Source organism: Xenopus laevis, chromosome 4S (assembly GCF_017654675.1).
Source record: "Xenopus laevis strain J_2021 chromosome 4S, Xenopus_laevis_v10.1, whole genome shotgun sequence".
Taxonomy (NCBI): domain Eukaryota; kingdom Metazoa; phylum Chordata; class Amphibia; order Anura; family Pipidae; genus Xenopus; species Xenopus laevis.
Window position 1 is genome coordinate 68604757 of NC_054378.1, and position 261713 is coordinate 68866469.

General features: G+C 38.6%; 4 protein-coding genes across 7 annotated transcripts; 3 read left to right on the forward strand and 1 right to left on the reverse strand.

Annotated features, from left to right (window-relative positions):
- Positions 1–43140: 43140 nt before the first annotated feature.
- On the forward strand, positions 43141–165612 carry LOC108715542 (ubiquitin carboxyl-terminal hydrolase 24). 3 transcript variants are annotated; one of them, XM_018260792.2, is made up of 67 exons: positions 43141–43573; positions 68183–68348; positions 70342–70409; positions 71287–71430; positions 71839–71961; positions 81571–81606; positions 81692–81757; positions 83173–83238; positions 84771–84845; positions 86302–86460; positions 87303–87417; positions 93061–93164; positions 93621–93728; positions 95179–95274; positions 96431–96592; positions 97810–97917; positions 102653–102802; positions 104454–104585; positions 105391–105502; positions 106690–106766; positions 107892–108032; positions 108263–108316; positions 111264–111379; positions 114675–114741; positions 116076–116186; positions 117617–117715; positions 117788–117958; positions 118067–118152; positions 119686–119779; positions 122738–122896; positions 127528–127625; positions 127813–127908; positions 129160–129388; positions 129536–129695; positions 130005–130160; positions 130586–130656; positions 132173–132333; positions 133046–133107; positions 134975–135166; positions 135766–135883; positions 135967–136111; positions 136697–136816; positions 137096–137221; positions 137322–137420; positions 138383–138465; positions 139940–140081; positions 140267–140386; positions 142268–142479; positions 143328–143452; positions 144152–144293; positions 145427–145574; positions 145887–145982; positions 147193–147296; positions 147979–148092; positions 149816–149912; positions 150350–150466; positions 152610–152702; positions 155447–155549; positions 155864–155979; positions 156560–156673; positions 157117–157182; positions 157343–157406; positions 158440–158518; positions 160018–160093; positions 162520–162606; positions 162900–163010; positions 165038–165612. In XM_018260792.2, the coding sequence occupies exons 1-67, from the start codon at positions 43316–43318 to the stop codon at positions 165098–165100; spliced, it is 7728 nt and encodes a 2575-aa protein (XP_018116281.1). In that variant the 5' UTR covers positions 43141–43315; the 3' UTR covers positions 165101–165612. The 3 variants fall into 3 exon arrangements, with proteins under 3 accessions (XP_018116281.1, XP_041417346.1, XP_018116283.1); XM_041561412.1 differs by having other exon boundaries at positions 152613–152702; XM_018260794.2 differs by lacking the exons at positions 43141–43573; positions 68183–68348; positions 70342–70409; positions 71287–71430; positions 71839–71961 and adding an exon at positions 72557–72643.
- A 9499-nt stretch (positions 165613–175111) lies between these two features.
- tmem125.S (transmembrane protein 125 S homeolog) lies at positions 175112–182065 on the forward strand. 2 transcript variants are annotated; one of them, XM_018260795.2, is made up of 2 exons: positions 175112–175496; positions 180338–182065. In XM_018260795.2, the coding sequence occupies exon 2, from the start codon at positions 180760–180762 to the stop codon at positions 181408–181410; it is 651 nt and encodes a 216-aa protein (XP_018116284.1). In that variant the 5' UTR covers positions 175112–175496; positions 180338–180759; the 3' UTR covers positions 181411–182065. The 2 variants fall into 2 exon arrangements, with proteins under 2 accessions (XP_018116284.1, XP_041417348.1); XM_041561414.1 differs by lacking the exon at positions 175112–175496 and adding an exon at positions 179192–179603.
- A 28670-nt stretch (positions 182066–210735) lies between these two features.
- On the forward strand, positions 210736–237730 carry LOC108715544 (tyrosine-protein kinase receptor Tie-1). Its single transcript, XM_041561415.1, has 24 exons — positions 210736–211047; positions 211173–211358; positions 214540–214824; positions 216142–216252; positions 216461–216616; positions 217475–217606; positions 219593–219733; positions 221238–221366; positions 221449–221594; positions 222626–222770; positions 222905–223063; positions 225090–225227; positions 226762–227052; positions 229073–229363; positions 230028–230221; positions 231144–231354; positions 232153–232263; positions 232447–232637; positions 233875–233988; positions 234548–234618; positions 234920–234960; positions 235535–235631; positions 236033–236132; positions 237234–237730. Exons 2-24 carry the CDS (start codon positions 211298–211300, stop codon positions 237300–237302), a joined length of 3384 nt encoding a protein of 1127 aa, XP_041417349.1. The 5' UTR covers positions 210736–211047; positions 211173–211297; the 3' UTR covers positions 237303–237730.
- A 14995-nt stretch (positions 237731–252725) lies between these two features.
- LOC121403693 lies at positions 252726–256173 on the reverse strand. Its single transcript, XM_041591499.1, has 7 exons — positions 255587–256173; positions 254583–254651; positions 254420–254491; positions 254264–254335; positions 254099–254170; positions 253449–253557; positions 252726–252945 (listed from the first exon to the last, which is right to left on the reverse strand). The coding sequence occupies exons 1-7, from the start codon at positions 255903–255905 to the stop codon at positions 252726–252728; spliced, it is 933 nt and encodes a 310-aa protein (XP_041447433.1). The 5' UTR covers positions 255906–256173.
- Positions 256174–261713: the final 5540 nt, after the last annotated feature.

Sequence of the window (261713 nt, forward strand, 5' to 3'; positions counted from 1 at the left end):
TGGTCACAAACTTCAGTGTCACCAGTTGTATAATCTGATCTATATATAGTTCATATTTTCCATATCTTTTTATTTAGCAAGTGTGCAGCTGTTACACATGGGGCTCATTTACAATTGCAGCACATGGTGCTAAGTGTACATATTGAACACTAATTGCAATATTTTTTTCCTCTGAAAATTAAGTGTTTTTAGAGAATTGTAGCAATACTTTGTTGCCTCTGCAGAAATTACATATGATGTGCTAAAAGATGCTCTAATTAGCCTGTGTGTTTTTGTGAATTACAAACAAGTTGTGGATAACATTTTCAGAATTGGTATTACATTACTTCCTGTGTGCCAAAGTATGCAGCATTAATAATGACATCTGTGTGTTATTCACTTGGCACAAATCAGTAGCAGCTACTGATAAAACTAACTAGTAGAGCCCTGTCCACACTGTTAGGAATTCCAGGGTTACCTATTTTCAATGAATGCAGTTTTGCTATATTAGTCAAAGCAAACTTGGCAGGTGAAGTGGCACTTGCGAAAAGTAAGTACAAGGAGTGTGAATAGGCACAAGTACCTGTTATGATTGGCATCAATGCATGCTCAATTTCCCATCCCTTTTAGAGAGTTGCAATTAAGGTTGTGTTCATTAATGAGCCCTCATGGCTTTCTTGTTTATGTTTAGATGTTTTAAAGGAATAAAAGAAGAATCAGAATATCTACTCAAGATGTAAAGGATAAGTCTGCTGTCACCGAATCAACAACAGAGGTAGGGGTCTCACTTTATATGGCTAGCACATTCTGCAAAATTTTAAAGAGATCTGGAAAACTCTTGGATCAAAAGCCATCTTAATTTTATATTCTCAATGGGGAGAGAACATGAAACGAGACTAAATTACCGAATGACTCCCGGAAGGAAACAAACTTTCAACAGTCCAAGAGAACATTTTGATATAGGAATCTGGTCTTACCTGGCAAGGGTACCAAATACACACAAGTGGGAAAAGAAGAAAATTCTGATTAAATTGCATAAATCAATTCAAAATCTTAGGCACTAGACCAGGCCCTACGCTGGGGGTTAAAGTTGACATACTTTGTCAAGTCACACTGATGTAAAATCAACCAGTCAGGATGTAGCCCATCAACAAGTAAAATGATCGGAAAAAGGTAAAAGGGAACATGAACTTGAATAGGAAATAAGAGTAAGAGAAGGTAAACAAAGGACTAACGTGAAATGACAATGCTAGTGGATTTGCACAAGTGTCCCTGTGAAAGCAAATGCATTGCATACAGTATTTTTACAACCAAATACATGAAACATAAAAACAATGTATTTTTGTATGTTTAGACACTCCAGCCTACTGCATGTCTTATGGGTCTAAACAGTTTTATTCTTTCATATTTGCATGATAAAGCATAGGATCAAAATGAGGGCTCCTTCCCTGCTCTGAAGCTACCACACAATATATCAGTTACATTAGAATATACCCTCTTCTCTGATGGAAGGCCTGCAGGAAATTTCTTGCAGTCAACACATGGTACTGTATGTAAGAATACAACAGAACATTTTGATCTCTTTGAACTGGTGAAAGTGCCTATGGGATGAAAGTGTTTTATCAACAGCAGCAATGTTTTATTTACCCAAAGGTACCCAGGAACTAAAACATCATAACTACAAAAAGTGTTTCAATAAAAAAAGACTAGTGCTGTGTTAGTGGAAAAAAAAGTTTATATATGTGTACTTTTACCATAAAATCTTGCCTGGTGAGCTAAAAGTCATAAGGGACGAGGTAATTCCCACCTCATTTACACTTCAGTTAATATGCCAGATACTTTCCCTAGATATCACCCTGAAATAACAGAGATTACTGCCCTTAAACTTCAACTGTTTTCAAAAGTCTTCAGTATAATATGGTATGCCGCAATGTAGAGCATGGCCCGGTTGATTGTAAACCTCTTATTTTCGTATGTTAAGAAGCAGATGTTTCTCTTGCTGTTTTCATCACCATCCATTAGGCAAACAGTCCAGGGGGGTCTCCTTTTCGTGTTCCGCTATCATTATTATTTCGTTTCTTGTGCATTGTGTAATCCCTTTTATCATTCAGCTCTCAGAAAACTTAACACTTAAATTTCTAAACAAAACCATATTCTTGCATACACCACAGTAAAAGTAATTTTCTTAGCTGGTATGGGACCCCCAACAGCTCAGGAGTTTGAGTTTATACTCGGGTTTAATTAAAGTCAGATTTTCAAATGAGGTCATGTTGCTCTCTTGCAGCTTTATGTACATGCAAAGAGGCAGCAGGTGAGTCATTGGGGGAAACATTTGAATAACATTGCACCAGGGCTGTTCAATGTTAACATGATCATTTATCACTTTTTTCTTTCTTTCCTTTTTTTGATAAATTGACACATGGAGACTGCTCCATTGGGATCACTGTACTTTGGCATGTGGTTTAATGTTATATATCCATAGGTATAAAATAAACTGGGCTGCTGGTAAAAGGAAGCTAATAAAATCCTCCACAAATCTTTAGGAAACATTCAATAAAACCTACAATATTATTTTATAATTAAGTATTTCGCTCAAGATACCCAATCTTTTTTAAATGTAAAATGTATTGCATATCCCTTTATGAAAGTAACCATAATATACCAGTAGTTGGTGACACAGAAAAAGCACATGCTAAAAAGTTGCATTGAAAAATAAAATGTTGTGCTATTTGATTATATCAAATCAATAGATATAAAAATAAAACAAAATTAAATCACTATTTTGAATGTGTATGACTTGACATATAGTTTAACTTAGTTACACACCCAACTCCCTGCAGTGTTGCTTCTATTGGTAACCTCAGCTTTTAGAAACATATTCTAAAGTTATTATATAAGCAGCCTACATCATGTAATTGGAGTTAATATTCTCAGGTGTTAAGGTTATGGTCACATGAGGCTTATTTTTGGTCTGTGGATAAATGGCAGGCAATTTATCATTTTCAGTAGCCCATAGATTCTAAGGTATGTATATACTATCATGCAAGGTTACAGATTTAAATCACTGAGATAAATTAACTATATGTCCAAAAGTATCCTGAAATTCCATATATTCACTGTAGCTTCCCAAACTGTTTCTGTTGCAGACGTAAGAAGTGGTGGATGAAGATTCATTAAGTTCTAGCATGGTTGCCGAGAGATTTGCTAATGTGGTGCCACCATTCAAAAAGTGATTCTGTTCTCAGCCTCAAAACTAAGTCGGTTAGTCTGACATTAGTGGGACAGGAGGAAGTGCAGGAGGGACAGAAGGAAGTGCAGATGGGACAGGAGGAAGTAAGTGTTGTGCAGAGAGAACAGGAAACACCTAGGGAGAAAAGCAGCATTGAGAGGACAAAGGAAGGTGGCACAGAGATGGTTATATGAGTGTATGGAGGGGTCAGTGTGAGTGTGTGTATGTATGGATGCTGAGTTTCATTTGGAGGGATTGAATGTTATGAACTTTGATCTGTTTCAAACTGACATAACTACGTAAAAGTGACATAAAGTTCGCAATCATTGTTCTCTGGAGCAGTAACAATGCCTTTTCTAGTGTGATAAATCATGCTTTACTATCTGGCAGTCTAGTATGGGTTTGGCAGCGACCAAGAGAACCCTAACTTCTCGAAACATAATGCAGACTTCAAAGTTTGGTACAAAAAGAATAATAGTCTGGACAAAAACAGAAAAAAACAAAGATTGCTTTTAGATGATAATAACCATTACCTAATAAACAATGTCTGTGTAGCCTTTGAACTAGTGCTTGGAATACAAATCATTTGTAATTTGGCTGCAGATTTTCTGATTCATATAAGCCTTATACTTACTTACTTACTTACATAACAAATTGCCCTTTTTAAAACATTTGCAAGTTGTTAAGGAACCCACATTCAAAAGACATAAACATGATTGGCATATATAATTCTTCCTGTCCTTGTATTACCTGAAATGTCTAATTTCAGTCCCTAGAATGGTATCACGTAAAATTTTATGAAATTAGACTGTTGATTGGAGTTAGGAATGCACATGGAATACAGAATCCTCTTAGCAAGGAGTACATTAGATTAGGCTAATGCATACAAGAACAGAAAATACCCCATAATCGGGGGGCATCAAATGTTATTGTGATTCCTGAATTTTCACCCTCAAACTTAACTTAAATATAGAATGGGATATGAATTAAGTCATCACCATGGTAACAACTGTAGCCAATGATACATAATGCAGTAGGCCTTTCCAACATGCCAAACCTACAGCCTCACCATTTAAAAAAGAAAGACTTAACACTGTTAGTTATAATAGCACTATAGAGAAATATGCATGACCTTTCTTCTACAACAAAACCACACCAGTTTGTAATGAAGGACTGGTCAAGTTCAAGCCATAAAATACTGTATTGTCTATTTAAAGTGGCCCCACTGTTGAGGTTTCACTCTTTTGATTCTAATGATAATTTTGCTGAACTGTGGAAGAGAGAACCAAACATAAGTAAACTCATTTATTTTAAAATGTCTTGTAAGTAGTTTATACTGTAAACTCTGTGCTAGATTTGTAAATTGAGTGTACAGTTAAACTGCATGCTGTTTGTTATTGATGTGCAAACATTATTCAATCTAAGGGGCAAATTCACTAACCAGCGAAGTGGCTAACGCTAGCGAAAATTCGCCAGTGACGTAATTTTGCCACTTTGACAGTGGCCCTGGCAAAAATTCACCAGCGAATTAGATAGAGTAGCGCAACTTCACAGCCTAACGCCAAGCGAAGTTGTACTAAGGAAAAGTGGCAAAATTATGCAAATTTACTTCGTTTTTTTTAATGAACGTTGCCTCTTTCGCCAGAGTTGACTTTGCAAAGTTAGACCAGGCTAAGTGCAATAGAGTAGATAGGAGTTTGAAAAAAAAAAAGTTGAAAATTTTTCCCAAAGTCCCAAAAAAAACCGCTGGCGTGTTTTACTTTTTATAGGGCGATAGGCTAAAAAAGATCAAATTTTTTTTCTAGTTTGCCCACCTTCCCCCCTACATTTTCTAACATATTGCACCTTAACTATACTGTGGGCACATGTGTAGGGCATTAGAACACCCCTATATACTTTTATTAACTTTCCCTGGGCTTGTGTAGTGTAAGGTATGCGCTGCTGCATACATGTCCATTCAAATTTAAATTTGGTGCCTTATGCAAATTAGCCTTCGCTAGCCTAACTTCGGACCACTGATCGTTACATCGCTAGCGCAACTTCGCAAACGATCGGTAACTTGTGCGGAACTTCGGATCTTCGTGAATTTGCGATGTCCTGACGATTCTACGCCTGGCAAAGTGCGGCGAAGACAAGGCTGGCGGATTTTCGGAGGTAAGTAAATTTCCCCCTAAATATTTAAAAGTGCTTTCATGTAACCTTTTTATTTCTTCTTAAATATTACTAACTGACTGTTATATGAATGATGATAAATATTTGAGACAAAAAGGGAATGTCAATACACTCTAAACCAGTTCAACTTACTATTTAGTGTAGGCAAAAGATATGTTTTACATACTGAGAATAAATCACTATGTCAATGAAGGTTCTCATTTATCCAGTTCATGATATACAGTATCTAGTAGAATTAATCCAAAGGCAACTAGACATTTAGAGTTTTTCTTGAAAACGTTTCACTCATCGGAGTGGCTTCTTCACTTTAACTGAAGTGGTAGGGAATTCCGCGGCATTTAAACGTTTGAAGGAAGTAAAGTCACCACTATCCAATCACAGTGGTTCCTTTGAATTTCTGTAAGATTTTGGCTGAAACTCACAGATGTGTGAAAGTGTAATCCAGTCACAATGGTATCATGATTTTCATTGAGGCAGGTGTTAATTAGTGATGGGCGAATTTATTCGCCAGGTGCGAATTCGCGCGATTCGCGCCGAGCGAATAAATTCGCGAAACGCCTGCGAAAATTCGCGGTAAAAATTCGGCGGCGTCAAAAAAATTTTTTTTCGAAAAACGGACACCGGCGCCAAAAACGGGCGCCGGCGTCGGGAAAACGGGCGCCGGCGTCAAAAACGGGCGCCGGCGTCAAAAACGAGACGCCGGCGCCGTTTCGCGAATTTTTCGCCGTTTCGCGAATTTCGCGCGAAATTCGTGAATTTTTCGGCGAAGCGAAACTGCGCAAATTCGCCCATCACTAGTGTTAATCTTTCAATAGAAGGCAAAGAAAGGGACCGCTACTGCTCACCGCTGCTCCTAGCCAGGTGCTCTGTCGAACAGTGTCCCAACTGCATACATCCAATGAACTCAGTACAAGCAGACGGCACTTCTGGAGTAGGATTTATTTGGGGTTACTGCTGTAGAACCTTACGGGTTTCGGAAGTAAATCCCTTAATCATAGGTGTTAATCTTTCAATGTACATGACTGGAAGTGTGAATTGTTGTGAAGCCACCTGGATAAGGATGTCAAAGCGGCATTGTACAGTGATAACAAGCAGTGTTGCAGGCCTCCTCCTCTGTTCAGGGATGGTTTTTCCACTTTGGCATAAATGGCCTCTTTCACACCTCTTTCAAAGCATCTGTCCTCTCTGTTCAAAATGTGCACATTGTTGTCCTCAAAGGAATGGCCTTTGAGATGTAAATAGACTGCTAAGTATAGTCCTTAAGAGTTTGCCCTTCTATGTTGGGCCACTCTCTTACAGAGTGGTTGTTTTTTCTCTCCAATGTATACAGTAGATCGGAGCACTCTTTACTACACTGGACAGAATAGACCACATTGCTCTTCCTGTGCTTTGGTGTTGGGTCTTTAGGGTGCACCAACTTCTGTCTTAGGGTGTTGCTGTGGTTGAAAAACACAGAAATGCGATTTCTTGAAAATTATCAAAAGTTCAGGCCACATTTCAGATGATTATGTTGCTTTGCTTGCTATGCTCCTCCACTCTATTGGTACAACAGGTATGGATTCTGGGCTGCTACTGTAAATGTGTCTGAGAATAGGTTATACTATAGTATCGTTCCACTTCACAGCCTTGCTGTGAACTTTAAGTTCCCCCTCCATGGGCTTTCACGCCTCCACATAGAATGGCTCTTATCAGCCATGGCTTGGAGCAGGGCATCAAAGGCTGTGACCATTTTACATGTGGCTGATACCATAGTGAAAAGAGGCCTGTTTCTTATCTAATTTTGGTGCAGAATGTTTTTTTTCATGACACCTTGGCCTGTTTTATTAACTGTTACAGGCCTGTATCATGACAATCCCCTTAATCTGTATAGTTGCATGTCTCTGCACTCTCTCCAGTCTTTAAGTCATCTCATAACTAACCATATATTATTACGCATCTATGATTGATTGAATATTATATAACACTGTAGTTACTTAAATGAATGTACCAGAAATTGATATATGTAACCTATGATATTTGTTATGCTGTCAACAACTAAATAAATTCAACAGGAGCAAGGAGAGCAGCAGGTTTTCACCAGCCTCTCTCTCGCCACACACACACACACACACACACACACACACACACACACACACACACACACACACACACACACACACACACACACACACACACACACACACACACACACACACACACACACACACACACACACACACACACACACACACACACACACACACACACACACACACACAGATATATATATATATATAGTGGTAGAGTGACCAAAGAAATGGTAAAAAGGGGTGTTTCCCCTTTAATTTCTCGTTAGTAGGAGATGTAGGCGCCAGGAAGGGTGTAAAGGAGAACTAAAGCCTAACTAAAGAAGTAGGCTAGGAATGTTATACATTATGTTTTAGGCTTCTCTACCAGCCCAAGGCAACCACAGTCATTTAGCAGTGAAGATCTCTGCCTCCAAAGATGCCCCACTAGCTCTCCATATTCTTTTCTACTGGTTCCCTGCACATGCACTGTGCTGCTGTCAGTTACTGAGCTTAGGGAGCAACTCAAAATATGCAGTACACATAGAATATGAATGTAGTAATATAAGGTTGTTTAGTAATTAATACAGATATTTACTAAATGGCAGCACAGAAACCAATGCAACTAGCATGATAATCAGCCCTGTAGTATCAGCTTATATCAGACAAAACTCATTTTCTGCATGATAGTTTGCAACAACCCCTAAACTTAGCTTCTCAACAGCTGCTCAGAGCCCACTGAGCATGTGAGTGTTTCAGACACTTTCCAAGATGGAGACCCCCTGTGACAGGTTTCAAATCCTGGGTCATTGCTGCTATTGAGAAGCTGAAACTTTAGGCGGGGGCAATATATAAAATATGGTATTTTTAGCCATATTAAATTTTAGGGTTTAGTTCTCCTTTTAAAAAACAGAGAAGGGTTTCTCTGTTTAAGGACTTTGATGGTCAGATCTTGAAAGAGTACTCTGGAAAGAACAGGCAAGCCAGGTACTCCAATCCAGTAGTCCAGCTCACGTATGGGAGCTCACTTTCCACAGGAAGGCTGTCCTGTGGAAAATGATTTAATTCTAGTGAGACTTGTGAGTTACCTGCCTGTGTGAGGAACTCCCAGAGGGGCTAGGAGTGCTGCCTGCCACTGCAAGGAGCAGAGGGAGCTGTGACCAAGTAACAGAGAGTCTTTAGTGAGACATTGAGGAAAAGCTAGGAGGCTGAGCAATTCCCCCAAGAAGGAGTGAGTACAGGGGTGACCCCAATACAACTGTTTATTTACTGGTAGGCCATAAGGGGCCTAGTTTAGTGGTAGCGCCCAGTGGGCAGGATTTATTTCTCGGGTGCTGGTAAATATGTTAAATAAAGTGACATAGTACCGTACTTACCGAGAATACTTGTGAAAAATCAAGATTTATTGAAAAAACTAAGTTTCAAACACCAACTGTGCTTTTTCTCAAGGATAACCTTGAGAAGTATATGCACTCTTTGCATATATTTTGAAGAAAATAAATACCAAAAAAACAATTACCCACAACTTTTCTAGTCATTTTAACTGTAAGAACAACAAATAATACATTTTTACTCTTTCTTTTTCACATGGCAGTTACCAAAGTCCAAGAAAGCTACAAAGACCTTCATGGATATACATGAAAGCACACTTGCAGCCTACCGTCATGGCATGATTCATGAAAACGGATGTATACAGTATATTTGGAAAGTTAAAATCAAACGTGAACACACACACAGATGAGGCAAGCAGGGGGGCAGCACATTTCGTAAATGTGCAAGTCACTTCATCAGATGGCTTCTTGCACAATCATGAAACGCGTCGGTCTATATTGGATTAAGCACGCGACCAGGGTGGTATCGGCCCTTAACCGCAGCATTGGATTCTTCGCTCTATCTCCAGGATCAGTCTTTCCCTACAGCATGATACTTTTCTCTTCATGGATATGTATGTATGTATTTATATTTTTATTTGTATAGTACTCCTTGAGGGCACAACAATAAATTAGTAGTAACAAACAAGGGGTCATTGAAATAAAAAGCAACAATAAGTACATTATTAGAAATACAATTCACATTAATATAAAATATAATTACAATACAGATTAAGTGCTCAGTGTCAAGGAAACAAAAGGCTAGAGAACCCTACCCTGTAGGGCTTACAGTCTAAATGGGAGTGTAACATACAGACACAATTCAGAGTGGTATTAAGGTGCTGTGGGTTACAGTTTGTTACTCTGTTATATAAGTGCCAGTTTAGGTGTTATCCAGGTGCTCCCAGAGGTAGTCTTTGAGTTTCGTTTTAAAAACACTGAAGGAGGATTCTCTCCTGAGAGATTCAGGAATGGCATTCCAAATATAAGGAGTCGCAAGAGAGAAGGGGTTGATACAGGAAACAGCAGTAGTAGTGGGGGGTACAACTAAGCAGTTGCCCTGAGAGGAGCGGTGGTTTCGGCCAGGAACATATAGAGAAACAAGATGAGATGTAGTTAGGTGCAGAGGAATGAAGGGCTTTGAATGTTATGAGGAGGAGTTTATAAGTTATTCTTTGTTTTATAGGAAGCCATAATAAGAAATTCAGCAGCGGAGGGGCCTGTACCCTTTTAGATGAGAGGAGGATAATTCTAGCAGCAGTGTTTAATACAGACTGTAGAGGGGAGAGATGGGAGTTAGGAAGGCCAGTTAGTAGAAGATTACAGTAATCTAGTCTGGATAGGATGAGAGCATGCATGAGCGTCTTGGCCGTAGCAGGTGAAAGGATGGGACGGATTTTGTCAATATTGCGTAAGAAAAAGTGACAGGTTTTGACAGTGGTGTTAATATGATCAGAGAAGGAGTGAGAGGAGTCAAAGATTACCCCCAGACAGTGAGCTGAGTTGACAGGATTAATGAGCATGCCATCAAAAGAGATAGTAAATATGGGAGTAGGACCAGGCTTAGGTGGAAAGATGATTAGTTCAGTTTTTGTTAGGTTGAGATTGAGGTGGAGCTGGTTCATCCAATTTGAGATAGCCAGGAGGCAGTTAGAGATTTGAGCCTCTGTTTCAGCTGTTAATGAAGGGGTGGATAAATATATTTGGGTATCATCAGCATACAGATGATAATTAAAGCCAAATGAATGGATGAGATCTCCCAAAGACAGAATGTACAGGGAGAACAACAGCGGACCAAGTACAGAGCCTTACGGCACCTCTACATCAAGTGGAACTGGAGATGAGGTTTTGTTATCATAGGAGACAGTGAATGATCGGTTAGAAAGGTAAGAAGAGAGCCAAGATGCAGTCTGCTTATGGATGCCAAGCGAATACAGAATCTGCATCAGGAGAGAGTGGTCAACTGTATCAAATGCAAATGATAGGTCAAGGGGGAGAAGGATGGAGAAGTGACCTTTGGCTTTGGCAACCTGATTGCAAACCAGATTGCAGAGGGTCCAGCAGATCATGGGTGTGTAGAAAGTTAGTAATACGGGAGAACACAATAGGCTCTAGGAGTTTAGAGGCAAGTGGTAGAAGGGAGACAGGATGGTAATTTGATAGACAGGATGGGTCAAGCGTGGCCTTTTTAAGAATAGGCTTTACACAGGCATGTTTGAAAGGAGAAGGAAAGGTTCCAGAAGCTGGAGAAGAATTGAAGATGTGAGTAAGTAGTGGTGTAAGCTCTGCAAAACAGTGTTTGAGCAGAGAAGAAGGCATAGGGTCAAGGGGGCAAGTTGTGAGTGGGAAGGACAAGAGAAGCTTGGAGACTTCAGACATTGTTAACGGAGGAAAGGAATTAAGACATGCAGAAGTGGGCTTAGGAAGGAGGAGCTGGTTTACATTAGTAGAGGTAGGGATCTGTTTGCGGATGGACTCTACTTTGTCTTTAAAGAAATCAGCAAAGTCCTGAGGAGAGTGTGTCAGGTTGACTGATACTGTTGATGAGGGATGGAGAAGAGTATTGAATAGAGAGAACAGGCGTCATGGGTGGATTTGTGATTGTTTATAAGGGTACTGTAGTACTCTTGCTTAGCCTTTGACAAGGCAGAATTGAGGCAGGACAATATAAATTTATAGTGAATAAAGTCTGCTTGCGTATGGGATTTCTTCCACATACGTTCAGCAGATCTTGTACAGGAGCGTAAGAATCTGATTTGTGAATTCAGCCAGGGTTGTGGGTTCTGAGCACGTGTATGCTTAGCCTGTAAAGGTGCAAATGAGCCAATAGTTGATGATATTATGTGATTATACTCCCTTACCAGGGTATCAAGATCAGACATTTCCTTAAGGGAAATGAGACTGGACCTGAAAGACTGAGCTAAGGCTGGAAGGTTAATGTCATGTGTATCCCGAACTAAGACAGTGGGGGAAGAAGCAGGTGGGCACGGAGAGTGAGAGATGGAAAATGTAACCAAATTGTGATCGGAAAGGGGGAAGGGTTCACTGTTAAAAGAGAGAGAGAGATTTTTTTTAGTAAACACTAGATCCAGAAAGTGGCCATCCTTATGAGTTGGGGTGTTTGTCCACTGCTGGTCTCAAAGGAGGAGGTTAGGCGGAGAAAACGAGAGGGCCAGGGTTGTGAAGCATCATCAATGTGGAAGTTAAAATCCCCAATAATGATTGCAGGGCTGTCAGTGCAGAGGAGGAGGCTGATGGGGGTCTGTAAATGACAGCAACACGTACAGAGAGAGGGTGGAAAATCTGAAGGGCATGCACCTTAAAAGAGTTAAATGAGAAGGCTGGAGGAATAGGAAAAGGTTTGAACAGCGAGAGGAGAGGAGAATTCCTACTGCCCCACCACGTCCAATGGTTTGGGGGGTGTGAGAGAAAGAGAGACCGCAATGAGAGAGTGCAGCCTCAACGGCAGTATCATTCTGTGAGGGTCAGGTTTCTGTGAGTGCAAAAAGACTAAGTGAATTAGAGCAAAAAAGATCATGGATTAATGTGGATTTGTTAGTTAAGGAGCAGATGTTAAGAAGCGCACAAGAAAAGGAAGAAGAAAGAGTCGGAATCTGAATAAGGTTAAAGAAAGTAGAGGAACGAGAAGATTTGTGCAAGTTGGCAGGAAAACTAGGTCAAATATATGTTGGTATGTAGCAGGGTCCATGGTTTGGAGAGATATCCCCTACAGCCAGCAAAAGTAGGTAAAAGATGGAAAAGATGTGGTAAGAGGATTTGAAGTTTTTGGGTCTTGTTAGCAACTGGAGGAAAAAGGTGTTGCAAGTAGTTGTAAAGTTTATAAGAGCTGGAGTATGTGGCAGGGAGCAGGGAAGAAGATATGTAAATAGAATACTGTATTAGCAAGAAAGGCCTGCACTCCAAATAAAGAGACCAAGTGGTATTTGAATAGTCATATATTTAAAAAGAAGTAAATCACATACATAGGTCAAGGCCAAAACAGAATTCCCCTTGAGAAAGGCAAATAGCCGAAACGTCGGGGTGATTCTCCTCTCAGGGCAGGTGCATCCACTTTCTTTATCAAATTGCTGTTTGACCATATTCTGAGTGGTATGTATATTTGAATTTTCGTGTTTTTTTGGCATGTTTTGGCCTTGACCTATGTATGTGATTTACTTTTTTTTAAATATATGACTATTCAAATACCACTTGGTCTCTTTATTTGGAATGCAGGCCCTTCTTGCTAATACAAATTTTGTGTATGGCCTTATATGGGGGCCAAATTTTGGGCTTAATTGCACCCATAAGTTAACTATATTATATTTATTGCACATTAGAGTGCCCTCCATCTGAGAATATTTTCTATATGTAAATAGGATACTGACAGACAATAGGACGGTTAAAGGAAGTAACTACCTTAGGGCGCACCGTGCATGCAAACAGAGCAATCAATGTGTTCTAAGTTTGAAATGATTCCATTTACTGTTGAAAAAGAGTCCTCTGTGTTGTCTCTCCTTGTAGCTCTCCTTGTTAAACTCTTCCAGATCACTTGTAAATGAATCACTTCGAAATGAAGCACCCTTGCAAATGCTCACCACAGCAAATGCTCTCCCCTAAGGGTAAGGCCACACAAGGAGATTCGGCGAGATTTTGTCGCCTGGCGACTAATCGCCTCGTCTTCTGAGCGACTATCTCCCCGAACTGCCTCAGCGTGTTTTCCCATAGGCTATAATGAAAAGTCGCCTGCGCTAAAGCACACGCAGCGATGCGTTTTCTATAGTAGCCCAAAGTTGCCTCACTATAGTCACTCAGAAGACAAGGCGATTAGTCGCCAGGTGACAAAATCTCCCCGAATCTCCTCGTGTGAACTAACCCTAAAGAGATCTTAATAAATAGGGAGAGTAAAAACTGGGAACTGCTGCACACAGATCTGGGGAATTACAACTGATTCTAATTGATCAAACACCAAACTGATCACTCAGCTGTGACAGAGAGTGAGAGCAAAGCAAGGCTGAAGATGAATACAGAGTTAACCTGATTAACAAGTTTGTAAAATGTACAAGTTACAAGACTACAGGGAGAACTTATAATCAATATTATGTGACTGGTTTAGAAGTGGCAAATGAATAATGCATACATATAACTCATTAAACAGTGGTTGGTGTAATGCAGATGAAAATACAATAGCAGTTTTAGCAGATTTACCAATAAAGGTGCAAAAATGCAGACAACAGGGCCACATCAGAGATGGAAGGGAATGCATTAGAAGTTTTAGCAGATTCACCAATAAAGGTGCAAAAATGCAGAAAACAGGGCCACAGCAGAGATGGAAGGGAATGTAATAGAAGTTTTAGCAGATTTACCAATAAAGGTGCAAAAATGCAGACAACAGGGCCACTGCAAATATGGAAAGGAATGCAATAGCAGTTTTAGCAGATTTAGCAATTAAGGTGCAAAAATGCAGATAACAGGGCTACAGCAGAGATGGAAGGGAATGCAATAGCAGTTTTTTTTCCTGCTGACTTTAAATATTGTTCCGCCTTGTCTACATCCACATCTTTGATTTATCTTTTGATATAACTGTCTTATGGGTATGTTTTTGCAAAAAGGTTATTCCATAACAGGTTTTCTTATTAGTTGCAAATGCGCCAATGGCCGCAAAGAGGTCTGGTGCCTAGGACTGCACTGGACCAGAATACAGCTCTGCATAAACCAGTCTATTAAAAACAAGCCCACCCTGGGACCAAGTGCTAATAATGTTATGTACTGATTGTTAATGTAAGATCAGTAGATAGCACTGTTACATGTTAAACTGATATGTGTCATTCTGATCTGCTGGTAATTGCTTCCCTAGCATCTGCCTCTCTATCTGTTCCTTCCTCCCAACCTGTTGGCAGTTCAGCCATGTTTTCTTCTGAGTAAACGTTTTTCAACTACCAGCTGTTGTGAACCTCTTTTGTTCTAAAGGTGGCCATACACACTACAATTACGATCTTTCCTGGAAAAGATCTTTTCAAGAAAGATTGTTTGTTTTAACACATACGTGTAGAGCTGAATCATCAGAAATAATAGAATTCTACCTGTAAACACAGAGGCCAGTGACGGGTGCCATTAAAGGTACCCGATCAAAATTATCTGCCTGGGCCGATCGGTGAGCCAACCGATAGCCAAGTCTTCTGCCGATATCGGTCGGCTCATCTCACACCATACACACACCAAAAATCGCATGGAAATTCCATTTGTACGATAATATTGGTGCGTGTATGGCCACCTTAATACAGGATCCAGAATATATAAAATACCACCCATGATATTCTGCTTATGGGGTACTGCACTTCACACAGCTGGCTATGTCTCACATGGCAAAATGGTGTATTCCAGCTACAAACCTTCCCATTTGGTGTGTTTTCTCCACTGATGCATGTGCTCAGTGTGACATAGCCCTTAAGCTACCTTTAAAGATGGAAAGCAGACATTCAGGGTATTACTAATCAGCACTGGAGAATGCATAGAAACTGTAATGGACAATTTAAAGTCTAAATCGATAGTTTGATGTCCGTTTTAAGTGCTGTTCTTAGAAATAATACAGTGCCTTTTTCATATGGATGCCACAAAAATAGATTTTTTGTAATATTATAAATAATACTTAAAAGGGTTATTTTTAAGCCTGTACATTTAATTAATAATTTTAGTGCTATATTTTATGATCTCTGGTCCAGTGGAGTAACTATACTACCCTTCCCCCCCCTCCTCCACAAATGTTTTTTTCTGGGGCCCCCGCAGGTGACACAAAATAAATACCCTCTCTCACTTGTCTCATTGTAGAGGAAGCAGAACCGGTCCCCATGGCCACTAGGTCTCCTTCTATAGTTATACCACTGCTTTGGTGCTAAATGTATATAATAATTAACATTTCATTGTTAAGTGCAATTATTTGAGATTGTACCATACCATAATAAATTTGAGATTACCAGACCATAATAACAGAGAAAAATATAGTAACAGTAAACTTTATATATACTGATTTTACCTTACAGCATGATCTATCTCTTGCTCTGTCTATATATCTATCAAGTTTTTTTCTATCATTTTTTTTTCTCTGTAGCATGACAATTTCAGTAAGGATGTAAGGTAAGGGATGCAATTTTTATGGAGGTACTATGCATGACTGACAGGGCTTCAAAAGATTGGGGTGTGAGTTCTCTTTGCATTCATCAAGGAGCAGCAGCAGGCAGTTGCTGGAAGGTAAATATATTTCCAGAGCAAAAAGAAACAAAAACAGAAGAAAAGTATTTGCTAACTTTTCACAGAAAATACTGTTCCAACTCCACATAACAAAAAAAAAACAGGGTAACTACCTCTTTTCAGGCAGCCACCCTACAATCAGACTGCTTGCTCAAAATCAGGAGTTCTGTTAAACAGCATTTTGTATGTTAGTAAGGGCGCTTACACACAGGCGGTTGTGCGCTCCCCTGTGTTACGCTTCCCTCCATTCAGCCGCAGGAGTAGACGCACTGAATTATTGTCAATGGGGCTGTACTCACACAGACGCATGTATGCGCCAAATGCAGGTAAAACGCAACATGTTGCATCCCAAACTATGTTTGGCACCCCAAACTATGTTTGGCACTTGCATGCATAAGTGTGAGTACAGCCCCATTGACAATAATTCAGTGCGTCTACTCCAGCGCTCCCCTGCGGCTGAACGGAGGAATACATGCTATGTATTCTGTTGCCTTTAAAATCCTGTTAAACTACCGCTATCAGGAGCAAAGCTTTAGCAAAAACAAAAGGATTCTGGAATGTAAACTAATTAAAATATGGGAAGCACATATAAAAAATATCATCGTGTTTATAGGCAAGCAAGCACCTTAATGGCACCTTTTCCTTCCATCTGAAAGGCTAAGGTGAATTGTATGGGGCCCTGGGATCCATAAACAAATACCAGGTCTTAAATTACTGTGATACTGTGATACCTGAACAGTGCGTCTTTTGTATTTCCAAACATACGTTTTCTCCATTTTATAAGCTCTTTCCCCAGAGACACAGTTCATAATGTTCTATCTTTGTTTCTGCCCTTTTGTTCATAGTTAACAAAGCAAATCTATGCTTTGCCAGATGAAATATCGAAGCTGGCTGGGCATGCTGCCCAACAAGTAATATCCAAAATGTCCAATAACTACAATGAGTTGTTTATTAAATGCAGAATGTAGATTTTTTTTTTTCCATTATGAAATACTTAAAAAGAGCATTGTGTGAAAAGCAGCATAGATTGTACTCCATGCCAGTCTCAAGCAAATGTGTGCCAACACCATATAGATTTGCCTAACACCTTTTTAAGAGAAAAAAAATTCTCTTAATTTAAGTTTTCAATCATATATGATGTTCTGTAGCTAGTTAATTCGCTCTTTTACTATTTAGGATGTGAATGCTCCTTTGACAGGGCTTCTTATTTAATGAAATCAAATCTCATTACACATATAGGTATCCAAGTCTGTAAAAAGCCTCAATGATTTCATCAAAGCTCATTGCCAAAGAGAACTAAAATCCTGGTTAATAGGATTCGGTAGTTCAGTAACTTTGCCAGTGGTTTTAGTGATTTTTTAATATCTGTGTGAAAGAATATAAACTGTAAATACTGGTTAACTGGTTCAAGATAGACATATTGCCTTTTTAGAAAGAAAGGACTACAGCAATCTTTCGGCAATCTCCCTATGCTCACGCTGTCGGGATCATGGCACAGGTAATATCTCTGAAAAAATTACCTTGGAAGCCATCCCCCTCAACTTTTCACCTAGTTTTTTTTTTAAATCATTCTTGAGGACTTCACTCTCCCCTAACTTTGTCATTGGTACCTATGTGTCCCAAGACTGATGGGTCTTCCCCAGCCCCTCCCAATAATCTGTCCCCTTATTCCACCACATGCCGATCCCTAGCACCTGGCAAGCAGCAGGCTGTTCGGCTTGTAGGATCCTTATGACAGAGATAAGTAGAATGCATTAAGCAGTTATTTGCCAATGCACAAAAACGATGTATATTAAAGGGATATTGTCATGGGAAATTTTTTTTTTTCAAAATGAATCAGTTAATACAGCTGCTTCAGCAGAATTCTGCACTGAAATCCATTTCTCAAAAGAGCAAACAGATTTTTTTATATTCAATTTTGAAATCTGACATGGGGCTAGACATTTTGTCAATTTCCCAGCTGCCCCTGGTCATGTGACTTGTGCCTGCACTTTAGGAGAGAAATACTTTCTGGCAGGCTGCTGTTTTTCCTTCTCAATGTAACTGAATGTGTCTCAGTGAGACATGGGTTTTTACTATTGATTGTTGTTCTTAGATCTACCAGGCAGCTATTATCTTGTGTTAGGGAGTACAAGTCACATGACTTGGGGCAGCTGGGAAATTGACAATATGTCTAGCCCCATGTCAGATTTCAAAATTGAATATAAAAAAATCTGTTTGCTCTTTTGAGAAATGGATTTCAGTGCAGAATTCTGCTGGAGCAGCACTATTAACTGATTCATTTTGACAAAAATGTTTTTTCCCATGACAGTATCCCTTTAAGTTTCCCATTCCAACAGCATTTCCTAATACGTTCATTTGTATTCACACCACAATATGAGTGAATATTACATTTAATTAAAATATAAAGTTATATTACAAATCCATATAAACCTATTACATACAGATTTACCTATGCAACAGGGTTGCATGCAACTAAGTGTTAGAATATATTAGTGTCAGAATATATTAGTATTCACACATAAGAATGTAAATTAATTGTGGTCATTTTGTTTGGTATAATTATTTGTGACATGGAATGTGAATGAACGTGAACAACAATGTCCTAATTAATCTGTATTGGGATCGTTAGAAATACATTAGCTGCATTCAGTAACATCTGCAAATGTCAACTTATCTTTTTTACATTTTGGTTTATGTGATGGAAATAATCTTTATGGTGGTTTTTGCATAAATTCAATGTATTGTAGAAAACACTCAATTCAACATTCAAGCTGTATATTTGGATTCCTACAGAATATTATTTAAAAAAAAGTATGGTACAGTAGCAATTTACTTAAGGAAATTGAAGTAATATGGCTAAAAAGGGACATAAAAGAAATTGAGAGCATTAAATATAATCCTTACATTTTTTTTAAGGATAAGCATAAAATGTAGTGTAGAACACCTCTAGAGATGTCCTTTAACATGATCAGACACCTCTGTGGAGGGGTTGACTTACTGCTGTTTGGTTAGGAGAAAGACACTATTCAAGTGAATTAGGAACTGACATATCTTATTACGCCTGACAACGTAAAGTTAAAACCACTTTAAATCCTCAATAATTAGCACATTCATGGGGCTACTACATAATTTTATGCATTTTGTGTCAATCAGACCACTGATAAAAGCATGTACATGAAACAAAGCTATTATTAGACTTATTGCTGACCTCTCTAAAGAACAAGATAAAAATACAAAAACTGCAAAACACCAATTTTGCATATCCCATTATACACTTAGACAACATTACTATTTTAACAGAAGTACTTTCAATATAGGAAAAGGTGATGGCAGTGTGTGCCAGAAGTGTAAACAAGATGTGCAACAGTATAATAGTTTAAGGTCAAAGTTGCATCCTGTAAACATCCTTCGCTTATATTTGGAAGCCCGTTCACCTACTAGTTATTTATGATCAATCTGTTCAGACAAAACATGATGGTTAACCATTGTAAGTGTTTCAAAATGCGGCAGACTGATAATATCCCAACATTAATTATTACTATACGGGTTTGGAATGTTTTGAGTTTGATCTACAGATTATAATTAAGGTCACAGAACGAGTTGATTTCAATAGGACTCCACTGGTACGTTTACTTGCTCTTCTTATATTTTGAGAATTATTTTGCCATACAAAGACAGGCCTAAACACCACTGTCCCTCAAAAGAATATATTTCTCCTGCAGGCTAAAATTCTCTTTAATAAAATACAACATGGAAAATAAGTTCTAAGATACAGCAAAACGTGCATCAATTATAAAGCAACAAATCATATACTGATGCCACGTAGAAGTACAATAGTCCTGATACACTAATAAAGGAGCACTGTTTTACTTGTGCAGAAACCTATTGTGGTCAATCAGCACTAACATTTATCTAGAGAAATTATAATTCTGAAAGAAAAGTTCTGATTGTGTACACTTGAAAAGGCATCTGAATGGTTTGCTAAACTCTGCAGTCCCATATCAGGTCTTTTCTTTAATGTCACTTATTTACTGGAAATGTTTCTGCCACTGGGGTTCCCTACTGACTTTTCATACACAGTTGGTGTAAGGAAGGCTTACCAGCATGGTTGCATTCCGTCCCAAGATGGCGGCGTCTCTTCCTTCCATGCAGATCGTCCGAATCTGGCGCAGTTCAGTGATGTCATCATCTAGATGCCAGCACAAAGACGCCAGCGCCGGGTTGGACACCAGCGCAAAGATGCCAGCACAAAGACGCGAGCGTGATGACGTCACCACGTACGTTTTTGGCGCCAATGAAGGGTTAATTAAGGCGCCAGAGCACTCCAGACTTTGCACTACAATAAGTTCCACTAAGTGAGTTCCTGGGTGCGCTATATTCTTCTGTTATCTGATCCTGATCTTGACCTTGCCTGTTTATACTGTGTATTGAACCTTTGCCGCCTGTACCGACCTTATTGCCTGGACCTGACTTTGCCTTCTCTTAACCCCTTGGATACCTCGATCTGGTGAGACTGTGCTTCCTCCTTGGTCCGCTACCTCTGTCTGAGCCTTCGGGCCCCTTACAGTTGGTACCTGGTACGTTGCAGCACCTTGCTTTCTTTCTGCTCTTTCTCCCATCACCTTCCTGAAGGCCTTCCTTCCTGTCAACTCCTTGCACAGAGGAGAGACAAGTATACATAGCTCCCCTACAATTAAAAGGAACACAACCACTGTGAGGCTGATTTAAACACACATTGTACAGCTGTTTTTTTCAAAAATCATACCTCGAATTGAAAGGAATAGTAAGTGATCAGTTGTTCTAGTTTACCGCACTGGTATGATTCATCATATTACCAGAAGGTAAAAAGTGCTTCTAGATCACAGAATACTTTGTGTGTTGTGATCTCATGAATTCCTGTTTGTGAGTAGATTCATTTAGTTTGGCTTATACAACTATACTATTGTATGCTGCATTTCTCACTGGAAAAATACTGATAACATTTGATTCTAGTCAATCCCATGTGAGTAATTTTAGAAGCCGTAATTGTTTTGCCAGCATTGCTAACCAGCATTAACAAATGGCATCACAGTAATGCAAAATAATATATGCTAACAGGGGAATTTGGATAATGCTAATGGAAATACACTGTAAACAACCCCTATTTTTTTTTTTTGTTCAGTTGCATCTTATGCAATTTTTATACACATTACTTGTAACTGGTCAGCACTGTGAAATATTTTGGCTTTTTAGAAAACAGAAAATATATAATAAATAGGAACTCTACAATAAATCACAATGGATGCTCAATCAATAAACAGCAACAGACTTAATAAACAGTAATGTTGTATGCAATCCCAGAATATAAGATTGGACCTAAAGGACAGTCCGGTCCACAGGTCCTAGAAAACTTTGTCAGAGAAGGTTACATCCAAAGTCTCTTGCAGTGAAGCCAAGATGTTGCAATGAATCCACCAGGGTATATACTTGAACTGAAAAAGCAAATGGTGTTTGCACACAGTACACAGTTCACTATAAACAACAATAAAAATTCCTTTTCCTGTGGGATGCAGTCCATGGAAAAGTTTATAACATTTAACACAATTCCTAGAATAGGAGCATAACAACTGATCTATATAGTATAACTTATGTTTGTATTTTCATTATGCATTTGTCTAATAGAAATATAAAAAATACACATACATATAATTATTTTGTTTTTACTTTTTACCCTTAGCTTTCTATAAAGGTTTCTGGCTCATTTATAACTTAGCTCACAGTTTTTATTTGTATAATCTACTATTATATCAGGATGGCTCTCCATATTTTGCTGTATCCGATTTCACTACCCCTCTATGTGATATAATCCTCTTACAAAAAGCAAGCAGGGGATAATGCCTAGCAGCCCAAGGAGCATGGTATGTGAAGCATAAGAAGGTATATACCAATTATCCTACATGTATGGTCAGCTAAACAGAATTGTACTTTATTTAATTTTACATTATATTCTTGCAGTTGTTAAATGAAACAGACAAGTGTCATTACATGTGTAATGTAACACAATGTGAAGTGTTCTTCAACAAAGAGATAGCGGCAAGCATCACACACAGCTGCACATATTCACGTACAGTTTTGACATGTCTCACCACTTTAGCTCAATATAAACCCCAAATGTCATTGTCAGAGTGATTGTCAAATTTGCACGTTGCAAAAAAGTGTTTCAGATAAGGAAGGTATATATGATCCTAGTATTATCAGTTGTTGCGATACCAAGACAGAATGCTAAATATCAAAAGAAAGTCATTAAGATAATATTCTAAGAATGTAGAAAAGTAAAATTCACAACATGATTAATACGTTTTGAACTGACAAGGTCTAGGTTCCAGAAAGGTGCAAGAAAGTGTTCACTGTAAAATAGTAAAAGATAGTGATGGGCGAATTTGCGCCGTTTCGCTTCGCCGAAAAATTCGTGAATTTCGCGCGAAATTCGCGAAACGGCGAAAAATTCGCGAAACTGCGCCGGCGTCTCGTTTTTGACGCCGGCGCCCGTTTTTGACGCCGGCGCCCGTTTTTCCGACGCCGGCGTCCGTTTGTGACGCCGGCGTCCGTTTTTTCGAAAAAAAATTTTTGACGCCGGCGAATTTTTTCGCCGAATTTTCGCGGGCGTTTCGCGAATTTATTCGCCTGCCGCGAATCGCGCAAATTCGCCGCGAATTCGCGCCTGGCGAATAAATTCGCCCATCACTAGTAAAAGATACTGGATACTGCTTCTGCCTTGTGCACAACCATATGCATCCTCCTCCTATGGTTCAAAGATTCAAATCCTGGTCTCCAGAGAGAAGCTAGTATTTTACTGCTTAGCCTCAAGCTTTGCTAGCATCAACCAGTGTAATTACTGTTTTGTGAAATCTAGCTACTCTCTGGCATTGACTGTGTTCCAATTGTGGACAATCACAGCTGCTTTCTAACTTTCTAAATCACTTTGCACTGCCAAACCAGATTTGTTTCACAAAAATCTGGATTTTAGTTTGCTTTCTACCGTACTACCTCTTTAGTTTTCAGATGGGTATCTCCATTTAAGATTCCCTTGGAGGCTGCAAACTGTGGCTGGTTTGAGAGCCAAGATCCCTTCTGGGGTCCTCATGTACAGAACAGAAAGGTCTTTAGACTCAACAATCATACAAAAGAGGATGGACTGATCAATGCACATTCCCTAGTGTCCTGTTCCATTATTAATTAGATATATGCACTAGTTGAATTAAGTCAAAGGCAACTGGACTTAGGGGTATATTTATCAAAGAGTGAAGTTAGAGATCGCCACCGTCGTCTAGAGTGAAATTCCGCCACTCTTCATTAATCTCTATGGGTTTTTTAAAAGAGTGTTTATCAATAAGTGAAAGTTCATCCTTTGATAAATACGCCTTTCAAAATCCCATAGCAATGAATGGAGAGTGGCGGAATTTCATTCTAGAGGACTGTGGCGATCTCTAACTTCACTATTTTATAAATATAACCCTTAGGGGCACATTTACCTAGAGTCGAATATCGAGGGTTAATTAACCCTCGATATTAGACTGTCGAATTAAAATCCTTCGACTTCGAATATCGAAGGATTTTGCGCAATTCCTTGCGCAATTCCTTCGATCGAACGATCGAAGGAATAATCGAACGATTCGAAGAATTTTAATCCATCGATCGAAGGATCGCCTTGGAACCTTGGAAAGCCTATGGGGACCTTCCCCATAGGCTAACATTGGCCTCGGTAGGTTTTAGGTGGCAAACTAGGGGGTCAAAGTTTTTTTTAAAGAGACAGTACTTCAATTATCGAATGGTCGAATAGTCGAAACAATTTTTAGTTTGAATCGTTCGATTCGAAGTCGAAGGTCATAGACGAAGGTCGAAGTAGCCAATTCGATGGTCGAAGTAGCCAAAAAAACCATTCGAAAATCAACATTTTTTTCCTCTATTCCTTCACTCGAGCTTAGTGAATGGGCCCCTTAAGAGTTTTCTTGAAAACATTTCACCACTTATTTGAGCGTCTTCTTCATTTGAACTGAGTGGAAGGGAATTCCCTGGCATTTAAACCCTTAAGGGTAGTACAGTCACAGACATCCAATCACAATGTTTCCATTGAACCTTTTAAAGTGTTGGCTGAAACTCAATAGTACTGTTTTGCATATTGTTGTTAAAGTCTCTAGGAAATCATTTACACACCACACCTAGGGCAAATTCCCTAAGCGGCAAAAATTCGCCAGCAACGGCTTTGCAGCCATCGCAACACTTCGCCAGGGACCTTCCCCATAGGCTAACATTGACTTTGGTAGCTTTTAGGTGGCGAACTAGGGAGTCGAAGTTTTTTTTAAAGAGACAGTATTTCGACTATCGAATGGTCGAATAGTTGAACGATTTTTAGTTTGAATTGTTCGATTCGAAGTCGAAGGTCGAAGAAGCCCATTCGACGGTTGAAGTAGCCAAAAAAAAATTCGAAGTTTTTTTCCTCTATTCCTTCACTCGAGCTAAGTAAATGGGCCCCATAAACTTTCAGAAGTCAAAAACACATTATGTAATTGGGTTCAACAGTTCTTTCCTACAAAGCTTTTTTATATAAAACTATGATCAACGGATCCTTCCTACAAGACTGTTTTGTACAAAATTTAAATCAAAGTATTACTCTGACCCACCATTGTATATATAAAAAAAACTCAACAAAAATTTCTGTAATTACAGGTACCAGGTAAAGATGGCAAAGCAGCATTTAATGTTAATGACAAGCGGGGTTGTAGAGATGGTTTTTCCATTTTGGCATAAATGGCCTCTTTCACAGGGATGGGCGAATTTGACCCGTTTTGCTTCGCCAAAAATTCGCCGCCGGCGAAATGTCGCAGACGCCCATTAAAGTCTATGGGCGTCAAAAAAGTTTTGTCGCGCGGCGAAATTATTTTGTCGCGCGCCTTCTTTTTTTTGTCGCACGTCTCCATACAAGTCTATGGGCGTCATTTTTTCAGCGAAACGAGGCGAAAAAATTCGCCCATCCCTACTCTTTCACACTTCTTTCAAACCATCTGTCTTCTCTTTCAAAATGTGCACATTGCTGTCCTCTAATGCGTGTCCCTTTTCCTTGAGATGTAGATAGAGTACAGAGTTTAGTCCTGAGGAGTTAGCCCTATGTTGGGCCATTCTCTTACAAATCAGTTGTACACTGCATTGTATACTGGATAGTATAAAAATATGACTGGAGGTAAATAGTTAGAACCACCATGTATAGTTTACCTTTTATTTGTAGAATGTTGTGGAGTGGCTGATGATCATAAGACCCCTGTTTTTGAAGATATATGCACTTACACAGATATTAAATTACTAATGAAACATGGATACATTAATAGGAACTGCTATAACACAATGCAGAGCAACTGAAAGGTTTAAGGCATTACCTAGTGTGTTTGCTAGCAGTAACGGAACTTGGTGGGGGCGAGCCCTGGTGCGGGTCGTGCAGCCGGGCCACCCCCACCCTCGTCTGCGTGATTTTTCTCTGCGGCTGCAGCGCGCGCGATCTTCCAGGGGGGCCCTGCGAGGTTGCGGGCCCTGGCACAGTTGCACCCCCTGCTCCCCCAGTAGTTACACCCCTGTTTGCTAGTAACCATAACACACAACTGGTGCCATACAACAGACCAAACAACAACATACAGGAGACACCAGACCCATATCTGAATATGGAAATGGAGACCAAAAGACTCAGGCCATAAACTAAAAGATTTACTGTGCACTGCTAATTTCCACCTCCTTTGCACATCCACAAAAATACCAAGGGTTCAGGGCCACACACCATTGCCACAGGACACTTTTAAGAAGGCCGAAGGCCAGAAGGGCACACATATTTGAGGGGGGACAAGCACTTGCCGCTGGATACCATCAAAACACACCAGGAAGGCAAATGGGATGAAACATACCATAACAGAATGATCCTAGCTTTTCCAGCTGAAAAGTGCTGACAATCCCAGTTTATGAGGTAATCTGCAGGGGAAAAGATCTCATGGATCAAAAAACTCAGTCCCTAGATGCCATTTCTGGCCACTTAATGCTTTCCCAAGGTTATAAAGCAAAAATATTGCTTCCAGGGAGAAAGCAGTAGGACAAAAAGATGCCATATTGGAGGCAAGGTGACTTTTAAAGTCATGCGTATGTGTCAACACTTGAAAGAAAGCTCAAAACATTAAGCACAAAATGTTTGCAGCATAGACCTACATCAGTGACCTTTATTCCACACATACACACGGTTTCATTCTATTGGCTTTGATGGACAGAAAGCAGTGGATAAGGTCAGCAATTTGACTAAATTATGGTGTTTAAATCCAGTGCAAGTGGACATACAGTGGCCTTTAAAGCTTTGGGGAGGGTCCTTCTGATGGGGCATGGGAGCGGGAATATCCCTATGAGTGCTGATATGGAGTTTGTGCAGGGAAAATTTTATTGCAACCACTCTCATGCTATACTGTAAAAAGTTAATCTCATTTGTTATAGGGACATATTGAAAATATGTTGAATTTGTTCATCTCAGATTAGTAATACTTGGATTTGCATTTCAACTTTAACAAAGTCTGTTAAGAATGTCTCAGCTGAGATAACAATACAGCATCAAAGTTTCTGTGCACACTATATGGGTCTTTGAAAAGAGGTTTCATAAATGTGGGGTGAAATGACCAGTGGACAAAAACGCAACATTTTAGCAGGAGAAATAATTCTTTTCTAATGTTTGTACATTTTAGGAAGTATAAATAAACACATTTTACTCTTAAAAGAGTAAACATAAAAACCTTAAATAACTTTGTTACATTTTAAAAAACTCCTACCATCAAAATCTTATTACATTTAATTATTAAAACCAAAAGGTCCTAATCTCAAATGTTTAGTCATTTTTCTAGAAAACCCATGTTCTTTTATATGTTCAATTTGTTATCACTAAACAGTACAAAATACAGTAAAGTATTTTTCCAGTGCTTAAAAAGGTTAAAAGATTGTGGCTACATGTGGTTTGGGCAGTGTTCAGATGTTGAGCATGATGTACTGTACCCATTCCAAAGCTAATAATGTCTTCTGACTGGAGAAAAATGTGTTATCATGTTGGGAACCTGGAAAGCATCTTTAGGAAACAGGGAGAGATAAGCCTCTTAATCAACATCCTTTCATGTGCCAAAAATCATATTTGATTGTATATATTTTGTAAGTTACAATCTCTTTGATACTTTTGCCAGCATTGTGTATAGCCGGGAGGTCGAGAACTGTAATGCACAGAAAAAAGCTTTGCTGTCAAAAACTCAATAACACTGATAGAGAAGAAAATAAGAATTACTGTTACCATTTTAACAAACCACATTTTTGGGGGTGAGGAAAAAAGATAGTATTTATCAGAAGTTATTATTCTAACTGTTGGTGTTCAGACCACTTGCTTTTTATGTAGCAAACATGCCGGACACATTTAATGAGCTAAAGATTTGATGCAATGAATCATACTTAACATATTATGTAATCTTAAAGGAACAGTTCAGTTAAAAATAAAAACTGGGTAAATAGATAGGCTGTGCAAAATAAAAAATGTTTCTTATATAGTTAGTTAGGCAAAAATGTAATGTATAAAGGCTGGAGTGACTGGATGTCTAACATAATAGCCAGAACACTACTTCCTGCTTTTCAGCTCTCTTACTCTTAGTCAGCAACTTCAAGGGGACCCACATGGGACATAACTGTTCAGTTAGCATGTTTATCATCCTTAGCAAGCAGGTCAGATTCAAAAGCGAACAGGTATGACTCATATGCCCACCAGTCAGTAATTGGTTATTGACTGGTAACCAATCAGTGGAAACCAAGAGAGTTGCAAAACAAGTAGTGTTCTGGCTATTATGTAAGACATTCAGTCACTCCAGCCTTTATACATTACATTTTTGGCTAACTAACTACAGTATATTGAAAACATTTTTATTTTGCACAGCCTATCTATTTACCAGCTTTTATTTTTACACTGAATAATCCCTTTGAAATGGAAACTCAAAATAGGATATAGAGCATATGTAGAGCATATCTGAAATCAAATATTAATTCATTATTTATAAACCCATTATCCATAAATATCCAAAATATACCATTTTCCATAGTCATATATAAGCAAACAAATCTTATTTTATTCCTGTTTTCTCTGTAATTCCAATAAATTATATTTGATGGTAACAAAGCTAGCATAAATTCATTATGGTGGCAAAACAATGATTTTTTTAAGCAATTATCCCTTTAAGCAAATTCACTTTGCTTAATAGCTGATTTACTAACAGAGGTGTTCAATCAGTGCAGTTGCCTATAGCAGCCAATAAGAAGTTTGCTTTCATTTTCTGATCAAAACTGCTGACTGGCTGATATGCACAACTCATCTTCTACAATTTAGCACCTATGTTTGTAAATGAGCCCTAGTATATTTGCATTTATTTACTGAAATGGCATGTACATAGAGGCATTCTTGAAATCATTTGAGCTATGGTTCTTTTATCAGTAAAGAGATGATTCCCCTTTTAATTAACTTTTGCAATAATGTAGATATTGATATTCTGAGACATCAGAATATCAAAATTGGTTTTAATTTTTTTTGTGTTTTTTTTAGTTATTTAGCTTTTTGTTCAGCAGCTCTCCACTTTGGTATTTCAACAGTTACTGTATCTGGTTGGTATGGTCATATTTATCCTACCATAATTATGAAGCAATTGCAGCTCACCAAATGTTCTTGTCGGCTTGTCCCACGGGTTATCCTGTGCTTGATATCCCAATTAGGTTAGTATATGAAAATATTAGGATGTAGGACAAATCCAACGCAGCAAACTTGACTGCAATTTCTTTATTGGGGAGTAGAGATACACAACATGTTTCGGGCAATGCCCTTTATCAAGTGTACACTTGATAAAGGGCATTGCCCGAAACATGTTGTATATCTCTACTCCTCAATAAAGAAATTGCAGTCAAGTTTGCTGCTTTGGATTTATTCTACAACCTAATATTTTCATATATTTACCCTACCAACCAACCAGTCAATTGAATGAGAGACTGGAGTAGGAAAGGGTGATGGTATGAATAAGAAGATAAGCAACAAAAAGTAACAAATAACAATAAAATTGTAATCTCAAAAAGCAATAGTTTTTGTCTGCCAAGGTCAGTGACCCAGATCTGAAAGTTAAAAAAAGGCACAAAAGTATGGGTAATAATACAATTTAAAAAAGTAATTAAGACCGATTGCAAAGTCCCTAGGAATAGGACATTCTATAACATGCTTAAGTTAACCTAAAGGTAAACCACACCTTAAAGGCACCAAGAAAACAACAAGGGAGGGAGGAGCCGAGTTCAGAGCATGAATAAGGTGGAATCAAGGGCAAAGTAAGAACACCGATGTTTGCAAAATAAATAAAATCACTACTATATGTAAGTTTAAATCAATAAGTTGTGCTGCAGAACCCAAATGAGCTGTTACTTTAATACATCTTGATGCACTTACACTCCTGCATGAAACCATGCTGTTATGAAGTGGAACCTCTTCTAGCATCCCATGTAACTCAGAATTTAGGAGAAAAATTCGGTCCTGTTTACATCATGCCAATTTCCTCTTGGATAACATTTTTTCTGTCTGTTGGATACTTTGGCATGATCTGTTCTGAAACAGAACTATATTACCGGTATATGTCAAAATGTTGCTTTTTTTATTTAGAAAGAAGATCTGCACATCTCCACAAGTTCCAGAAACCATTTATCTGTGGAACCTTGCTGCATGTGCATGCAGTACAATGAGCTATTGTTGCATAATCCAAACAGTAATGCTAATAAAGAATACAAAAGGATTAAATGTTTTCTCTTCCACTCAGACATACTGCATTTCCGAAGTGAAACGAGCTGTTAATGTACAGAAGCAATGTTTACATCAAGTTTGATCAGTTTATTTTTTTCATAAATGTTTTGAGCAATCTGACACTCATGCATAAATAAATTAAAGCAAACTGATACATATTAAAAATATAAAAGGTAATATATATATATATATATATATATATATATATATATATTGTTTTTAGAATTGTAGTCTGTGTTCTGAGTTATTGTAATCTTAATTAAAGCTGTAATAAAATATTAATAAGTAGCATTTCCCTTAAATGGCATTAATTTCTCTTGGAATGCACAAATAGTCTGGCAAGTGAACTTAAAACTCTTTTAATTGTAATACTTTAATCATTCCACTAATGCACTTTTTAATAAGGGTAAGACACAGACACATTGTTTTTAAAATATTCCTGAAGGTACATTCAAAGGACGGCACTTTGGCCATGTTCCAAGTAAGTTGGATATTGAACAAGGCAGTCTCTTTTAAATGAAACTGTGTCATTAATTAAACTAACAGGGCTTAGTAAATTTGGCATAAATTCAAAAGTACCTTAAAGTGCAGCATAGGTTGAAACTGGCATTTTATTAACCCATTTTAACGTTAGAAGGACCGAAACGCATTGAAGGCCTCCGTTTTATTTAGTACCAACTTAATAAAAGTTTGCACAAATCAGAAATTGTATATAAATAAAAGGAAACGTTTCCTGCCAATATGTCAATAGAAAATGATTTCCCTTTGCTCTGTAATAATAAAATTGTACCATGTACTTCCTAATAAGATAACTTTAATGTGTATAGAATGGTCAATTTTTTAACTTTCCAACGGGTCTTTTTATATTGTATATAATTTTTCTTATCCCACTGACCCGGGCAGCCAACTATTGATCTGTAAGGCTACAATTTTATTGTTATTGTTACATTTATTACAGATCTTGCTGTTCAGGCCCTCTCCTATTCATATTCCAGTCTCTCATTAAAACAACTGTCTGGTCAGTAAGGTAAAAGACCCGAGCAACCATATATCTGTTGATGAAAACTTAATTGTAAGGTGAAAACAACTTTTAAACGGCATAATCCCGACTGGTGGCCCTATTGGTTTTATTTTAATGTTTAAATGATTGGAGAAAATGTACGGTATGGTGATCAAAATTATAGAAAGATCCCTTGTCCAGAAAACTCCAGGTTTCAAGAATTCCAGGCAATAGGTCCTGAATACCTGTATTAGAAATGTGAATTTCTTCTCATGTCCAAAACTGATAAAACAGATACAGATACAAGTGCAGTGGCGTTTTTTTTAGATAGTGGGGGATAGTGATGTTTGGACCTGCCCAAAATCCGCAGGACAGGTAGGGTCAGGTATGTTTAGGCCGACCAATTGCCCCCAGAGGTGTGTTGCAGGCAGATGGGGGGGGGATTTATTACCACCTGACCATTCCCCAACCTCTCCACTCCATTGCAAGTGCCATTATATACTCACATTTCTAATAAAGCTATAGGATCTATTACTTGGAATTCTTGAGACCTGGCGTTTTCTGGATAAAGGGTTCTTTCTGTAAATTTGATACCTTAAGTCTTCTACAGTCTTCTGGGGTGGTACTGGTTTATATTCTCTTGCTCTGCCCCATGAACACATAGGAGATACCTGAGAGCTATATGATGAAAACAATAAGTAACTAAACACACACATACGTAGATGTACTGACAATACACAACAGACCCATGCAGTTTAGATAATAAACCCATACATGGTCTGAGCATCTATTAGTTGGTCCATTTTCCATTTTAGTCAAGTATGGCTGGTTTGATCAGATAAACTGCTTCTTATGTTGGTCCACATACAGAGGAATTATGACACAATTTTTACACTAAGGTCCATGGAGTTCAAAGGGTTCTGTTAATTTTAAATAAATTTGTTCTATAACAAAACAGCATTGCTATTCTTTAATAGTCCTGGTATCAATAACAACATTATTTTTAAAATGTTATGCTAGACTCCCTAGTGTCTGTATACTAAAACTTTGAACAGTATGAAAACAATAAATATGCTATGCTTCCAAGAATCCCAGAAGAGTTCCGGCACACTGTAATATGCTATTAAACAATGCACCAACAGAAACAATATATTTTCTATATGCATTCTATTTATGTTGTGATACTTAGAAACTGCATTTGAAAGAAGTAAATTTTTTGCACAGTCAAACACTGCCATCTAGTGTGTATGTCACAAAAAAGCTCAAGGAATTATATTTCCTATCCAAATACAATAATACACTATGGGAATATTTATTGAAGAGTGAACATAGACTTTACAGCAGTTCATTCAAGAGCAACTCTCCAGCTTTACATTCACTTGCATAGAAGACTTAGGCGCATTTATCAAAAAGTGATAGACTCTGTGCTATATATGTCACAATAAATCCTTTGAGCTGTATTGTTCCCTTCTGTCGCACTAGTTTAACTCAGCAAGCTTTTTACAAGACAAATACATTTTAGATCAATTAGAGATAGTGGATGCGACAGGCCCGCACCTCCTTGAGGCTCACCACACAATCACGCTAGCACAAAATGAGAGATGCCTGAAGCCACCCTAAATTATTGGGAGACAGTATAGGCAGTCATGCCTGTTTACCCACTCGCAATAATTCAGGACAGTACCAGCAGTGCTATTAATCCATTAAGCTCCATTGGGGAGATGTATCACCCATGTTAAAAAAGTCGCTAACTGCAAGTGACAAATCTCCCCAAAAATGCTTTTGTCATTGCTGCAAGCAAATGATATTTACTTTCATTTTCCTTCGATAAATATGAATAGCAGCAAGTCTGTGATAGACTGTGATATTATGGGTTGTTGTTGGTTGGTGTGGAAAAGAGAGGTTTATGAAAGGAGAACTCAACCCTCCCCACAAATAAAACCCCCTAACCAGTACCCTACATAGTCCCCCCTCCCCGCTATCCCCCCACATAGGTGATATGATCTATAAGTGCCCGTAATCCTATACTTGCCTATAAGTGCAGAGTAAGCGCAGCAGAGCTCATGGGTGCCATCTTCTGGCTCTTCGTTATTCTTCAGGAAGTGAGCGCGGTATTGGAGAATGTACAGTTGGAGCAGTATTCTGGTGCGTAACAACTGCACATGCACCAAAAGTGAAGTAAATTGCAGAAGGGGAGGAAGAGGACCTGAAGAATACCGACACTAAAAATTTTCTTTTCAAAATATTAATCTACATCAATAGTTACCTATAGGTCATCTTGATGATTTTTTTCCAGCGTTTTTCGCTGATAGTTCTGCTTTTGTAAGTAATTGTCACCTGAAGTTCCTAAACCTGACTGTTTTGCCAACCTGACTGTCCTTTCTTAACCTGTCAGTTAGAGTTTCTTATGCTAACAGACTACTAGAAAGTTAATGTAAAAGCATCAGGCAAATACTTTTATGGAAAAATTATAAATAGCATTCAAAGACAATGTTATGATAGATAATAAAAAAGGTTATTTTCTGATGTCAGTATCTCTTTTATTTTATCTGCAATAGTGGCTTTCATTTAGTCAGTCAAATTATGGACACTAAGGCCTCCCTGGTTCATAGACCTGTACATAACTTGTTTATTCTTCCATATTAAGTCCTGGGACAGCCCCTGCAGTCTCTTTAGAATCTCAATAGAAATTATTAAAGGAATCTTTCTCATCAAGTATAACACTTTTGATAGTACTGTACCATCATTTTGGCAGCATTTATTCTAGCTATCCAGGACAGTTCTAATTGTTCATACGTATTAGTTTCAACTTTTAGCTTGTGTATTAGCCCATCATAAATTTCAGCAACTATGTGTACAATATGATGTCAATTTAATGCCTAAGTATGGAATCAAGTTTTTACCCCACTTATATGAAAACTGCATCTCATTTACTCTCATGTTCAGGATCATGCATTTTCCTCCATTAATTTTGTAGAATGAAACCAATGAAAATCCAGCCAGGGTTTGGTGTATATGAGGCAGAGAAGTTTTGGGGTTGGATATCACTAATAGGACATCATCCTCAAATAAGCTAATTTTGTGAGATCTTTCCCACACTTGGATACCTGTAATATTACTATTATTCCTTATTGCTGTTGCTTATGGTTCCATAACTAATGCAAAAATTAAGGTTGAGAGTGGGCACCCTTGTCGTGTCCCATTAGAGATTTTAAGTTTAATTTAGCAGACTCGATGTATAATAGGTTCTTGTGGTCAGTATAGACCTTTATGGTATTTTTAGCTCCCTCCAACAGGTGTCGCCATTCCTCAATGGTCCATTTAATAGCCAACAATTCTCTATTACCAATGTCATAATTGGCTTCAGCAGACAAGAATTTTTTAGAAAAAAATGCACATGGATGCACCTTGTTGGTTATTGGATGCACCTTGTTGGTTATTGGATACCTTTGAGAAAGGACTAAAACCTGCCCCAACTTCTGAGGCATCAACCTCTACAATAAAGGGTAAAGTTGTATCAGGGTGACAAAGAATGGGGGCAGATACAAATTCCCTTTTCAGGAATTCAAAGGCTTGAATAGCCTCGGAAGGCCATATACTTGGATCAGCACCCTTCTTGGTCAGATCCGTAATTGGAGACACCACCAAAGAAAAGTTTTTAATGAATTGACGATAATAATTCGGAAACACTAAAAACCTTTGAGTTGCCCGTAATGAAAGAGGCTGAGCCCATTCCAATATGGCCTAAACCTTCCCGGGATCCATCTCCTATCCCCTACCAGAAATGTAAAATCCCAAAAATTGGACAGAAGAGACCTCAAAGGTGCATTTCTCTAGTTTTGCGAACAAATTATTCCTTCTTAACCTGAGTAAAACCTCCCGGACATGTTGTTGATGGTCACCTTGGTTAGAATAAAATATTAAAATATCGTCAAGATACACCACTATGTATAGCCCAAGTAAGTCCCAGAAACAAATTCTTGAAACACTGCGGGAGCATTACATAGGCCAAACGGCATGACCAAATATTCATAGTGGCCATCTCTGGTGTTAAAGGCCATTTTTCACTCATCCCCTTCCCTAATACGAATGAGGTCATATGAACCTCTAAGATCAAGTTTAGTATAGATAGTAGCATTTTTAAATTAACAGAAGGTGATAGAGGTTCTTGACAGTAATTTTATTTAGGCCACGATAATCAATACATGGCTGAAGACATCCATCCTTCTTGCCCACGAAAAAGAACCCAGCACCTGCAGGGGAATTTGAGGGTCTAATGAAACCTTTCTCAAGATTTTCTTTAATATAGTCTTTCATTGCCTGGGTCTCAGGTAAAGAAAGAGGATATAATACACAAAAGCCATGAATATCCTGTAAATGATATCCTTATAAACGGTGAGTTCTGATGTCATCAGTTATAAACGGTGAATTCTGATGTCATTTCTGTCACATGACTCATTGAAATTTGTGTATTATAATAAATTAAGTTCCCCCAGTTGTAAAATATGAGGATATTAGAAGTTACCTCGGAGTTTCATGACCTGTATAAAAACACTCGGCCTTCGGCCTCGTGTTTTTATATGGTCATGAAACTCCTCGGTAACTTATAATATCCTTATATTTTACAAGAGGGGGTACTTTATTCACTATATATTCTCCCTTTAGGGGGAGTAGACCCAGGAATGAGGTCAATTGGGCAGTCATAATGTCTATGTAGGGGTAATGTTTTAGCGGCTTTCTTAGAGAATACATCAGAGAAGTCAGCATAAGTCGAGGGTAGACCCTCCAAGGATGTAACTGCCACCATCTGAGGAAGGTTTAGACAGGAGCCTTTACACTTAAGACCCCACTGAATAATCTCCCCAGATACCCAATCTATGTGTGGATTGTGTACATGTAACCTTGGCAACCGTAGAATTAAAGGAGAAGAAGAAGAACCCTCGATAACGTGGAAAGATAACTCCTCCAAATATATGTTTTTAGTGCACATGGTTAATGCCACAGATTTCTTGGTTACCAAAACTGACCCCAAGGGACTCTTGTCAATGGCCAAAATTCTCATAGGAGGATTAAGGAGGAATATTATACCATCCAAAAAATTCCCCGCCGCCCCAGAATCCACAAAAGTAGAGATTTGGACAGAACCCGTGGGCCAGGATAACATAACAAGCACAATGATCCTAGAGGAAAATTGGGGAGAGGAAACTTCTCAACCCAAATGGAGCTCCCCTTCTTCATTTAGGCTTTGAAGTTAAGAAAATTACCCTTATCCCCACAATACATACATAGACCCTGAGACCGCCTGCGGGCCTTTTCCTCAGGAGATAAATGAGTAATACCCAATTGCATAGGTTCCTCCTGAGGCAGAGGCACTGAGAGGTTAGAAGCCTTAACACTAGTATACCCAGTAAGAAAAGAAGTACCCTTTTCAGCCCTTCTCTCCCTTTGTCTTCTATCAACTTGGATGGCTAAAGACATTAGATCATCCAAAGTAGCAGATAGAGGGTAGTTTACTAGGCTGTCTTTTACAGCTTCGGAAAGCCCTAACCGGAATTGGCTACGAAGAGCCATGTTGTTCCAACATGTTGTTCTCTACAGACCACCGGCGGAAGTGCAATACTCCTCTGCGGTCCTTTTTCCCTGGCATAATTTACGAATCGCGGTATCGGCTGAAGAAGCACGATCCGGGTCATCTTAAAGTATTGCCATACAATAGAAGAAGGTTTCAAGGGAAAAACTGGCAGAATCAGAGGGGAGTAAGCTTAGCGCCCAAATTTGTGGGTCGCCTTGTAAAAGGGTCATTACAACCCTCACTTTTTTCTCTACAGTAGCAAAGGAGTGAGGGAAAAGCTAAGGTATAATTTACATGCCTCCTGGAAGACATAAAATTTAGTCCTATGCCCACTAAATTTATCAGGAAAGGAGATTTTAGGTTTGTGGGTTTTACTGCTGTTACCTATCGCTGCAGAAGGACCCTCTTGGGCGGCAACAGGAGGTTGAACTACAGGACTCGGCATCTGTTGTGTAGCGTCCAATCTGCGAGACAGGTTATGCAGACCTTGAACGAGGTAGCCTTGCTTCTGCTCTTGATTATCAAAGCACTACAAAAGAGTGGTGAGGAGCGCTTCAGTGGTCAGAGGAGCATCGGCAGAGTGACCTTCATTGTCCATCTTTGGCCTGTTGTACTGTGACGATCGGCAACCAGAATACAGAACCAATGCTAAGCTCCCTGGTCTTGGCTCTTACTTCTGCCTTTAACAGCTGCCTTTCACCTCGGGAGGAGCCCTTAGCTAATTGGATGCCACCAGGTCTTATAAAGAAAGGAGCCAAGTGAGGGTTCTGGACAAGCAGAGGGGCACGATCACTAAACAAAGTCTTTGGGCAGAAGGTCACCGTTCGAGGAACAGACAAAAGCGTAGTCAAACAGGCCGGGTCGGTGCGGGCAGAATATAAGCGAAGTCAGACAGGCAAGGGTCAAAACCAGGAAATCAATCAAGAATGGTCAAACAGGCACAGGTCGAATTACAGAGTGTAGATTAGTCGGTTACCAGGCAAGGGTCAGGATCACAGAAGTCGGAGTAGTCAAAACAGGCAGGGGTCAAAACAGGAATCAGGTTTCAGAATTATCAAGAAACCTGTCTACCTGACTGTATGCAGTCGGTCCATAGCTGCTCTGCAGGGAAACAATCATACTTTTGATTGTTTATCAATTATTTTATAGAAAACCATAAACATAATGCATTAAATTTACGTGATAGTGTTGGCCCTCAGTATGATGCATTTATATTTTTTAATTGATATAAAGAAAGGAATAAACATGAACTTTTATGGTGCTGAAGTGAATGGTCACAAATTTTAAAATGATAGTATACTTTTATGTAAACTACCTTGGAATTTTAATGATAAAAATCTTTTAACAAAAACTGTATTCTGTGGTTTTATGTGATTATATTCTTTGAATGATATGTTATTTATATTTTACTATGATTTTGGTTTTAATAAAGCTTTCAAACCCAATAGATATTTTAAAATTTAATTTATTTTAAGGATTATTGAGAATGGATGGAACAGTGTATATAGCATCACATGTTTAATTAGACTTGCTCTTTTTACAGTCAAATCTCAGCACTCTACTGCCCTTGAGCAAGTTGAGACACGAAGAAACGCGTTCGGAACACACTGAATAGACTTTTCTAATGAGTGGTTTTCTCTACTACATTACTTTGCCTGCTTTGGACCAGCAGATTAAGGAGGCAGCAGCCCACGTGGAACATTTGTTGGAGCAATTGAACTATTGTTTTTTAAACCTTGGAGTATCAAACCATTTATATTTAACCCTTGAAGTATTTGGAGTTTTGGACTCCCCCCTTCTCTTTTCTCCCTTCCCTCAGGATTGGTTAATTATGGACATAATTTATCTCTGCTGCTTTAATGCTTTGCCTGAGATACGTGCTGGCAGGTAAGTGCTCTAAGCGCCCAGAATGTATTAGCTACGTTCTGTGCTTTTAGAGCATTGTCCTCTGCATCTGCAGCTTTTGCCACTTCTGCAGTGGGTTAGACAGAGACACAACCCCTATGCAACGAGCGAAAGGGGCTGTCTTTTATGGCTGGGACATGTGACCCCAGTCCAACACTGCTGCTGGTTACCTAATGATATGTGCAAGATATGATGCTGTAGACTGGAAGCTTTGAGGTTATTTTTCAAACATTTTCATAAAAAATAACTTTAGGAAAGAATTGCAACTTGGAAGTTTGGAATACAAAGATGTATTTACCCTTTTTGGATTCATCAGAATCTGTTCTTTCCAAAACTTACTGTTAGTGAAATGTTTGGCATTGAAATCAGAAATATGTAGTTTTGTGCAGCGCTGCTTCAGAAATTTAGTAGTGTACTACTGCTTGGAGCTTTTGACCTATACAAGTGAGAACTCATAACACTATATATATTGGGCATGATTGGAGTGTTCAGAAGAAATTGAGATTTCCAAATATGCTGTGTTCTCGTGCATAAAAAAAATAATGTTTTTGATATATGTGATTATATTATGGGAAAACATTTTTTTTTTTCATTTTTGAGAGAGAATAAAATTCTGTGCTGCAGATTCCCTCGGGAGCCCCCCCGGCTTGGATAGATTCTGTTCTTAAAGGACCAGTAACACTAAATTTTTTTCCCCCAAAATTCGTTAGTATAGAACGAAAAATAAACACCAAGGCAAATAAAACTTTTAAATTGCAAAGCCTTTATTAAGAGATAACTTACCAAAACTCCACTTCCTGTCCTCTTCTAAAACGGCGAAAGGGCGACCATCCATGCAGCGGCGTTCAACTTCTCCTCCCTGGCTATTCTAGTGACAGTATGTGAAGAGGAGGCAGTGGTCCGCTCTGCAGCGCTTCCCCTATTCCCAGCAGTCGGACTTTGACTCCAGCCTTTGCTCCTCCGACGAGGAAGAAGAAGAGGAGGAGGGCAGCCTCTGCCTCTCCAGCGGCAAGTGCTGTCTGCAGAATGGTAGTAATAGTAAGCGGCAGGCGCACCGATCTGCTGAAGAATATCCACTTGTTCCCCGTCGATGTGCCCATCTGAGTGTGCCTGGGGCTGGCAGTCCCAGCTGCTGCAGAAGAAGCCGGCGATTTTAGACTCCGGTTGCTGCATAATCCATGGATGAGGTGGGAGCGCTGAACCACTTGCTACCCGTCGATGCGCTACGATTGCGGGTAGGACTACAGTGCACAAGCGAAGTGAAGACGAACCAGCGCTACGTGGAGGAGCTGCGCACACTGAAGGCTTTCGATGCGGCTAAGTGCACTCTCCAAGTGCACAGTTCCTGCAAACCTTGGCTTTGCGTTCCGCACCGCCTTTGAGCCGGGAGTGCTACCGGCTCGTTTTTATTTTTACTAAATACACCGGCCACTGCTACCCGCAATCGTAGCGCATCGACGGGTAGCAAGTGGTTCAGCGCTCCCACCTCATCCATGGATTCTGCAGCAACCGGAGTCTAAAATCGCCGGCTTCTTCTGCAGCAGCTGGGACTGCCAGCCCCAGGCACACTCAGATGGGCACATCGACGGGGAACAAGTGGATATTCTTCAGCAGATCGGTGCGCCTGCCGCTTACTATTACTACCATTCTGCAGACAGCACTTGCCGCTGGAGAGGCAGAGGCTGCCCTCCTCCTCTTCTTCTTCCTCGTCGGAGGAGCAAAGGCTGGAGTCAAAGTCCGACTGCTGGGAATAGGGGAAGCGCTGCAGAGTGGACCACTGCCTCCTCTTCACATACTGTCACTAGAATAGCCAGGGAGGAGAAGTTGAACGCCGCTGCATGGATGGTCGCCCTTTCGCCGTTTTAGAAGAGGACAGGAAGTGGAGTTTTGGTAAGTTATATCTTAATAAAGGCTTTGCAATTTAAAAGTTTTATTTGCCTTGGTGTTTATTTTTCGTTCTATACTAACGAATTTTGGGGAAAAAAAATTTAGTGTTACTGGTCCTTTAAGCTAGCCTTGGTAGTACTACCTTGACTTTGAGGAAGAACCACTTCCTTGGTTATTTGAGCAGTTTTTTGTTTTTCTGTGCTGTGAAGAGATTGATATCTCTATGCTCTTGACATGGTAACACCCTTTTATGCCATAAGCTCTTATGTCATATGTTCCCAAAGTTTATAAAAACTCTGATTTCTTTGTTCGGGGCTCTGACTTTTTGTGAGTTCAGAGTCCACTGAGCTCATGTCAAAAAAACTCTTTTCACCTCAAGTGGTCTCTGGTCCTTGAAGTTCCTCAACATTTTTTAGACACATAGGGGCAGATTTATCAAGGGTCGAATTTCTAAGTAAAAAATACTTCGAAATTCGACCATCGACTTTAAATACTTTGAATTCGAATATCGAATTCAAACTTTTTTCATCGAATTTGGGTATTCTGCGGTCGAAGTAAAATCGTACGACTTCAAAAACCTTAAAAAAATGCTGTAGAAGGTCCCCATAGGCTAACATAGCACTTTGGCAGGTTCAATTTGGCGAAGTATTGAAGTCGAAGTTTTTTTTAAAGAGACAGTACTTCGATTATTGAATGGTCAAATATTCAAACTATTTTACTTTGAATCCTATTCGATGGTCGAAGTATCCAAAAAATTACTTTAAATTTCGAATTTTTTTACTTCAAAAATTCCCTCAAATTCACTTCTAACCTTGATAAATCTGCCCCTTAGAAACCTATATCTTTTTACAGAAATGGAACTGTAAAATCTAGCATTCAGTAGAACCCCCATTTTACGTTTTTAGGGGACCAGGTCAAATATTCAAACTATTTTACTTCGAATCTAATTCGAAGTCGTAGTATCCTATTCGATGGTCGAAGTATCCAAAAAATTACTTTAAATTTCGAATTTTTTTACTTCAAAAATTCCCTCAAATTCACTTCTAACCTTGATAAATCTGCCCCTTAGAAACCTATATATTTTTACAGAAATGGAACTGTAAAATCTAGCATACAGTAGAACCCCCATTTTACGTTTTTCAGGGGACCAGGTAAAATCCAGGAAAATGTAAAATTAGGGAAATGTTTTAAAATAAAGTTTTCTTCGAGTACTGAAAGGATAGAAATAAAGGAGTTGGTTTTATTTTGAGATACAATATTTACTGTGTTGATAACAAGGGTTAAGCATTGCAGCATAAATGTTACACTATGGGGCCATATGCAAGGCCTCTCTGTCAGTCACATACACAACCTAAAGCAATAAGTGATTGGTGCAGGACTGTATAAGGGACACACTAATTGAAATTGACCATTTACAGACAGAACCATGGCAAAATATACATCTGGTTAGTATTTTAAAACTCTTTATTTCACAAATAATAAAATTCAAAGAGGAAAAAAAAGCAGTTTTTGGGTACTACAGGACAAAATTTTGATCTAAAATCTGGGAAAAAAAATCTGCCATTACAAATTGGTAGGACCACTAATAAAAAATGTCAAATGTGGGAAAACTTAAAATCAGGGCACTTTAAATCGAAGTTTCATTGTATTTTGAAAGCTTAGGTTGTCCTGAAAAAACAAAATTTCCTGGGTAAACTAATAGTCCCTCTCCCCATAAAATGAAAAAGTGCACGTTCAAAAATGCTCTGACAATTAGGGATGCCACCTGGTAAAAATTATGGTTTAACCCAATGTTAATGGGGGAAAAAAGATAAATATATAGGTGGCAACCCTACTGGCAATAAAAGTACCAATTGGATGGCAGTGAAAGGTGGTTAAATCAGTAAGCGTCCCTGTTTTCTTGTATTGTATTTATCCCTGACTTTTTGAAAGTCTCAATACATGTATGCTAGGGTTGCCACCTTTGCTGATCGCTAAACACGAACAGGGGGCGGGGCAGATAGCATTGGGGGTGGGGCATTGATGTAGGAACAGGCATGATGACATCAGAGGTGGGCACAATGATTTTAGTGGAGTTATGACACCAGGGTGAGGCTATTGCATCACTTCGATGCCACTGTCAATGTTTTAACGTGCTGATGCCCAGTTTAAAAACATACAGGTGGCAACCCTATCTCTATTCTGCTTGATGAGTGAGCCCAATCCTTTAATTAAAGGTATGAGATCTATTATACAGAACTTAATTATCCAGAAAGCTTTGAAATGCAGCAATACTTATTTAGAAAAAAAAAGTCTTATTTTTGATTGATTTGCTTTTTCTGTAATAATAAGAAATTAACTGCACTGGATAGTAAGTAAGCCATGATGGGGTGAGTATTTAAATGTTTTTCGTGTATTGGCCGGATTGTTGTTCGGCGGGTTTCATTAGGCTGAAAACAGAACAGAAAGTTGACACCTGAACAGGCCTTCCTACTGTATCCCCAGTTTGGGGGGTATATAAAAGAGAATGCAATCAGTGCAATCCAATATCTCAGTGGGTAAGATGGTGACTTGGGTCCTCCGCAGTTTTCTTCTTCGACGACATTTTTCTTTTTTTAACCACGCGCACCCACCACCACAGCTGAAGCCCCAAACCGTACAGCTATTGTCTCCACTCCATACGAGCACTTCCAATTTGCTTTCGGCCGGGGCATGACTGTACAACCAAACACCGAAAAGACCAATTTCTGATACAAATAACTTAATGACACATTAGGCCATACTATAGAGTTACACCTGAGCTGCAATCATACAACTATCACGAAGACCTACAGTATCACTGAAGCGAACACATGACCTCAACAATATGGCCACCATATCCGCCGATGTCACATGTAAAGTCATGTGATTGAGTTGCGCCCGCCTTCTCTATGTCGGGACCTGGGCTGGGTGCGTGTGTTGCAGCTGATTGGGGTGGGGAAGTGTTAGAAGAAACATGGCGGCGCACAGAGGTGCTCTGGTCAGGTGCAGAATCTAATTTTTAGTACCTGGAAAGGAGAGCGCGCTGGAGCGCAAACATGGAGACAGAGGAGGAACAGCATATGACCACGCTATTGTGCATGGGGTTTTCTGATCCTGGCGCTATCCGCAAGGCCCTGCGCTTGGCTAAAAATGACATAAACGAGGCGGTGGCTCTGCTGACCAACGAGAGGCCCGGGCTGGACTATGGTTATGAGCCTATGGACAGTGGAAGTAGAAGCTCTAGTGACAGTGGCAATCGCGGCAGTGGAGGCTTTGACCCTCCCCCTGCCTACCATGAGGTGGTGGAGCCAGAGGTGAGGGGAGGGGGATGGAATGCACCCTTCATATTTAAGATTCGCATGCCCTTATGGTCGTACCTGTCAAACTTCCTTGGGTAATGGTGTGCTCACTGATTCAGCAAGAATTGTGCTCCTGTGTTTAGCAAATAGAGCCAGAGGTGAACAGTCTTGCATTATGGTTACTCTATCGCTCCTTTGATAACCAACAAAAATACAGATCTGTAGAACTGGTGTATGTATCTAAAATGTTAAAAGGGTTGTTCACCTTAAAGTTAACTTTTAGTCTGCTATAGAGAGTGATAATCGGAGACACTTTGCAATTGGTTTTCATGTTTTATTATTCGTGCTTTTTGAGTTATTTAGCTGCTCTCCAGTTTGCAATTTCAGCCATATAGTTGCTAGGGTCTGAATTACCCTAGCAACAATGCACTGATTTGAATAAGAGACCGGAATATAAATAGGACAGAAAGATGAGTAATACAAAGGTAGCAATAACAATATATGTGTAGCCTTGCGGAGCATTTGATATTAGTTGGGCGTCAGTGACCCCCCTTTTAAAAGTTGAAAAGAGAAAAAGGTAAATAATTCAAGAACTGAGCAACTATGTAAAATAAATAATGAAGACCAGTTGAAAAGTTGTTTAGGATTGGCCATTCTATAACATGCTAAAAGTTCATTTAAAGGTGAACCACCCCTTTAATTCCGCTAATCCATACGTATTCATGGTCACAAAGGTTTTGGCATTGTGTCCCATCAGTTTGACATGGTTCATGCACTTAGGACAATGACACTGGACTTTACCTTTCTCATGTGTGTTTCACTGATTCACAGCCACGGACACTTGTGTGTGACCCTAGTTCACAGCTAAAACACTTTCCACGATGTTTGTGCAATAATGACCACAATTCAGGAACTGCAATCCGTTCTTTTTGCAGTGCTGTTCTGTACTGTGCAGCATTCTTCATATTTCTGTATTTTATACAACATGGGACATTCTTTTGTTATCTTTAAAAACCTCACAAATCCTGCAAGGCTGATAAAACAGCTGTTTCATACTGAGGACAGCTTTCGTTTCTATGCAACTGAATTGGTTACTAATCAGTCCTGCAGGATGTACACAGCGGTCTGCTTTATATTGGAGAATTGGGCAATTCATTGGGTAACTTGTTAATGAACTACCCCTTTGACTGCCAAATATTTTGGAGTTAATGTGCAACAGAAGCCGGGGGCTCCAGGTTTCACATTCCTGTCCCAAAGTATCTTTTGTACTTTATGCATATGCAGAATGGTTTCAAAGAGGACATAAAAACCTACCACAGAGTACAATAGTTATAGCAATGTTGTATACCAGCTTAAAGGTGCAAAATTCTTATCACCAATGTTTTTAACCTGAATGTGCATGCATTAGGTTTGCAGTGGTTTTGGTAAATGTGAACCCCTAATAGACGAGACAGAAAATAATGTGGCACCATACAGTGTGATGCATTCACATTTTTAGATGATTTAATTCAAGGCAAATGTAGTTAGGTTGAAAAAAAAGTCCCATCAAGTTCAACCTCTCAAAACGAACCGCAGTGCCATATATACACGTACTTTCCTATCTACAGACTCGCATACATAACTATGTATAACAATATCTGTACTGACTGTAGATCTTAAGATCATAATTGCTTGGATATTATGCTTGTTTAGCATATCATCCAAGCCACTCTTGAAGGCATTAAAGGACAAGGAAAGTCTAAAATAGAATAAGGCTAGAAATGCTGTATTTTGTATACAAAACATAAACATGAACTTACTGCACCACAAAGCCTAATCAAACAAATGATTTATGCTTTCAAAGTTGGCCACAGGGGGCTGTCATCTTTTCACTTTGTTAAACATCTTTGCCTGACCCTGACCCTGCACATGCTCAGTGTGGTCTGGGCTGCTTAGGGATTGTCATAAACAAAGCTGCTTAATTTCTGCATGGCTGGTAAGTAAGGTGGGGGCTCCCCCTGCTGTTCATAAGTATGATTGTTTCCCTGCTCAGCAGTTAGGGACCATCTGAAGATTCCTATCCACAGCAGTAAATGAAGGGGGAATTTCACTGCATACAGTCAGGTTTCTTATAAAAACGGAACATATTTTTTAATTAAAGTATATTGGAGATAGGTTTCTTTTTCATTAAAGAAAGTAAAAATGGGATTTTGTTTTGCCTTTCCTTGTCCTTTAAGGGAGCTAGCACACGGGCAGATTTGGGAAGATTTAGTCGCCTGGCGACTAATCACCTCTTCTGGGGGGTGACATACTCCCCAAACTGCCTTCTCCATGCCTGCCGCCTGCTATAATGACAAAACGCCAGCGCCAATGCACTTGCGGCGCTTCGATCTCCGAAGTCGCCCGAAATTGCCTCACAAGGCAACTTCGGAAATCGAACGCCGCGAGTGCATTGGTGCTGGCGTTTTGTCATTATAGCAGACGGCAGGCATGGGGAAGGCAGTTCGGGGAGATTGTTGACAGGCGACTAAATCTCCCTGAATCTGCCCGTGTGCTTGAGGCCTAAAAGAATATGCTGTAACATAATTATCCAGCAGGGCATTCCACCTCACAGTAACCCCCTACTCCGCTTCAAATGAAAGTTCTGTTCCTGTAATTTAAAGGTGTGGCCTTTGATGTGTTGATTATAACCATATCCTCTCACAAGCACCTTTTCTTCCTGAGAAAACAACCACAACCTTGACATTTTATCATCATAATTTAAATCCTTCATCCTTTTTACCAGTCTAGTTTGGGTCTCTCCACTCTAGCTCATTAATATAAATAAACCTTTAATTGATATATACCATCTACATGTGAGCACTATACAAAAGTCTAAAAGCACATATCAATAAATCTATCTGCATACCTCATGTCAGCCACTCCCTCCTGACGTGTTTTGCGCCATTGGGCGCTTCATCAGAGGAGCTCATTAATATGCTTCTTAATAACTAGAGCCCAAAACTGCATTGCCTACTCAAGGTGAAGGCTTACCCCTGTATTCAGAATAGGCCCAATAAATAAATAAGCCTAATAAATAGGACTTTTTTTGAAAATTCATTTTTACTAGGGATGCACCGAATCCAGGATTCGGTTTGGGTTTCGGCAAGGATTCGGCCTTTTTAAGCAGGATTCGGATTTGCCCGAATCCTTCTGCCTGGCTGAAACGAATCCGAATCCTAATTTGCATATGTAAATTATGGGCAGGGAGGGAAATCAAGTGACTTTTTGTCACAAAACAACAAAAAAATGTTTTCCCCTTCCCACCCCTAATTTGCATATGCAAATTAGGATTCGGTTCCGTATTCGGCTGAATCTTTTGCAAAGGATTCGGGGGTTCGGCCGAATCCAAAAAAGTGGATTCGGTACATCCCTAATTTTTACTTATTGCAGTTAACAACGCAGAACAGGTAATTTGAAAGTACTTTTATTCTGCACTTCATCACACTTTATCTTTTCCGAGCAAAAATGGAAGCTGAACACAGATAGCCAAATTTCGCTTTCTATTGTAAAACCCTTTTTAATAAACTGCTCCTTAACTGTAAACCCTAGACACAGGCAGCAATCCATCAAAGGGAATGGCTTCTTTTTACACAACACATTTTTTAGTAGTTTTTAATACAAGCCCATTGTATGTGATGCTTAACGTAGGTTTAATTTGTTCATATAAAAATTAATGTTGGTGTGATTTCAGCTGCAGCGTTATATTGTTCAGCACTTAATAGTGGCTAGTGTCTCCCTCTGTGTTTTCTTCCCAAAATTCTTTTATGTATACCAGCCAATATTCTGTACAGAAGGACAAAAAGATAGAGGTAGTCACCTTCTTGAAAACACCATTATGCCCAAGGTGCATGTATACTATGTGCTTACAACATGACATCATCTAAATATTATAAAATTACAATATTACAAAATAATGTGATGGTCAATAGTTGTATATAGACAAGTGTGCCAAATCCCCAGTTGAACCTTGATTTATCATTTATCTGATTGGATAGGTAGTGCATGAGGGGTCAAACGCTGTATTACCACCTTTCTTTTGTTTTGATCAGGCAAACAGCACGGTAGACAGCTACGGCTCAACTCTTAACTTCCACAGCTTTCAATCTACCATATACTAGCTGGCATATTTTTTTTATTGTACATATTTTCTTGCTAGACTTTCCTCCAGAGTTTGCATGTAGATTTTTTTGCCCTTTATCTACCAGCCACCAATACTTTTAATTCCTGCACATTTTAACATATATAAAACATCTTTCATCCCTTGACAGAACTGTTTGCAACAGGCTAGTTTTTTTAATCATACATGTAAGGAAGAATTAAAGCAGATTGCCTGCTCCTTGAATATATATTTTTATAAATGCATACATATGTAGTGTCTGGCATCACGCTGCATACCTCCCAACTGTCTTGTTTTTCACGGGACAGTGCCGATTTTGACAGTTTACCTGGATTGTTACTAAAATGTCCCGACTTTCTGTTTGATCTCCTGCACTGAACAGCCAGAAAAAGATACAATGTTTCTAAAACTTTTTACAGAGAGCCCAGAATATGTAGAAGGTGCATATGTAACAATTTAAGATAATACAGATAAAGATCAGCAGGTCTCTTGGGGAATTGACTTCCATCTTAAAGGGCAATTCACTACCATTAGCAAAAACTGGTCACTTGACACCCCTAATCTTATTTTACCTACAATAAAATCTTGGTAAATCTTAAAATGCAAAGTCATGAAACTATAACAGTACACAATTTATTCTCTGATTCCTATTTGACTGGCAGACAAAGTAGCCATGATTTCCCAAATGACTTGTCATTTTTATTAAGAGCTGTAAATAATTTTTCTGTCGCGGTAAGCAACATGGCACATTCCATTTGTGTATCCAAAAATAATGCATGAAAGATGAAACGTGTCCTGAAAATGTAATCCTCTGTAATCTCGAAACTTTCCCTGGTAGTCTTCTGTTGCAAGCCTCACGTGTGACCCACGTCATTGCTGGCAAGAAAATTATTAAGACTAAAAATAAACTGTGCACCAAAAACGAAGGAGGTGGAAAGCAAATTAAGAAGGGGAGTAATGTCAGCTGAGCTTGAGCTTCAGTTACAGTTTTTACTACCAGAGAGGTAGCACTAACTTCTGCTAATGTAAATAGTCCCAAGAAAGTGTTGCAAGTGTATATGACCTTTAAAGTGTTGCAAGTGTACATGAGCTGGCTTTAATATCCTAAATAAACATAGTGGGAGGGAACATGGCACCCATTTTTTAGTTGAGGTAAGCAACATGGCAGCTTCCATTACTCTGTTTAAAAATAATCTACTAACGATGCAATACGTTGCACTCTGAAACACTGTTCTCCGGTAGTCTTATGTTTGTCTTCGTGGAAAGGTGTTTTATACCCTGTATTAATATTGCAGTCCTTTTATTATGTCTGACTTCAGTTTCAACTAACTCAGACTAAATCAACAATTTCCAACCTTATGGGGTTGTTTACCTTTAAGTTAACTTTTAGTATGTTATAGAATGGCCAATTCTAAGCAACTTGTCAATTGATCTTCATTATTTATTTTTATAGTTTTATAATGATTTGCCTTTTTCTTCTGACTCTTTCCAGCTTTCAAATGGGGGTCACTGACCCCATCTAAAAAGCAAATGCTCTGTAAGGCTACAAATGTATTGTTATTTGCTACTTTACTCCTCATCTTTCTAGAAAGGTCCTCTCCTATTCATATTCCAGTCTCTTATTGAGCTCAATAAATGGTTGCTAGGGTAATTTGGACTCTAGTTACCAGATTGCTTAAAATGCAAACTGAAAAGCTGCTCAATAAAAAGCTAAATAACGCAAACACCTTAAATAATAAAAAATTGAAACCATTTGCAAATTGTCTTAGAATATCGCCATCTACATCATACTAAACGTTAACTCAAAGGTGAACAAAAATAACTCCCAACGACCATGAAATGTGCTGGCTCTCCAACTGAACTATCATCTGCTTTACATGATGTAGTGGCACCACATTTCTGTAATTTACAATAAACACTAATTACCCTGGAAGATTTTGGGCTTCTTCCCTGTTGACAGTAAAGTCTGTTGTCGGTAAATAATATTTACAATGCTGCTCTGTTATGGTATCTGGTATCTGGAAAACATGGCTTTTCGGCAGTTGTAAAATTTCAACTTGTAATATAGTTGTGTGGGGAAAATGTGGCAGCAAATAGGTAGAGCAAACAAAATTGTATTGTCTTTCTCTATTATGCTTCCTTTACATCCCTTATACAACATTAGTAAAAAAAAATTTAAACAGGAACTGTTGTTATTTTTAATGCACTTGTATCAAGCCATCCATGCATTTCCATTCTTTTTGCTGTCATGCCCTCTTCAATTACTCCAAATTACTCACTATCGCTTTCCTGTTGCTTTCCGGAGACCTTTTCAAAATAGAACCTTGACTCACACACAACACATAATCAAGACGCTGCTTTATGTGCTTGTCATGTACACTTTTCAGTTGCAGCCAGAATTTTTAACCTAGCCAGCTACTCATCTGATCCTTCTGCACGCTCTCATGCCTCCTTTTTCTTGCATAAAAAGTAGCATTGGAAAAATGAAGGCTACCCTTTAAGGGAATTAACATATTGAGTGCTTCTTCATCGCTTAACTTTATTTTTACACTACCCAAATTGTTTACTTTTAATACCTCCATCAAGCTTTAAAATGTAAAGACTGATTATATTAGTATCACATATTAATCTGACTGTCCACATTCCTACACAATAAAAAGTGTATATGTCAAACATGCAGATTACATTTAAAATTAGCAGGATTTTTAAGACCTCCATCTCCAGTTAACCCTTTAAGTGCCACAGAACGTAGAATCTACGTTCTGTGGAAAAGTAACTTGAAATGCCACAGAACGTAGATTCTACGTTCTGCAGCACTTCCGGGTTCTGGAGCGGAGGAGCGGCTGTTAGAGCCGCTCGCTCCGTTCCGCTTCGATCCCCTGCCCCTAGGCAACGAGCAGAGCAGGGGATCGAGTGGCCCCTGGGGCGCGATCGCCCAGGGGCCCAAAAACAGCAGCAGGCACGTGTTCCTTACGTGTCCTGCTGCTGCAGCCTGCACTGCGCCGATCAGCTCCGCCCCCACAGCACAGAGACACGCAGATCGTCGCAGATGTCTTCCTGGGACCCCTCCACATCGTGTGCAACAGTCTTCAGCGACTTTTTCAGGTTAGTGCAACAATTACACACACAAACACACCAACACACACTTATTACAGTAATACACACTTAGATTCACACTTACACACACTTACACATACATTTTTGGGGATTGGGGGGGTCACTTACACTCACTGCACTTACACACACGTGCACACGCACACACGCGCACATAACATGTAATTTACCATTTGTACACACGCACACGCACATACATGGCATTGTGGCTTTTTTTTTTTTTTTTCTTATCGCATCGTCTCTTTATTTTGCTGAAAAAAATGTTTTATTGCCATTACGAATAGCGTATTCGCTAACCGTACTGTGCAATATCTTTTGTATGTTATTTCGGTGATTATATTGCAATTTTGGGTATTTTGGTGCATTTTTAGCCATTTTATTGAATTTTTAGCCATTTTATTGCATTTTCAGCTCTGCATATGTTGTGTTCACTTGTTTCTAGCCGTATAACCTGTTTGGCCCAGCTAAAATATTCAAACTGTGATTCTGACGGCCGATAACACTATTCTGGAAAAAAAACATTGATTTTTGTGGTTTTATTGGATTTTTTTTCATTTCACTCTTTACTGCCTTATTTTGTTTTGCCTTGTAAATTTTATCTACTATATATCCATTTGGGGGTCTCTGTGCGCCACATAGTTTGGTATATCTATGCATATTGGGCATCAAAGTGTTCAGTAGACCTCTGGCGTTCATATTTAGGATGTTTTATGCTGATACGTTACGAAATGTGGGGCATATAATGGGGTAAAATTCAAGCTTTGTGACGATTTTCAGAAATTTGATAAAAACCGTTATGTTCAGCATTGCTTTGCAGTTTGGCAGTTTGTAGTAGAAACACTTATTTACCCATATTGGATTCGTCAGAATGTGTACTTTCTGAAAATATATGGTTTTCTGGGGTCTCTATACTGTTAGGGGGGTCTAATGTCGCATAATACACACACCAGGTGCTCATATTGCAGCAGCCAGCGCGTCAGCTGTGAAAATGTATATACACTATTGTCATTTGGTGGTCTCTGTGCGCCACATAGTTTGGTATATCTATGCATATTGAGCATCAAAGTGTTCAGTAGACCCCTGGCGTTCATATTTAGGATGTTTTATGCTGATAGGTTACGAAATGTGGGGCATATAATGGGGTAAAATTCAAGCTTTCTGACGATTTTCAGAAATTTGATAAAAAACCGTTATGTTCAGCATTGCTTTGCAGTTTGGCAGTTTGTAGTAGAAACACTTATTTACCCATATTGGATTCGTCAGAATGTGTACTTTCTGAAAATATATGGTTTTCTGGGGTCTCTGTACTGTTAGGGGGGTCTAATATCGCATAATACACACACCAGGTGCTTATATTGCAGCAGCCAGCGCGTCAGCCGTGAAAATGTATATACACTATTGTCATTTGGGGGTCTCTGTGCGCCACATAGTTTGGTATATCTATGCACATTGGGCATCAAACTATTTAGTAGACCCCTGGCGTTCATATTTAGGATGTTTTATGCTGATACGTTACGAAACGTGGAGCATATAATGGGGTAAAATTCAACCTTTGTGACGATTTTCAGAAATTTGATAAAAACCGTTATGTTCAGCATTGCTTTGCAGTTTGGCAGTTTGTAGTAGAAACACTTATTTACCCATATTGGATTCGTCAGAATGTGTACTTTCTGAAAATATCTGGTTTTCTGGGGTCTCTGTACTGTTAGGGGGGTCTAATGTCGCATAATACACACACCAGGTGCTTATAGTGCAGCAGCCAGCGCGTCAGCCGTGAAAATGTATATACACTATTGTCATTTGGGGGTCTCTATGCGCCACATAGTTTGGTATATCTATGCATATTGGGCATCAAAGTGTTCAGTAGACCCCTGGCGTTCATATTTAGGATGTTTTATGCTGATACGTTATGAAACGTGGAGCATATAATCGGGTAAAATTCAAGCTTTGTGACGATTTTCAGAAATTTGATAAAAACCGTTATGTTCAGCATTGCTTTGCAGTTTGGCAGTTTGTAGTAGAAACACTTATTTACCCATATTGGATTCGTCAGAATGTGTACTTTCTGAAAATATATGGTTTTCTGGGGTCTCTGTACTGTTAGGGGGGTCTAATGTCGCATAATACACACACCAGGTGCTTATATTGCAGCAGCCAGCACGTCAGCCGTGAAAATGTATATACACTATTGTCATTTGGGGGTCTCTATGCGCCACATAGTTTGGTATATCTATGCATATTGGGCATCAAAGTGTTCAGTAGACCCCTGGCGTTCATATTTAGGATGTTTTATGCTGATACGTTACGAAACGTGGAGCATATAATGGGGTAAAATTCAAGCTTTGTGACGATTTTCAGAAATTTGATAAAAACCGTTATGTTCAGCATTGCTTTGCAGTTTGGCAGTTTGTAGTAGAAACACTTATTTACCCATATTGGATTCGTCAGAGTGTGTACTTTCTGAAAATATCTGGTTTTCTGGGGTCTCTGTACTGTTAGGGGGGTCTAATGTCGCATAATACACACACCAGGTGCTTATATTGCAGCAGCCAGCGCGTCAGCCGTGAAAATGTATATACACTATTGTCATTTGGGGGTCTCTGTGCGCCACATAGTTTGGAATATCTATGCATATTGGGCATCAAAGTGTTCAGTAGACCCCTGGCGTTCATATTTAGGATGTTTTATGCTGATACGTTACGAAACGTGGAGCATATAATGGAGTAAAATTCAAGCTTTGTGACGATTTTCAGAAATTTGATAAAAACCGTTATGTTCAGCATTGCTTTGCAGTTTGGCAGATTGTAGTAGAAACACTTATTTACCCATATTGGATTCGTCAGAATGTGTACTTTCTGAAAATATATGGTTTTCTGGGGTCTCTGTACTGTTAGGGGGGTCTAATGTCGCATAATACACACACCAGGTGCTTATATTGCAGCAGCCAGCGTGTCAGCCGTGAAAATGTATATACAGTATTGTCATTTGGGGGTCTCTGTGCGCCACATAGTTTGGTATATCTATGCATATTGGGCATCAAAGTGTTCAGTAGACCCCTGGCGTTCATATTTAGGATGTTTTATGCTGATAAGTTACGAAATGTGGGGCATATAATGGGGTAAAATTCAAGCTTTGTGACGATTTTCAGAAATTTGATAAAAACCGTTATGTTCAGCATTGCTTTGCAGTTTGGCAGTTTGTAGTAGAAACACTTATTTACCCATATTGGATTCGTCAGAATGTGTACTTTCTGAAAATATATGGTTTTCTGGGGTCTCTGTACTGTTAGGTGGTCTAATGTCGCATAATACACACACCGGGTGGTTATGTTGCAGCAGCCAGCGCGTCAGCCGTGAAAATGTCTATACATATTGTCATTTGGGGGTCTCTGTGCGCCACATAGTTTGGTATATCTATGCACATTGGGCATCAAACTATTTAGTAGACCCGTATGTTTATATTTAGGATGCTTTATGCTGGTAATGATACATGGACAATACGATGCTGGAAAGTTGAAGCTTTGAGGCAATTTTCAGATATTTCACCAAAACCGCCAAATTTGGCAAAGCCTTGCGACTCAGTAGTTTTGAGCAGAAAAGCATGGGTACCCATTTTAGATTCTGTAGAATGTGTACTTTCCAAAAATGTATTGGTTTGGGGGGTAAACATATATTTCTGTGTTTTTACCCCACAAAAATGCAGACAATGTGCTGATTTTTCATTAGCTGAAGTTACCCACAGGACAATTTGTATGTGCTAACTTCATTTTGGGGCCTCTAAATGCCATATACTTTGGTAAACCTATGCACAGTGGGCACCAAACTGTTTGGAGGACCCCCGGCAATCACAATTTGGGTGCTTTTTTGTGATACGTAATGATACATGGGCGATATGATGCTGGAAAGTTGAAGCATTGAGGCAATTTTCAGATATTTCACCAAAACCGACAACTTTGGGAAAGCCTTGCGACTCAGTAGTTTGGAGCAATAAGGCATGGGTACCCATTTTAGATTCTGTAGAATGTGTAATGTTACGTGTTTGCGGAATAATGAGTCCTTTTGGGTTCTTTTGTGTAGCCGGTCTTTTCACAGTCTCTCCAACTGTTCTCAAATGTTCAAATGCAAAAAAGAAGTTTTTTTCCAGACCAGCGCCTGCGGCAACAAAAGAGTTAAATACCAAAAATGGTGCAGTATCTTTGGTTCAAGTGGTGTCACCCGATGTGATTTGTAACTCTAGCGAACTCTTCACTTCTCACTTGCCCAAATACACCTTATGTGGATTCTCCGTTAGTGAATTTAAATACTTTTACTTCCCATTCACCGAATGAAAATTATCCTTAAATGGCCAGAGGGCCTACTCACAGACAACCTGGTGTAAAGCGCCTTAAAAGTGGATTTCCCACATACTACTCTCCAGCCTTGCGCGTCCCTCCAGATGCTTGATTATAAGGGTAGGAAAACGCAAAATAGTGTAATACTGTTTAAAAATGACTATTTAATAAAAAGCAATTACACTCACATTTCACATGTTAAAATCATCGCATAAGTCCGTTTGGATGGTGTGTGTTGTAGTCCGTCCACCCTTGTAGAGTACTATGACCCTTCCTTGGACCTTCGATTCGCCTAACGCGTTTCGCTGTATCAGCTTCCTCAGAGGCTATTAGCCTCTGAGGAAGCTGATACAGCGAAACGCGTTAGGCGAATCGAAGGTCCAAGGAAGGGTCATAGTACTCTACAAGGGTGGACGGACTACAACACACACCATCCAAACGGACTTATGCGATGATTTTAACATGTGAAATGTGAGTGTAATTGCTTTTTATTAAATAGTCATTTTTAAACAGTATTACACTATTTTGCGTTTTCCTACCCTTATAATCAAGCATCTGGAGGGACGCGCAAGGCTGGAGAGTAGTATGTGGGAAATCCACTTTTAACCCTTTAAGTGCCAGCAGAATTTCACATTTTGGTTACGCGAAATGCCAGCCGTTTTTAAGCATTTTGTGCTCTCTCACTTTAGGGGCATTTTCTGAGGGGAAACCTATAGTTTACCTAGGAAAACTATACATTGTTTTTTTCGGTAGAAACTGAGCTTTCTAAATCTGCCTGAGTTTTCATGTATTTCCACCTGTGCAAAAAAATTTATAGTGCTAAATAACAAAAAAAAATGAAAAATTACCATTTTTCATTGTATATCAATTTATACCAGAAAAATATTTCATTTTACAGATGAAAATCCAACTGATTTGGAAAGCCTTATGTCTCTCGAACGTGCCAATACCAGATATGTATAGTTTTAGGGAGATTTAGGATTTCTGTACAGCAAAAACTCCCGGCAGTATATTACTGAATTTTGAAAGCACTAAGGCAGAAAACGGCATGCTTTAGATTCCAAGGCAAAAAATCCTGAAACCATAGGTTTACCCCAGAAAACCATACATTTTTGAAAAGTACACATTCTGCCGATTACAAAATGGGTAACTATGTCTCTCTACTCCCAACTACCAAACAGAAAAGCTTGTCTGAACATAGCGGTTTTTCAAAATAAAATTCAAAATTTTGAAAAATCATTTCAAAGGTTTTATTTTGCTGCTCCGCATATCCCAAACTATATTACGTACCAAGAAAAAGCACCTGAAATATGATTGCCAGGGGTCCACTGAACAGTTTGATATCCATTATGCATAGGTTTACCAAAGTATCTGGCATTTAGAGACACAAATATGAAGTTAGCGCATCCAAATTGTTCAGGACTTTACTTCAGCTACTGAGAAATCAACACATTGACTGCATTTTTTGTGGGGTAAAAACACAGAAATATATGTTTACCCCCCAAACCCATATATTTTTGGAAAGAACACATTCTACAGAATCTAAAATGGGTACCCATGCCTTTCTGCTCCAAACTACTGAGTCGCAAGGCTTTCCCAAAATTGTCGGTTTTGGTGAAATATCTGAAAATTGCCTCAAAACTTCAACTTCCCAGCACCATATCACCCATGTATCATTACGTACTAAGAAAAAGCACCCTAAATATGATTGCCAGGGTTCCTCTGAACATTTTGGTGGCCATTGTTCATAAGTTTACCAAAGTATCTGGCATTTAGAGGCCCCAAAATGAAGTTAGCGCATACAAACAGTCCCGTGAGTAACTTCATCTAATGAGAAATCAACACATTGACTGCATTTTTGTGGGGTAAAAACACAGAAATATATGTTTACCCCCCAAAACCCATATATTTTTGGAAAGTACACATTCTACAGAATCTAAAATGGGTACCCATGCCTTTCTGCTCCAAACTACTGAGTCGCAAGGCCTTCCCACAATTGTCGGTTTTGGTGAAATATCTGAAAATTGCCTCAAAGCTTCAACTTCTCAGCACCATATCACCCATGTATCATTACGTACTAAGAAAAAGCACCCTAAATATGATTGCCAGGGTTCCTCTGAACATTTTGGTGGCCATTGTTCATAAGTTTACCAAAGTATCTGGCATTTAGAGGCCCCAAAATGAAGTTAGCGCATACAAACAGTCCCGTGGGTAACTTCAGCTAATGAAAAATCAACACATTGACTGCATTTTTGTGGGGTAAAAACACAGAAATATATGTTTACCCCCCAAAACCCATATATTTTTGGAAAGTTCACATTCTACAGAATCTAAAATGGGTACCCATGCCTTTCTGTTCCAAACTACTGAGTCGCAAGGCTTTCCCACAATTGTCGGTTTTGGTGAAATATCTGAAAATTGCCTCAAAGCTTCAACTTCTCAGCACCATATCACCCATGTATCGTTACGCACCAAGAAAAAACACCCTAAATATGATTGCCAGGGTTCCTCCAAACAGTTTGGTGGCCATTGTTCATAGGTTTACCAAAGTATCTGGCAGTTAGAGGCCTCAAAATGAAGTTAGCGCATACAAATAGTCCTGTGGGTAACTTCATCTAATGAAAAATCAACACATTGACTGCATTTTTGTGGGGTAAAAACACAGAAATATATGTTTACCCCCCAAACCCATATATTTTTGGAAAGTACACATTCTACCGAATCTAAAATGGGTACCCATGCCTTTCTGCTCCAAACTACTGAGTCGCAAGGCTTTCCCACAATTGTCGGTTTTGGTGAAATATCTGAAAATTTCCTCAAAGCTTCAACTTCTCAGCACCATATCACCCATGTATCGTTACGCACCAAAAAAAAACACCCTAAATATGATTGCCAGGGGTCCTCCAAACAGTTTGGTGCCCACTGTGCATAGGTTTACCAAAGTATATGGCAGTTAGAGGCCCCAAAATGAAGTTAGCGCATACAAATAGTCCTGTGGGTAACTTCAGCTAATGAAAAATCAACACATTGACTGCATTTTTGTGGGGTAAAAACACAGAAATATATGTTTACCCCCCAAACCCATATATTTTTGGAAAGTACACATTCTACCGAATCTAAAATGGGTACCCATGCCTTTCTGCTCCAAACTACTGAGTCGCAAGGCTTTCCCACAATTGTCGGTTTTGGTGAAATATCTGAAAATTGCCTCAAAGCTTCAACTTCTCAGCACCATATCACCCATGTATCGTTACGCACCAAAAAAAAAACACCCTAAATATGATTGCCAGGGGTCCTCCAAACAGTTTGGTGCCCACTGTGCATAGGTTTACCAAAGTATATGGCAGTTAGAGGCCCCAAAATGAAGTTAGCGCATACAAATAGTCCTGTGGGTAACTTCAGCTAATGAAAAATCAACACATTGACTGCATTTTTGTGGGGTAAAAACACAGAAATATATGTTTACCCCCCAAACCCATATATTTTTGGAAAGTACACATTCTACCGAATCTAAAATGGGTACCCATGCCTTTCTGCTCCAAACTACTGAGTCGCAAGGCTTTCCCACAATTGTCGGTTTTGGTGAAATATCTGAAAATTGCCTCAAAGCTTCAACTTCTCAGCACCATATCGCCCATGTATCGTTATGCACCAAGATAAAGCACCCTAAATATGATTGCCAGGGTTCCTCCAAACAGTTTGGTGGCCATTGTTCCTAGGTTTACCAAAGTATCTGGCATTTAGAGGCCCCAAAATGAAGTTAGCGCATACAAACAGTCCCGTGGGTAACTTCAGCTAATGAAAAATCAACACATTGACTGCATTTTTGTGGGGTAAAAACACAGAAATATATGTTTACCCCCAAAACCCATATATTTTTGGAAAGTACACATTCTACCGAATCTAAAATGGGTACCCATGCCTTTCTGCTCCAAACTACTGAGTCGCAAGGCTTTCCCACAATTGTCGGTTTTGGTGAAATATCTGAAAATTGCCTCAAAGTTTCAACTTCTCAGTACCATATCACCCATGTATCGTTACGCACCAAGAAAAAGCACCCTAAATATGATTGCCAGGGTTCCTCCAAACAGTTTGGTGGCCATTGTTCCTAGGTTTACCAAAGTATCTGGCATTTAGAGGCCCCAAAATGAAGTTAGCGCATACAAACAGTCCCGTGGGTAACTTCAGCTAATGAAAAATCAACACATTGACTGCATTTTTGTGGGGTAAAAACACAGAAATATATGTTTACCCCCAAAACCCATATATTTTTGGAAAGTACACATTCTACCGAATCTAAAATGGGTACCCATGCCTTTCTGCCCCAAACTACTGAGTCGCAAGGCTTTGCCAAATTTGGCGGTTTTGGTAAAATATTTTGAAAATTGCCTCAAAGCTTCAACTTTCCAGCATCGTATTGTCCATGTATCATTACCAGCATAAAGCATCCTAAATATAAACATAGGGGTCTACTAAACAGTTTGATGCCCAATGTGCATAGATATACCAAACTATGTGGGGCACAGAGACCCCCAAATGACAATATGTATAGACATTTTCACGGCTGACGCGCTGGCTGCTGCAATATAACCACCCGGTGTGTGTATTATGCGACATTAGACCACCTAACAGTACAGAGACCCCAGAAAACCATATATTTTCAGAAAGTACACATTCTGACGAATCCAAAATGGGTAAATATGTGTTCCTACTGCAAACTGTCAAACTGCAAAGCAATGCTGAACGTAACAGTTTTTATCAAATTTCTGAAAATCGTCACAAAGCTTGAAATTTATCCCATTATATGCCCCACATTTCGTAACTTATCAGCATAAAACATCCTAAATATGAACGCCAGGGGTCTACTGAACACTTTGATGCCCAATATGCATAGATATACCAAACTATGTGGCGCACAGAGACCCCCAAATGACAATAGTGTATATACATTTTCACGGCTGACGCACGCTGGCTGCTGCAATATAAGCACCCGGTGTGTGTAATATGCGACATTAGACCCCCCTAACAGTACAGAGACCCCAGAAAACCATATATTTTCAGAAAGTACACATTCTGACGAATCCAAAATGGGTAAATATGTGTTCCTACTGCAAACTGTCAAACTGCAAAGCAATGCTGAACGTAACAGTTTTTATCAAATTTCTGAAAATCGTCACAAAGCTTGAAATTTATCCCATTATATGCCCCACATTTCGTAACTTATCAGCATAAAACATCCTAAATATGAGCGCCAGGGGTCTACTGAACACTTTGATGCCCAAAATGCATAGATATACCAAACTATGTGGCGCACAGAGACCCACAAATGACAATATGTATAGACATTTTCACGGCTGACACGCTGGCTGCAGCAATATAACCACCCGGTGTGTGTGTATTATGCGACATTAGACCACCTAACAGTACAGAGACCCCAGAAAACCATATATTTTCAGAAAGTACACATTCTGACGAATCCAATATGGGTAAATAAGTGTTTCTACTGCAAACTGCCAAACTGCAAAGCAATGCTGAACATAACGGTTTTTATCAAATTTCTGAAAATCGTCACAAAGCTTGAATTTTACCCCATTATATGCCCCACATTTCGTAACTTATCAGCATAAAACATCCTGAATATGAACGCCAGGGGTCTACTGAACACTTTGATGCCCAATATGCATAGATATACCAAACTATGTGGCGCACAGAGACCCCCAAATGACAATAGTGTATACATTTTCACGGCTGACGCGCGCTGGCTGCTGCAATATAAGCACCCGGTGTGTCTAATATGCGACATTAGACCCCCCTAACAGTACAGAGACCCCAGAAAACCATATATTTTCGGAAAGTACACATTCTGACGAATCCAATATGGGTAAATATGTGTTCCTACTGCATACTGTCAAACTGCAAAGCAATGCTGAACGTAACGGTTTTTATCAAATTTCTGAAAATCGTCACAAAGCTTGAATTTTACCCCATTATATGCCCCACATTTCGTAACTTATCAGCATAAAACATCCTGAATATGAACGCCAGGGGTCTACTAAACACTTTGATGCCCAATATGCATAGATATACCAAACTATGTGGCGCACAGAGACCCCCAAATGACAATAGTGTATACATTTTCACGGCTGATGCGCGCTGGCTGCTGCAATACAAGCACCTGGTGTGTGTAATATGCGACATTAGACCCCCCTAACAGTACAGAGACCCCAGAAAACCATATATTTTCAGAAAGTACACATTTTGACGAATCCAATATGGGTAAATATGTGTTCCTACTGCAAACTGTCAAACTGCAAAGCAATGCTGAACGTAACGGTTTTTATCAAATTTCTGAACATCGTCACAAAGCTTGAATTTTACCCCATTATATGCCCCACATTTCGTAACTTATCAGCATAAAACATCCTAAATATGAGCGCATGGGGTCTACTGAACACTTTGATGCCCAATATGCATAGATATACCAAACTATGTGGCGCACAGAGACCCCCAAATGACAATATGTATAGACATTTTCACGGCTGACGCGCTGGCTGCTGCAATATAACCACCCAGTGTGTGTATTATGCGACATTAGACCCCCCTAACAGTACAGAGACCCCAGAAAACCATATATTTTCAGAAAGTACACATTCTGACGAATCCAAAATGGGTAAATAAGTGTTTCTACAGCAAACTGCCAAACTGCAAAGCAATGCTGAACATAACGGTTTTTATCAAATTTCTGAAAATCGTCACAAAGCTTGAATTTTACCCCATTATGTGCCCCACATTTCGTAACGTATCAGCATAAAACATCCTAAATATGAATGACAGGGGTCTACTGAACACTTTGATGCCCAATATGCATAGATATACCAAACTATGTGGCGCACAGAGACCCCCAAATGGATATATAGTAGATAAAATTTACATAGGCAAAACAAAATAACACAGAACAGTGTGAAATGCAAATAAATCACCAAAAACTAATAAAACCACAAAAATCAATGCTTTTTTTTTTCACACTAGTGTAATCGGCCACCAGAATTACCGTTTGAATATTTTAGCTGGGCCAAATCGATTATACGGGCAGAAACAAGTGAACAACACAAATGCAGAGCTGAAAATGCAATAAAATGGCTAAAAATTCAATAAAATGGCTAAAAATGCACCAAAATACCCAAAATTGCAATATAACCACCAAAATAACATACAAAAGCTATTGCACAGTACGGTTAGCGAATACGCTATTCGGAACGGCAATAAAACATTTTTTTTAGCCCAAAAAGAGACGATGCGATAAGAAAAAAAAAAAAAAAGCCACAAAGCCATATATGTACATATGCGTGTGCACAACGGGTAAATTGCATGTTATTTGCGCATGTGCGCGTGTGCAAGTGTACATGGGTGCTGTGAGTGTGTGTGACCCCCCCAATCCCCAAAAATCTATGTGTGAGTGTGTGTAAGTGTGAATGTAAGTGTATATTACTGTAATAAGTGTGTGTTGGTGTGTTTGTGTGTTTTTGTGTGTGTAAATGTTACACTTACCTGGGGTAGATGCTGCAGATCGATCAGAAAGGGTCCCACGCAGCAGATCTCCAGCTCCAACGATCATCAGCCATGTGGGGGCGGAGCTGGGCGGAAGTGCGGCGCAGGCAGCAGCAGGACGCATAGGAAACGCGTCCCTGCTGCTGCTTTGGGGCCCCTGGGCGATCGCGCCCCAGGGGCCACACGATCCCCTGCTCTGCTCGTTGTCTAGGGGCAGGGGATCGTGAAGGAGCGGAGCGAGCGGCTCTAACAGCCGCTCCTCCGCTCGCAAACCCGGAAGTGCTGCAGAACGTAGAATCTACGATCTGTGGCACTTTGGTCCTTTGATCCACAGAACGTAGATTCTACGTTCTGTGGCACTTAAAGGGTTAAGGCGCTTTACACCAGGTTGTCTGTGAGTAGGCCCTCTGGCCATTTAAGGATAATTTTCATTCGGTGAATGGGAAGTAAAAGTATTTAAATTCACTAACGGAGAATCCACATAAGGTGTATTTGGGCAAGTGAGAAGTGAAGAGTTCTCTGTAGAATGTGTACTTTCCAAAAATGTATGGGTTTGGGGGGTAAACATATATTTCTGTGTTTTTACCCCACAAAAATGCAGTTAATGTGTTGATCTTTCATTAGCTGAAGTTACCCACAGGACTATTTGTATGCACTAACTTCATTTTGAGGCCTCTAAATGCCAGATACTTTGGTAAACCTATGAACAATGGCCACCAAACTGTTCGGAGGAACCCTGGCAATCACATTTAGGGTGCTTTTTCTTGGTGCATAACGATACATGGGTGATATGGTGCTGAGAAGTTGAAGCTTTGAGGCAATTTTCAGATATTTCACCAAAACCGACAATTGTGGGAAAGCCTTGCGACTCAGTAGTTTGGAGCAGAAAGGCATGGGTACCCATTTTAGATTCGGTAGAATGTGTACTTTCCAAAACTATATGGGTTTTGGGGGGCAAACATATATTTCTGTGTTTTTACCCCACAAAAATGCAGTCAATGTGTTGATTTTTCATTAGCTGAAGTTACCCACGGGACTGTTTGTATGCGCTAACTTCATTTTGGGGCCTCTAAATGCCAGATACTTTGGTAAACCTATGAACAATGGCCACCAAACTGTTTGGAGGAACCCTGGCAATCATATTTAGGGTGCTTTTTCTTGGTGCGTAACGATACATGGGTGATATGGTACTGAGAAGTTGAAACTTTGAGGCAATTTTCAGATATTTCACCAAAACCGACAATTGTGGGAAAGCCTTGCGACTCAGTAGTTTGGAGCAGAAAGGCATGGGTACCCATTTTAGATTCGGTAGAATGTGTACTTTCCAAAAATATATGGGTTTTGGGGGTAAACATATATTTCTGTGTTTTTACCCCACAAAAATGCAGTCAATGTGTTGATTTTTCATTAGCTGAAGTTACCCACGGGACTGTTTGTATGCGCTAACTTCATTTTGGGGCCTCTAAATGCCAGATACTTTGGTAAACCTAGGAACAATGGCCACCAAACTGTTTGGAGGAACCCTGGCAATCATATTTAGGGTGCTTTTTCTTGGTGCGTAACGATACATGGGTGATATGGTACTGAGAAGTTGAAACTTTGAGGCAATTTTCAGATATTTCACCAAAACCGACAATTGTGGGAAAGCCTTGCGACTCAGTAGTTTGGAGCAGAAAGGCATGGGTACCCATTTTAGATTCGGTAGAATGTGTACTTTCCAAAAATATATGGGTTTTGGGGGTAAACATATATTTCTGTGTTTTTACCCCACAAAAATGCAGTCAATGTGTTGATTTTTCATTAGCTGAAGTTACCCACGGGACTGTTTGTATGCGCTAACTTCATTTTGGGGCCTCTAAATGCCAGATACTTTGGTAAACCTAGGAACAATGGCCACCAAACTGTTTGGAGGAACCCTGGCAATCATATTTAGGGTGCTTTATCTTGGTGCATAACGATACATGGGCGATATGGTGCTGAGAAGTTGAAGCTTTGAGGCAATTTTCAGATATTTCACCAAAACCGACAATTGTGGGAAAGCCTTGCGACTCAGTAGTTTGGAGCAGAAAGGCATGGGTACCCATTTTAGATTCGGTAGAATGTGTACTTTCCAAAAATATATGGGTTTTGGGGGTAAACATATATTTCTGTGTTTTTACCCCACAAAAATGCAGTCAATGTGTTGATTTTTCATTAGCTGAAGTTACCCACGGGACTGTTTGTATGCGCTAACTTCATTTTGGGGCCTCTAAATGCCAGATACTTTGGTAAACCTAGGAACAATGGCCACCAAACTGTTTGGAGGAACCCTGGCAATCATATTTAGGGTGCTTTATCTTGGTGCGTAACGATACATGGGCGATATGGTGCTGAGAAGTTGAAGCTTTGAGGCAATTTTCAGATATTTCACCAAAACCGACAATTGTGGGAAAGCCTTGCGACTCAGTAGTTTGGAGCAGAAAGGCATGGGTACCCATTTTAGATTCGGTAGAATGTGTACTTTCCAAAAATATATGGGTTTTGGGGGTAAACATATATTTCTGTGTTTTTACCCCACAAAAATGCAGTCAATGTGTTGATTTTTCATTAGCTGAAGTTACCCACGGGACTGTTTGTATGCGCTAACTTCATTTTGGGGCCTCTAAATGCCAGATACTTTGGTAAACCTATGAACAATGGCCACCAAACTGTTTGGAGGAACCCTGGCAATCATATTTAGGGTGCTTTTTCTTGGTGCATAACGATACATGGGTGATATGGTGCTGAGAAGTTGAAGGTTTGAGGCAATTTTCACATATTTCACCAAAACCGACAATTGTGGGAAAGCCTTGCGACTCAGTAGTTTGGAGCAGAAAGGCATGGGTACCCATTTTAGATTCGGTAGAATGTGTACTTTCCAAAAATATATGGGTTTTGTGGGGTAAACATATATTTCTGTGTTTTTACCCCACAAAAATGCAGTCAATGTGTTGATTTTTCATTAGCTGAAGTTACCCACGGGACTGTTTGTATGCGCTAACTTCATTTTGGGGCCTCTAAATGCCAGATACTTTGGTAAACCTATGAACAATGGCCACCAAAATGTTCAGAGGAACCATGGCAATCATATTTAGGGTGCTTTTTCTTGGTGCATAACGATACATGGGTGATATGGTGCTGAGAAGTTGAAGGTTTGAGGCAATTTTCACATATTTCACCAAAACCGATAATTTTGGGAAAGCCTTGCGACTCAGTAGTTTGGAGCAGAAAGGCATGGGTACCCATTTTAGATTCGGTAGAATGTGTACTTTCCAAAAATATATGGGTTTGGGGGGTAAACATATATTTCTGTGTTTTTACCCCACAAAAAATGCAGTCAATGTGTTGATTTCTCAGTAGCTGAAGTAAAGTCCTGATCAATTTGGATGTGCTAACTTCATATTGGTGTCTCTAAATGCCAGATACTTTGGTAAACCTATGCATAATGGCTATCAAACTGTTCAGTGGACCCCTGGCAATCATATTTCAGGTGCTTTTTCTTGGTACCTAATATAGTTTGGGATATGCAGAGCAGCAAAATAGAACCTTTGAAATGATTTTTCAGAATTTTGAATTTTTTTTTGAAAAACCGCTATGTTCAGACAAGCTTTTATGTTTGGTAGTTGGGAGTAGAGAGACATAGTTACCCATTTTGTAATCGGCAGAATGTGTACTTTTCAAAAATGTATGGTTTTCTGGGGTAAACCTACGGTTTCAGGAGTTTTGGCCTTGGAATCTAAAGCATGCCGTTTTCTGCCTTAGTGCTTTCAAAATTCGGCAATATACTGCCGGGAGTTTTTGAGGTACAGAAGTCCTAAATCTCCCTAAAACTATACATATCTGGTATTGGCACGTTCGAGAGACATAAGGCTTTCCAAATCAGTTGGATTTTCATCCGTAAAATGAAATATTTTTCTGGTATAAATTGATATACGATGAAAAATGGTAATTTTTCATTTTTTTTTGGTATTTAGCACTATAAATTTTTTTGCACAGGTGGAAATACATGAAAACTCAGGCAGATTTAGAAAGCTCAGTTTCTACCGAAAAAAACAATGTATAGTTTTCCTAGGTAAACTATAGGTTTCCCCTCAGAAAATGCCCCTAAAGTGAGAGAGCACAAAATGTTTCAAAAACGGCTGGCATTTCGCGTAACCAAAATGTGAAATTCTGCTGGCACTTAAAGGGTTAATATATTACAGAGATGTTATTGCCTCACAAGGCGATGTCTGGAAAAATTAAGCAATACGTTTTCCCACCTCTGACATTATTGCCTGTGGGAGAGCATTAAACTGCTTTTGGGCAAGGTGTGTTATGGTTTTGAGTGATTTTCTATTTGAGAAGGCTGTATTGATAAAAATGTACCATTTTCCACAAGCATTAGCCAAGTGCGTAGGGTGAAGTTGTTGTTTGATATAATTAACCAACATAGAATAGGATGGAACACTCCGTAGGCAGACTATGCTGCAATTGTATTTATTAGGTCACAACATGTTTTGGATCGGCATGGATCCTTTTTCAAGCGAGACTCTCACTTGAAAAAGGATCCATGCCGATCCGAAACACGTTGTGACCTAATAAATATAATTGCAGCATAGTCTGCCTACTGAGTGCTCCATCCTATTCTATGTTGGTTAATTATATGCTGGTCTGCTGGTGTGGCCTGACTGGAAAGAGAGCACTACACGCAGGTGGAAGCCTTTGCATTATTATGTTGTTTGATATAACTCAAGCCTCTATTGTTAGCTTCACTGTAGAACACATTTCTGCTATTTCACCTCTGGTGTAGTAGTCTGAAAGAGGCAAGGCATAAGGGTTGCTGATATCTGTTAAATACATACCTAATATGTAAAACACTTTTAATGCTTATAAATGTGTAGTGTCTTTGTCTATACAAATAGTTTATTACAATTAAGGGCAGAGACACACGGTCAGATTCAGGGAGATTAGTCGCCTGGCGACAAATCTTCTTCGGGGCGACTAATCTCCCTGAACTGCCTTCCCGCCGGCTAGAATGTAAATCACCGGCTTCACAAGGAAACTTTGGGCGACTTCAAGAGGAAAACTAAGCACTCCAAGTGCCATCCCGCCGGCAATTTACATTCTAGCTGACGGGAAGGCAGTTTGGGGAGATTAGTCGCCCCGAAGAAGGAGATTTGTCGCCAGGCGACTAATCTCCTGAATCGGACGGACCGTGTGTCTCTGCGCTTAGGTGTCTTTCTTTCTTTTTTTTTCTTTTTTTTTTTTTAAATCTTTTAAGTACGTGTATTACGTTACCTGTTCATTTGCATCCTATATAATAAAGTTGAAGTGTGTCTGCGTCCAGTCCCTGTGTCCGTGGGATTGCGTTACTGCGCATGTGCCCCACGGACCGTCTCTGGCAAATTTTCTACATATGATCTAGCGCCCGTTAATTTAACGGGCTTAATGTCTAGTTGTTTAATAATGCTAACACCATTCTTAATTATTATTTCAGAAAAATGATGAAAATGGAAATTGCTCAGGAGAAAATGTTGAATTTCCCACCACTAATCTTTATGAACTTGAAAGTCGTGTTCTCACTGATCATTGGTCCATACCATACAAACGAGAAGAATCACTCGGAAAATGTTTGATTGCTTCCACATACTTGGCAAAACGGGGTAAGACTCTTGTCTCTTTTGCCATTTACCTGTATTGCAAACATACTAATGATGCTATCCGCCATCCAGATTTTCATAGCTAAGCTACAGCCTGCTCTGTTTGTATTCCAAAACCTGGTGCCTAGGGTTGGATGTACCATAAAGCCCCAGAAATAAGATGTATGCTCTAAAGTAACCAACCACTTACTGAATTCCCTTAAAAAGACCATGTGAATGAGATGTAGGCAGTGGATAGCAGCTCTTGTCATAGTGTGCTCCTCACACAGGACATGTAAGTGAGATAGGTTAGATAAAGAGAGCAGATTGTGCTCCACCAAGGAGATAAAGTATCTAAAATATTGACATTGGCATCTTATACTACTTTTGAATAATTTAGAAGCATCAAATTGTATGAAAATGCATTCTTAACCAGTGCCTATTTGAGGGTCATGCATAAGTCGGTTTCACAGTATGTAATCAACATTAAATTCCTTATAGAAAAACACATTCAAACTTCTTAAAAGGTCTACAATATGCATATATCATGTATTTTTTTTAAAAAACTATATAAACAAAAAATAAACTAACCATTATCTGGTCAGAGTTACTATTTCTCATACACAATTGACACATGACATACATACATACATACATACTTTCTGAATTTACAGAAATGAATATAAATTATTTATTTACACAGGCATACCTAATTCCATAGATTATTCTGAAACTCCTACCACACAGTGTTACATTGTAAAGTCACCTCTGCTTTCCATGGATAGTGCACAGATTCCTTGTGTATGCACCTAAAGGTTTTCTGGCTCCCTGTATAGAACTGCAGAGCAGCTCATGTCGGGTTACAGCTGTCATCTTTTGTGAAGTCACATCCTACTTCTGGCCCCAGTTGCTGTCAAGCTACATGTGCAGTAGAAGCAAGAATACAATCTGAATCCACTGCACATTCTCTGAATTGGCTGAGTATTCTTCAGCACAGCTGCCCAATAGACTCATGGTTGTTTCAAGTGTGTTGTGTTATAAACCTGAAATAATGGATTTATAAGATTTTCAAAACAATTAAATGATCAGTGAGGCTTTCGTAAATAAAATGCAATATAATTTATAAAAGATGGAAAATCTCCAACTGTTAGCTTGAATATATTGAACATTAAAGGGATACGGTCATGGGAAAAAAACATTTTTTTCAAAATTAATCATTTAATAGTGCTGCTACAGCAGAATTCTGCGCTGAAATCCAATTCTCAAAAGAGCAAACAGATTTTTTATATTCAATTTTGAAATCTGACATGGGGCTAGACATATTGTCAATTTCCCAGCTGCCCCAAGTCATGTGACTTGTGCTCTGATAAACTTCAATCACTCTTTACTGCTGTACTGCAAGTTGGAGTGATATCACCCCCCTCCCTTTTCCCCCCCAGCAGCCAAACAAAAGAACAATGGGAAGGTAACCAGATAACAGCTCCCTAACACAAGATAACAGCTGCCTGGTAAATCTAAGAACAACACTCAATAGTAAAAACCCATGTCCCACTGAGACACATTCAGTTACATTGAGAAGGGAAAACAGCAGCTTGCCAGAAAGCATTTCTCTCCTAAAGTGCAGGCACAAGTCACATGACCGGGGGCAGCAGGGAAATTGACAAAATGTCTAGCCCCATGTCAGATTTCAAAATTGAAAATAAAAAAATCTGTTTGCTCTTTTGAGAAATGGATTTCAGTGCAGAATTCTGCTGGAGTAGCACTATCATCTAATCCGTGAAAAAAGCATGTTTTCCAATGACAGGATCCCTTTAAGTTCGCATTTTTTTCGTATTTGTCTGATGGAGTTATTAAGAGTTGACTGAATAATAATGTAAAAGCCGCGGCGAAATGGACAGGGCAATTCTTTAATGTTGATTATAGCAGTTTTATTTTTCTTCCTTTTTCATTCACATGTAATACATGCTAAATTAGATTAGGCTAATTTGTGTTTTATATTTTTTTTTAAAAATTGCAGGTATTTCAGATTCTGATGAAAACTGCAAACGATTTATGGAAAGATGTATGCCAGAAGCTTTTAAAAAGGTAATTTATTTTATTTACATTTTTGTTTTTTTTACATTTTTGTTTTTTTTACATTATGGTTTATATAAGTAACAACATATACACAAATGTACACAAACTCTTATACTGTGCAAGAAAGAATACTTCAGTATTACTATGGAATAATATGAGCCATTTTCAAACTAAGTCAAATAAAAGGTACGGTGTTATTTTATAATAGAAGCATTATCACACTGCATCAATATAGAGAAAACATCTAAACATGGTTTTAGGAATTTACCATATTCAAGAAGGGCATGCATAAAACAAAGGAAAGGTTCAATGGAAATAGAATCAGAAGAGAGGGGAGAGCGTTTTATTTTAATATTTAGAAGCACGAGTAGAGTGTTGAGCTTTAACTTTGTCTGATAAGATAGGTTTCCCACATGAATGCAGCAGTTTCATCATGTCACATTGATATTGACATTGTGATTTGGGTTGCAATTGAAAGCTGAAAAGTTCTCCAACCCCACACGTAATATGAACACTTGTAGGTAGCACAGCATTTGCTCTGTATTTGATGTGATTGTGATCTTCTGTAGTAGCTGAAATGTCAACAGTATATCAAATATTGAGGGAAACTTAACATTTTCTTTTTCCTATTCATTTTCAGTAAACATATAGCATGGAAACTCAAAATTAAATTAACAGCAAGTAATCTTTTTGCATTGAATTATCAACTAGAAACTATAAAAAGTGTGAAATCCTTTATTATATTGTGATAATAGTTTGAAAACAAAATGCATACATGTCAAGAAGGGATTTAAATACATTTAATACTATTAAAGAACAGTATTCCAGTGTTTGGTTCATGTCACACAGGATATTATTTTATAACCAATATTTTTCCTTCCTTTAGTTGTTGACATCCAGTGCTGTACATAAATGGGGCACAGAGATCCATGAGGGTATCTACAACATGCTGATGTTACTGGTTGACTTGGTTGCAGAGAGAATAAAGCAAGAGACAATTCCTACTTGTCTTCTGGGTGTTCTTACCATGGTAATGTAACAACGTATAAGCATAATTTACAGTCAAGTACCATATGGGGACTATTTATCATGCTGTATAAAATTATTTATACAGGTATGGGATCTGTTATCCAGAATGCTTGGAAAATGGGGATTTACAGTTAACAGATCTTTCCGTAATTTGGTTCTTCATACCTTAAATTTACTAGAACATCATGTAAACATGAAATAAACCGACAGGCTGGTTTTGCTTCCAATAAGGTTTAATTATATCTTAGTTTGGATCAAGCACAAATGGGAGAAATTCAAGTGGCAAGTTTATTTACTGTGATCACTCTTTTCACATAACATTTTCAAGTGCCTGCTACTTTTCGTGAGTATAGGTACTGTCAAGTGCAAAGGTTAACATGATTTTTTTTTTTTTTTTTTTTTTAACAAGGCTTTTAACCCTGACAACGAATACAATTTCAAGAACAGAATGAAAATATGCCAGAAAAACTGGGCTGATGTATTTGGAGAAGGAAATACATATGCTGTATCACCACCAAGCACTATGCAAAAGGTATGTTAGTAGCAATATTTCAAAAAAAAGAAAAAAAGTCTAGTGTAAGACTGAAATACACTTTTTGGCATCGATTTATAAACAGACCTTTGTGGGTAAAAGCCAGTGTATTCAAAACATGTTGAAGTGACTGTGAGGCTATGAGTCAGGATGGCATAAAAACCAGCGCAAGTTTAGTAAGGTTGAGCACAGTTTGTAAAATTTGTATGCAAGCTCTTAAAGGTGTTGATGTTCTGAGACAATTTGCAATTGGTTTTCATTTTTTTTTTTACTTGTGGTTTTTGACTTATTCAACTTTTTATTCAGCAGCTCTCCAGTTTGCAATTTCAGCCATCTGGTAGCTGTGGTCCAAATTACCCTAGCAACTGTGTATTTATTTAAATAAGAGACTTAGATGTGAATAGGAGAGGGTCTGAATAGAAGGATGAGTATTAAAAAGTAGCAATAACAATACATTTGTAGCTTTACAGAGCATTTCTTTTTAGATGGGGTCAGTGACCCCCATCTGAAAGCTGAAAAGCAAAAGAAGAAAAATGTAAATAATTAAACTATAAAAAAATGAAGACCATTTAAAAGATGCTTAGAATGGGCCATCCTATAACATATTTAAAGTTAAAACTGGGCTGATGTATTTGGAGAAGGAAATACATATGCTGTATCACCACCAAGCACTATGCAAAAGGTATGTTAGTAGCAAGATTGCAAAAAAAAAAAAAGGTCTAGTGTAAGACTGAAATGCACTAACTTAAAGGTGAACCACCCCTTTAAGCACCCCCTCTACCTTGTTTTTTTTTTTGTTTGTTTTTTTCTTTCGATACATTTGCCGCATTGTATGTTACAACCAGTGTAAAGTTTGCTCCAGCTTTAATCATTTATATCAGGGGGTGTCCACAAACTTTTTGCAACGAGGGCCAGATTTGGTGAGGTGAAAATGTGTGGGGGCCGACCATTCAGCCTGACATCCATTCCGAGGTAGCTAGCTTGTGATCAGGATCATTCAATCCTGGAGATGGGCACGTACACGGCATTTAGAAAGTGGAGTCTGTTCGGACTTATTCTCTGCGCCTCATTTGAACAAGAAATCACGAGAAGTATGCGAGAGCAACGCATCACTATGTGCCAGTACGTGTCAATTGCAAACGCCTTTAGCACACAGGCAGCTGCTGTATAGACCTGGCAGATCATTTCACTAATGTACCCAAATATTACGGCTACGCAATTCCTGATTGCACTGTGCTGGCGGGCCACAAAATTATTCATTTCATGATGGAGGCTGAGGGCCAGTATAAATTTGAAAACGGCTGCAATTGGCCCCCGGGTTAACCCTGGGTTTGCCATTTTCTGGTACAGTAGGTGCTACTTTTTAACACTGTGCAATATTTTAAAAAATCTGTAAAATCTTTATGCTCAAATTCTAGATTTTGTATGTGTGCTATTAAATGTACATTTTTTCTTCATCCAGAGATGTTTGAAGCATTTTCATTTTATGTGTTGGTGGCCCATTAAAAAGCAATTACTGTTAGAAATTCCATTAGCATGCAGTTAATTAGTAATAAGTTTGTAATAAGTTAGTTGTGTGTGTGTGTTGGTGCAAAAGAGCCGTGGAATTAACGCCTGCCTTCACAAGGTGTTACTTTTACAGCTTTTTTTCTCTAGTCGGCCCTCCTGTCAATGCAGACGTCAGGGGATTTGTCTTCATACACGTCTGGAGGCAGGATAGATAATTGAATTTTGGCACCTCCTGGTCCCTCCCACTGTCTATATAGTTCGACTCCACCTCTGTTCCTCAGTTCTTTGTCCTGCCTCGGAGGTAGAGGACAGTTAGTCTTTCTTAGATTACTTTTTATTATTTTTCCTTTTATTATTTTATTACTACTCTTAACATTATCACTACATAGTGTCTCCAAGACAGATGATCACTGGATTGCTTACTCAATCCCAGGTTAAGGGGTACGCAGAGCTGCCCTCTGGGACATGAGTATAATCAGCACACTGAAAATGTGGCACAGGGCACGCAGCTGTCCAGCTGATACACAAAAATCGGTAAAAGAAAATGGAGGAACACTACTAACTGATTAAAATCTGTTTGGGCATGCAGAGCTGTTCTTAGACAGATATACACCCTGTTATAGGCGCAAGGCACGCAGAGCTGCCGGGCTGAGCATTACAGGCACCGATGTGGCACAAAGGGTGCTAAACTTACTAGCATGCCAAATAATACAGGCCGCAGTAAAGGTAGGCACGGGGGAAACAAAGTTAAGGCAAAACTTGTGGGATACGCATCTTGCTAAACGAACCGTATTGGAATAACTGCAAAATGTCTGGTTACTAGGCAACGCCTAACCTATTCTCCTATTTACCAGACTTTTACACACTAAATAAGGACGACGTACACGTATCTACGTCACAAGCACGCCGCAGGCACACAAGCTAGATAGCGTTTTTTTTCTTAATACTAGGCAAAGGACTGCATGCTGCCTACCCGATCAAGTACAGAGCCAAAAGACAAAGTGAAGAACTTCACTTGGTTCACTTCAGCAGCACCACTCTTGTTACTACACTTGTTATTACACTACAAGGTAGGATGGAGGAAATGGATTCGCTTGATGAACTCAGAGAGATAGTTCAATCAGCAATTTCTCCTGGGGCCACAATAAAAAAAACAAAGAAAGCCAAATAAACTCCCTAAATGTAAAGTGTGCAAACACTCTCTGAGAAAATCAGAAAGAAATTACTGCTCTGATTGCAAATCACTGATCCTCCAGTACTTTCTCCACAAGTACCTCACAACCAGCCCCAGCAGAGTCAGGCCTCACCACTAAGCACGCCATCACCCACAACAAGGCCAAATGCTACTAAAGCAAAGGGGTCTATAACCACTAATTAGGAATCTGACACAGCTGCACACATGACAGGTCAGTTAGGAGACTTCCTACAATGGATAATGAGACTTGTACAACCATCTCCTCCACAAAGGGGACACAAAACATCCCCAAGTACCAAAAAACGCAGAGCCACAACCATGCTTGCACAATCCTCAGATTCCCAAAGAGGGATTAGCCTCAGACTCTGATGAAAATGACACTCCAGCTCAGAATTCAGATAGCTCAGATTCACAACAGTCAGCATCTGAATCTGAGGAAGAAGGACCTTCAGCTGCAACCACGGAGACATCCAAAAAGCTACTAAGAGAGATGATGCAAACCTTAGAGATTAAGGATGAGACTTTCTAAGGCTGATAGGCTTCTGGGAGTCCAAAAAAAGTCTAAATTAGCCTTCCCAATTTTTAATTCCATCACACAAGCAATTGAGGCGGAATGGGTGCAACCTGATCGACGGATTGCTCTCACAAAGATTTTTCAAAATGTACCCAGTACCCGAAGACCACCAAAAAAAGTGGGACAGGACCCCTAAGGTGGATTCAGCAGTCGCCCAATTAACAAGGCAAACAGCCTTGCCGGCAGAGGAAGCTGCATTTAAGGATCCTCTTGATCGCCGTATGGAATCTGTTTTAAAACAATCCTATACACAGGCAGCTGCAATACTTAGACCTGCAGCGGCATCAGCGGGGCTAGCACACACCGCCAGGCATCCACCAACATCCGCTCAGCAATTGCAAGCAGATGTGGATAGATTATCCACTGCCCTGACCTTTCTTGCAGAAGCAGCAATTGAGGTCACCAAACTGGCAGCAAAAACTACGGCAAAGTAGTAGCATGCAGAGCCCTATGGCTAAGACATTGGATAGGAGATACAGCGTCAAAATTGAGGTTATTATCCTTAAAATTCACTGGCGAATCGTTATTCGGACCCGACCTAAAACAGATTATAGCGGAGGTAACAGGAGGTAAAAGTACCTCCCTACCCACGGGGAAAAAAAACAGATTAGACTCAACAAGCCGATATACAGGGAGAAAGAATTTGTCATCACAGTCACGAACATTTCATTCCTTTCGTCCCTACTCCAGAAATTCCCTCAAATGACCAATCGGCTAGACGTGGTAGACCATCATGGCATCAACAATCTCGCAACACCAGAAAACCCAATACCGACAAACCCAACTCTGCCTGACTCAGCCTGTCAAAACAGGGCACAAAAGGTAGGGGGCAGGCTTCAGTGGTTGTTTGGAACATGGCAAACACATGTAACAGACAATTGGGTTTTAACAATCATCCAGCAAGGCTACAGTATACCATTCTCCCCATACTTGCCTTCAGGAAGGTTTCTCACATCATCCCCTGCCCCTCGCAAAGAAAATCTACTTCTACAGGCAGTAGAGACATTACTACTAACAGGAGTAATTGAACAAGTACCAGAGGTACAGAAATACAAAGGCTTCTACTCCAATTTATTACTGGTACGCAAAAAGGAAAGGTCATTTCGCTCAGTACTCAATTTAAAACCCCTAAATCCAATGGTCCATGGAACCAGAAATTTTCATGACTTCAATAGACCTGATGGATGCGTACCTAAATATTCCCATTCACCCTCACTCAAGAAAATTTCTCAGGTTCGCAGTCAGAGACGCTCACTATCGGTTTACTACACTGCCCTTTGTTCTCACTACAGCTCCACAAGTTTTCACCAAAGTCCTAACACTGATAGTGGCATACCTGAGATCATTAGAAGTACACGTCATATCTTACCTGGACGACTTCCTGATAACAGCACACACACGGCAGCACAAGCAACCAAAGATACAGAACTGTGCCTTCAAGTACTAACTCAACAAGGCTGGTTAATCAATCACAGCAAGAGCTCTCTAAAACCAAGTCAAAAGATCCAATTCCTGGGATTTGTTTGATTCCAGAAGACAAAAGATTTATCTACCTCAAAACAAAGCCAGAGCGCTTCTAACAACAATTCAGTCGTTTCGTACCCAACAAAAAACATCGGCAGCAGACTGCCTTCGACTACTAGGCCTGATGGTAGCTGCCCTAGAAGCCATACCCTTTGCCAAGTTCCATCTCAGACCCTTACAGAACAACTTTTTACAACACTGGAACAGAGACCACCAGAACCTACAACAGATGATTCCCATCTCGCAGGCAACCAGAAGCAGCCTCCTCTGGTGGGCAAAGGAGGACAACCTCCTACAAGGCAGAAGTTGGACAAACACTACATGGGAAGTAGTGACCTCGGATGCCAGCCTCAGGGGTTGGTGAGCAGTGGACACTCCAGGGGACCTGGTCCAAGGAGGAGGGTCTTCTACGCATAAATGTACTAGAAATGAGAGCAATAGCACTGGCTCTAGAGAAGTGGTCCTCTGGCAGTCCAAGTACAGTCTGAAAACGCTACGGCAGTAGCGTACGTCAACAAACAAGGGGGCACACGAAGCAGAGCAGCCATGCAGGAGGTAGCAAGAATACTAACCTGGGCAGAACGGACAGTCTCAGACATTTCCGCAGTATTCATCCCAGGGGTGCAAAATTGGGAAGCAGATTACCTGAGCAGAACTTCAATCGACCAGGGAGAATGGTCACTCAACGCCAAAATCTTTCACCAACTGACCTGCAGATGGAGAACACCAGAGATAGACAAGCTAGCATCCAAGCACAACACACAACCTCTCCTTTATTGTGCCAGGTCGAGAGATCCAACGGCAATGTTCGTAGACACCCTAGTGGTCCCATGGAACTTCAAGATGGTGTATGTCTTCCCAACACAAGCTATTCTTCCCAGAATAATCAAAAAAATCAAGCATTCCAACACGACAACAATCCTCATAGCCCCAAATTGGCCAATCAGGGTTTGGTACACAGATCTTATCGAATTATCAATCGCCAGACCCTGGCACTTGCCACTCATACCCGATCTGCTAATGCTATCAAGCATCCCAACTTGGCCATGCTCCGATTGACTGCGTGGCTCTTGAAACCGACTGATGGGCACAACACGGACTCTCTCAGAGAGCAATAGACATTCTTTAACGAGCCCGAAAACCGACAAACAGAACGTACCATAGAATATGGAGAAGATTTCTATTATCGTGTGAGCAGAGGTGCACCCATTGGGAGGGATCCACTACAGTAGATGTGGTGGAATTCTTGACTGTTGGTTTTCAAAAGGGACTTGGTCTACGTACCCTAAAGACACAAGTATCTGCACTAGCAGCACTTACACATAAAAGTTGGGCAGATCACCCCACAGCGCAACAATTCATCAGAGGCGTAACCAGGGCTAGACCTCCTCTTGGGGAACCCCTAGCACCCTGGAGTTTACCTCTAATGTTAACAGGATTACAACAACCACCATTTGAACCATTATCAACATGCGAACTGAAATGGTTGTCACTGAAGGCTGCCTTTCTCATCGCAATTACATCAGAAAAACGGGTATCTGAGATAGCCACACTTTTCAGCAAGGAACCATGGCTCATCATTCATCAGGATAAAGTGATACTCAGTACCACACCAGATTTCCTTCCAAAGGTTGTAACAGAACGCCATATGAACCAGGATATAATTTTGCCAAGCAGCTAACTGGGTATCACCCAACACATTTATTAAGTTTTGCAAGTTGAATGTTTATGCTTCTCAGCTGGCCACGTTTGGTCGAAAAGTTGTAGAAGCCACAGTAGCAGAATAATTACACTATCCGGCCATACAGACAAAATTACCCACCCATAAAAGGAACAGCTTTTGGACGTCCCCCTACATCTGCAGTGACTGGAGGGCCGACTAGAGAAAAGGGTTTTATACTTACCGGAAAACCCCTTTCTAGTAGGCCCGAACTGTCAGTGCAGTAAGTCCCACCCAGGCTGATTTTAGTATGGGCATCAGGACCTCTTTCTCACTATCCTTTCTACCTGTGTCTCTTGGTCTTCCTTCTATCTGTACTATCCCCACCGACTGAGCTTGACAACGGAACTGAGGAATAGAGGTGGAGTCGAACTATATAGATAGTGGGAGGGACCAGGAGGTGCCAAAATTCAATTATCTGTCCTGCCTCCAGAGGTGTATGAAGACAAATCCCCTTACCGTTCTGTATTTTATCTGTCCATTCACAAGGTGGAGATTGGCATTCTGTAGTGTAAAGTAATAAGTATTGGCAGCTCAGCCAAACAGCCTAAAAAGTGGAAAAGCTGGTTACATAGTAACAGTTAAATCGGGTTAAAAAAAGACCAAAGTCCATCAAGTTCAACGCCTCAAAAGGAAACCCAGCATCCATACATACACACATTCACACCAACCCCTCCATACACTCACATAAACTTTACATACTCATACGCTTACTATCGATTTTAGTATCACAATAGCCTTGGATATTATGATTGTCCAAGAAAACATACAAGCCCCTCTTAAAAGCATTCACAGAATCTGCCATCACATCATCATCCAACAAGAACTTCTATCAATTAGCACGGAGTCAGCGCTAAAACAGCTTAGGGAAACAAGCAGTATAGCAAAATCGTAAAGTGTAGTATATTTACACCTTCTTTTTGGCCTATCTAGCCCACTTTCAAAACTCTCAGCCAAGCAGAGTTCACGTACAAGACATGCTCATGTGGCTCACGTGCATAAGTTTCAAATCACCACGTGTGTTTTAGATGGATACTCACAAACGTTTACTTTTAATCTGTGCCCATCAAAGTGACTAAATCTTGGTCAACATATATGGTCCCCTGTTTTAGACTTGTAGCAAGATTTCTGGCATCGCAAATTTCCCAATCAAAAGTTCACCCACACTCACAGCAACAGTGCCCGACCAGCGTTGCCAAAGATGTGTTATCAAGATTAAGTCACTTTGATGGGCACAGATTAAAAATCGAAAACCCACGTGGTGATTTGAAACTATCATGCATGTGAGCCACATGAGTGTGTCTTGTATGTGAATTCTGCTCAGCTGAGAGTTTGCAAGTGGGCTAGATAGGCCACAAAGAAGGTGTAAATATACTACACTATATACTACTATTTTGCTATACTACTTGTTTCCCTAGCGCTGACACCGTGCTAATAGAAGTTTTTATCTATTGTACTCTGTGGAGAATGAGTCTTCCAGGAGGCGGCAAACAAAAGGGGAGACTCCAGGAATCTTTGGATAGACTGACATTTGAATTTATTTTATCAACCAACAAGACATTCAACAATCTCACTGCCCTCACTGTGAAATGAAAGTGCTTTTCTTCTAGTCTAAAGGGGTGGCCTCTGGTGCGGTGATTCTCTTTATCGATAAAAAGCTCCCCTGCTATTTCTCTATAATGTCTTCTAATGTACTTGTAAAGTATAATCATGTCCCCTTTCAAGTGTCTTTTTTTCCAGAGAAAACAACCCCAGCCTTGACAGTCTACCCTCATAATTTAAGTCTTCCATCCCTCTAACCAATTTAGTTGCACGTCTCTGCACTCTCCCTCCAGCTCATTTATATACCTCTTTAGGACTGGAGACCAAAACTGCACTGCATACTCCAGATGAGGCTTTACCAGGGACTTATAAAGAGGCATAATTATGTTTTCATCCCTTGAGTTAATGCCCTTTTTTATACAAGACAGAACTTTATTTTCTTTAGTAGCCACAGCATGACAATGCCTGGCATTAGACAACTTATCAACAAAAAACACTAGATTATTCTCAGTTAAGGAAACTCCCAATACACTGCCATTTAGTGTATAAATTGCATTCAACATTGAACCTCATTTTCCATTTTGCTGCCCAGTTTTCCAATTTAGTCAAATCACTTTGCAAAGTGGCAACATCTTGTATGGAACTTATAGTTCTGCACAATTTAGTATCGTCAGAAAAGTATCGTCAGGTCATTAATAAATAAGTTGAAAGCAAAGGACCAAGTACAGAGCCCTGCGTAACTTCACTGATAACACTGGTCCAATTAGAAAATGTTCCATTTACCACCACTCTTTGTAATCTATCTTTTACAAAGAGTCTATCTATCCAGAAACAAATACTATGTTCCAAGCAAACATTCTTTAATTTAACCATTAACCTTCTGTGTGGTACTGTATCAAATGCTTTAGCAAAGTCAAAGTAGATAACATCCTCTGCTATCCCAGAGTTATAAAAAGCTCATAAAAAGAAATTAAATTAGTCTGCCATGACCTGGATGAATGAAAATTTTCATAGTCATACTGGCAAGATCTATTGAGCATAAACCATGCTGGCACAAACTCATAGTATTATTATTTGCAATTAGTATTATTATTTTCCAGTAAGTGATTATTAAAAATTATCAGTGGTTATTTGTAAATGTAATTGCTTTAGAAAGCGGTATCTGTAGTGGCAGTTCTAACCACTTACCTTAATTGGACGAGCACTGACTTCTGCTACTACCTGGTTAGAACCAAGTGTGCAGAAAGGGACACATACTGCCTTTAATTGTGATTACAATGCAAACTATAAAGTTGAAATATCTGAGCTCAAGTTATGTTAATTAATGTTTAACATTTGCTTAACGTTACATTTTCTTTTAATAGGTAAACCTTGCTTATGGGTTTACTTCCCGTTTACATTTAAATATAATATTTTTTATTTTTTGTGTTATTGTGCATTGCATCACTGTTGCAGAAAATATTCTGCTGCTTTCACTTTGTCAGTTAACTGTATGCTAACAGATTGTGTACCATCTCTTTGATAACGTTTTTTTCTCTTTTTCAGGAACCTCATGGCTGGCTTGTTGATTTAGTAAACAGGGTATGTTTTCATTTTCAGCCATCCAACATATTGCCTGTGTTTCTAAACTGTTACATGGCTCTGATCTTTACATCATATTTTTCAGTTTGGAGAATTAGGTGGATTTTCAGCAATTCAGTCCAAGCTAAATTCTGAAGATATTGAACTTGGGGTAAGACAATACAATTTTTAATTTTTTGAACAAAGCAGTGGTTTTTTGAATAATCATCTTGGAGTTATGAGCAAAATGGCACTGAAACATGGATTGTAGCTATTTTCGTATTGATCCAGTTGGCTAAAATGCTTAATTTAGTAAAATGCAGTTTAGGTGCATGGGATGATTTTAGCCAAAAATACAGAAATGTAATATTCCATTTCCTTTAAATGGGGTTGTATTGCATTGTTTTAGCAGTTTATACCAAGAGATGCATTTTTCCCCACAAAGATCCAGTCAAAGTTTTAGCGGATTAGTTAGAAGTATTAAGATGCAGTACAACTTCTAAAAGGATTCTCTGCAGGAGGGTGATCTAGGATTTGGCGGAATCCTAGCACTTTTTGCAGAATTCAGATCTGGCTAAATCCCAATCGCTCAGTTAAAAAGAGTCCCAAGCTATTTAAGTCTTAAGATTTTAAAGGAATTGTTCAGTGTAAAAATAAAAACTGGGTAAAATAAAAATTATTTCTAATATAGTTAGTTAGGCAAAAATGTAATGTATAAAGGCTGGAGTGACTGGATGTCTAACAAAATAGCCAAACCACTACTTACTGCTTTTCAGCTCTCTTGGTTTACACTGACTGGTTACCCTGGTTACAAGGCAGTAACCAATGAGAGACTTGAGGGGGGCCACATGGGTCATATCTGTTGCTTTTGAATCTGAGCTGAATAATGAGGATCAATTGCAAACTCACTGAACAGATATGTACCATGTGCCCACCACCCCCTTCAAGTGGCTGACTAGCTCAGAATTAGAGAGCTGAAAAGCAGGAAGTAGTGTTCTGGCTATTATGTTACACATCCAGTCACTCCAGCCTTTATACGTTACATTTATGGCTAACTAACTATATTAGAAACATTTTTTATTTTGCACAGCCTTATCTTAACTTAGCCTAATTTACACAGTTTTTATTTTCACACTGAACTGTTCCTTTAAAGCTTTCAAATACTGAATGCATTCGTTTATAATTGATGTAATTTTTTTCGTTTCTATCAAATTTGAAAATGCAAATCATGGTTCAGCCCATTACTGATTATGGATTTTGTGTATCTTTAGTTGAAATTTAATAACTTCTGAATGGAAGGTCTTCTAGATATGGCAGGTCCATTGTTTCAGTGACCTGAAAGAGCTGTATAAGATATTTATATTTTTTAGAAAAAGATAATTGCAGTACCCCAATGTGCAGGAAATACTTCACATTTAAAACTTGCAGTTTGAAGCATGACTCTGTTTTGCTTAAATTCTAAAATGTTTAGTATCTGATGTATAGCATTTTACAACTAAATTAAGCTTGGTATTTATCAATTTGCATGATATTATGAGAGAGAACAAAATGCAATTCTTTATAACTTAAATTTGCTTCTGTTCGTAGGCTGTATCAGCTTTGGTTCAACCGCTGGGTGTATGTGCAGAATATCTCAATTCCTCTACTGTACAGGTACTTGCCTGCATTATATATTATAATTTTATATTATCACTGACTTTCTGTTGTCAACATTATTTTAATGATATATCTAAGTTAGGAGCTTAATAAATAAATGTGGTAATTCATACTAACCACGTGCTACTTCTGTAGTTTGCTTTTCTGTTTTTAAAGGTGTTTTTATACAATAATGTAACTATTTTGTAATGGTGTTTATCCTCACTATTGTTCAATTTTAAGTACATTTTTAATGTGTTCGAGAAGGCACCATTCTTACCAACTTTTTAGTTGGTCTATTTTATCAATATTTGCATTTTTCTTTCAGCCTTACAAATGGGGTTCACTGACCCGACTTAGTTGCCTACAATTATATTGTTACTTTTTATAACTTCTCTTTTTATTCAGGCCCAATTGTATTGATATACCGGTTTCTCTGTTAAACCACTGTTTGTTTGCTAGGGGAAAATGGATCCCTAGTAACTGGAGAACATATGTATAAGAATCTAAATACTTACAAAAACCCAAGCAATAAAGCATGAAGATCATCTGAAAATTGTCTGCCACCTTTTCCAAACTATACTTAAAAGTTCAAAGGAATTGTTCAGTATAAAAATAAAAACTGGATAAATAGATAGGCTGTGCAAAAAAAAATGTTTCTAATATAGTTCATTACAATGCAATGTATAAAGGCCGGAGTGACTGGATGTCTACCATAATGGCCAGAAAACAACTTTTTTACTTTTCAGCAGGACATAACTGTTCACTTAGCTGTTATCTGGTTACCTTCCCATTGTTCTTTTGTTTGGCTGCTGGTTGGGGAAAAGGGAGGGGGGTGATATCACTCCAACTTGCAGTACAGCAGTAAAGAGCGATTGAAGTTTATCAGAGCACAAGTCAGATGACTTGGGGCAGCTTGGAAATTGACAATATGTCTAGCCCCATGTCAGATTTCAAAATTGAATATAAAAAAATATGTTTGCTCTTTTGAGAAATGGATTTCAGTGCAGAATTCTGCTGGAGCAGCACTATTAGCTGATTCATTTTGGAAAAATTTTTTTTTCCCATGACAGTATCCCTTTAAGAGACCTATTGCCTATATGGCAATGTCACCTATGTTGATTTGCCAGTGTTTTATCAGGAAAAAGTTTTTGGTGACAAAATGTGAAGAACTGTTGCAAATTTTTCCACGTGAGTTTCACATCAGTATGGCTAAGGGACACTGCTATTGACTGCAGATATGGGTGGGTTTTTTTCTGCTGAAAAGCAAGCCCATGTGACAAATTTACTGTATGGTTTATGGAACAAACCACCCAGCTTCTTAAAGCGATTACAGGCCCCTCACCCAGCTAAATTGTAATCGTACCTGGGGGGGGGGAGAGACACTGTACTAGTGAAAGCACTGCAATTGTCAAGGTGTTTCCTGCGTGAGTAGTCACACCTTATGGACACTTACATTGCATCTATTAAAACAGACACTAAGCATTTCTCAATAAGCTTTTGTATATTTTTGAGAACTTAATGCCTTCTTCATATTGTTTTTGTTTCAGCATATGCTAGATCATGTAATACACAAGATGATTAAATATGTACAGAGCGTAGAAGAGAAGGACCTTAAGGACAAGGTATTTTGTTATAAACATCTTCAGTCTGCATGTAACTGAGCAATAATGGCAAAATGAAGCTGAATGAATATGAAATAAAATTTTATTTTGTTTATTGTGTGATGTTTGTTACAGCAAATATATGCTGTATATATAGAGTTTAGCTGTCTTTGGGTGACCTGCGTTACTTTTTATAACTACATACAAGTTGTTGTACTCGCATAAGATATATATACACACACACATCAGCAGGATATGCCTGGGTGCTGGTTCAAAATACATACATAATAATTAACCAATAATCGCACTTGCAGGTTATTTGGCTGTTGTTATTTATGTGTTCTAAACCAGCACAAAGGCACTTTTTTGGATGTTTGTTGTGCACCAATTTGGGATATATATATATATATATATATATATATATATATATATATATATATATATATATATATATATATATATATATATATATATATATATATATATATATATATATATATATATATATATATATATACTAAAATAGATTTCAGTATCAGAATTGCCTTGGAAATTATGCTTGTCCAAGAAAATGTCCAAGCCCCTCTAAAAAAAAAATTAACAGAATCACTCTGGTGCTGTGATCCTCTTTATAGGGAAAAAGGTCCCCCGCTGTTTGTCATGTACTTGTAAAGTTGTCATCATGTCCCCTCATCTTTTTTCCAGAGAAAACAACCCCAACCTTGACAGTCTACTATCATAATTTAAGTCTTCCATCCCCCTAACCAGTTTAGTTGCACGTCTCTGCACTCTCTCCAGCTCATTAATATCTTTCGTAAAGGAACAGTAACACCAAAAAAAATAGTTTTCTAAAATAATAAAGCTATAATGTACTGTTGCGATGCACTCGTACAACTTGTGTGTTTGCTTTAGAAAATCTACAATAGTTATATGTATCAAGCTGCTGTGTAGTCATGGGGGCAGCCATTAACAGTTGAAAAAGGAGAAAAGGCAAAGGATACCAACAGATAACAGATAAGCTATGTAGTATACAATTGGATTCTTTAGAACTTATCTGTTATCGACTGTGTCCAGTGCTTTAATGGCTGTCCCCATGGCTACACAGCAGCTTGTTTATATAAACTATAGTTGGGTTTCTAAAGCAAACACATCAGTTTTACCAATGCAGGGCACCCCATTGCATACTTTAAACACTCCCCCAACTTCTTAGCCATTCTTTCCCCTAACACAGTTGACCCCTTTCAATTGAGGTGCACTCCGTCACAACTCTATTGGCTGTATCCTAAAGAAAAATCAGCTCGGTGCTCTAGGAACCCAAAGCCTTTCTTCCTACACCAAGATTTTAGCCACACATGTAGCTCCCTAAGCTCCTGCAGTTTCCTAAATTTGCATGTGGTACAGGAAAAAAATTCTAAAAAAATTACTGACAGTTGTTCAACAACTATGTAATGATAATTATTTGTTTCTGTTGTCTCAGAGGTTGGTTAGTATTCCAGAACTTCTCTCTGCCATCAAATTACTATGCATGCGCTTCCAACCTGACCTAGTCACAGTAGTTGATGACCTGCGACTGGATATTTTGCTCCGCATGTTGAAGTCTCCACATTTCAGTGCAAAAATGATTTCGCTAAAAGAAGTAAGTTAAAGTTTTAATGCAAGTGTCATGAGGAGACTATACTTTAAGTTTTTTAAATATTTTTTTTAAGTGAAATTTAGTGAGTATTTCTTCAATTAAGCTTATTCACCTAAATTTTCTTATCAAATTATTATTACTGTTATGCCCAGTAATTTAAATCTGACTTTTTTTCCCCTAGGCCAGTGCTCTTCTTCAGAAGTATAAAAAAAATCTGCCTGCTATCTAAGTGTGGCACACCATCTTATGACTAATTCCCTGGGATTCCTCGAGTCTCACTAGATGCATGCACAGTATATGAAGTACTTATGAAGGACATTTTATATAGTTGTATGTGCAAGCCTAGTGAAGACACAAAGGATACCTGGGAAAACTGGGCGTTTGGCGCAGTGCTTAGCAATAAATATATTTATTTCCAAAGGACCAATTATTTTTTCTTTGAGTTGATGATAAACCCACTTTTGATATAAAATGGAGATAGATTTGTTTAAATGTTATCTAATCTGTGACCTTTTTTTCTGAGTTACCCAAATATATTGGGACCCTGTAATTCTGATGCAGATTTATGAAGCATCATAATGCAACATACTTTTTGCATAGATTCTTCATAGTAATTAAATTACACTGGACACTGTGATTCCTGTGTCAAAATCGGCTGGAAGCTACAGAAGATTTGTAAAAACATTTTTAGTTGGCGTTCCATGGGTTGATGCTTTTATTATTGGTGTAACTATATAATGCACAGTAATTTAAAGTGCCTTGCTTATTACCCAATATCATCATTGACTCATCATTTGTCTGATTAAAGCTAAATATCTGATTTACATGTGTTTTTTTTCTTTAAGGTAACTAAACTGATTGAAGACAGCACGCTTTCGAAATCTGTAAAGAATGCTATAGATACTGACCGACTGTTGGACTGGCTTGTAGAAAATTCGGTCCTGTCAATAGCATTAGAAGGTTTGTATATATATTTATTTCTTGTATTTTTGGTACTAAAAAAGATGTAGTTACTGCAAAAATGTTTTTAGCTACCCATTCTGTTATTTAAGAATACGATTATTAATCTTAGATCTGTGGTTTTCACACATCTTGGGAAATCTATTTAGTCATATGTTTATGGGCAACATAACCATGGATTGCTGTATCTGTCTTGTTTAAACACTTGTAAATAATGGACCAGCTACACTATTACAGCTGGCAGCTCAGTGGTATGTCCTGATGCATTAATGACGGGCATTGTCAATAGGATATTAGTGTTAACATGGTTGGTGGTGTCCTCCACACACTGCTTTTTCACTTTAAATAATACGAATATAGCAAAGAGGATAAATTATGGGTGTAATTGCAGCTGATTCAATTTTCAGTAGTAAGGCCCAATGGTTTCCTAATTATATGTACAATTCTGCAAGAGCTCCATTTTTTGTGACCATGGATAATCGAGGAAACTCCGGACGACTTCTGAGTGACATCCCGCCGACGATTTACATTCTAGCCGACGGGAAGGTTTTTTTTGGGGGATATTAGTCCCCCGGAGAAGAGGAGATTTGAAGCTGGGCGACTAATCTCAGAATCTTAGCACGTGTCACCACCCTAAATAGTCCTCTTTCATTGTGAATATCTGTGGTTGCTCGGTCATTATATTCACTAGAAGCTCATTTAGCTTTCTGGTATCATAGAATGTCTGGCACTGAAGCGTTAAATCAACTTTTAAGAGTAAAGGTGGCCATAGACACACAGATCCGATCGTACGAATCGATGATTCGTACGATTTTCGGATCGTGTGTGGCGTGTGCCGACATCTTTCGCCCGGCGGAGATCGGTCGTTTGGTCGATCGGTCAGGTTTGATTTTGACCCGACCGATCCCGCCGGAGCTCATGGCACATCGTAATCTGATCGTTCGGCCATACGGCCGAACAATCAGATTACCCCCGATATAGCCATGCCTGTTAATGGCATATCGGGGAAAGATCCGCTCGTTTGGCAACATCGCCAAACGAGCGGATCTTTGCATCTATGGCCACCTTTAAAGACACTAAAGAACAAGGTCTTCTTCTTTTATTGCCATTATTGCAGGTGAACACGTCTCTCTTACGGAGGTTTTGTATTTGCTTGGACTCTTGTTTTATTTTATGTTTAGATTTGTCTGGGGTAACTCAGTGGATATGGGGAAATGGGCCATCCTACCAGAGGTCTGGGACCTTGTTTCCCAGAGGCTAGCCTTAACGTCTTAAGTTTCAACTTCAAGCTCCCAGACTTCATGTCTTGGTCCAATAACCCAGATGCAATAGGGATGGATTTCCAGTCTCATCGACCTCTTAGAGACTGTTTCTGTCTCTCTGCCAGATTGGCTAACTTGTTAAGCCATGGTCCAGTGTACCACCCAGACTCTCAGAAATTCAATGTGACTGCCTGGAAGTTGAGGCTCTAGCCCCCAAACATAAGGATATTGATGATGGAGATATTTCCACTATGATCACAGCCAGAAAACTTCAATTTTCTGATATCTATTACAGAATGCAGCATGTATATATCTCTTGATTCTACAACACAGCTCCCCTTTTCAGACAGAGACTCAATAACAACCTTTGTTTGCATCCCTTATTGCAGCATTATGCCTTTCAATGAGAAGAGAAAAAGGATTTTACAGTTACAAGAAAAATCCTTCTTTTATTTTTAAAACTATACAGGCAAGGCAAAAATCGATAGGCAAGCTAAAATCGATAAGGAAAAGGATATTACAGCAAGCAATAAAAAGAATCCAAAATTATTTGTTAAATATGTAAATAGTAGAAAAATGAAGCAGGAAGGATGGGGCCATTAATATCAGAGTGAGATCAGCTGGTAGATGAGAACAAAAAAAATCTGAGATTCTGAACTGTTATTTTTCGTCTGTCTACACAAATGAGGAACCAGTTAATGAAGGTTTCTTTCTTAATAGTCCTAATTCTAGTAATACTACTAATGATGCATGGTTCACATATGAGGAAATTCAAAAGAGACTAGAACATGTTAAGATAAACAAAGGTTCGGGTCGGATGGTATTCATCCAAGGGTACTTAGCGAGTTTAGCTCTGTGATTGCCAAATCTCTTTACTTAATTTTTCAGGATTCATTGAGGTCTGGCATGGTGCAGAGAAACTGGCGAATTGCTAAGTTTCTCAGCCTCAAAACCATAGGCCAGTTAGTCTGACGTCAGTGGTAGGAAAGATTTTTGAAGCGTTAATAAAGGATAAGATACTGGACTTCATAGTAAATCATAATGCTATTAGTTTGTGCCAGCATGGTTTTATGCATAATAGATTTCCAGACTAACTTCTTTTTATGAGATGGTGAGCAGGGACCTCGATTCTGATATGGCAGTGCATGTGATTTACTTAGACTTTGTTAGATCATTTGATACAGTGGACACAGAACACACCTGCACAACATGGGTACTACTAGCAGGTATAACCTTGCTCGTTTATTGCGGATGCAACGTTATCGGGGAGTGACCCCTTTCTCAAGAGAAAAGGGTTACGCCCCGAAACGTTGCATCCGCAATAAACAAGCAAGGTTATACCTGCTAGTAAAAGGGGTCACGCCCCGAAACGTTGCATCCGCAATAAACGAGCAAGGTTATACCTGCTAGTAGTACCCATGTTGTGCCGGTGTGTTCTGTGTCCACGTTGTTTCTGAGGTTGCCCAATTCTTCTATCATCGAGCACCTGGGATTAGTTTGTTTCTGGACGGCCAGGGTGTGCGAGTGTAAGTTTTTCCTTTTACAATCATTTGATACAGTGCCACACAGAAGGTTACTGGTTAAATTAAAAAAATGTTGGTCTGGAACATAGTATTTGTACCTGGATAGAGAACTGGCTAAAAGATAGACTACAAAGAGTGGTGGTAAATGGCACATTTTCTAATTGGACCAGTGTTGTTAGTGGAGTACCACAGGGCTCTTCACTTAATCCTTTGCTTTCAACTTGTTTATTAATGACCTTGAGGAGGGTATTGAAAGTAATGTTTCTATTTTTGCTGATGATACAAAATTGTGCAGAGTGATTTGTCTAAGTTGGAAAGCTGGGCAGCAAACTGGAAAATGAGGTTAAATGTTGATAAATGCAAGGTTATGCACTAAAATTCTATGAATGCAAGTTATACACTAAATGGCAGTGTGTTGGGAGTTTCCTTAAATGAGAAGGATCTAGGGGTCTTTGTAGATGACAAGTTGTCTAATTCTGGGCAGTGTCATTCTGTGGCTACTAAAGCAAATAAAGTTCTGTCTTGCATAAAAAAGGGCATTAACTCAAGGGATAAAAACATAATTATGCCTCTTTATAGGTCCCTGGTAAGGCCTCATCTGGACTATGCAGTGCAGTTTTGGGCTCCAGTCCTTAAAAGGGATATAAATGAGCTGGAGAGAAAGCAGAGACGTGCAACCAAACTGTTGCTGGAGTGGAAGATTTAAATTATGTCAAGGTTGCCTTTTCTTATTTTTCAACTGTTAATGGCTGCCCCCATGGCTACACAGCGGCGTGTTATATATAACTATTGTAGCACCAGTTGTACGAGTGCAGCGCAACAGTACGTTATAGCTTTATTAATTTAGAAAACAAATTTTTTGGTGTTATTGTAAGAAGGATATTAATGAGCTGGAGTGAGTGCTGAAACGTGCAAGTAGGGATGCACCGAATCCACTATTTTGGATTCGGCCTAACCCTCGAATCCTTTGTGAAAGATAAGGCCGAATACTGGACCGAATCCAAACCCTAATTTGCATATGCAAATTAGTGGTGGGAAGGGGAAAACATTGTTGACTTCCTGGTTTTCTGACAAAAAGTCACAATTTGCATATTCAAATTAGAACTCTGATTCGGTTCGGCTGGGCAAAAGGAAGCTGCCGAATCCTGCTGAAAAAGGCCAAAACCCGAAAAGTAGCAGGGGACCTTTTTACCCATAAAGAGGATCACCGCACCAGAGGCCACCCCTTCAGACTAGAGGAAAATAACTTTTTTATTTGAAGCAACGTAGGTGGTTCTTCACAATGAGGACAGTGAGGTTGTGGAATGCACTGCCGGGTGATGTTGTGATGGCTGATTCCGTTAATGCTTGTAAGAGTGGCTTGGATGATTTCTTGGATAGACATAATATCAAAGGCTATTGTGATACAAAACTCTATAATTAGTATAGATATGGGTATATATAATTTGTGTGAAAGTATGGAGGGGTGTGTGTATGGATGCTGGGTTTTCATTTGGAGGGGTTGAACTTGATGGACTTTGTCTTTTTTCAACCCGATTTAACTCTGTAGCTATGTAACTATACATACTAGGTACATTTGTTTTGTTTTTTTACTTTAAATACTTTTATTTAGATACCTTTTACGACCCAACTCCACCAAAAGAGCTATAACGCAAAATTATAAATTCCTACAGGACATTATTGACTATGACAGTTTACCCACAGGACCCAAACAGTGGACAATAGACATACCAGAATTGTGAAATGGAAGACGTATTCAAGATATATAAAAGGCTATGGCATACCTTACCTTCGAGCATATATAGAGAAATGTTTCTTAACTTATTGCATAGAACCTACCTGACCCCAGAAGTACTTTTCAAAATGCATAGACGAGAGAATAGTGATTGGCCGAAATGTGGACAAACCAAAGCTAACCTCATTCATTGTTTATGGGCATGTCCATTCATTCGAAGGTTTTGGAATCAGATAAGAGACTATGCAACAAGACACCTGGTTAACTATATCCCACTTTCAGCTGCATGGGAATAACCCCCGACACCCATACCAAAATTACACGAGGTGCACGGAGATTATTACTAATTATATCTGCAGTGGCAAAGAAAACAATACTTCAGGTCTGGATATTAAGTACACCACCCACTGTCAAGATATTTCTGGAGAAATTAGTTAGTTTTCTATATGGATTGGGTAGAAACATCTTTAAATAAAAACACAATAGTTCAACGATTTTTCGAAACCTGGGAGACGTTTATTGACATCATTCCACAGGCAGTAAAGGTTAAATTACAAGAATGCTTCCAACCCACAGAATGGTACACCATAAGAACTATAAGCGGAGATCCTCCTATTAGCTTGTGACTGAACATGCACAAAATGGCTAGATGGCACCTCCGGCACTGCGGCACTGAAAACATAATGAGACTTAGCAATAGACAAAGAGAAATGGTAATGATTATCACTTTCTCACTGGTTATAGAAAAGGTTTATGTATTAAATATGTTGATAAGTTCACTAAAAATGAAAAGACCATTCATATGGCTTAATGTCATGCATTAATGCCTACATCTCCATTTATACTTGACATGTTGGAAACTCAGAATGTACACGATAGAAACTAACAGCAATGTATATGTACAATATTCCATGTATATGTAAGTGTCGTATAACAGTGGTAATGTATACACCTGATTTATACCAGCTGTCGAAATGGAAAAACTAATGTACATTTTCAGAGATGTAGAAACTGTACCTGACTTTTGCTCAAATAAAATTTAAAAAAAAAAAAAAAAAAAAAATACTTTTATTTACCAATACTAAAATCTAAAAACGAATTGTTGTTTTCATTTCTTTCTCAGGAAACATAGACCAAGCACAGTACTGTGACCGAATAAAGGGAATTATTGAACTACTTGGCAGTAAATTATCTTTGGATGAACTTTCTAAAATATGGAAGATACAGGTGTGTGCATGTACTTTTTTTAACTAAAATATTATTCTTTTTTTCAATATTTTGTTAAAAGAAAAGTTTAGGAAGTGTCACTTTCCTGCTTCATTGTTAGCTTGCATACCCTGACCAGACCTTCACAGAATTCAACTGTTTTAGTTTAGGGTACCTTTTATTAACAGCTTTCTATTCATTTGATATTTGCTGTATGTGACAGACATTTCTCTTGGTAAAGATAATGGCATTAGGGATTTGTTTCATTAATGTTTGAGAAAAATGTGTAAATTAAGTGCTGAGACCTTTTTTCTTGTGGCATATATTACATATGTTTAATCATTCCCTATAATTTATATGTTTTTTTTAGAATTTATTACATTTTTCCCACAGTTTTTTTTTTTTTTTAACCCAGCGGGAAAATAAATGTTGTTTTATGTAAAATGATTGTCTGTTTTTATATTTCTTTTTTACTAGTCTGGTCAGTCTTCTACCGTGATTGAAAATATTTATACCATTATTGCTGCTGCTGCTGTAAAGTTTAACTCTGATCAACTCAATCATCTTTTTGTGCTCATTCAAAAGGTAGGTCATTCAGAAAAGTCTTTTTACAAGCTGATGTAAGCTTTTTTAAATGTTCTTTATCCCTGTATTCTATAGAAGATATAAATTGCTGTTATTTTTATGTAATTACAAAAAGAAAACATGGCACTGATAAGAACTATTAAGGACTACGTTGCTATTTATAGTTCAGACTGTAGCTTTTACTCTCCAAGTGCACATGCAATTTTGCAAGATCAACCAGTATATGATTTCACCGGCAGCTGGAGAGCTGAATGTTGTTGATGCCTGACAAAAAATCAAATGTGGATGGCTTTTCATTAAAGAACATATAAAAGTAATAGATGCCTTAGGACACCCTTGCCTCCAAAACAATTATAAAACAACTTTGTTCTCAGTTGAACGGGGGGGGGGGGCTGTACTCCTCAAATCCAAGTTTAAAAAAAAAAGTGTCAATCCAGAGCAATTCAGTGCAGTCTAGCTCCTTTGCATTTATTGAATTATTGAATTATCTACAATGTTTTAGTACCTGACAAAAGGGCACAGCATTTACATTTTTTTAGATGAGACTGTAAACCCAAGAGAACCTTCCTGTGCAGAAATGCCCAGTCATTCAAGTTCACTTTTTAATCAAAAGAGAAGGAAACTGCATGTGGAAATAACAAAATCTATTATAAGATGCAAAGTTTTTCAGGTCTAGTTAACCTTAACTCAATATTTGCTTTGATGAAGTAGACAAGTAAATGTCAGTTCTATTTGGATTCTTGGCTGGTAGCAGCATGACCCTTTTTATGAACTGGACTACTGTTTACATATTAAAGGAGAATTCAACCCTTTAAGAAAAAAAACCCAGACCCTCCCCCCACTCCTACTCCAGCCTAACTGCCCGCCGGGGATATGCCCCATACTTTATACTTGCCCTCTGTGCAGTTTCTGGCATCGGAGTTCCATGCAGCCATCTTCCGGGTCTTCGTCTCTTCTTACGGCGCTTCAGCAATTTTCGTGAGTTTCGGCACATGCGCAGTTGTCGCCAATCTCCCACTCAGCTTGCCGAAGACCCAGAAGATGGCTGCATAGAATTTCGATGCCAGAATCTGTGGCGAGGGCTAAGTATAAAGCATGGGGCATTTCCCCGGGGGGGGAGGGGGCAGTTAGGCTGGGGGGGAGGAGGGAGGGTGGTCTCCATGGGGTGGTGAGTATGGGTTTTTTTCTTAAATGGTTGATTTCTCTTTTAACTTCAGCCTACAGAATGATGATGGTGCTCCATGTACAGAACTATTAGTAGAGCCAGCTATCTGTACTATGATATGTTATGATATGTTGTAATGTTAGACCTGTTAGTACTGCTGGGTTGTGTGTTTTTTTTTTTTTTTAATAATCACACATCTGTTCTGTAATAGTGATACTGACATGGGTTAACAAATGTATAGAAGTTTCCTGCTGGTTATACCTCTTCTCATATTTTTTTCTGCAGTGCTGGGAAACAGACAGTGACAGAGTTCGACAAAAACTGTTAACTCTTATTGGTCGTATCGGTCGTGAAGCCCGCAATGAGACTACCACTGCAAAGGTTAGTGAGAAAAGCTACAATTCCCACAGCATAGTTCTGGGGTGCAAAGTGGTAAAGAAGCAATGTACTTAAGGGCAACAAAAACAACCCATGTTTCCTTTAGGTTTTCGTGACCTACAGTTGGTAGACTGGATGACAACTCAAAAGCAAAATGATAAGCTTGTTTTATACTGATTATGACTTAGTAAAAACAACTACATGTAGAAAGTTTGTCCATTATACAGCCCACAGGCTGCATTCAATATTCAGGTGCACTTGTGGTGGCCTGCAGCTGGTCCTATATAAGGATTTATGACCATCTTACCCATACCAAGTTACTGCAGGAGTCTCATGACTTTCCTCTGCCATAGGGTATGTCTCTGCTGCCCGATGTACATAGTCTCAAGCAACAAGCTACCAATGCTGCAATTGGACAAGTGGTGGGAGATTTACATTAAGGTCTGCTGGTATGGGCTTGCTTTTATTACGTCGGAAAAGTAGCAGAGTCACCTGGCCATACTGCAACTATGATTTCTGAGTAGATTAAGTGGTAGAATATGCAATCAATATATGCTGGGGGAGAGAAAGAGTAGCAGAAAGAATAGGAATAGAACCAAGAATAGGAATAGAACCAAGAGCAAGAAAGTGGAACCAAAAAAAAAAAAGTAATACAGGGCCACTAAAAATGCATGTGCTTGGAGGGAAGCAGAATGTAAGGGAAACAAGGTGGGGCAGAGAGGTAGAGAAAAAGGGTTGGTGTAGAAACATAATATAATCTAGAGCCATAAAAAAAAGCCTCAGACCTGGCCAAAGGGTTCCTAAACTTCCATATATATCACCACTGTTTAATACAGCATGACTGCTTAATATGGTTAATAATTGTGTTCCATCCCAGAAACTTGCTGTCAGCATTGGACTAGACTGTTGTTAGTTGCTCTTGGTCATTGGCTTTAGTAATATCATAGCATTTTAAACAAAAAGCACCAATTGCAAACTGTCTTGGTAAGAAGTCTACCAAAATTGTTTTTTTGGACAGAATCTGTTTTACTTGTGCAAAAATATGCTTATAATTCCATCATCCTATAGATACAAATTAACAATGGGCTAAGTGAACACTCTCATTTCATCCATGTTTTAATAATTAAAAGTGAGTTTGGTTTCTTTGGGTTATTTTCAGGTTTTGGAAGTGCTCTGGGAATTATCTCATCTGCCAACATTGCCATCCAGTTTAATTCAACAAGCCTTAGATGAGCACCTAACAATTCTTTGTGATGCTTATGCAGTGAAAGAGACCATAAAGAGAAGTTACATTATAAAATGCATCGAAGACATCAAAAAGGTTAGTATATCCAGTCTGAATTTGTTTTTTATAACTCTTCAATATAATCTCACCAATATGACATTGTGGTCTCATCGAGTGACCTATAAGAAAAAAAACTTTTTATATAAAATCTAACATCATAGGTCTGTTAATTCTTTTTATGCCAAGTAGCCTCTGGTGTAAAAGTATTTTGTGCACAAATTGTATTAGTTGTGGTGGATGAACTCTGTTTTATTTTAGTATCCAACCCTGTCGAGGAAGAACATTTAGTTCTCAGATGCAGTTGAACTGCAGACTTTCAGCTTTAATGCAGTGGGTTGAACAAAAAGATTGCATAAAAATGTGAGGAACTAAAGCCTTTTTTTTAGCACAATCACTTAATTTCAGGGGCTCTTAGGCATAGAGGTAGGGCAGACAATTACGTTCATTTTCAATTCAGCACTTCTTAGATGCCACTGCTCTTCACACGTTCCCCTGTTCTCTTCAACATTTAATTGTGTAGCCAGGGCTTGGGGATGGACATCAAGGCCTCAATTCAGGTGCAAACAAGATTCTGATATGATGAAATGCTTGCCTTAATAACAGTGTCCACAAAATGGCTCCGGCCTGCTTGCTATAATTTTGAATTCCCCGACTGAAGGAAACAAGATTCAAATAATTTATATAGTGTAATTAAAATTAATTTTGCTTAACTAAAGTGATAAAATAGGATTTTGAATACATTTTTTGGGCGATGGGTCCCCTTTAATGCTCCTGAACGCCTGTGGAAGCACTGCTGAGAGTGAAACATGGTGGACTGTATGCTTTTATTTACATATAGATTGCTTAATTCAGGAAAGCGGAGGAACCTCAAATCATTTTCTTGACGACCACCCTGCCTCTTAAAGGGAAATGTGTGTTCACTCTTTTATGTTAGTGCTGCTTTTATGGTCCTTAGAGAAAAGGATTTGTCAGTGGGTAAGTCTCCAGCAACACTCAAAAAAAACTGAACCAGGGAGAAGGAAATGAAAACATAGTGTTGTAAATTATACATAGAATGTTTTTTTTGCCCTTTGCCTTACATTTGAAATGGTGAATCAAAATATAACAGGGTTGTGTTACTATTGTTGGTTTTATACATAGAGGTTCTCATCTAATTCAATAATGTCTGTTCTTTTAGTGCCTTAATACAGAAGTTAGCAGTTGTACTAAAAAATTATGTTTTTTTTGTTTTTTGTTTTTTTCCATATTTTTAGTCATCACAACATAATAATGCCCAAGTTGTGTGGGTAGTTCCAGCCTTACGGCAGCTACATGACATCACTCGTTCTTTTAATAAGCAAACTTATCAAAAGCAAGACAAGGTAAGGTTTAGTTATATTATATTTAAAGCATTTTTTCTTAAAGAAAAAAAAAACTAAAAAAATAGCAAGGAAATTGTGGTTTTTGTATTGGTTCATTATTCACACTGCCATTGTGAAGGAGAAAAAAATATCTACTGCCGGTTACCAAAGATAATATCTGGAAACAGTAAGTAGCACTATCCCTCAAATTATTTCACTTAAGTGATTGTTGATGGATTTATATTGCTCAGTTTGTACAGATTCAGTGGATGTGTACAAGTACAATTGCCATTGTATGTGGCAACTGCATTTTTTGCCATGATGATTATATAAGAGCCTTTAATTTTTATCTGTGTTCTAATGAAGTATATGAATAAGGAAATATAAAGTTGATCTCCGCCTTTGACAAAGATTTTTGTGTGCCCGAGTAGTGACTGAATGGTACTTAGCGGTGGCGGATTTGTTTCAAGTATGAGCAACTTTACAATAAATAGCTAGCAATATACTTGAGGGCTAGAAGGACACCAGAGAGAGTAGTGTTGTACTAATGTCCTGGTAAGTTACGTTTTCCATAGTGAGGCATGAATAGAGGTGAGGCTGAGCCCACCTGACTTTAAATTGCCCTAGATTAGCTCAGTTGCTCAAAACAGCATGCTACATTAATTGGTCCAGTGATGATTTGTGTCTCGGAGCAGGGTTTTACCTTATGGGATTTCGGTTTGGTGTCTGGTTTATGGGACTGAATAGCTGCATTTAATGAAGAATGTTAAGTTGTATTTTATTGTACTAAATTGTGCTTTCTCAATAAGTATCTAGAAATACTACAGATGCCCGCATGGGTTTTTCTTTTAGCTTTTGAATTTTTGTTATGAATTGTTGGAAATTGCGAATTGCCCGGCACACCACAATTGTTGATCTGCAAATTGCTGCGTATGTGGGTGGTACACTCAAACTTTGTCTGCAAGGAGTGCGCAAGTAAAATTGCCATTTTATGATATTTTGTTACAGTATATGATGGAAAAGATTATAGAGCTAGAACAAGGTGGATGTGGCAACTGCATTTGTTTTGTAAAAGTTGCTATGATTATATGAGAACCTTTTAACTGTGTTCTAGTGAAGTATATGAAGGAAATCTAAAGTTAATCTTAGCGATGAGGTTGAAAGTATATTTAATGTTTCACGGGGGAAAAAAGTATAGAATCCGTATTAGGGAGGACATGGAGGGAGGGAAAAGAGCTGTAATGTGTCGGGGAGCAGATGTGCTGCCTTTTCACCCACAGTAAAATGGAGTTTTTTCCCCATTTCCCTCTTTATTTTTTACGTTTAATACTGGTTGAGAATAAAAAAAAATTCATTTTGTAAATCTGTATAGAAGATCGCTTCCACCGGTGCCGTTAGGTTGTTGTCACGCATGGACAAAACCCAGGACAAATGCCAAGATTCTGGTCTGTGCTCACTCTTCTGTCTATAACAGCCACCTTTCACTTTGAGAGGAGCCCTCCACATGTTGGATACCACCAAGATAAGAGTTCTGGGCAAACAAGGGAACCGGAGCGTGTCTCAGAAATAACTGGGATAGAATAGAGTGTAGTCAAGAGGATAGGCCGAAGTCAAATCGTACAAACAGCGAGGTAGAAAATCATGATCCGGAATCAGGTATAAGTCAATTCAGGCAGCAAAACAGCAAAGGTTAAGGGACAGGCAGAGGTCAGGTTCACACGAACAACTAATGTACTCACCCAAGGACTTAATAAGAGACTGCATCTGTCAGACCTCCGCAGGCAGAGTGGTAGGCATCTCCACTGCCCCACTAGACCACCACCCACTTCTAGAAGGGGCATCTGGATCCCCTAGCTTTGTCAATAAACCTGAGATGAAATTGACGGTCAGCTTGAATGTCCAAGGCAGAGACCCAATTCTTAGTATTGTTTATTGCAGGGTAATTTGGGCATTTTGTAGCCACTACTAGTAGCCCTGTTTCTTTACCCTTAGAGATCTTAAGTTCAGGAGGAAGTTTTAGTCAGACAGTAGTAGGATTAACAATTTCAGAAACAGCAAAGGGACCAATACATTTGGGTCATAAATTAGCAAAGAGAACTTTCCAAGAAATATTCTTAGATAACTGCCAGACTCTATTGCAGCTCTGATATTCAGATGACTTTCTCCTGCGCCAAATGTTTGAAATTGCTCTACCAAATAGTAGGCAGCAGGAACAGAAGAAAATTGATTAGAATATGAAAAGACCCTCTGTTGACAACCAAAAACTATAAAGCAAGGGTTCTCTCAGGTGGATGCATGAGTAGCATTTTTAAAAGCAAACTCCACCCACAGAAGGAATTTTGCAAACTGGAAATGATTACTGGAAATATAACACCTAAACTATTGTTCCAGTGACTGATTTGTCCTCACCGTCTGGCAATTAGTTTGAGGGTGGTAAATGGAGGAAATGGAAAATTCAGTGACTATAAGAGAACAGATGGCTCATTAACATCTGCAGACAATTAGAACTCCCCAATATTTAATGGAGCTCCTTGAAGTTTAAGAAATGTTCAGCAAGAGATTTACCTCAGGAAAGTTGGGTAAGCAGAATAAAGTGGCACATCTTACTAAACCTATCTAACACCACCCAAAAAAAAACAGTATTCCCTTCAGAAGGGGAACATAGACAATAAAATCCATGGAAATATGAAAAGTTCTGAAATCAAAGGAAAGGGCTTACGATTTTTGATGGCGATCTTATTTAGAATCAATACATGGTCTAAGACAACAATCCTTCTTATTTACGAAGAACAAACCTGCACCTGCGGAAGAGGAAGAAGGACTTATAAACCCTCTTAAGTTTTTTTAATGTATTGTTCAATGGCTTGAGCCTCAGGAAGTGAGAGAAACAGTACGTTCTATCCTTTAGGGGCGAAGACCCAGGATAAAAATCAATAGCGCAATCATAAGGCCTGTGTTGATGAAGGGTCTCAGTTGCCTTTTAGAGAATACATTGGAGACGGTTGAATATCAGGAGGGCAGACCTTCTAGCAAAGTCGCCGCTAAAGTATGAAGAAAAGCTAGACACGATTTCCTGCAGCCCACCCCCCATTGAAGTATTTTACTGGTAACCCAATCAATAAGAGGATTATGTACTCATAACCATGGAAGCCCTAAAATCACAGGGGAACCAGGACAATGAATGATATGAAAACATATTTGTTCAGAGTGGGTAGTTCCAATGGACAGATTTGGAGGTCACTAACCCACAACCTAAATTATTTCCATCTATGGCCAAGAGCTTATCCAGAGGTACAATTCGAGCTGTCTTGGGTGTCTGTGGGTGAAATTGACATCCAAAAAATTCCCTGCTGTCCAAAAAGGCTGCAACTTCTATACTACCTTTCTCTCTATTCAGGAGAATGGGAATAATAATTTTAGCGGTATTTACGGGACTCCCCAGACTTGCTTAGGTGTTGATGTTTCCTGGCCTCTTTGGACAGTTGTTGTGAAAATGACCCTTCGTTCCACAATACAAACATAACCCATTGGTACACCTCCATACCTTCTCCTCAGGGGATAAATGGGTAGAGCCTAAGTGCATAGGTTACTTAGGTGAAAAGCCAATTTGAATAACTTGTTTTGTGTGTAATCTTTCTGATGTTCTCATAATGTTCTCGTATACATATCTACTGAAGCTATCATATTGATTGCAACAAATTCCATTCCTCATAAATAGCCTTTACAGATATTGGTGGTAATAAAAATGCATTTCCTAGTGTATGGCATATCTGCTGCTAAATGTGGAAACACATTTACAGGATTGGAGTGTTTTGTATTATAGTTATGGTATACCTTCATGCTTCCTCTTTTTCTTGGTTTGATTAATGGAAGGCTGGTACCTGCTATAGATACAAATGTTTTTGTACATCCCTTGTAAAAAATTATTTTGGTCAATCATTAATTAGTTAGCAAAGATTTTTTACCTTGTTTGCAGAGTTATAAAATATTAAAAACAGGAATTAGAAGCGGCAATTAAGAGCAGTCACATCTCCTTCTCCCCCTTATTGCCAGATACAATAGTTCAGGGCATCCTCCAAAACACACTATTTTACCACTTGTGTGAATGGTCAAATGATACAGTATGCTACTTTTTTTTAACAGAGGGCATATTTTTTCTTCAAATTGTAGTTTAAATAGAGATTGTAAAAATAAGCATATACTGTATGGCATTGGTTTCATCTTCTTTAGGGATGCATGAAATCAATGGCTCCATGATGATAAATAAATGATGATGATGATTCTTGCTAGTTCTACAGACTGGGATTTGGACAAAGCCTTACTTTGCATCCTAATCCAATGCCAACTTTATTTGATGTTTTAATGTTATGGCTACTGAAGTCGCCAATCTTTTGTTCACACGTAAAGCCGTTTAGCTGATTTTTTTCTGCATTTTGAATGAGGTTTTAGGCTTTTCAGTATTGTAGTTAAACCTTTGTGGAGGTTTCAGTACTTTTCTACATGCAAGAATGATTTTTATTGACAGTGTTTTCTTGTTCATAAGCAGTCTTTTATGTTTAAAAATGTTCACATGGTAAATTAGAAAAATGTGTTTCTATGCAATTATGTAATAATTTCCTAATGTGCTGAAATCATTGCAGGCTTCTGTTAAACTAATTAACATACAAAGCTAAAAAATAAATAAATGAGAATGAATGAGAATCTTCACAAACAGCTAAAAAATAATGTCATTATTTTGCATTTTTTTCCTGTGTAGAGCATCATCCAAGATCTTAAGAAGAATTTTGAGATTGTCAAACTGGTGACAACAAGTTTAGTGGCCTGCCATCGATTGGCAGTGAATGTTATGGGTCCTGGAGGACTTTCTGGATCTACTTTGGTTGATGGCAGATACACTTACCGGGAGGTATCTGAAACTGAAATAAACCAACATAAAACAACATTTATATATATATATATATATATATATATATATATATATATATATATATATATATATATATATATATATGTATATATATATATATATATATATATATGTATGCTAAAATGTGTCTGTGCATGTGTTTGTGTTCCAATAACATTACTCCGCTTTTAATTTACAATAATGTTATTTTAAAGTTGCAAACTTGTATTCTGGATGTTTATTAAAATCTTATTGCCACCTGCCAGGCATCCCATAAATAATGTAACCTACTTTAACATCAACTTTATGCTTAGACTGTTTGTCTACCCCACCTGACTGTATACTACATCTCCAACCCTTTCTTTTTCACAAATTGTTTTGCATATTTGACTATATACATTTGGCAGTACCAATTTCCGGCCAATGGTGGACTTGTTCTGCACTGTAGTTATTTCTAACAAACATAGACCATATTTGTTTCACCTTTGACATATACAAACTAGGTAGCTTGTCATCCTGTCCTTCACAAAACAATAACTAAATTAAAATATGCAGATAAGTAATGTTTAGGAGTACAATAGGTTTTGCAAATTTGTTTTACTAATGTCGCCAAACAAGAGGATCTCACCCTGATATGCCCACATTGAGGTATGCGTTATCGGATCAGAATGGAGGCAATACAGGCGGTCGGATCGCGGGACCGATGCAGCCGTGATCCGACGGGATTTTTTTACCCTGCCAGATCGGCATCTGCCCGACTTTCGGCCAGATATCGATCCGGGACGCCCATCGGATGGCCCCACAAACGGGCCAATAAGCTGCCGACTCGGTCTGTCAGCAGCTTTTATCTGTCCGTGTATGGGGGCCTTAAAGGAACTGAAGAGTCAATATGGACTCTTTGCATAAACCATTACTAATGTGTACCAAAACCAAAAACTGGTAATTTGTAGTATAATGCAAGCATCGTGACTCTGCAAATGCTTTGAACACTGCTGCTTCCCTTAGTTTCAAAAATGTATGGTTCTGTAATATTTTGGTGTGGCCATTGTCGGCACAACCTAACTTATGTTTTCTAAAACCAAAGTTTTGGGACCTGAATATGTTGTGTTAAGGGTTGTAGTGAATGATAATTCTGTTCATTAGTGGGAATTGGTCCAACCCACTGTTCTCTGGCTAAACTCATGAGAAGATGTTATGGTTTTTGTCTCTGCCCTCTTAAAAAAAATTTTTAATAACATTACATTTTTTTAAAGATTTGCGTTATATTTAATGTTTCCTATTTATTTTAGTATCCTTCCAATAATAACTCCAAGCAGGCATTAAATGAGCAGACTAATACAGTATTTATTTTTTCTACTCCTGTGAATGATACTAGTTACACTGCCAAACTTTATTAAAAACTGTTTATCTTATTTGCTTATGATGTTATTTGTCAGGTATGTCGCTATAAAATTATTTAGTATTCAGATTTTTATTTCAACTTAGTTTTAAACATGCTCATGATACTAACTAAAGCTTTGTATCCGGTAGATATGTTTTTTTTCAGTGATTGTACTGTTGTCCTCTAATGTATCTAAAGAATAAGGTATTAATCCAAAATGGTTTGAAAGTTGTCAGAAAAAAAATAACTCCATATACTTACTCTGTTTAGTATTTGGAGGCACACCTGAAATTCCTGGCATTTTTCCTGCAAGAAGCCACTCTTTATCTTGGTTGGAGTCGTGCAAAAGAAATCTGGGAATGTCTTGTTACTGGACATGATGTCTGTGAGCTTGACCGTGAAGTAAGATATAGGAGTAGGAATATGTAGAAGCATTTATTGTTTTGTGACTGTCAAATATTATCTTTGCCAGTGTTCAAAGCAACCTCTTTTCATGTCTTTCTAATCATGTTGTAACAGATTTTTTTGCCACGTCTGACAATCTGTGTTATTACAGTTTTATGCTGCATCTGTTGGCTATTTTCCTAGTGGCTTTTAAATTGCTTCAGTTTCAGGCAGGCAGCTTGGGAATACTCTCTGACTGTATCGGAAATAAATTGTAATTTGACTGTTGTTATTATTACCTTTCATAAAGAACTTACTATGCAAATTATATATATTATATTATATGACCATAGCTGTTATTTGTGTTTGATTGCAATGCCAGTCAAAACCCCCCTGCGTGACAATAAAGGGCCTGGTTCCCTTCTTCGTGCACCCCTGTGTTTCACACAGCCACAAAGGTGACTGAAGAATTAATGTCAAGAGCACTTGGAATTATCCTGTGTGCCATGAATACTTTCGAAAGTCAAAACTGCAGAACACCTTACTAGCTTGTGCTTACCCTTAGTGAAAACCCTTCTAGCCCAGTTCTTGTGAATATTACTAATTGGCCACAAGCTTCTAGCATTCTATAACCATCCGTTCCGAAAATGCTTGGACGCCAGGGGGATTTCTTTAAAAAAGAAAAAAAAAAAAGACACCCCACATACACTATTTTATGCTTTGCTTCTCCTTTAAGTTATACTGCATTTTCCTGGACTTATATGTACTATGAGTTATAAAGTTTATAACTGGACCCGCATAATCAGATTTATGTTTTTTGCAGATGTGTTTTGAATGGTTTACAAAGGGACAACATGACCTTGAGAGTGATGTCCAGCAGCAGCTTTTTAAAGAAAAAATTTTGAAACTGGAATCATATGAAATAACAATGAATGGTAGGAGTAAATTCCATATCACTTTATAGAGTAAAGACAATATTTTGGGTTCATAGGGTATACCAAGACACAGGGGGGCAAATTCACTAAGCAGCAAAAATGCGCTAGCGACGCCTTCGCCAGACGAAGTTTCGCCAGGGCGCCGCTAATTCACTAAAATCTGAAGTTGCGCTCAGGGAGGCGAACGGTAGCGAATTTGCGCTAGCGTTAATTCGTCAAGCAAAGCGAAGTTATGCTAGCGATGCCTAATTTGCATACGGCGCCAAGTTAAAGTTGAATGGACGTATATGTAGCAGCAAATACATTACACTACACAAGAATATAGTGTAGTGTAGAAAATAGCATTGCTATTTTGCCCTACACATGTGCCCACTGTATAGTTTAGGTGCCATATGTTAGGAAATGTAGGGGGGAAGGAGGGTACCCCCAAAAAAATTTACAATCTTTTACAGCCTATCACCCTTAAAAAAGGAAAAAACGCCACAGTTTTTTGGGACTTAGAAAAAATTTCAACTATTTTTGAAGCAATCCCTATCTACTCTATTGCACTTCGTCTTGTCTGAGGTGGCAAAGGCAAGTCTGGCGCAAGAGGTAACGTTCAGTAAAATGCGCAAGTTAGTGAATTAGCGTAGTTACGTCCCATTCGCCATAGCGCAACTTCGCCTGGCGTAAGGGTGTGAAGTAGCGCTAGAGTAGGTCCACTTCGCTAGCGAATTTACGCCAGCGCCTGTTAGTAAATCAGCGAAGTAACGAAATGACGTCACGCTGGCGAATTTGCGCTAGCGTTCGCCACTTCGCACTTTAGTGAATTTGCCCCAGAGTCCCACTGATTTCTATAAAGTACACCATGTCTGGAGTGGTGTAAATATGGCGTAAGTCTTCATTTACACCACTTAAAAAAGAAACACACCTTTATAAATGATACAAGTAGATCTTTATAATGGGTAATTTCTCTAATTGCAATGTACAGTGATCTGCGTGTAACAACAACAGCTTTATACATAAGCTCCTCTTTGTGTTCTATTCAGTATCCAAGGTGGGATGCACCTCTAAAGAAGTTCTGCATTTTGCTTTGTTTCCAAACAACCTTTATATTTGTTTATAAATATAGAAGGCGCACTCTCTAAGAGAGGAGACTTCCATTAACTTAACTCATTTTAGTTTCTTGCTCTCTTATTTATTTTCAGGATTCAATTTGTTTAAGACCTTTTTTGAAAATGTTAATCTTTGTGACCATCGCTTAAAACGACAAGGTACTCAGTTGGTAAGTGAGGTGCACTGCTTATAAGCTATTTGCTGATGTGTTACATTTTAGATTTTATTTTTCTTGTCTTCTTTTAAGACTTGATATAGTGTAGTCTTAACTTACTTATGTGATTAGCAAAAAATGCATTAATAAAAATATTTCTTTAAATTGTTAAATGCAAAATTATATGATTCAGTAGTAGAAGTAGTAGTAATGCCATCCCCACTGCCTGATATCTTCAAGGTTGGTAATTTTACAACCTAGAAATTGGTTTGATTGTTCTTCTCCATGGGAGCACACACACCAACATACTGGCCTAAATTGCTCCTTAGGTAGCTTAGCTTCAAATATCGGGAGTGAAGTTTTTTGAGATTTTTGTTGGAAAAAAAACTTCAATCACAGTAAAAATTCTAAATTTAAATGTTGATCCTTTTGCCCCACAGTTTTTGGGGCAAAACTAGAGCAGGCTGATCATTTTCTGTGCTGGCTTTTCTATGCCAGAAGTGAAAAGCCACTGCCTTCTGCTCCCTGAATGCTTGTGTGCTGACAGACATGATCAGTACATAAGCAGCACACACAGCAGATTTGAGTGTGCTCACTGGCGGACAGATCCCATCCATGTTAGTGTAAGCATTCAGGCAGCAAAATACAAGGAATTGACTTTTCACCACTTCAAACACCAGCACAAAAAATGACCTGCCATTAGCCTTAGTGTTTCATTCATGATCAGATGCTCCCTTTCGTAAAGGCAGCATCCAGTCGTCATATATTTGAAGCATTGGCATGTAAGATATGGGTATGTTATTATCGATATACTACATCCATTAACTCATAGCACTCAATGAGTGAGTTTAGGAGGCAATGACTCTTTTTCAATTATCTTGTCTGCTAGGATATTTTGTTAGACCTGCAGATAAAGACATTTTTTGTCAGGTACGACACTGGTGGCTAAAACAGTTGGTGGGCTATTTGTCATTATTTTAATCACTTGTCGCTGCAAATGCAGTGTATTTAGGTACTTTATTACAAGGATTTGTGTTTTCTGATTAGAGCCTACACTGCTAGTGTTTCAAGTACAGTATGCATTGATTGTGAAGATGGATTTATAATATTATCACATAATTATATATATTTTCTTTATAGCTTGTGGAAAAACTGGAATTAATTGGTATGGATTTTATTTGGAAGATTGCTGTTGAATCTCCAGATGAAGAAATAGCTAATGAAGCTATTCAACTGATAATAAATTATAGTTACATTAATCTCAATCCTAGACTGAAAAAAGTAAGTTACCTCTGTACTCTGGGTAATTTGATTGTTGGTAAAGCTAAACTGCGTAGCTCCTTCTGTCTAACAGCAAGTTTGTTTTTTTTAAAAAAAAAAAAAAAAAAAAAAAGCTTGATATTCGGCATCTTAGCCTGATTTTTCGATTTGTTATTTAAATATTATTTTCATACAGTCTTATTTTAAGTGAGATACATATGTTCTAATATTGATTTTCTTTGGTTATGCAGGATTCAGTTCCATTGCACAAGAAGTTCATTGCTGATTGCTATACAAGGTTAGAGGTGTGTAACATTTCACGGTATTGGCTATTTGCAATTTGAAATAATAATTAATTGCCATCCTAAAATTACATTCATAGAATTCACATACTACATTCACACAGTCACTGTGAGGGTAGGTCAGCGTGTCTTTTTAAATTCTGACATTCATTCACATGTGGTCTCCTTCCTCACAAACAAACTGTGCTGCAAGTTACCCTTTCCATAAAGAACTACAGTGCCACCCCCCCAAGGATGGTTCACATGGCAACCAATGTAAACTACCACAAACAAACAAAGAGATCATAAATAGATGTTACAATTTATGTCCTTGCATAACAAAAAAGAAAACTTACAATTACGGTAAGGGCACACAGGCAGATTCGGGGAGGTTAGTTGCCCCGGCTGTGAATCATCAGGCGACTTCGGAAAACGAAGTGCCGTGAGTGCCATCCCGCTGGAAATTTTTCATTCTAGCCGGCGAGAAGGCAGGGGAAGGCAGTTTGGGGAGATTGTCGCCCCGAAGAAGAGGAGATTTGTAGCCATGGCGACTAATCTCCCCGAATCTTCCCGTGTGCCCTTACCCTAAATAAGGGTAACATTTGTTATAAAAATGCTAAGGCAAAATGACAATTCACATGCAGGTTGTATATTGACAAGAGGCTATATAGGTTTATTACCTGGACACTACTTATTCCAGACACTCTAACAGAAATATATAGAAAATATATAGAAAAATGCATAAAGTGCCATACTTGCCTTCCAAGAATGTGTAGAGGACCCCTGATATTTTGTGAAGTACTAAACATTGGACACCATGTTGATCGCACAGAAGACACATATTAGTACTGTTCAAGGCACAGAACCTGCTGGCCCTTTATTTGGAAAAAATAAAATGCACATTTTATACTTGTCTGCATATCTCGGCTCTGTCACTATTTATAGTTTATAGCAATCTGTTGTTTTCACTGCCTCCCAACCATTTGTTAACTCATTGCTGCAAAATTCCATATAGTATTTTAAAGTTGTCCTCTCATTATTAATTCCCTCTAAATTATAATCCCTTGGAGCAATCTTATTTTATGGGTTTTTTTAAGTCTGAATAAAACCTGAGAGTCTGGTAGGAGAATGTGTTCAAGACATACCCTGTTGCTTTGTTGCCAGACAGCTAGGCTATTGCTTAGGCAAAACATTCTCCACTAAAACAAAAAAATTTTACTTTTTAATTAGAGAGGAAACATCAAACTTGTAGCAATTAAATAAAACATTAGAGGGACCTGCTTATAAACACTGGGCAAAATTGAACCTATTGCTATTATCTTAGGTCTTATTATCCTCACTTCTACATACAGCAGTTGCCTTAAGTTTTTACTTGTGTTTAAGCGTGTTATTAACATAAGTCATACAGTTGTGTTCATAATAATAGCAGTGTGTTTAAAAAAGTGCATAAAGTTCAAAATTCTTAAAAAAGCTTTTAATTCCATGCATGCAAATGCATTCTATTCCAAATCAGAACATGAAAAATTTAGCGAATTTGTTATTCCTTTACAAAAAGTAAAGAAAAGGGGGTATTAGGCTGCCAAAAAAATAGCAGTCTGTATTCTTTTTTACAAACTCAAATATTCACTGTATAAACTGAAAATGTTTCAAGATTTTGCTTTCTTTTATAACTGAACTAATATTTCATTGTATAACCACTGTTTCTGAGAAGTGCTGCACATCTGTTTTGCATGGAGTCGATCAACTTCTGGAACCTGTTACATTCCACAATTCTTCTGCATTTCTTGGTTTTGCCTATGAAACAGCATTTTTTATGTCATCCCACAAGTTTTCTATTACATTTAGGTCCATGGATTGGGCTGGCCATCAATCTTGTTGGTCAGGAACCAAGATGTTTGTTTACTGCTATATTTGGGGTCATCGTCTTGTTAACACCCATTTTAAGGGCGTTTTCTTTTCGGCATAAGGCAACATGACCTCTTCATGTATTTTGATGTATTGAAACTGATTCATGATCCCTGTTATGTGATAAATAGGCCCAGTATGAGAAACATCCCTGTATCATGATGTTTGCACAGTGAAGCATGGTGGCTTGAATTCAGTGTTTGGGGTTTGTCCTACAAACTGAGCAATTTTGCTTTCGTCAGTCCACAAAATGTGTTCTTTGGCAAATTGTAACCCCTTTAGCAAGTCTTTTTTTCCAATAATGGGACTTTGTTAGGGTTTCTTGCCAATAGCTTGGCTTCACATAGGAGTCGTCTAAGTGTAACAGTACTCAAAGGTAAATTTAGACCTTCTTTGATCTTCCTGGAGCTGAGTCTTTGCTATTTTGGCTATTATTCTATACATTTGAAAAGTTTTTCGTTCACATTTTTCAGACTTGGGTTGCCATTTAAAAGCATTTGAGATCATTTTAGCTGAGCAGCCCTATCATTTTCTGCACTTCTTTATATGTTTTCCTCCTCCAATCAACTTTCTAATTTAAGTACGTGGTCTTCTGAACAATGTCTGGAATGTACTATAACCAGCATGCACAACATTTGCTGCCTTCCTGTCTTTTCAAAGAATAATGAACTCCACACTAACTGCTATTATTGAAAACAAGCTATTATTATTTTGAACACTGCTATTACAGTGCCTTAATTAATGAGAATCAACAGTGATTAATCAGGTTAGTGATGTTGGACTGCAATTTTTCTGAACACAACTGTATATTGTTAAATGTGGTTTCTTGCCGAGTTATTCATGTTCACAAACCATTCTATAGTGTAAAAGTGAAAAAATGGTTGCATAATTATTCGGGATAAGTGAAATATTTCACTGTGTTTTACAAAAGAAAAGAAACGCCCATAGACTATAATGGATAGTTTTAAAAAAACATTGCACAGTTAAAAACATTTGCCCAGTAACTTAAGATGTGTTAGCTAAAGGGCAACTTGAAGCCCTCCGTAATATGTCAATCATTTTGCAGGCAGCCAGTTCTGCTCTTGGAGGCCCTACACTGACCCATGCAGTCACAAGAGCAACAAAGATGCTAACAGCAACTGCCATGCCTTCTGTAGCAACCTCAGTACAGTCCCCTTACAGGTAAGGAATTTAGCACATAAATAATGTAATTAGCCTTTTTGCCTTATTGCAGTAAATATTGTGGTACATGCTGCATAAACTAATACTGGGTTTTTCATTCTTAAACAGAATTGCATTACTCCGTTTTTAACCCTTTAAGTACCATCAGAATTTATCATTCCTTTTGCAGACGGCTTTTGAGCATTTTGTGCTCTCTCATTTAAGGGGCATTTCCTGGGGGGAATTTTTAGTTTACCTAGGAAAACTATGCATCTTTTTTATTTTTTTGGGGTACAATCTGAGTCCAGCATGCTCAGCTAAGCGCAAGAGTGATTTTGGTAGAGCGGACATGACCCTGAGGGCTCTTACTTCAAGCCCACCCCCATCTGAGGATGCAGCTAGTTAGGGGTGGTGTTTTCTTCAGCACATTTGGATTCTGAAGGGGAAGATAGTTCACTTCAGTTTTCCTCAAATGTTGACCACCTATACAGGTGGCTTGGAGGTGTTGCAAATTGAGGGAGCAATGCTAACAATATCTTTAAAGGGAATCTGTGATCTTTATGGTGTCATTTTTATTTCTAAATTACACTGTTTACACTGCAAATAATTCACTCTACTATGGCAAATTTCATTCCTAACCCAACAAGTGTATTTTTTTAGTTGTAATATTGGTGTGTAAGCCATCTTGGGTCATTTTCCTGGTCATGTGCTTTCAGAAAGAGCCAGTGCTACATTATGGAACTGCTTTCTGACAGGCTATTGTTTCTCCTACTCTATGTAACTGAAGAAGTTGCAGTGGGACATGGATTTTTACTATTGAGTGCTCTTCTTATAATTTATATTCTTATATATTTTTATCTGGTTACCTTCCCATTGTTCTGCTGATGTGCTGCTGGGGGTAGAATGGAGGGGGTTGTTATCACTCCAATCACTCCAGTGCAGCAGTAAAGAGTGACTGAGAAAAAGTTTCAGTTCACCAGGCTTCAATAGGCATTACCCTTTTCCCAAGGAAATTATTAACAAATGGAGCTTGCCTCCTGTGCTAGATGCTCCTGTATCTAGGATAGCTAATGCCACAACCCCTCCTGTCCCAGACACTTCGACATTTAAAGACACCACTGATTAGAAAGGGTTCCTCAAGAAGACGTTCTTGACCTTCTACTTATACCATTTTAGCATTCGCTTGGGTCAGCCAGGTCATTGAAGCAAGGCCAAATTCTCTGCTCCAACTGACACAGTGACTCTTTGACTATTCTGGCTTCCCAACTAGTCTCATATAGGTGAATGCCTTTGTGGGGGAAGCATCACTAGATGCAGCCAAACTAGTGTCACACTCCTCAGCACTTGCAGGTCCCTCTGGCTAAAACTGTTGTTGCTGGACTCGGTTCTAAGAAGTCCCTGATATCTTCCTGCCAATGCTGAAAGCACAAATTGAAGCCTACTGGGGAAGAGAATAATTCTTCCTGACTACAGCCCAGATACATTGAATATGGGGGCAGGCTTCATAACTGGCCAAGCATCATCTTCAGCTTGCCATCCAGGATCTTCAGGAATTTGGGTGGATCTTAGACGTCCAGAGGTCCTCTCTCGCCCAGTTAACACATGACATTTCTTGGCCTCCACTTCGACACACTTCAGCAACAAGTCTACTTACCAGAAGAGAAACTACACAAGTTGCAAACTTCCATCTGTCGCCTCCGAGCAACGCCGAATCCAACAATGTAATCCTGCATGAGAGTCCTGGGCCTGATTTTGTCTGCCATCGAGACAGTTCCATTCTTACAATTTCACCTCCATCCACTTCAAGCAGCAATTCTCAGAAAGTGGCACAGGTTATCCCTGCACCCACAGATCTGTCTACCGACAGACACCAAGAGATAGGTGTTGTGGTGGCTTCCCTAACTGTTGCACAGATTTTACAATGTGGATTTAGCTTAGTGGTATAAAACACTTTTTTTTATCGACATAGGGTCACATACTCAGAGTTCCCCTAATAAAAATCCTTTGCTTTGTAGTTTAAAATTGTATTAAAACTGTACACAGCAGGGAATGGAAACCCTCCCTACTTATAGACCCTGCCTGGGAGCAAGATTTTTATATAGGTAAATATTATCTACAGAGGGGTTTCTTGGTGCTATTTGAAAATATAATATACCGTAGTTCTGCACTGGCACAACTGGTGTGCTTACTTTAGAAACTCTTCTATAATTTATATAAGCAGACTTCTGTGTAGACATGGGGCCATTCAAGCTGGAAAAAGGAAAAAAGGCAAAGCAGAGCCGGGCCAACCCGGCCAAGCGCCCTAGGCAACCTGGCAGGCTCAGTGCGTGAGAAATGGTGTGCGCGCATGTGCATTTTCGTGAAAGTTATACTCGGCAGTCTGGGAGAGACTGGACTGGACACGGGGTAGGCGACAGAGCAGGTACGTGCCTGGCACCCCCCCAGCTTTGCGCCCTAGGCACGTGCCTACTCTGCCTACCCCTAGTTCCGGCCCTGAGGCAAAGCATAATTAGCTGATAACAAATAAGCTCTGTAGTATACAATGGGATTCTTTAGAACGTATATGTGTTTGTATGTCTAAATGGCTAAACAGTGGCTTGTTTATACAAGTGTTTCTGAAATTGTGCCAGTGCAGGGCAACAATACATTATATAGTTATTTCTTTAAAACATATTTGGTTTTTGGTGTTACTGTTCCTTTAATGTATGGTGTTCTAATATATAGGTGTGCTAACCCGATAAATGGCACATTTCACTTTGTATACTATTTTAAATACTAAACCCATGGAAGTTTGATACTGAATTGTTTGCTCTGTAACTTTTTATGACAACTGTCCATGTGTATGATCTGTAAAAGCCAATAAAACTATTTTAAAAAAATATTAAAGAGTTACTATTGAAAAGTAGTACTTGTGAGGAAAATATGGAGTAGCTGAACATACGTAACAAACATCAATTGATAATTTAATAAAAGAGCCATGCATTTTAATAGCTTAAAATAAAAGATAGTTACGGTATTGTTTCTCGTGATGCCACTTTTCAAGCAGTCTCTCCATCAACAGCCAAAAGTGAATTTATGGTTCTGTTAATTGGATGTTCTGTAAACATTAACATTTTGCATAAGTGCTGTTCCCTTCCTAGCAGAGTTTCTATCGCATTCAGTATGAATAAGGTCATGTTTTTTCTATGACAATTCAATGAAAGACAATTTCAATGGACTTTTCAACTAATATCTAATATGTTTAATAGGGGTATCATTATTCCCTATGTACTTTATAAATACTGTTTTTAATATATTCTCTCGTTTTTTTCTCTAGATCTACAAAATTAGTGATAATTGAAAGACTTCTGTTGCTTGCAGAACGCTATGTGATAACAATAGAGGTAAACCTTTATTTCTTTGCATCATCCTTAAATATAAATTATATCTAAAAACATTTTTCTCCAGAGACGGAAATAGAAAATAAATAAAAATATAAAAAGAAGGAATGATAGTTCACTGTGAGTGGTTACCAATTTGTTGTCCCAGTGTTTCTAATTTTTTACCTTCTAAACCAGACTGGTAAAGAATCACTGTATGGTGCGTAACAACTTGGCACCATCAATCCTTTCATTCTCCTTTAAAATGGTTCAGAATTGTAATTGAGTGATTATATTTGATCAGTGACAATTACCTTTTAAAACATTTGAGAAAATTATTATTATTATCTACCACATCTATTACTTTATTGTTTTGCTTTGAAACTTTTTTCAGTAGAACTTGAACACCTGTTAACTAAAGCAATACTGACACGTTCCTATGAAGAACCATAGGAACCAGTGATGTGCGGGTAGAGAAAATCTCTACCCGCACCTGACCCTAACCCGTCCCCTCCCAATCCACATTCCGGCCCGCTATTGTCCCCCTATTTATAGACCTGCGCCCGCCCGCAGTGACTTCACTTAAGGGGCAGGGGAGGGCTCAAGTACATAAATTTAGGTGCCGGAAGTGTTAGGTCGCAGGCCGGGACAGCAGGAGAAGAGCTCGACCTGGACCCGCCCGCGGCCCTAAGATTTGGTGCAGGAGTCGGCCAGAACCCACCCGACCCGCAGGTCCTGCAGGTTTCACCTGGGCCATCACTAATAGGGGCGTGTCCATATTCCTGGGGAGGTTGCGGTATTTATGTTTTTGCTCAAAACCTCAATAGCTACTTCAGCTGGTGCTCCAACACTGCTCTAAGGGAACTATCCAATTTTGTCCGTTACGCTGGGATGGAGCTAGTATGATCCTTCATGGGAAAAAAAAGGATGCCAAAAAAGGGGTGTGATTGGCTATTTGGTTGGCACTAGGTGGACTGGCAGCCTACATAAGGCTCTGTTTGGCTAACTAAAACTTACCTCCAAGCCTGGAATTCAAAAATAAGCCTCTGCTTTGAGGCCACTGGGAGTGACATCCAAGTGATTAGTGAGCAACATGTTGCTCATAAGCTACTGGTTGGGGATCACTGGTGTAGAGTTTGGCCTCAACACTCTATTTCCCCTTCGTGAGCAGCAGATACTGCTAGGGTAGGTGCATTTTTGGGCCTAAAAGTGTTGATGCCTTACGTTCCCCAATAAATACATTCCTATAGATTTTTAATATGAACATGTCAGTATGGCTTTAATATCAACTTGAAACGTTAAAAAAGTGTTTTTCTTTAAGATTAGACAACATTAAAGCTCTCTTGTTTTATGTAAAGGATCTTTACTCTGTTCCTCGAACTATACTACCTCACGGTGCCTCTTTTCATGGACATCTTTTAACTCTGAACCTTACTTATGAGTCTACCAAAGATACTTTCTCCTTAGAGGTAAGAAACTGTGCCTGTTATTACTACCCTGTTTTAAATATCTGTAAACATTACTTGCACACTCAGATGAGCAAATTTATGGATTTTGCATGGTGACAAATAGTACTGCTTATGTGCAGGTACTGGTAGTGGTATTGTGTGCTTTGACATAAAGGTGCACTATAATGCTGTATACAAAGCACACAGTATATACACAACTGTATATATATATTGTTTTATATATAGTACTATTGTATACACAATTGTATAGTAAAACTATATATATATTTTTATATATATATATATATATATATATATATATATATATATATATCTATATATAGTTTGTCCATGTATTGCAATATATTTAAGCTGGCCAACTACGTCAAAGTCATCTCATATCTGGCCAGTCCTACGCTTAATCTTCATCTGTTTCATTAAGAATTCAATTGCTTAATTATACATTTTACAAAGGGACTAAGTTTTACCTGCAACTTACTAGCTGCTTTCAAAGTAAACCTCCATACTTGGCTGCCCTTTTATTAGACACCAGTGGGATCACCTGACTATAGCTGGGAAGGGTGGGAGCTACAACATGGAGCTGGTCACTGCTCCTGTATAACTATAACAAACAAGGGAAAGTTGTGCTCACCACTATTTTTTAAATAATTGAATTCTTAATGAATCAGATGAAGATTAAGCATAGGACTGGCCAGATATGGGATGACTTTGACGTAGTTGGCCAGCTTAAATATATTGCAATATATGGACAAACAATCCCTGTGCTGTTTAAAGGGTAAGGCATTTTTTATTAGCAGTATGCACAAAATGTCGCTGTCTTAAATATATTGATAATGGGTTGAGTGCAGAGGACCTCTTGTAGTTGACTATATATATATATATATATATAGATATAGATATAGATATAGATATATATATACTGTATATATATATGCATAACCAAGGATTTACATGCTTTTACAACTGCTTCTATGTTTTGTTCTGAGTTGGCTGTGATGAGTGACTCACTGTTTATTTCATATTTCTATTTCTATTAAAACTAAATGAAAAAAATGAATACAAAACTCCATTTATGTAAGTAAACATTTGTCTGCTCTCAGATGGTCTGTTCGAGTATATGACCCGAGTTGAATTTTATTAAGTTCTGTGCTAATGTATGCATCAGGATGCACTAGATTGAGCCTTGGGTTGCAATATCCCTGGGATTAATAGACAATTAATGAGGTGCAGTGTGTAAAATATACAACTTGGTTTTTGAAGAGCACATAAAAACAACTCTAAATGTAATTTCCTATCTGTTCTGCATTGTATGTCTCAGACCCTTTGTGCCCAAACTTGATAACAGAATGAGTAAGTGAAGTTGTTTTCTGATGCCATGAAGAGGGTCAATTCAAATTTGTTTAAGCTTTATACTACATTTTTTGTCATAGGCTCATAGCAATGAAACAATAGGGAGTATACGGTGGAAGATAGGAAGACATCTCAACTGCCCTGTTGAAAATGTACAGATATTTGCAAATGAGAGCTTGGTAAGTAGAGAATCATTCTGTTTACAATGTCCTACTTGTTCAACAAAATATCATGATTACATTTTTTCTCAGTTAACTGTTAATAAAGACCAGAAGCTACTACATCAGTTGGGTTTTTCTGATTACCAAGCACTCACAGTGAAGACATTAGGAGGGGGAACTCCCTCTGGAAGTTCTACAGATGCATCTTGCAGTTCAGCCACTAGTAGTGGCGTCTTTAGCTCATCATATGCTATGGACCAGGTATGTTATCCCCAAAAGACTGTATACTTGCCTTTTTTTTTTTTTAATTTGTTTGTTTTTTGAGTGCATTGGATTGGAATTCTATATTATATTTTTTTTTTTATTTAGGAAAAATCCCTACCAGGAGTAGTGATGGCACTTGTTTGCAATGTATTTGATATGCTCTACCAGCTGGCCAATATAGAAGAACCAAGGTAAGAAGCACATCTGATTAATTATTATTATTTTTAGTGATACAAATGGAAAATCCCTTTTTCAGGGACATGAATACTTTTATCTAACCCCTGTTCTTCCCTCCTTTGTGGTACACCTGTTTTATTTATTTATAGTAATTCAGTAATAACTAAATGTTCTGTTGGAAGTGACATTCATAGTAGTGTAAGATAGAAAGATATTTAACTACATGAATTAAAAATACAATTATTTGCCATTGCATTATACACCTGTAAAAATAGAAGGACTGTGCCAGCAAAAGTTTTTGTTCTTCTTTTGTAAAATATTCCCCCAAACACCTTCCTAGCACCATCAGCTGTTCCTCCTCTGCTGGCTTCTTTCCCAGTGTATGTGAGAATCTTCTTTCAGCTGCCTATCAGCAGCTAGGCAGTATTTACACTATCTGCAAGGAGTTAGTATGTTGTGTCTGAGTGGTTTTCCCCCAGGTATTTTGAAATCCTCCCCACTTACTGTGTGAATGTGATAAGGGTGAATTGTGTCTGTGCTGTATTAATTACAAATTATGAATAAAAAACATAAACAGGCAGACCTGACAAAGAGCTGCAGTTTTATTATTACATAGGTGAAAGCAATGCTGCCACCTCTCAGTGCTCTTTGGGGGAAGAAATGTTAAGGCATTCCCACCATAACATTTTTTAACACAGGCAAGGCAATAGACAGAATCTGTAGGGAACTACAATAAAAGTGTAATCCTTAAAGGGATACTGTCATGGTCAAAAAAATAATCAGTTTAATAGTGCTGCTCAAGCAGAATTCTGCACTGAAATCCATTTCTCAAAACCTGACATGGGGCTAGACATATTGTCAATTTCCCAGCTGCCCCAAGTCATGTGACTTGTGCTCTGATAAACTTAAATCACTCTTTACTGCTGTACTGAAAATTGGAGTGATATCACCCCCCAGCAGCCAAACAAAAGAACAATGGGAAAGTAACCTGATAACAGCTCCCTACACAAGATAACAGCTGCCTGGTAGATCTAAGAACAACACTCAATAGTAAGAACCCATGTCCCACTGAGACTCCTTCAGTTACATTGAGAAGGAAAAACAGCAGCCTGCCAGAAAGCATTTCTCTCCTAAAGTGCAGGCACAAGTCACATGACCAGGGGCAGCTGGGAAATTGACAATATGTCTAGCCCCATGTCAGATTTCAAAATTGAATATAAAAAAATCTGTTTGCTCTTTTGAGAAATGGATTTCAGTACAGAATTCTGCTGGAGTACCACTATTAACTGATGCGTTTTGAAAAAAAACATGTTTTCCGATGACAGGATCCCTTTAACTGTTTTAACCTACATTTAAATAAATTAACATACAGCATATACACTATTGCCTACATGATGAGGGTTATTTAAAAAAAAAAAAGTACTTATATTCAAGCCCTCCATGTAATAAAACAAGTGACAAGTAAAAGTTATCTGATGATTGCTAATTTGTATTTAACTTCCATCCACGTTTATACATAATTTCACATAAACAATTTTTTTTTTTAGGATAACTGTGAGAGTCAGAAAGCTTCTATTATTAATTCCAACAGACCCTGCTGTTCAGGAAGCTCTTGACCAGTTGGACTCCCTTGGCAGAAAGGTTGGTGCACTGTATCAGTTGACCCTAAGTTAAATTGTAGAAGTTAGTCTGTACCTAAAAGAAAGTCATACAAATGCATATGATGAGACAGGACACTAGCAAAAGAAAAAGCAGACCCCTTTCTATTCTGCTATACACCCAGAACACCACTGGAGGAATTAGTTTTGTAGTGCCCTTAAAGGAAGATCTTTATGGTGTAGTTTTTATTTCTAAATTACACTATTTACTATACTATACAGATAATTCACTCTACCATATAAAATTTCATTCCTGAACCAACAAGTGTATTTTTTTTTTAGTTGTAAATTGTTGTGTAGGCAGTCATCTTCGGTAATTTTGCCTTTTCATGTGCTTTCAGTAAGTGCCCCATGTCAGACTTCAAAATGAACTATTAAAAAAAATGTTTACTCTTTTGAAAAAAAGGATTTTGGTGCAGAAGTCTACTGGAGCAGCATTATTAACTGATGCATGTCTTCCTGTGACAGTATCCCTTTAAGGTACAGGATGTCTGTCATCCTTATGAAGGGCCTGGTAGGCTCAAAATGTTGCCTTTTCTATGTGGGCTTAATAAATTCTTCTTTTTTGTACACTATTGCAACCCAATTCAGTGTGCTGCTGGTATTTTTTTTTTTCTGGCACAACCTTCCACTTCCACTGAACCAGCACTTTTGTCTGGCAATTCAGTTGTCCTCTGGCATCCCCAAATCGGCAGACTGCCTGGACAAGTTATTTGATTCGTTGGATCAAGGATCATTTGATGATAAAATCAGATCCCTTAAGGAGAACTAAACCTTAAAGATTAATATGGCTAAAAATGCTATGTTTTGTATACTGCACTTATATTGCACCAGCCTAAAGTTTCAGCTTTTCAATAGCAGCAACTATTCAGAACTTCAAACTTGTCACAGGGGGTCACCATCTTGGAAAGTGTCTGCGACACTCACATGCTCAGTGGGCTCAGCTGTTAAGAAGCTAAGCTCAGGGGTCGTCACAAATTATCAAGCAGAAAATGAGGTTGACCTGTAATATAAATGATGCTACAAGGCTGATTATTAAATTATGATGTTAGTTGCACTTGTTTCTGTACTGCAACAGTAATTATCTTGTTTAGTGACATTTATATTATATATATAACAATAATGCACAACATTCCTAGCCTACTTTTTTAGCTAAGCTTTAGTTCTCCTTTAAGTGTTCTGCTCCCCCTTATTCTGCAGATCCTTACTTAAGTGTCAGAAAAGAATCACAAAATTTTCCTACTCAGCCATTCACTGGCTGAGCTGTGTAGAGTTTCCAAACTGATGATCCTGAGCAAGGACGAACCACAGTCCTTTGCTCTCCTACAGAAACTTTTGATTCAAGGCCTGAGTCAGTAGTTCATCCCAATCATGGCATGGCTCTTGAGTCCCTAGTGCTCAAAGGTATTTTGCCCATAGTTTTCGGCAGTATGACTGCAGCTAGGAATCAGTTTTCTTTGAAAACTACTGAGTCTAGCATTCCTCCTAAGACTTTCTTTAAATCTCAGTATTGGCACTGTCCATCCTTTTCCAATGTAAGCTTGTTGTCCTTCCGGACATTCGCACCTTTGTTCAAGAAGCGGTGCAATCTGTTCTCCCCTACAGGGAACGTCTCTCATCTTGGGACCTTAACACAGCATTGCAAAGACCATCCTCCAACCCTTTAGCTAATATCCCCTTAGTGCAGGGATCCCCAACCTTTTTCACCCGTGAGCAACATTCAGAAGAAAAAGGAGTTAGGGAACAACACCAGCATGAAAAATGTTCTTGGGGTGCCAAATAAGTGCTGTGATTGGCCATTTGGTAGCCCCTATGTGGATTGTAAACCTACATTGAGGCTGTTTGGTAGTAAACCTGGATTTTATGCAACCAAAACTTGCCTCCAAGCCTGGAATTCTAAAATAAGCTCCTGCTTTGAGGCCACTGGGAGCAACATCCAAGGGGTTGGAAAGCAACATGTTGCTCACGAGCTACTGGTTGGGGATCACTGCCTTAGTGTAACCATCTTAGAAGGTAGTTTTCCTACTTGCCATTGTGTCAGCAGGCAGGGTATCAGAATTGAGTGCCCTCTCTTGTCAATTGCCTTTTCTGGTCTTCCATCCTGATTGAGCGTGATCTGAGTACATCCTTCCTTTGTGCCTGAGGTTGCCTCTGACTTCCACATTAATCAGGGCATCTCTGTTCTGTCCTTTTATCCCTGTCTGCAATCTCCCTAAGAAGATTATGTTCTGTAACTTAGCGAATTGGCCTTGCTTTCACCATTCCTAATTCATGGAACAGCTTCGATATGTTCCCACAGTCCCTATGTACCACAGATATCTTCAAGAGAAAATGATGTTTTGTGATGCTTGCTATTAAATCATTTTCTCTTCATTTGTTTGTGGGACATAGGGCTTCTCTCCCCAGAAGCAGCTTTTCTGAATTCTGGATAGGCCAATGCATTTACTGTAGTTTAGTCGGAGTGAATTTGTTGTTAATCAAAACTGAAGTCCTCCTGTGGTGTTCAGGGGTTATAGCAGGATAGATAGTAGACCTCTGATTCTGCAAGTGACCTGCTTCCAAGTGGTGGATCCTATACCCCCATTGTCCCGATGCCCCACAGACTAATCTCAACAGTTGTTGGATTTTTCAACAGTTGTTGGCTTTTTCAGAGCTTTAATGTGACATGACTCTGAGGGTTGGTTCTAATTGGCTATAGCTGAACATTACAGATTCAGACAAACCCTGCAAAAATTGTAAGGAATCGACTGAATCCTGTAGTTCGTGCATCCTGATTAGAAGTGTTGTGTAAGGTCACTGTGAAGAAAGATTTTTCAGATTATTTGTCCCTAACTTCTATTTGTCTAAGCTTGCATTTCTTTCAGTTGTACAGTACTAAATAGAAACTATTTTTAATTGTTTTGCTGCTTGTTATAATTGATGTTTTACTTGTTTCCCTCAGAATACCCTACTTTCAGAAACCCAAGCTTCACAGTCTTCAAAATCTCCATCTTTGTCTTCAAAGCAACACCACCAACCAAGTGCCAGCTCTATCCTGGAGAGCTTGTTCAGGTCATCTGCTCCAGGGATGTCTACTTTTAGGGTGCTTTATAATTTGGAGGTAAATTTATAGGCCACTGTGGAATAATAAACATAATAAGTACTTAATTTAAATTGCATTTTTCAACATTGAGACCTACCTGTGATTCTTCTCATACCAAAGACTCAGGGCATAGTTGCTGCATTTGCTTCATGGAGGTGCCACCAGTCTGCTGCTATTGATTTCAGATTATTAACCTGCAACTTCTGTTCGTAATCAGTGCACAAATATACAATACAATAGATTATTGTGTGTGTTGGGGGCTTGGTGGAAAACAAGTGTACAAAGCTGCATACTATGCTAGTAGTATGTGCATAAAATATATAGAGTATAGCATTCATTATTATTATTCTTTATAATCTCAATTTATGTATTTTCTCTTCCCTAGATTGGGCTGCACAGGCACCATGGGTACACAGGCGCTTTGGGCATGTTGATCCTGCAGCAGGAGAAAGGACACTAAAAGTTTAAAAGTGACTCCTCCTCCTGGCAAGGCTACATTACCTGCCTGCTTCCCTCATCTTCAGCTTATTTTTAGTGTCCTCAGAAGGAGAACTATAGGTGACAATGGGAGCATACTGCTTAGACTACGATTCACAACCCTGTCACCACAGGACCACAAATTCTATTCAGCGCCCTTATAGCCACTAGAACACTACAACTTTACCTATCTATACCCCTAGCCTTCCAACTCCATAGAGGCTGCAGGCTAAAGCTTCTACCCTGGAGGGCTCCTGTTTTCCGCTGCCTGGAGGTTAGCACAGCTGAACCCCCTCTATACAATGTGTACATTGTATGGAGGGGGTTCATACAATGTACACGGGTCAGTAGATTGATTGAGTGCTGCAGGTAAGTTCGTACCATGTCCTCGAAATAAAATTCGCTCTCACACACCCTAATTTGAATGACGGCAAAGGTACCTGGTGCGCTGAGGTAGAGGTTCGGCCACCTCACATATAATGCTCCACTAAAAGAAATCCAAAGGCACACAGGACTAATTGCAAGTAAGATTGACTTGCGTGTTTAATGCGGAGTGTAACGTTTCGGGGTGATGCCCCTTTATCATGCTTGCAAGTACCGTGTCTTCACCACCCCGCACCTGCAGGCGCCACCATCTACCGTGCCCTTCAGCTTGCAGCTCTGTGACTCCTGTCCATGCAGATTTCTCTTTGGGCCTTTGGCTGCTCCTTCACATTGGTTGCTGTGCACAAGTACCTTCAGCCAGCTCTTTTGTGATGTCACTTTCTTCACCACGGTCTCTCTTCTCTGGACATTCGTAAGACTTGGTCTCCCGCGTGATGTTGCTTCCATTGGTGGTGCGTCTTTGCGCATGTGGCTATTTCACCACTCTGCAACACCATCCTAAACAGCCTTCAAAGAAGTATGGGAGGTCTAGCATTCCTACTGACACCTTGTGACACACGGTTTGCTGCATCTTGAAACAGCACTCCAGATCCCTTTCAGACAACTACCCTGATCCTCTCCAGACTTCTGCCTTGAGGAAGCTTCAGAAAGTGCCAGGGGCACACGGGAATCTTCTGGCAGCTAAGTGGCTACACCCTCTACACCAGCACATATCTTTCCTTCTAATAGCGGAGTTGATCCCCTTACTGTTAGCCATGAGGGTCCTAGGCATGATGGTTTTGACCTTTCCAGTGATTCCTTATGTGCAGCTTCATACAAGGCCTCTCCAGAGCATGGTTCTGCAGCACTTAATAGTGGATTGCCTGGACCTAGACTGACTCATTACAGTGCAACAGAGAGTCCTTGACTCCCTTTCCTGGTGGTTACAACCACACAGATCTCTGCTGGACAAGCATTCCCCAACCACCTCTGGACCGTAGTCACAACGGATGCCAGTCTGACCGGGTGGGGAACAGTGCTGGATTCCCATGCGGTTCAGGTGAGGAGGAATCTAGCAAAAAGAGTGCTACCAATCAACATCCTAGAACTCCAAGCGGGTTTCCTTACCTTCACACACTGTATGGATCTCTTGGAATCTACAACAAGTGGACCTCATGGCTTCACATTACAATCGCAAGCTCCAGTTCTTTGTGAGAAGCAAAGATCCATTGGCATTAGGTGCTGATGCTCTGGTCCTCCCATGGCAATTCGACATGGCTTATGTATTTCTGCCTTTGTCCCTTCTCTCCAGAGTCCTAAAGAAGATCAATCAGGAAGGCACAAGGAGCATTCTAGTGGCCCCATACTGGTCAATGCTTCCGTGGTTTGCTGACATAATTTCCATGACAGCAGACACACCTCTGCATCTACCACTCCTCTATGACCTTCTCTCAAGGACAAATCATTCACCAGAATTTACAGGGGATGGCTTTAAACGGTGAAGCCCTAGTTGTGACCAAAAAATATTTTCTGAAGGAGGTCATTACCACCATGATGCCTACCCTCAAGCCTGTATTGGCAATGATCTAAGACAGGGTATGGCACAGTTTCATTGCCTGGTGTGAGTCTTTGGATAGATACCCTCAGACCTTCAGCGAGGGACTCATCCTCTCCTTCCTGCAAGAGGGGTTGGTCAAAGGACTGGCCCTGAGTTCGCTCATGGTAAAAGTTTCTGCCATGTTTATCCTTTAGCATATTGCTTCCCAGTCCAACATCAAGACCTTCCTACTGCGGGTCACGGTTTGGCACCTCTGTATAGTCTCCCGGTCCTTCTGTGGGACCTCTTCCTGATTCTGACAGTTCTTCATGGGGAACATTTTGAGCTGCTTGACTTTAGTTCCCTCCCTACCTTAAATTGCAAGGTGGTCTTTTTTATAGCGATCTGCTCGGCTAGGAAAATATCAAAATTGGCAGCCTTGTCTTGCTGGTCTAGCTTCTTGAGCTTCCATTCTATATTTTGACTAGTTCTGAAATTATGCCTAAGGTGGTTTCAGAATTTCACCTGAACCAGGACTTAGTGGTCTCCTCATTCTGTCCAATCATCATCCCAAGGAGCAGAGTCACTGCAACCTTAACGTGGTTAGGTCTTTCTGAGCCTACATTCGGGTAACCAAGCCCATCCGAAGATCCAACTCACTCTTCTTTCTGCTGGAGAGATCCAGGAGGAGATGGGGGCCTCAAAGTCCTCTTTGGCCAGGTGGATTCAATCCACCATCATCAGGCCCTGCTTGGTTTAAAGTGGTTTAAAGCTCACTCCCTCTGTACTTCCTGGACAGTGAGGAATTAGGCATCAACAGAACTAATCTGCAGAACAGCCACTTGGTCTTCATTACACACATTTTCAACGTTTTACAGGGTCCACACACAGGCCTCAGCTGAAGCCAGTTTTGGGAGGAAAGTGCTTCAGGCGGTTGTAGTCTTAGTTCTTCACTTTTGGGAACGACCCTCATTTGATGCTTTTAGAGATTATAAAAACTTTTTTATTGACTTAATGTGAATACGCACCTTTATTTAAGGTGTTTCCCATGTGAACTTTGCTCTTCACGGGTTGGAGGATGATCTGTGGGTGGTTTAATTGGTTAATCAATGTTTTGTCTATTTATATGCACCACGTATGTTCCATATGCTTTTGGACATTCCCATTTTTAGATTCATACTTTACTGATACATCATTTTATCTTCTCCTACATTAGGGGGACACAGGACTTCAGTCACCTCTTTGAAGAGTTACAATGTGCCATTGTGATTGAATTAGTGGAAGAGTTTATATGCCGAGAACTTCCCAAACCAGTCAGTTGAACTGAAGAAGCTGCTCGGATGAGTAGTGAAACGTCTTCATTGATTACTCAGCAAGCCCAGTTGTTTTTAGATTTACCTATACTAGATAGGACTTCAGCTAGTTGGACTTGTACATAGTCGGTCCGTTGTTCCTTGGACCCTATGTTCATGTATGGGGTGCGGAGCTCCTTTTCTGTTCAGGGTTACGGTTTCACTGGGTTGTTTTTCTTTCTTTGGTCATGTATGGCACTGAATATAAGGGAAGCAGGCCGGGAATGCAGCCCTTGGTAGAAGGAGGATTAAATTTTAACATTTTAGTGTAATTTCTCCAGCTGCACATCTTACATCCCCATGGTGCCTGTGTCCCCCAATGTAGGAGAAGAGAAAAGGATTTATCGTTGAGTATAAAGATAACTTTTCCATTGATGAGTATTGTCCTTTGTGACCCAGTTGACAGATGAATACCAGGGTACCTTACAACTGTTATTGTGAAAAATTGTCACTACTGTAAGCTGCATTTAAAACACTAGTTCTACTGCTGGGCATGCCAGTCTGTTGAGCTGGGTGAAAGCCTGAAATGCAAATTGTGTACTTTCAGGCAGAATTATGAGCAGATGTCACACGTAGCAATCCTTTTTATGTCTGGGGTGTTACTTTTGTTGTTTCTTTCCTGCACAATTAAGATCACTTTAATGTATGAGGATTATCAGTAGAAACCATGAAGGGCCGAGGTGTCACGGCTTAAAGTTAATGGCTACCAGAGCTTTTTAGGGAAAATATTCAACTCGAAAGAAAATTTTTGCCGTTGTTCTTTCACTTTGGACAGGACTCTTTTTTTATATGTGTATTGTTTTTGATCTGTTGTTCCTCTACAGTTATGTCAATGTCCATTACCTAAACATAAAACCCTCTTCTTAATGCATCTTTTTATAAACTGTCATACTAATTGCTTATACCTTTTTCTTGCTCAGGTCTTGAGTTCCAAACTGATGCCAACTGCTGATGATGAAATGGCAAGAAATTGTGCCAAATCATTCTGTGAAAACTTTCTAAAAGCTGGTGGACTTAGGTAAAATGTGCTTTTATCAGCTTAATGTTGTTAGCTACTTCATTTCCAAGCAAACATCTTTTCCTTTATAAGTTAATATACTAATCATTTATAGATGCCTTAAAACATGCTGTCTTTCTGGGTGTATTAAAAGTGACTTCTCTTAAGGGAGACAAAGCAAAAAAATTAGTTTTTTTGTTTATTTTAGTTTGGTGGTTAATGTCATGCAGAGGGACTCTATTCCTTCAGAAGTGGATTATGAAACTAGACAAGGAGTCTACTCGATCTGTCTTCAGCTTGCGCGGTATGTATCTGTGAGAAAGCCAGCATGATATTGAAAGCTGAACGCTTTCTGTTTTAAAATTGAATCCTATTTAGCTTGTTGTCTGTCTGTATATGTTCTATTAGTAAGGTGCAATGTCTAATAAATAAGAACTATATCTCAAGTTATTTGCACCCATGTTTACTTTTTGGCACTGCTTATTCTAATGTGGCACATGAAGGTAGAGCATTCGTTTCTGGTACAATTTTATATTAATATGGTTTTAGTTGTGTAGAACAGATTGTTTTATTACTATTGCGATCATATTTAATATTGTCTGAATCATGCGTACTGGTACTTTTATTGCATTATGGTATTTACTGTATATGAAAGCCAATCATATTTAGGTTAAACACCTCTAGAAGGTGGTTTAAAAGACTAGCACCCTTGTCCCCAAGGGAAAGACCAACTCAACCAATTTTTATTCATGTTTCTTGGAAGGTGGACACAGCCCCTCTGAGCCTTTCACTTTTTTTTTCTCTTACTCTTAGGGCTTGAACTGATGATCACTCAAACCTACTCAATCCAACGTTCCGTTTTAAAGCATTCGGCTCCCATGCATACAATGCATTTAAAGGGGCCAGTACTGACACAGGGGCATTTAAGCGCCGAATGCAGGTGGAACACAACATGCATAGTTCCACCTGTGTTTGGCGCTTCTTACATGAGCCTGTGTCAGTACGGTGCCATTGAAAAGAGTTGGGCAGGTTTCAGCGCTCGTCAGTAATGAGCCCTTACGTCGTCGCTCCTGGTGCAAAGACTGCAGCCTTGGCATTAGCATTAACATTGGCAGTAGCATTGAGAATACAGCAGCACAGTCTACTACAGCTCAACTTCACACTGTGTGTTTAGATGCAAATTAAACCTTTCAGCTTTGTCATCGTATACCTTTAACTACAACTCTGAATATAAATTCAGTGCATTATTATTATTAATATGTATTTATATAGCGCCAATATATTGCGTAGCACTGTAAAGTAAATGTGATTATACAACTACAACACATGAATTACATACATAGAACATATGGAGTATCAAACATCACAATCAATACAGGTACAAAAAGGTGAGGAAGGCCCAATGCATAGGCATACAGTCTAAAGGGAAGGGAGTAATACACAAGGTGTGGGAGTGGGCAAGATCGAATTAAGTGGGCAACATCGAATTAAGTGGCTGCTCAAAAAAAAATCTGGCCACTTAATTGAGATGCTTTTCGTTTTTAATACTGCACAGGTTTTTACTGGTTGGCCAGACTATGCCAACAATTTTAGACGAGGATCTAAGTAAAGATGGAATTGAGAGCCTTTCTTCCAGACCTTTCCGCAATGCAAGTCGCCAGTCTAGCCGTCAAATGTCTCTTTGTGGAACACCTGAGAAATCATCTTATCGCCAACTTTCTGTTTCTGACCGGTCATCCATCAGAGTAGAAGAAATTATTCCTGCAGCTCGTGTTGCTATTCAGGTTAAAAAAAAGTTTTGGCAGTGAAAGTGTTATATTCTTTTTATTTAAAAAAAAAACATCTTGATACAATGTATCTACTGTATTTTCCTATGTGTAACTTCAAAATATTTTGCATTCAATTGGCATGTGTGTTTTTTTCTTTTAAAGACAATGGAAGTAAATGATTTTACGTGCACAGTGGCATGCTTTATGAGGCTTTCTTGGGCAGCGGCTGCTGGAAGACTGGATCTTGTTGGCAGTAACCAGCCTATAAAAGAAAGTAACACATTGTTTTCTGGTGGGCTGCGCAGCAGACTAAGTAGCTCAGGTACCTTTTTTTCTTTTAATGACAATAACTACTAAAGCTTGTAGATGATAAAATATTCATACATTCAGCTTTTTCTATTTATTTTTATCCTGAGTTGCAAACTATGCAGTTGATGAGAATAGTCACTTCCGCGTCCCTTTTAGGTCTTTCTTTGGTGTATTGGAGCTGTTCACAGACACATATTTTGTTGTGGTGTAATGGATGGATTGAGTTTGCTTTAAAAGGCCAATTGACAGAGTAGTCCAGACCACTGCAAAAACACACAACAGGGTTGTAAAAATCTCTTATCTTTTAAACCTAAAATTTCAGGAAGCAACTGTAGTTCAGGAAGTGAAGGAGAATCCACATCGCTGCATGCCTGGATATGTGTAAGGAAACAGTCTGTATCAACCAAAGATGCTATAATTGCTGGTGAAGCATTGTCTCTTCTGGTGACATGCCTGCAGCTGCGCAGCCAGCAGTTGGGTAAGCTCTGATTTATTTTTAATGTTCAAAATTTCAATTTTTTTTTTTTTAATGTATTTTTAAGCTAAGGGGACAATGTGTTTAAATATAGGCACAAAATCACAAAGGCTTTAGCTATATACATTGCTGGGTATATGGGTTTAATTTAGAATAACATTGATGAATACAAACAAACGTTGTTTTAAATAGCTTAATCTGTTTTCAGTCAAAGCCAGAGGCATATACAGTCCAAACCCAATTCCAACTTTTTGTTTATCATTTAATTTAGTAGTTTTGGATAAGGAAGGAGACTGGTGTATCTTATTGATTTAGTAATAGTTCATATAAAGGGTATTTTCAGAAATACTACCATTCCAAGTGTATGTATTTGTAAAGGAGACCGTTTTGAACATTTGGCAAATCTTCATTATAATCTTTTTCTGCAGAATCATTTTATAACCTGCCTTCTGTTACTGATTTCACTATTGATATCCTTCTTGGATCACCAAGTGCTGAGGTAAGCAGTTGGGCTAGAGGTTTGGAAGCTGTTAAAGGAGTACTAAAGCATAATTAAGAAATACATTATGTTTTTTGATTCTGTAACAGCCCAAGGCAACCGCAGCCCTTTAGGAGGGAATATCTGTGTCTCCAGTAGCTCCCCATCTTCTTTTCTGCTGATTCACTGCACATGCTCTGTGCTGCTGTCACTTACTGAGCTTAGGGACCCACTCACAATATACAGTACACATAGAATAAAAATGTCACAATACAGGGCTGATTAGTAATTATTACAGATCAGGGCTGTCCAACTAGTGGTATTGTTCACACCTGTGATTCCCCTGCATTGTTCACACTTGTGACACATCCCTAAAGCCCTGTACTGTTCACACCTGAGACCCAGACTGAAACTTCCCACATTGTTCATCTGTTTACACTTTATTCAAAATGCTAATGGGGCACCAGCACTGTGTCACTGTATGTAGTACATATTAGAGTGGTCCTGATAGGTTTCCCTGTCTCTTGCTCTGTTCTGCCTTCTATATGCTCCCTGTGTGTGCCCTGCTCTGCTTGCCCTATGCTCCCTGTGTGCCATACTCTGCCTGTTTGTGCCCTGCTCTGCCTGCATCTGCCCAGCTCTGCCTGCGTGTTCCATGCTCTACCTGTGTGTGCCCTGCTTTTGCGTGTGCCCTACTTTAACTGTGTGTGCCCTGCTCTGCCTGCATGTACCATATGCAGCCAGAGACAATACGCAACCCTAGTGTTAACTGAATCCAAGAAGTGCATAGATATTGGTCATCCTAGAAAGCTGTTGAGCCTTTAAGTATAAAACCTTCTTACTGCTAATAGCTGAGAAACTGTTAAAAGTAGAAAATTAACATATATTGCAACATGCTTGGAAATAACACTCTGCGTAAATTTGCATTAATTTATTTTGTGTGTGTGTGTTTAGATCCCCTTTACATTAATTGATAAAAGCTAAAATGGTTTCTATGAATTGTATAGCGAGACTTGCAGCGTTGAATTGCCTTCTTGCTGTACCTTTTCAATGGACATTCTGTTTTCTTAATGACTTCAATTGTACTTTTATATTGTGATTTTTGATTAGGGATGCACCGAATCCACTATATTGGATCCGGCCGAACCCCCGATTCCTTTCGCGAAAGATTCGGCTGAATACCGAATCCTAATTTGCATATGCAAATATTACCGAATCCTGCTGAAAAAGGCCGAATTCCGAACTGAATCCTGGATTCGGTGCATCCCTATTTTTGATGCAGTGATGTATTTTCAGCAAAGAAATTGGTGATGTCATTTCTGTGTTGTAGACATTCACCTTTTCACAAATGCAGCCAGTATTTGGTTGTTTTTTTTTCTTGTAGAAATGTGAGTAGTAGGGTGGAGCTGCACAGCTCAAAACTGATACAATGCCTAAAGAATATCTTACATTATTTTAATGTCTGAACCCAGGCCAAAGTTGCTAGACTGTATAACAGGATCAAACATGTGTTTGTGGTTGTTTCTCCTACTTACAGATTCGTCGCGTTGCCTGTGACCAGCTGTATACTCTCAGTCAGACAGACACATCTTCTTACCCTGAAGTACAAAAGCCAAACCTTTTCCTGCTTAGTGTCATCCTGTCTGCACAGCTACCACTCTGGTCTCCAACCAGCATAATGAGAGGCATTAACCAGAGGTAATGAAAAATGCAGTTGGTAGCACACCTCTGTACCAGTTTATTATTGATTGTATTTGTTAGTTTACAGACTTACAATGTGCTCATCCAGTAAACATATAAGCCAAAGGCCAGTAATTTTGATAAGTATACTAGTTCAAAATATTGAAGACAAAAGTCTGGGTAAAGTTAAAGGAGAAGAAAGTTCCAATTCAAGGATTGTAATGATGTACATGATACCCCAGTACTCCTGTTAGAAAACTGCTCTGGCACTTGCTAGTGAGTGATATCCCTTCTTTCTTTCTGTCTTTTCGCTCTACTGCTCATGAGGCAGCCAATATTGAAGAAAGAGAGAGGAATATGAGCACTTGCTTGCAAGTACCCTGGGCTGGTGCAGTTTTCTGCTAAGCTAACAGGAGTACTGGCCTAGGTTATCAGGTTATTCATTACAATCCTTGGGGAGCCCTAAAATTTGGCAGACCCCCCCCCCATTGAATTGGAGCTTTCTTTCTTACTGGTAATTTTAAGGTAAATAACTGAATGAATGGCTGTTTTTTCCTGCTCTAAGATGCAAATGCATCTTTGTGCTTTTATAGTCAGCATGTATTATTATATGTTGGGCTTAGAACCTGATATTAAGCTATTTGTTAAAAACAGTTTATTTATAAATGATTGTGTTTTTGTTTTCCCCTGACGTGTTATTGTAAATTAAAAATATATTTCTTTTTTTCAGGTTGTTAGCACAGTGTACAGAGTATTTTGATTTGAGATGCCAACTCCTAGATGACTTAACCTGTAAGAACTGCACACTTTTAAAAAAAATCTATATAATGGTAGAAATATATTTTTTATTTTCTTCCCTCTAGAACAGGTATGTTTTGCCTGAGACTTCATGCTGGTTATTGTAGTTTACTATTTCTGTAAATATTGTGAACATTTTTTTGATCCTACAAAAATAAACTTCCATATATAGAGAGATCCTAGTCGATAGGCATACGTTTAAATGTAAGAATTAAGGTTGAACAGAAGTGGATCTGAATAAAACAACAAATATAAGTGTGATCTATTGTTGCTGTGGTAACTTATTCACGTGTTGTAGCGTAATTTGTGTGCTAAAATCCTATCTGTTTGAACTTCACAAGTTGTGTTTTAACAGTACAGTACATATCATTTATGTTTCTACAAGCCAGCCTTTTTTCCTGTGGGGATCTACTGTTGCTTCACAACATTTGGTTCCTGTGTGACTTTCTCCTTTGCTTTATCCCACATCTCTTTGGGATACACAGGGGCCTCCTATAGCCTTTGATGAGTGTCTGGATTTTGGATGCCGGTATTTTGACCATTCGTCCATACACAATCTCTCCAGTTCAGTTAAATTTGATGGCTGCCGAGCATGGACAGCTTCAAATCATCCCATAGATTTTCCATTATATTCAAGTCGGGGGACTGTGCAGGCCATTCCAGAATATTGTATTTCTCCCTCTGCATAAATGCCTTTGTAGATTTCGAAGTGTGTGTTAGGGTCATTGTCTTGTTGGAATATCCAACCCCTGCGTAACTTCAACTTTGTGACTGATGCTTGAACGTTTTCCTGAAGAATTTGTTGATATTGGGTTGAATTCATCCGACCCTCGACTTAAACAAGTGCCCCAGTCCCTGAACTAGCCACACAGCATAATGGAACCTCCACCAAATTTGACAGTAGGTAGCAGGTGTTTTTCTTGGAATGCGGTTCTTCTTCCTTCATGAAAAACACTTTTTGTTATGACCAAATAACTACATTTTTGTCTCATCAGTCCAAAGCACTTCCAACCAATTTGGTGTTGCCAGTAATCAGTATTGAGCAGTTACATGCATTTAAATTAGCAAAATTACAAGGGTACCCAAATGTTTGCCCAGCCATTTTTCACATTTGATTTAATTTCATACAACTGAATACTGCTTCACTAAAAATCTTTGTTCAGAAAACACCCCAGTTTTCAGATGTTCCTGGGAAATGAAAGACATACCAGTGTTATCTTTTTTGTTGTTGAAAGTGGAGTAAATTATTATGCAGGCTGAGAGGGGTTCACAAACCTTTTCATATGACTGTATGTAAAAATATGTATTTTTCTTTGTTGGTAAATTTTCCAATGTAGTAGTAAAACATATTAGCCAAGTCTCTGAAAAATATGTATTTATTTGTCTTTGTTGGTAAGTTTACCAAGGCAGTAGTCTGACATACTAAGTGTCTTAAGCATTTGCAAAAAAATAAAAAATATGTCTGCTTTCAGATATGTCTGAAACATTTGCAACAAAATTTTCCAGGAATATTAGCATAGAGGTTTCTCTGATGTTTGGTCTGTTAAAAAATGCATCTTAAATAGTTAGATAATAAAAGATCATTGGTGAAAATGACATAAACATTATATTGTCCTTCAAACTAGGTGACCTGGGAAACAAATTATTATAGTATTGATTAATTCAGTAGCCCTATCAAAGTGACTTGAGCATATTTAAGTTTTAATATTTAATACTTTTATGTGTCTTATTTTTGTTTTTTTGGTGAACTCTTCACAACCGCTGACAGAGAATGCAAATGTACCTGATATGACTATGTTTAATTATAGAACTGCTGTAAGCAAAGCTAATATGATGGGGCTTTAATTTCCCTGTTGAACAGGCTCAGAAATGGAACAACTTAATGTCAGTCCTGCAGCCATGTTGGAGGATGAAATCACATGGCTGGATAATTTTGAACCTAGTCGTACACCTGAATGTGAAACAAGCGAAGCTGACAATGTATGGCTAGCAGGGCACCTTAGGCTTATTAAGACTCTCCTCTCATTGTGTGGTGCAGAAAAGGAAAGGCTTGGTAAGTTGTACAATTGGATTTGATTTTTGTACCCTAATAAGGCAGTGGTTTTCAGACTACATAGGTTTAAGCACATGCTTTTTGATCCAATATTTGCTCATAAGGTCATAATCAGTCATTCTGCGATACATTGTTTTGTGTTTCCCCAAAATTCCCTGATTATATGTAGTCCCACACAGGCAACTTGAACCAAACCCCCCCCCCCCCCCCCCCCCCCGCCCACACACATATTCTACTGTTCCCCTGGTTAATGTAAAATTGTTATTCTACTGTAGTTCTAAGAATATCTAGTAAAGCAAATGCGTTTTCATCCTAATTGTCCTTCATCTTCATCCAAGAACCGCAAATTAGCATTCAGTCAAAATCCCACCCTAAATTGCTTTCAGGTTTGGCCTCTTTTCTGTGAAATTCATGCCCACAGTTAACACTACATTGCTGTGTAAGTTAAGAAAAATAAAGAAAAGACTACTCAAACATGCAATATTTTTTAATTTCTGGAATTACTGTAGAGCAGAAATGTGAATGCATTCAACTTTACTGGGTGCTTTTATCCATATAGTCATAAAAACATTTTAATTCCTGACTTTTAATTCCTTCAGGTCCTTCACTTATTAAGCAACTTTTGGATGATTTCCTTTTTCGAGCATCAAGAATAATTCTGAATAGCCATTCTCCAGCAGGCAGTGCTGCAATCAGTCAGCAAGACTTTCACCCAAAGTAGGACCTAAAGGATACTAAACTACTTATATATTTAAACTGCTGCTCAATTCAATCAGTTAACTAATTTAGTTTCTCTAAAGGTGCAGTACAATGAACAGTCGGCTTGCTGCTTATGAGGTTCTTGTAATGCTGGCTGAGAGTTCCCTTGCAAATCTCCAGCTAATTACGAAAGAGCTAATTTCCATGCATCATCAGCCTGACCCAGCACTTACCAAGGAGTTCGATGTAAGTATTGTCAAAATCTTATAAAAGGGCTTTATCTTTATAATATAATGTATTTTCATAGCTAGTGACATATCTAGTGACACATTCTTATTTTCACTGTTCCCGAGTATTCACTCAGCCACAAGCAGCAGCTGTGCAAAGTCAAGTGCTTTTCTTGCTCTGAATTAAGTTGCTGGCTCCTTAATATAACTAGCTACATCAGATAGGGACACGTGGTATATTAATCACTCATGTAGCTCTGGCCAAAATTGTTCACTGATCAACAAGCTTTTTGTAAGTGTTAATTATCCAATTTCATAAATAATACATTTTGCAGTGACTCGCATTGCCCTATGTTTTTTTTAAGTCATTAGTTACCTGAAACAGAAGTAAAACCCTTTTAATACAATGATGATATCCGTTTAAGTATGTTTTACATTATTTTAAAAAATATCTGTGTCCTAAAATGGTAATCCTCCGTTTTTACTGCATAATGCAGTTAGAATTTTTTGCCAGTATATTTGGTAATTGTGTCCCTTTTATACATTAAAATTTACAATTGGAATATTATGCTAAATTAAGCAAAATATTGATGTTCCGTTGCAGTATCTTCCACCTGTTGATAGCAGATCTAACTCCGGTTTTGTTGGACTGAAAAATGGAGGAGCAACCTGTTACATGAATGCAGTGTTTCAGCAGTTGTATATGCAGCCTGGTCTTCCTGAGGTCTGGTAATCATTTAAAATATTTCCCAAGGAAAATCTGTGACATTGCATTTTATTAATTTATATGTTCAGATATTAATAAAGAATACTGTTGTCTAGCCATAGTACAATGCCTGTTTGCTATAGATTCTAAAAAGCAGAGGCCATTTTTATCAGTTTGTTCATCAGTTCATCCTGGTATTACTGGTAAAAAGTGATGTACAAGCACAACACACACACACACACACATGTCTTAAAATAGATACTAGATATCTGAATGATTTTTGTCTCTGCATTTCAGGCTTTGCTTTCCATGGAAGGTGACACTGATAATCCAGATGAGAGTGTATTTTACCAAGTCCAATCATTGTTTGGTCATTTGATGGAAAGTAAACTACAGTACTATATACCGGAGAACTTCTGGAAGGTTAAATCATTTAATTTCCTATCAGATATTGAAGCAGTTTTGTAATTTCTGGTGCCTGAAGGTTAGGTGATTTTATTACTTTTATTTTTTACATAATTAGATCTTCAAGATGTGGAATAAGGAATTGTATGTACGAGAGCAGCAAGATGCCTATGAATTTTTCACCAGCCTTATTGATCAGATGGATGAATATCTTAAGGTAACACAAACAAAGTGGCTTTCAACTAGGTATGCACCACAATTTTAGGATTTGGCCAAATACAATATTTACCACAATATGTTCACTTGGATCCCAAACCCTACTGAATTGTAAAGACTGCATACATTTTCCCTAGTCTTCTCCTGTGCATTTAAGCAGTTTGCTTAAGCACCCCCAATGAATTAAATGCTTGGCGCGGTGCTCATTTTTAAAAGAAATTCACTGGCCCAGGAAAAAACTATGAGAGTGCCTCTATATTAGTGTATTCACAGGTGTCCGTGGCATGGGGTTGAGAATATGCAGTACAGTAAAATTTACAGAATTCTGAGGCACTTTGAAGAACTCACCCTTACCCTCCGGTGGCAGGTTATGCTTTCAACAACTTTTGCATTACGCAAAAAAAAGCAATTCCACTGACCTGGAAATCCATAGAGCCTCCTACTCTGAGCTTTTGGATCAAATTGATTAATGATATACTCCCACTGCAGAAACTAACCTATCTGGCACGGGGATGCCCTGCCAAGTTTGGGAAAATATGGGACCGTTGCTTAGCTGACCCACAGACGGGCAGCATACCACTTTAACGTATGTTTAATGTTTGAAAGCGCCAATGCTGTCATTTTAAGTGGCTAGGGTGGCCATGCAGATGATACAGGAAGATGCAACACAATTTTACTCCTTATACTACCCGCTCCTCCTTAATCTTTTACTCTTCTCTTCTTCCTTTTAATGTTAAAATGGCTTAATAAAACAAATCTCTTATTTTGGCTGCCCTCTTAAGTGAATTTGCCTTTTCATGCTCTTTAAGACAAAGATACTGAAATCGCAGCCCTCTGTCAGTTCATGAAAAGTACCCATCAGCTGATTGGCTAAGCCCATTGCCTGAGACCAGAGTTCTTCTATATGTTATAAACAGCATGATTTCTCTGTATGGCTATGTATCCCCTTTATTTTTCCAACAGAAAATGGGTCGAGAGCAAATATTTAAGAATACTTTCCAAGGCATCTATTCTGACCAGAAGATATGTAAAGATTGTCCCCACAGGTTAGTGTGCAGATATATACTGTAGCTTTGTGTTCTGCAACAAAATTTTGCTTTGTTGAATATATTTCCCAGTGACTAATGATTTTTATGTCTTTCAAAGTAAAGATTTTGTGTAGATTCAAGCTCATTGCGGTTTTAGAAAAAACATATACATTATACATTATAAAGAAAAACAAGGCACCTGAAGTTCCAAAAGCATAGCTCCCACTTACAGTGAATTCTGACATTTCTTTAAGAAGAACATGGTTACCTAAGACACGTGGATATAACCACTTAGTTATGTACCATATAATAAAATGTGGTATATAATAAAATTGATGAGGGTGCTTTTCTAAGTACCTTTGCAATGTGCATTAATTTTCTTTTTAATTTTAAGATATCAAAAGTTACATGTACTGTTAACATGAATGATTTTTGTTACAACAGTGCCACCTTTTGGTCATTTTCTGACTAGTCTGACCACCAAGTAGTCAAGAAAGGAGAAAGAAAGAGGTTGCTCTGATGTTTTTCCGGTTAGGAAAGATTTGAGAAAGGTTTTCTAATTTTTTCCTAAGCAGAAAAACATCAGACCAGCCCTCTGGTTTTTTTCCTGATAAATTCCTTGACTACTTGGTGGTCAGACTGGTCGGAACATGACCAGCAGGTGGCGCTGTTGTAACAAAATTAATTGATGTTAAAGGGATTCTGTCATGATTTTTATGATGTAGTTTTTATTTCTAAATTACGCTGTTTATACTGCGAATAATTCACTCTACCATGTTAAATGTCATTCCTGAATCAGCAAGTGGTTTTTTTTTTGTTGTAATATTGGTGTGTAGGCAGCCATCTCAGGTCATTTTGCCTGGTAATTTGCTTTCAGAAAGAGCCAGCACTTTAGGATGGAACTGCTTTATGACAGGCTGTTGTTTCTCCTACTCAATGTAACTGAATGTGTCATACTAGGACCTGTATTTTACTATTGAGTGTTGTTCTTTTATCTACCAGGCAGCTGTTATCTTGTGTGAGGAAGCTGTTATCTGGTTACCTTCCCATTGTTCTGTTGTTAGGCTGCTGGGGGGAAAGGGAGTGGGTAATATCAATCCAACTTGCAGTACAGCAGTAAAGAGTGACTGAAGTTTATCAGAGCACAAGTCACATCACTGGGGGCAGCTGGGAAACGGACAATATTTATAGCCCTATGTCAGTTTTCAAAATGGAATTGAAAAAAGTCTGTTTTCTCTTTTGAGAAACAGATTTCAATGCAGAATTAACTGATGCATTTTGAAACAAATATTTTTCCCATGACAGTACCCCTTTAACAGTACATGAATCCTTTAATATCTTGGAATTAAAAAATAAATAAATAATGAATGTACATTGCAGAAGGAAGTAAGTGTAAAATAAGTCTGCATGGTTTTATAAAATCTCTACTTCACTCACCAAAAAAAATTATTTCTTTGTAATGTACTAAACTAATGAGACCTATTTTTTGCAGATATGAGAGGGAGGAAGCATTTATGGCTTTAAATTTAGGAGTCACATCCTGTCAGAGCTTAGAGATTTCATTGGATCAGTTTGTGAGAGGAGAAATTCTTGAAGGAAGCAACGCATATTACTGTGAGAAATGCAAAGACAAGGTAAGAATGAATTTCTCAGATCAGTGTTTTGCATGTTGCATACCTTCTGAGTGGTTTGCACGACTGCTTTGCAAATAGACTAAATATGTAAAAATATGTCAAACTCTTTGATCAGTTGAACTATTTTACCATTTGTCCCTTGGGAGGCCTGTGATCGTTTTCTAAACTTTTTTTTTTATTTGCAGAGAACCACAGTTAAGAGGACTTGCATCAAGTCTCTACCAAGTGTATTAGTCATACATCTAATGAGATTTGGATTTGATTGGGAAAGTGGGCGTTCCATTAAGTATGATGAGCAGATTAAGGTGCGCATCCCAATGTAACAAAATATAATTTATATTTGTGACTATATAGATACTGCTTTCGCTAATAAAATGAAAGGATGATTCCCTTGCAGACTTCAATATAAATCTCCTTGTTGAGTCCTGCTGAGGTCTTTTATCTTTATCAGAACAATAATTTAAAAAGAACAAGATAAAGTACACCGCAGTTCCCAACTGTAATTCAAAATGAATCCAATGAATATAAGTGCACATACTAATATTATACCTATATTCCAATAAAGAGTTCTTTACGCGTTGTGATGAGTTAATTCTTAAACTCCATTCCTTTGAATGCAATTAATCAGTGTATCTACATATCCGGTGTCCCAGGGCCAGATAGAAAATAGTGAGTTAGCAGAAATTGGTACAGCTCCACCTTCTATTTATTTTCATTTTCTGATCTTGAACTCTAATGAATTGTTGAGCACAATTTTAATTGCTTTTTTAGAATTCAGTAATTATCCAACAGCACAAGCAGTTTATTAATACTGCTGGGTGCAATCAATTAATACACGCATACGTATTGATTGTAGCCAAATTAATTAAGCTGAAGTATTGATTATTCTGTTTATAATTCATTAACTATTTCATAGCAAGGTGCACTTTATAAAAATACCTTAGTGGTAATAAATTGACTTAGATACAGTACATTGATTAATTGCATTCCAAGGAAAGTATAAGAATTAACTAATCAAAGCAGGGAAGATTGAATTCTTTATTGAAATATACAGTAGGTATAATATTTGTATATATATATATTTATATATATTGGATTAATTTTGATTTATAGTTGGGAACTGCTGTTTACTTTATCTTGTTCTCTGTATAGACAAGTCTGTACATGTGTGAGATATGTTATTCAGAATGCTTGGGATCTGGGACTTTCCATACTTTGGATTTTCAAACCTTAAGTCTACTAGAAAATCATGTAAACCTTAAATAAACCCAATAGGCTGGTTCTGCTTCCAATATGGATTTATTATATCTTAGTTTGGATCAAGTACTGTACACGGTACTGTTTTATTATTACTGTGAAAAAGGAAATACTTGGATTATTTGAATAAAATTGAGTCTGTGGGATAGGACTTCAATTATTTGGAGCTTTTCAGATGACCGGTTTCTCCATAATAGTTGTATATGTATGCGCATATATGCACACTGGGTATCATTTGCAATGGTTCAACATGCTGGTTTTTTTTTTCAACCGTAATTATCTATGTAACTATGAAAATAGGATTTCAATAACTTTTTACTCCAAGGCAGTATGATCAGGAATCAAAAACATTAATTTATATCTAAATGTTTTCTGTTCTTGCATACGTAAAATGTATGTGTGTTAAAAAAATATTAAACCCAACCCTGGATTGACCTTCCACCTGCCCAGTTGTTTGAAACTGCATAACAGCTCCCCAGTAACTACAGCAAAGGCAGCTGCTTTTAGGCCACTTTAAATTAACCATTGAAAAATGTAAATGTACTGATGATAGGGGTTGTTATTACAGTAACTTTTTATTTTGTACAAACTCTTTTCCCCACATAAATTTCATATAGCTAAAGTAGCCTTTTCTAGGCAAAGCAGTTGGGTTCAGTCCAGATACATAAGGGATGTTTCACTCTGGACCAAATTGTACTTTGATTTAACATGGAACATTTTAGCTGGTATACAGATAAATGGTAGACTGTTAAATGTATTGGTTGTGTATGCCTCTAGACATATTTGTCACATAGATAGCTTTCTCGCAGTGATTTATGAATATTATCAGGAATGTGTCGTATAGATTTTCATGGACAAAGAAATTATTTTGTGTTTATCTCACAGTTCATGTGTGGCAGGTGTTAAAAATGAATTTATCCACATTCTAGTTTCCATGGATGCTGAACATGGAACCATACACTGTAGCTGGAATGGCCCGGCAAGATTCTTCCTGTGAAGTTGGTGAAAATGGAAGACATACTGATCCAGGATCACCACGGAAGAAAGTTGCTCCAACAGAAAACTATGAACTAGTTGGAGTAATAGTACATAGTGGTCAGGCACATGCAGGACATTATTATTCTTTTATTAAAGACAGAAGGTTGGTGCAGTACTAAGTGTAAAAGAAATACGGCTTCTATTATATTACTGTGCCTATCCCTGTAAAATTGCAGAGACAGGAAGCATGATTTTAGGGCTTAAGACTTGAGACACACAGGCAGATTCGGAGAGATTTACCGTAGTCGCCTGGTGACTAATCACCTCTTCTTCTGGGCGACAATCTCCCCGAACTGCCTTCGCGTGTGTTCCCATCCGCTATAATGAAAAGTCGCCTATGCTAAAGCACGCGCGACCCCCCTCCCAGAGCTGTTTTAGAAAGTGAAAAATGAAACTTCATTATTAGAGAACCAGTCACACATAGAAAATAGAAAGTAATTGGGAAAAGTCGTTATTTCTGGTGATATATCTGAAAACAACTAGGTGTTTGAAGGTGAACCACCCCTTTTAGGTGGCTAAACACAGCTAGAAGAGAGGAATCTGATGGCAGGATATTTGTGCAAGATAGCCAAACGTTTAGGATTCTTAAATTCCATCTGACTGCCAATTGATAGTAATGAGTAGGAGTTCATCATCTGATAAATCCGCTTCTAAAAATTCCACTTTAATAAAACTCAGATAAAACTCTGTCACATTTTGATACATCTGCCTCTATGTATGCAATTGAAATTGAGGGATAGGCTTTCTGTAAACATTGTGTCGTGGGATCAGAACTTCCCATTTATACATTAATAAATTACAGGAAGTAATACATTATTAATAGTATACAGGAAGTATACATTAATAAATTACAGGCTATAAATATTATTTGTGTATTGTATAACCATCATTACTATAATGTGATGTTTTTGATCCTGCTGTAATAGCTAGCTTTGCTGATCTGTATTTCAGGGGTTCGGGTAAAGGAAAATGGTACAAATTTAATGACACTGTTGTGGAAGAATATGACCTTAATGATGAGACCATAGAATATGAGTGTTTCGGTGGAGAATACAGACCCAAGGTTTATGACCAGTGTAAGTTGTTGAGTTTCCCAACTAAATTCTTTCTTTAATGAGTTGTTGACACTGCAAAGTGATAAATATGTAGTTTGCATTTATAGAAATATCAGTCTGTGTAGAATCTGCAAATGAAATGTTTCTATTTTCTTATTGTATAGTTTTATTTGTGTATGTTTTAACCTACAAACGGCTAGTGGCTCACATGGCTGATGATTGGGTTTCTATGCAGGCGGAGAAAAGCTGATGCACTACCATCCAATCCTTCTTACAAGTGGTAGGCATGGCATCAATGCATACTTTTGGCATACAGACTGACACCATGTCTTGCAACTGCATTGTCAGAATGAGCTGATAGGAGTGCATCTACATGTTTTCTGCCCTGTGGACCACTAGGACCAGTAAAATAAAAACATTCATTTGAATTAACATATCCATATTTTCTGTCCTGCACATGCTCAGATGTTCCCTTACATGCAGTTTTTCAATGTAGTTTGTTTACTGCCAGCTGTTCTGTGTTCAGCATTTGTGTGTTGCCTAAACTATGTCCCACCCAGTCTGTGTTCATTCGGTGATATATAATCGTGTCATCCCTGAATAAAGATGTCCTGTTTTCTGCAATCTGTTTTTTTTTTTAAATAAGGTGATCATTGATTTTATTGAAATAAAAAGTTGGTACCTTTGTTAAATTCTATCTACTTTTTTGTTTTGCTGTAGCCAACCCTTGCCCTGATGTTCGGCGCCGATACTGGAATGCCTACATGCTTTTCTATCAAAGGGTATCTGACCAGAACTCTCCTGTGTTGCCAAAGAAAAGCCGAGTCAGTGTTGTGAGACAAGAAGCCGAAGATCTCTCGCTGTGTGTTTTTTTACCTTCATGTATTGTGTATTGCTGTCTGTGATTTTTCTATTAGAAGGGTGTATTGGAGAAATAATAGAAAACACAGTTTTTGGTGTGCAAGCATGCACAGTTGTATCCTTTGTCTATAATCACAGGTCAGGGTTAATCCACAGTGGATCTGATTGACATCAAGAGAGAGTAGTGGTTGGTTTTAACTTATAATTGAAAAGAAGAAATCACATCAAAATGTCCCATGTGCACCAGGCTTCCTTCTCAAATAGTCCCTGGATTTCCTGTAATTTTTTAATTAGAAAAACCTTTGCATGAATTAAAGGAACCTATGTTGATTGATGTTTTCTACCACAAGCCACAACCAGTGTTCTGATTTATTGCTTACAGCCAGAGCCCAGAATAATAGATTTATTGTTTAAGTGCCTGTACTCCACTCTGTACTGCCTATACAGCCTGACTCTTTTTTTGCCACTACGACAGCAGCCTTTTGTCCATTGTATGGTCCTCATACAATTGCCTTGCTAATCGATATGTGAATGACCCCATCAACCAAAGCCTACAGGCTGACTGCATGCCCCATTCCATCCAAAAGAGACAAATTACAATTTTTTTGCATACAGCTCCATCATTTTCTGCAGCACTTAGATATTATTCATCATTTACATCAGTCCATGCCTAGGAGCCAGTTAACCTGCCTATATGTTTTTGGAGTGTGTAAGGAAACCAGAGTACCCAGGGGAAAACCACGCAGATAGAGGGGGAACATACAAACTTCTTGCAGATAGTATCTTTGCTGTCTTTTGATTGAATCATTGCAGTTTGATCTACCTCCTAAATTAGACTTGTATAGATTCACCTATGTAGGGGACATGACCAAATTACCAGATCATTTTGGCCAGCTTTTAGTTTAGTAGCACAGTTTTAAGAAAAGTGCTGTGTTTTGTGGTATGTATACATTTTATTGGCCTGCACATTAAAAAAGCAACCTGACTTTACAGTCATTCATACCACTGTAATTTTTTTCACATACCCAAAATTTCTCTCTGTTTGGGTAATGAAAAAGAAAACACTAAGATTAATAGTTGATACTATATAATTAATATCCATGAACTGATAAATTTTATATATTCTTGGTTTAGATCTGCGCCATCCTCTCCAGATATCTCACCCCAGTCCTCACCTCGCCCACACAGGCCAAACGACCGCCTTTCCATCTTAACTAAACTTGTCAGGAAAGGGGAGAAAAAGGGCCTGTTTGTAGAGAAGATACCGCTTAGAATATACCAGGTAAAATCAAAGATTAATCTATTGACAATGATATTATAATCTGGAATCTATACAGTTCAGATAATTTTTTGTACACTAACATGTTTATGCAATGATAAGTTATAGATTAATGTGCTATATGATTTCCATCACTTTTACCAGAAACTTGTGTGATTGTCTTAGCAAAAGGTTTGTTTAAACTAATTGGGGGACACGGGAAGTAAAATTTCCTCTCAGAGAGAATTTCCCCAAGACACTTGATGGTCTTGCTGCATCATTGTTGCATACAACAATTATTATGGAAATGATTACAGATACATATTTTTCTTTTAGACGGTCAGAGATGAGAACCTCAAGTTTATGAAGAATAGAGATGTTTATAACAGTGATTATTTCAGTTTCGTTCTTTCTTTGACTTCTGTAAATGCGGTAAGTTCTTTTGTACTTTTATTTTATTCTGTTTTACAAATTGTTTAAAAAAAACCTCTGACACTTTTTATCATATTTTATAATACATTCAAGTTTTGGAAAATATACCTGTGTACAATATTGAAACATATTTTATGTCTTTGAAGTGAATTCTCTACATGTCTGCTGACAGCATAGTTTAGCTGTGATGTGGCAATATGGCCACAATTTGAGTTGTGGGTACATTATTTACTACAATGCCGTCCAACTTCTGTGATACCAAGGGCTGGAATTTGCCTGATCTACATGGTGGAGGACCAATAATGGAAGCCTGTGTTGGCCACTCCTCCCTTTAAACCACACCCACTTTAAACATAGGTAGCATAGGGCAGGCAGAGTAGGGCGCAGGCAGAGTAGGGCGCAGGCAGAGTTGGGCGCAGGCAGAGTTGGGCGCAGGCAGAGTTGGGCGCAGGCAGAGTTGGGCGCAGGCAGAGTTGGGCGCAGGCAGAGTAGGGCGCAGGCAGAGTAGGGCGCAGGCAGAGTAGGGCAGGCAGAGTAAGGGTGCACACACAGCGTAGGGCAGTGTAGCAGATCTATCAGGACATCTCCACTCTACAGTGACACAGTGCCAGTGATGATCTAAAAGTCTGTCTGAGGTTCACAATGCAGGCACTGAAAGTCTGAGATGTGATCAATGCAGGGTCTTCGGTGTGAATAGTACAGGTCCTTACAGGTGTCCACAATGCAGGGCTTTACAGCCTGAATCTGTGGTGTGAACAGTGCATGAACAAGTTGATCTCAGTTCTGAATCCATTTAAGCTTACACAAAGCAATCAAAGCAGCCACAGTGCAGAGGGCCACACAAGGGTGGACCGCAGGCTGCGAGTTGGACAGCACTGATTTACTATCTACTCATACTGCATTAGGCCTACGCCTGTAAGTGTGTGTCAGGTCTGCATGTGCCCCCCAGATAATCCTTTTTGCAAAACGATCAGATTAGCCCTGTTTGGTTCATCAAATAGGTCTGATCAGGCAAAAATCCATTAATAAAACAGCCTAGCCCAATGCGTGGACCTAAATTTTTATGACCATCTTGTATAGGTCGCACCAAGGTTTATATTGTCTCCGTAAGAGACATCAAAAGATACTGTCCGTAAGGAAAGACTTGTCAAGAGCATATAGATTTTACATAATTTGTATACTGAAGTTGTTTTTTTTATTTTCCTCCCAGACTAAACTAAAGCATGCATTGTATCAGCCCATGGCAAAAATGAGTGCCCAGCTTGCAATTCAATTTCTTTTCCACACCTATCTGCGAACCAAACGAAAACTCAGGTGAGAACTAAAATCTGATTACATCTTGGTTATGATTGCATGTCCTAATGCACAGACCTAGCTTTGCCGATCCCAGCTTGGCTCCGCCTTTGTGAAATGAGCAGTGGCGGAAGCTATACCTGTCAGTGCTGAGGTGCATAAGGGAGTGGAGCCGCTTCTCTCAGCCTGCAAAAAAAAACTAAACACACATGCTGAGAGCAGTGGAGTCCGTGTACACTCAGCCTAAGATTTATTAGACTATTAGATCAATTCCCTCTTTGGATTACTGCTGTATATACTTGCCTACATCACACGTATACTCAAAGCCTATTGTTAAGTTTTCCACTGTACTTTTAAAACACTGGCATTGTACAACAGTGTTTTCTAGTAATGTGTTTTAACCAAAATTTGATATGCTGTCAGTTTCCAGATGTCACATTATAAATTAATTCTAGTCCAACTACTCAGACTAATTTTTTGAAATGAGACCATATCTAATTACATAATGAGGAACGACCCATTTGGCGTTACAGATGAACATGGCAGTCTTTCCTGCAACTATTCAATGCACTTATTCTATTGTGCTAAATGTCTGAAGATGGACATGATAGATTCCTGTAATTGGTATGAAAAGAAAATGTCAGTTTTTAATTTCCCTATATTATTGTAAGTATATGCTTGTAATATTTGCATTTGTTTCAAGGGTTGATACTGAGGAATGGATAGCTACTATTGATGCCTTGGTTTCCAAAAGCTGTGAAGCATGTCAGTGGCTTGTGGATTATTTTGTTTGCTCAGAAGGCAAGGAACTCATAAAGTAAGTTCATGCAAAATTAATTGTCTAAGCTCTAATATGTGACTTTATGTAGTATTGTGCTATTTCACTCTCTTGCATACGTCCCCATAAGAATGTATAATTTCTACAGGAAACAGACTGACTTATCCCTGCAGCCCTACTGCTCTTGTATTGCTCAGTTTTTCTGGTGACGTTAGAGGTATGAATTAGGCCTTAGGCAGACTTGTCTACATTTCTACAGCCAGTTGCTAGCACTTACACCAGGGGTGGGCTTAAAGGCCTGCCTTGAGTACTTCCCTGCATCAAGCTCTTCCTTTTGTGAGATACCTCTGCTGAAGTATACAAGACTCCCTAATAAGCTTGACAACCCAACGTACTGCCTGCTCCTCTTTCCTCCACAGGAGTATTGGCAAAGGTAACCCTTCTAGCAAGCCTCGTGGGCTTCTACTGCAAACCACTTCATTACTCTTTATTATTTAGATTCATTAATCTTAGTTTCCACTTACCCTATTCTTTAGTGTGTCCTAGCTAGTCTGCAGGGTTACCTCCTGTGTCCAATTCACATCAAAAATGGAAGTGTTACACTTTCCAGGACACAGGACAGAAGCTGTATACTTAGTATTTCTTGTTTAGTGCAGTCTGTTTTATGTATAATAAGTTACTCTGTTGTGTTTCCATTTTCATTTGTATCAGAGAAGACAAAGAACTGACCCATATAGCTGCATCCTCCCATCCATTCAATCTGAAAGCTCATGTGTAAACATAATAAAACGTAACTTTTAATAGAACATTAAAACAATGTCCAGTGCATGTAAGTTAAAATATAGGTTAGTAACAGGAAGGCGTATCGGCAAAGGCAGTTCTTGTAGGTTCGATTGGTTCTAAAAATGTGCGGCTATGTTGTATTCATATTGCCAAACCATATAGCAAAATTGCTATCTTGCATACTCGGTTTGTCCTGATAATTGCAAAATACGGCAGATTCACCCAAATAAATCCACTTACAGTGCCAACCCTTTCACCCACTTATAGATCCCTCCCGTGAATTGAGTTAGACACACTCATATTTAATATCACGGTGACACAAAGCTGTTGTTAGAACTGCCTATAGTATAGGATGTACTGTGCCTCAGGCACAACCCAGCCGATGTATGTAACACTACCACTGACCATCGGATCAATCAAACCTCCAACCCCTTCACCCACAGCGAGTTCCCTCCCGATCCGTAGGCAAAAAGTTTACCCTTAATCTAAGTCCCTTATCATTACATTTTCATTTGTTGCCTTCTGTTTTTATTTAGTAGTTGTTGTACAACATTGAGTAATATAAAGAATATAGTAGGGAGGTTTGTTTCTTTCTAGTGTTTTGCCTCAAAGGGTTGGCAGCTGAACCCCACTGTTTCTGTCTCTCGAATTAATAAAGAGAAAAGGATATTGCAATAAAACAAAATGCTTTTTTGTGCTGTATCTTTGCAATTGTGCTTTAATACCTTTGAAACATCCCATCCAGAGAAGTTTCTTTTCCATGTCAGGTGTTTGGCGCATGATTGGTACAGTACAACGTATATTTTACTTTGCCGACGCATGCTTGGAAAACTTCTGGTGCAGAAAGAGCACATAAAATCATGCCGAGCTTGTATAGAAGAACCCTAACAGTGCTTTTTTCTTAAGCTTAAATAATGATGTTGTTCTAAATTATATCCTTTTCCCTGAATATTTCTTTTTTTTTTTTTTATACTCAAAGAATTTTCTTGCTTGAGTGCTGCATAAGAGAAGTGAGAACTGCTGTGGCCACAATATTAGAGAAAACTTTAGATGGAGCTTTGTTTCACAGTGATAAGGTAAAAATTGCTTGTTATTTCAATTTTAAGGGTTAGTTCACACGAGGAGATTCGGGGAGATTTTGTCGCCTGGCGACCAATCACCTCATCTTCTGAGCGGCAATCTCCCCGAACTGCCTCAGCCTGTTTTCCCATAGGCTATAATGAAAAGTCGCCTGCGATAAAGCACATGCGGCAATGCATTTTCCGAAGTCGCCTCCCATGAGGCAACTTCGGGCGACTATGTAAAACGCATTGCCACGTGTGCTTTAGCGCAGGCGACTTTTCATTATAGCCTACGGGAAAACACGCTGAGGCAGTTCGGGGAAATTGTCGCTCAGTAGACGAGGTTATTAGTCACCAGGTGACAAAATCTCCCCGAATCTCCTCGTGTGAACTAAGGGTCAGGGTAATCCAAGTGATGAGATTTTCAACAGGAACATTCACTGTCTTTTTAGGTGAAAGGTGTTCATTTGCTGCTTGAGATGCTTCTTAGCCTTTTGGAAAAAGATGTTCCAGAAAGCTGTAAAAATTGTGCTCAGTATTTTTATCTCTTCAGCAACTTTGTCCAGAAGGTAATTATTATGTGACTAACCTATGTATCTTTTTAAACCCCAATTGCTTTAGTGTGCTCAGTAGTTTCCTACATCACAAATGTGGTCAGTTTATTATTTTATTTTGTTTGAAGTAAAAGTATTCTTGCTCAGCTCTAAACAGAAAAACCTATTTATGTTAACCAGTCAGCTTACACTTCTACGGCTATTTGAAAGAGTTTACAGATATATTTCAGAATAAAGCACACATTAAAGCCTACTTTTTTGTGAAAAACATCAAATATCATTTAGTTGTGACTTCTCATTCCATGGTAGGTTTAAGTAGCTCTCACGACATGTATTACATTAAGGCCAGATGTCACAGTGAGGGAAATCAGTCATTATATCCCATGTTCACAAAGCTTTTGATCTTGTATTTTGCATTGTAAATAAGCTCACTGAGGACATACAGTTGTGTTCAGAATAATAGCAGTCTGACATCACTAAGCTGATCAATCACGTTTTTGGTAGAAATTATATTTCTACATGGTAGATCATTTTCTAGAAGGTATAGTAGAGTAATAGAAAACCAACAAACCCAACAGTTGTGATATTAATGCTGCTGATTCTGTTTTATTGAATCATTAATTGAGGCTTGTTTAAAATAATAATAGCTTGTTCCAAACAATAGCAATGTAGAGTTCAATTAGTGAGGTCATTCATTCTGTGAAAAAACAAATGCCAGTTGTGGCCCTTATTTTAGGAAGGAAGGCAGCAAATGTTCTGCATGCTGATTATAGTGCATTTTAGTGGTCAAGAAATTCTCCACCTGCACCCCAACCCACGCCTGGCCTGCCGTTCCCCCTCTATTTATAGACCTGCGCCCAACTATCCCCGCAGTGACTTCACAAAAAGGGTGGGCGCAAGTCTATAAATTTAGGCACCGGAAGCAGCCAATGCTAGGGGCCACTACCCGAAGATTTTGTGCAGGAGCTGGCCCTAACCTGCGGGTTTCGGTCCGGCCCACACATCACTAGTGCGTTTCTCTCTGAAAATCTTCGTAAAATGGGTAGTTCCAGACATTGTTCAGAAGAACAGCGTGCTTTGATTAAAAAGTTGATTGAAGAGGGAAAAACATATAAAGAAATGCAGAAAATTATAGGCTGCTCAGCTAAAATGATCTCCGATGCTTTAAAATGGCAACCAAAACCTGAAAGACGTGAAAGAAAACTAAAAAAACGACTATTCTAATGGATAGAAGAATAGCCAAAATGGCAAAGACTTGGCCAATGATCAGCTCCAAGAAGATCAAACAAGGTCTAAAGTTACCTGTGAGTACATTTACAATTAGAACATGCGTCTTCTAAATGGAAAGTCCCATTGTATATTAAAAATAAATGTGCTGAAGAGGTTACCAGAGGTTTGCCAAAGAAAACCAATTGACTGGCATTAAAGAGAAATGGCACAACATTTTGTGGACTGATGAAAGATTGTTCTTTATGGAGTTGCCAGCCCACTCTCCAAACCTTAATCCAACAGAAAACTTGTGGGGTGACGTAAACAATGCTGTTTCTGAGGCAAAATGCAGAATTGTGGAATGTAACAGCAGTTCTCAGAATGTGCAGCAGTTCTCAGAAACAGTGGTTATACAACTAAATATTAGTTCAGTAGTGAGTCAAAGGAAAGCAACATTTTGAAACATTTCTCAGTTTATACAGTGAATGAGTTTGTAAAGCAGAATGAAGGCACTGATATTTTTTGGAACAACTTAATATTTCCTTTTTTGAGAAATAACACAAATTTGATAAAATTTTCTTCATGATGTGATTTGGAATAGAATGTGCAGTGTTCCCAATGCATTTACCTGTAAGGAAAGATTAAGATTTATTTACTTTTTTATACACACTGCTATTATTCTGAACACAACTGTGGCTATATTGATTTCAACTGGTTATAACCAGACATCTTCAGGCATTGCTGGCATTCATCTCTATGTACATGGTTCCTAAATAAATTAAGCTCTTGCTAGGAAAATAATTTGGCTACTGTGACATGAACCAGAGTCACACTAAAAGAGGCATATCTTTAGCCACTTTCTTTGTCTTTGCAATTTTGTATGTGTCCATTCAAATTCAAATTTCAATGAATTCACTCATTCGGCTTATTTCTGTTTACATCTATCTAGCAGGGTTCCCGCGCAGTTGACCTCCTTTTGCGGTACTCTGCTCTGAAGCATTTTATTAATTTCTTACTTGGTCCAAATTGGCAAAATAACCAGGTAAGTCTTTCATTTAGAAGGCTAAAATATCAAGTTTTGTGCATTAGAAATCAATGTTTAATATTTACGTTTACTTGTCCTAAATGTTCAGCAATATGCGGTTTTCTGGTCAGAGATCATCATCTGATTTTCAAACAAGTCCTAAAAAGTAGATGAAGAAAACCTATGAAATTAAAATTATTATATTTCTTCATGTATTTATTGAAAAAAAAAAAAATGATCCAATAATATATCTGCGTGTGGCAAAGGTAAGTAAATCCTTTGGATTATCATATCATTTGAAGGTCAAATGAGAGTCTGGTGTTTTCAGTCATTGGGATTACAATCAGGTGTGACCTTGTTTTATTAAAAGAGTGGTTCACCTTTAAGGTAACTTTCATTATGTTATAGAGCTGCCAATTCTAAGCAACTTTTCAATTGGTTTTCATTATTTATTCATTTATTTTAGTTTTATAGTTCTTTGTCTTTTTCTTCTGACTCTTTGCAGCTTTCAAATGGGCATTGCTGACTCCCTTCTAAAAAAAAAACAAATGCTCTGTAAGGATATTGTTATTGTTAATTTTTATTACTGATCCTTCTGTTCAGGCCCTCTCCTATTCATATTCCAGTCTCTTATTCAAATTGATGCATGGTTTCTAGGGTAATTTGGATCCTAGATACCAGATTGAAGCAAATTGAAGAGCTGCTTACAGCACATTTGTACGTGGCTCGAACAAAGTAGGTTTTTGAGAACCTCAGAAAAAGAGTTGTTGATGCCCATAAAGCTGTAAAAGGTTCCAAGACTATCTCTAAACAGTTTATAAATCAACAGTCAAACTGATTGTGTACAAATGGAGGAAATTCAAGTCCAATGTTACCCTACCCAGAAGTGGTTGACCATCAAAGATAACAAACCGAGGCATCTAATAGTCGGGGAGGTTACAAAGGAACCAAGGGTAATTTCTAAGCAACTGAAGGCCTGTCTTACATTGGCGAATCTTGATGTTCATGAGTCTACCATCATGAGAACACACATCAGACTAGAAGGATACTGGATGAATGCTTTGTGGACGGATGAAGCCAAAATATAACGTAACGAACTTAGAGTTTAAATGAGGAGCATTGAATTTGGAGAAAGAAAAACATCATTCCAACATAAGAAGCTTGTCACATCTGTGAAACATGGCAGCGGGAGTGTTCTGGTTTGGGCCTGGACAGCTTGCTATCATTGAACTATTGAATTCTGAACTATACCAGCTAAATTCTAAAGGATAATGTCAAGACATCTGTCCATGAACTGAATCTCTAAAAGACAGTTGGTCATACAGCAAGACAACAATCATAAACACACAAGTTGTTCTACCAAAGTATGGTTAAAGAATAAAGTGAGTGTTCTGGAATGGCCAAGTCAAAGTCCTGCTGACCTTAATCCAATTGAAATGTTGTGGGAAGCCCTAAAGCGAGTGGTTCATTTGAGGAAACCCACTAAGATGCTGTTCTGTATGGAGGAAAGGACTAAAATACCTCCAAGTCAATGTGCATGACTGATCAACAGTTAACGCAAACGTTTAATTGCAGTTATTGATACACAAGGGGGTCACACCAAATACTGAGAGCACACTTCACTTACTTTTGCCACACGCAGCTATATTATCAGATGGGGTATGGCCAGTAACCACTTAGAGGTAAGGGCTACAATTCTGACATCCCTGCAGTGTCCTGCCTCTTAGTGGAAGTTGCCCTTTGCCCCACTTCCTGTGCCCCCTCACGACTAGAGATAAAAGTATTTGATGGCGAGTAGATAAATCTTCCTTTTTTTTTTTTTATTTGTTTTACTTAGTTTTCTTCATCTACTTTTAGGACATGTTTGCAAAACAGATGATGTTTTAGGTCACATTCATATAAAAATATAGAACATTTTAAGAGCTCAAAAGCTTTTACGCACATGTATATGTGTGTGAATACAGTATCAAAAAATTTTTATGATTGTGTGTGTGTGTGTATATATATATATATATATATATATATATATATATATATATACAGTATCAAAAAAATGTCAAAGTTGACTTTATGACTCATTTTTTATACATCCCAGTTGTTCATTCAGCTAATCTGCTTCAGACTTGGGGCATAGAAAAGGGATAAACACACACTGCTTCACCTGCAGCTATTATTTCTGAATTACTTTACAATCACTCAAAACGTTTAGATAATGTATATTGGAAAGTTGCTCTGAATTACATTTTTAATTTATTATGCAAATATTGTTTAGAGTGTAAGGCAGCGTGAGGGTGGAAACAAAGCAACTTTATTTTTAAAATATACATTTATTTGTGATATAGTATAACAGCAATTTTGCATACAATGCTATTTGGCCTGGGAGTGATTACCATAAGAACAAAAGCAAATAATCATTGCTAGATCGATTTGCCTTTTTGCATGTACTAACATACCATGCTCTACATATCTGCCAGTGTATTATTAGTCCACATTCTCCATGGGTTCATTATCATGCTTACAGCAATCCTGTCTAGTTTATTTCTGCTGATTTAAAAAGCAATGAGTTGTTATCATTTGGATACTAGGGAAGTATTATTTTAAATTGTTATAACTTTATGATTTTTTTATTAGTAGGGTTGGGTCTTTTATTTCTGCTGCCTAAACTTTTTTAAATTGATTGCTATGATGCAAAATGGAAATATAGAAGATATAAGTCTGCAGAGTTTGTTGTGACGCAAGTATTTTACTTTGTTGGAACTTAGAACCGTCGGTGGAGCTCTCCTCAAGCTCGAGAATTTGGATACCTGCACAGCACCATAGCTTTACTTGTTCTGTATTCAGATGTTTCTTCCCATAGAACAGTTGGTAAGATGCTTTTTTTTATCTATACCGAAATATTATTGAGCAGAACAATATTTTATACTACCCATTCAGAAGACTACCTTACCAGCTAAACTTGTCTGTGTGTACTTTGAAAGTTTAGTTAGCAGTACTCCATGGATTATTTAGTGTCTACAGAATTTTACATTGTTTTTTTAGAAAAGAAGAGTGTCACTCATTTCTGACCTAAATGTAATAATAATTTTAACTAGGTGGTTAGGACATGATTAAATGCAAAACATTCCTCCAGAAGAGCAGCTTGATTAAAATGTTGTATGTTTTCTTTATCCTTATGTAAGATCCTGGTGTCTTCAAACCACATCCTCTTGTAAATACATTTGGATCTCCTTTGCCACTCCACGCAGAAGTTGAGGCCTTGATGTTTATGCCAGAAGGGAAGCCTTATTTACTTGAAGTAAGTTCATGATCCAATCCACATGGTTGTCAGGTGTTTGTCAGCCAATATTGTACTTTTGACAATTTACAGCATGCAGTTGGTTAATCTACAAAAAATTCTCCTTTTAATCTCCTCGTCTACCATAGCCCTAATTTGTAAATCTTGAAACTTTTTTTTGTTACATAAATCAACCAATAACGTTTTACATAGCACATCTCTTTACTACTACTCCTGAAAACAGCTGATTTGTTTAATTTTTCCAGTAGTGATCTGGGTTTGCCACGTCCAAACCCAGATCACTGTTGGATTGAGCTATCACTGACTGATTCGGTTTTTGGCAACAAGTTATTTGCATTTTTGGACATAATTTTTCCAGTACCAGTTTTACTGGTATTTGAACAAGGATTTTATGCATACTGTACATTAAGTATTAAATCACATGGTAATGAAATGAAGACATGCAACTTTGGCCTTGAGTATAGCATTTGCATCCTCCAAACGTTCATTGTTAGCAGTCTTTACATGTGTTTCAGGTTTTGTAGAAGAAGTTTGATTATAAATCTAACAACATTTGCTTCATTTGGTGCCTGTTCCATAGGTCATGTTTGCCCTGCGAGAGCTTCCTGGTTCCCTTACTGTGCTCATTGAGATGGTGGCGTACTGTTGTTACTGCAATGAGCATTTCTCTCTCACTGTGCTTTATTTCATTAAGGTAAGAATATACAAACTATAAAACTCAGCACAGGTTTTTTAATTATATACTGAATTTCCCTTTATTTATATTATAAACAGTTTGGTTGACATCAGTTTGAGCTCCAGGTTTCTGTACGCTCATGTTTGCAAGTTAACTAAACTGATTGCGAGCATTCCAGAGCACAATAGATATGTACGTCACTTGGCTACTTGTATGTACCCAAGTCATGGCTTTTTGGCTGAACTAGCAGTTCAGGCTGGTTCTTAAATGAACACCTCATCAGCATATGTATATTTAATAAACGTTCATTAGTTTCAGTGTTTTGTAGACAAAATCCATGGACCCCCACATTAATACTGTTTAGCCTCTACTTGTTTTCAAGCAGTACTGTGTTTCTTTTGATATGTCTGATTTTCTAGTATATGTACAAATATTTAGCTGTTTCATTTGTTTAATTGTAGAACCAGCTCGAAACTGCTCCTCCACATGAATTAAAGAACGTCTTTACTCTTCTATATGAGATACTGGTAAGTAAGAGATGCATTAACAGCTATCCTGCATGTTCTGTCTGTACAGCAGGAGTAATGGTTTGTGTAGTCTCAATGGGACCAGTACGTCTACAATATAATTTATTGTGTTCACAATATCTATATTTTAATCTGTGTATGAATGCTTTTTTTTTCAAAGGTTATTGAAGATCCCTTGCAGTTACAGAAATTAAAATTTACCTTTGAGTCTGATGGGTTATTAGGTGAGTAGATGTATTTCTCTTAAATGCAACATTTGGTTTTAAAAGAAATGTGAATTGTATCTGCTATTGTTCAATGGATACTTTCACCAATTAATTACCAACCCCCTTTAAGTAAACCCATTATTTTTTAAACAATATTTATTAGAAATGTGATTTTAAAAAAAAAAGATTACGATTTGATGTATTTGTGTTTTTAGAGCTGCGACTCTAAGGGGTTCGTAACAACAAGGTTCACTTCCCATTGTCATCAAGCAACAGGGCACCCTAGATCCATGATTATTACCTGGAAATGTTTTGTTTAGGTTGTAGAAAAGATGGGACTCAGGATAGACAGAAGCAGCCAGTGCTGCACAATACAACTGCTTTGTGATAAGCTATTGTTTCTCCCCTTCCCATTGTACTTTAATATGACCTAGGTTGTGCAATAGTAAAGCACGGTTTTTCCTGTTTGGGTACTATTCTCATATCTACCGCTAGTGAGTACTTTTAGCAATGCAAACTGATTTCATTTTGATCTCTACAATTCTCAAATCTTCTCCAGGAGATATGTTGCTGTTTTAAAAAACAGATTACAGTGCAGAATTCTGATGGAGCAGCACTATTAATTGATGCATTTTAAGAAGAACAAAAAACATGTTTTCTCATAACATTACCCCTTTAATAAGGGAAGTTGTGGCTATGTCCTGTTTACTTTTCTATTGAGTTTTTGGCAAGGCAAAGGGTACATTTCAGAGAGAGGTTGTTATCAAAGCTTTGCCATACTTTCTCTTGCCAAGATTTACCAGATCAAAAAGAAAACCATTGAAAGGTACTTACCTCCTGTATGTTTAGAAATACCCATTTTTTTACATGGACTAAAACGGAGAGCAGGATTAGGGGCAAATAACTGCCATTGATGCCAATACTTCTAGGCCTGGCTCTGGTCAGAGTAACTGGACTTCTAGACAATTTACCTTGTATGGTGCAGCATTTTAAACCCTTAAGGCTATTATCTTTAGCTTTGCCATACTTACATTTATGTATGCTTTTGCAGCACTGATGCACCACAGCAACCATGTAGACAGTAGCCGATGCTATCAATGTGTGAAGTTTCTTGTTACCCTGGCTCAAAAGTAAGTGCAAAATGACTTTTTTACTTAATGACCCAATTCTTTTTTTATAATTCCAATGTTTTATTTCACATTAGGCATGGCACATGGGCATTCTTTCAAGAAGTACCCACACCTTCATTTAAATGGGAAATGTGCTACATATTTAAAGGGAATTTAAACAGAGAACTTATTTGGAGCACTTATCTAAGTATTTATGCAATTTACATTTACATTACATTGTTTGTGTTTTAGACGGCTAATACTAGAATTGCAGCTCAACTGAGAGTCTGTAGTCCTAAGGTTATTATTGTTAACTGAATACAGAAAATGCATAGACAGGTAGGATTACTGATACTCTGGGCCATCAAAAAGAGCTGTTGAGCAGAAATTCTGCTATTGGCAGTCTAAAACTAACTTTACACTACTACTACTATGTCCGAATTCTAGTAGTAGTGAGAAGTTAAAGCCAGAACTGTAATTATGGGTTGGCAGAATAGGCACATGACTAGGGTGCTACTTGGGGGGGGTGGTGGTGGTGGTGGTATAGTTTAAATAACATAATCTATATTGTGAATGATACCATCAACTCCCGCTGCCCTGAGTCTGCTCTGGCTGAAAACTGGTGACTGGGGGAGGGGCGAATGGGGTGGTGAGTGAAAGGGGGGGCTGTTGTCAAACAGGAAGGGGATGGGCTGGCTGGATATGGTCAAAGGAAGTGCAGGCAAGGTTGCTGACCAGTGTTCCCTCTAAGTCCTTCTCCGCTATATGAGCAAAAAAATGGTTTTGTGTGCAGATTTTAACTTTGTGTGTGCAGTTTTTTTAAAACAGTGTGCTCAGGTCACATACAAAATTTGTGCTTTTACACAAAATTCTTTATGCGCACCTCAAAACTTGTGTGAACGAGCACAAGCACACACCTTAGAGGGTTGCTGACACATGAGACCATCAAAGAGAGCTGAAAGCCTGCAGATTGCAAAAGTGTCCAAAGGATCACTCTGAATAAGTTAATTTTTGTGGGGTTAAGTCCACTGTAAGATACTAGCGCGGTCAGTCCCAGTGGCTGAAATTGCACAGGAAAACAAATAGGCATGTTGACTAACATGAGATAAATATCTGGAGAGATTTCTGGAGATGTTCACCATGGCAACCAATCAGCAATTCGATGTAAAACTTATAAGTTAGAAAACAAAAGCAAAGATCTTGTTGGTTGCTATCGGCAACATCTCCATAAATTTCTCCAGATATTTATCTCCAATGTTAGTAAATCAAAGCTTTAGTTAAAAAAAAAAGTGACCGGCAGGGGCATTTGGGTCATATATGTATTGCATTGTTTACGTTTAAATAAAAACATAATTTGTTCTGATGACAGTGTTTTTTCATATGCTTCCTAGTAATAGATCACTTGGTAATGTCCATTAGTGGGGTCATGATATAAACCATTTTCAGAGTATGTAAAATGACATTGATTAGGTCTCTAAGTTGCAGAAGTGACTTGTGTTTCATGTCTTTGTTCTATGAAGGTGTCCTGCTGCTAAAGAGTATTTCAAAGACAATTCTAGCCATTGGAGCTGGGCTGTACAGTGGTTACAGAAAAAGGTAATGCTTTCTACTTTCGATAATCAGAGCATTTGATGTGCAATTTTATTGCAGTCCTTATCTAGCAGTCTTCACAATACAATCAGAGAAACAAAAGACAAGGATAACTATACATTCTTATTTAGTGTGCCATACTCTGCCTGTCCTATGCTCCCTGTGTGTGCGCCATACTCTGCTTGCCCTATGCCCTCTCTGTGTGCCATATGCTGCCTGCCCTATGCTCCCATGTGTATGCCCTACTCTGCCTGTGGGAAGTGAGCCTGATAGGGTTTGTTAGCATTTGAAGAGTTATTAGGGCTCCTAGTGTGTTTAATCATGTCTTGGGGTGGGGGTACAGTGTTATCCACAGGGGAGGAGGAAGCAGCATATGGATTTAAGGGTGATATCCCTGCAGTGACCACCAAGCATTTGTTTTTTTTGGTGTGCTGCCTTCATTAATGTGGACATGGTCTTAAATGTTCTTGTGGTAACATGGGTGTGGTGTAAAATGTCTGTGGTTTAAAACAGTGAGTTATCAACACTGGCTTCCATTATCGACATTTTGCCACGTAGACCACTGCTATCCATAGAAGTTGGAACAGCACTGTTCTAAAACACTGGCAAGTAAAATACAGTTGTGTTCTGAATAATAGCAGTGTGTGGATAAAATAAAAGTGAATAAAGCTCAAAACCTTGTAATAGCTTTTATTTCCATACACGCAAATGCATTGGGAACACTGTACATTCTATTCCAAATCAAAACATGAAGAAATTTGTGTTATTCCTTTACAGAAAGTGAAGAAAAGGGAATATTAGGCTGTTCAAATAGCAGTGTCTGCATTCTTCTTTATAAACTCAAACATTCACTGTATATTCTGAAAAATGCTTCAAGATTTTGCTCTTCTTTGAATCACTGAATTAATATTTAGTTGTACAAGCAGTGTTTCTGAGGATTGGCAGCTGTTATATTCCACAATTCTTCTGCATTTGTTGGTTTTGCCTCAGAAACAGCATTTTTTGATGTCACTCCACAAGTTTTCTATTAGATTAAAGAAAAACTATACCTAACAATGTAGGTCTCTATAAAAATGTATTGCATAAAACTGCACATATGTAAAGCTCTGCCTCATGTAAATAAACCATTTTCATAATTATATGCTTTTTTAGTAGTGTGAGCCATTGGGTAATCATAAATAGAAAATTGCCATTTTTATAAATAAGGACTGCCCCCAGGGATCATAGGATTCACAGTGCACACAAACAAACCTAACATGTTAGGTCACATCAGCCAATTAACAGACAGAGTTCTGCATTTTGCTTCCACACTTCTTCCTTTTACAGTTAGAGATTTATTAGGTGATCTCTGAGGCAGCACACAGACCATCACAAAATGGTGGTTCGAGGCAAGAGATGTAAAAGGACAATATTTACTTAAATATATACACCAGTTTGGTAAGATTCTTTAATATGCCACTTAATTTGATATAAATCTGTTGCTTAAGTGTTCATTTTAGGGGTATAGTTTTCCTTTAAGGTCCGGGGATTGGGCTGGCCAATTGATAACGTCAATCTTGTTGGTCTGGAAAGCAAGAGGTTGCTCGTTTACTGGTGTGTTTGGGGTTGTCTTGTTTAAACACCCATTTCAAGGGCATTTCCTCTCGGGCATAAGGCAACATGGCTTCTTCAAGTAGTTTGATGTATTGAAACTGATTCATGATCCCTGATATGATATAAATAGGCCCCATATCAGGATTCTTTCGCCACCAGGTTTCACTGTCTTCACAGTGTACAGTGACATTAGATTGGGGGTCGTCTGACAAACTGTCTGTGGCCCCTAGACCCAAAAAGAACTGTTTCATCAGTCCATAAAATGTTGAGCCATTTCTCTTTAGGCCAGTCAATATGTTCTTTTGGCAAATTCTAACCTCTTCAGCACGTCTTTTTTTTTCAACAATGGGACATTGCGGGGGCTTCTTTGGCCGATAGCTTGGCTTCACATAAGCATCCTCTAATTGTAACAGTACTCACAGGTAACTTTAGACCTTAATAATAGCGTCCACAAAATGGCGCCTGCCTGCAAGACTGAAATTATTTATATAGTATAAGTGAAATTTGTATTGCTTTAAGTTTTCGATTTAGAATAATTTAGGGTGGTAGGTCCCCTTTAATAATGTCATATTTATTTATAAAATAGAAACTAATAGTTAACATTAACCAATTTTTGGGCCAGTTGAAAAATTTGGTGTATTTTACAGTACTCTGTTTTGGACTATTCATATATAAATACTTTGCAAATTAAATTAGTATTGTGTGTAAGTGTAATAACTGCTGTATAATTAACATGTTGCAGTGTTACTGCTTAGTTCAAGTTGAAAGCATTGATAAACCAGTTGCTTTCACTTCTCCGCTGTTCTGCAGTTTCCTTATTGCATTTATTTTTTATTCAGATGTCTGAGCATTGCTGGGCACCACAAAGTAACATCTCTAATGAGACATCCACTGCTAAAACCTTCCAGCGCACAGTTTCTGCACAGGTAAAATATACATTTAAATTCTTGCTTTATATTTTATGACAATAAGAGAAAAGTGAAACATTTCCAATCTGGCTTTGCAACTTGATCCAGTAGTAGAATTCAGAACACTTTTTACAAGTTGTAGCTTCAGGGCAAGTTGTCAGGTAATTATTAATTATCACGGATGCACTAAATCTATCTATAATGACTGGCAATGCTCCCAAATAAATTTGGTTAAAAGTCTGTTTAAGAAGTCTTAGAAGGTCTGTTTTCTTTTTTATCACTTTGTCTTGTATATATGTCTTGTGCTTTAGGATACCTTAGCATATGCTACAGCCTTGTTGAATGAGAAGGATCAGTCAGGAAGCAGCAATGGGTCTGAAAGCAGCCCAGCCAATGAAAATGGGGATCAGAGCATGCAGCAGGTAAGGTTGCAGCACAGAATGGTATGATTTAAGAAGCTGGGGATCCTGAATGTTTTATTACCAAGTTTATTTAAATGTTGTACTTATAATAGAAGCAGCAAACCAACTAATTCTCTGGGAAAGTCACCCTTCCTGGCAGAAGCTTTTCCTAAACCATAGAAGTACTAATTAATCTGAATAATAATTTTCCCACTCATAATAATAATCATAAATATTAACAGGCATAGGCCAGTGTTCATTTAGTCTACTGAAACTTCTCTTTGGAGAAGTCATTTGTAATTACCCTCTCACTGTTTGGGAACCCATAACGGTATCCAAGTTTCAAACATAAGAAGGGAATGCTTTTTTTGGGGTGGGGGGTTGCTCCTGGATTCTTTGTAAATAGTAGAGTGAGTAACATCAGATATATTTTGCTTACATAACGAACACCACATGGGCATGTGATAAGGAAATTCACATTTGTTGTGGTGCATATAATGCATCTAGTATTTATTATTTTCCCAGATCCTGGATTAACAGAATTACCACCATATACCCGCAATTTGTGCAAGTGGAGCACAGACAGTAGCAACATTCTTTTTTGCTTACCTTTAACCATAATCATATTTGAATCCATATTTAGTATGTACTACTCTTGGCAACTTCCTAGTCAAGCTGTTTTTTTTTTTTTTTCTTCCATGGGGATTTTTGTTTTGCCTGCCTCTTTCCAGCTTTCAAATGGGGTTACTGACTGAGGCAGAGAAAAAGTTATCGGTCTGTGAGACGATAATTGTATTATAATTGTTAGTTTTTAATATTTATTTTTGTTCATTTATTTTTCAGTTCAGGTTTCTTACTATTTTTTAAGTTTCATATTGAAATTACTGCCTGGTTGCTTCAGTAAATTGGACTGGCAACCAGATAGCTGCTGAAATTCTAAACTGGAGAGCTGCTGAACAAAAGCTAAATTATTTTAAAAATAATAATAAAATTGTCTCAGAACATTATTGTCTATATCAGTGCTGTCCCCTCCCCTTATGTGCCCCCCCCCCATGTGAAAGTCTACCTGCTGTGACTGTTTCCCTTGTGTAAGATTTATAAGATATCAGTACAAACATGGAGTGGTCAACACTGACTACCATTATCAGCTTTCTGCCGTTCACCTTCCGGACATTTGAATGTCAGAAGAAACATTTTTAATTTTTCTTTATTATTTTAAATGGATAGTTTTGAAGCTACAGACTATATAAGCTGTGAATCGCTGCTGCTAAAAGGCTCGCTCCTCTGCTCTCTGCTGCCTCTCAGCTAGGGATCACCTAGATGGCTTTCCAGTCTGCCCATACAGGAAGCTGACACTGATCTAGTTCCTGCGCATTAGTGATGTGCGGCCAGTGCAATACCCATGGCACCCGTTGGTCGAGCAGGTTCGGGCAGACCTCGGTCCCCCATTTGCTGATCACGAGTTCTGCTTGAGCTCTTCTGCCTGTCCTCTCCCAGTCTGTATCCTTACACTGCCGACTTCGGCTTTATAGGTGCACTCCTATCCGCTTCTTTTGTGACATCATCAGCGGGGCGGTGTTGCTATAAAAGGAAGGTGGAAGTCAGGCGTGGAACGGGGGCTTGTCAAGTTTTTCTCGACCCACAAATCACCACTGCGCATTTCTCCCCTCTCCTGCTTCATTTGCATTTTACTAATCCTATTGACAAAATTCAGTGTGATGTTTTTTGTTTTTTTTTGGCTGGCTGCCAAGTCCTGGGCTAGGAAACTGAAGCATGGCTGATCCATGTCTTATCAGGTCTGTAGCTTCAAAACCAAACATTTCAAATAAAAAAGATGATTTGCAAAAATGTTTTTTCTCACAGGGGCTATTCAAATGTAGAATATGGTCTAAGGTGAATATGTCCTTCCTGCATTTCAGAAAAAATGTCCTTCCTGCATTTCAGAGCATTCTAGATAATGGGTTTCCAGACAATAGATCCCATACGCATATTACAAAGTTGTGTACAGGATAATGATGTCCATTAATATTACTCCTTTCTTTTCACAGGGTCCGGATTCGCCCATGATAATTGGAGAGACTAAAAGTGATTTTGATGATGTTGATCCTTAATATAATCTTGGGGTGCAAAATTAAAAACGTGTGCTGTGAAATGATCGCACATTGGGAACTCTGTATAGATTAATTTTCATTAGAGTCCCAGGCAACTATTTATAGACTGTTTCTTGCACGGTTCCATTTGCAGCCAAGGTCATTTTTTTAGAACTCGCTGCAAAGAGGACATTTTGTCATCTTGGAATCGTTTGCCATTAAAACCATGCACACAGTTTATTTTTTCAAGATTTTATTGAATAGCAAATTTAGCAAGTGGTTCAGATTTTTTTTTTTTTTTAATGTATGTGAAAATTATGAGTGAATGTAATATTGATGCTTTTTCTGTAATGCTGCAACAATATTTCTTTTGATTTTATACAAAATAAAAAAGAAAAGGCAAATCTTAACTGTATTTAGGTGCTTAGGGCCACTTTTTAATATTTGGATATTGCTTAGGAACCTTCAAAATGATGTAAAGATATGTTTAAGAGACTTGCATATTTGCCTTGTAAAAATTTATTATAAAATGTTTATTAAAAAAAAGAACCCTTTGTATTTAATGTTTCCCAGACTTTGCATAGTGGTTTATAGGGTTTCTGCTGCTGTAGGAAGTGTCGCCTCGAGAATAAAACATGTTTTACTTTTTTTTTAAGAAACTAAGACTTGAACTTGTCTGGAAGGTCCAAGAACAGGCATCTAATAGCAAACGGATGTTTTGAAAGAGAGAGAATTATTTTACATAAAGGTTTATTTCATGGCTTAAAAACCATTTTTGGTACTCTTCTTATTGCTCTACTTTTTTTTATATGAAGTTAAACCAAGCCAATTTATCTTATTAGTAGTGTTGTTAGTTAGTAGTAGTGTGAAGAATTTGTAGAAGGTTATTCTCAATCTGCATACAAACAGTGCCATGTGTTCACCCTGCACAGTATATTGTCGAGGCAGTGGAAGATCATCCCTTTTTTTCTTGTAAGTAGTCGTGTTAAAGGGGAACTATCACGAAAATAAAAATAGCTTCAACATACTGAAATAAAAAGCTTTCTAAATACAATCCGTTAAAAATTCTGTACCATTTCTGAATAGTTTATCCTCGCTATCCCTCTCTCAGCATCTGTTTCTCTTCATTCTTTCTTCATTCAGGAGTTAGGTGTCAGGTGTGTGATCCAATATATCTTATTGGGGGCTTCTTTTGCCTAGAAGAATATAGTATTAGAATGGTATTAGAGCTCATTCTATTAAAATCACCAGAAATCCTGTCTCTCTACATGCAGAATTTGTACAAAAGGCAGCTATTTAGTTAGATCTTTTGTACTGGAATCAGTTATTTGAGTGAGCTGTAATACATCTGCTAGGAAAGGGAGCCCCCTATAAGATATATTGGATCATTCATCCGACACCCAACTGATGCATGAAGAGAGAGCATGAAGAGAAAAAGATGCTGAGAGAGGGATAGTGAATATAAACTTGATTATTTCAGAAACAATACAGAATGTTTAACTGATTGTATTTAGAAAGTTTCTTGTTTCAGTATGAGGATACATATTAAAATGTCATTTTCTGACAGTTCCCCTTTAAAGTTGAGGCCATGGGACATATTTATTTTGCTGTGTAAAAAAAACAGTGGGATAATACACCACACAATGCCAGGCTTCACCCAATAAAAAACTGCATCAATTTTTAACTCAATATGTTTAACTGTGGTTGCATTTTGGTAACAATCAGTAGTAATCGGCTATTGTATTGGTAAGGGTTTATAGTACTGGCATCTCTATATGGATTATAACAAACCTGGTTTCAAGATCATAGCTCTGTAACAAACAATTTCATTTCCAGACTCATGTCAATTGGAGAATGAATGGTTATGGGCCACTGTGGAAATTCTTATCAGCATTTAAGATAATTATTTGTATCTATCCTGGGCCTTTTCAATTCAGCCTACTATATATTGGGGCATATTAGCGGCAGTTCATGTCGACCAAGTGGATTTCAAAGTGTATGGCTTTAAGACATATACCTTGACAGTTAGTAGGACACACAGAGCAGTATAATGTATTCTACATAGAAAAGTGGCAAACACATACTGTTTCTATGTGGGTCTGTGACATATAATAATGCTGCGTTAAAGCACACTGCAATGCCATCACATCTTTTTATGAACGTAAATGTTTGTCACTCCTATCAGAATAGTTTTTAAAACACAAATCCTGAAATTGTATGTCATTTAAGACTGGTTACCTGAGAATTCATAAGGCTGCTGAATCCTCTTAAACTGGCCATAGACATGCAGATTTTAGCCTTGTATCCAATGACCGATCTTACGTGGTAATCTACTGACCTGCCACTAACCATTCAGATTAAATAAAGTAGTAAAATAACAAATCAGGTGATGTTCTGGTCACGACAGTAATTGTACAAAAGTTCTGTCCACCAAATAGTAGTGAAAGTCGCCCCGTTGATATGCAATACATGAAATTTTACATCTCCTGATTTCAAGTTTTCCCTAATTTTACAGTTGTTTTGTGGTCCCACCTATATATTATGCATAATACATTTCCCTGATTTTACATTTTCCATGAATTTGCTTGAATTTATTTTATTGTCCCTTGAAAAATGTAAAACTGTGGTTCTACTGTATTATCATTAGCCGACAGAAATCTTCTAACCTGTCTGATTGACTAAACAACCAATAGTACGGTCCGGAAGTTGCACAAACCTTCAATTCATACAACTATATCTTTGCGGCTTTGGCAAACTTTACATAGTGCCTGAGTTTGTGTCTGTAAAAAGTGAGTGAAAAATAGAAACTAGATATTATATTGTCTCGGCTTCAACAGATAAAGATTATAGGCAATGAACAACAGCCATTGTGTCTTTCCTGCTTTTTACAGCCCTGTACCCATTGGGTGCTTAAAGTTACTAAAATCATTGACAAGTTGAGGCCGACTCATGGTGTTCTTTTAAAACCCCTAGCACACTAAGAAATGGAGTAGGTACCTGGGTCTTGTTAACACAACTTTTTGTGTGGATCTGAGATCTACATTCTTGGTGAGAGAACAAACCTTTCTACATGTGACTGGCATCTAAAATTTAAGCCACTGCCATATAAAAGTATTGTTCTTAGCACTGACGCATGGACAAAATTCTATGTGGGACACTGTAATTGCTGTTTTTTTTATTAAAATAATGAATGGTACAACTAGCGGTTGGACTTGGTATTCCTATATTACCATTCCTGTAACTGGAACCATAATATGATTAGTACCTGTTATCTGTAGCTTGCTAGAAATATAGGTTACATTGTTCCTTATGGTGGTATGATACATATCTTTTAAAACAAAAGAACCCACTCCAAAGACAAGACAGGAAGTAGCTCCATGTGCAAAATTTGGAAGAGTTTCTAATATTATGGCTTTGAACAAAAAGTCAGGTCTTAGTCAACCAACACAACCTCAAAGATTGCAGTTTTGTGAATGTATTATGGGGGATAAATTCACCATACTTGTATCTCTGAGGTTCTCCTGGTGAAGATGCAGTGTTGGCATTCTTCTTTACAAACTCAAAGATTCACTCACTCAAGATTTTGCTTTCCTTTGAATCACTGAACTACTATTTAGTTGTATAAGCAGTGTTTCTGAGCATTGCTGCACATCTGTGTTGCATGGAGTCAACAAACTTCTGGCACATGTTACATTCCACAATTCTGCATTTCTTGGTTTTTTCCTCAGGAACAACAAGTTTTCTATTGGAAAAAGGTCACTCCATAATGGCAATCTTGTTGGTCTGGAACCAAGATGTTGCTCATTTACTGTTGTGTTTGGGGTAATTGTCTTGTTGAAACAGCCATTTTAAGATCATTTCCTCTTCAACATAAGGCAATATGACCTTTTCATGTATTGAAACTGATCCATGATCCCTGGTATGCAAAAAAAATAGGCCCAACACAATAGTATTTGAAACATCCCCATATCATGATGCTTGCGCCACCGTAAGGACATTAATTGACAGATAATGAATGACCTCATTAATTTTACTCCACACTGCTATTATTTTGAACAAGCCTCAATTAATAATTCAATTACACAGAATCAGCAGCATGCATGTCATGATTGTTGGGTCTGCTGGTTTTCTATTACTCTACTACACCTACTAGTAAATTATTTGCAGTGTAGAAATATTATTTCTACCAAAACAGTGATCAGGTTAGTGATGTTGGTCTGCTATTATTCTGAACACTACTGTATATAAATAACAATATATAAATAATAGTTTTATCTAAAGTAGGGTTCACTTGAGTCATGCATAAAGTTCTTCAATGGCTTGGAATCCATTTGAGAGATTGCAGAATATGGGGCCTGTTATCCAAAACGCTCGGAACCTGGGGATTTCTGGATAACCGATCTTTCTGCAATTTGCCGAGAACTTCCCACACCAGTCAGTTGAACTGAAGAAGCTGCACGGATGAGTAGTGAAACGTCTTCAATGATTACTCAACAAGTCCAGTTGTTTTAGATTTAACTATACTAGATATACCATGACCTGGATGAATGAAAATCTTCATAGTCATATAGCCACTCTACAAGTTTCTTCAATGATATACAAATATTCTGCTTTTTAAAATAATGTAACATTTCAAATAGGATGTGGTTAGGAAAGAATGTTGTTAGTCTCTGTGTCCCTCTGTAGGTGGGCTAAAGGAATATGGAATGGAATGGTTGCCAGACAGCACTAAGCCATGATATGCAGCTGCTTATTTCTGCTCAGCCTTGTATTTTGATCAACAAATTGACGCACTGATCCTTTTTTTTTTTTTTTTTTTTTAATGTTTATAGACTCACTTCTGCTATTGGCAGCCAATCTGGCTGTGTAGGATCTGTTATATTTATATAATACACAAAAGCCATGAATATCTTGTAAATTAGATCCTTAGAAACTGTGAATTCTGATGTCATCAGTTATAAACAGTGAATTCTGTTGTCAATTCTGTCACATGACTCACTGAAATTTGTGCATTATAATAAATAAAGTACCCCCAGTTGCAAAATATGAGGATATTAGAAGTTACCTCGAAGTTCCATGACCTGTACAAAAACCCTCTGCCTTCGGCCTCGTGTTTTTATATGGTCATGAAACTCCTCGGTAACTTATAATATCCTTATATTTTACAAGAGGGGGTACTTTATTCACTAAATATTGGCCTTTCGTTGCACCTAGAAACTGTTACATACAACCAGCAGTGTCCTAGTTGTGCTCACAGAGGTACATAATTCAGGCCATGTTATCCTGGAGAATAGGAAGTTCCCAAATAATCACTGAAGTAAAGGTTTGCTTCAAAGCTGATAATTGTGCTAAAATTGTGATAAAAGTCTGCTACTCTCCTTTTCTGCAATTGCAATGCTTTTGATGCAAAATGGGATGTTTTGGCGTTTAAAGGAAAATGGGTTGTTTTCAGGTTTAAAGCAAAATAAGATGTTTTAGGATTTGAAGCTAGAGGCACAATACAATTAGCTTTCTTTTCTTCTAACTACTGTTTGTAATGTAAAGAGAAAGGTAGCAAAAATGTGCCTTTGAAATTTGTGTCTTAAAATTAGTAAAGTATTGTAAAAATAAAGTTTTTGTGTACATTTTGTTTTATGATTTCTTGGGAGGGGTCCGTCAACAGGCATCTGAGGTGTGACATGCACCCCCTTGTGCCCATCTGCTGCCTCTATGTATTAGTATGCAGTCCAGCTTTGATTACAACTCAATACAATGATGCTTCTTTCAATAATTGCTACTGAATGAATCTTAATCTTTATTAAAATGTATTGTGTTAAACTAATAGGAAATATGTGTGGCACTTATGACTACTCAGGCCAAATGTAATGTGCCAGGGAAATCGTCTGGCAATGGTCTACAACTTTGGCCAAGTTGGCAGCCTTGTTGGCCTATGTTTGGACTCAGACACTCCCCTACAACCTGATATATTTAATCAAAAGTTTCTCATCCATGGTGGAAAGTTGGGTCACAGCTCACTTGGTCAAATAAGGCACAAACCGTACCTATTTGGTAACTCAAATTTATAGTCGGCTACACAATAGCTAGCTATACCCAGTACAGAATTTGCAGTTCTATTAATACTGAACAAACCAAAGGAAAGACCGGACTGTAAAAGCAAATGGTCATGGGCACAATTGTAAAGAGTTTGTAATGAAACCAGTGAATGACGACTGAGGGAATAATATTTGACAGGTTAGAAGTCAGTATAAAATCAGTTTATCACCAAAATACCCATTCCAGACTTTATATAAATATTTCTATTTCAGCACATGACTTTTACACACAATAGCCATCCAATTTCATCTGATAAGGAATAGCAAGCAGAAGAAAATACGTTGACTTTAAAGGAGAAGGAAAGAGTAAAACTAAGTAAAATTTATCAGAAAGGTCAAATGGGTAAATTCAACCATGAACACTCGCAATGTTACTGTTCTGAGTCCTCTGTGAAAAGGGCCATCACTTTCCTTTTCCTCCTGTTCTTAAGGGTTTGGTATCTGATTTCTTTCTCACAGCTAATATAACATAAAAAAACAAACAAATACAAAAAGTATTGTAGAAGTGATACCTATATTGACTAACAATAAAAATACATTGCAAGCTTTCGGAGCACCAAGGCCCCTTCGTTAGGCAAAATACAAATACAAAGTATAGGAAACATTCACTCACCAAACACTGTACAAAATAAATAGTACGAGTATGTGTTATCTGGAAGTGAGTGCCATGTTTAGGTCCAGCACTAGCCAATTATTCCAAAACAGAAATGCATGTTAACTCACTTCAGGCATTTATTTGAGCAAATTCACCAAAATCATTACAAAAAGGTGTTAAACAAATTCATTTGTTACATACCACATGGCAGTGTCTCGTCCTTGTCTCCATACCTCATGTAAGCCACACCCTCCTGATGCGTTCCGCACCATTGGGTGCTTCATCAGAGGAGGTGCCGCATTAGAGTGAAAAGCTGAACTTTAACTAAAAAATCAGCTTTTCATTCTACTGCGTATGTGTCTGCCCCGGGAAATTTGAAGAAAGAAGAAGCTGGAAAAGAAGAGCTCCATGGTTCTTGCTGGAATAACCCCAGTCCAATTCAGTTTTCTGCTGATAGAAGCACCGTCCCGGGGTTTCAGGTAAGTAAATACATTCACTTTGGGTGCCTAACATTTGGCATCCCCAAGTGGTTAACGACTTCCCTTCTCCTTTAACATTTTGAACTTATGGATATTTTTAATGCAGCAAATGTTCTTATAATATTACTGCCTAACACAGTCACTGTCTTGTCTTCCAGAGATTCCAGTGGCGTAACTACCGGGGGAGCAGGGGGTGCAATTGCACCAGGGCCAGCTCCCCCCTGCCCCTCCCTCGATGCACGCCGGCGATTGCGCCTCAGCGCAGGAGGTAATAAAAACCACGCGTCTATCGCGTCTGGGGAGGGGGGGCGGGTGCACATCATGCTCCTGGGCCCTTTAGCGTTTTGTTACATTACTGAGAGATTCCTATAGAGCTGTAGATAGGAAGACACTTTCTCCACTCTGTTTGGGGACAGTGAGAGCTATGTTTGCACACACTGGTTTTCTCGTGTTCGTATGTGGCAGATAAACCCAATTGTAGGAATCATGACATAATCACAAGGTTCTTCTGCGATGTAAAACATTCGATTCATTGTCAGCTCTCAGGGGCAGGGTTCACTGATCACTTGTTTCAGTTGGTTGCATTGCTTGTCTCATATTCCTATTTCTGTACAGCTGTGTAATAAGCTGCCGCTTTTTATATAAATAATACATATTTTAAGCATAAAGGAAATTGTTACTAAACATACAAAAAGTCTAATACACTTTATAAAAGGTAATAATAAAAAAATGAGATGATTAAAGGATAATGAATTCTACAGAAAATCTATAGACATTTTGAAGATGCATTAGCAGAATGAAATAAATGCAGTGGACCCATTTACCACTGCCCCAACTCTAGTCCGTGACCTCCATTAATGCGTTTGTCCCTGCATTGTACAATAAATATCTTGACGCTAATCTTTCCAAACTGCTTTTTCTTACTTTCTAATGTGGGATTTCATGTAAACTGTACTTATTACATCAACAGTAAAAATACCAAACGTAAAAATACTCATTGACCAGTCTGTAATTGAAGTTGTTTATGTATTTCTTTTTAGATACAACGTTTGCATTTTGAAATGCAGACATTTGACAGAAATTTGAGGTTGGGACAAAGTATACATTTGCTGCAACTAAACAGTTACCTACTAAGCTGTTCTTCAGATCAGATAAAGGGGTAGTCATGCAGTGACAAAAAAAGATCGGAGGTTACTTGACATCTGTAAAATAATGTTTTTTCTTTTCTCTACTGGACAATAATTTCGCAGTTTAAGGGCAGAGACACACGCTCCGATTCGGGGAGATTAAGTTGCCCGGCGATAAATCGCCTCTTCTTCAGGGGGGCGAAACCCCCCGAACTGCCTCCCCCTGGCTAGAATGTAAATCTCCGACGACAATTGGATTAATTCATTTTCCATAGTCTCCCGAAGTTGCCTCACGAGGCAACAAATGTATAAGCTTCAACATATATCAGAACTGAGATAAACTGACACCAGCATTATTCACATCTCAGATTCAGGCTGTAAAAGACGTGGATTGGTCACTTGTAATCCTATGTATTTTTCACACCATTAAAACCCTGTCCAGTAATAACCTGCATTGTTCACACGTATTAGACACTGCATTAATCACACTTCAGGCTGTTGTTCATCTGTTCACATCCCAAACAGACTGTAGGAGCAGTGTACAGTCTATATAGTTTATAGTACATACTATCCACCTTAGAATGGTCTTGATAAGTTTCCCTATCGTTTACCTATCTCTACCTGTGATTTTTCTAACCTACCTGTGTGTGCTGTACTATGCATGCCCTATACTCCCTGTGTGTGCCATACTCTGCCTGCCATATGCTCCCTGTGTGCCATACTCTGATTGTATGTGTCAAACTCTTCAGTGGTACTGGCTCTTTAAAGACTCTAATCAACCATAACCAAGGATCATAACTTACTGAGCACTGAGACAGCATAATTTATTTTCAAGGCCATTGTTATCAGTTTTTAAGATTGATTGTCTCACGTATGCTGGTTTAATGTCTTGTTAAACATTAGTCCCAGGGCTGCTGCACTTTGTACTGATAAGCTGAATAAAATCATCGATCAGTGCAAGAGTAGCATCACAGGTAGATATGGTACAATGCACTAAACTGTGTGCAAAGTATGACCTTTTTTTAAATTGCCCACTACATGGTGAATTATAAATGAGGCATTTGATTACCATGTGACTTTACCATTGCTATTTGCTATTGTACACAAGTTGATTGATTCTAAACCAAACTTCAGCACCTAATTCTGACCCTCTGACATCAATAATGACAACCTAATATGTTCCTCAGCATGATCTGTTCAATGTAAATGTAAACCTATTAAGTCCAAAATCTTCTTTTTGTGTTTATTGGTTTCCTGCGACACTGCACTATTTAGCACTATTGCCTTCAGCATAATCTCTTCAATAGGATACATCTTTGGAAATAAAACTGTATCTCCCAAATATTTGCCTAGAAATCATCCTGTTGATAATATGTCAACTGTTGCATACCTGGCATAAATGTTTGCCATTTTTGGTCTATGTTATATTTAACACAGTTGTTACCTGATGGAAAAATGATAGTTTGTTCATCGACGTAGAAGGCCAAAAATGTAGTGAGACTGGTTAACAGTCATAGACATGATGAGTGCTTTAGCAAGGGATTTCTCTATCATCATGTCCCTGTTTACTGGGTTTGTTATCTCTTATGTAAATTGTTCCACCCACCCTGTGCCACACAATGCCCTTTACATGCATATAAGCAAACACTCACAAAGAAATAGCTGTAGATAGATCAATAACATTTTATCAGAAGAAAAGTTAAGTATAGCACAGTAATTAAACAGGGGTAGATTAAGTAAAAACAAAAGGAAGGGGGGAGAACAGTGGCTTGAAATGCCTGTTCTTGTTGAGTACAACCTGATGTGAGGCTTTAGCATTCTATAGCTCAGCAGGTAGAGTAGGCGTATCACCTTGCTGGGAATGGAACAGCCCTCAAGTTTGCTGTCACCAGAGCCTGCAACCAATCAGTGACAAGGGCTTGGCTGAAGAGGAAGAGAGAGAATTTCCACTTGTGTAGTTGTCAGAATAAACAAGGTGCACTGAAAAGCTTAAGGGAATTCAATGAGGCTCCGAAAGGTTACACAGCCTCTGTTTTCTATTGTCGGGAACTTTCTTTGTACTTACTAACGTCACCCTGCGCAGAGAATCCTGCTCCTGGCAAGACTCAGCTACAGGTGAGACAGGTAAGGACATGTTTCAATTTGCTTGTCAACTGTGCAATCTCTAATACTATCTGTACAAAGAAAGAATTCTTGCCCCTTAGGTGCTGGGAGAGGTATTTAGGCACTGTAGAAAGGGATCATACCATCCCTTTGGTTTCTCATAGTGTGGTGCCAAGGCCTGAAAAATACAAAAGTCATGCAGTTGGCTGTTTTTTTTAATAGAACACTATTATAGAAAGCAGTGTGTAGAAAAAGAAAAACTGGCGTAAGGCTGGAAATATAAATTTTTTAAGCCTTGAAAAATGACTATATTTTCTTGCACAGGTATTTCCTTGTACTTGTGCAGCTGTGTATTTCCTTTCTTCCACCTTTCTATACAACAAAGCATGGGAAACATGAGAGTACACTACAACATTACACACTGTAGCATTCTACGGCTGTTGCCAGAAAATTCTGGGCCTCATTTACTAATGGGAAAGAACCAAGAAGCAAAATTCCTACATTCTGCAATTTGCATGCAGCTGTCAAACACATAACTATATGGGTACGTTTTTGCTTCGACCACTGTACCAGCTCAATTCTGCAGAGGGCTACAGAGTTTATTACAGTATTATTATGCAGAGGTGGTGGGGTATATAATTAAAAACAAAGTGTCTGATTAAAAGGAAATTAAATATCGCCCAAAACAATATATTTGACCATGTTATACACAACAGATTGCTAGCTAATAACCCACTGAAAAAAACTCAAAAATAGTTTTTCAATGTAAAATACTGATCTCAGGGCCATGAGGTATAGAGGAGAGGGAGCTTAAGAAGGGAAGGCACTACTACTGCTAACTGCATAGTCATGTCTGAGTTCCTATTGGTTTCCATTTTGCTTAGTAGACAGGATTGGTGCCTACTTGTTTAAAGGAAACCTATACCCCAGAATGAATACTTAACCACCTCACAGACCATTAGAGACGCTGACCAAAGTGTTTGTGGGAGGGAGGATGTGGGCATGGCCTAGTCACAGTTAGGGCTCTATTTATCATGCTGTGTAAAAAGTGGAGTGATCTTTGCTTTTGTTTTCTAACTGTTGAAATGTAATTGCTGATGGGCAAAATCAGCAATTAAGGTGGCCATACACGGCCAATAAAAGCTGCCGACAGGCCGAGTTGGCAGCTTATTGGCCTGTGTACGTGGCCCTCCAACAGGCTTCCCCGATCGATATCAGATGTTGATCGAGCAGGGGTAACAATCCCGTCGGATCTCGGACTGCATCTATTCGTTGATGCGGTCCCGCTATTCCACCGCTCATATAACATTTATTAGGGCATATCGGGGATAGATACGCTCATTTGGCTACATTGCCAAACGAGCGGATCTCTCTGTGTATGGTCTCCTTTATGCTTCACTCCACTTTTCACACAGCATGATAAATAGGCCCCTCAATGTTAAATCACAGTGCATGCGAATAGGCCCCTTCTGCTGTTCCCGTATGCTCACTGCGCATGTGCATAGGCCCATCCAGGCACTCATCATTTGCAGCTTGACACTTCCTGGACAATTGCAGGAATACTGCAAATTAACATTTGAAAAATTACTTTATGTATGAATACTAAAACTGGCCAAACACTGGCCAATCAGCTGGATATGCTATAGTCTTGGCTTGTAAATAGCTAGATTCCCCCAATTCAATCAGTCTTACAGCCCTATATCACAATATTTATATGTATTATGGAGCGTTAAACTACACTGTATACAAATATAAGTACATCTTTGCACACGGGCAAAAATACTGCTATAATCCACATTTGTTCACCCCCACACACTGTATAGCGTACAAAAAACATGTATCTCTACCCCTCATATAAATCAGATTCCATTTGACCTCCCAAACCAGCTGTGCTGAGCATTTTCATTGTGTACATTGGATAATAATTACTTGTGTACATGGAAATGATCTCTTGTTTTGTAACAATTATAACAGATTTGGTTATATTTTGATGGAGTCTTTACACGTGATTAAATAAGCACAAGATAGATCATTTATACGTTGAGCTATAAGGAAACACAAATACGTAACAAATAGTGACAGAGGTCAGTGTATACTGTAGGTATGTGCACAAATAAGGAGGAGCCACTCTGAGTCACACCAGGTTTATTATGAACAATTTACCTCTAGTCTCTCACAACCATATACGACAGCTCTTTCAGACTCCTTCCACCACATGCGTTAAGATATCATCACAGTTAAGTTAAAATGAAATAAATAAACATTGCATTATGATAAAGTTCATCTTTAGGCCTACTGCAAATGCAACAATCTGTAATACATAAGGAAACATTACACTGTCAAACAAAAATGGTGCTTTTTACACCACTTTTCAAGCCAAAAATTTGTCCAACTGGCTTCAATATGTAACAACAAACCTGATGTAGTGTAAAATAATCACATTATGTTTTGGCTATAGTCTGGAATTAAAGCGCATGTAAACATTTTGGCACCCCCAGTAAAATTAGCTTTCCATGCCCTTTAAAGGAACAGTCCAGTGTAAAAATAAATAGATAGTATGTGCAAAATAAAACACGTTTTTAATACAGTTAATTAGCTAAAAATGTAATGTATAAAGGCTGGAGTGACTAGATGTCCAACATAATATCCAGAACACTACTTCCTGCTTCAGTGCAGTGCAGGAAATCAAAGAGAAAGTCGTGACACTTCAGTAACAATCCGGGACTGTGGGTTGAACTGTGAACATCGGGACTATCCCACAAAAAACGGGACAGCTTAGAGGTATGCATAAGCCTTACACCTGCCCGGTCACTCCATGTCCCTGGCTTTCCCCGCAACCACTATAGTTATGCCAGAGCCAGTACTATATTTAGGTCTAGTGCCACCCAAGGCACCGGACCTCAGCACTACCTCTTCATTGCAGAAGTGATGCTGGCCTGAACGCATCATATTACGTCACTTCTGCAGGCCCGGATTTTTGGCAAGGCCACAAAGGCCCGAGCCTAGGGCAGCAAGCTATTAGGGGTTGTGGGAGATTGTGGGCGGCAGGCACTAGGACCACACGTTTGGGCCTCGGTCGGGCGCTAGGGCCACGCAGTCTTTGGGCGCGCTGCAGTCAAAATCCGGCCCTGCACTCCCATACCAAGCGCCAAAAAGTGCTCTCCTAACCCCCCAGCTTAGCTGCCAGCTTTAACCACAACCACAGCTTTAAGTCTCCAGGAGCAGCTGGGGAGATTATTTATTTTGTACAAAAACAACAATTAATTTGTCATATAGACAAAGATGGCAGTCCCTTTAAAGTTGATGCCTAAAGCTGGCCATACATGGAGCACCAAATGAGCGGATCTCTCCCCAATATGCCCACATTGAGGTGGGCAATATCGGGCAGATCCGATCGTGGGCCCTAGGGCCCAACAATTGGATCATAATGCTGCCAATATGGGCGGGATTTTTAACCCTGCCCGACTTTCGGCCAGATATCGATCAGGGAAGCCGTCGGAGGGCTTAGTCTGTCGGCAGCTTTTATTGGCCCATGTATGGCCACCTTAAGGCACAGGTCCTTGGGATCCTATATAAAAATATGACCCTGGCCTGCAGTAATGATGAATATAGTTGTGTTGATGCTTGGCATTATTCAATCAATTCAGACAGATTACTTTTGGCATGTTATAGAATAGCCAGTTCTAGATTGCTGCTGAATAAAAACGTTAAGTCATACATAATAAAACATGAAAACCATTTGCAAATCGTCTCAGAATATCCCTCTCTTTATCATACTAAAAGTTAACTCAAAGATGAATCACCCTTAAACGTGTCACATACCCAGGCTGACACCCAGCAAGCAAATATGTGCCCACACTAAAGAGCGACAGAATCTCACCATGAAGTCGACAAACGCAGAGAGAACACAGGGTTACACGCACCCCCTCCCCTCCTTTGTCAAACTAGAGCCAGAGAAACTTGGTGACAGGGAAACCAGCTGGTGACAAGAGTCAGACACAGTGACAGCATCTATATCAGAGCGGCCGTGTTCTCTTCCCTCCTGTAACGGCCGGACACCCAGCGAACCCCACTTATTGTACTGCCCCCCCACCCAGCCAATGTCTCTCACACGATGCTCTGAGGAAGGTAAGAAGGTGCCAGGGCTTCCATTGCTTAAATGATTATTAGCTCTCGTGCTTGTGCAGCTTGTTTCTGATTGGTTAAAGTCTATATCACTTCATGTATTAACAACTTTCCGAGACAATGCTCTGACTGAATCTGAAGAGACCTGAGGAAGGGTCGCCCTATCATTGTCTCCTCATCAGCACCCTATTGCAAATCATGAATATTCTAGGCACCCATGAATCAGGGAGTACGCATGCAGGATTCGGAGAGCTTATTTACTTTTTTATTTTTCTCTTAAAAGTGGAGGAAAGCTACAGAGGCATTTTATTGCCATTAGATTAGCTGCAATAGTGCAAGCTAGAATGTTATATTTATTCTCTAATACCTGAGTAAAAAGCTCTAGAAGCTCTCTGTTAGTTTAGGATAGCAGCTGCAGTATTAGCTTGGTGTGACATCACTTCCTGCCTGAGTCTCTCTCTGCTCACTTATAGCTCTGGGCTCAGATTACAGCAGAAAAGGGAGGAAGGGGGGGGAGGAGAAAAACTGAGCATGCTCACACCTGGGGCAAGGAGGTTTAAGCTGAAGGCAGGAAGTCTGATACAGATGCCCATGTGTACACAATAGAAGGAAAGGAATGCAGTGTTTCTTTTGACAGAGGACTCAGAGCAGCACTACTTTGAGGGTTTACTGGTATATTTAGGTGGGCCTTTCTGATAAGACTTACTTAGTTTTAACCTTTCCTTCTCCTTTTAAAGGTGAAATTTTCTTGAAAATCTTGAAAAATTCACAAGAGGGACTCACAAACAATCCGTGTTCTATGAAAATACAACAGGAGAAAAAGGAAGCGATTGGGATGCTGTGACGCTGGATTTCTGTAGTCTTCCTGTCCATGGGATGTGCTTTCACCGTGTAAAGGAGCTATGATTTTATGTCAGTGGTTTTCTGTTATGCTGGATGGCCACCACCAATAGGTTTGCTTCCTGTATTGTTTTATTTGATCTTTTTAACAACGTTCCTGCAATGTGTGCTGATCAGGACGTAGAATGGAATACCTTTCAGGAATCATATACATGGGTGATGCTGCAACGCCAAACATGGTTCTGATGACCAGCTTTTGCACACATCCTGGAGCTCCGGATTTTCTCCTGCTGGAAGTTTGAAGCCTCTGCCATTAGAAATGGAGTTGCCACCCCCGAGGACTCCTCCAGATCCAAGAAGGATGCAGAATGATGTCCTAGAGGAGCACACAGAGCTCTGGTGGTCCAAAGAGCCAGTCAAATCAGTACTGTGCTACACTGTGGCTGTGCTGCTCATTTTAGCATGTGGCATTGGTGGAATTGTACTCCTATCCACCACAACTAGTCGCTCTGGAGAATGGAGAATGGCTATAGGGGCCACATTGTGCATTCTAGCTCTGTTAGTCTTACTCAAGCAATTACTGAGCTCTGCTGTGCAAGATATGCATTGTGTTCAAAGACGTGACCACATTGACATGCTGAAAAGTGGTGGCTTGTCAGACACTGTGGTTTTTGGATGCAGCGCAATTATTATCCTTGTATGTGGTGTAGTTCTGCTTGTATTGTCTTTCTCAGGAGAAACACCCGGATCCACTACAGTACTGATCACCATGCACACTGTAGGAGTGATACTCATAACTGTTGGTGTTGTTATGCTTTTTGCAATTTTGATATATGTGATAGTAATAATATGCAAATCTTGTGCCTCCAGTCGCTTTCATCCCAGGAACATAAGTGTGTTCTTTATCTCAGGCCAACTGAGTGGAACACATCTACAGAATGCAACCTCTAGTATGGCCAACCTTATCTAAACAAAAGGTACAGCAAACCAAAACAATAAACCTATCTGAGCTTCATACACTGCGTGAACCAACAAAAGGCACAAGTATAGATCAGAGTCTGTGACTCCTTGCGTTAGATGTGCAGAAAATGAAAGATACAATATTTCTCTTTATTTAAATGATACAGACTACTAACAAGTATTGTCATGGTAAAGAAAGTTGTAATGCTTAACCTGGGGAATTTACCCTAAATTATTTTCTATACTAGAAACTGACATGTCCTCCCTTCAAATTTTCTAAATAGGGAATTTTGTAACCTGTGGTAACAAAAACGCAGCCAGTAAGGTTAATATAAGACAGAATACAATAAAAAAAAAAGTGGTACTTCAATCTTCCAGAAAATGCACAATCCACCATTGCTCACCAGAAATGAAAGATTAAGGCTAATGGCTAGTAGCAGTTTCTTTGCTGGCAGAGAAATCCCCTACCCCTGACAGGTCGATTACATTTCTGTCCCTGGACACATAAATGTGAAGGTAGGAACAAAATCTGTAGTTTTTTCAATGCAGGAAAAAAGTGATAGAAAAATTCTACTAGGGTCCAAATTACCCTAGCAACCATGCACTGATCTGAATAAGAGATTGAAATATGAATAGGAGAGGCCTGCATAGAGATATAAGTAGTACAAAGTACCAATAACAATAAATTTGTAGCCTTGCGGGGCATTTGTCTGTAGATGGGGTCAGTGACCCCCCTTTGAAATCTGGAAAGCGTCAGAAGAAAAAGGCAAAAAAAAAGTTGCTTAGAATTGCCCATTCTATAACATACTAAAAGTTAAATTAAAGGTGAGCCACCCCTTTAAAATATCTTAAAAAGCATGATATAAGAGACTTTATTCTGGCCTTTAATTTGCATGTTTTTTGGGGTTTTGAATTATTTCAGACATTGGATTTTAAATGCTATCCGGGTGCTAGGGCTGAATTACGATAGCAATTAGGCAGCAGTTTAAGTAGAATATAAATAGCAAAGGACCTGTATAGAAAGATAAACAATACAATTTAAGTTGCTAGAAAACTGAAGCCACAAAATGTGAAGACCAGACATTTCCTATAAAATAGGAAATGTCTGAGAGCAACAGAACTCGTCAATAATGGTGTTTTCAGGTATTCGAGTGAATAGGATGAGAGGTTTCTAACATGTATTTTCAGATATCTGAAAAGTGACCTGTGTGCCATCAGCTTTATGCTCTTGTTGTGTTTGCCTTTGCTTCTGTGATGATGATCTTGAGCCAAATGGTGGCAACCTAGTTTATAAGCCATAAAAAGTCTTTCTGTAATGATATAATCCCCTTACAAGAAACCTACAGTGAGTGTTGTCTAGTGGATCATGGGGACACATTTTAATATAATTTGTGTTTTGTTAGTCCATTACTCCAAGCAAAATATTAGTAAGAACATATTCCAAAATCTGCTCATAGCATGTATAGAAAGGTAGGACCCAGGATTAAAGCTGTCCATACATTAAAAGATCTGCTCATTTGGCAAGGTCGTCAAAGAGCAGATCTTTCATACTAACCTTGAAGTGGTCAATATCGGCCTGATCCATTTGCCTTAGGGCCTAACGATCTGAAAACAAAGCTGGAGATACAGGTTATTGGGCCAAGGATTCTGACAGGACTTTGAAACCTGCCGACTTTCAGCCAGACTGCCAATGTACAGGCACATAAACTACAAATGGACAGCTAACATCTGATCATGTATGGGCAAGTTCAGCAGAAAAAAGTTACACATCAATAGTCTTTTTAGGATCTATAGCCAAAGGCATGCATAAGGCAGCATAAATGCACCTTGAGCTATCTATACAGTTAAAGGTCCCCATACACGGGCCGATAAAAGCTGGCAACGAGTCGGCAGCTTATTGGCCCGTGCGTGGGGCCATCGGATGGGCTTCCCCGAACTTTATCGATTGGCCCGCGATCTGACCACCCATATTGGATAAATTATGATCCGATTGTTGGGCACTAGGGCCCCCGATCAGATCAGCCCAATATCGCCCACTTCAATGTTGGCATTTTGGGGGTTCCGCTCGTGTGGAGACATGGCCAAACACGCAGATTTCTACGTCTATGGCCACCTTAAGTGTCTGAATTAATTAAAAAGCCTCAATATGCAACATGCTTCTTAATTCAGCTTAATTCAGCTCATCAATGCAATATATACAACATTTACATAGAAATGAAGCCCCAGTTTATAGAGCTTACCCTCTCTCTTTTTTCCTCCTGTGGTGCCGAATTTTTTTCAGATATTAAAACAATATGTTAAGAATTTGATCAGTTGAGTTATTCCTTAAAGGAAAACTATACCCCCAAAATGAACACTTAAGCAACAGATAGTTTATATCATATTAAGTGACATATTAAAGAATCTTACCAAACTGGAATATATATTTAAGTAAATATTGCCCTTTTACATCTCTTGCCTTGAGCCACCATTTCGTGATGGTCTGTGTGCTGCCTCAGAGATCACCTGATCAGAAATACTTTGACTCTAACTGTAACAGGAAGAAGTGTGGAAGCAAAAGACACAACTCTGTCTGTTAATTGGCTCATGTGACCTAACATGTATGGTTTGTTGGTATGTTTGTGAGTACAGTGAATCTTACGATCCCAGGGGGCGGCCCTTATTTTTTAAAATGGCAATTTCTATTTATGATTACCCAATGCCACATACTACTAGAAAAATATATTCTTATGAAAATGGTTTATTTACATGAAGCAGGATTTTACATATGAGCTGTTTTATGCAATATCTTTTTATAGAGACCTACATTGTTTGGGGAGTATAGTTTTCCTTTAATGAGGAACTAAGTTCCTGCCATTATACTGTGTTAATGAAAATGTTCATAAACTGCAGTACATATTGACTACTTTCATATGAGGATGAGGTGGTCAAGACCATTATGTCTATGGACTGCAACACATCTCTTGTCTGTTTTAAAAAGGATTATATTAAACAAGAATGGTTCACAGAATAGTATACTAGCATTACCTCTGTCCAACTTCCACATCACAGCTTTAACAAAGGTACAATTGGTGTGTGTTTATAGGGGGGTAATGATGTGACCACTATGTAGAGTGTGATGTGTCTTTATGTACAGATAGCAAAGTCCCCAGAATTGTCTTTAATGTTAATTTATAAGATTGTACTTATATCTGCACAAGGCTAGGTTAGCGTTTGGAGTAAATAACAAAGGACCTCAAAAAATTATCAAACATGCACAGTTTTAGCATCAGCAAATGGGTGGGTAGGGAAATTTGTTAGCTCATTTATATTCTAGAATGTAGAAGACAGAAACTGGAAGCTGGTCTATCATCACCATGAGACCACAGTTCTCTCTTGTCTTTCTCTCTCAGATTGTTACCATATAGGAGTATAATAATTCATATACTGGAATTAATAAACTCAATATGGACTTTTCAATAACATGATAGTTTGATATTGATACTATACATGTCACCAGCGAAGTTCTAGGTCATTAGGCTCACATTTAGCCTGGCACAAATGGCCCCTGACAACTTCCATAGATTTAAATGTGAAATGCTAGTGTGTGCCAGAACTTTGCTTTTGCTATTAGCTAGAACAGATAAACAAGTTTCCATGGCAAGGTCTGTGAACTACTTAATTTTCCTACATTCTCCTACAGTGTGAACCAGTTTCTACTGGAATGGCATATTGCATTATAAAAGGCAAATAACATGTTATTAAAACTTTATAAATTTATTTAATATACAGATACACATAAGCTATATAGGGCACATTCATATTAAGGGGCAGATTTATCAAGGGTCGAGTTGAATATTCTAATTTTTGAGTTATTTATGGTCAAAATTGTCAAAAATTTGACTAGGGAGTTATTCAAATTTGATTTGAGTTTTTCAAAAAATTTGAATCTGATTTTCGATATTTATCATACTCTGGCCCTTTAAGAATTCAAATTTGATTAGTCGCCACCTAAAACCTGGCAAATTGCTGTTTAATTCAATGGGAGACGTCCAGGGATCAATTTTGGAGTTGTTTGCAGCCTTGCTGACATTAGGGTTTTTAAAATTCTAATCAAATTTGATTCAAATTCAATAAGAGTTTTCGATCCTATTCACCCGAGTTTAAAAAATGTAATATTTATAATAAATTTTGATTGGTCGAATTTCGAGTTCATGGGACTTTATGAATTCGAAAGTTGACCCATGATAAATGTGCCTCTAAATGTGCCTTTAAATTGATATTGCTGAATGGGTTTTTACACCTATCTCTGTACTATCAAGTTATTTGTGTTTAAGTGGTGCAACTATTTAGTTGTAAAAGGAGTCTACATTATTTAGCACTAAGCTGACAACTTCTTCTGGTTCTCATTGAGACTGTTCATGCTTGATTCAACACAATGCAAATTTATATTTATATGAAGACAATTGGCATACACCCAAATTGAATGACAGTGGCACACATGAATTTCAACCTTCAATGTAGATCACTTACTCTTATTATATTCTCATTTTAAGGTTCATGGTTGTGACAGATATCCAGCAATTATGGTATGAATAGACGTGTGCACTGCGTGAGCACAGAAGGTATTTAGTCATATAAATGGCTTGTTCAATTAGATGGGTTTGGTTCTGACGAAGAAGCAATGTGGAAAGCTGTGTATTTCCCAAAGGAAGATTAGTATATTTGTTGGGAAAGAATTCCAGGCATCTGAGATGCAATAATTTAAATTTTATAATGAAATAAATGTATTAAAAGTATATATTGTATATTCTACACTGAAGATGATAATTTAATGAGAGGCTAATATATATATATTAGATATTTTAAATTACATTTATTAAAAAAATAAATTTTGTGATCGACAGTTTTAGAGTCTTCATTTCTTACTGCATTGTCGCTGTCAGTGAAACGTAATAAACAGATTCCTCAAACACAGGAAATAAATCATTGGGGGGAAGATTTACTAAAGGGCAAAGTGGCCGTCACCAGTGAAAATTTGGCAGAAATCTCACCCGCATGAACATTGCCAATTTACTAACAGGCGTAGAGGACAACTCGCTAGCGGAAGCGTACATCGCTAACAAAGTTCGCCAGGCACATTTTTCGCTCAGGCGAACGATGGTTACTCTGGAAATTCACTAAAGTGCAAATTTTCTATTACGTTACCCCTTTCGGCAGAGTTTCCTTCTCCAGCTTAGACAGAAATGAACGTTAGTGAAAGTTCACTATGAAATGCTTGCGCTGACAAATTTACGCTAGCGAAACTTTGCCAGCGTTCGTTAGCCGAGATCCATACAAACAAGAAATGTAGCTGGCTCCAATCTCTATTGCACTTTTTAAGTATTAATAGGACGACTTCAAATTCTAAACTTGCTTATGCAGGGAAAAACACCTAAACACTTCATAAATTAAAGCAAGCCACAAGATGATCCTCACCGAGTGGAAAGGAATGACCTGGGTGTCCAAACCCCAGGCCCGTCACTTGAATATTGTACAATATTGTTTCAATGAAGTAGATATCAGCAGAGCTTGTCACTCACCAAATCTGCCGGGTGGCCCGGGTGGCCCGGGTGCCGTGCCCCGAACCCGTAGCATAGGCAATATAAATCTTCAGAATAAATATGCACGTACTCCTGCGAACATGGCAATAGAGGTTAAAAATTCATAACTTTATTCCATTATGTTAAAAGGTATGCGTCCTAACGCGTTTCGTATCAAAGGATACGTAATCATAGGCAGCAAGAATTCATCGGCACACAGGTAATGCAAGCAGGTTATACCTTGCTTAGTGTTTATTGCAGCATGCAACGTTTCGGGGTTGCCCCCTTTATCATGCTTGATAAAGGGGGCAACCCCGAAACGTTGCATGCTGCAATAAACACTTAGCAAGGTATAACCTGCTTGCATTACCTGTGTGCCGGTGAATTCTTGCTGCCATTGGATCGTGAGGTTGCCGTTTCCTCATTTTGCTGTGCACCAGGGATCTCTATCGTTGGGAGGGCCAGGGTGTGCGAGTACTCACTGGATCGTTCTACGTAATCATAGGCACCAAGTGCTATTACTTGTTATATAGAAAGAACATCTGTGTCCTAGGCTGTATCCTAATGAAATGCTCAATACTAATACTAAGCCTTTTTGAATTCGCCCATCTATTGCAGTTTTTTGATTACTGCAATTTACCTCCCCCAGGCATTACTGTTACGTAGAGTATGATATTACTTTAATTAAATCAACAGTTCTATACATATCCAGGTCTAATTTCTTATAAAAATATCACTTCATCAGAAGTTCAGGCTCAAGAAACTGGGATCAGTAAAATCAGATTTATTTTAATTGTCTTGGTCCAGATGTTTCATATTTTGTCAAATTTCAAAGAACCCCTGCTTTTCCCTGCAGTTTCCCCTGAGTTATGCCTAAAGAATCGGGCACAGATGTCACTCACATGTCAAACATTGGAAGATACACCAGGTTTAAATCAGCACAAGGTTACCCCTTTGCAAAGAAAAGCATGATAATTGCACTCAAAGTTGCACCTTTCTCACTGCACCATGGTAAGTGAATGTGCCCTTATATGTTCTCCTATTACTTGTGTGGGTTACGTCTGGGTACTCTGGTACTCAGAACATAGTGGTAGGCTAATTGTCTCCTAATAAAATTAAGTATAGTAAAAGTAATAGGGTTGTAAAATCCACAGAGGCGGTAAATAATGTATAATACCCATAAAGCACTGTGCAGAATATAAGAGAATAACAATAACTTCTGAATGGACACTATTGCACTTTATATTCTATAGCACTGATAGGCTGGCACCTGATACTGCCACATTGGACTATGAACCTGGTTAGTTAAGTAGCCCACAGTGTGAAACCTGGTTTTTGGCTTGCATCATCTCTTACTACTGACTGCACTTCAAACCTATACATTTATTAGTTAAACTTTTAGTAATGTGAAGAATGGCCTATTCTTAGCAAGTTTCCATTGGTCTTCATTATTTATTTTTTATTGTTTTTAATTATTTGCCGCCTTCCACTTCTGACTTTTTCCAGCTTTGAAAGGGGGGGGGGGTCACTGACCCCAGCAGCCAAAAAACTATTGCTCTGTGAAGCTAAAATTGTATTGCTTATCTTTTTGTTTAGACCCTCCTCTATACATATTCCAGTCTCCTTTTCAAATTTCTGCCTGGTCGCTAAGCTAAATTGGACCCTAGCAACCAGATAGCTGCTGAAATACAAAACTGGAGAGCTGCAGAACAAAAAGCGAGTTGAAAAAGCACAGGTGATAAAATATTAAGAACAATTGCAATTTTTCTCAGAATATTACTCTCTACATCATACTAGAAGTTAATCTAAAGTTGAATAACCCCTTTAAAACAACAGGCATTACACATTTTGAAGCAATTTAGTGAACTGGGTATTTATTTTTAAAAAGTGGAAAATGTATGCCATCTTATTACAGTCAGAATATCCTTTCCTGGAGAATAAACTTGATAATACAGTATTTACATAAGTAATGGTGGGTGTATATATTCATAAAATTGGGCCTGCACACTTAAGTCTGACTTATTCATCGTCACCACCACTCACTCTTGTCAATTTGCCACGCCCAAGGGTTGCCTTATTGCCTATTATTTTATTAGCTGCTTGATTATTACTGCACACGGTTGTCTCAGACTCAGTCCCAGGCAGCTAGCTAGAAAGCAATGCATGGGAGAGGGGGCCACGGGGCCAGCCAGTGTGGTAGCAGTAGGCAGCAACCCCCGGTCCTGCAGCAGTCAGTGCCAGTTGGCAGAGAATTTTTTTTTTTAAATAAAAATTTCAGGTGACTCTAAGGGGTCGGCCAGCAGCAGAGAGAGTGCAGGGGGCATCCAGCCGAGCCCAGCAACAGCTGTAAAGGCAGAGCCAACCTACGCCTGAAACAGTCTGTGAAATAATTTTTGCTGTTAGGCTGCCTGCACTGCAGCCAGAGAAAATTTGCAGCCTGCAGAAAAATTTTGTAGCCTGCAGACAGTAAAATCATTTATGCAGACACAGTGAAATAATTTTTGTAGCCTGCAGACAGTGAAATAATTTCTGCAGCCACAGTGAAATAATTTTTGTAGCTTGCAGACACTGAAATATTTTCTGCAGACATTGAAATAATTTTTATAGCCTGCTGACAGTGAAATAATTTCTGCAGCCACAGTGAAATAATTTTTGTAGCTTGCAGACAGTGAAATATTTTCTGCAGACATTGAAATAATTTTTGTAGCCTGCAGACAGTGAAATAATTTCTGCAGCCACAGTGAAATAATTTTTGTAGTTTGCAGACCCTGAAATATTTTCTGCAGACATTGAAATAATTTTTGTAGCCTGCAGACAGTGAAATAATTTCTGCAGCCACAGTGAAATATTTTTTGTAGCTTGCAGACCCTGAAATATTTTCTGCAGACATTGAAATAATTTTTGTAGCCTGCAGACAGTGAAATAATTTCTGCACACAGTGAAATATTTTTTGTAGCATGCAGACCGTGAAGTAATTTCTGCAGACAGTGAAATATGTTTTGTAGCCTGCAGACTGTGAAATAATTTATACAGACCGTAAAAATTATTTTTGTAGCCTGCAGACAGTGAAATAAACCGCTAACGTATGTACACTGCGGTCGGCTTTTTTTAAAAAACTGTGGTGCATACCGCGCCAAAATAAAGCCCTACCCTAGAAGGGGGCCATGTGGAAAGTGTAGCCTAGGGGCCTCACATGCTTGTTAGATATCATAACTTCTTTCAAGATTGTCATCTTCCTCCTCCTCCTCATCATGATGATCTTCTGGCTGGATTTAATTGTCTTCTATAAATCCATCTTCATCCTCATTTGAAGGCAGCGGTACCCCTGGAAGTTCTGTTTGGGACTGATTAATCCAGTCATTTTCTGGCAAAGGACGGTGGCGGTAGCTGTGGAGGTATCGATAGAACAAATTGCACTTTGCAGCCAGTGCAATGAGAAGGGATAAACAGATAGCAATTACAATAAATCCAACTAGGTATGGCTAGCTTCTCTCATTTGATGTTTCCATGGCAGGTGCAGGAGAAACTGGTATAAAAAAAACAAAACAAATGTTTATCACTCAACAGAGCAATTCTTAAGCATAATAGAAAAAACTGTTCTTTAAACTGTAATCGAATCTAAAAAAATCTCACCAGCTAGCTCCAATTGACTATTTGTCATATAGGCAGCATAGGGCCGCTCATCTAAGGCAGCAACCCTAGGAAAGGGCCCTCAGTTGCTTATATGCAGGGCAGCCATCAGGGGGGGACAGGGGGGAGAGTTGTAGGGGGCCCCCGAGGGTAAGGGCAACACCGCACTTTCTTGATTAGCCAGCCCCCCCTGCTTTCTGAGAGATGCTGACTTTGGGAAGCGGGAGCACAAGGGGAAGTATCTTCTGTCCAATACTTCCCCTTATTGGTCACTGAGTTTAAGTCCCGGTTGAGCTGCTCAGGGATTGGATAGCTGAGGTTTGAACTTCCCCTCCAGCTCTTCCAATCACCATGCAGCTTTACCAGGACTTGACATTATGTGACCAATAAGGGAAGAAAATGTTGTCACTGGAAGAAGATGCAATCACCTGTGCTCTCCCTTCTGTAGTTGGCAGCTCACTTACAGCAGGTGGGTCACGCTAATGAAGTAAGTGCAACATGGCAGGGCCATGATTAGCCAGGCCCCCCATCTTTGTGAGAGCTTCTGACTTCGGGAAGGCATTGATGTTTAAGGAGGGTCCTGGCCACCAATTTTCTTATAACGTGGGGGGCCCTGGCCACCAATTTTTTTTTCCCATGTGGGGTCCTAGCCACCAATATTTTTTCATGGGGGGCACTGACCACAAATGTTTTTTTTTTAATGGGGGGGCCCTGACCACAAATGTTTTTTTCAATGGGGGGGCCCCACCAATATATTTTTTTATTTTTTTTTCTTAACATGTGGTAACCATAGCCACCAATGTTTTTTTTTTAGTGTGTGGTGGACCTGTGGGGTGGGGAGGGAGGACCTGTAGGTGGGGCTTGTGGTGGCTACAGCCCAGGGGGCCCAGGAAATTTTTCCGTATGGGGCCCTGCGATTTCTGATGGCGGCCCTGCCCCCACCCACAGGTCCGCCCCCTACCACACAGTAAAAAAACAAAAACAATTATTGGTGGCTAGGGTTCCCACATGTTAATAAAAAGATATTGGTGGTCAGGGCCCCCAATAAAAAAACATTTGTGGCCAGGGCCCCCCCATTAAAAAATATTGGTGGCTAGGACCCCACATGAGATAAAAGAATTGGTGGCCAGCCCCCCCCACACACATTATAAGAAAATTGGTGGCCAGGGCCCCTTAAACATCCATGCCTTCCCGAAGTCAGAAGCTCTCACAAAGATGGGGGGCCTGGCTAATCAAGTAAGTGTGGCGTGGCTGGGTTCCCCTTACCCTCGAGGTCCCCTACAACTCTCCCCCCTGTCCCCCCCTGATAGCTGCCCTGCTGGTTTCTGTGCTGCCATGTAGTAATTATCTGTATTAATTACTAATCTGCCTTATATTGTGACATTTATATTCTATGTGTACTGTATATTGTAAGTCAGTAAGTGACAGCTGCACAGAGCATGTGCAATGAATCAGCAGAAAAGAAGATGGGGAGCTACTGGGGCATCTTAGGAGACACAGATATTTACTGCTAAAGGGCTGTAGTTGCCTTGGGCTGGTACAGAAGCCCAAAACATAATGTACAACATTTCTAGCCTACTTCTTTAGTTAGGCTTTACTTGTCCTTTAAGGGAACTATTCAGCAGCCGTTGCGTGACCATCCGGGCCCCTCAGTCTTCTGAGCAGCCACAGGGTCTGCTGTATAGTATTTACACCATTAGTTAACATACCTAGAACTGACAGCTTTCTGAATTTTCAGCATTTTTTTAAGCCAAGCATTTGAGGATGAGAATTATGGCTTATACACACAGCCGCAACATTCATGTGTTTGAGTCACATTTTGATATCTATATAGCATATCTATAGAGGAAGCAGACTGTGCAGGAGATATAGGGGCCCAGTGGTGCATTTATTCAACTTATATTATACCCAACGTTTAAGGGGGCGCTAAGAATGATTTTGGTGTAAAGCCCTGCGGCTTGTGCGTCACTGTTTTATATACACAACCTATCACGCAGGGACTAAAAGAACATCGTTCCCCCAAATGCTGGTAAGGGCACTGGGACTTTTGAAAGAGGGGGGATTGTGGCTGTTGTAATCATAGTGACCAATCATGCGGCTCTACGCTTATACCCCTATATGGTTCGCTCCTATGTACCCGCCCTCTCTACCTTAACTCACCGCTCTTGCCTTTGCCGAGCCGCCTCGGTGTAACATAACACTTAATGGCGCACTGCTTGGCACAACAACCTGTCCCCAGAATTACTCACCCGCTCTCTTTTACTGCTTTTCCTTCTGTTTCTCTGCGGAGGGTGGAGTTTCACAGGAGAAAAAGTACAAACCAACTTCCTATGTCAGGATTGTGGCATTTCACATGGAGGGGAGCAGCTTAAAAGGAAATGGCCGCCTTTTTCTGGCCGCTAGGCGGCGCACGATATATTTACAGATACTTCATGTACTGATTGTGACAGATATACAGTGAATAAAATACCCCCTATTGTAAAATATAAGGATATTATAAGTCACGAGGAGTTCTATGACTATATAAATACGGGTCATGGAAGTCTGAGGTGACTTCTAATATCCTCATATTTTCCAACAAGGGGTATTTTATTTATTATAATACACAAGTTATAGCGAGTCATGTGACAAAAATGACATCACCACTAGTCACGGTTTATATAGTGAATAAAGTACCCCCTCTTGTAAAATATAAGGATATTATAAGTTACCGAGGAGTTTCATGACCATATAAAAACACGAGGCGGAAGGCCATGGAACTATATATATGTCTATATTTAAGACACAGACATTTTGTGCATACTGCTTCTGAAAAATGCCTTACCCTTTAAACAAAACAGGGATTGTTTGTCCATATATTGCAATATATTTACCGGTAAGATGGCCAACTACATCAAAGTCATCGTATTTTGTAGTCACAGCCTCATTGCACCCCCGCCTAATGGTTTTAAAAATTAGTGGTGAGCACAACTTTCCCTTGTTTGTTATAGTTTATACAGGAGCAGTGACCAGCTCCATGTTGTAGCTCCCACCCTTCCCAGCTATAGTCAGGTGATCCCACTGGTGTCTAATAAAAGGGCAGCCAAGTTTGGGAGTTTTACTTTGAAAGCAGCAAGTAAGTTGCAGGTAAAACTTAGTCCCTTTGTAAAATGTATAATGAAGCAATTCTTAATGAATCAGATGCAAATTGAGCATAGGACTGGCCAGATATGGGATGACTTTGACGTAGTTGGCCAGCTTAAATATATTGCAATATATGGACCAACAATCCCTGTTTTGTTTAAAGGGTAAGGCATTTTTTAGTAGCAGTATGCACAAAATGTCTCTGTCTTAAATATATTGATAATGGGTTGAGTGCAGAGGAATCTTGTATTTGTCTGGATGTCTAACAGAACAGAACACTACTTCCTGCTTTTCAGCTCTCTAACTCTGAGTTAGTCAATGACTTGAAGGAGGGCCACATGGGACAAAATTGTTCAGTGAGTTTGCAATTGATCCTCAGCATGCTTAGCAAAGAGTTATGACCCATGTGCACCCCTCTCATGTCACTGATTGGTTACTGCCTGGTAACCAATCAGGGGAAACCAAGAGAGCTGCAAAGCAGGAAGTAGTGTTCTGGCTATTATGTTAGACATCCAGTCACTTCAGCCTTTATACATTACATTTTTGGCTAACTAACTATATTAGAAACATTTTTATTTTGCATAGCCTATCTATTAATCCAGTTTTTATTTTTATACTGAACAATCCCTTTAAGTGTCCAGTAAGCTGCTTTGCTGATTCCTAAACTATTTTATTTCGTTTTGCAAGACCATAAGATGTCTAACATGTTTAATCCTGTATTTAAAGCTCCCTAGTGTAGGGGCGTGGATTCTTTACAGAGGATGATGAGGACAGTCAGTGTTGATACTGACGACCTAAGAATTCACAATGTCAGACAGTGCTCATCTGTCTCCTGGCTCACATAACCTGACAGGATGTGGGGAAAAACTCTCCTTACAATAACAGGAAAGCATCCTGAAACAAAGGAGATCGTTCAAGGAGATCAGAAAGAATAAACTGGTGGTTGTCTCTATGGACTTGAAACATTATATTTAGAAAGTGGTGACACACTTATACATACTATAGAATATGACACACTATAAAATGTGGTGACACACTTATTTGTTTAAATTAAACCATACAATTTCTGAGCTGTCGTGAGTTACCTGAATTTATGCTGTGTCCCCAGGTCTCCCGTCCATTTAACGACATTACCCAGATTTTGAGGCTTTTGACTGGCAAAAATCTGATGTTCGTATGCGCAGGCCATTTCAGTGACATCAGCAGAGCAATGAGCGCATGTGTGTGACGTCTCTTATACACCACTTTACTATGGTCTAAACTGCAGCCTACTTTTTCTCTGTGCCTATAAACAGTATCTTCAATTTCAGTTGCAGAAAGGCATATATAAACCTTTCCCAAAAAACAGTTAACCAATAAACAGTATCACAATATAAAAAAATCAAAAAGTAAAAATGGATCTGGATGTGCAAATAGCATATTTAGTATTTGCTTTATACTGTTACTTGGTCTCTTACGGTAATGTAAAGTAATTCCCTCACTTGATTCAATTTAGTTTTTAGTCACTTATTTTTCATTTTTTGATAACACTTCCCCAACACAATATGTGTCTTCCTTGGTACAGGACTTCCTGCTTGCTGCATCCATTACACAGCTGTGTTTTTTGCTTTCAGAGGCATTGTAGTAGTTTGTTTGCCCAATCACCAGATGCTAAACATATTGAATGGAATATCCAGGTGTGTACTCTTCTATTAATGTATCAGACAAATATATAAACACTCAAGCCAAGCTGTGCATATCTCAGTTAAAATAACTTCAGTGAAATATAGGGGCAAATTTACTAAAGGGTGAAGTGACTAACGGGCGCAGGCGCTGATTCAAACTTAATCGCCAGACGAAGTTGCGCTCTGGTGAAGGGACGTAACTACGTAAATTCACTAAGATGTGGATTTTACTGAACGTTACCCAGACTTGCCTTCGCCACCTCAGACCAGGGAAGTGCAATATTTTTGAGAACTTCCTCAAAATTTAGTTGAAAATTTTTCTAAGTCCCATAAAAACGCTGGCGTCTTTTCTTTTTTTCAGGGTGATAGGCTGCAAAAGAGCGTAAATTTTTTTGGGGGTAACCAGCTTCCCCCCTACATTTCCTAACATATGGCACATAAACTATACAGTGGGGTCATGTGTAGGGCATTATTACAACTCTTGTGTAATGTAATATATTTGCTGCATCATAAAAGTCCATACAACTTTAACTTCCCGCCGTATGCAAATTAGCTAACGCTAGCACAACTTCTCTCTGCTTGCCGAATTAACGTTAGCGAAACTTCACCAGCGTTTGGCGCCCTGGATGCAACTTCGCATGTTAGTGAATTAGCGTTGTCTGAGCAGATTTTCGCCTGGCGAAGTGTTGCGCTGCCTGTGAAGCAGTCACTGGCATTTTTCGGCGCTTAGTAAATTTGCCCCATAGTCTTCTATTGAGCTTTCTATTCAATCCTATTCAATCATGTATCATCTTGCCTTTATTTGCCTTTCTGGGGGCTAAACACCAAAGATAAGGTGCCCTATTTCTCACAGTTCTATTCGGTGCACCTTAACTCAGCTCACATCATGCTTATGCTCCCTTAGAGTGGAACTGTAGGCTAGCCTGATGGTAGAAGTATCTACTTTTCTAACACATTTCTAAGAGTGAAATTTGAGCTTGCAGCAGTGTATGAGAATAAACCCTCATGTTCTCTATTCACCTGTATGTGAATTTTAGGGACCTGCTTATCAATGGGTGGTATAATTTCCTTGTGAATAGTGAGTGGCAAAATCTCAATCTGGCAGATAGGGATGTAGCGAACGTCGGAAAAAAAGTTCGCGAACATATTCGCGAACTTGCGCAAAAATGCGAGCGGTTCGCGAACGGTTCGCGAACCCCATAGACTTCAATGGGAAGGCGAACTTTAACATCTAGAAAAGACATTTCTGGCCAGAAAAATGATTTTAAAGTTGTTTAAAGGGTGCAACGACCTGGACAGTGGCATGCCAGAGGGGGATCAAGGGCAAAAATGTATCTGAAAAATCTGCCTGTGTGTGCTTGGAAGAGATAGTGTAGGGGGAGAGCTGTTAGTGATTTCAGGGACAGATGATAGTAAGTTTGCTGGCTAGTAATCTGCTTGATACTGCTCTGTATTGGAGGGACAGAAGTCTGCAGGGATTTGAGGGACATTTTAGCTTAGGTAGCTTTGCTGGCTAGTAATCTACTGTTCTCTTTAAACAACTGCCATACGTTGACCTTGTAGGCATTGTTTGCCCAGTTTTTTTGGACGCAGCCACTGAAGCACAGTTGCCAGAAAAAATATGCCATATAAATGCTGAAAATAGTCATTTTTCGCCATACGTTGACCTTGTAGACATTGTTTGCCCAGTTTTTTTGGACGCAGCCACTGAAGCACAGTTGCCAGAAAAAATATGCCATATAAATGCTGAAAATAGTAATTTTTCGCCATACGTTGACCTTGTAGACATTGTTTGCCCAGTTTTTTTGGTTGCAGCCACTGAAGCACAGTTGCCAGAAAAAATATGTCACGTAAATGCTGAAAATAGTCATTTTTTGCCATATACGTTGAGTCAACGTATGGCAAAAAATGACTATTTTCAGCATTTATATGGCATATTTTTTCTGGCCTCTGTGCTTCAGTGGCTGTGGCCAAAAAAACTGGGCAAACAATGCCTACAAGGTCAACGTCGTTGACCTTGTAGGCATTGTTTGCCCAGTTTTTTTGGCCACAGCCACTGAAGCACAGAGGCCAGAAAAAATATGCCATATAAATGCTGAAAATAGTCATTTTTTTTGGTCGCAGCCACTGAAGCACAGTTGCCAGAAAAATTATGCCATATAAATGCTGAAAATATAAATTTTTTGGTTGCAGCCACTGAAGCACAGAGGCCAGAAAAATTATGCCATATAAATGCAGAAAATATGCATTTTTTTGGTCGCAGCCACTGAAGCACAGTTGACAGAAAAATTATGCCATATAAATGCTGAAAATATAAATTTTTTTGGTTGCAGCCACTGAAGCACAGAGGCCAGAAAAATTATGCCATATAAATGCAGAAAATATGCATTTTTTTGGTTGCAGCCACTGAAGCACAGAGGCCAGAAAAAATTAAACCAGTAGGGTTTGCACCCTAGTTTGTAACGGTGGCGGAGGGAGGAGGAGGACGCTAAAGGACAGCTGTGTGTGGAGTCATGAGGCTTGAAGAGAAGGACAGCTGCATAGAAGTCAGAACAAGTCTTCCGGCGTGCAGTAACCCTCCGAGATCCACCCCTCATTCATTTTAATAAAGGTCAGGTAATCGACACTTTTGTGACCTAGGCGAGTTCTCTTCTCAGTTACAATCCCTCCTGCTGCACTGAAGGTCCTTTCTGAGAGCACACTTGAGGCTGGGCAAGACAAGAGGTTCATGGCAAATTGTGACAGCTCTGGCCACAGATCAAGCCTGCGCACCCAGTAGTCCAGGGGTTCATCGCTCCTCAGAGTGTCGATATCTGCAGTTAATGCCAGGTAGTCCGCTACCTGCCGGTCGAGGCGTTCTTTGAGGGTGGATCCAGAAGGGTTGTGGCGCTGCCTTGGACAGAAAAACATTTGCATGTCTGACGTTACAGACTGGCCAAAGGGCTTTGTCCTTGCAGGTGTGCTCGTGGCAGGATTACTGGCACCTCTGCCCCTGGAATGTTGATGAGTTCCTGAAGTGACATCACCCTTAAAGCATTGTACAACATGTTTTGCAGGCTGGTTTGTAAATGCCGCATCTTTTCGGACTTGTGGTATGTTGGTAACATTTCTGACACTTTATGCTTGTACCGAGGGTCTAGTAGCGTTGCGACCCAGTACAGGTCCTTCTCCTTAAGCCTCTTGATACGGGGGTCCTTCAACAGGCATGACAGCATGAAAGACCCCATTCTCACAAGGTTGGATGCAGAGCTATCCATCTCCGCTTCCTCATTATCAAGGACTGCATCATCCACGGTCTCCTCCCCCCAGCCACGTACAAGACCAGGGGTCCCCAAAAGGTCACCACTAGCCCCCTGGGAAGCCTGCTCCTGTTGGTCCTCCTCCTCCTCCTCCACAAAGCCACCTTCCTCCTCTGACTCCACTTCTGGCACCTCTCCCTGCGTTGCAGCAGGTGCCTGGGTTCGTTCTGGTGATTCCGACCAGAAATCGTGCGCTTCCAGCTCCTCGTCACGCTGGTCTACAGCCTCATCTGTCACTCGTCGCACGGCACGCTCCAGGAAGAAAGCGAAGGGTATTAGGTCGCTGATGGTGCCTTCGGTGCGACTGACCATATTTGTCACCTCTTCAAAAGGTCGCATGAGCCTGCAGGCATCGCGCATAAGCACCCAGTAACGGGGGAAAAAAATCCCCAGCTGTGCAGATCCAGTCCTACCACCCAGTTCAAAAAGGTACTCGTTGACGGCCCTTTGTTGTTGCAGCAGACGTTCCAACATAAGGAGCGTTGAATTCCAGCGAGTCTGGCTGTCAGAAATCAAACGCCTAACTGGCATGTTGTAGCGCTGCTGAATGTCAGCAAGGCGTGCCATGGCTGTGTAGGAACGTCTGAAATGGGCCGACACCTTTCTGGACTGGGTGAGAACGTCCTGGAATCCTGGGTACTTGGAGACAAAACGTTGGACTATTAAATTTAACACATGTGCCATGCAGGGCACATGTGTTAAATTGCCTAGTCTCAACGCTGCCAACAGATTGCTTCCATTGTCACACACCACTTTTCCGATCTGCAGTTGGTGTGGGGTCAGCCACCGATCGGCCTGTGACTGCAGAGATGACAGGAGTACAGATCCGGTATGGTTTTTGCTTTCCAGGCACGTCATCCCCAAGACAGCGTGACAACGGCGTACCTGGCACGTCGAATAGCCTAGGGGGAGCTGGGGGTGCACAGGTGTGGAGGAGGAGAAGGAGGACCCAGCAGCAGAGTAAGAAGAAGAAGAAGACGAGGTAGAGAGCGATGGAGGAGTAGAGGTGGTGGCAGAACCGCGTGCAATCCGTGGCGGTGACACCAACTCCACTGTTGTTGTTGAGCTACCCATTCCCTGCTTCCCAGCCATTACCAAGTTCACCCAGTGGGCAGTGTAGGTGACATACCTGCCCTGACCATGCTTGGAGGACCATGCGTCAGTAGTCATATGGACCTTTGGCCCAACACTAAGTGACAGAGATGCGGTAACTTGGCTCTGCACATGTTGGTACAGGTGTGGTATTCCCTTTTTAGAAAAAAAATTGCGGCTGGGTACCTTCCACTGCGGTGTCCCAATTGCTACAAATTTGCGGAAGGCCTCAGAGTCCACCAGCTGGTATGGTAAAAGCTGGCGGGCTAAGAGTGCAGACAAGCCAGCTGTCAGACGCCGGGCAAGGGGGTGACAGTCAGACATTGGCTTCTTACGCTCAAACATGGCCTTCACAGAAACTTGGCTGGTGGCAGATGACTGGGAATGGGAACAGGTGGTCAAGGTGGAAGGCGGAGTGGAGGGTGGTTCAGACGGGTCAAGGAGAGCAGAGGTAGAGCAGTAAGATGCTGGGACCAGAAGGAGTGTGGCTTTTAGTTTGCCTGTTGCCTTTGAGGTGTTGCTCCCAAAGTGCTTTGTGCTTGCCGCTCATGTGCCTTCGCATAGAAGTTGTACCTATGTGGCTGTTGGGCTTACCAAGGCTCAGTTTCTGACTGCACTCATTGCAAATTACAATGCTTTTGTCAGAGGCACACACATTAAAAAAATCCCACACTGCTGACTTTTTGGAAGTGTGCGATCTGGCGGTAACAGTAGAAGTTGGCGGAGTTGGCGGTATTGGCGGCAATGGCGGGTGCGTTGGCCGGCTGAACACAGGTGCCGATACATGTTGTTGCCCTACTGATCCCTGCGGGCTGTCCTCCCTGCTTCTTCTAAGTCTTATTCTCCTACTGCCTCTCTGACTCTCCGTCTCTCCATCTGAACTACCCTCCTCTTGCTCTCTTCTACTAGGCACCCACAAAACATCAATCTCCTCATCATCATTCTCCTCAGATGCATCAATTTCTTCTGACACATCACAGAAGGAAGCAGCAGCGGGGACCTCCTCCTCATCACTCATTATGTCCATCTCTATCGTGTTCTCTGCCAGAATTAAATCTGGTGTAAGGTCCTCATCTCCTTCATCTTCTTCTGGCAATAATGGTTGCGCATTACTCAGTTCAAGAAACTCATTGGAAAATAACTCCTCTGACCCCAGTGAAGAAGGGGCACCGGTGGTGGAGGAAGTGTTACGTGGGGTGGCCATAGCAGTGGAGGATGAGGAGGATGTTGTGGTAAAGTTAGAAACGGTAGAGGATGGGGTGTGCTGTGTAAGCCAGTCAACTACCTCTTCAGCATTTTGGGAGTTCAGGGTCATTGGCTTTTTAAAACTGGGCAATTTGCTAGGGCCACAGGATTGCATAGCAGCACGGCCCCTAGCACGGCCTCTGCGTGGCGGCCTGCCTTTGCCTGGCATTATTTTTAAAAAAACAACAACAACAACAAAAACTCAGTTGGTTTTTCTGGAAACGATAATACACACAGCTAGATGGCGGGTTGAAGAAAACACTGTGCAAATAATGCCTACAAAGTCAACGTATACACTACTACAGTGGTGGATACGGATTACGTAAAATATATGAATGCTGCTTGAAAAAAAGTAACTCAAGTGGTTTTTCTAGAGACGATAATATTATCAATATTTAGACAAAATGTGAACAAGGTCACACAGCTCGATGGCGGGTTGAAGAAAACAGTGTGCAAATAATGCCTACAAGGTCAACGTATACACTACTACAGCGGTGGATACGGATTACGTAAAATATATGAATGCTGCTTGAAAAAAAGTAACTCAAGTGGTTTTTCTAGAGACGATAATATTATCAATATTTAGACAAAATGTGAACAAGGTCACACAGCTCGATGGCGGGTTGAAGAAAACAGTGTGCAAATAATGCCTACAAGGTCAACGTATACACTACTACAGCGGTGGATACGGATTACGTAAAATATATGAATGCTGCTTGAAAAAAAGTAACTCAAGTGGTTTTTCTAGAGACGATAATATTATCAATATTTAGACAAAATGTGAACAAGCTCACACAGCTCGATGGCGGGTTGAAGAAAACAGTGTGCAAATAATGCCTACAAGGCCAACGTATACACTACTACAGCGGTGGATACGGATTACGTAAAATATATGAATGCTGCTTGAAAAAAGTGACTCCGGTGTTTTTTCTGGAGACGGTAATATTATGGATATTTAGACAGAATGGGAACAAGGTCACACAGCTCGATGGCGGGTTGAAGAAAACAGTGTGCAAATAATGCCTACAAGGCCAACGTATACACTACTACAGCGGTGGATACGGATTACGTAAAATATATGAATGCTGCTTGAAAAAAGTGACTCCGGTGTTTTTTCTGGAGACGGTAATATTATGGATATTTAGACAGAATGGGAACAAGGTCACACAGCTCGATGGCGGGTTGAAGAAAACAGTGTGCAAATAATGCCTACAAGGCCAACGTATACACTACTACAGCGGTGGATACGGATTACGTAAAATATATGAATGCTGCTTGAAAAAAGTGACTCCGGTGTTTTTTCTGGAGACGGTAATATTATGGATATTTAGACAGAATGGGAACAAGGTCACACAGCTCGATGGCGGGTTGAAGAAAACAGTGTGCAAATAATGCCTACAGGGCAAATAATGCCTAAAAGGTCAACTTATACACTACTACAGCGGTAGTAAAATAAAAAAAAGTAAAATAAAAAAAAAATGAATATTAAAAAAAAAAATTAAAGTTGGTGCTGCTGAACTACTAGGAGCAGCAGATTAGCACACCAGTCCCACTCCCCAACACTGCTAGACTAATAGCACTGGGCTCTTATAGTAGTAGTAGTAGTAGTAGTAGTAAAACAACAAAAAAATAAATAAAAGCAGTCCTTACAAGGACTACTGTTATTGCAGCAGTCAGCAGATGAGATCAGAAGCAGGACAGCTGCCCACTGCAGCTACATACAGAGCACTGCAGTAGAAGGTAGATTACTAGCCAGCAAAGCTACCTAAGCTAAAATGTCCCTCAAACCCCTGCAGACTTCTGTCCCTCCAATAACAGAGCAGTATCAAAACGATTACTAGCCAGCAAACTTTCAACTGTCCCTGAAATCACTAACAGGCAGCAGCTCTCTCCCTACACTATCTCTTCAGCACACACAGGCAGAGTGAAAAAACGCTGCAGGGCTTCGGTTTTTATAGGGAAGGGGAGTGGTCCAGGGGAGAGCTTCCTGATTGGCTGCCATGTACCTGCTGGTCTGGGGTGAGAGGGCAAAAAAAGCGCCAACAATGGCGAACCCAAAATGGCGAACGTCGCGCGACGTTCGCGAACTTCCGGCGAGCGCGAACACCCGATGTTCGCGCGAACAAGTTCGCCGGCGAACAGTTCGCGACATCTCTACTGGCAGACTGTGTCTATCTCTAATTTCACCCTTTGCCCCTATACAGAACGGCTGATTCCACTTCACTTTACCCTACAATTAAATAATCTAATTCTGAATCTACAACTCTGTACCCAGCCCTCCCTCTATGCTGTAATGTCATATCATATGATTATAGTTCAAATCCCAATCTTCTCTTTCACAGTGGGTTGTGGCTATAGTATTCTCTCTTGTGTTACTCTAATCCTCAATATTTAGTAGGAATTTTACCTACCCAGAATATTGAATCCTTCCACTAAGCAGGCTAGCACAATGTTGCACATAGCTCTTCTTTCAAGTAGGAACTGCAGAATTAACTAAAATCTGTTTAGGTGATGCCAGTATGGGATAGAGTAACAGACGAAAAGTTTTGGTGTGGGAAATCACAAATGTGGACGTTGCTATTACATGGGTTGCTAAGAGTTATCCAATCTCGTGGACATTGTGCAACCACTGTAGAATAGATTTTTCCATCAAAAATATATTTGTACTGTGTTCAAAAATGTGCTATGACATATTCAGCTCTCCTTATGCCTTTGTTGGAAGAAAGATGGGAGAATAGGTACTTAAGCCTATCTCTTGTCAATGAACAGGAGCTGGAACATTGTTGTTTAGGGCTTCTCTTCGCCTTATTGTGGGGAATAGCAGTACCTGGAGCCACAAAATGGTAAACATCTGGGTTATTTTGAGGAAGAAAGTCTTTAGAAGGTAATCCAATTCAGATCCAGACAGTCACCCTCAAAGGGCACAGAGAAAAGTTTCTTTCTAGATTCTGTGAGAACTGCTCAAGCTCTAAGTCTTGTCACAAAGTGTATGACTGGTCAATCCATTGTGTATGCAGAGTGACAGGAATGAAGGAGACCTGCCTACCATGATGCACGCAAGGTGGATTTCAGGCAGAAATGCTAAAATGAGCATTTTCTGGCTAAAATCAACCTTGCTACGTAGTGACAGGTGGGTCTCTTTCAGAACTATGATTTCCCATACGGAGTGGATGTGAGCATTACACAAATCATGGCCAATTTAAGGTGCCAGTGGCCCCAGGGCAAGTACTTCAATGGTGGGCCCTCTGCAGCCTTCCCATTAAATTTGTGATAGTACTTCCTTCAATCAGGTAAACTAGAATATAATAAGGTAGCTATTAAAGAGATGGTCTAAACTGACCCCTGAACAGATATGAGAGCGGATAAATCATAATTACAAAATGGGAAAAAAAATATAAAACATATGGAGATCATATAACTATTGTGCTCTTGCAGTGGATTAAAATGAGGGGCCTGCCAATTAAGGGGCATGCTTCAGTCAAATGTCTTGGTGCACCCTGGGCAAATGCCTCCTTTGGCCATTTATTAAAACAACACTAATATAAAGGCGTTTTGTAAGCACACACAATGGGTGTTAATATGGACATATTGGGCTGTAGCTCCAAAATTACTGATAACCACTGTGACCATGGAAAATGGATTTGCGAGGAGAATTTATTCCTTAGTCAAAAGCATAAACACTGGGGACTACTGTAAGTATGCCAAGAACATAAGAATTGCAGGAAGCTAGAAGTCTCTACACTACTATATGAATATATCCCCACCCCCATCAAAACAAGCACACTGCCTAAGACAGTTCTGACCAGGAGATATCCCCCAGACTTCCTTTCTATTGTTCTGGTATCAACAAATGAAACCCTTTACTGCCCAGTACGATGTACAGAAAAGAATCTGTGTTTTCTGCAAGACCACTTCATTACATTAGATTGCTGGTCCCAAGAAAAACAATTTTCTGACATTTAAATGCCTGGCATGTGTAGAAACCATTTAAATGCTTTTCTAATTTTCTCTTCCAGTCTAAAACATTTCAGATGTCAGCCTATTACGATGAAGAAGCAGCATTTACACTTTATAGATCTTAATGTTTATATGCCTTATATTGTATAACTGACAAGGAAGATCAGTGCTTGTAGCTCCAGTAAATAGAGTGTGCTACAATGACTTAGTATTTAGTATTGCAATATACCAAAGTAAGTTGAAAATGTATTTCTTAAATTACATATTTTTATCAATCAACATGTCCAATAATTTCACATTTTTACAAACATGTAAAAATTTTAAATCAATGTAATATGTAGCCAGAACGGTATCTTCCATTGGCCATTGATGGGCAAATCAGAAATAGCAGTAGATTGTTTCTGGTAAAATTCTGCCTGTGAACTCCGTGGACTGGACCTGCGCAGAAGGGTAAGTAACAAGTTAGGGGCATTTGCCCAGCGGGACAGGTAGGCCAGGGGGAGGAGGGAGGGTGGGCAACACACGGGAGGGGGGAGGGTTTTTGCGCCGACTGGGTCTCCTTCTCCTTTAAAGTCAAGGTCAGTTCTAGTCACTGAGCCCACCCTGAGGAGACTTTTGCAATGCCACCCCCCTTACCCCCAGCACTTACATTGCCTGCACCAGCGGGCTCCCAGGGGCCAGATTGCTAGTGCAGAGAGCGTGATTGCATTCTATGCACTATAAGAGCCAGTTTAATTACTGAAAACTTGGCTCTTAAAATGACCAGGAGTGGCTTTTTGTGGTAGCACAGTTAGCAGGCACCATCTTGCACTGCTTCAGATGCTCTTCTGTCTGATCACCGACAGGGATCCTTCAGGAACATGTGCTGTTGAAGTTGACCCTGAACCCTCATACACACAAACCTGGTCTGCATGGAAGAGTCATTAGGAGGAAGCCTTCCCTGCCACATCATCACAAGCATGAAAGTCTGAGGTATGCAAAACAGCATCTAGTCGAGCCAGAGGCCTTTTGAAAACAAATTCTGTGGACTGATAATAAAGACAAACTATTTGTCCACAATCGCCATAGGTTTGTTTGGCTTTAAAAAAGGAGCACTTCCCAACTGTTGGAGTTTTGCAGCAGCCAGTTGCACGGGAAACATTGTATGGTTACAGGGAAGAATGGATTCCACTAAATAGAAGCAAATTCTGGATGCAAATGTGAAACAGTCAGCTGGAAAAGGAGTGGCTCCCACAAAAAGCAATGACCCTAATCATATTACAAAAGTAGCAATTCCAGAACAAGAAGGAAGGTGAATTTATTCAGAGTAATGGTTACACACCATGTGTCAGGTTATTGCTCTTTAACAAGTGGTACTTGTGTTATTGCCTACTCCCCCCCCCCCCAATCTGCCTACTACCAGCCCCATTACGGAGTTTCCTGTCCCCCTTCCCCATCACAGGTAATAGAGGAGCTGTGGAGTGGGGTTATTCTTTTCAGCTATAGAGGAAGCAGACCACCCGGTCCGGACCCCCCACAACTATGGGGTCTGCTTCCTCTACGCCGCTGTATGTAACATTAGTATGTTTGTCGGTGTACGTGTATATATTTACATGTGTAATTCCAGAGAGAGAGGCACTAACTCTAAAAGTTTTTCTTGTGGAAGAGTCAACTTGATGGACAGTTGTCTTTTTTCAGCACAAATTAATTATGTAACTAAAGTAAATATGTAACCTTTCAACAGCAGAAAATGTCATCCTTACCAAATGACAGGTAGTCCTCTGTGCCACTTCAGAAATGTATATGGACCTTGTCCCTTCATGGCTTGCAACCCTGTATAGCTTCCTAGGCACAGAAAGCTGGTAGTGGGACCAGTTGCCTCATTGTGACCACTGTTGCCATATGGTTCCTGACTGTATAATAACAAATACAATGAGTGTGAATAATTTATTATTACAAAATAATGGGAAAGTAAATCAAGTTGGAAATCCCACATACAAGCTGATCTTTTCGTTGCCTTTGAGGCGTCTCATATCTAAAACAGTGATGAAAAAAGGAAACCTTAAAGATTAGTATCATTACATTGGCTATGTCTCTTTTGTGACTCATGCTGAATGACAGGAAGTACAGATCATATTACTATTAGTAAACGCATATCCATGCTAAATATTGTTAAAAACAATATAACATTGTAATAAAGCTTATATAAATAGCTGAAGGCAAGATTAGTAGAACTCAATGTAGAATAAATATGGAACCAAATCATTGATTGCTATGGAGACTGTCACCATTATACACATAATCGTTTCGGATTTCCGAAGTTGCCCGAAGTTTCCTTGTGAGGCATCTTTGGTGTACTTTGGAAAACAAAGTGTTACGTATGCCATCCCGAATTTTTGCCGGCGGGAAGGCATTTGGAGAGAAGAAGAGAAGATTTGTCATTGGGCGATTAAACCCCTCCCCCGAATCTTCACGTTTGCCAACAGCCTCACAAGTAGTAGTAATCAAAAAACTATGTGCGCCATCAACTTAAAGCATACATTACAAGACTAGCAGATCTTATACTAATATTCCCACCTTGGGAAATATTACACTTATCGGGATCAGAATATATCATCCAAGATACAGGACACCAGAGTAAGGGCCGCATCAATGCAGCAACCAATGCGGTCCTCTTTCCAACTGGATTTTTAAACCTGTCTGATTGATATCACCAGATTTTATTGGCCTTTATATGGACACCTTTAGGCTAGGGGCACACGGCGCGATTTCGCCGCGATTCTGCGCTGGGCGAGTTGTTGCTGCGTTTTTAAGCCGAAATAGCTTTGCTAACTTTGGCGCTGGCGTCAATGCAAATCGCGGCGAAATCGCTGCGCTAATTCACACGCGGCGATTCTTTTTCTACTGTCGCCCGGAAACGCCCAGCGAGGCAACTTCGGACGACAATAGAAAACGAATCGCCGCGTGTGAAATAGCGCAGCGATTTCGCCGCGATTTGCATTGACACCAGCGCCAAAGTTAGCAAAGCTATTTCGGCTTAAAAAACGCAGCGACAACTCGCTTAGCGCAGAATCGCGGCGAAATCGCGCCGTGTGCCCCTACCCTTAGGTCAGTGTCACATGCAGCTTTTCTCTCCAGACCAGTAACAGTTCAATGAGAACCCCATGGAGTGCAGGTGTTACTTCTAATGGCACTCATTAACGTTAATGTAAACAGCAGGAGGCAGTTGGGAGTTTGTCTGCCAGGAAAAAAATACTGGTGAAAACACACAATGTGGGACAATATCGCTTTACATCCTGAAATGAGCTTTTGGCCTGAAATGTATTTAAAGACCAGCATTAGGGTATTTGTTCCAAGTTATTCTTAGATAAAACAACGGGGACCATTTATTAACAATGGGCAAATTTGCCCTTGGGCAGTAACCCGTAACAACCAGTCAAATTGTTTTACCTGCAACTGGCTGAAAAAAGCCAATCACTAACTGGTTGCTGTGGGTTACTGCCTAGGTGCATATTTTCCTAGCCCTGAGCCCTAATGAATCTGAGGTACCTGTGATAGGAGAATAGTTTTTCATATGTTCAGTTTGTGTTTGGAAATGTAACAACATTTATAAGAGTTTTATATTTTGTTAGATGTATATGTGTAGCTGGAGGCAGTTCTGCCCTGTATATACATACAGGGCAGAATATTTATCTGAGAATTAGGCTTTTCTTCTGCTCCCAGTCTTCAGGTTCCAGACATTGTCTCCTACCATTGTTCTTCATTTCCTCAAAGTAATTTGGCAACTCTGAACAAGCAAGCAAAACAAAGCTATGTACTCAAAAATCACAGTCGGCCTTTTCTCCATGTGAAGAAGGGAACATTTATTTTCTGTTGGAATACTGAATTTAGTATAGTTAGTTAAAGCAAAACCTGTTTTGCTATTCTGACTTACTATTTTCAGGTCACAGGATGGCACATGGGATGTATTGACCACTCCTGTAGCGTGGTGGAAAAACAGCAGCTGTTAAAATGGCCCTTTTTGACTGTAGATGTATGGGAAACACACTGCCTATGGCAGATGCTTGTGATGCAGATTAAGCTTTTCTGAACAGTGGTTGCTATAGACAGAATCAGTCACATACATGTGTATTGGAAGCAGTGGTTGCATTTGGCAGGACTGTATCCGTGAGTGGAGGGAGGCACAGACTGGAGGCACCATCCGAGTCCTTTTTGTTCCCTAACTTGTGTTTTGGAATGATGTGCAAATTAGGGAATAGGAAGCACTGGCAGGTGCAAACTGCAAAGGAACCTATAGTATATTACAACTTACCCTACAGACAGGGCTGCCCCGTACCCACTTGCCAGCACCGCGCTCTGCACCTTTTGCGATTTTGCTTCCCTTAGTGATCCTGCACTTGCAGCAGGGGCAGTAGTAAGTGAGACCAATTGTTTTAAGAGTCAGCAGTGCAGAGAATAGATAGGAATAAACTAATACTAAATTCAAATGTGATTGCATCTACAAATAACAGGTAACAGGTACAATTTGTAACTAATTGTAATACATAATAGAGAACTGCTTTCATTATGAAAACACTGCTTTTGGAAGGACTGTAGGACATTGTGAGATTCATATAGTGAGTTTGTGATACCAAAGCTCATTTTTAAAGAGAGAATAGTGTTTTTAAAGGGACATTATTTTGATCAATCATGAATTATGGAGGCAATGGTATTGTTGTACAGTATTTTTGCAAAATTAAAGGAAAACTATACCCCCAAAATGAATACTCAAGCAACAGAGTTTATATCATATTAAGTGGCATATTAAAGAATCTTACCAAACTAAAATATATATTTAAGTAAAAATTGCCCTTTTACATCTTTTCTCTTGAGCCAACATTTTATACTATTTTCTGTGCTGCCTCAGAGATCACCTGACCAGAAATACTTAAGCTCTAACTGTAACAGGAAGAAGTGTGGAAGTAAAAGACAGAACTCTGTATTTTAATTTGTTCATGTGACCTAACATATTTGGTATGTTTGTGTGCACCGTGAATGCTAGGATCCCAGGGGGCGGCCCTTATTTCTTAAAATGGCAATTTTCTAATGATTGCCACATGGCACATACTACTAACAAAGTATATTATTATGAAAAAAGATTGTTTGCATGAAGCAGGGTTTTTACACATTTGCTGTTATGAGGTTCTGTGTTTGCCAAGAAATTGCTTGATAAACTAAGCAACAGCTGAACATTTTCCATGATACAAGTTACTGTTTTATTGAAGTGTGATACTTCATCTGACAACAAACATTACATTAAATTCCTTTTATAAGAATAGTAAACAATGAAGATTAATATATATAATTCTAAACAATATTATTTAGTTCTAGAAGTAACTCTCACTACAGAAAAAGGAAGACCTAAACATTGTTTCTTCTTTGGAATATGCCACTGACCAAAACTGTATAAATAATAATTAATACAAAGTATTAAGGGATTATGTAATAAAAGCCACTAAGTTTGCCCAAGGGCAGTAACCCATAATAATCAGCAGGTAAAATGTACTGGTCACCTGTTTAAATGTAAACATCTTATTGGTTGCTATGTGTTACTGCTCCTGGGCAAACTTAGTGACATATTACATATGGGGTTAGTCTCTTGTTCTTGGTGTTCCGATAAAAACAATATATTGTCCAAGTCAAACAAGAGTGTTAAATATAACAATGAATTTCATTAGCAGGAAAGGTAAGCGGTTAATTTTGTCATATTCGTTTCTCAGGGTTACTCTGACTGTGATTTCCTAAGCTAGAGGCCATCTCTGACTGCTCAGCTCAGAATTTCCTGTGACTCCCATTTCAGCTACGCCTTTTCCTCTTTCCATCTAAAAATCTCAGAAATTATTGGTGCTGTTGACTGGTGAACGTGGGAAAGCCTCAGCAAAAAGCAGACCTAATACTGAAACAAGAGTGGGAAAAGGGAGCCAGGAACCATTAATAAAACGTGAGCTTGAGGAAAGTACGCCATGCTGTGAGACCCAACAAGGATTAAAGGATGGAAAAATAATATGAAGCGTGTCCCTGGAAACTCGTGTGCTGTTTACAAGCTCTACACTAACGAGTAAATCAAACTCTCTGATATTGGAAATACAGAATTTGATTGGAATATTTGTTGTGATTATTTAGCTGCTGGCTAAGATAACTGGATGCATTTATTGATCTCAGGATTTCTTGTTTTCTTTGAAGACCCAGGAAATATTGCCTCAAACATGTTCAATGGAATGTTGATATTTTGGTAGGAGTGGAAAACTTTCCTGCAAAAGGGAAAAAGGAACAAACAGACTGGATCTTTCCTCTTCTGACTGAAGAAAATGTGTTTGCGTTTGTTTCTACCTTTTGTGTTCTTTTTCTCCTTGCTTTTAGTCAAAACTGGTAAGAACATTTTTTTTAAACTTTCTTGTGTGCAGTTTTACAGTCTCAGAATAATTAATTTTAGTTAAATACACATTAATTTTCTAGGTAATCCTCAGTTATTTTAACATACACAAGATACACTGGAGATGCATAGGTTTCAGAGATTTTAACCTGACTTTTAAACATATATATAAAGGCAAAATAAGATGAAAGGTTGTTGGTGTGACCTCCTAGAATTCTACTCAATGCACAGACAAAAACATTATTCCATATAACATTCTTTCCTTCTGTTCAAGCTTTACATTCTTTAGCTTCTCTCTACATATAGGGACTTTCAGCACACTTGGGTTTGGTCCTTAGGACCACCTCAGTACAAACTATTGTTCATACAAGTCATCAATAGAGCTGAGTCACAAACTTATACTTCCTAATTGTCCCATGCTTTTAGAACTGAACTCAAGCCTTCTACGCAATCACATTGTATAGGAAGAATTTCAGAAGTATACTACTCCTCTGATTTATATATATATGTTATATTTCTTCATCAGCTCAATTACTAACATTGGTGAAAGTCTTATTTAAAAACAAAAATCTGATTGGGTGCCATTGGTTACTGCACTAGAGAAAATCTGCTTAATTGTTGTCTGTGATTGTGTTTGCTAACTAGAATCTACAATTATAAAATCTCTTTGTGTCAGCCCGTTAGTTGTGGTTCAGGGGACTTATTTGCTAAAATGCATGACATGTAGGCAGTTTTGTATGTGGTGTTTGTAACTGTAACTAAATTTACAATGCTGTTGACCTTTACTCAGCAGAATGCCAGCTGCTTATAAAATATGCTTCAGAAGTAAGATGTAGAAAAACAGTACCTTTTGTAAATGAAGGGCCTCACATTCCTTTCCTGTTACAGGAATTCTGGTTATCAGAACTTCCTCTCTCTCATAATGTTGCTTTATGCCAAAAATTCTAATGGTGATGGCACACAATATATACATTTTCTAGGGCTTACATGATTCAGATGTTTTAGTATTGGCGATTCATATTGACACCAATGCCAAGGTGTTGTCTGACATTTTGTTGAGATTTAAGGGGCAGATTTATCAAAGGTCGAGGTGAAGTTTCGAATTGAAAAACGTCTAATTTCAAGCTATTTTTTGTGTACTTCGACTAGGGAATAGTCCAACTTCCATTCGAATTTGAAAAAACTTAGAAGGTCGAATTTTTTTGAAGTACTGTTTCTTTAAAACTTCGACTTCGCCCCTGCGCCACCTAAAAGCTGCCAAAGTGCTGTTTTAGCCTATTGGGGACCTCCTAGAACCTGTATGGAGGCAATTGGGGGAGTTTGGGAGATCGAAGGTCGAAGTTAAAAAAACGTTGAATCGAAGTATGATCGAAGTACGATCGTACAATTCGAAGTAGGCCGAATTTGGCCCACTTCGACCCCAAAAAACTTCGACCTCCATTCAGTTGGTCTTTTTGAATTCGAAGTTCAAAGTTTTCTTAACTTCGACCTTCGATAAATATGCCCCTTAGTGATTAAGCGTGCGTGACAAATTATGTGCCATCACCCTAATGACTTGAGGGGCACGGATTGCTTAGTGTTGGGGAGATACAGTTCTCCTGTTTTTTCTGGCCATAATCTATAGGTGTAAATGTGCCAGATGGGTGATAGATAGCAAGCAATTATACTTACTATTAGCATACTGGAAAGAGTTTTGACATCAGCAGTGATGTATGACCTGCATGCTCAGCAACTACATTTTGATGAAATGCATTTAAAACAGGTAATAATGCCCATCTGCCCCAACAAGGGATATACAGTATATTGGGTGGTGATGAAAGGTGGCCATCTGGCCGTGTATGTGGCCCGCTGCTAACATACATCTGGCTACAATTAGCCACATATCAATCGGACAGGACAGCAATAATAGAACATGATTAGGCCAGGTATTCCACAACCTTATTGCCCTCACCATGATTAAATATTTTTGCTGCTTCATATGATAGTTCCGTTCTATAAGGGTTAAAGGGATGGTCTCTAGTTGCTTGTTTTGAAAACATATCCCCTGCTATCTCTCTATATTGTCCCAATATACAGGTAGGTGCAAATTGTGCCACCTTTAATATCATAAACAAATTGCATTTAAGTCAATATGGACAACTTGCAGGCATGCACATGTTGTGGTCATTCTTTTAATGACCTCCCTATGTGTGCAGTTAAGTTAATGCAAAAATGTTTGGGCACATACAGTAGCTTTATGAGAACCATCTACCTAGTCAGTGTCAGATGTAATGTACTGAAATATACCTTGAGCTATAGGCATGTTAGACACATTACAATATTGGCACTTAAAGGAGCAGGAAAGACAGTTTATTGCCAACAGATTAGCCACAATAGTGCAAGCTAGAACGCTATATTTATTCTGCAGAATGCTTTACAATACCAGAGTAAACAGCCCTAGACACTGTCTGTTTGTTTAGGATAGAAGCTGCCATATAAGCTTGGTGTGACATCACTTCCTGCCTGAGTCTCTCCCTGCTCACTTACAGCTCTGAGCTCACATTACAGCAGGGATTGGAGGAGGGAGGGGAGAGGAGCAAACTGAGCATGCTCATGTCCTGCCCTGGAGGTTTATGCTGAAAACAGGAAGTCTGATACAGAAGCCCATGTGTACACAATAGAATAAAAGAAATGCTGTGTTTCTTTTGACAGATGACTTTTGAGGGTTTACTGGTGTATTTATATAGACCTTTCTGATAACGCTTACTTAATTTTAGCCTTTCCTTTTCCTTTAATCCTACAAAGACATTGCTTAAATGCTGAATGGCAAAGATTCAAAATTGCACCTACTCTCTCTTATATGAGGCCCATTGTATTTGCAAAATCAAAGATATCATTATTTCTCAAGTGGGTTGTCCCATCCCTGACCTCAAAATGATAAAGATGTCTAGTGCAGTGCATCAGACTGCCTAAAGATCTACAGGTTTCCCTACCATCATCTCAGTTCCTCCTCTTTCTTTAAATTGACTGCTGGACCTTTAAATAAGTTGTAAAGGCATAAAGCAAGTATATTCCTATCCCAAATATCCTACATACTATTTAGTTACCACTGCTTGGTAATTTCTAAAACCTGTTATCAACAGGATAATTGAGCATTTTGAGATGTAACTTTAATGATTTGTCTTTTCTATCTAACAGGAGCAGTTCTTGATGTGACATTGGTGTCATTAGGATCCCGTACAGCAGACTTTTCCTTGCGGTGTGTGACAGGGGAGAGAGATATGAATGGCTCAGACCTGCATATAAGACGAGATAACAGTATTGTACGTACTACACCCAAAACACAATTTAAAACTGCCATGGGTTTGAATCATGTGCACGCTCATGGATTTTCAGTCAGTGAACTAGTTGGGGTCCTCATCTGTGCTGGAAAAGGGCCTGCTGAGCAGACTGAAATACTTTATGTGTATAACAGCCCAAAAGGTAAGCTTCCATTTAATTCCTGATATTTCTTGTAAGCTAATTGGGGTCAGTTACTAACATTTTTATAAGGATTAGTAAAAAAAAAACAGGCATAGTAGCTGTTTATTTCTAAAATCCCTATTATGGAATGTAAAAGCATTACAAGATATGAGGTGCTGATACTGGGGAGGTTGCAGATGGAATGCTGAGCAGATGTATATGTAGAAACCTGACATTCAGCAGCAAGTGAGTACCTTGCTACTAGCTCCATGTTCTCCCAGAACACAACCAAAAGCTAAACACTCATTCTAGCTATAAACAGTAATGATGGTAACTTTGAATGGCCGTACCACTCTCAATAAATCAACTCCACCAGCATTGGAGCATTGGCATGATTGCATATATATTATTAAAGCGATACTGTCACTGGAAAACATGTTTTTTTCACCAGTTAATGGTGCTGCTCCACCAATCTTCTGCACTGAATTCATTTTTTAAAAGAGCAAACAGATTTTTTATTTTGAAATCTGACATGGGGCTAGACATTTCGTCAGTTTCCCAGGTTCCCCAGTCATGTGACTTGTGCTCTGATAAACTTCAGTCACTCTTTAGGGTGGTGGCAGACGTGAAGATTCGGGGGAGATTAGTTGCCCAGTGACAAATCTACTCTTCTTCAGGCGACTAATCTTCCCGAAATGCCTTCCCGCTGGCAAGAATGTGAATCAAAGGCAGGATAGCATATGGAACACTTCGGTTTTCCAAAGTCTCCCGAAGTTTCCTCGTGAGGTCATTTCGGGGAGATTAGTCGCCTGAAGAAGAGGAGATTTGTTACTGGGGGACTTATCTCCCCAAATCTGAACATGTGCCACCACCACTACTGCTGCTCTGCAAGTTGGAGTCAGCAGAACAATGGGAAGACAACCAGATAACAGCTCCCTGGTAGATATAAGAAAAGCACTCAATAGTAAAAATCAATGTCTCACTGTGACTCCTTCAATTACACTGAGTAGGAGAAACAATAGCTTGTCAGAAAGCAGTTCCATAGTGCAGCATTGGCTCTTTCTGAAAGCACATGACCAGGCAAAATAACCTTAGATGGCTGCCTACATACCAATATTACAACTAAAAAATACACTTGTTGGGTCAGGAATGAAATTTTACATGGTAGAGTGTGAATTATTTGCAGTGTAAACAGTGTAATTTAGAAAAAAACCTTCTAATTAATAGATAGCATATATACATACTTTCTATTAAATAGTTTAGTTTATCTTTGCTCAGAGGATAGACAACTGTATTTTCAGGGTAAGTTGACATATCTGTCCTCATATTTCCCATCAGCTGATCTGATTCCAGTCAAAGTTACAGTGACAGTAAGTGTGAACAGTGATGTAACACTGGAAGCTAAGATCAATGGGAACAAACTTGCAGACATCTTGTGGAAATACAATGGTAAGTAATTTACCTTATAGCTCCATATAGGGTCCTTTCATCAGCTTTTATTCTGTAACACTTCTCAATTTATTGGGTATATCCTGTTTCTTGTTAGGTGCTTGGTAATTTATTGGGACTATATACATGAATGATGATATAGAAACAAGAGTTATACACTTTTCTATAGAATTTATGTATGTTACAATATCATCTCTTTATATTTAAGGAACCATGTTTCGCACTACCTACAAAGGGGAAGTGACTGATAAAACTGCCCAACTGAACATGCAGGCAGTGAAAGTATCTCATGCAGGGATTTACAGTGCTGGTTTCATGGGAGCAAGCCCACTTGAAAATGCTTTCTTTCGGCTCATTGTCAGAGGTCAGAAAACAATTGTACTGCATTTATTCTTTCCAATTGTCAGTAAGAGAGGTCTATTAAAAAAATTAATGAACATGAGGTTTTGGCTCAAAAATAATAAAAAAAACAATCCATATTTTTAATTTTATCAGGAGCAAATATTCCATTACATAACAAAAGAAAGATGTGATAAGTTAATGGGAGGAAAAACCCACAGGGAAGGAGTTGATATCCAAACCCTTCATAGACACAAAGGGGCACATTTAAGAAAGTGTGAAATTAGAGCTCACCACAGAAAAAGGACCAACTTATTATTATTCCTATGGGATTTTTAGAAGCATATTTATCAAATAGAGAACTCTAACTTTCACCCACTGATAATTACACTTCTGAAAATCCCATAGGAATAAATAAAACGCAGGTACGTTTTTTTGTTTTTTTTTGTGGAGAGCTCTTGGCATGTTCCTTATGACAAACTCAAGAAGTAAAGAAAAAAATGAGAATTAGATAATACCCAAACCCTACACAGACAAATAAGAGAACAATAGACATGGAAGAGTTACTTATATATACAATATGTAGGCTGTGATTAAACAATGCTCCTTTTTGTTTTTCATTAAACATCTTTAAGAGAATAGATGTTACTATAGATTTAAATCTTGTTTTGATTATAAATATTTGATTTACTGTGTTTTAAAGGACAGACAATCTCATCTCAAATCAGCAAAATATATAAACTGAACGGCCATTGTCAACCACTATTTCTTTTTAAACACAAATCATCTACTGTATATAGTAGCTGCTTTTTTTTCTCTCTTTATTCTTGGATTTCTGAAAAACAACTCTTTCCTGTTCTTTTCTATTTTTTCCATTCTGTAGCTTGTCCAGATAATAAATGGGGTCCGTCCTGTCAAAAGGACTGTCGTGAGTGTTTAAATGGAGGAATATGTCATGACAGCAGTGGAGAGTGTATCTGTGCTCCAGGTTTCATGGGAACACGATGTGAGAAGGGTATGTACATTGGTATTGACGTGTATGTATGGTTCGGAAGATAGGAGTTAGGCTTATGTCAAAGGCAATGTATCTGCACCTTCTGTACTACAGGCCTTCTTATTGTCTGTCACTGTATAAACTAGGGATGCACTGAATCCACTATTTTGGATTCGCTGAACCCCTGAATTCTTCGAGAAATATTTGGCCAAATACAGACCTGGATTTGTCATATGCAAATTAGTGGTGGGAAGGGGAAAACATTTTTTAATTCCTTGTTTTGTGACAAAAAGTCACGTGATTTCCCTCCCCACCCCTAATTTGCATATGCAAATTAGGAGTCCGATTTGGTTCGGCAGAAGGATTCAGCCGAATACTGCTGAAAAAGGCAGAATCCTGGCCGAATCCCGAACCGTATAAATGGGGAATATTTGCAACGTAAATATGGGGAGGAATCGCTTTCTCAGCAAGTAGAGAAATGCAATATGTTCCGTGAGCATTTGAGTCATGAACAACTTAGTTCTTACTGAACTCCAGGTCATATCCAAGTTGTACTGTAGTGTCAGTTCCTCCTTTCAAGAAATAGCTTCTTATGACATATACCTACATGAAAGCCTGCACAGTAATACTCCATATGTTCCATATGTGTGCTTGAATGAATTTTAGAGTAGGCTGTAGTTGTACAAGCAATGAAAAAAGGTGTCTGTGAAAAACCCTTTCTATTAACTAAAGAAAACGCCTGGTGTGGTTTCCATACAGTCTCTTTATGGTTGTTGCTAATTGCAAAGAGTAAAAAGAAACACATTTTGAATTTAGCCCATCAACACAACCAAATATGGTAAGAGAAATGTTCTGTTATTGAAACAGGTCCTATAAAGTGCACTTATGAAATAATAGCAGATGCAACAGTACAGTTATATTATGAAATGTTGCTATATCAGTGCCTGAACATTTGCACAATGATTCTGTATGTGGTACCTTCCATGGAAAATCTATGCATTGACATACAATTCAATAATAAATATGTTTCTTGCTGTTAAATGCAAACCTGCTTTTTTCTCTTAGGGGGAAAGGGCAAATTTTTGCCTCAGAAAGGCTCTGCCACACTTTGCTTAATTTCGTCAGACGTTAATTCTTATCGCATTATTCGTCAAAATGCAAAGTTACGTCTTGGCAGATGAACGCTGGCGAAGAGTTGCCAGCAAAAATTCGTCAGTGAGAGCATTTCATAGCAAACTTTCACTAGCATTGCTTTCTGCCTAGCGAAACTTCATTAACACAGTCTTAGGTCAACTTGAATAGGTCATACATACGTCTTTATTAGTGATGTTGGTGCAAATGCTTGAAGTGGCCACATATTATTAAAAATGTCCAAGGAAGCAAAATAAAGACAAAAGAAATCCTCTATTGTCCTAGACATGAGCCCACCCGAAAACAAATGTGACATGCCCCTTAAATGGTTAAAAAAAAAAATATATATATATATTTAACAGTTACAACTTTTAAACCTAATCCCCATAAGATTGCTGAGGATGTAGCTTCATCTTACCAGGTTATATCTGGCAAAGCAGACGTTTACGCAAAAAGCGTAACGTAGTGGAATTTGCGGAGTAACAATCATTAGTCTGAGCAAAAATTTGTCGAGCAAAAGGGTGTGAAATGCCTGTAAATTGACGATCTCCCTGCGGATTGTCTTTTTGGCAAATTTTCTCTAGCGACAGGCACTTTTACCTTTAGTAAATTTACCCCCTTACAGTTTATAAATTGGACTTTTTTATGTCTTGCAGATGTATAAGTCTTCCAAACCCTCACAGAATGGTGCACCCTGCAAAGCAGGCATAATCACAGTGTTAGCTTACAGGTTGTACATTGCCGTTAATTATATTGTGATTATATAGTGACATACCTATCACTTTTACCTTGTCATCTGCCACATACATCATTATATGTTTACGGCTCAATTTCTGCTTTGTATTGCATAACGTTTTATTTTTATATTCTTTGCAGCCTGCAGAGAAGGAAACTTTGGCAGAAACTGTCAGGAAACATGTAAAGGGGAGCACGGCTGCAAAGGGCGTACCTTCTGTCTTCCAGATCCGTACGGCTGCTCCTGTGGCAGTGGCTGGACAGGTTCACTTTGCCAGACATGTAAGAAATATTTAATAAGTTACCAATCCATCATTTATTTAATACATCTTTCATGTTTAATGGCTGCATTTGCATGCTATGTGAAACTCTATGGCCTCAAAGTTGCAAAACATTAGCTCTAGTGACGTAAACCATAGCAATTAGAACATAGTCCAGTCTGATAAAGGGCTTAAAAAGTAAAATCCCAAGCCACCTGTGCATGAATGAAACAAAGGGTTTATGCATCAATGTCCAATTTTTTTTTATTTTTTTTTAAATAGCTCTTATGTTTATATTAAGGGGGTAGTTTAAAGTCCGAATTCATTTAAATGCAAATTAAAGTTTTACTATAAAATCCGAATTTATAGTGGCAAAAAACCTCGAATTTTTCGAGATTTATTATACCACGAGGATACAAATAGTCAAAATCTACAAATACTCCATCTTCAACCTGTCGAGGTCCTGTAGAAATCAATGGCAGAGGTCCTATTTTCAGTTTGAAGATATTAAGGTCTGCACTGGGTTTTGTGCGATAATCCGAATATTTCGGGCTTTTCCACCGGTTTCACTAAAAAAATTCTCATTATTCGGGCGACAAATACGAAATCCGAGGTTTCGTTTTTTTCCCAATATGATTTTTTCCTGTGGTTTTTAATGATAAATAAGGGTAAATCGTGGATTCTAGTTTGGTCAGACTTTTTTGATTTAAAATATCAGAAAAATGTAGATATGGTAAATGCTTGTACCATAAGGCTAAGGCCACACTAGGCGATAGCGCCGCGATTTGACTCGCGGCGACTTTTCGCCGCGACTTTTAAGCCGCAATCGCTGGGGAAACTTTTGCGCTGGCGTCTATGGGGAATCGTGAAAAATCGCCAGCGTAAAAACACACGCGGCGATCTTTTTTCTATTGTCGCTCGAAATCGCCTAGCGAGGCAATTTCGAGCGACAGTAGAGAAAAGATCGCCGCGTGTGTTTTTACGCTGGCGATTTTTCGCGATTCCCCATAGACGCCAGCGCAAAAGTTTCCCCAGCGATTGCGGCTTAAAAGTCACGGCGAAAAGTCGCCGCGAGTCAAATCGCGGCGCTATCGCCTAGTGTGGCCTTAGCCTAATGGGTAAAAACGTAATTTCACTTAATCCTTAAAAGTTATAGCTACTTTTTATCTGCCTGCTCAGGGAGCCTAATTTCCTGGTAATTATTTGATGTTATCTATTTCCTTCCCTTAAAAAAACAACAGCTTACTCATATTTGTGTGTAGCAGGCCCTTTCTTATATATGTAGTGAAAGCTGGACACAGGTGATTGTAGCTCAGCCAACAGCTGGGACTGAACTAGTAGAAAAGTTTTCGCCTCAGATCTTACCCATAGGTTTTCACGCGATAAACTATAAAAATAATGTTATCTCATTGATTTGAATCTGGCCCAATTTATTAAGATGCCCCTTCTATCACAACTTTGACCAGGGCCCATCTCACTTTTATGCATTGTTCATTAATTGATAAATTGATATGTTGCATTTACAGCTTGTCCTCCTGAAACATATGGTGCAAATTGTGCCCTACATTGCCAGTGTAAAAATGGTGGTTCTTGCAACAGTTTTAGTGGCTGTGTATGCCCTTCAGGATGGCATGGACAGCACTGTGAGAAATCAGGTAACAGTAAAACCTTATCATATCCAGTATCTATGTTTATATTCTGGGGCCATGGTGATATGTTGTGTATTGTACCTTTCAGACAGGATCCCCCAGATTATAGATCTTCCAACTGCAGTTGAGTTTAACTTGAATTCCACTGCCGTAATAACCTGTGCATCATCTGGCAACCCTCAGCCCACCCGTGAGAGCATTGAGCTTCGCCGTCCTGATGGCTCTGTATTGGCTGTAAGACATGTGGTCAATTTGTTTTTACATAAATAGTAATCAGTAGAATTGATAATGATTTGTAAGCAGTAAACATCAAAATCTAGGGAATACCTTTCCAGACATTGAAGTGAAACAGTTCAACGATCATGCAAGTAAATTGGGTTATAAGAAAGACAAAATAAAAGGAAAGACAAAGCTTCTTATATTGATGTGGGCACAACCACTAGGCACAAAAGAAAGTTCTGTGTGCAGAGTAGTGCTCAAGTGGCTTTGCACCTATCTCAGCATGCTGAGGCTTACTAGAGTCCTATACTTATTCCTGCCTTTGACCAGGCATAAAGTGCAATGTTATCTTTTTTTAATTTGACCATAGAAGCAATGGAGCAACAAAGCTCCTGCCTCCAACCAGTCCACTAACTTGTGTGTCTTTCAGATGCAAGGTGTGAAGGTATGCTTTAGATGCAAGTGTTCACACAGTTCACAGTATTCGTGAGGGGCACTCTGAGAAAGGCATATAGGTGTCCGCTATCCTGCCCCCTACTCACCCCCTTGCACATCATTCAGGTCGTGTATGTAAGCGGGCATTTGTAAAAATGTGTTGCCAAAACCAGGACTTGAAGGGTCCAAGGTATTTGATGTTCAGGAACTTTGGAATCCTGCACTCCAGGGTTGTATACACTGTGCCCTAGAAGAATATAAGGCCAAGGCCCACTAGTATAAGGAGGCCAAGTAAAGGTGTTCAAATGGTTGAATCCTGGCATGGCACATCAGTGTTATGCAATAAAAGTAATTTATATATTCACACTTATTAATTAAGGTCCAACAGATTTAATTAAACAATTATTGGCCTAGTTTGTCTCCAGAAATGCATGGCAGTACCTTGGTTAATTGATATATTAGTTCATTACAACAAAAGAGTGTCACAGAAATACTTTTGTTTGTTATCAGTAAAGTCATTTTCTACAAATGTTGTCTCTTTTCATTATTCATGTACAAAGTGCATGCACTTTTTTGTTTACTTTGTCATTTTTTTGCCCCATCACTCACAGGCTAGTAAAGCAGTGTTAGATCGGGAGCGCAGTACGTGTGAGTTCACTGTGCAGTCACTTACTCTAACAGACAACGGGTTGTGGGAATGTCGTGTATCCACTACTGGTGGGCAAGACAGTCGCAAGTTCCAAGTTTATGTTAAAGGTAAAGGAAGCTATTACTTTTTAAACAGTAGCTTGATTGGCTATAAATGGTTTTATCTGCTTGTAAACTGTAATTAATTGCCTGCATTATTTTATACACACCTCCTATTATACTATGTCGTTTTCTTTCCTTAGTGCCACCTCTGCCTATAGAGCCGCCACTTTTGCTGGATCGACGGAGTCAACAGCTGACCCTTGCTCCATGGCGCACTTTTTATGGTGATGGACCCATCATATTAATCAAATTACTTTACAAGCCTAGGGATAGCGATTCTCCATGGGAGCATATTGTAGGTAAGAAACATCAAATATTGTATACTGATTTCTGAATTCAAATAAATATAATGATAGTTTGCTATATATATATATATATATATATATATATATATATATATATATATATATATATATATATATATATCAATCCTAGTTTGGTGCACTCTCTACCAAAAGTCATCCGCCTGGGTGCTGGTAAAAATATCACTATATTCACATCACACAAATCGCACTCCAAGGACTTGTCAGGTGCAAAACTCAAATGCCTTTATTTCAACGTTTCGGCTCTAACACTCGAGCCATCTTCAGGAAAGTGAAGGCCTGCCAGAATATTTCATATCTAAGAGGTAATGAGGTCATAGTGTTTTTTCTTCAGTTTAGGAGCTATTGGCATAAACATAGCCACATAATTGAACATGGAGATGTTTTGATCTTATTAGATCTTATCGCTGTACAATAAATGGCAGTGAGGTGGCAATAGCTCAAATTAGAAGTTTCAAACAATATTGTTATTACTGTTCTTATTTTAGCTTCAGTGGCCAGGTAAATAAATAGATACTAGATGGAAGTCTTAGCCTTTACAGTCAGCACAACTATAATTATACACATAACTGACACATAATTATTTTAATATGACTAAAATATAATGGATTAAATATTCACATTCATGCTTAATAAGAATCATAATACAAATCAAAGAGATATTCTGTTTTCAAAAAAGGACATTTTATTTGTTTCTTACTCAAATACCAGTGTCACCTTTAATGCTTAGTTGGCATTTCCTTATATTGAATTTATATTCCTTACTGAAAGGAATAACTATTTCCACCACCTTTACGGTAACTACCAAATGAGAAGAGTGTGCTAAACCCAAAGGAGTGACTTAATAACAGCCCAGCTCTCAGGAAATCAAACATTAACTGCTCTGTGGGATGGTGTCAGTGCTGAGAACCTGTCTAAATCCTTTCTCCCTGATGCAAAATATATTTTCCAACATTTCTGTAATGGATAAAATATGGGTGAGAAGTGATCTGCATTTTTACCTCTTTATGTCCTTGAAGGCCAGTGTGGCCTTGACTTACAAAAGAAACATACGGTCGTTAGAAAAAAGCAAAACACAAAAACATCCTTATTCCTGTAGCAAAAAACAAAAACAAAACAGGATATCCCCTTCCTTAACAAAACGAAAACTTTTACAACCACTGGAATATATGCAAAAGACAAAAATGCTTCTATTTCAGCAACCTGGGAAAAACAGGGGGTGAGATAAAAGTGTTGTTGGAGTAAATGTAATGCAAGGTGAAGTCAACTGGACTTTTTTAGTATTCTTAAAAACCTTCCATTATTCTTCCGCGCTTCTTCAGTTTAACTGTGTGGTATTAGATTTGTACTAGGTATAGTACATACAGGACAGTATTACAAATAGTAAATCAAGAAAAAGCAGAAAAACACATGACACACGTTCTTCAGATAAACCAAATACATTTTTTAAAATAATAAGTAGTACAACATGGTAAACTGAAAGTACATTTTAATTGTCAGAAAAGTACCTGATGGGCAATATCAGAAAAAGTCAGGAACTCCTGGTCCAAGATGCTATATATTTACTGTAAATACATACAAATGCATGCAACAAACAGCAGAAGATAAAGAAAAAGAAAGAAACATTCTAAACCACACCAGTCAAATGTTATTTCTGACTGTAGATAGTATGTTGAAGACAAATGTCATTAAGGGATGAGCGACATATTTTGCTGTGGATCGCCTCAAGAAAAATGCCCATGGACTCTAATGTAAAGTAAAAAATTGTTGCACAGTTTTAAAAATGTCAGTTTAAAAAAAAATGTAGTGCAACAAATGCCCCATTTACTTCACTGCGTTTGGAGTGTTTTTTGCTGTTTCCTGAATTCAGGTCAGATTCGCTCATCGCTATTTTGTTATCTTACTTAAATGGGGAAAAACTTTGGTATTTCTTCCACATAAAGGTGACCACATAGTATAGCAGAAATGTCTTAAATTTGTTTTTTTGTATTTTACACAACAGTGAAACAGAAAGAAAATATCACTCTGCAGAAACTGAAACCTGTAACCAGTTATTTGATAAGAGCACAGTTGAGCCGTCCAGGTCCAGGAGGAGAAGGCTCATTAGGGCCATTGGCAGTCATAGAGACTGACTGCCAAGGTAAGACTTAAGTGGCAGTTTGTACTAGGTTTATAAGCTTTGGATTAAGTTAACTTTGTGTAAATATAGGCCTATAGGATCCCCGTACAGAATGTGTCCAGGGGATCCACTACTTGTTTCCCCATACAGGTTAGGGATCAGTTATCTTTCCATAATTTGGATCTTCATACCTTAAGGGCAGGGCAGGGGCACACAAGCAGATTCGGGGAGATTTAGCCGCCTGGCGATTAATCGCCTCTTCTTCGTGGCGACAATCTCCCCGAACTGCCTTCCCCTCGCCTTCCACCTGCTAAAATGAAAAAACCGACTGCGATAATTCACTCGCCGCGTGAGGCAACTTCAGAAATCAAAGTGCCGAGAGTGCCATTGCGCTGGAGTTTTCTCATTATAGCCGGCGGAAGGCAGGGGGAAGGCTGTTTGGGGAGATTGTCGCCACGAAGAAGAGGCGATTAGTTGCTAGGTGACGAAATCTCCCCGAATCTGCCCATGTGCTCCTGCCCTAAGTCTTGTAGAAAATCATGTAAATGTTAAATAACCCCAATAGATTGATTCTGCATCCTGTAGGGATTAAATATATCTTAGTTTGGATAATGTCCAAACATAGTAACATAGTAAGTAAAGTCCATGAAGTTAAATCTTTTAAGTGCATATAAAACCTGCCTAACTGCTAGTTGATTCAGAGGAAGGCATAAAAAACCATTTGAAGCCTCTCAAAAAAATCCTTCCTTACTCCAAGATGGCAATCGGACTATTCCCTGGATCAACTTGTACTATGAGCTATCTTCCATAACCCTGTATTCCCTCACTTGCTAAAAAGCCATCAGCCTGTGTCAGCCTGTACAACTGATTCAGGGAGAGAATTCCACATCTTCACAGCTCTCACTGTAAAAAACCCCTTCTGAATATTTAGGCGGAACCTCTTTTCTTCTAATCGGAATGGGTGACCTTGTGTCAGTTGGAAGGAACTACTAGTAAATAAAGCATTAGAGAGATTATTATATGAAGAGTACAAGATAAACTGTTATCATCACAGAGAAAAAGGAAATATTTTAAAAAATTTGGATTATTTTTTATAAAATGGTGTCTATGGGTGGCAACCTTTCTGTAATTCAGAGCTTTCTGGATAATGGGTTTCCAGATAACAGATCCCATACCTGTACCTTCAGTCAACGCAACACTGCTTTCTTACTACATACCTCACTATCCATTCATATTGGTCTCTTATTAATTCTCTTGTTGTGGTTCTAGTTTCTGTAAAAAAATCTGTAATATTTTGCAGCTACGTGGCCATCTTTAGGTCCTAGGGCCCTTATATGGTTATAACCCTCTTCTGCACAATTAGTTATGACGCTGACACGTCAAGTGGAAATATTAATGAATGCAGGTATAGACTAGTTACTACCATATATTTTCTTTTCTAAAAATAATTTATAGCAGAAACTAGGCTCTATCTAGCTTTATAATCCTGAATGAAAAGTTCCAGAGAATGTATGTATTTAAATCAGATTTGTTTTGGTTTATACTTTTTAATCAGAGCCAACAGTGAAACCAGTCATTAAGGGGCATGCAGTGGAAGATAGAAACACATTGTACATCAGCTGGAACCTGCCTTCAAGTTCGGTTATTGGCAATGGCTTCCTGTTGCAAATTTATCATCCAGAAAAACATCTCATTCGACAGGAGAATATCACATCTATGAATGTGCTGTCTAGAAAAGTGTATGGACTCAGTGCCAACAAAGAATACACTTTGAGGGTCCTCATATACCACTGCAGTAATCTAGGACCTCCTTCAGATCCTTTTGTGGTCACCATCAACAGCAAGGGTGAGTTAGACATACACTTAAACAGATTGCAGAACTGTTGAGTAGATGTAGCATTATTTTCGTTGATGATATATGTCTTTAAACATCAGAAAAGCTGTATATACCTTGACCATGAAGGGCAAGGGATGACATCCTGAAGTACACCGAGGGGGGCCCTAGGAAAAGCAAAGTGTGACTTGCACTGCCTTGTTATATTGTAGTGTGGCCAAGAACATCAAGGCATGTCCATACAGGAATTTTTTTTCATTGGTGCCCTGTTCTACTTGTCAGCTGGGCCCTCTGCCCAGGGGGCTCAAGTAATTTATGGGTTATACATTCAGGCTCCCATGGGAGGCTATGATTACTGATAGTGGTCCCATAAAGTGCCTTAGCAATAAAACTATGCTAAAACTAGTCATATTGTCTCTGAAAAAAATTAAATGATTTCTTTTTTTTTTTAAATAGAATTTGTGCTTATTTGCAATGCAAATATACACATCATTAAAAAGGGTAATCACAGACACCATAAAAGAGATACCAGATGGCTATGATTATTAATATTGTATTACAAGTACTACATTTCATAAAAATTAGGCTTAGGGGAGTGGCAGACAGGGAGATTCATCAACAAATCTTCTTTTCTTCAGGCGACTAATCTCCCCGAAATGCCTTCTCGCCAGCAAGAATGCGAATCGCCAGTGGGTTGGCATAAGAATTGATTCAGATTTCCAAAGTTGCCCAAAATTTCCTTGTGAGGCGACTTCGGAAATGTATGCCGTCCTGCCAGTGATTCGTTAGTCGTCCGAAGTATGGGAGATTTCTTGCTAGGTAAATGATCAAAGCCTCCCTGTCTGCCAATACCCTTAGGGTCAAGGCACACAGGCAGATTCGGGCAGTCGCCCGGCAACAAATCTCCTCTTCTTTGGGGCGACTAATCTCCCCAAACTGCCTCCCCTGCCTTCCCGCCAGCTAAAATCTAAATCTCCGGTGGGATGGCACTCAGAGCGATTTGTTTTTTGGAGTCGCTCGAAGTTTCCTCGTGAGGCAGTTCGGAGACATTAGCCCCCCCGAAGAAGAGGATCGACTAATCTCCCCAAATATGCCTGTGTGCCCTAACCCTAAGGACACCCGGGGCACTTTGTTTTCCGAAGTCGCCCGAAGTTTCCTCGTGAGGCAACTTTGGGCGAGTTTGGAAATTGAAGCGCCGCGGGTGCCATCCCGCTGGTGATTTTTCATTTTAGCCGGTTGGATGGTAGGGGAAGGCAGTTTGGGGAGATTGTTGCCCCGAATAAGAGGCGATTTGTCGCCGAGGCGACTAATTTCCCCGAATCTGCCTGTGTGTCCTTACCCACTAGTAGCAGCTACTTGTCATGGCTACAAAATAGACAATAGTGATAATTGGCTTTACTAAGACCAATTCTCATTATTGTCTAAAAAGTAGCTGCTACTAGTAGCATCTGGAGCAACTAGTAGTAGCTACTTTTTGTGGCTACAAAATAGACTGCCATTGACAATACTGAGAATTGCCTCTGCTAAAACATAAGTAGTGTCTTAGTAGAGCCAATTATCACTTTTGTCAATTTTGTATGACAAGTAGCTGCTACTAGTAGCTCTGTGTGTCTTCGCACATACATTGACAAAAGAGACATTGAAACTTGTTTTCTGGTTACAGAGCTCTGAAATGCAGAAAAACTAGCAATTTAAACAAAAAAATGATTCATTAATAATTTAATAGAATTGAATAGATTTTATTTTACAGGGAATTTTGGGTCCATACATCAGGTGTATTTTTGCTGTGTTCACTTATAATCATAACAATGTAATTAAGAAAATTTTGGCTAAAAACAACTGATCTGAAAAACAGTGTCTTGAAGGTGAACAACCCCTTTAAAGATAAACATTTCTTGGGAAAAAAAGATCAAATGATAGTGTCTGTTACTGGAAATATGTGTCACTTGGCTATTATGTGATTCAATCTGTACAGTGTATTAATTGGTAACTGCAAAGGGTAGCATTAGAGTAACAGCCAATATCTCTGCAGGTCCATCTCGACCTAAGGACTTACGTGCTGAGGCTTTCTCCAGGGATAGCATAAAGCTAAGCTGGTTACCCCCTGATGACCCCAATGGTGGTATCATAAAGTATACAGTTGAGAGCCATCCAGTAGGGATTCCTGGGGAGCCTCAGTGGGCAGACACTGAAAGCCAGAATCAAACTTGGCATATTATCAGTGGCCTGAATGCCAGCACTTTTTACCAGTTTCGAGTACGTGCAAATTCAAGGGTACCTGGGGACTGGAGCCATTCTGTGCAAACGACAACTCACAGCGTGGGTAAGAGCATGCTTTTAAACCTTATTGTAGCAGGCTGTTAAATAAACTTTATTTGTAAAATCTTGTCAATTTTAAACCTCGAGATTCCTTGAATAAATGTAAATGCTAAAAAATGGACAGTTGTGCAGTTGTGTTGGATGCAACTTTTCATCTTACATAAACTCTTGTTAGACCTGCCACTTCAATTGCTTTAACACAATCAGCCAGATTAAATCAATGAGAAAATATTATTTAATGGCTTATCATGTGGAATTTTATGAGCATGATACGGACTGGAGAGAGAACTTTTCTCCTTATTAAGGTCCAGTTCTTTTAGAGAATCAATAAACAATGGAATGGTCTGTTTCTTCCACCTCCAGTACCTCCTAGAGATACAAAAAAACTGTAGCATTATGCATTTATACACGTGTATGCATAAGTGTCTGTATGTTCCTGCTATGGTTTTTCACCATGCCATTTGAACTTCCCTATATTATGTAAGGAAAGAGGCTTAACTTAACTGTTATAACCATTTTTTTCTGAGATAAATCTGTATTATTAGACTCAGATTTAAGGTATGTAATGCAACAGTATGTGTATTATTTTTATCAACATGTCCTGCCGCTGAACATGTTCATTGTTTTCTGTGAAAAAAATTAACCCTCTTTCCCCTTTCTTTTGCCAGAGATAGGGAGTCAACCACCAAGCATGGAGAGCCGGAACCCTCGTCCTTCTGGAGCAGGTCACCAACTCATCCTGGCCATAATTGGCTCAGTGTCAATCACATGCTTCACTATCATCCTTGCCCTGCTTGCTCTCTTCTGTATTAAAAAGAATTTTTTCCACCGCAGAAGAATGTTCACCTACCAGTCGGGATCAGTAAGTATTTTTCTTATACTTGTAGTAAAGTATTCATTCATAAAATTAAGTAAATTGTACCAATAATGTAAAAATGAAAAAAGTTATTAAAATGCTGCATAGGATCTCATGCAAAGGTAAAAAGACAAAAGAAGCACTAGTACTGTATTATATACAGAAGCCACAGGAACGACACCAAAAGCTTGTTCAGTATTTACAGCAGGAGTGCCCATAATGTGAGGTCTACTTTTGGTGATGTTGTCCCATTATGATCTACATCCATAAAAATAATGTTAGCATTCTGTTCTATTGAAAATATTACTTAAATATATTGATTAATGAGAAAATGTGCATTGACATATTTAACAAACAACTATTTATGATGCAATCTTAATAAACTGTAATAAATATCTTAATGAACAGAATTAAACAGGGGGGTAATTTAGTCTAACTGTTTGCTGACAGTGTCTTGAGATCTACTGATCACCAGCTAAAGGTCTAGTGGTAGATCCTGATCTTCTTTTTGGGTACCCCTGATTTAGAGGGAGCAAACATACGATATTCTGTTGTTAATATATTTCTCTTTACGAATTGCTATAAAGCATTATAATGTAAGAATTTAATCTTATTTCAATTCCATCCCATTTTTTTCAAGTTGGAGGTCACATACAAAGCCTTAGTGCAATCAGCATATTAAAATGCCCTTGTACATGTATTATATGTTTTCTCTTTAATCAGAAAACTACTGCTGAATAAGTCAGAGGTGTTCTACAGCATTGGACACTGGGACACTCTTTTTTCCATGCACAGTTTTTTGTGGGTGAACAAAAATGCTCAATTCATTTTATTTCTGTAACTATCAACACTAGCTCACAGGTATGTTAATTAATATGTATTACTCCATAGTCATTAAATAAATGTCCTGCTGATATCTTCTGTAAAGGGAGAGGAAACCATTTTGCAGTTCAATTCTGGAACACTGACCCTCAGCCGTCGCCCAAGGCCTCAGATAGAGCCTTTCTCGTATCCTGTTTTGGAGTGGGAGGACATCAAATTTGAGGATGTAATCGGAGAGGGGAATTTTGGTCAAGTCATTAAAGCCATGATTAAAAAGGATGGACAGAAGATAAATGCAGCTGTCAAAATGCTGAAAGGTATGAAGTGTACCAGTTTAACCACTGACTAGAAAAATCCAGAGGAATTCTTGCAAGCATCAAAGGTTGACGGTATCAAACCCAACTATCACTACTTAACTAATATGAATCTTTGCCCACTTTTTCTTTTTCAGAGGTGTTATTGCAATATAGGGTTTACCTTGCTATATATAGATTAAGTAAGAATGGTACTTACCTTGTGGCCCATTTGCCCCCTTACTGCCTCAATCTGCCACTGCCTCAAAAAGACACTTGAAAAACAAGTCAAACACTAAGGGTTATTTATCAAAGTCTGAATTTATCTCATTATTTCTATAAAAAAAGTCTGACCAACTCCGAATTATTCAGGCAAAAAATGCGGGAAAAATTAAATTTTCCCAGGAAAAAATTCCAATTTGCCCGCGAAAAAGTCTGATTTCCCACCAAAATCTGGCTTTTGGCGCCAAAATTTGATTTTTGGCCAGGTATAATAAATTCTGAAGAAATCTGATTTTTTTTTGATGAAAAAAAATAGAATTTTTCGTCATTTTTGTATTCAGAGTTTGATAAATAACCCACTAAGGACTCTGACAGCTTGGAGGTGGCAGATTTTCGGATTCTGACTTTTTTCAGCCTCGGGTATAATAAATTCCGGGGGGGGGGGAAACTGTTTTTTTTTTTTGACAAAAAAATCTGAATTTTTCGTGATTTTTGTATCCGGAGTTTGATAAATAACCTCCTTAGAGGCTGTAATATAAATTCACCAATAAACTTTATGGCAATTTATAATTTTCTTTTTTATTAATGTTATAATTACAGAATTTGCATCTGAAAATGATCACAGAGACTTTGCAGGGGAACTGGAAGTCTTATGCAAACTGGGTCATCATCCTAATATCATCAACCTTCTGGGAGCCTGTGAGAACAGAGGTAATTCAACATATCATTACCATTTAAGTACTTGTGCTTTTCTGAATGGTTGATCAGTCTGTGCAGTGATCATAGACTTGTTTGTGTCAGAAGTCTTCCTACCTCACATCAAGAACACTAGAATGAAATTACATCAGAAAACAATGTAAACGAGCAATTCAGCAGTGTGATTTTTCTAAACAGGTTACCTCTATATTGCTATTGAGTATGCGCCTTATGGGAACCTCCTTGACTTCTTACGGAAGAGTCGAGTTCTTGAGACAGATCCTGTATTTGCCAAGGAGCATGGGACTGCTTCCACACTTACTTCCCAACAATTACTGCAGTTTGCCTCTGATGTAGCAAAAGGAATGCAGTACCTTAGCGAAAAACAGGTAGGATATTCTTCTGAGCTCAATGTGTACATTTCACTTAGCAGAATATCGTCTATACTTACACTGAGTTTACTAATGATAGATACATTTTTGAGCCATGATATTCCACTTTAGGTCAATTTTAAGCATAATGAAGTCACTAAGAAGTTTTCTGACTATTTTAACTCCAACTTGGATAACACCCACTATAGCAGTTTTACCCCACAATACACATGATATTTATTCATAATAAATTCATGTGTGATATTTGGCAACCTGAGGCCTGTACACTTTGCCTTTGCAGGTAATAGGATTCTGGCTTTGAGGTGAGATGTGTTCAACCAAATAAGACCAGTAACATCAAATTTTTTTTAAAACATCGCAAAGCCTTTATTAAGAAATGACCAAAATGTCGCTTCTTCAACTCTTCAGAAAAGGCGACAGGGCGAGGATCCATCGTGCGGCACTCCTCCCTGGCTATCTCCTATAAGGAAGGCAGGGACAAGAAATCGATCACCGCTTGATGGATCTCCCAGTCGCTTTCTGAAGAGGAGTACAAGCGGAGTTTCGGTCAATTATTTCTTGATAAAGACTTTTTAAAGTTTTTAAAGTTTAATTTGTCTTGGTGTTTTTTTTTTAAATGTATACTAACTATTTTTTTTTTAAAAAAAATTGATGTTACTGATCCTTTAATCTAATCTGATCTAAAATCAAAGCCAGCAATTCCCAATTCCCACCTGAAACTATCTTTACATTTTTTTTGCCATGTGGGAGGGATACTCGAGACTATCCAAGTCATATCCCATGTCATATCCTTATACATTTTAATTAGGGGTACTTAGACTACATAAGAGATGTCATTTGTGTCACTGACATCCATTGTGATAATTAATTTTATTTTGTGATTCTCAGATATAATATATAAACATATTTTTATGGGCATCTTTTGCATCATAGTACATGGGATCCGTTATCTGGAAACCCATTATCCACAAAGCTCAAAATTATGGAAAGGCCGTCTCCCATAGACTCTATTTTATCCAAATAATCCAGATTTTTTTAAAATGATTTCCTTGTACATGATTCAAACTATAATTAATCCTTATTGGACACAGAAGCAGCCTACTGGGTTTATTTAATGTTTACATGATTTTCTAGTAGACTTAAGGTATGAAGATCCAAACAGGCCCTGAGCCTTCTAGATAATAGGTCCCATACCTTTATGTTTATTTTCTAAATAACCATTGTTGTTTTCAAGTTTATTCACAGAGATCTGGCTGCCAGAAATGTTCTTGTTGGGGAGAATTTTGTGACAAAGATTGCAGATTTTGGACTTTCAAGAGGGGAGGAGGTGTACGTGAAGAAAACGATGGTATGGGTTATACTGTACATTTAGTCGCATGTTTGTATGCATTTCTAATAGATTAACTACTGTATTTCAATTATTTTCCATTCATTTTCTTACTTGTGTGTAAACTGAATATTTCTTTGATATCCTTATTGCTCCCACTATTTAGGCTATTGAAAATATTATACAATTATTGCCTTACTTTTTAACCCTACACCATAGTTGCCATATTTAAAAGAAACATAAAGGTGGTTAAAGTGAAAATACAAATAAATACAAAATAAAACATTTACACATTTTGTATAACAGTATTTCAAATCCAAACGTGAGCCATTTTACTTCTTAAAATGGCAATAAAAGTAGACAATAAATTATGATGACATCACTTCAAGCTTTTACAAACACGTTATTATGTCATTGTTGCAGCAAGCTAATGACTGTGGGGACAATGGGAACAGAGACCTCAGTTGTTTAGCAGGACACTATTATACATCCTAATTATTCTCTGCTCATGAATGTAAATGTTCTCTTATGGCATAAATGAATTGTAGGTTGAATTAGAGCTTTATCTTTTGTGTTCCAGGGACGTCTGCCAGTTCGTTGGATGGCCATTGAATCCCTCAATTACAGTGTGTATACTACAAAAAGTGATGTGTAAGTAATACTTTTTGAAAGCTCATAACTAGCAAGAAGAGATATTGTGATAAAATGATCTGTAGTTTCATGGCAGGGTTGATATTCAAAGTCCTACTCTGATGGTTTACTGAGAGTTACTGGTATTTTACATATATTTATACACATCATCAGTCGTAGTAGTAATAATAATGTGTAAACTATTTCATAAAATACTTAAGGGGGAGGGATAATCAGAAGCCAATATTCATGTAGGCATAAATTGTTATCTTTTGGGAAATCTTTTATTTCTGCAGTCTAATATATTTTCTTTATTTTGCAGTTGGTCCTTTGGGGTTCTTCTCTGGGAGATTGTAAGTTTAGGTAAGTCAGACCTGCACTGTATTTAATAACGTTGATGACTTTCCACTGAATTCTTGAAGGTACAAATATGGGATCTTTTACATGGAAACCTGTGATCCAAAAGCTCAGAATTATGGGAAAGCCATTTCCCAGAAAGTCCATTTTGAGCAAATAATTCTATTTTGTAAAATGATTTACTTCTTTTTTAATGACAAACGAGTACCTGGTACTAGTACTGTAACTAAGCTAAGCAGACATAATTCATGGAGATCCAAATTACCCTAGATCCTATACCTGTACTATTCTCTGTCTCAAAAACCGCATTTTAAGAATTCTCCAACAGCTTAGGTTTAGCAACAACTGCAATGGCAAGCTCTCCATTTGAATAAGAATGCCCAGTGTAGCTTGTCTAAAGTGCTGCACAGAGAATAATGAAATCCACTTTTGTAGATGGAGCTACTAAATATCACTAACGTTTCTCGTGTGAACTCTAAGATTCAACACTCTGTAGCTAAAAAACAGATAAAACTAGGTAGAATAAGAGAAATCAGTGGAATTAGAATTAACATTTCTGAACCTATGTTATGTTTCACAGGTGGAACCCCCTATTGTGGAATGACTTGTGCAGAACTGTATGAGAATCTTCCTCAGGGATACAGAATGGAGAAACCAAGGAACTGTGATGATGAAGTGTAAGTTGTTAGCCTCTTGCTAATCTTTTTAGCAAAAAAAATACACATTTATACACAGATTTCTGTGTATAAAACCCGCCATAAATAAAACAAGACTGTTTGAGTCAAAAACTGCACTCCATCATAAAAGAAGTTACAGTCCCCTTGCTTTTTTAAAATACTATATAAATATATTTTTAAATCAACTTTAACAGTGTAATATTACTTTTACTTTCTTAAGGCATAATATTTTATTTTTACAACTGTATACCTTTTATAGATTGGGATTTTTATATGGCATAACTATTGTAATGATTGTAGATTCCTGTATTATACAATAATAAAAAATGACTCTTGGTATGGCCATCATTTTTTATCTAATATATCTGTCTAGATAAATAATAAATGTGTGTTTAAATTAGGTATGAACTGATGAGGCAATGCTGGAGAGACCGTCCATATGAAAGACCTACATTCAGCCAAATATCAATACAGCTTACCCGCATGCTAGATGCCAGAAAGGTATTGTACAAATATCTCTTGATTTTCAATTATCCAGAATGTTTTTAGGCTTCAGTTAAGGACTGGTAAATTAATATTTTCTTGGGTCATTCTTACAAATCCTTCTGTATGAATAACTCATCTTCTGCTGCTCCTACGCTGAAGTCCAGAATACTTCTTCCAACACTCTCTTTCATTAGGTTCTCCTTAAATTTTTTTATGATGTGCCTCCCAATATATTTATACTACATGTGCAAGCATTATCAGTTCACATCCACCTATATGGGATGAAGTTGCTAGTCAGTAACAAAGGCTCTGGTGTTGGCCATTACAGGAAGTGCCTCCCTCTACACACACATACACCATAGAGACACACTTCTAGTGAATATATACTGATGAACTACCAGACATAAACATGAATAACCTCAGTCACACACTTTGTATCATTTTAGGGGGTCTGTGGGCTCTATTTGTCAGGAGGAATACAATAAACACAATAGATAAAGTTCACTGTTCTACATTCTAGTCTGTGCAAAATAAAAAATGGTTTCAATATAGTTAGTTAGCCAAAAATATAATATATGAAGGCTGGAGTGATTTGATGTATAACATAATAGCCAGAACACTACTTCCTGCTTTGCAGCTCTCTTGGTTTCCATTGATTGGTTACCATGCAGTAACCAATCAGTGACTTGAAAGGGAGGCACATGGGTCATAACTGTTGCTTTTGAATCTGAGCTGAATGCTGAGGGTCAATTGCAAACTCACTGAACAATTATGTCCCATGTGGCCCCCCTTCAAGTCGCTGACTAACTCAGAGTTTGAGAGTTGAAAAGCAGGAAGTGGTATTCTGTTCTGTTCTGTTAGACATCCAGTCACTCCAGCCTTTATACATTACATTTTTGGCTAACTAACTATATTAGAAACATTTTTCATTTACTATCTATTTACCCAGTTTTATTTTTACACTCAACTGTTTCTTTAAAATTAGCAGCATTATGAAGCATAGATTAGAAATTACTAAAGCAAATAGATAAGATTATTGGGTGCTGGGAATTTAATACCTAGCCATGTACAACCTTTCATATTGTCATCATGTTGTCTTTTGTTCTCATTTTCCAGGCATATGTAAACATGGCACTATTTGAGAATTTTACTTATGCTGGAATTGATGCCACAGCAGAAGAATAATAATCTACAATATGTGGAAAATGATGGCAGATATAGACTGAATCTTCACCCACTGTGTGGTGGATTGTACAGTACAACAAAGCTCATGGCAGGATTCACAGGCTTTTGTTGTGATCTTACTATAATGTCACTTTACTAGGGCTGTGCACTCAGAAAGCAAGACCATCTCAATTGTAACAGTCCATATCTCTTTGTAAGTGTGTCTATTAAACGTGTGAGTGTCTGTAATTGTGTGATAAGTGTGTGTGGCTATCCCTCCTGTACAGCTCAACACTGCCACAGACAACAAGGTTTATATTGTACAAACTCTTGATTGGTCTTTTTTAAACCCCTCCTCCCTTTCTCCTCATGTACAGACATCAAGTAAATTTCAGCGCTACTTATTCGTGTTGTACTAATTGTATGAATAAAGTGAATTTCTCTTTGTATCCATTGTATTTTTTCTATTCTTTGGAAATGGAATATGCATTATCAATATAAAATGGTGGAAACGTTGGTGTAAAATAAATGGCATATTTATAAAGCTCTGTTGTTGTGCTTAAGCTTGAATTAATGCCATGATTTGGGATAACAAGAACTAGATTTTTACATTTATACATTTATTTTACTTTTATGTTGTTATGAGAGACTACCACTAAAAATGATTTGATAATTTTATCCCACTGCTGCTGTGCATATGATCCAAAAATCTTCTGTAAATGGCTTTTAATCCACATGGGGCCTGGACTGCCACAGAACTTCACTATATGGGCTATTGATTTTATAGACTATGTGGGAGACTTAAACGTATATGGGACCTGGAATTAGAAAATTCGAAAAAGAAGCAGGGCTGTCCGGCACTCAAGCGGATCCACAGGACCAAAATATTTCTAATCTTTATTAGACAAAGTTAAAAAATATGTACTTGCATCTGCATCCGCCCTATGCGTTTCATACCCACAAGGGCACTTAATCATGGGCTACCTGAAATTAGAAAACAGACTAAATTATGGTACATTTAGGGGCCAATGCATTAACTTCGAGTGAAGGAAAAACTTTGAATTTCGAAGTGTTTTTTTGGCTACTTCGACCATCGAATGGGCTCCTTCGACTACGACTTCCAATCGAACGATTCGAACTAAAAATCGTTTGACTATTCGACCATTCGATAGTCGAAGTACTGTCTCTTTAAGAAAAAACTTTGACCCCCTAGTTCGCCACCTAAAAGCTACCGAATCCAATGTTAGCCTATGGGGAAGGTTCCCATAGGCTTGGCTAAGTTTTTTTGGTCGAAGGATAATGCTTCGATCGTTGGATTGAAATCCTTCGAATCGTTAGATTCGAAGGATTTAATCGTTCGATCGAACGATTATTCCTTCGCTCGTATGATCGCAGTATTTGCGCAAAATCCTTCGACTTCGATAGTCGAAGGATTTTCATTCCCAGTCGAATATCGAGGGTTAATTAACCCTCGATATTTGACCCTTGATGAATTTGCCCCTTATGGTAAGTGTGTGATTTTTTTTTTTTTTTTTACAAGAAGGGATGTTCACTGAAATGTTGTGCAAATATGTACGTACGTATATTATTATTATTTATATAAAGTACCTGCCCCACATATTATTTCATACTACCTCAAATCATTGTTTTGGACACATTTTTCAAGAATCATCCTCTTATCTTAGACAAAGTCAATGATTATGTAAAACTTTGATCCTCCCAAACAAAACAGCTCACCGTTCTATTAGATATCAGCATTCCACAGGGAACATCCAAAAGCAACAAAAAATGTACCTAGTAGTTTTTAAAGGTGCTGAGCTTTAATCTGCCATATCATTAGCCTACAATCACATGCTTGCCTATTTGACCTATCAGATTGTGCTGTTCCATGAGAACAGCAGCTCATTGTTGCAAAGGAGAAACCATACATGTAAGGTTCTTTTTAAACATGCTGAGCTTGGTTACATGGCACCGGCTACATTTCTGAGAAATTACATTGGTCAATAGCATTAGAGGACTTCTCAGCAGGACTAAAATGCATAGTGCTTTAATTTTTTTTTAAAAAGTCTTTATTTTAAACATCTAAAAGGAATTTACCATATACCTTTGCCCTGAGTACAGTTAACACGTAATACCACAAGTGCAGTTGTGGGCCCTCATATCAGTCAGTTGCACGTACAGTAAAACTCCATTTGCAGGTACTTGCATCAACTTGCATTTATTGCACTTTTACATAGCACTCAGCACTGCTGCCTTCTTCTGTCTCTTGTTCCAAATAAAGAGTGGTACCAGGTGCAGTAAAGCAGCACCTAAAGAATCAGGAAAATGTCGCTTTAGTGGTGAACACCGAAAATTAAGCCAACAGGACCTGATTTAAAACTGGTGAACCCCTAAGTCCCCGTCCCTTCCACTTGCTCACACACCAACCCCTGCTCTCACACAATCAACCTGCTTGCAATTCCCTCACCTACTCCCCATTGCTACTGCTGGTACAGCTCAGATGTAGCAAACTGCTCCCACATCTTTGCTGTCCTAGGCCCGGTCCTTCATTGGCCTGCCCACAGATCTGGGCCTGGACGCTAACCAGAAAACTTTCAGTGCAGTTGTGATAATAATAGTGCAATAGCATAAATTTGCACACTTTGTCTGTGGTAAGTAAATGAGTACTTTAGATTTTTAGGGAACATTCAGGTGTTGTCTGGACTTGAATTTTAAAAGCAATGCTTGTGTTTGCTGTGAATGCAAAATATTGTGGGATGTTCACTTGAAATGTGCAAAAGAGATCTCAAAATATGCAAAAAAGCAAAGAACAAAAGGCACAGCTAACTCCCCCATTAAGATACTGGGGGAGGACGGATAAAACTTTTGGTCAGTTTGATGAAAAAGTGGTGTATATGCAACACTGGCTGCTCTCAGTATGCTATGGGGCTCATTGTAGCTATTGGAAACACTTTAAAGGAAAAGGAAAGGTATAATCACTGGGGGTTGCTAAAATGTTAGGCACCCCCCCCCCCGTGATTATAATAATTTACAAGATACCCTGTATGGTGCTCCTGTTTATTAAAGACTGCACCAGGGCAGGGTATTTCTGAAAAAGCATCTTGTCTCAATCTTGGGTCTCCTCTTCACTCCAGACAGCAGCATGTGCAGTAGAGTGAAAGCCAAACTAAGCCACAAAAAGCCATCTTTTTCACTCTACTGTGCATGCATCTACTCGGGCCCTGAGAAAAGATAACAAATGAGGAAGAGTGTGCCGAATCAGCTTCTACAGAAATACCTTGAGCTAGTGTAGTTTTCTGCTAACAGGAGCAGTGAGCCGGATATTAGGTAAGCAATTATAATCACTGGGGGTGCCTAACATTCGCCCCCCCAGTCATTTTTACTTTTGTTTTCCTTTAAAGTAGACAAGTAAACCTATGAAGGTGTCGGCATTCCTTATGAACTCTATTTCTATATTTGCACCTTCATTTTGTAATGTAATTCACTGTTTGAATGTTCGTCTTGGTTTTCAGAAAGTTAAAGGATAAATTGTGGCCTCCATTGCCAAATCTACACCGTGTCCTGGACACTTTCTTAATATAGATTCAAAAACAGTACCAGGTATTTACATACATTTGTCTATACATCCAGCAGTCACTACTCCCCATGATGCCCTTCCAAGACAGCTGATAGTATTAGACACATATATACACATATAATATGCCCAAAGGTGTGTAATTACAGCTATATTAGCTTTTCGAGCGGGCAGGAGGAATTAGTCACAGTCTGTACAAAACAGATAACATTTTCAGTTTCATAATAGGCAGTTATTAAGGGAAGAGACACGCTGCGATTCGTGGAGAATTATCGCCCGGCGACAAATCTCCTCTTCTTCCCTGAACTGCCTCCCCTGTCTTATCGCCGGCTAAAATGTAAACCACTGGCTGGGTTAGCACTCGGAGCGATTCGTTTTCCGAAGTCGCCCGAAGTTTCCTCGTGAGGCAACTTCTGAAAATGAAGCGCTCCGAGTACCATCCCGCCGGTGGTTTACATTCTAGCCGGCGGAAAGGCAAGGGAGGCAGTACGGGAAGATTAGTCGCCCCAAAGAATAGATTTGTCTCCGGGCGGGCGAATCGCAGTGTGTGTGTCTCTGCCCTAAGGTCTAAACCACCTACAAAATGCTTATGTGGATGTATAGAGTTGTATATATATACAGTATATATATATATATATATATATATATATATATATATATATATATATATATATATATATATATATATACATACATATACATATATATAGTGATATATGATTTAAAAAAATAGTGGTGAGCACAACTTTCCCCTGTTTGTTATACTTATACAGGAGCAGTGACCAGCTCCATGTTGTAGCTCCCACCCCCTCCAACTATAGTCAGGTGATCCCACTGGTGTCTAATAAAAGGGTAGCCAAGTTTGGGAGTTTTACTTTGAAAGCAGCTAGTAAGTTGCAGGTAAAACGTATTCGTCCCTTTTATAAAATGTATAATTAAACCATAGAATTCTTAATGAATCAGATGAAAATTGAGCATAGGACTGGCCAGATATGGGATGACTTTGACGTAGTTGGCCAGCTTAAATATATTGCAATATATGGACAAACAATCCCTATTTTGTTTAAAGGGTAAGGCATTTTTCAGTAGCAGTATGCACAAAATGTCGCTGTCTTAAATATATTGATAATGGGTTGAGTGCAGAGGAATCTTGTATTTGTCTATATATATATATATATATATATATATATATATATATATATATATATATATATATATATATATATATACTGTACATATAGATTTGCATCAGTCATGGACAATTATGGGGCCCTTAAATCTCTAACAACCCCAGGCTAAAAATATATTGTCTGTTCAATGTAATTCTTATCAATAGTGGACTTAGTGATGGGTGAATCTGACCCGTTTCGCTTCGCCAAAAATGTGCGAAAAATCAAAAAAATTGTCAAATGCATTGAAGTTTATGGATGACAACGTTTTTTGGCTCATGACACACAGCTATTTTTTTCACCCATTGGAGTCTATGGGCATCTTTTTTTTCAGCGACACCTGGCAAAAAATTAGTGGTACTCATCACTTGGTGGTACACAAATAAAGATGTGCTTAACTATAAGATTTTGTGAATAGTAGTTCAGATGTCAAATATTTTTGTTTTTGATTTATTGTGACCCCAGCCTAGCTCTACTGTGTATGAGAAGCCTATAGAAGAACCCCCCTCCCCCCAGTCTTCTAGCCTGGAGATTCTAAGTGATGAGACCCTTCCTACTGAAACCCAGCAAGTATCGCGGGAATACGTTCAGCTGTCTCCTTCGACCTACAAAAATAAAGAGTACTGGCCAAAAATCGACTTGCTCGTACTTAGCCCAAATCTAAGCACAGTTAACCCTGAGCAGCCTTCCAGTGGCATTACCAACCAGACTTATTTTCCCACTGAGTGGAACCAGTGAAATCATGTTTGTGCAAACACCACAGTTTATCCAGCTACAAGTCACAGAGTGCGTTATTACACTTGAAAAGTATGGAAACAGTGGAACTTATTAAGACTATGTAAAGGAATATTTCATTTTTTTCATAAAAAAGTGTTTGTAAGCTTCACATACACATGGTGCATTTTAATGGTACTTTTGGCAGCTTTAAAACAGACTTTCTATATATCAAATTATTATTTTGGTAATATACATATATAGATATATATGGTGGATATGTAAAATAATTTCAAAAACATTTATGTAACCTTCCATGTCAATTTTTTTTTTAAACTTATGAAGTTTCCATATGGCCAGTATTTTCTCAGCTCAGATGGTTAAAGGGGAACTAAACCCCCCAATTAAGAAAAGCCCCTACCTACTACTCTAGATAGTCCCCCTCCTTGCTTCCTCCCCCCACATATTTCATTACCCCTGAAAGTGTCCCTAACATATTGCTCACCTATCGTTGCAGAGTAAGCTCAACAGAGCTCATGGGTGCCATCTTCTGGATCCTCCTAATATGTGGATTTTTGCCTATGGCTTCCAACGGCCAATTATTCAACCCCCTAGTCACAAACTCAATGATGCTGATTCTGTGATGTTGCTACTTTGCAAGTACATGATGGCTAAATGGGCAGGAATATAATTATCCTCAGGGCTGTAATGACAGTATTTGATTCTGTTGTGTTGCTACTTTGTATATTTAGCCATCCCTTGAATGTTCAACTTTTTCTCTAGTAAAAAAAGCTGTGTTTTGATGTTGTGTATAGTGTTGAAACAAATTTTCCAGCAGATGGCAGTATCAGTATTAAATGTGTTCCTAAATGTTTTGCAATGAAAATAAAAGCTTAAATATTCATAAACAGAAAATCAAGTATAGTGGAATATTAATAATGTTTTTATGGACACAATGCATTTAATACATACATTTTCCTAAAAAATACTTCTACTGCCTTATGCATAATTATTGATCAAAGTCATAAATTTTTTTTTTAATGTGTCAAATCAAATCCTGTGTCATCAGGAATATTTTATTTGGGTGGAGACAAACTACCCGCTCTTCCATTTTCTGTGTTTACCACGGAGATGACATGTACAGCTTTCTAAATCTTTGAATACAAGCCCACGCTAATAAAGCACAAGCCAGCTGCTAGAGTAGTAATTATTAAGCTTGAGTCACATGAATGAATAACCATAAGAGGCACAAGTGGGACACAAGTATATGGAACATCAACTCTTACAGGGCAGTCGTTAGTGTGATAGACTGCTTAAAAAAAATATTGTGTTGCTATATACTCCTCTTTTGGTTACATTTCAATGTTTTATTACTAAAATGAGATCCAATCAAGCATAAGCCCATCTAGCCTTAGTCTAAGATACAGTATGTAAATTATCCATTTAGCAAGAAGACATTCCATTCCTAGATTTTCATATTAAAATACATTTTCAGGACCTAAAAGAATCTTTAAAAGATGTCCACTCTATGGCTTTCGGACCAAATCAATCAAATGTTAATTAGATCCTAAATTTCAGCATGACAACATAGCTATGTCTCTCGCACAATTTCAAACCTGCTCTACGTTAGAAAAATTTAAAAAGTAAAACAATCAATTAAACCAAAAATCTTAGACTCTGTTATTACTCAAATTTCATATTCAAACCATCCTCACCTAGTGAGAGACTAAAATATAAAGTTTTTACAGCCCTGTACAAGATGCAGAGATCAAAATAATGCCCCCAGTTATTTAAGATAAAATTAATTCATACCATATACAGTATCATATCAGTGCTCTCAACAGCAAAAATTTCCACCCTGGGATAGATGAAAAATTGGCTAGGCTTGGTCCAGTCTCACCCACTATAATAGAAAACTATTTTTGACCAATCAAACCCCTGGGTTCCGGCTACTTGATAGCATAATCCATTATGTGGCTGAGTCAACCCAAAATCTCATGTACCAAAACTTCTACCAATCAAGTATATTAAATGTTACGCCACAAAGTAGCCAATTTTAGGATGATAGGACTGAAAATACCACTTTTTCTATATATACTGTTGATGTATTTTTACTTTTTATAAGTTTGTTAGAGTTTTGTAGCATGAATGTTGATTCTTTATCACGTTAGCAATATCCACCCATCATCAAGGTTTCTGGAACAAGCGAATTGTGGTGAATGTTATATGATAATACAATTTAATCAGAAATCTGTAGCGTAATTGCAATGTGTCAGCGTTCTACGTTAGATTCATAGAACATTGTGGTTTTATATTGAAAACCTGTAAAATCGGCTGTAAAAACTTCATTAGTGAGCTTCACAGTGTTTATATGTGTAATTTACACTTTGTGAAGAGAGATGTTAGGAAAGCGACTACACAATTAAATGCTCCAAACTCATCCAGGCAATGTTTATGTTTCCAGAATTGTATTAGACATTACATTGCTGACATTACGGTTTTTTTCCCTGCATTAGCATGTTTTTTTGTAAATATTGATCAAGAGAGGAGATTAATGTACTGTAAGTATTTGAAGACAATGCTGTAAGTTAAATGAGAACAGTTAATGGCTCACATCCATTAAATGAGAGATGCACAATCACAGCTAATTTTATACCCACTATATAGTTGCTTTTACGTGCCATGGAATTTGCATTTTAATTATGCCATTATCAATATATTAAGGACATTGAAACATTTTGTGCCTTAAACTACTAAACATGCCTTACCCTTTAAACAAAACAGGGATTAAATATATTGCAATACATGGACAAACAATCCCTGTTTTGTTTAAAGGATAAGGCATTTATAGTAGCTTAAGGCACAAATGTTTCAATGTCCTTAATATACTGATAATGGGTTGAGTGCAGAGGACCTATGAGAATCTTGTGGTCACAACCTCATTGCACCCCCACCTAATGGTTTTAAAATGAGTGGTGAGCACAACTTTCCATTGTTTGTTATATATAAAGATAGCATGTTAACATCTGAAAAAAGAAAGCCTTCTAGAAGCTGTAAAATATGAAAGTGTAAATGTCTAGTGGTAAAGTCATCCATCTAACACCTAAAAAGCAAATTTATATGATCTCCAATGTAATCAATCACAGTAAAAATCTATTTGTTGACTCACCTTTGTCCATCTGAAATTATTTTACTATTTTCAGGAGAAATGTATCAGTATCTGGAGGGTTTCTAGGGTGCCTTGTGTCATCACTCCATAATATTTTGTCACTGACCCATCCATTTATGTCACAAAAGGCCCTTCTTAACAGATGTCAGGTGTTACACTTGCAATACCCGTTGAGAACAGAGGTCACAGTCCCTTCTTGATGTATACAGCTATACTAAATATACAGTATTATATGCTAATATTGATTTGTTTGTCCCATTTAATTCACAAACTTCTTGATTCGGTTATACATGCAATCAAAATTAATAATACTGGGAGCTAGCATTTAATTCCTTGAACACCACATTTAAAAGCACTGCTCACAACCTTTGCCCTCCCTCAATTTACTTGCATTTTTAATTAGGTTAGCACAAACAGACACTGGCTTTAAACTTTAACCACCAGATCTGGGGGAACTACTAACTGCATTCTACTTGTTATTTTATTAAAATTAGAGTTTGGAATGCTTAGAATTAAACATTAATATTCTTTTTTGAATATTCGATTCGAGTTTTCTGGTCCAAGTTGAAAAAATTCGATTTTATTAATAAACATCCATTTTGGTAGTTTTAAATAACACATAAGAATTTGAAAATTCAAACCTTCATAAATGTGCATCTTAATGTACATATCAATATCTGGAACTTTAATCTATAACATGACAGGAAAACACAGAATTATATAAAGTGGAGATGAAAAGAAAATGTTTCAATGACAGCAACCTTTTAAGCATACCTCCCAACTGTCCTGTTTTCTGCGTGACGGTCCTATTTTTGACAGCTCAGTCCGCAGTACAGGGTTTCTTACTGAAATGTCCCGAGTTTCTCTTTGATCTCCTGCACTGACACCAGAAAAAGATACAAAGTTTCTAAAACTTACTTAAAATAAGAGGGTTTTTGGCAGAGAATGCAGAACACTAAATGCTCGCTCTTAGATACATTTGTAACAATTTTTTTTTGTTTTCCAGTGGCTTTTTCAACACAGAATACATTGGATTGGCCATTTTGCAGCAATTTTTCTTTTATGCAATAAATGGGGTTGTAATTTACATGGCAAAATGTAGAATTTCACCACAAATCCATACCTAGAGAAAAAAATTGGTAATCACTACTCATTTGCCAGATTAAGGTGGCAAAGTGTCGAAGTCAAAGTTTTTTAAAGAGACCGTACTTCGATTTTCGAATGGTCAAATATTTGCAGTTTTTTCAATTCGAATGGAAGTCGAAGTTGAATTTGGCCTATTTGATGGTCGAAGTACCCAAAAATTACTTCGAAATTCGAAGTTGTTGAATTCAAAAATTCACTTCGACCCCTATAGTAAATGTGCCCCTTAAAGTTTTACTATAGATATGAGAGAGCTCATAAATGAAACCATGAATGCAGGAAAGCGATTGACCATATTGATAGAAGAGATGGTAAGCTAGGGAGCCAAACTGAGAGGGGAAAGGCAAGAAACAACTGTGCCATACAGAATATGTACCTTTGATGTATTCCCTCTCATGTAGTACAAATAATAGAGCCCCCCCCCTTAGTGGTACTTTAGGAAGGCACTTGCACCCCTCTACACACTGCTCTCTGCACTGAGCACCAGATAAAAAATCCAGAGATATCAGTGATGAGAACAGCATCAGGACACCTAGTTAGCCATGCATTAAGTACAGGGCCCTGTGTGTCTTGATGCTCCTACCTTGACACACAAGGAAGGGGCACGAAGGACACATGCCAACCCCCCACAAGTCAAATCTAATGTAAAACAGAGTACAGAAAGCTGTAGCTATTTGCAAAATGCCCCACGCAGTGGTCGAAAAAATACCTGATTGTGGCCTTTTTTGCAGTTAGCAAACTGTGTGGGAAAATGTAGCAATGTAGCAATGATGAATTGCTGAGCAGATTTGAGACCACAGGTACCTGCAATTCTAAAAGTAGATTCTAAGGGGGGAATTCACAAAAGTGTCGGGAACGAAAAAATGTCTTTAAAATGTCGTAGAAAGTGTCGTAGCAACAGCCGACAAATTCACAGAGCATTTCCCCGCCAGTTTTCCGACATGTACGACACTTTTGAATTAGTGTCGTTAAAAGTGGGCGTGGTTTTTTAGCCGCCACTTTTTCCGACATATTTATGAATTACTCGTAAACTCATTTTTTTGGCCCACAATTTTGCCGACACATTAGGCCCTCCAAAATAAAAATGTCGGTCAAATTGTGTGTAAGAAATATTCGTGTAAAAGTCGTGTTTCCGAACTTTTTTTGAGCCGAACATTTATGCTAATGTCAAATTACTAGACAGTGTTCAAAGAAATGTTGGAAAGAGGTAATTATATATATTTTGGTAATTTATTTAAATGATTTAGTATGTATGTATGTATGTATGTATGTATGTATGTATGTAGTATGTAATGGGATTGTACCCAGGGTTGGAATGGGAGAAAAAACTAGGCCGGGTAAAAAATAATCAAAGGAGCACAGATGTGTAGACATGATGATCCTGTACACATCCATCCATATTGCCTTTCTAACTTGTGTAATTAATGTAAAATATGTTAAAGATTATGCAGTCTTGTGCCTTTATATAGTCACAGAACAACCCCTCAGTGACTTCTAATATCCTTATCATTTACAGTAGGGTGTACATTATCCCTTATAATACATGAGTGAGACTCAGAGTTCCCTGTATAACTCAGCCTGCAGCCTTGTGTCTTTATATGGTCACAGAACCCCTCAGTGACTTCTAATATCCTTATCATTTACAGTAGGGGGTACATTATCCCTTATAATACATGAGTGATACTCAGAGTTCCCTGTATAACTCAGCCTGCAGCCTTGTGCCTTTATATGGTCACAGAACAACCCCTTAGTGACTTCTAATATCCTTATCATTTACAGTAGGGGGTACATTAGCCCTTATAATACATGAGTGATACTCAGAGTTCCCTGTATAACTCAGCCTGCAGCCTTGTGCCTTTATATGGTCACAGAACAACCCCTTAGTGACTTCTAATATCCTTATCATTTACAGTAGGGGGTACATTAGCCCTTATAATACAAGTGATATCATAGTATCATGTCAACTAGGGTGTCCAGACTATGCTAGCCTGGGATATAGTCTCAGCACCTGGCCCACATCAGAAGATAGACTACTATTTTTATTAAAGTACATCTACTATATTGTGCAAGAACAAGTACGCCACGCTTATGACACCGCCACAGTTAAAGCTCAGAGTGAAGATGCTTAGGTCTGAATAGAAAACTACTTGGACTCTTCAGCTATTGTTGCATTTCAAGTTGTCCAAGGTCATTGAGAGGCAAAGGCTGGGGAGTAGGTTTGCACGGTATAATATAGCTTTGGACAACGCTCCATGTTGAACTGGTGTGCCTGTGGCCCACCAGGAAGCCTGATCTCAATGGGCAGTGACCCACCCTAGTAACTGGAACACATCCAGCTGAAGACTATCTAAAAACTAGCTAAAATATAGCCAAAAGGCATTTTAAAATCTTAATAAAAAGATGAAAAACAATTATGTTATCAATTAAGTTAAGTGCATGGAAAAAAAGTTGCCTCATGACGAAACTTTGGGCAATTTTAGAAAACAAAGTGCAGTGAGTGCTATACCACTAGAGATTTCACATTCAAGCTGGCGGGAAGGCAGTTCGAGGAGAAAGAGGGACAATCTGAGACAGTCTTTAATTGGTTTTAAATTATTAACAATTGTAGTTGCTAGAGTCCAAATTCCCCTAGCAAGCATGCATTGATATGATTTTGAGACTGAAATACAAATAGGAGAGGCTTGAATAGGTAAAAGTATTTAAAAATATCAATAATATATGTTGACAGTAAACCCCACTTGAAAGCTGTAAAGAGCCTGAAGCAATGAATAATAACTGTAATACTGATAAAATAAAGGGGAATTGTAAAGTTTTTTTGAATTATACATAAATTATTATATTCTATAACATATTAAAATTTAACTTTATGATGAGCCACTACTTTAATAGTGTTATTGAGATTAGTTGGCCCAAGGAGTAGAAATTCTCTACAGTTTTAAATTATGCAGTAGTAACCATTTCATGTGTTGTGAAAGACTTCTAAGATTGTCTTGAGTATGCCATTAGAAAGTGCAAAAGATTTTTCTTGAATATTAACAAATGTTTGTTTACAAGTTTTGAAACTATTGATACTTATAACCCACACCTCCTTAAAAAAATATTTTAGAAAAGAGATTGCATGTTTAACCTATTAATATGCAAACTTGTCTTGGAAGGGACTGAACACTAGACTGTTTTCAATCCGGCTTGTATGTAGACTAAGCTCTTGCCTACTGTGAATTCTACTAATTTGTGTTTTTTTATTTTACCCATCTTTGCTTAGGTAATCAGAAGAGCAGTGAGCGAGAGATATATGCATTACAGCATCATGGAACCTACAGTATTAACCTTAATTTACATCCTCAGAATTCACATTTTCCATTGTTTACCTATGGCCCCATCATTTATAAGGGGTCTATTCCTGTCTTTTAAACTAGTAAATCAGCCTTGTCGTTTGCCAATCTTTTTTTGTGTTTGTTTAAATTAAAATTCCTGTTATATTACACTTCTTTGTAAAACTTAAATGTGGCTACAGCCTTGTGTGATAACACAATGATAGGGAGGTACTGTGCTGAAGAAGAAGCCACCGGGCAAAAGAATACTACTAGGAAAGGGAAGTGGCTACTGGATTGAAGGAGGGGGTGAGAGAGGGACAGAAGGCTGTAAGAATCTGTTTTGGAAGACTGAAGCAGACACACTGGAAAACCCACAAGTTTTTCAGTAGAAACAGAAGTGGCAGGTGTTCACAGAAGGAAAGGTTGGGGAAAAATAGTTCAAGCCTGTTTGAAGAGGGAGTTTAAAAGGACCGTGAACAAGACCGTGACAAAGAGAGGTAGCTGCTGTGTAAAAGAAGGTGGGAGAAAGAAGCAGTCTGGGTAGGAAGAGAAAGGGACTGGGTGACTAGACTGGAGAACATAGAAATGGTGGAAATTCACAAAAAGTGTTGATATAGTTTTAGTTTATTATTGAAAGTATTGTAACTTATAAAGTAACTTTTATATTTACAAATAATACTGCTATGTATTTCTGTATTCTTAACATGTAACGTTTTCCCTGTCTATTTCTGTTTTTTTTTACATGTCCCTTGAAAAAGTTAATTTGTTTTGTCTGTATATTGTGTAGAACCTATTTTCCTTGTGTATTTGTAATGTTTGTTTTTTTTTTTTTATTAAAAATGTATAACTTACTGTGTGGTATTCTGTCTAGATTTTGTCCATGCATTGTCATTAACACACGTTACTTAGAACTGACAGGGTATAATAATTAAGATATAACCTTATAAATCTGTGTAGCAAAAACAAATCTAATTGTGATGTGGTAAACTGATAAATTAATCAAAATGTTTCGACTGTTGTACCTTTGGTTTACTTAAGTATTCGCATTTATAGGACCAGTCATTTATAGGTGTGAGCTGAATATGTGCTATTTTTTTAAGATAATCTTACCTTTATGCAGCCTAATTGACGGCAAAGGCTGAACATTACCATGTCAAATTTGACCATATATATGTAATTTTATATATAAATAACTGACATCTATTTAACAGGAGAAAATGAAACACAAAACAACTTGCAAAGGAAGAAACTTGTATTTTGCAAAATACCATTAACAGTATTAATGTTTGTTTATCATTTACTCTTTTATAAATAACATTCACAATATTTTTTAGAATGGTTTACTTAAACATAGAAAACTTTTTACATCAACCAGGTTGGTTTAATGATTTTAATTTGAGGTGCTTAATTAGAATGAAGCACTTGCTGTATGTTCAATTGTACATCATGATAAAATTTGAAAGCAAATAATGAATGATTTAGCGTGCAGTGTTCTGTGTCTTCTACAAGTACTTTTGAAGAACACCAGTGTGCTATATGTATCAAATGCACCCTTCTCATTGTGGAGCAGATTCATCAAAGAGTGAAGTCAGTAGTGAAGTTCCGCCACTAGAATGAAATTCCGCCAATCTCCATTCATTTCTATGGGATTTTTAAAGGCGTATTCATCAAAGAGTGAACTTTCACTTCACCCATTGATAAATACGCCTTTCAAAATCCCATAGAAATGAATTGAGAGTGGCGGAATTTCACTCTAGTGCTGGTACTTCACTCTTTAGTGAATTTGCCCATCAGAGTCAGTTGGAGCAAGGAAGAATTGTACAAACATTAGAAATAACATCAGACACCTTTGCTATGCCTTGTTCAGATGGACGAGCTGAATTGTAATGATTGTATGTTCTATTGAACACCATGCTTAAAATTTAAAGAAACACTAATCGTGCAGTTTTCTGTGACTTCTACAAGTACTTTTGAAGAACACCAGTGTGCTATATCAAATGGACGCTTCTCATTCAGAGTCAGTTGGAGCAAGGAAGAATTGTACAAACATTAGAAATAACATCAGACACCTTTGCTATGCCTTGTTCAGATGGACGAGCTGAATTGTAATGATTGTATGTTCTATTGAACACCATGCTTAAAATTTAAAGAAACAATAATCGTGCAGTGTACAAAACTTCTTGTAGAAGTCACAGAAGAACACCAGTGTGCTATATGTATCAAATCTTAAATATCAAAAAGGTTTCTCTTATAAATCAACTCGCTCATGATATGTTAAAAGAATATCATGATGCTTATAAAAATATCAAATACAATTAACAAATAAGGATTATTTAGAATACTCGTAAACAGATCTCAGATTTAAGTACTGTTAGAAACTTGAACACATTCATTATCTGATATTTCCTCAGTATTGAAAAGATGTTTTGCAATACATAGAAGTAACAACTTAATAAATTTGACATCTTGTTTCAATTCAACAATTTCTTCTGAAGGATAACTGAACAAATCAATAGAGCACTGGGATGCAGCATCATCACGTTCTAGTTTGTTGCAAGTTTCCATAAGCTCTTCTGAAAATCTAAAAAGAAAAGAAAATTGTAATTCCATTTTAGATTCACTACATAACAGACAATGTATCAAAAGCAACATAAAGATTATTAAACTATATCTCAATGTTTAATCTTTTGTTGTGGTTAGTTATTATTAGGGATGTAGTAAAGCTCCGAAAATATGTTCGCCAACACGTTTGCGAACTTCCACCGAAAATGCGAACGTTCGCGAACTTCGATCAAACGCTAAAATCGTTCTAATTGAACGATTTGAACAAATTTAGGCATTCGATTGAAGGAAAAACATTCAATCTTTACCTGTCTAAGTAAAAAGTCAAAGGATTTTTAAAGGGGAAGTACTTCAACCATTGAATGGTCGAAGGTTTTTTTTTTTTATTCTAATTGAGCGTCAACCCAAAAACTCCGCAAACATTCGGCAGTCGCAAACAGTCGATGTTTGCACAAATTAGTTTGCCAATGAACACTTCGCTACATCCCTAGTTATTATAACTAATGCAATTGTGAAAAACACCTTTTGCAGTTGTGTTTAAAAAAGTCCAATGGGGATAAACCATAATCTATCTGCACTACATTCATAGAAGGTTCCGGCTTGTTTTGTTCAGGGTTTTCCATTCTAATAGCTACAAGTAGAGAATGATTTCATTAGACAATAGTATGCAATCTATATTCTGTTTGAAAAAGCAATGGCTGACCTCGCTTTTGATTTCATTACATTTTTGTTTTAATAAAAATTGCTTATCATGTGTGTAGTTGCAAGATTAACTTTTTGTTTTTTTAAAAATAAAAGTAGTAGTTTGGAGTGTGCATATAATTGTATACTGCTGTAATGGTCTCTTATAGACACTATATAACTAGGATGTCTTAGAAAGTGTTGTCAATGTTAGGACATATGTTTAAAGAAAGCATTTCTATATTAAAGCCTACAATTTATTGTAAAAATGCTATATTTTTATACTACTCAGGAGATGTGTTTGCATACTAGGAACATTATTTTGCCTTGAATAATACTTTATTAAAAAGATGACTTTGATTATATGTAACCTTTTTCCATTATGACTAATTTACGGATAAGAAACATAATACAAAATTTAATTTAGTTAAGTTAATTATAACTAGTGTTTTAACACATTTGTAACAGTGCTTACGAGTAAAATATCTTACTTTGAAAATTGCCAATGTCAGATGTGGGTTCAGCAGTTTTTGAAGTGGCATGCTTGGTTTGTGAAGAATAATCTGTATGTCAAATCACATAAAAAATATATTTTAAAACATTTTACACACCTAATAATTTTCACACAAAGTTATCAAATGCATTAAATATCTTACTATGATGATCCTCGATGTTTGAAGAAGTGGGTGTGCCAGATGAAGGGTCTTGCATGGTTTGTATGGAAGAATCTGTATGGCAATTTAGACAAAATGTATAACATATTTCCTAAAGAAATTTGATAGAAGGCTTAAAACAGGCATGAAATATCTTACTTAGAGAAACTTCGATGTCTGCAGATGCAGGTTGACCTTTTGTTGCAACAGGTTTTGTTTGTGAAGAAGAATCTGTATGGAAGAACATATTATAAAACTAATACATTATTTTGCTTAAACAAAATTTATGATGTAATGTTTATAATGGAATGCTTTTTCTTACTTTGACATGGTTTGTCTGAAGAAGGGTGTTTGTTCGTTTTTGTCCTGTCATGGTTGGTTTGTTTAGATTCTATTGGAAAAAAACAGAACATTTGTCTATTTTGCTGCAAAGCAGATTATGTGTGCATTTGTAAGACAAAAAAAAAACATAAAAATAAAAAATAAAAACTAAAGTTAAGGTGCAACTAAAAGTCAGTTTAAAAATAAAAAACACTCTAGATTAGTATTACTATAAAAAGTGCTTAAATGTAAACTTAAAGGACACCAAAGTAACACCAAAATATGATAATTACTTAGTTTTTTAAATTTGATTCTGGTGGGGGTGGTACTAAAAAGTGCTGTGTTTGTATTAGATTAATTTTAGTAGGACATTGCAAAACTTGAGCCTTTTTAGCAAATGTACAGATAATTGCACACATCGAAATTTGACATCACAATATGACAATCACCGTCATAATACAAAAAATGCATGACACAATACCACAAACGAAAAACAGAACAACATCAAACGACACAAAACGAAAATTACAAACGACAAATGCACTGACCAATACAAGACAACCAGTCACAACCGACTATTGCACGACATAAAGCGAAAATCCATTACAAACGTCAATTACACAAACGACAATTACACGACATCAAACGATAATCAATTGCAAACGACAAATGCACGGCACATACGACAATCAAACAATCACGAACGACAATTGCACGACATCAAACGACCATTACCCTGATCAATACGACAAACGAGACAACCAATCACGAACACAAATTTTGAAAAAAGAAATTTATACGTAGATTAATACGACAATCATCAATCCATTAACAAACGACAATAAAATATAATCGAACTATGCACAATGTCATCATTAATCAACTGAAAATGTAACCGGCAAAAACATGATTTTTGAAAACTTTTTTTAAACAATAACCATTAAAGTATTTAAAATTTGTAATGATTTCAAAATGTGTATCTGATTAACAATATTAAATACTTACTTTTTCTTATTGTTTCACGAATTTTTTTAAGTTGATTCTTTTCTCTGCACTTCAGATCTGACCACCTTTTCTGCAGCTGTCTGATGTCTCTATCCACTCCATATTGCTTCTTTAAAATCCTTGCGATCTTTTGCATAATGGTCTTCTTATAAAAAGGTGGTTTCTTAGCTATTGTCCGCCAATCTTCATATTTGTATTTGTCAAGAAGTCTCACCATCGTCGCCATCTCACGATGAGACATGGCGGATGCTCTCTCTGTCGTCTTTCCAAATGCAGCGTGCTTTTCCATCCTTGCGCGCATGAAAAGCGGAAATGACATCACAGTGAGTTGGGCGTGGTATTTATAAAGGCCACCGTCACGACACTTTTATTCGTCTAAACGCCGAATATAACGAATTTTGTAGGCGCATTAAATTCGCTTAAAGGTAAAGTTATGGGTAACAGTTAAAACAAGAAGGATACAGTTATTTAAGGAACTTGCAAAAAATCCCACAGACAAAATAGTCTGGTTTACAAACATTTGAAAAGTTTAAATCAGGTGATAACAAGCAGCTCCTTTCGGGGTTTGTTAAAAATGCATTTTTTCAAATTTATTTTACAATAGAGGCCAGTAAGTAGGGTTGATACATTTTTTAAAAAAAATACCAGCCTTCCAATATTTTATGGCATTTAGCCTATTAATTAAATTGGGATAAAGCTTCATTTTTATCGGCCAGGCCGGTAAAATACCGGTCATGTGGCAACCCTACCAGTAAGTGCTGTGAGAGGTAATACGCACATAACAATGGTATTGCTAGCCTTCCTCTGACCTGGACCAATGCTAGGGTTGCCCGGCCTAGATAGGGAAAAACCTGCTGGGGCTGGGTCAGTAATACACATTTATGGGAAATGTAGCTGCCAGTGATTTGTAATACCATCTATAAAATCTCTTGGCCGCCAAGGAAAACTTACATTTCCTTTGCCTTGGACAATGTGGACCCACCATTTATTTGACACAACACTGTAGCTTGTCTTTTTTGTTGTTGCACGCCACACTGTCCCTCCCCTTTTTGTGTTAAGTCCCGCCCCTTAAGTACCACCCCCACCACTGGCCGGTAATTTTATCTTTAAAATGTGGCAACTGGCTATAGGATCGGGTACAGAGGGTGGATCTTAATGGTACATTCTTTACTTGGAGTAAGGTTCTTAGTGGAGTCCCTGAGGCTCTGTATTAGACCATCTGATTAAATAGATAATATTATATTTAGGCAGGTAAAAATACAATTAATTGTGTACTTACATAGTTACATAGTTAAATTGGGTTGAAAAACGACAAAGTCCATCAAGTTCAACCCCTTCAAATGAAAACCCAACATCCATACACACACCCCTCCCCCCTTTCACATAAATTTTATATACCCATAATTATACTAACTATAGAGTTTAGTATTACAATAGCCTTTGATAGTATGTCTGTCCAAAAAATCATCCAAGCCATTCTTAAATGCATTAACTGAATCAGCCATCACAACTTCACACGGCAGTGCATTCCACAACCTCACTGTCCTGACTGTGAAGAACCCCCTACGTTGCTTTAAATGAGAGTTCTTTTCTTCTAGTCTAAAGAGGTGGCCTCTGGTACGGTGATCCACTTTATGGGTAAAAAGGTCCCCTGCCATTTGTCTATAAGGTCCTCTAATGTACTTGTAAAGTCTAATCATGTCCCCACGCAAGCGCCTTTTTTCCAGAGAAAACAACCCCAACCTTGACAGTCTACCCTCATAATTTAAGTCGTCCATCCCTCTAACAAATTTAGTTGCACGTCTCTGCACTCTCTCCAGCTCATTTATATCCCTCTTAAGGACTGGAGTCCAAAACTGCCCCCATACTCCAGATGAGGCCTCACCAGGGACCTATAAAGAGGCATAATTATGTTTTCATCCCTTGAGTTAATGCCCTTTTTTATACAAAACAGAACTTTATTTGCTTTAGTTGCCACAGAATGACACTGGCCAGAATTAGACAACTTGTTATCTACAAAACCACCTAGATCTTTCTCATTTAAGGAAACTCCCAACACACTGCCATTTAGTATATAACTTGCATTTAAATTATTTTTGCCAAAGTGCATAACCTGCATTTATCTACATTGAACTTCATTTTCCAGTTTGCAGCCCAGTTTTCCAGTTTAGACAAATCACTGTGCAAAGTGGCAGCGTCCTGCATGGAACCTATAGTTCTGCACAAACTTGCTTACTTGATGGACTTGTGTCTTATTACAACCTAACTTCCCATACTGCCATGCTGACATGTGGGTAGGAAGTGAATTGCTTGTACTACGCATTCTTACAGAGACATTAACAGTTTAATTGTTAGTTCAAAATCAGATTAGAAGTATCGATCATGAATATTATACTTAATATCTATCTATTGTTTAAAATCTAACAATTAATTAAGAGTAGAATATTCTGGTATATTGTTGTGCTCTTGCACTACGTCCTCACTATACTTGACAAAGGGGCGTGTCGCAGAAACGTTGCACTGCACTAATAAATTTGCAAGGGCTTGCCCTGTTGAACTAAATGCCTGTGTGCCGGTGAATTTCTACATACTCTTGGCAACATGCAACAATGTAAATAAATAATAAGCTATGTTTATATATTTATATAATTAAAGTACTTGTATTAAAGTGAACACAGCTGTTTTCCTAATTGTATTTTGTTTTTTTTTTAAATTGTAGTTAAAAAATTAGACAAGAATGTCAAAAAAACACGAAAAAAAAGAATATCTTTGTCAGAGACATGCACTTTTAAAGAGAAAACAGGAAATGCCTAATACACCATCAGTTCTAAAAAAACAAATCTTAAACTACACTGAGGATTTATATACTATAAATCTAGATGACCTAGCTAATATATCGGCAGATGATACAAACTTATCAGAAACAGAAGGCTCCATAATCAACAGAAGCAGAACAAAAGCTAAAGAAGTGATGCCTACATCACAATGTGACCAATTGACCAGTGAAGAAGTGGGTAAAAAAATTTCAACAAACAAAAAACAAGAAAAATTTTCATTTGAAGAACTTGTTGTCTTGACAGAAGAGGTAAACAATAAAATAAAGTTTTTTCTGTCTCCATTAACACTAGTATGTACTAAATGTTTCTTGTGGAAACTGTGTTTATGAACTCTATAGCATTCTAATTTTATGTGAATATCGCTTATTTCAAAAACACACCATTTTGAGTAAAATTTGCATTTTTATAAATATACACTGTGTATGAAATAGAAAATGTTTCAAACACACTTAGTTACAAATTCAATGAATAAGGGTGGCATATGTAAATGTATTAAAGAACAGAACAAAACACAACTTAAAGGACAAGGAAAGGGAAATATATAAAATCCCATTTCCACTTTCTTTAATGAAAAAGAAACCTATCTCAAAGATACTTTAATTAACAAATGTGTACCATTTTTATAAGAAACCTGACTGTATGCAGTGAAATTCTCCCTTCATTTACTGCTATGGATAGGAATTGTCAGACCGTCCCTAACTGCTCTGCAGGGAAACAATCATACTTATGAACAGCAGGGGGAGCCCCGCCTTACTTCCCAGCCATTCAGAACTCAAGCAGCTTTGTTTATGACGATCCCTAGGCATCCCAGACCACACTGAGCATGTGCAGTGTCAATGTCAGACAAAGATGTATAACAAAGTTTCAAGATGGTGACCCCCTGTGGCCAACTTTGAAAGCATAAATCATTTGTTTGATTAGGCTTGTGGTGCAGTAAGTTCATGTTTATGTTTAGTAAACAAAATACAACATTTCTAGCATTATTCTATTTTAGACTTTCCTTGTCCTTTAATGCCAGGAGTCAGTCAGCATCTTCAAGGGAAGCTACTGTACATATGACATAACTCTTCATAGAGGTTGTAATTGATCATTAGCAGCAGCATAGATTCAAAAGTATGTATGATTCAAAATGTATGAACCATATAGACCCTCTCAAGTTATTAGATGCTTAACTTCCTACTAACCTATGGGGAAAAGGGAAACAAAGTGAGCTCGAAATAATAAAAAATAATAGTTTATAAATAAGCAACCATAAAGGGCTAAGAGCATCAGAATGTATATCTGTTTACTTTATACAGTTTTTAAGTATGCAAGAAATCCTAAAATAATACAGCTTCCTACATACTACAAAAATTATTCCTTGTTTTCTATCTTCTAGGTTAAAAAAAATTACAAATTTCTTTTTGGGGAAAAATCAAAAAGAACATCTCTCAATATGAAAACTAACATATGGAAATCTATACTAACTAAAATTAATGCTGTAGGCATTAGCGAAAGAAATTTAAAAGATCTGAAGAAACGCTGGTATGACCTCCGCAGGAATCTGAAAACAAAATTAAATGCCAAAACAAACACAAATCAGTTGAATGAAACAGAACCTGAACTTAATAGATTTGAAAGAAATGTGAAAGATACTTTTCATCCACATCTTCTACATGGAATAGTCGATGTAGACAGTGGTCATTCAAAACCAAGCACATCCAAAGGTATTATAAAATTTTCATTTGTGTGTTCTTTTGCTTGAAGTTGTAACGATAGCTTAATATGAAAAAAATGTGGATAGACACATGAAATTAACAACACATATCTGTAACAACCTAAGTCACCAACACATACAGAATAGTCCAATCAAACTTGTCTGTAATTAAAGTCCTGTGACATCAAGTGGAATAACACAGGAAATATCTATTTTTAAATTAAGTAAAATGCATTTAACAATTAAAAAATTACTTAGTTAGAAATGATCGTTTCAAAGCATCTTGTGTATAGAGAAACAAGCTACATGCATTACTCCATTGGGATTTAGGCCCATTTACAGTATGGTGACACAATCAAATTCGGGGAGATTAGTCGGACCAGCAAATTATCACCTCTTGTTTGGGGGGACAATTTCCCCTGAACTGCCTTCCCACTGCCTTCCTCTTGCAAAAAGAATAATAGCATGGGGGAAGGCACACGTGGTGCTTCACGTTGCCAGAATTTTCCTCACGTGTGTATAGAATTATTCTCTATCACCTTTATTTTAACTAGACTATCATAGAAGATGAATTGAAGAATCTCTGCCCCACATGTTTTTTCAGTAGCTCATCACCTTTAGCTCTGCAACAACTCTATTAATCTTTAGACTCTTCTGTTCAAAATGTTGTAATAAACACCAACGTGCTAATTTACTTACCTTACGTACTGTCAGGGAGCCGGGAGCCCCCTCTGGGGAGTAGTCCGGATCTAGGAGGAAGCCCCTCTGGAGGGATCAGGGTCGCGGTATCCAGGGGGTCAGGCAAAGAATATCCAAGTCCAGGCACAGGTCAATAGGCAGGCAGATTACTAGCAAAGTCCAAAAGTCCAGGCAAAGGGGTCAAAGGCAAGGGAAACAGGCAAAATTACAAACAGGAGATGATTCAGAAACCAAGGAAACAATGGCAAACGATTCCTATTTTCAGGCGCCATCTTTGCGCCTCAGGCGTCCTTTTAAGCTTGAATATGGCGTCTGTAGACACGTGGTGGCCATGGGCGCCGCCATCTTGGATTCGCCGGCGGCGGCGGGAGCGAACGCCACCGCCGATCGTGACACTTACCTTCTAAGCTAATTTACTTACCTTTCAAGTTGCACTAGCGTTGGCTTCTCTACACTTCGTCAAGCTTAAATTCAGTAGGGCTGCAGAAATTTATGAAAATCCAAAAATCCAATCAGTGGTCAGAAGTTATGCTAGCAACTGCAAATTAGCATACAGTAGCAACGTAAAGTAGAATAGATGTATTTGTAGCAGCAAATACATTACACTACACAAGCCCAGGAAACATGAATTAAATAACATAGCATAGAGTATTTATTTTGCCACAAAAATGTGTCCATTGCATAGGTTATGTACATTATTTTCTTAATATGGGTAATTCTTATTCTATGATTGACAAACCTTTTTTAATCTCCTTCAGATACATATAACATAGATCTACAAGATTCCGATCAAGAGAGCACATTATTGGAACAGAATATGCCATCTCCAGAACCTCATGAAATGAATTTACCAATATCTGAATCTGAATATGAAGAAGACGAGCCTACTTCTCAA

What these genes read in the sequence shown, in the direction of transcription:
- tmem125.S (XM_018260795.2), top strand. Translation starts at nt 180,760, where the DNA reads ATGGAGTTGCCACCCCCGAGGACTCCTCCAGATCCAAGAAGGATGCAG.
- LOC108715542 (XM_018260792.2), top strand. Translation starts at nt 43,316, where the DNA reads ATGGAGACAGAGGAGGAACAGCATATGACCACGCTATTGTGCATGGGG. An exon ending in TCAATCCTAGACTGAAAAAA is followed by an intron (nt 108,033 to 108,262) that starts GTAAGTTACCTC and finishes TTGGTTATGCAG; the next exon opens with GATTCAGTTCCATTGCACAA. An exon ending in TACCGGAGAACTTCTGGAAG is followed by an intron (nt 137,222 to 137,321) that starts GTTAAATCATTT and finishes TTACATAATTAG; the next exon opens with ATCTTCAAGATGTGGAATAA.
- LOC121403693 (XM_041591499.1), bottom strand. Translation starts at nt 255,905, where the DNA reads ATGTCATTTCCGCTTTTCATGCGCGCAAGGATGGAAAAGCACGCTGCA. An exon ending in AGACATCGAAGTTTCTCTAA is followed by an intron (nt 254,336 to 254,419) that starts GTAAGATATTTC and finishes ATTGCCATACAG; the next exon opens with ATTCTTCCATACAAACCATG. An exon ending in TGACATTGGCAATTTTCAAA is followed by an intron (nt 253,558 to 254,098) that starts GTAAGATATTTT and finishes CTCTACTTGTAG; the next exon opens with CTATTAGAATGGAAAACCCT.
- LOC108715544 (XM_041561415.1), top strand. Translation starts at nt 211,298, where the DNA reads ATGTGTTTGCGTTTGTTTCTACCTTTTGTGTTCTTTTTCTCCTTGCTT. An exon ending in GGGAACACGATGTGAGAAGG is followed by an intron (nt 217,607 to 219,592) that starts GTATGTACATTG and finishes TATTCTTTGCAG; the next exon opens with CCTGCAGAGAAGGAAACTTT. An exon ending in CTGATGGCTCTGTATTGGCT is followed by an intron (nt 221,595 to 222,625) that starts GTAAGACATGTG and finishes CATCACTCACAG; the next exon opens with GCTAGTAAAGCAGTGTTAGA.